Source organism: Oncorhynchus masou, chromosome 5, assembly GCF_036934945.1.
Source record: "Oncorhynchus masou masou isolate Uvic2021 chromosome 5, UVic_Omas_1.1, whole genome shotgun sequence".
In the NCBI taxonomy this organism is placed as follows: domain Eukaryota; kingdom Metazoa; phylum Chordata; class Actinopteri; order Salmoniformes; family Salmonidae; genus Oncorhynchus; species Oncorhynchus masou.
This window is the reverse complement of record NC_088216.1, coordinates 53,931,153-54,215,370: the sequence shown is the minus strand read 5'-3', so window position 1 is coordinate 54,215,370 and position 284,218 is coordinate 53,931,153. Positions and strand designations below refer to the sequence as shown.

Here is a 284,218-nt window from a genome sequence, read left to right as displayed (position 1 = left end):
TTGTTCAAGATTTTGCTGCAGTGACGTCACTCCTCTGCAGTGAATCATGTGACTGATGTGTCACTGTGGTTAGTTACCATCAAACACATGGCCCCTCAGCTGTCTGCCCTCTCCTCTCCCTGGCCCAGCTGTCTGTCACCTCGCTTCCTCTCCATGTGAATACCCCTCAACACACACACACACACACACCATTTCACTAATATCGGACTGAGGTCGAGGGGATAAAGTAAGAGATGGGCTGTGTTTGAAAGAGACAGCTGAATCAGATTCTCCTGACTGCCTCTCCCTGCCCGTCTGCCTGACTTGCAACCCAACTCAACAATCCCAGACAGATGGACCACTTATACTTTCCTTCCCTTTAGGATTGGCCGAAACATGGATGAAATCCTGTAAAACACATCAAGATGTTGAGCATGAATGAGTAAATAGTCTAACTGTTTTCTTGGTGTATGTTAGCAGGTGCATCTTATTTATGGTCAGGAAGAATCCTGTTATGAAGAAACAAATGACAAGTATTTTATTTTACTCCTGAAACACAAGTAGACCTATGCCATGAATCTATAGCCGCTACAAGCCTTTGATGATAATCTATGGAAGAATATGACAGGAAAAGTTGAAATTGAATCAATATCCCCATTATGGGTCTGAATTGTCAGGACCCGGTTACAAACCTGGGTCTCCGGAGTGAGAAACAGTCACTTAACCAACTGAGCCACGAATAGTCACCAGAACCCAGAAGATGAGGCAGACACAGCAGTACTTAAGACGATGTATTTAATAAAGTAAAAAAAGGAGAAGTCCTTCAATACAAAATGGCAAATCCAAAAGGTGGTAGGTATATCACAAAAAAAGCCTCAAGAGATACTCAAAAACAAAAACAGAATTCCACAAGAGCATCCACCGGAAATGACAAGAATACACAGAACACTAGGGCTGGGTGCTAACATACAAACACAGAGCACAGAACTGAGGGAAACTAAGGGTTTAAATACAATCAGGGGAAACGAGGCACAGGTGCAAATAATAATGGGGAACAAGGGAAAAAACATAAGGTCAAAAAGCACAATGGGGGCATCTAGTGACCAAAACCCGGAACAACCCTGGCCAAATCCTGACAGAATCCCCCTAGGAACGGCTCCTGACGTTCCTACCAGCTCTCTCAGGGTGGAGGGCCCTGAACTGACGAATGAGGTCAGGGTCCAGGATGTCTTTGGCAGGAACCCAGGAGCGCTCCTCAGGACCGTAGCCTTCCCAGTCCACTAGATACTGCCAGGACCGCTGCACCCGGCGGGAATCCAGTATCCGATGGACGGTATAAGCCGGCTGGCCTCCAATGACACGAGGCGGAGGGGGAGGTCTGTCTGCCGGGACAAGGGGTGAAAAAACAACAGGTTTTAACAATGAAATGTGAAATGTGGGATTAATCTTAAGGGATCTGGGTAAGTGTAGGCGATAAGAAACTGGGTTAACTCTCCTGGCAACCTTGAAGGGACCGATGTATTTTTGGGACAGCTTGCGAGACTCCATCCGTAGAGGTAAGTCTCTTGTGGAGAGCCAGACTCTCTGGCCGGGGCGCAGGGTAGGCCCGGGACGGCGACGTCTGTTGGCTTGTTGTTGGTACCTCTGTGAGGAACGCATAAGATTAAGACGGGTCTTCCTCCACATAAGCCGACAGCGTCTGACGAACTTCAAGGCTGAAGGCACTCTGACTTCTGCCTCCTGGTCCGGGAACAATGGAGGAGCATAGCCAAACTGACACTCGTGCGGGGACATACCAGTGGAGGAGGAGCGCAAGGTGTTGTGCGCGTATTCGGCCCAAACAATAAAGGATGACCATGTGGACGGGTTGTCACGAGTCATACATCGGAGGGTGGTTTCCAGCTCTTGATTCATTCTGTTTGGCCATTGGACTCCGGATGGTACCCTGAAGATAGACTGGCAGAAGCCCCCATGAGTTGGCAGAAGGCCTTCCAAAACCTTGAGGCGAACTGGGGACCTCTGTCAGAAACCATATCTTGAGGAATGCCGAAGACTCGGAACACATGATTAATTACCAACTCAGCCGTTTCCTTGGCAGAAGGTAACTTAGTCAGAGGGACGAACCTGGCCGCCTTTGAAAACCTGTCGATTATGACTAGGATAGTAGTATTGCCATGGGATGGAGGAAGTCCAGTAATAAAGTCCAATGAGATATGGGACCAGGGTCTGTGGGGAACAGGTAAAGGGTGAAGGAGTCCTTGAGGGCGGAGGTGAGAAGATTTGCCCTGGCAGCTCACGGGACAGGCATTGACAAAAGTGGCAACGTCTTCTCTTATGGTAGGCCACCAGAACTTACGCTGGATGAACTCCAAGGTGCGACCTATGCCCGGATGACAGGTGAGGCGAGAGGAGTGCCCCCACAGAAGGACCTGAGTCCTCACTGCCTTGGGGACAAACAACCGATTGGCAGGACCTCCTTTCGGGTCCGGTTCGCTAGCTTGAGCACGTCTCACGGTATCCTCAACTTGCCACGAGATCGGAGCCACAATCTTAGCAGCAGGAAGGACAGGCATGTCCGTGTCATCTCGAATGGCAGGAGCGTAGACTCGGGACAGGGCATCCGGTTTGAGATTCTTCGACCCGGGCCGATAGGTGAGGATAAACTGGAATCGATTGAAGAAAAGAGACCATCTAGCTTGTCTAGAGTTCAACCGCTTCGCCTGCTGGATATACTCCAGATTTTTGTGGTCCGTAAGCACTTGAAACGGGTGAGAAGCCCCCTCGAGCCAGTGTCTCCATTCCTTCAATGCCATCTTAACCGCTAGGAGTTCACGATCCCCACATCGTAGTTCCTCTCAGTCGGGGTAAGCCGGTGTGAGAAGAAAGCGCACGGATGAAGCTTCTTGTCTTCACCCTCTGAGACAGGACAGCTCCAACACCAACCTCTGATGCGTCTACCTCCACCACAAATGGTTCATCCGTAGTCGGTAGTATCAGGATGGGAGCAGAGAGAACGCGCTGCTTGAGTCCTTGGAAGGCCGTCTCAGCTTCTCTTCCCCACAAAAACCTTGCATTGCCACCCTTGGTTAAAGCTGAGAGAGGGGCTGCCACCAAGCTGAAGTTCTTGATGAACTTGCGGTAAAAGTTTGTGAAGCCCAGGAAACGCTGAACTTCCTTAACGGATTTGGGGGTGGGCCAATCCGCTACCGCCCCTACCTTCCTGGGGTCCATTTGGACTCGACCGGGTTCCACTACAAATCCCAGGAATTGTACTCGGGATGAATGGAATTCACATTTTTCCGGCTTAACGTACAGATGGCTGTCCAGGAGGCGCATTTGAACGCCACTTGTCTGACATGCTGCTAAATGGGTTCTGGCTGAAGGGTTTGAGCTCTGAAAAAGATGAGGATGTCATCCAAGTAAACGAACACAAATATGTTAAGCATATCCTTAAGCACATCGTTTATGAGCGCTTGGAACACCGCTGGGGCGTTGGTCAGGCCGAAGGGCATCACCAAGTATTCATAGTGACCAGTAGGCGTGTTGAAAGCGGTCTTCCACTCGTCACCAGGTCTGATCCGCACAAGATGGTATGCGTTCCGCAGGTCAAGCTTAGTGAAAACAACTGCTTCCTGGAGCAGCTCGAAGGCTGTGGCCATAAGGGGTAGCGGGTAACGGTTAAGGACGGTTATGGCATTGAGTCCCCGGTAGTCGATGCAAGGACGTAATCCACAGTCTTTCTTGGCCACAAAGAAAAACCCTGCTCCCGCCGGGGAGGTGGATGGACGCATGAGGCCTGCTTCCAGAGCGTCCTTGATGTAGGTATCCATAGCAGCTCGTTCGGGTGGAGATAGGGAAAAGATCCGACCCCTGGGGGGGGCAAGTGCCCGGAAACAGGTCGATGGGGCAATCGTAAGGTCTATGGGGTGGTAGCATGGTGGCCCTCTGTTTGCTAAACACCAGTTTGAGGTCATGGTAACACTCGGGAACTCGGGTCAGGTCGATGGATTCTAAAGACTCGGGAGTAGAACTCGGGGAATTCTGGAAAATACAAGTAGCTTGGCACATAGGACCCCACTGCTTGATAGTGCCCATAGACCAGTCGATGTGAGGGTTATGGCTGTGAAGCCAGGGGTATCCAAGGACGAGAGGGAACTCGGAACAGGAGATCCAATGCAAGTTCATCAATTACTGGTGTTGTGAAATTGAAAGTCGCAAGGAGGTAGTGACATGAGTGACAAGTCCAGATCCCAATGGGCTTCCATCCAATGCAGTGACCCTCATGGGTTCACTTAGAGGTTCAGAGGGAATGCCATTCTCCTTCGCCCAGACACCATCCATGAAGTTACCTGCGGCTCCAGAGTCTACCAAGGCTTGAAGGTGAAGCTTGTGGTTGTCCCAGGAGAGGGTGACTGGAATGAGCAGACGGGAGTTGGACGGATGGGAGGAGGTTATGTTTCCCGTTACAGTTCCCCCGGTCTGTACGGGACAGAGCGTTTCCTGGAGCCCGGGACACGTGGAACGGAAATGGCCCAGTTTGCCGCAATATAGACAGCGTCGCTCCCTCATCCGGCGGTCTCTCTCAGCCTGGGAGATGCGTCCAATCTGCATGGGTTCCGATGGAGCCAGCGAGGATAAAGGTGGGGACTCGGAGCTGGGACTGATAGGGGCTAGAGGTCTACGGTTGAGTTCTCTCTCTCTCAGACGCTGGTCAATGCGTGAGGCCAACTTGATCAGGGACTCGAGATTGTCCGGTGGTTCCCAAGTGGCTAGTTCATCTTGGATAGTGTCGGAAAGGCCATTCAGAAAGCACACCGTGAGCGCCTCGTTGTTCCAGCCACTTGCTGCTGCCACCGTGCGGAACTGGATGGCATAGTCCGTCACGCTGCGCCAACCTTGGTGGAGAGTCAGGAGCTGTTTGGCTGAGTCAGAACCACTGCTTGGGCCTTGAAACACTCGTTTGAATTCCTCAGCAAAGGCAGAGTAGCTGGCACAGCAGGAACTATGGGCATCCCACACAGCAGTAGCCCAGGCAAGGGCTTTTTCCGACAGCAGGGTGATGATATAAGCGATCTTAGACCGGTCGGTGGGAAATGACGAGGGTTGTAGCTCAAAGGAGAGAGAACATTGGGTGAGAAACCCTTTACAAGCACTTGGATCACCTGAGAACCGTTGGGGAGGTGGAAGACGAGGTTCAGCCAGGGGGTTAACTGCCATGGGTACGTGAATCTGAGGTACTGGGACGGGAACTGTTGCCGGGGTAAGACGATCAGATATTTGCTTAATGGAAGTCAGCATCTCCGACAGAAGATGAGAATGTCTAGCCATTAAGGCCTCTTGCTGAACCAGGGCGGCTTCGTGGCGTTGGACAGTCTCCTGGTGGTGGGACCGCATGGCAAAAAGGTCCTGGGAACTGGCTGCCTCTGGGTTCATTTTTGGCTCTGTGTTTCTGTCAGGACCCGGTTACGAACCTGGGTCCCCGGAGTGAGAAACAGTCACTTAACCAACTGAGCCACGAATAGTCACCAGAACCCAGAAGATGAGGCAGACACAGCAGTACTTAAGACGGTGTATTTAATAAAGTAAAAAAAGGAGAAGTCCTTCAATACAAAATGGCAAATCCAAAAGGTGGTAGGTATAGCACAAAAAAGCCTCAAGAGATACTCAAAAACAAAAACAGAATTCCACAAGAGCATCCACCGGAAACGACAAGAATACACAGAACACTAGGGCTGGGTGCTAACATACAAACACAGAGCACAGAACTGAGGGAAACTAAGGGTTTAAATACAATCAGGGGAAACGAGGCACAGGTGCAAATAATAATGGGGAACAAGGGAAAAAACATAAGGTCAAAAAGCACAATGGGGGCATCTAGTGACCAAAACCCGGAACAACCCTGGCCAAATCCTGACATGAATGCTGAACAAAGAGAAAATGCATTTAAGCCTAAATAGACCAGAAGTCAAACCACATGGCTATATAAAAAACAAACAAGTGATGATGATGATGAATATGTGTTAGTGATTGTTATACATGGATTTGTGTGTGGGGCTCTGCAGGGTGTGTGGCAGACAATTAGGCTTTTGGTAACATGTGCTAGTAGAACCTGAATGTTGAATGTGATTCTCTCTAATAGATCAGCAGGGATCCAGGAGCTGGGTTTCCCTTGAATGTGTTTACTCATGTACTTATCTCTGCAGCAAGATGATTTAATACTCTCTAATGGAAGATATTTGAACATCTCAAGTACATGGGATTAGGTCCCGTAATCAGTTGCTTAAATAGGCCTACAATGCTTATCTGATGTTTGATTGCCACCATCGATAAAAGACAGTACTGTGCAGCCGTCTTCATCAACCTGGCCAAGGTTTTTGACTCTGTCAATCACCATATTCTTATCGGCAGACTCAACAGCCTTGGTTTCTCATATAACTGCCTCGCCTGGTTCACCAACTACTTCTCAGACAGAGTTCAGTGTGTCAAATCGGAGTGCCTGTTGTCCGGACCTCTGGCAGTCTCCGTGGGGGTACCACAGGGTTCAATTCTCGGGCCGACTCTTTTCTCTGTATATATCAACGATGTCGCTCTTGCTGCGGATGATTCCCCGATCCACCTCTACGCCGACGACACCATTCTGTACACATATCGCCCCTCTTTGGACACTGTGTTAACTAACCTCCAAACGAGCTTCAATGCCATACACCACTCCTTCCGTGTCCTCCAACTGCCCTTAAATGCTAGTAAAAACCAAATGCATGCTTTTCAACCTTTCGCTGCCCGCACCCGCCTGCCCGACTAGCATCACTACTCTGGACGGTTCTGACGTAGAATATGTGGACAACTACAAATATATAGGTGCTTGGCTAGACTGTAAACTCTCCTTCCAGACTCACATTAAACATCTCAAATCCAAAATGAAATCTAGAATCGGCTTCCTATTTTGCAACAAAGCCTCCTTCACTCACGCTGCCAAGCATACCCTCGTAAAACTGACTATCCTACCGATCCTCGACTTCAGCGATGTCATTTACAAAATATCTTCCAATACTCTACTCAGCAAACTGCATGCAGTTTATCACAGTGCCATCCGTTTTGTCACCAAAGCCCTTTATTCCACCCACCACTGCGACCTGTATGCTCTAGTCAGCTGGCCCTCGCTACATATTTGTCGCCAGACCTACTGGCTCCAGGTCATCTATAAGTCTATGCTAGGTAAAGCTCTGCCTTATCTCAGCTCACTGGTCACGATCACAACACCCACCCGTAGCACGCACTGCAGCAGGTATATCTCACTGGTCATCCCCAAAGCCAACACCTCCTTTGGCCGTCTTTCCTTCCAGTTCTCTGCTGCCAATGACTGGAACGAATTGCAAAAATTGCTGAAGCTGGAGACTTATATCTCCCTCACTAACTTTAAACATCAGCTATCTGAGCAGCTAACCGATCGCTGCAGCTGTACATAGCCCATCTGTAAATAGCCCACCCAATCTACCTACCTCATCCCCGTATTGTTTTTATTTACTTTTCTGCTCTTTTGCACCCCAGTATTTCTACTTGCACATCATCATCTGCTCATCTGTCACTCCAGTGTTAATTTGCTAAATTGTAATTACTCCGCTACTATGGCCTATTTATTGCCTTACCTCTTCACGCCATTTGCACACACTGTATATAGACTTTCTTTTTTTCTATTGTGTTATTGACTGTACGCTTGTTAATTCCATGTGTAAATCTGTGTTGTTGTTTGTGTCGCACTGCTTTGCTTTATCTTGGCCAGGTCGCAGTTGTAAATGAGAACTTGTTTTCAACTAGCCTACCTGTCACGTTCTGACCATCGTTCGTGTGTGTTTTCCTTGTTTTAGTGTTGGTCAGGACGTGAGCTGGGTGGGCATTCTATGTTGTGTGTCTGGTTTGTCCATTTCTATGTTAGGCCTGATATGGTTCTCAATCAGAGGCAGGTGTTAGTCATTGTCTCTGATTGGGAACCATATTTAGGTAGCCTGGGTTTCACTGTGTGTTTGTGGGTGATTGTTCCTGTCTCTGTGTTTTGCACCAGATAGGGCTGTTTTTGGTTTTCCACGTTTGTTGTTTTGTAGTGTTCATGTTTATCTGTTTTAATTAAACATGAATCAATATAACCACGCCGCGTTTTGATCCTCCTCTACTTCACCACAGGAAAACCCTTACAGAATCACCTACCAACCAAGGACCAAATGACGTGGTAAACGGAGGCAGCTTGAGAAGCGACAGGTGCAGCAGGAGCAACAGCAGCAGCAGAAGCAGCAGCAGGAGAAGCAACAGAAGCAGCAGCAGGAGAAGCAGCAGCAGCAGGAGCAACAGCAGCAGCAGCAGCAGTGGGAGAGGCTGCACTATTTGGAGGAATGGACTTGGGAGGAGATCCTTGACGGGAAAGGACCCTGGGCAGAGCCAGGGGAATATTGCCGCCCCAAAGCCGAGCTGGGGGCAGCGAAAGCAGAGAGGCGGCATTATGAGGAGCTAGTACGGCAGAGCGGCTGGAAGCCGAGAGGTACCCCCAAAAATGTTTTGGGGGGAGGCACAGGGAGAGTGTGGCAGAGGCAGGAGCCAGACCTGAGCCAACTCCCCCTGTTAACCGTAAGGAGCCATGGATGTATTCGGAGCTATCGGCGAAGCTGAGGGCTGAGTCTGAGAGGGTCGAGGAGTTATTGGACAGAATGGAGGAGAGTGAACGGATGGGAGATGAGGAGACACTCGAGGAGGTGTTAATAGAATTGGGGGAGTGTGAAGAGAGAGAGGAGTTGCTTTGGTGTAGTATGCAAGGCATTCGCCCTCAGGTGTGTGTCCCCAGTCCGGTACCACCAGTGCTGGCACCCCGCACCAGGCTGTCTCTCCGTTCCATCAACACAGGTGCTCCCGCCTGTCCGGCGCTACCAGAGTTTCCGCCCCTCAGTCCAGAGGCGCCAGAGCTTCTCTGTTCAGCACCGCCTGAGCTACCTGTCTGCCCAGCGCCGCCTGAGCTACCCGTCTGCCCAGCGCCGCCAGTGCCGTCAGTCTACCCAGTGCCGCCAGTCTGCCCAGCGCCGCCAGTCTGCCCAGCGCCGCCAGTCTGCCCAGCGCCGCCAGTCTGCCCAGCGCCGTCAGTGCCGCCAGTCTGCCCAGTGCCGCCAGTCTGCCCAGTGCCGCCAGTCTGCCCAGCGCCGTCAGTGTCGCCAGTCTGCCCAGCGTCGCCAGTCTGCCCAGCGTCGCCAGTCTGCCCAGCGCCGCCAGTCTGCCCAGCGCCGTCAGTGCCGCCAGTCTGCCCAGCGCCGCCAGTCTGCCCAGCGCCGCCAGTCTGCCCAGCGCCGCCAGTCTGCCCAGCGCCGCCAGTCTGCCCAGCGCCGTCAGTGCCGCCAGTCTGCCCAGCGCCGCCAGTCTGCCCAGCGCCGTCAGTGCCGCCAGTCTGCCCAGCGCCGTCAGTGCCGCCTGTCTGCCCAGCGCCGCCAGTCTGCCCAGCGCCGCCAGTCTGCCCAGCGCCGCCAGTCTGCCCAGCGCCGCCAGTCTGCCAAGCGCCGCCAGTCTGCCCAGCGCCGCCAGTCGGCCCAGCGCCGCCAGTCTGCATAGAGCAGCCAGAGCAGCCAGTCTGCATGGAGCAGCCAGAGCTGTCAGTCTGCATGGAGCAGCCAGAGCTGTCAGTCTGCATGGAGCTGTCAGTCTGCATGGAGCTGTCAGTCTGCATGGAGCTGCCAGTCTGCAAGGAGCTGCCAGAGCTGTCAGTCTGCCAGGATCCGCCAGTCAGCAAGACTCTTCCAGATCTGCCAGTCAGCCAGACTCTTCCAGATCTGCCAGTCAGCAAGACTCTTCCAGATCTGCCAGTCAGCAAGACTCTTCCAGATCTGCCAGTCAGCCAGACTCTTCCAGATCTGCCAGTCAGCCAGACTCTTCCAGATCTGCCAGTCAGCCAGACTCTTCCAGATCTGCCAGTCAGCCAGACTCTTCCAGATCTGTCAGTCAGCCAGACTCTTCCAGATCTGCCAGACTCTTCCAGATCTGCCAGTCAACCAGACTCTTCCAGATCTGCTAGTCAACCAGACTCTTCCAGATCTGCCAGTCAGCCAGGATCCACCATTCAGCCAGGATCCGCCAGAACTACCATTCAGCCAGGATCCGCCATTCAGCCAGGATCTGCCAGTCAGCCAGGATCCGCCAGCCAGGATCTGCCAGAACTGCCAGTCAGCCAGGATCCGCCAGTCAGCCAGGATCTTCCAGATCCGCCAGTCAGCCAGGATCCGACATTCAGCCAGGATCCGCCATTCAGCCAGGATCCGACATTCAGCCAGGATCCGCCATTCAGCCAGGATCTGCCAGAACTGCCAGTCAGCCAGGATCCGCCAGGATCTGCCAGGATCTTCCAGATCCGCCAGTCAGCCAGGATCCGACATTCAGCCAGGATCCGACATTCAGCCAGGATCCGACATTCAGCCAGGATCCGCCATTCAGCCAGGATCTGCCAGAACTACCATTCAGCCAGGATCCGCCATTCAGCCAGGATCTGCCAGAACTGCCAGTCAGCCAGGATCCGCCAGGATCTGCCAGAACTGCCAGTCAGCCAGGATCCGCCATTCAGCCAGGATCTTCCAGATCCGCCAGTCAGCCAGGATCCGCCAGTCAACCAGGATCCGCCATTCCACCAGGATCTGCCGGAACCGCCAGTCAGCCAGGATCCGCCATTCAGCCAGGATCTGCCAGAACTGCCAGTCAGCCAGGATCCGCCAGTCAGCTAGGATCCGCCAGAACTGCCAGTCAGCCTGGATCCGCCCTTCAGCCAGGATCTGCGAGAACTGCCAGTCAGCCAGGATCCGCCAGTAAGCCAGGATCTTCCAGATCCGCCAGTCAGCCAGGATCCGCCAGTCAGCCAGGATCCGCCATTCCACCAGGATCTGCCGGAACAGCCAGTCAGCCAGGAGCCGCCATTCAGCCAGGATCTGCCAGAACTGCCAGTCAGCCAGGATCCGCCAGTCAGCCAGGATCTTCCAGATCTGCCAGTCTGCCAGGATCCGCCAGTCAACCAGGATCCGCCATTCCGCCAGGATCTGCCAGAACCGCCAGTCAGCCATGATCTGCCGGAACCGCCAGCCAGCCAGGATCTGCCAGAACCACCAGCCAGCCAGAATCTGCTCGATTCATCAACCTGCCTGAGCTTCCTCTCAGTCCCGAGCTGCCCCTCAGTCCGGAGCTGCCCCTCAGTCCAGTGTGGCCTGTTGTTAGGGTTCCTAGGCCGAGGTTAGCGGCGAGGGTCGCCACTCAAGGGACGCTAAGGAGGGGGACTAAGACAATTATGAAGTGGGGTCCACGTCCAGCGCCAGAGCCGCCACCGCGGACAGATGCTCACCCAGACCCTCCCCTATAGGTTTAGGTTGTGCGTTCGGAGTCCGCACCTTGAGGGGGGGGTATTGTCACGTTCTGACCATCACTCGTGTGTGTTTTCCTTGTTTTAGTGTTGGTCAGGACGTGAGCTGGGTGGGCATTCTATGTTGTGTGTCTGGTTTGTCCATTTCTATGTTAGGCCTGATATGGTTCTCAATCAGAGGCAGGTGTTAGTCATTGTCTCTGATTGGGAACCATATTTAGGTAGCCTGGGTTTCACTGTGTGTTTGTGGGTGATTGTTCCTATCTCTGTGTTTTGCACCAGATAGGGCTGTTTTTGGTTTTCCACGTTTGTTGTTTTGTAGTGTTCATGTTTATCTGTTTTAATTAAACATGAATCAATATAACCACGCCGCGTTTTGGTCCTCCTCTACTTCACCACAGGAAAACCCTTACACTACCTGGTTAAATAAAGGTGAAATAAATTTTAAAAATTGCCTGGTAGGTTGACATTTATTTGGATGAGTCTTGTCCTGGAGGCAGAACTGAGTGATATCCGCTAGATGGGTGAGCTGCAAAGTCAAAATTGGCTATACTGTAAAAATGTAGGAAAACAAAAATGTGCTTTTTATTCTTAATTTAAGATTAGAGTTGGGCATTAGGGTTAGAAGTATGGTTAAGGTTAGGGATAGGTTTAAAACAGTGGAGGCTGCTGAGGGGAGGATGGCTCATAATAATGTCTGGAACGGAGTCAATGGAATAGCATCAAATACATGGAACCATTCCATCCATTCCGCTCCAGCCATTACCACGAGCCCGTCCTCCCCAATCAAGGCACCACCAAGCTCCTGTGGTTCAAAATCAGATTTTATGACTATGTGGCTGTGCCAGCTAGTGACCATTCTTCAGAGCTGCCTCCAGAACAAGATTCATGACGAAAAACGCTAACCTGCCTTCATGGTGCTGAAAGGGGTTGATGCCAGATTAGGACTTTGTGAACAGGACCTCTGTATATAGCCTATATATTTTAAAGTTTTTTGCCTGGTATTGACTACAATGGGGTTCTAAATTTGCAGATACTGTGGTTCAAATTTGACTGACTCTAACAAACTAACAAATAATTCTGTCATATCACAATAGGCTTACATTTTTATGCTGACCGTACTCCAAATGGCACTCAACAGCGAGTGCGTAATCCGCCTCTATCAGTCCTATTAGCCAACGTGAAATCATTGGATAACAAAATGGATGAGCTCCGATCGAGACTATCCTACCAACGAGACATTAAAAACTGTAATATCTTATGTTTTACTGAGTCGTTGCTGAATGACGACATGGATAACATACAGCTGGCTGGGTTTTCCGTGCATCAGTAGGATTGAACAGCTGCCTCCTGTAAGACAAGGAGTGGCGGTCTGTGTCTATTTGTCAATAACAGCTGGTGCACAAAATCTATTATTAAGGAAGTCTCTATGTTTTGCTCGCCTGAGGTAGAGTATATCATGATAAGCTGTAGACCACACTATTTACCAAGAGAGTTTTCATCTATATTTTTCATAGCTGTCTATTTACCACCACAAATCGATGCTGGCATTAAGACTGCACTCAACAAACTGTATAAGGCTATAAGCAAACAAAAAAGACTCTTCCAGAGGTGGCATTCCTAGGGCCCAGGACTTTAATGCAGAGAAACTTAAATCCATTTAAAATCCATAATGCAGGGACGCTTAAATCCAATTTGATTTGAACTATTGTTAAAACAACAAACAGGACCAATGCAACTGTTTTCACAAGGTAGGGGGAAATGTACAGTGTTACGTGCTGCATCTCTCCCACCATAGGCCTCACGCCTCGGCCTGCAGTCTTGATCCTCTCCTCTTCCTAATTTATTAATGTATGCTGGATCAGCCCTCCTAGCGATACTACAAATATTAGTGCGCCACGATGTTTGAGTTCAGTTACTACATCGACTCTTCGCTGTCGCATAAAGTAACTTCTCTCTCATCCTGAAGATAAAATTGTAGAAACTTTCTTTTGATATATTCCTCTAAAATTCCTCTCCGTCAGTAAAATGGTGAGTACAGTTTATCACAGAAATGTTGAAAGTAGTCTATTGATTTCTTTATGTGGTGTGTGCATCTCTCATTCTACTGATGGTGGTGCTATAGCTACTCATCCATTCCATCAATGTAACTTTGCATAGCCTAGCATGTTGTTGCATAATATGTATATGGCTTCATTCATATTTTGGCTGGAATTGCATTTTATCGCTTAAATCAGTGGTCACTGATTTATTTGACTACAGGAATATGATAGATAGGCTATGCTTCAAACTGTCGAGGAAATACCCTATTCCCTATGGAACCCTATTTTAAATGTTAGGCTTATTACGAAGTTATATAGTGATGGTGTATCTTATATAATGAAGGTGTAGCCTCATGTCGACTCAATAAAAAAAAACATTACATTGTCGCTTTGCTGGAAAATGAAAGCTCATGTGATTGAGGTGAATTGATGCCCGTAACCATTGGCTGCGGGCTACGGATGGAGGACGCGAAATAAACTTTGGTTCCAATTAACCCCAATTATCTAATACTTAATTGTCATTTTAATATAATTTGCTATCATAAAATAGTGCCAAGTTCAAGTTTGACTTCCGAATATCTCAATTTGCGTTTAACGAACCTGAGATAGAAATTAGAACATTTCAGATCTCTTCTAATCGCAACCTCTTCTACCTTGATGGAATTCGGCGTTGTCATGGTCGTGTGACGCGCCCACCTTGAAAAGTCTTACGCTCAGAAGAGCTTTATTCTAATACTCAGCATTTTCACCCGTTTTGCCTGTTTAATAGCTAGTAAGAATAATGTAGCCTATTAAGGAGTCTATAATATGCGTTATATAAGCGACTCTTATCTTTGGTGCCTTAGCGCATATGGACGTTTAGGCATTCTGTTGGCATCTCCATCAAATGTATTATGTATTATAGCGCGGGAATTAGTTTGTTTGGGGGGGGGGGCTGCTATATTGGTCAGCTAATACAGGACTAGTAAAGGCCCAGTGCACTACTTTTGTGAAATGTTTTAAACTAAATGTAATTTGAGTGTTTACCAGCATTGGTAACTTGAGTCTGATAATTATCTGTACAAAACAGTTAATCTGATAATACTTGTGTAATATAAAATTACTTGCTTGATATATGTTTTCCAGTTTGTTGAAATACTTTGCAAGTCCAACTTATTTCTATTTGAAAACTGAAATGGTCTATTCATTCCTTTTTATTAGACACTCATACCCAGAGCAACTTAGTAGTGAGTGCATACATTTTCGTGCTGGTCCCCCATGTGAATTGAATCAACAACCCTAGCATTGCAAGTGCCATGCTCTACCAACTGAGCCACATCATCACATGACATCATCACATCATCACAAACCACTTGATGTCTCAATGTACTCAATTACTGTATTTAGCATTGTTTTTCTTCATGGATATGGAAAGTCTACAGGTACAAACATACAGTGCATTCGGAAAGTATTCAGACCTCTTGACTTTTTCCACATTTGTGCCTTATTCTATAATTGCTTAAATTATTTTTTTCCCCTCATCAATCAAACCACAATAACTCATAATGGCAAAGCAAAAACAGGTTTGTCGAAATGTTTGATTTTTTTTTTAGACCCAGTACTTTGTTGATACACCTTTGGCAGCCTCGAGTATCCTTGGGTATGACGCTCCAAGCTTGGCACACGGTATTTGGGGGAGTTTCTCCCATTCTTCTCTGCAGATCCACTCAAGCTCTGTCAGTTGGATGAGGAGCGTCGCTGCACAGCTATTTTCAGGTCTATCCAGAGATGTTTGATCGGGTTCAAATTCGGGCTCTGGCTGGGCCACTCAAGGACATTCAGAGACTTGTCCTAAAGCTACTCCTCCGTTGTCTTTGCTTTGTGCTTCGCCCTAGTTTGAGGTCCTGAATGCTCTGGAGCATGTTTTCATCAAGGATCTCTCTGTACTTTGTGCCGTTCATCTTTCTCTTGATCCTGACTAGTCTCACTGTCCTTGCCACTGAAAAACACCCCCACAGTATGATGCTGTCACCACCATGCTTGTAGGGACGGTGCCAAGTTTCCTCCAGACATGACGCTTGGCACTCAGGCCAAAGAGTTCAATCTTGTTTTCATCAGACCAGCGAATCTTGTTTCTCATGGTCTGAGAGTCCTTTAGGTGCCTTTTGGCAAACTCCAAGATGAATGTCATGTGCCTTTTACTGAGGAATAGCTTCCTTCTGGCCACTCTACCATGAAGGCCTGATTGGTGGAGTGCTGCAGAGATGGTTGTCCTTCTGGAAGGTTTTCCCATCTCCACAGAGGAACTCTGGAGCTCTGTCAGAGTGACCATCGGGTTCTTGGTCACCTCCCTGACCAAGGCACTTCTCCCCTGGTTGCTCAGTTTGGCCGGGCGGCCAGCTCTAGGAAGAGTCTTGGTGGTTCTAAAATTCTTTCATGTAAGAATGATGGAGGCTACTGTGTTCTTGGGGACCTTCAATACTGAATAAATGTTTTGGTACCCTTCTCCAGATCGGTGCCTCGTCATAATCCTGTCTCTGAGCTCTATGAACAATTCCTTTGACCTCATGTCCTGTTTTTTCTCTGATTTTCTACCTTGTGTAGGCAGTATGTGCCTTTCCAAATCATGTCCAATCAGTCAATTTGGGGCGGCAGGGTAGCCTAGTGGTTAGAGAGTTGGACTAGTAACCGCAAGGTTGCAAGTTCAAACCCCCGAGTTGACGAGGTACAAATCTGCCGTTCTGCCCCTGAACAGGCAGTTAACCCACTGTTCCTAGGCCATCATTGAAAGTAAGAATTTGTTCTTAACTGACTTGCCTAAAATTGTGCATCCTTCCAGAGATAGGCCTACAAGGTTAAATGAGTAAAGCAGATAACATTGACAAAATGTACCCAATTGTTCTAACACAGGAACAAACCAACATTACCAACCCATTACAGATATTGTGGAACTGTTTCATCCATATTGAAGTTCCAATGTCCATTTCAAATGATCTAACTAGTTTCTTTTTGGAGGAAAGTATATACACTATAATATTCTTAGGAAAAAAACACTCAGGTGAACCGCGTTCATTGATTAACACTGAAGGCTGGTGGGGAGCTGCGTCATCCTTCATCTCTGCTGGTGCATATGGTCTCCACGATGAGACCAGACAGGGGGAAGGAAAAGATCTTTGTCTGAAGTGGTCTTATGCAGATGGATCTGTGTTTAAACCATTGTAGCCAGCTGCACCCTTGTCTTTCCATGTTCATGTTTAGTTTAGCCTTCCTGGCACCTGCTTTCCAACCAGAGACAAGCACATTTGATATAACAGTCACTGGTTTAAGTGTTATCGCTGCGCATAAAGTCTACTGTTCCTACGATGGCATTACTGTTAAGTCTATGCACTGTAGAATCTGTATAGTCTTTCATTTTGCAACATGAGATGTCAATGATTTGCCCTAAAGAGGGTTGGTGCCCTGAGGGTTGTTGAAAATAAAGCACCATAGCTCTTGAGCATCACTGGGCAAGTGTACCTCATAGACCAATCTAAATCGTTATTTTTTAATGGAAAGTGCATAAACCACCCCCTCCTGTGCAAAACCTCAAACAGTTTCCTGCTAGGACCAAGTTGCTTAGCAACAGAAATATGCAAGCAAATTCCTTGGTAACAGCAGGGTGAAGCTGTAGCGAAGAAGGGAGGGGGAAGGGGAGGAGAGAGAGGGCGGAGGTGGGGGGATGGTTGCGTCATTTGTCCTGGTCATGCTGCAGCTTTTGGTCCTCTTGCTCTCACGCTCTCTCTCTCTCTCTCTCTCTCTCTCTCTCTCACCTCCTGCAGACTGCAGTCCAGGGCGGTCCCTCTTCATGGCATAATTCCCACTTTTTCCAAGTTAATTTGTGCTCTCAGAACAGAGGGGATGATTGTGTGGAATAGCTGCAGTGCTGCAGTGTGGGGGAAAATGCAGCCTAACTGTATTTCATCCCAGCCCTCTGCAAATCAAATCAAATGTTATTTTTCACATGCGCTGAATACAACTGGTGTAGCCATTACCATGAAAGAATTGCTTACGATCCCTTCCCAATGATGCAGAGTTTAACAATAATAATAGTAACAGAAGAGTAATAAAATGAAATGCAAAAGAATGAAGCTACTATATACAGGGAGTACCAGTACCTGATCAATGTGCAGAGGTACGAGATATTGGAGGTAGATACTGTGTGTACATTTTTTTAATTTAACCTTATTTAACAAGGCAAGTCAGTTAAGAACAAATTATTTTTTACAATGACGGCCTACCAAAAGACAAAAGGTTTCCTGTGGGGACGAGGGACTGGGATTAAAGATACAAATAAATACATATAAATATAGGACAAACACACATCACATCAAGAGAGACAACACAACACTACATAAAGAGAGACCTAAGACAACATCATAGCAAGGCAGTAACACATGACAACACAGCATGGTAGCAACACAACATAACAACAACATGGTAGCATCACAACGTGGTAGCAGCACAAAACATGGTACAATCATTATTGGGCACAGACAACAGCACAAAGGGCAAGAAGGGAGAGACAACAATGCATCACACAAAGCAGCCCCAACTGTCAGTAAGATTGTCCATGATTGAGTCTTTGAATGAAGAGATTGAGATAAAACTGTCCAGTTTGAGTATTTGTTGCGGCTCGTTCCAGTCGCTAGCTGCAGCGAACTGAAAAATGAGCGATCCAGGGATGTGTGTGCTTTGGGGAACTTTAACAGAATGTGACTGGCAGAACGGGTGTTGTATGTGGAGGATGAGGGCTGGAGTAGATATCTCAGATAGGGGGGAGTGAGGCCTAAGAGGGTGTAATAAATAAGTACAGTGCCTTGCGAAAGAATTCGGCCCCCTTGAACTTTGCGACCTTTTGCCACATTTCAGGCTTCAAACATAAAGATATAAAACTGTATTTTTTTGTGAAGAATCAACAACAAGTGGGACACAATCATGAAGTGGAACGACATTTATTGGATATTTCAAACTTTTTTAACAAATCAAAAACTGAAAAATTGGGTGTGCAAAATTATTCAGCCCCTTTACTTTCAGTGCAGCAAACTCTCTCCAGAAGTTCAGTGAGGATCTCTGAATGATCCAATGTTGACCTAAATGACTAATGATGATAAATACAATCCACCTGTGTGTAATCAAGTCTCCGTATAAATGCACCTGCACTGTGATAGTCTCAGAGGTCCGTTAAAAGCGCAGAGAGCATCATGAAGAACAAGGAACACACCAGGCAGGTCCCAGATACTGTTGTGAAGAAGTTTAAAGCCGGATTTGGATACAAAAATATTTCCCAAGCTTTAAACATCCCAAGGAGCACTGTGCAAGCGATAATATTGAAATAGAAGGGGTATCAGACCACTGCAAATCTACCAAGACCTGGCCGTCCCTCTAAACTTTCAGCTCATACAAGGAGAAGACTGATCAGAGATGCAGCCAAGAGGCCCATGATCACTCTGGATGAACTGCAGAGATCTACAGCTGAGGTGGGAGACTCTGTCCATAGGACAACAATCAGTCGTATATTGCACAAATCTGGCCTTTATCGAAGAGTGGCAAGAAGAAAGCCATTTCTTAAAGATATCCATAAAAAGTGTAGTTTAAAGTTTGCCACAAGCCACCTGGGAGACACACCAAACATGTGGAAGAAGGTGCTCTGGTCAGATGAAACCAAAATTGAACTTTTTGGCAACATTGCAAAACGTTATGTTTGGCGTAAAAGCAACATAGCTCATCACCCTGACCACACCATCCCCACTGTCAAACATGGTGGTGGCAGCATCATGGTTTGGGCCTGCTTTTCTTCAGCAGGGACAGGGAAGATGGTTAAAATTGATGGGAAGATGGATGGAGCCAAATACAGGACCATTCTGGAAGAATGGCACCTGATGGAGTCTGCAAAAGACCTGAGACTGGGACGGAGATTTGTCTTCCAACAAGACAATGATCCAGAACATAAAGCAAAATCTACAATGGAATGGTTCAAAAATAAACATATCCAGGTGTTAGAATGGCCAAGTCAAAGTCCAGACCTGAATCCAATCGAGAATCTGTGGAAAGAACTGAAAACTGCTGTTCACAAATGCTCTCCATCCAACCTCACTGAGCTCAAGCTGTTTTGCAAGGAGGAATGGGAAAAAATTTCAGTCTCTCGATGTGCAAAACTGATAGAGACATACCCCAAGCGACTTACAGCTGTAATCGCAGCAAAAGGTGGCGCTACAAAGTATTAACTTAAGGGGGCTGAATAATTTTGCACGCCCAATTTTTCAGTTTTTGATTTGTTAAAAAAGTTTGAAATATCCAATAAATGTCGTTCCACTTCATGATTCTGTCCCACTTGTTGTTGATTCTTCACAAAAAAATACAGTTTTATATCGTTATGTTTGAAGCCTGAAATGTGGCAAAAGGTCGCAACGTTCAAGGGGGCCGAATACTTTCGCAAGGCACTGTATACAGAGATGACCAGTTTACAGAGGAGTATAGAGTGCAGTGATGTATCCTATAAGTTGCATTGGTGGCAAATCTGATGGCCGAATGGTAAAGAACATCTAGCCGCTTGAGAGCACTCTAAACTGCTGATCTATAAATGATGTCTCCGTAATCTAGCATGGGTAGGATGGTCATCTGAATCAGGGTTAGTTGGCAGCTGGGGGGAAAGAGGAGCGATTATGATAGAGGAAACCAAGTCTAGATTTAACTTCAGCCTGCAGCTTTGATATGTGCTGATAGAAGGGCAGTGCACTGTCTAGCCATACTCCCAAGTACTTGTATGAGGTGACCACCACAAGCTCTAAACCCTCAGAGGTAGTAATAACACCTTTGGGAAGAGGGGCATTCTTCTTACCAAACCACATGACCTTTGTTTTGGAGGTGTTCAGAACAAGGTTAAGGGTAGAGAAAGCTTATTGGACATGAAGAAAGCTTTGTTGTAAATCTAGGGAGGGGCCAGCTGAGTATAAGACTGTATCATCTACATGTAAATGGATGAGAGAGCTTCCTACTGCCTGAGCTATGTTGTTGATGTAAATTGAGAAGAGCGTGGGGCCTAGGAACGAGCCTTGTGTACTCCCTTGGTGACAGGCAGTGGCTGAGACAGCAGATTTTCTGACTTTATACACTGCAATCTTTGAGAGAAGTAGTTAGCAAACCAGACCAAAGACTTCTCAGAGACACCAATACTCCTTACCCGGCCCACAAGAATGGAATGGTCTACCGTATCAAAAGCTTTGGACAAGTCAATGAAAATAGCAGCACAATATTGCTTAGAATCAAGGGCAATGGTGACATCATTGAGGACCTTTAAGGTTGCAGTGACACATCTTTTATCTGAGTGTAAACCAGATTGCATACCTGAGAGAATACTATAGACATCAAGAAAGCCAGTCAGTTGATTATTGACAAGTTTTTACAACACTTTTGATAAACAGGGGAAAATAGTAATAGGCCTATAACATTTAGGATCAGCTTGATCTCCCCTTGAAATAAAGGAGGAACCGTGGCTGCCTTCCAAGCAATGGTAACCTCCCCAGAAAGAAGAGACAGGTTAAAAAGGTTGGAGATAGGCTTGGTGATGATAGGGGCAGCATCCTTAAAGAAGAAAGGGTCTAAACCATCTGACCCAGATGTTTTTTTGTGGGTCAAGTTTAAGGAGCTCCTTTAGCACCTCAGACTCAGTGACTGCCTGCAGGGAGAAACTTTGTAGCGGGGCAGGGGGAAAAGAGGGAGAGGCATCGAGGATAGTCACATTAGAAGGGGTAGCAGATGAGGAAATGTTGGACGGGCAAGGAGGCATGGCTGAGTCAATAGGAATCCTGACTTAATGAACTGGTAATTAAAGAGCTCAGCCATGTGCTTCTTGTCAATAACAACCACATCATCAACATTAAAGGACATGGGCAGCTGTGAGGAGGAGGTTTATTCTCCAGGTCTTTAACTGTTTTCCAGAATTTCTTGGGGTTAGACCCATAGAGAGAGAACTGCTCCTTAAAGTAACTAACTTTGGCCTTCCAGATAGCCTGAGTGCACTTATTTCTCATTTGCCTGAATGATAGCCAGTCACCCTGAGTATGTGTGTGCCGAGCCTTTCGCCAATTGCAATTCTTAAGGTGGAGTAACTCTGCAAGATCACAGTCGAAGTGACAAATCATCAGGATAGATAATAATGCGAGTAAAATAAAGGACAGAGTAGCAGCAGCAAATGATGAGTGCAAAAGTGTGTGTCAGTATGCATGTGTGTGTATATAGTCTAGTGAGTATGTGTAGGGTCAGTGCAGATAGTTTGGGCAACCATAAATGTACTATTTAGCAGTCTGGCTATTTAGCAGTCTTATGGCTTAGAAGCTGTCTCGGAGCCTGTTGGTCCAAGAGCCGATTTTTAATTTGTTAATTTTTAATCTTTATTTAACTAGGCAAGCCAGTTAAGAACAAATTCTTATTTACAATGATGTCCTAGGAACACTGGGTTAACTGCTTTATTCAGGGGCAGAACAACAGATATTTACCTTGTCAGCTCAGGGATTTGATCTAGCAATCTTTTGGTTACTGGCCCAATGCTCTAACCACTAGGCTACCTGCCGCCCCGATGCCTGGGTAGTGTTTGCTGGACAGTAGCAGAGTGAACAGTCTATGGCTTGGGTGGCTGGAAATTAGGCAAATTTTTGGGCCTTCATCTGACAACGCATGACATAGAGATCCCGGATGGCAGGAAGTTCGGCCCCAATGATGTACTGGGCTGTCCGCACCACCCTCTGTAGCGCTTTGCGGTCGAGGGCGGTGCATTTGCCATACCAAGTGGGGATGCAGCCAGTCAAGTTGCTCTCGATGGTGCAGCTGTAGAACTTGCCAAATTTGTTCAGCCTCCTGAGGGGGAAGAAGCTCTACCATGCACTCTTCAAGACTGTGCGGGTGTGTGTGGACCATGTTAAGTCCTTAGTGATGTGCATTCAATCATGGGGAAAAATGTAGCACTATACAGTTTGCCCTTCAGATGAAAAGAGTGCAAGAATCTGATTTGCATTGGATTAGATATAATGGAGACCGGATAATGTGTGCCCTCTTTCCATTGGCTTTCCTCTCATAAATGCAGATGCCAATGCTTTGGTGACATCGTTGACATTTACCTTGATTGTGTACAGTGTGATCCAATTCAATTGCGCTCTCTTCTCTTTCTCAAGCGTGAGTGTATCTCCATCCATGTGGGTCAGGCTGGTGTCCAGATTGGCAATGCCTGCTGGGAGCTCTATTGTCTGGAGCACGGGATCCAGCCAGATGGTCAGATGCCCAGTGACAAGACCATCGGAGGAGGAGACGACTCCTTCAACACCTTCTTCAGTGAGACTGGAGCTGGCAAGCATGTCCCCAGGGCTGTGTTTGTGGATCTGGAGCCCACTGTCATTGGTACGATCTCTTTGTCTTGAAACAATGATGATGACACTATGGTATCCCCTTAGTCTTGAGCCCTCAGCTTTACAGGTCTTTCTTTTTCCAGATGAGGTGCGAACTGGAACTTACCGCCAACTCTTCCATCCTGAGCAGCTGATCACTGGAAAGGAAGATGCAGCGAACAACTACGCCCGTGGGCATTACACCATCGGCAAAGAGATCATAGACTTGGTTTTGGACAGGACTCGCAAACTGGTGAGAACTTACATATGATGTTGTATTAACATACACTCTTCCCACATCTCTGAAAATCCTGAACCTTTATCCCTCCATAATGATCTGAAACACCTCTCCTCCTCTCCAGGCTGACCAGTGCACTGGCCTTCAGGGCTTCCTGGTCTTCCACAGCTTTGGAGGTGGCACCGGTTCTGGTTTCACCTCCCTGTTGATGGAACGCCTGTCTGTTGACTATGGCAAGAAGTCCAAGCTTGAGTTCTCAATCTACCCAGCTCCCCAGGTGTCCACAGCTGTTGTTGAGCCCTACAACGCCATCCTGACCACCCACACCACCCTGGAACATTCAGACTGTGCTTTCATGGTCGACAATGAGGCTATCTATGACATCTGCCGTAGGAACCTCGATATCGAGCGTCCCACCTACACTAATCTTAACAGGTTAATCAGCCAGATTGTGTCCTCCATCACTGCTTCCCTCCGATTCGATGGTGCCCTCAATGTTGATCTGACAGAGTTCCAGACCAACTTGGTGCCCTATCCCCGTATCCACTTCCCCCTGGCCACCTATGCCCCAGTGATCTCAGCAGAGAGGGCTTACCATGAGCAGCTCTCTGTGTCTGAGATCACCAATGCTTGCTTTGAGCCATGTAATCAGATGGTAAAATGTGACCCACGTCACGGCAAGTACATGGCCTGCTGTCTGCTGTATCGTGGTGATGTTGTTCCCAAAGACGTTAACGCTGCCATTGCCACCATCAAAACTAAACGCTCCATCCAGTTTGTAGACTGGTGCCCAACTGGTTTCAAGGTTGGTATCAACTACCAGCCCCCAACTGTGGTACCTGGTGGAGATCTGGCCAAGGTCCAGAGGGCAGTGTGCATGCTTAGCAACACCACTGCTATTGCAGAGGCCTGGGCCCGCCTTGACCACAAGTTTGACCTGATGTATGCCAAGCGTGCTTTCGTGCATTGGTACGTAGGTGAGGGTATGGAGGAGGGAGAGTTCTCTGAGGCCAGGGAAGACATGGCTGCCCTGGAGAAAGATTATGAGGAAGTGGGTGTCGACTCCATTGAGGGAGAGGGAGAGGAGGAGGGAGAGGAGTATTAAAGTGAAGTGACTTGATTCACCCTAGTCATATCACTAGCATGCTTATCACTGGTCAGAAGTTTACATGGCTCAGCTTTCCTTATTAGCTTTGGAAATGGCTAGAAAACACTCTCACACATCATAGATATTCATGCATTCCATTGGCACCGAAAGCTGTTAATGAAATTTGCTGTGGTTGTGTTCAGGGAATGTCATTGTGTTGCAATGGTTTTACTTTTTACGGTTTTATGTTATTTTACACTGCAGCGGTCTGTCCTCTTTTGTCTGTTATATACAATAAATTACTGGAGGAGTTTTGCTTCTTGTCTTTCTTTCTTAATGTATTTATTTGTTTTTTTCTTCACTCACTAAAACTTACCACAGTGTTTCTCAAGAAGGAATCATTTGATTGTTGCAGTGTAATAACAATGTAGGTAGTAGGTACATATTGTTAGTTGCATTCATCTGCATTCAAATATAGATTTTATTCTTCAGGCATATCTAACTGCAGCAACATTATGTTATTTTCTGGCAGCTTTACAAAATATTTTATGCAGCATCCTGAGAAATGTCACCGGAATCAAAACAATCAAGATTGAAATGAACATTTTAAAGCAGTAGAGTTGTGCATTTTTTTAATTTATTGACAACTGGTCTCCAGTGGCATAGCGCAAATTCGGGGCCCCAACGCAAGGTCCAAGCAATGGACTTAATTTTTTGTCATGGGGCGGAGAGGAAAATACAGTTTTATTGCTAATATCTTGCTATTTTAAACATTTTGCCATGAGGCTGAGAGAACATGTTGCTGTTTTAAGCTCAGGGATTCACAGCGGTCTAAGGCACTGCATCGCGGTCTAAGGCACTGCATCGCAGTGCTAGAGGTGTCCATACAGACCCTGGTTCGATCCCGGTATCACAATCGATCGTGATCAGGGGTCCCATAGCTATGCGCACAATTGGTCCAGCGTCGTCCAGGTTAAGTCAGGGTTTGGCCGGGGTTGGCCATCATTGTAAATAGGAATTTGTTCTAAACTGACCTGCCTAGTTAAACAAAAAAATGACAGCTTTGCACACGCTTGGCATTCTCTCAACCAGCTTCATGAGGTAGTCACCTGGAATGCATTTCAATTAACAGGTGTGCCTTGTTAAAAGTTAATTTGTAGAAGTTCTTTCTAATCCATTTTAGCCAATCAGTTGTGTTGTGACAAGGTAGGGATGGTATACAGATGAATTTACCCTATTTGGTAAAATGCCAAGTCCATATTATGCCAAGAACAGCTCAAATAAGCAAAGAGAAATGACAGTCCATCATTACTTTAAGACACCTCTCTTCAAGTGCAGTCGCAAAAACCATCAAGCACTATGATGAAACTGGCTCTCATGAGGACAGCCACAGGAAAGTAAGACTCAGAGTTACCTCCTAAATAAATGCTTCACAGAGGTCAAGTAACAGGCACCTCTCAACATCAACTTTTCAAATTTCTGCAAAGAAACCACTACTAAAGGACATCAATAATAAGAAGAGACTTGCTTAGGCAAAGAAACACGAGCAATGGACTTTAGACCGGTGGAAATCTGGAATTTGGTTTTGTTGAGTCTAAATTTGAGATTTTTGGTTCCAACTGCTGTGTCTTTGTGAGACGCAGAGTAGGTGAACAGATGGTACCCACCATGAAGCATGGGGGAGGACGTGTGATGGTGCTTTGCTGGTGACACTGTCAGTAATTTATTTAGAATTCAAGGCACACCTAACCAGCATGGTTACGACAGCATTCTGCAGCGATATGCCATCCCATCTGGTTTGCACTTAGTGGTACTATAATTTGTTTGTTTTTTAACAGGACAATGACCCAACACACCTCCAGGCTGTGTAAGGTCTACTTGACCAAGAAGGAGAGGGCTGCATCAGATGACCTGGCCTCCACAATCACTCAACCTCAACCCAATTGAGATGGTTTGGGATGAGTTGGACCGCAGAGTGAAGGAAAAGCAGCCAACAAGTGCTCAGCATTTGTGAACTTCATTTACTGTCCACAAATGTGTAACGGCCTTGATTGTTTAATTCTAACATTTGATTATTCAAATATGTAATACAAATCTCTATACTTATTTTTGTTTTGTTCTATAGCACTAATGCTCCAAGTGCTCAGCATATGTGAACTTCTTCAAGACTGTTGAAAAACTTTCCTCATGAAGCTGGTTGAGAGAATGCCAAGAGAGTGCAACGCTGTCATCAAGGCAAAGGGTTGCTACTTTGAAGAAATTAAAATCTAAAATATATTTTGATTTGTTTAACACTTTTTTTTGGTACTGAATTTTGATAGACCAAAGTATCAGCTATCACACCATGTAAAGGAACATAAAATGCAACTAACTGGATTTATGTAACCTCCGTCAGACACCATAAAAGGCATTTCATTTACTGTCCACAAGTGTTTAAAGGTCTTGATTGTTTCATTCTAACATTAGATTATGTAATACAAATCTCTAAACTTCTTGTTTTGTTTTATAGCACTACTTCTCCAGGGTTAATTTGGTTACCATTTGGAATGTTTTTCTACGTTAAACGTTAAAGAAAACATGATCCATTAGGTCTAGCACAGCAAATACTTCAATTATTTAAGCATATATTACAGAACAGTGAAAAAAATGTTTTCTTCACAATATTGCAGAAAAAAAGATCTTAAGGGGGTTAGCCATCAGTGACAGAGTTGAAAATCCCCAATAAAAACACAACCATTCGATCAGATATTTCAGCACTCTGACAGAGTTGTCAAAAATGTTTTTTTCTTCTTCATTCAAGTGGTATACACAGCAGCAACCTTTTTTCTCAGTTGCTTTATGACTCTAAATCCTAATTAAATGTAACATATTTGAACCAAAATGCATATTCTGTCAGGCAGATGGAGTTTACAGTTTATGGTTGTGAACTTGTGACCATGGTGATTCCAATATTGTTTGTTTAAATCTATCAAAGGTAGAGAACTTTCCAGACCATGAGTGGTCTTGTTGCATTACATGTAATGAGGACATGAATAAGGGGTCCTTGTGGTATACAGTGCCTTCAGAAAGTATTCATACTCCTTTACTTATTCCACATTGTTGTTACAGCCCGAATTAAAATTAAATAAAAATACATTCTCAACCATCTACACACAATATCCCATAATGACAAAGTGAGAACATGTGTGAGAATTTTCTGCTAATTTATTGAAAATGAAATTAAGAAATATCTCACTTACATAAGTATTCACACACCTGAGTCAATACTTTGCAGAAGCAACCTTTGCGGTGATTACATTTGAGTCTTTTTGGGTAGGTCTCTTGTCAGGATTTGGCCAGGGTTGTTCCGGTTTTTGGTCACTAGATGCCCCCATTGTGCTTTTTGACCTTATGTTTTCCCTTGATCCCCATTATTATTTGCACCTGTGCCTCGTTTTCCCCTGATTGTATTTAAACCCTTAGTTTTCCTCAGTTCTTTGCTCTGTGTTTGTATGTTAGCACCCAGCCCTAGTATTCTGTGAACTCTTGTTGATCCCGGTGGACGCTCTTGTGGAATTCTGTTTTTTTGTTCTTGTTTATTTATTTTTGAGTATCTTTTGAGGCTTTTTATGCTATACCTACCACCTTGTGGATTTACCTTTTTGTCTTGGATTACCTTTGTTCTTGTGGAATTCCTTTTGAGGTTGTGGAGTTACATGTTTTCCTGAAGGACTTCACTTTTTACTTTATTAAATACACCGTCTCAAGTACTGCTGTGTCTGCCTCATCTTCTGGGTTCTGCTGACTATTCGTGGCTCAGTTGGTTAAGTGACTGTTTCTCACTCCGGAGACCCAGGTTCGTAACCGGGTCCTGACATCTCTAAGAGCTTTGCACACCTGGATTGTACAATATATTTCCCATTATTCTTTAAAAAAATATTCAAGCTAATTGTTGATCATTGCTAGACAGCCATTTTCAATTGTTGAAATAGATTTGTCAAGCCGATTTAAGTCGTCTTGGTAAGCAACTCCAGCGTAGATTTGGCCTTGTGTTTTAGGTTATTGTCCTGCTGAAAGGTGACTTTGTCTCCCAGTGTCTGTTGGAAGCAGACTGAACCAGATTTTCCTGTAGGATTTTGCCAGTGCTGATAGCTGTTTTCTGTTTATTTTTATCAAAAAAACTCCCTAGTCCTTGCCGATGACAAGTAACATGATGCAGCCACCACCATGCTTGAAAATATGAAGAGTGGTACTCAGTGATGTGTTGGATTTGCCCCAACATAACACTTCTAATTCAAGGAGAAAAAGTAAATGTATTTATTTGAATTATGTACAGGCTTCCTTTTCACTCTGTCATTTAGGTTAGTATTGCATAGTAACTACAATGTTGTTGATCCATCCTCAGTTCTCATATCACAACCATTAAACTCTGTCACTATTATAAAATCACCATTGGCCTCATGGTGAAATCCTTGAGCAGTTTCCTTCCTCTCCAGCAGGAAGGATGCCTATATCTTTGTAGTGACTGGGTGTATTGATATACTATCCAAAGCCTAATTAATAACGTCACCATGCTCAAAGGGATATTTAGCGTCTGCTTTTACATTTTTTTAGACTAAGACCAATCGGTGCCCTTCTTTACGAGGCATTGAAAAACGTCCCTTGTCTTCGTGGTTGAATCTGTGCTTGAAATTCACTACTACCTTACAGATAATTGTATGTGTGTTGGGTACAGAGATGAGGTAGCTTTCAAAAATGTTGTTAACCACTATTATTGAACACGGAATGAGTCCATGCAACTTATTATGCATAATATGTTAAGCACATTGTTACTCCTGAACTTATAGGGGTTTGCTATAACAAAGGAGTTGAATACTTATTGACTCAATACAGTTTAGGTTGACATTAAAAATAAAAAACATGTCTAAAATAAAATACTTCCACTTTGACATTATGGGGTATTGTGTGTAGATCAGTGACACAAAATCTAAATCTAATACATTTTAAATGCAGGCTGTAACACAACAAAATGTGGAAAGGTAAAGGGGTGTGAATACTTTCTGAAGGCACTATAGTTGACCCTGCTCATTCCTGATTCTTTTAGGATATTAGACAAATCTGACAGAGTTGACCACGTATTCAGACATCTTTTTGGAATCACAGTTTTGATAGAGAAACTTTAGTCACAGAGGGCTATTGCTAGAAAACTACATAAGATTATTTTTCTGTTAAAATCCATAATTGACAGTTAGAATACTTTTTTTTTAGAATTTGAAATTGGGATCCTTTGCTCTGGAAAAAGGCATTTCCATGAATAAAGTCTACATGGAAATTAATAATATTGAAACTACTTAGAAAATTCTAAAAACAAATCTTTCCCTTATAAAATGTCCCTAAATGTACATTCTAATATCAAATAATATACCAGAATTCATTTTTTTAAACTGTAAAAAAAGTTTCGCTGCCGGACAAGGATTGTCCCGACTTTCAAGAATCCCTGAGATAATTTCCTTGAGAATTTCCTGCTATTCTTTTTTTAAATCTGAAAAATATAGCATAAAAGCAATAGCTTGTAATTTATATTTAATGAGCATTCATGAAAAAAATCATATAATCTTACCTTGGACAGCAACTGGTTTACATTAAGAAGAGGACACTTTAGTATTGAATGTGATGACAATTAGAGCTCTATTCAGTCTTGAGATAATTTTCCCTAACTTACTTGGATTTAACCTAATTCCTTTCAGTACGTACATTAGCCTTATACTTCAATCAATTCCTTTTAATGTTACAGTACTTCTACCATGACACCCTGTGGCCAAACCTCTGTGCTACTTCAGGAATGGGTTCCTTCTCTTTATTCGTGGCTAAGTAATGAAAAAACCCATAACAGTTAAATGTTGAATAGACTTTACCTTTCAATAATAAGCCATTTTTTATATATATAATATATATATAAACCACTCAACCCGTAAGGGCATGGAGGACAAAATCAAGGATGCAAGATTAGTTCGGACTCGGAACGTTATAATTTTGAGGTATAGTTGAAAATTCTTACGTCACTGAAATGTAAATACTTCCTTTTGAGGGGACACTAAATATGTTATAAAAACAAAAGTGCTGTGATGTTATTGGCAATTCAAATTAGAACAGTTAGCAAAGCAAATTAATATGTTGGAAGCTTAAAAGACAATCATTCATTGTTATGATTACATTCTAAAGAATAGTGCGTAACAAGTACACAAAAAGTACAGCATAAATTATTTGATTTTTGACTTTAATCAGTTTTTCTTAAATAAAAAAGTATGTGGGTCAAAATAAATATTATATTTTGTCACAAGTAATGCAATGCCAGAAACAAACGTTAATTTTGCCTTTGGGGGTTTCTTTTTTGTTCTATGTTGAAAAACTTTAGCAATACACGATCGTTTTTATTAAATTTGCTTTCAGTGTAACAATACAGAAAACAACTGATTTATATTGCTTGTTCTTGTTGCAGTTTGTCTCCACATTATAGGGTGGCTGTGTGTGTCTGAGTCTGCAAGTGTACAGTATGTGTCTTTATGGGTACACATGCATGCTGAGTGGATGTGTGTGTCTGAGTGATATTTACATGCATGGGTTTGTGCTGTATCATTGCAGATGGTTCGGAGTGTTCACACCACGCTTCCCTGAAGCAGTGGGCTTCTTTCTCCTGGTGTCTGTTGGCTCAGAAGATTCCACAGCAGCATCGGCACAGACGTGATTCCAGAGCTGCCCATGCTGCCACCTGTGGAGTCCTCCCTCAGTGGGCGATACTGCTTAAACCGCCTGGTTGGAAAACACAAGTTAGCTGACATTCATTGTAGAGTGAAAAAAGGGGATCCATAGTGGTCCAATAAAAAAAAGATTGCATGCCATTATTATGTGCAGTCTTTTATATAATGCACATAATAATGGCATGGGATCTTTTTTTTATTGGACCACTATGGGTCAATCATTTTTGTGGATCATAAATCAAGTATCAATTTTGAGAAACCAGGAATTGTGTGACTTTCATTGCATCATGAAAAGTTTACGGTGGTTCGAACTGTCTTTCACTCACTTGTAGGTCAAAGCGATGGCACCAACAACACAGACAAGGACCAAGACACCCAGAACCGCGGCCACAGTGCCTGCTGGGGAGGAGTTGGAGCCTGCAACCACAACACACAGTATGAGTAAGGTATGGTACAGTACACTCCGCAGATCAGTGAAATGTAATAGAAAACATTTTTTGAAGTTCATAAAGCTTTATGTACGGTTGTTCGTTAAATTTCACTCACCCACTGTCACACTGACTTTAGCACTGGCCACTGCCAGACTAGCATCATTTGTCAGGGAAACATTGATGCAGAACACTCCAGATTCATTGAAAAACTGTCGAAGTATCATCTGACAATCTGGGGAGGGTGTCACGTTGTTACAAACGGTCTCCACAGGGGTGATGCAGTCTGCGTCCGAGATAATGGTGCACACTTCATTGGGCAGGCTAAGTAAAGAGAAGGTGGAGATATGAAGTGCAGGGGATGGCAATGTTCAAAATGCTAATTTCAATAGAATGTGCACAGTTCCTTGGGTCCTGTCTCCACTGCTGGCTGGCTACTCACCTCCCCTGGCATGTGATGGTCAGGTCCACAGCATTTTGCACCACCTCAGTTGCCAGATACACCACGTTGGCCACCTGGGTGATCTCCACACTCTCAATACCCTCTGAGAAATGAGATAGATTGTGAGATCATTATCAGCAACCGTCACCTGCATTTTACATCTCAGCTGCGACTGTATTGAAAACACGTCAACAGTATCTGGACATATGTGGACTTACGGACGACATCCACTGAGGTCGAGAAGGAGCCATAGCGGTAGATCATACAGTTGTCAGTTGCTGTAAGTTCCGGAACCTGCCTTTTAGCCACAACAAGAGCCACAGCTGCAACCTCATTCACAGTCTCTACGACCTCTGCCTCTAGCGCTGCCTCGGTCTCAAGAGCAGGTCCAGCTGGCACCACCTCCACCACAGCGGCAGCCTCAGTGTCGGCAGGAACAATGACGTTAGCAGCAGGGGCCACCATCTCAGCCTGGGCCACCTGTGTTGCAGCCGCAACCTCCACTCCAGTATCGGCAACCAAGGCCTCCTCCGCCGTGGCAGCAACGGAGGCTACGACGGGGATCTCTGGGAGGACTGTGGCCATCAGGTCCACTATAGCCTCCTCTCCCTCTGCAACTGGAGCTACTGAAGCAGCGTCGATGACGGGCACACCTGCGGCCGTAGCCTGTACCACTGAGGTTTCAGCAGCTGCCTCTTCAGCTGCTGGAGCGACAGTTGTGGCTCCCTCCACAGCCAGGACAGCGGCGGGGTCCTCAACGCCTGGAGCAGCCGTGTTTTCTGCTGTGGCGTCGTTTTCTACTGCAGGGACAGCGGCATTGTCCTCTGTTGCCGAGACAACAGCTGGATCTTCTGCTGCTGGGACAGCAGTGGCATCCTCTGTCGCAGGGGCCACTGTGGCAACCACCTCGACTCCCTCTGAGGCTGTGCCTTCGGCAGTGGGTTCGGCTGCGGCATTGGCTGTGTCTGCGGGTTCGACTGCGGCATCGGCTTCGACTGCATCTGTGTCATTGGCTGCAACTGTATCTGCAGCCTCAGCCGGGGCAACATCAGAGGCGAGTAGATCCAGGGCGATGTCAGCTGGAGCTGCCTCTGGGGTAGAGACCACCACAACCATGGCAGGGGCTCTGGCCAATACTGGTTGAAAACACAAAAACAACACATTTTACTTACAACTGTTACATATGTTATATGCACTGAATATGAAATGACTTTGGTAAAGGAAATATTGTTTTTGATAAATGGATGCGCTGTAAAATAGAAAATGATGTCTCTCACCAGTGGGGTTAGCAGTGGTGGGGTCTGCAGGCGTGTCACAGCCGTTGGGGATGCTTGCCATCAGGACCACCTGAGGCCTGTAGGTGCCAGCGGTGAGGTACATGTGTGTGACCTGGCGCTCCTTGGAGATAAGGGTACCGCTGTTGTCACCAAAGTCCCAGTTAAAGGTGACGTCTGAGGTGCTGAGGTACTGGCTGGGGTCATGGAGGCTGATGCTGAAGACAATGGCCCGGTTCTGGATGAAGCTCTGATCAGCCTGGTTCACATCGTTAATTTGGGTTAGCGACACCGTGAAGGGGATCTGGTCTGGGGAGGCATAAGGCAAAACATGTCAAGTTAATGTTGTGAAAGATCGTGAGAATAAATTCAAAGGATCTAAAATGATCAATTGAAGTCAAATTAGGGTTGATTGATTTGCTGTTTAAAATAAAATAATACTTTGTGCATTTAAATTTGGTAAGTGTTTCCTCTTAAACAGCTGCCCACCTGTGATGGAGAAGGTTGTGGAGGCGTAGCCCAGAGGGATGAACTTGTCCTTGCCACGGCAGTGGTAGATGACCACCTCCATGTTGTAAGAGCCTAGGGGCACATTGTCTGTGCCGATGGTGAGAGAAGAGGAGGGCCCGCCTGCCACCTGCCAGTAACGTCCTGGGATCCAAAGCAGCAGTAGTTAGAAAACACAGCAACGGCTATAAAATTTAACTGAATGGCCTGATGATCAACCCTTGAGTTGACAAAGCTCAGAGGAACAGCAGCTGCTTTACTAATCCTTTAAAACCTCTTATCAAAGGAATGATTTCCCAGTGCACACTGCGCACAGCTTGGTCAATACCAGAATGCATTGGGTTATTGTGTTGGCACTTTCTCACATCAATGTCTGTAAATGAAAGAGCTTGTTTTTACCCCATGTCGTCCACACAAACACGTAGTGGGGTTTCCTGTCTGCTGTCCCAGTGAAGGGGGTGCCATCAGGGAAAACACCACTGTACTCTCCTGAATGACCAGAGACCTGGTCGGGGTACACAGCCTGGCCCTGACGGTACTGTGTTCCTGTAGGAGAAGAGGATCACACCCAGTTTAACATAAAAGGTTAGGAACACTAGAAAAAAGATTGTAGGCCTATACGACAAAAAAAAACTGTGGGGTCGATGATATGGTATAGTGGTTGAATTTGAAAGGAAAGCTCACCATTGACAGTGCAGTTATGCACCCACACCACCTGTCCATCAGGACGTACTGTCTGGTTTGACGGAAGGCGAAGGTTGATGTTAAAGGTTGCCTTTGAGCCAGTCAGGGTGGGTGCATCGTTTTTCACATCGAATGTAACTTCGCCACCTGGTGACAGAGAGTGATAAATACATCAATAGAAAGAGGTAAACATTTTGATAGACGTTGATTGGTCTATAAAAATGTGCAGTAAAGTGAGAACACACCTGTCCAACAGTCTCTGTATCGGGAGTCCCCATCTTTCCACACTGGATACATTTGTGAGTTCCATGAGCGGTAGCGTGTGAAACGTGTTTTAGGCTCTGAAAAAAGAAAGGGTTGAAGTTTTAGGGTACTTTTTCTCTCGTTCTCCTAATTGAAACAATGTTTTTGTTGATCACACTTTGACATACAGTATCAGTCAAAAGTTTGGACACACCTACTCGTTCAAATGTTTTTCTTTATTTTGACTATTTTCTACATTGTAGAACAATAGTGAAGACATTAAAACTATGAAATAACACACATGGAATCATGTAGTAACCAAAAAAGTGTTACACAAATCAAAATATATTTTATATTTGATATTCCTCAAAGTAGCCACCCTTTGCCTTGATGACAGCTTTGCACACTCTTGGCATTCTCTCAACCAGCTTCATGAGGAATGCTTTTCCAACAGTCTTGAAGGAGTTCCCACATATACTGAGCACTTGTTGGCTGCTTTTCCTTCACTCTGCAGTCCAACTCATCCCAAATCATCTCAATTGGGTTAAGGTCGGGTGATTGTGGTGGCCAGGTCATCTGATGCATCACTCCATCCCTCTCCTTGGTAAAATATCCCTTACACAGCCTGCTGGTGTGTTTTGGGTCATTGTCCACAGACAGTGTCACCAGCAAAGCACCCCACACCATCACACCTCCTCCTCTATGCTTCAAGGTGGGAACTACACATGCGGAGATCATCCATTCACCTACTCTGCATCTCACAAAGACACGGCGGTTGGAACCAAAAATCTCAAATTTGGACTCATCATTGCTTGTGTTTCTTGGCCCAAGCAAGTCTCTTCTTTTTATTGGTAGTGGTTAGTAGTGGTTTCTTTGCAGCAATTTACATTTACATTTACATTTAAGTCATTTAGCAGACGCTCTTATCCAGAGCGACTTACAATTTGACCACAAAGGCCTGATTCACGCAGTCTCCTCTGAACAGTTGATGTTGAGATGTGTCTGTTACTTGAACTCTGTGAAGCATTTATTTGGGCTGCAATTTCTGAGGCTGGTAATGCGAATGAACTTATCCTCTGCAGCAGAGGTAACTCTGGGTCTTCCTTTCCTGTGGCGGTCCTCATGAGAGCCAGTTTCATTATAGTGTTTGATGGTTTTTGCGACTGCACTTGAAAAAACGTGTCTTAAAGTAATGATGGACTGTCATTTCTCTTTTCTTTTTTGAGCTGTTCTTGCCATAATATGGACTTGGGTCTTTTACCAAATAGGGCTATCTTCTGCATACCAACCTTACCTTGTCACAACACAACTGATTGGCTCAAATGCATTAAGGAAAGAAATTCCACAAATTAATCAAGGCACACCTGTTAAGGCACTACCTCATGAAGCAAGAATGCCAAGAGTGTGCAAAGCTGTCAACAAGGCTACTTTGAAGAATCTCAAATATAAAATATATTTTGATTTGCTTAACACTTTTTTGGTTACTACATGATTCCATATGTGCTATTTTATAGTTTTGATGTCTTCACTATTATTCTATAATGTAGAAAATAGCAGAAATAAAGAAAACCCTTGAATGAGTAGGTGTGTCCAAACTTTCGACTGGTACTGTAGTGAACTACTACATTCATATTTATCATATTATTGAGGTTTAATCAGTGATGTAACATCACCAGTGGCAGTGGTGAGGTATTCCCATCAGGCAACAGCAAAAACCCTAAATGTAAATCTGTTTGTAAGACCACTTGGCCAGTTGCCAATTGACCACTCCACAATTAAATCTAGATGTAAATCTGAGGTTGAAAACGGTATTTTATCAAAACATTGCTATTGTCTAGACATTAGTCAGGAACAGGATCCTGGCACCCAGAACTCTCTACCTACCGGGCTAATTAATTAGCATTTACTTTTACAATGTCCTTTGAGTGAATGTCATACAAAGATCTACTACTCAGACCTGGAATGTATATAACCATGGCTCAAATGCTTATTGAACATGTTGACACAATTTCTACTTCTCCAAACCTACAGGATCTGACCCCTCCTTCCTGAAAATACAACCATAGCTATTCCATTTTTTTTGACCGTATTATATGGTGAAGTGTTCGCTGCCCTGTTGCCTACCCTGGGTAGAGGAAACGTTATCATCATGATGTTACAGCTTGGCAAATGGGCACAAGATGGGGTGTGGGAAAAGACATTTACTACCATTTTACTGAAAGAAGCATAAAATATAGTTGTTTGAGGGGGTAGATAGCGGTGGTGGGTAGTTCAGGTATTTCTTTGATGGTTGTGGAAGGGGGAGAGCGAGGTGGAGGTTCCAGGCGAGTCACACGGCCCCTGCAATCCCCGTCAATCCCTTTCATGTGACTGTCAATTGAGCACAGGCAGCCGTAATCCCAAATGCTGGAAGGAGGAGAGCCTCTGTGGAGTTCAGACACCAGGGCGGGCTCACTCTACTACCACTGTGTGTGTGTTTGTGTGTGCACGTCACACATACGAGTTTGTGCGCACGCGCGAGTGTGTGATATATGACTGAAATCGTGATTATGTATCATTAGGTGCAAGTTCAGGATTTAGGAAACCGCAACAACTACATTATCTTCTGTTATTATGAGCCCCTTGTATTCCCCTTGGCATATACAGTACTATCATACAATCCCAGGAATGCATCCTCTAAAATGACTCACTCATAATGACAAGCCATAATATCGTTATCATGTGCAGTCATTAATCACATAGTCACACTTCAAACTGATTGCCAATGAAAAGACTGATATCTCCTACCAAGTGAACTACAGCTTGTGGCTTGGTTTGGATATCCATTAAATGCATCACATTGGTAGATAATACTTTGAACCTCATGATTGATAGTGAAACAACAACTTTAGTACTAACGTTTCCTCAGGGAAAAAAATATTAGGATGCACAGAATGCACAGAAGAATTTTAGGGTTTGGAGATCAACTTGGCATGTGATTGCGCTATTCTTGATTACAAGCATGTAATCTGTGGCCCACCCTGTCAGTAGTTAATAGACATGCTATCCTACTGTATATTACACAGTGGTGGAATTCTTGCTAATGTGAGATTAATGTAGACAAGGCATGCCAAAAACCTTTTTTTTGGTCTACAGAATTATTCCCTAAATGTACTTCCAAAATTAATTGCATGATGAACTCATGTCGAAGCTTAACATGAATTTACTCAGGATCTTCTTAATTCAATTCTCCACACTTTAAAGATGAACTGCACAAAATGGTGTTATTTAGAAGATTATACCGGTATACTATACTCTTTGAAAATGTTGTAATTTCAGACACTGGTGGTCCTGTATAGTCACCAAGTATTGAAACGTTTTACTATATACAGATATTTATTGAGTATATATGCAGTGTATTGAGGAGGCAGTAATGCATAGATTATTATTAATCCTTTTCAATGGCAATGCAAAATACAATGTTCAGGCTTTAAAGCTCAGTTTCTATAAAGACCCTCAGAATAAAGGAAACCATTTAAAAAACTGAGTTCAAGATATGACGGAGACCACTTACTCGCTATTACTTATGTTTGTTGAGCTTGTCCAAGTACCATTAGCGTGTAAACAACCATACAATTAACTGTTCTTGTTTCTCATTAATAATATGATGATTGACAGATCCTCAGACAAGTTATATCATATGTATTGATTAGTCAAATGTAAGAGTTTTTGGAATACAAAACATGCAATTAGTTTATATTTTGGGGAAATATAGAACAAACATTTCACTACTAAAAGGGATTGTTTGCACAAATGTCATTGCTCAGTGAGTACTTAGCAATACTCAGTGAGAATATTTCCATTATTTCAATTCATTCTACCTCAGCCCCATCTCCCGTCCAACACTGCACATAACTCAAGAAAGACAGGATGGAGCAACCAGTGTTTAATCAAATAGTAATTTAGAAAGTAATCCATATATACTCACTTGCTTCTAAAGCAGCTGATGAGATAGCCAACACCAGTACCGCCAGTAAAGTCCTCATTGTGCGTGGTTGTGTGTCCTTTCTCTGCCCAGTTCCTTACCCTTATCCAATTCTTAAAAACCCAACAACACACCCAGAGAGACTTGTGGTAGGATTCTGATTCCCTATAAAAGAGTCTTGGACCCTTAATTACCATAAACTTGCCTCTCGCATCTGATCTTAGGGAGGCTACAACCCAGCCCCTCCCATTATAATCAACAGTGTGAAGAGACAGACACACTTTTTAGAAATGCTATTATGTTTTCAAATGTTTTATTGGATAATTACAGTAGCTAAAAGGATGAACCTTAATGTAGTGTTACCATCAATCCCCCAAAAATATTTCTACATGTCAGAATGTATTTTTAAAAAATGCTTCATTTCTTTTGAAGAATTTAGGAAATGATCCGATTTCAAACATACAATGTTCTCCAACAAGTAAAGAGTGATACTTCTCCCATTTTCACAAGACAGTGGGAACCTTATGGAATTAATGGCTTAGTGGTTGTGGTAGAAAAACGCAATAAATCACAGTACCATCCGTTTTGTCACCAAAACCCCATATACTACCCACCACTGGGACCTGTACGCTCTCATTGGCTGGCCCTCGCTTCATATTCGTCGCCAAACCCACTGGCTCCAGGTCATCTACAAGACCCTGCTAGGTAAAGTCCCGCCTTATCTCTGCTCGCTGGTCACCATAGCAGCACCCACCCGTAGCACGCGTTCCAGCAGGTATATCTCACTTGTCACCCCCAAAGCCAATTCCTCCTTTGGCCGCCTCTCCCTCCAGTTCTATGCTGCTAATGACTGGAACGAACTACAAAAATCTCTGAAACTGGAAACACTTATCTCCCTCACTAGCTTTAAGCTCCAGCTGTCAGAGCAGCTCACAGATCACTGCACCTGTACATAGCCAATCTACAAATAGCCCAAACAACTACCTCTTCACCTACTGTATTTATTTTGCTCCTTTGCACCCCAGTATTTCTACTTTGCACCCCAGTATTTCTACTTTGCACACTCATCTACAGTCAAATCTACCATTCCAGTGTTTTAATTGCTATATTGTATTTACTTCGCCACCATGGCCTATTTATTGCCTTTACCTCCCTTATCTCACCTCATTTAATCACATTATAGATGTATTTTTCTACTGTATTATTGACTGTATGTTTGTTTTACTCCATGTGTAACTCTGTGTTGTTATATGTGTCGAACTCCTTTGCTTTATCTTGGCCAGGTCGCAGTTGTAAATTAAAATTTGTTCTCAACTTGCCTACCTGGTTAAATAAAGGTGAAATAAAAAAAATAAACATAGATTTGCCGATTTTACATTTTGGTAATTTAGCAGACGCTCTTATCCATAACAACTTACAGGAGCAATTGGGTTAAGTGCCTTGCTCAAGGGCACGTCCACAGATTTTTCCCCCATTAGGCTTGGGGATTCGGAACCAGTGACCTTTTGATTACTGTCCCAACACTCTTAACCCACCAGATGTTATTGCAGGTGGAGCAAAATGCTTATGTTTCTAGCTCCAACAGTGCAGTAACGTCTAGCAATACAATACATACATAATCCATGAGGATGAGCCATGGCTAGAATACAGTATATACATATAAAGTGGGTAAAACAGTTTCTCGGTCCCAGCTTTGATACATCTGTACTGTCTCCGTCTGCTCGATGGTAGCTGGGTGAACAGTTGCTACATGTTATTTCATAGTTTTGATGTCTTCACTATTAATTTACAATGTATAAAATAGTAAAAATAAAGAAAAAGCCTTGAATGAGTAGGTGTGTCCAAACTTTTGACTGGTACTGTAAATACCTAGAAGTATGCTTTGTAATGCTTTTTAATACTTGTAACATAAGCTTTATGCCTTGTATGCGAATCCATTCATTGTACAATGTTAATTAAATATCTGCCTTTGATATAGACAATTCTCAGACCAGTTCTTGTTTGTCAACATCAACCTATTGCCTAACACTTGAGTGTATATTTTAAGTATCTTTATGTAGTCAGATAAACATTTTAATACGCTAATTGCTTAGTCTTATTACGAGTCACATGTGAGGTATCTATAATATCATATACACGTCAAATATTACTGCACACTATAATATCTCCTATTGTCAACAATCAGAGAGGGAGGAGAGGTGACGTTCTAATCAGGCTCGGGCGGCGAGCAAACCATCCACCAATTCCGATTATTTTAAAGTAGACAAAGGGGACTGTAACAAACTCTGTTTAACAAAATCATGATTCTCTGCAGATATATTGTCCCCGTGCATACAGCCAGTGGGGTTCATCATACATCGTGCGCACAGAAAGAAAGAACTCTCCGGGAAAAACAAAGCTTGAGGGGTATGTCTCATGATTAACAACTCATGGTGTGAATGTAGTAACGTACAGGAACTCAAGTCCTTTTTCTCTCCCGATCTGGAATACCTCACCATCAAATGCAGACAGCATTACCTCCTGAGATAATTGTCTTTGGTTATTGTCACTGCCATGTACATTGCCGTCAAGCAGACACTGTGACAGCTCTAAAGGAACTACACTGGACTTTGCACAAACTGGAAACCACATATCCTGAGGCCGCATTTATTGTAGCTGGGGAATTTAAAAAAGGAAATCTGAGGAAAACGCTCTCTAAATTTTACCAACACATCTCCTGTGCTACATGTAGCGAGAACACGCTTGACCATTGTAACTCTCCATTCCGGGATGGCTACAAGGCCCTCTCCTGCCCCCCATTTTGGCAAATCAGATCACACCACCATCCTGCTCCTATAGGCAGAAACTTAAACAGGAAGCAACCATGGTAAAGACTGTTCAATGTTGTTCTGACCAATCGGAATGTATGCTTTAGGATTGTTTTGATCACGCGGACTGGGAAATGTTCTCGGTCGCCTCTGGAACAGTATTGACGTACACACTAACTGGTTTTGTAAAGAAGTGCATAGAGGATGTTGTTCTTACTGTAACGATTAGAACTCACCCAAATTTAAAAAAACGTGGATAGATGGCATCATTCACGCAAAACTGAATGCGCAAACTACCACATTTAATCACACCAAGGTGACTGGGAACATGGACATATACAAACAGATCAGTTATGACCTCCGTAAGCCAATCAAAGAGGCAATACGACAGTACAGGGACAAAGTGGAGTCGCAAATCAACGGCTCAGACATAAGACGCATGTGGCAGGGACTCCAGACAATCACGGATTATAAAGGGAAAGCCAGCCACGTCACGTACACCGATGCTTCACTCCCGGACAAGCAAAACACCTTCTTTGCCCGCTTTGAGGAAAACACAGAGATGCCGAGGTAGGCCATCACCGCTCGCGAGGACTGTATGCTCCCAATCTCTGTGGCTGAAGTGAGTCAGACAATCAAGTGTGATAACCCTCTGGCTTGCAAGGCTGCCGGGCCAGACGGCATCCCATGCCACATCCTAAGAGCATGTGTAGACCAGCTGGCTGGAGTGTTTATGGACATATTCAATCTCTCCCTATCCCAGTCTGTTGTCCCCACTTGCTTCAAGATATCCACCATTGTTCCTGTACCCAAGAAAGTGAAAGTAACTGAACTAAATGCCTATCACCCCCTAGCACTCACTTCTGTCATCAAGAAGTGCTGAGAGGCTAGTTAAGGGCAATATCACCTACAATTTACGACACACTACAATTTGCATACTGTTGCAACAGATCCATGGACAACGCAATCGCCATTGCACTGCAAACTGCCCTATCCCACCTGGACAAGATGAATACCTATGTGAGAATGCTGTTCATTGACTACAGCTCAGCCTTCAACACCATAGTGCCCTCCAAGCTCATCACTATGCTCAGGGTGCTGGGTCTGAAACCCTCCCAGTGCAACTGGGTCCTTGACTTCCTGACGGGCCAACCCCAGGTGGTGAAGGTAAGCAACAACACCTCTGCCACACAGGCATTCCTGTGACATCGGGTGCTGTAGTGATATGTTGGGCAGACTGCACCACCCTCTGGAGAGCCCTGTGGTTGCGGGCGGTGCAGTTGCCGAACCAGGCAGAGATACAGCCCGATAGGATTCTCTCAACTGTGCATCTGTACAAGTTTGTGAGGGTTTTGGCACTGTTGCACCTTCTTCACCACACTGTCTGTGTGGGTGGAACATTTCAGATTGTCAGTGATGTGTACGCCGATGAACTTGAAGGTTTCCACCTTCTCCACTGCGGTCCCGTCAATGTGGATAGGGGCGTGCTCCCTCTGCTTTTTCCTGAAATCCACGATCAGCTCCTTCATTTTGTTGACGGTGAGGGAGAGGTTGTTTTCCTGGCACCACTCCGCCAGAGCCCTCACCTCCTCCTTGTAGGCTGTCTCATCATTGTTGGTAATCAGGCCTACTATGGTTGTGTCATCTGCAAACTTGATGATTGAGTTGGAGACGTATGTGGCCACTGGGTCATGGTGGAACAGGGAGTACAGGAGGGGGCTGAACACGCATCCTTGTGGGGCCCCTGTGTTGAGGATCAATGAAGTGGAGGTGTTTTGTACCTTCACCACCTGGGGGAGGCCCGTCAGGAAGTCCAGGACCCAGTTGCACAGGGTGGGGTTCAGAAACAAGGCCCCAAGCTAGATGATGAGCTTGGAGGGTGTTGAAGGCTGAACTATAGTCAATGAACAGCATTCTTACATGGGTATTTATTTTGTCCAGATGGGATAGGGCAGTGTGCAATGCAATTGCAATTGCATCGTCTGTGGATGTATTGAGGAGGTAAGCAAATTGAAGTGAGCCTAGGGTGTCAGGTAAGGTGGAGGTGATATGATCCTTAACTAGCCTCTCAAAGCACTTCACATGACAGAAGTGAGTGCTCCCGGGCGATATTCATTTAAATCAGTTACCTTTGCTTTTTTTGGGTACGGGAACAATGTTGGACATCTTAAATAAGTGGGGACATCCGACTGGGATAGGGAGAGATTGAATATGTCCGTAAACACTCCAGCCATCTGGTCTGTGCATGCTCTGAGGACGTGACTAGGAATAACGTTTGGGCCAGCAGCCTTGCGAGGGTCTTACTCACGTTGGCCACGGAGAACGAGAGCCCACATTCCTTGAGAGCAGACCATGTCAATGGCACTGTGTTATCCTCAAAGCGGGCAAAGAAGGTGTTTAACTTGTCCGGGAGCAAGATGTCGGTGTCCGCAACGTGGCTGGTTTCCCCTTTTTTATCCTTGATCGTCTGTAGACCCTGCCACATACGTCTCATGTCTGAGATGTTGAATTTTGACTCCAATTTGTCTCTTTACTGACGTTTTGTCTGTTTGATTGCCTTACAGAGGGAATAACTACACTGTTTGTATTCCCAGTCACCTTGCCGTGGTTAAGTGCAGTGGTTCACGCTTTCAGTTTAGGGCGAATGCTGCCATCTATACACGGTTTCTTGATCACATCAAGCTTATGACTCTACAAACTTGTTGGATGCACTTGCTGTTTGTTTTGGTTGTGTTTCAGAGTATTTTGTGCTCAACATAAATGAATGCTAAATAATGTGCCATTTTGGAGTCACTATTATTGTAAATAAGAATAGAATGTTTCTAAACACTTCTATAATAATGTGTATGCTGTCATGATTACAGATAATTCTGAATGAATCATTAATGATGAATGAGAAAGAAATCGGTAACAGAATCCCCCCCCAAAATAAATCAGTCACGAAATGTCTGCAGTTGAATTGGCTACAATGGGAAATTATATTAGTCACAAACCACAGTTGGGTCACCTGCTACAGTCCTCACTTCCACTGGAATACTGTTATGTTCAGCTGATAACTGTTTGTCTTTTTATGTTGTTTGAAGAAAAAGTGTGAAGTCTGGACAATAATCCCACTCTCTTCTCTGTCTCTCCAATTAATGTCACATCTCCTGGCACTTGCTGACACCTTACCATGAGCCCCCGCTCTTTCCCTTTACTCTAACCAGAATCCTCACCCACTGAGCACCAACCACCAGATGTCCATGGACGTTGAAAAGTAGTTGAAATCTGGTCAATCTGCCCTGGATTTGATTTCAACATCCACAGACATTTTTTTTATCCAGTCTGGACCCGTGTTGATTTCAACATCCACAGACGTCTTAACAAGCCTTAATTTGGCCAAAACATAGACATCCATGATTGCTTCAAATTTTGTCCGATCCGGACCAAATCTGAACCAATCCCAGACGTCTATGTTTCACAAGTTTAGTCAGCACAGTACAGTACAGAAAAATAGAGAATAGTTATACTGTAGGCCGTCATTGTAAATAAGAATTTGTTCTTAACTGACTTACCTAGTTAAATAAAAGGTAAAAAAAATATTTAAAAAATACAGTACAGTCCTGTACAGTATAATATAGTGGAGTAGAGTTCAGTACAGTACAGAGCACACTAGAGTTGAGTACACTATAATGTACAGTACTGAACTATACTCTACTCTAATGGTCTGGACCAAATTGTCTTGTTTGGAACTCATTAAAATAATAGGAAGTGTGTAGAATAATACATAAATATGCAAAGGAGATATTGCATATTTCTACCTTTGTGTGCCTATTTAGGGTACATCACCATGAAGCGAATGACATCCATATCCATAATTATGCATTTCTGTGTAGTGCAGATCAGGGACCCATGATGAAATTATGTTACCGCAATTCTGTTATAGGGTGTAAATCCACTTCACTTATTGTAGTTCAATAACCAAAAGCAATTTTTTCAAATTCAAGTGTCATGTCACAGCTGACACCCCATTCTTTCTGCAGCCATCATTGAATCTTAATTCAGAACAGATATTTAACAACGTTTTTGGAACATGTGGTCAGATTTACAGAAATTCTGTTACCAGATTCTGCATCTGCACAGTTCTTCCAGTAAAATGTGTATTTTTTTTGTCAAATGTTCTGTGTAAATTGTTAAAAGTAGTTATTGTGCATGGGGTTGTATGGTTTGTCAAACTGTGAAAGCAACGGTTTTTGTTTGACATACATTATAAGCGAAAAACCTGAATCTTTTACCATTGAACTGCCCTATAGCCTGTGAACAGGCAGGAAGTTCTTTGCTAATGTTGTCTTATGGAGTTGCAAAGGTCAACGGTCACTATAGGAAGTTGAGAATTGAATCAAGGTGTGTGTCCCAATAATCTCTCATTTCTACCGAAGTGTACACTTCATGAATTTGAAGGGAAATAACTGGTATATGGAAACTCTCTATACCCAATGCCTACACCAATCCAATGCTGTTAAATATGTGGGAAGTAGTGAACAACTGTACACTTCAGAAAGAAGGAGTGATTATTGGGAGGCACCCTTGATATGAAGTCATAGTTATGTATTGGCGTTCTTTACTCCCCCCTCCCAGGAAGGGCCATAAAGAAACAGACTTTTCGATTTCTTCTGTACTCTTTAATTACTAATTTGACCCTTTCAAGTTTAATCTCTTACTTTTTGCATAATGTGTTTGTTCTAATATTGCAATTGCCATGCATAAGTTGGGTCTTGTTCCTTTGATGATTTGCCCTACACTTGTTTTAAAGACAATTTTCGGCCAGATTCCATGACTCCACCATATGCTCTAACGTCACTCTAACTTCACTTTTTTCATTAATATCACTTTTCAAATATGAGCACCATCTATCCTATTCTGACAGATTTCGAACAAATGTAATTTAATGTACTATATGTAATGTCTGTTCCTTATAGGGGTGCCTGGACGAATTGACTAAGCTGCAATCATGCCTGCCCTGACGTCCGACCTTACAGCTGTGCGTACATGGGAATCACAAGATCAGCGTGTGGGGATGGCAAATCAATAGCATCCTTTTACTCCCCTCTTTCCCCATATTATCCTTTCAGTGCCATAGGCCTCATACCAAGTAAAATGATCTATGCTCAAAGCAATCCAGATATGCTGGGAAACACTTGTGCTTGCTTTTTAACTCTTCCGCATTCCAGAACAATTCAGTCAAACAGACTAAGTCATTATTGAACTAATGAGGTAGAAATAAAGGTGTTAATGGTTAAAAACACCACAACCTTGACCAGTGTGGCGATTCGTGTGGGAAAACATAGTATTGTGATGACCTTTGATTGACAAGAACAATTACCCGGGGCGGCAAGGTAGCCTAGTGGTTAGAGCGTTGGACTAGCAAGGTTGCAAGTTCAAATCCCCGAGCTGACAAGGTACAAATCTGTCGTTCTTCCCCTGAACCGGCAGTTAACCCACTGTTCCTAGGCCGTCATTGAAAATAAGAATTTGTTCTTAACTGACTTGCCTAGTTAAATAAAGGTAAAAAAAAATAATTAAAACCTAGCTTTCTAGGAACAGTGGTAATGTGTCTGGGTCTGGACCCCCAAATCACGTCTCTCAACTTTGTGCTACTCCCATTGTTACGGTACAGTATAATCAAAAGTTTTAAAGGTTGAATGAATATATATATATATTTTTTATTCAGAAAAATACTGAATGTACTCAAATCAAATTTTATTGGTCACATACACATGGTTAGCAGATGTTAATGCGAGTGTAGTGAAAAGCTTGTGCTTCTAGTTCCAACCATGCAGTAATATCTAACAATCTAACAACTAAACACCATGAAATAAAATAACATGCATGAAACTCAGTATTTACTTAAATCTGGTAAAATGTTTAAACAAATTATTCAGTTGATGTATGGACACACAAAGGCAGGTTGATGTGGAGGCCTCTGCAGCCACAAGTCCTTAAAAAATGTGTTTTGTTTTTTTACTTGAGGTGCATTCAATGGTAAGTCTGTGTGTAGCTGACAGTGACATATGATCTTGCCATTCCAATTGCCTTAGGTTGGTGGTAAGATTTTTCAAGCTGCACAACATGTGGCCACTCATGTGCTAACAACATTGCTCACAGAAGCACCTGACCGACCACACTGCACAGCACTGAAAGATACCAACACAGAACACTGACTTAAACAAAACCCACACACAAACTTGATTGAAACCAGCTGTACGGTTATAGTGAGAGAAAAAAAATCCTCAATTTGAGAGTTCCCTTTTAGTCAGTCAACTTGGTACAACACACATATAGGGACTTCGTGCACTAGCTCCCTCCACTGAAGAACATTAGAATCACGCCTGACAAGGCCAATGAACACAGTGCCTCACCGGAATAGAGATAAACTCAAGGCACGGATTAATTCCTTAAATTCTTCCGCTCTTCATTTCGATCTGAACAGAACATTTTCACGCATTCTTTAAAATAAACATGGAAATAAGAAATCTAACTGTCCCACTTAAGGATGGCCTGCCCATGATTCTGGGCATTGATGCCATTGAAATGAAGGCAAACAAATGATTAATTCTCGGCACATAAAATGTAACTATAGGTAGCTCTCGAGAACCCAAAAGGGGCTTCACAGCTTCCTCTTAGGTTCTCAGCTGAAGGTATGGACCAAAGCTGGCTCCGTGTGAACTACAATCCTGTAACTACAAACACTGTTTAAAAGTATGGAAATACTAATAATCCTTACTTGCAATATGATGTTGGAAACATAAAGTCCTCTACTTTCACATCAAAATAATGTAACACTGTTGCAACTGACAGCACTTTTTAGTTGCAACACTATTTTTGTCCTTCTTCCGTTACACACAGGCGTTCGGAGATGCTTCATTAGCTAATTAGAGCAGGTGGTCGCCTCGGTCTTATGTAAACAAGCACTGTAACATGGTAATTGTCCCAGACTAGCTACATAATTGTAACAGGATAGTTGATGCTCCACTACCTGTTAAAGTTTAGCTAGTGTAAAGCGTCGGAAGGAATTTTTCTAACCTCTTCTTGGCGCTACTTTCTTCCTTTTTGTTTCAGAAGAAAAGTGTCTCTTCTAAAAGTCTGTGTTCAGTTGCAGGTGGTTCTCCAAAAACTAGAGAATATATAAATCCATATAAATCCATATATAAATTTTGCACCGAGTGAGGAGTTTCCTCAACATTTTACATGCCAGACATCTTGCATTTCTCAATATCTTTGCAGGAACTAGTCATTTTTATGCGACCTGGCCACGGGCATGTGTAGAAGATGACAAAGCGTTACACAGTGTGATCAAAACAAAGATCTTCACACATGCAAGAGGCATTTCTCAGTCGATACAAAACGTGGATGTAATATCTTTCTGAATATTCTCAGTTTTTTTGGAGAACCACCTGCAACTGGACATTTAGAGACAGGTAAGTTGAAAAATTCCTCCCAGCAGTTTACATTAGCTAAGCTAAAACGGGTAATGGAGCATCACATATCCCATTACAATTCTGTAGCCAGGCCCAGAATTAGTTCTGGGATACATATTGCCCGGACAAACTCCAGGTCTTGACTGTCCTCTCTCTCTATATCACTCACACGCAAACACAACAAAGGCTGGTTCACTCTGGGATCAGAGAGCAGAGTGGAAGACTGATAAACCCCTGAGGAATGTCAGCAATTTTAACACAATCAGAATCAAGTCAACAGGAAAAAGGGTTCGACTTTCCAAAAGTAACCTTTCTAGAAAACATAAAATGTTGTTTGATTATTGGAATGGTGTGGAGTATGAAAGTTTCATTAATTTTTTCTTAGGGGGTAGATCAGCTTTAACCCTCCTTTTGTGTTCGTTTCATGTTAATTAATTCTGTGTTCCCGGTCCAAAATGACAGCCCCATTATAGCTGATTATAAATCCATAATAATCCATATATTATCACCTAATGTTGTATTAGATCTTTTTATCAACATAAGTTCTTGTGAACATTACACGTTTTGAACTTCTATTTGCTATTTATGGCCTGTAGGCCTCATTGACCGGAGCTCATACAACTCGTTTTTGAGTAAAAAATGCATAATGTATGGATTATTTTGACTATTACAAATACTCAGATTAAACATATTGTGCTATTTATCACAGACTACTTTGTCAACTTTGACTCTCTCCTCCTCACCAGTGTCATGATCAAAGATATGATCAACAGCCTCACATATAGTATATCGTTTGGTCATTGTGCTGCCACAGAATTAATTGTGAGCAAGGCCTCAAAAAAGCTTTATATACCAGAGCTGCGAGAAAAGTTCTATATATTATTGAAACAATGTTGCGATTGTTTGTGAGAATGCCAACAGGCGTGGTTCCTGTGGGGAAAGGTTCCCGTGGGGGTTGCCATGGAAGCCAAGAAGGGGAGTGAGGTGTGTGTGTGCTCAAACACACTTCCTCTCCCAGACCCCCACATGCATGTGTGTGTGTGCTCAAACACACACATGCATGTGGGGGTCTGGGAGAGGAAGTGTGTCCATCTGATGAATGGGCATGTGCTTGAACTCAATTTTATACACTAATTGTAGTCTCACCCATTCATTTCTAATGACCGGAAAACAGCACAGGTGTACAAAAGTTAAATAAAACACCCCAAAAAAAATCAGTGCGTGATGAAGTGAAACACACAAAATCAGTGCGTGATGACGTAGTGCACACAACATGTACTTTTTCAATTAAATGTTCATGTAAATTCTAAAATTCTATATGTTTCCATTGCATTTTCAACTATACCTATAGTTTTGTCACAAAAACGACTGCGTTAAATAGAAAATGTGCCTACTCTGGTCTTGGCACCTGCACTGGTCTTGGCACCTAATCAACAGCTCCCAAATAGTGCGAGAAGTCTGTATGGAGGGGCTAAACTACATGATGAGATTATTATGGATATGAACAATAATATTTTTACATGTCAAACGGCAGTCAAACATTGATCATCATGTCACCAGAATAAGACCCTCGATATTTATTGGAAAGGAGCATCTAGATCACCGTGCACTTTCACCACCCTAAACTACACTGTCTTCCCGAGTCATAGTGGGAGGACCACACACCATATCATCATGTGACTCCAAGTTTAGTTCGATATGATGGTTGTTATATCAATATAAAGGCGTTTCCACGGCCATTTCTGGCGTTTCCACTGCCATTAATTTTACCGACACAAAAAGATCGCACCAGGTTAAATGACCAAATTTATTATCTGTCGGCATTTATAACATTGTACCAAAACGTCCTCTTTCCATCACAGCTGTCGTGATTTTTTTGCATATGGTATGACTTTACTCGCATAAAAACACAACGAATGGAAACGTGGTTACAGTAACCTGAGAGAGCAAGACGAGGGAGGGTCATTCAATCATTATTTACCATTTCAAATGGAATGATGACATAGGCATCAGCCAAATGTAGGACACAGAGTTGACAGTCTTTAAATAAGAGTATATTGTTAGCTACTTAATTGAATTCAATAATTTACAAATATCTGGAGGGAAGATCAACATTTGAATATCAACTGAAGGTGGGTGATTATAAGCGCCTCAAATTTGAACCTTTCACAAAAACGCGACTGCCAGAGCTGTCCTAAAGCTAAAATCCATGTTCCACCCATTCTGCGTTTGTTTCTGTGCTGAATGGGCGCGTCAGTCATATTATTATTAAATGTTTTTAACCATTGGGCTGTCAGTGATATTATTATTAAATGTTTTTAACCATTGGGCTGTCAGTCATATTATTATTAAATGTTTTTAACCATTGGGCTGTCAGTGATATTATTATTAAATGTTTTTAACCACTGGGCTGTCAGTCATATTATTATTAAATGTTTTTAACCATTGGGCTGTCAGTCATATTATTATTAAATGTTTTTAACCATTGGGCTGTCAGTCATATTATTATTAAATGTTTTTAACCATTGGGCTGTCAGTGATATTATTATTAAATGTTTTTAACCATTGGGCTGTCAGTGATTGGTTGTATATTGAAAAGGTTCGCGTCGCTGTCGTTCTTCCGGGGCGTGGCATAAACAACGCGGGACCTGTTACTTTTGTTTTGAGTGGAAAGTGTTACTACTATAGAGTTACACCCGGCTCAATTGATCCCTTTTATTTATTGTGGAATTTTATTTTTTTACAGTCTATGGATCATCCTGATGTGTTCCCGCTACAAATTGCCCCCCCCACACATAATTTACTTAGTTCGCATGCTTACGTTAGTTTGAAGTTGAGTTAACGGTTTTCTTTGTTTAAAAAATCACAACGGTTTGAAACGTTAGCCAAACGGAATTCGTGTGACATGGAATTATTTCAGAAAGTGGAAAAGATTGGAGAAGGGACGTACGGGGTGGTGTACAAGGCAAAGAACAAAGTCACGGGAGAGACTGTTGCACTCAAGAAAATCAGACTAGACACGTAAGTGGTGTCTGACTGAAAATTAACTGGCTATCGAAGTGTCGTTAGCCATCTGACGTTAATTGTAGCCCGGTCAAGCAGCTGACTGACTCCTCACAGTAACATTAATCCGGATGTGACTATGCTTTCCATTTCCACAGTTGCTTGCTCCTAGCTAACTATGTCGCTACCCTAGCTAGTTATTTGACCTGAATTGATAACCAGTGAGTCTTGAAAGTAGGTAACGTAAGAATAGTTAATAACTAGCGAACTCTAAGCTTGCTAGTTGCCTGGAAACCCGTCGTTAAATTTGCTTTGAGTTCTACATCGGTCTGAAATTTGCGTTTGAATCAGGGTTCTACTAGCCAGAACGTTGAGTAAAATGATAGCTACTTTACCGATTGATTTTTATCTGCATCAACTCCATTTGGTACGCCACTGGTGAAAATCTGTCGCCAATTGGATGGGAACCTATAGCTACATTACTGGTTGATATTTTTGGCGGTAGGAATGTGAGTCAAATGTCGAGTTTCCAGGCTGGCTAGCTATATAGCTTTGTATGACAAACAAGTCACTGTAATGACAGCTACTGGCACTGCTATAAAATGGCATTGGTCACATTTATTTATTTTTATTTATTTTATTTAACCTTTATTTAACTAGGAAAGTCAGTTAAGAACAAATTCGCATTTACAATTACGGTCAATCAAAAGGCCTCCTGCGGGGACGGGGCCCTGGGATTAAAAAGATAAATGCAATATAAATGGACACATGGACATCTCATAAAAAGATTCAGCCAAAGATGATTCAGCAAGCTAGAAGCAGGAAGGAATCACGTCTATATATATATTTTTTTTTTTTTTTTTTTTATTTTTTTATGTCAAATTACGATCAAACAAGAATATTGGATTTCTAGTAAAAATATATTTCATTTGTGGACAGATTTCAAATATTAGTTTCTCAGTATATATAATTTACCAGAGAGAATGAAGAAATTAACGACTAATTCAGTAGTTTTGTTTTCATTTAAATAATAACATCTTTCGTTGAAAATACATGGGTCTTATTTGGTATTTTATTAGGATCCCCATTAGCTGTTGCAAAAGCATTAGCTGTTGCAAAAGCAGCAGCTACTCTTCCTGGGGTCCACATGAAACATGACATAATACAGAACATCAATAGACAAGGACAGAACTACATACAGCCTACAAATCAATGCATACACACAAACTACCTAGGTCAAATAGGGGAGAGGCGTTGTGTCGTGAAGTGTTGCTTTATGTTTGTTTAAAAAAACAAACAGATTTGGTGTTTGTTTGAGCAATATGAGATGGATGTTCCATGCAATAAGGGTTCTATAGGGCTCTATATTATCACAGAAGAGGCATATGTCCTCTAAGTCCTTTAATTTAGGCAAGTTATTGCAATCCCATTGGAATCACATCTATACTGAACAAAAATATAAATGCAACATGCAACAATAAAATAAAATAAATCTTGAGTTACAGTTCATATGAAGAAATCATTCAATTGAAATTAATTCATTGGGCCCTAATTTAGCTATGGGCCTCCAGATTTCATCACGGGGTCTCCCGAGTGGCACAGCGGTCTAAGTTACTGCATCACAGTGCTTGAGGTGTCACTACAGATCCGGATTCGATCCCAGGCTGTGTCGCAGCGGTCCGCGACCGGGAGACCCATGAGGCGGCGCACAATTGGCCCAGCGTCGTCCGGGTAAGAGGAGGGTTTGGCCGGCCGGGATGTCCTTGTCCCATCGCATTCTAGCAACTCGTGGCGGGCCCAGGCGCATGCATGCTGACACGCTCGCCAGTTGTACAGTGTTTCCTCCGACACATTGGTGCGGCTGGCTTCCAAGTTAAGCGAGTAGTGTCTCAAGATGCAGTGCAGCCTGGCAGGGTCGTGTTTCGGAGGACGCCCTTCGCCTCTCCTGAGTCCGTACGGGAGTTGCAGTGATGGGACAAGACTGTAACTACCAATTGGATATCATGAAATTGGGGAGAAAAAGTAATACAAATAAGAATACAGCATTTTATGCATTCAAATTGCCATCGATAAAGAGTAATTGTGTTCGTTGTCCGTAGCTTATGCCTGCCCATGCGATAAACCCACTGCCGCCATGGGGCGCTCTGTTCAAAGTTGACATCGACAAACCACTTTCCCACATGACGCCATACACATGGTCTGCGGTTGTGATGCACTGCCAAACTTTCTAAAACAACAATGGAGGCGACTTATGGTAGAGAAATTAACATTCAATCCTCTGGCAACAGCTCTGGTGGACATTCCTGCACTCACCATGCAAGCGCTCTCAATTTGAGACATCCGTGGCATTGTGTTGTGACAACTGCACATTGTAGTGGCCATTTATTGCCCCGAGCAGAAGCTGTACCTGTGTAATGATCATGCTGTGTAATCCGCTTCTTGATATGCCACACCTGTCAGGTGGATAGATTATCTTGACAAGGGAGAAATACTCACTAACAGGGATGTAATCAAATTTGTGAACAATTTGAGAGAAATACACTTTTGTGGGTATGGAACATTTCTGGTATCTTTTATTTCCGCTCATGAAACATGGGACCAACACATGTTGTGTTACATGTTGTGCTTATATTTTTGTTCCGTGTAGATGCATGTAAAAGGGGAGGTATTAGCTGCGCACCATGTGTGACACACCTGGCTTTCCCACTGTCAGCAGCCAGTATACACATTACACAATCTTGGATGGGCATTTTCTTCTTCATCTTCTTTAGAGTTTAACGGTGGTTGGCAACCAATATGTTGCATTACTGCCACCAACTGGATTATATAATAAATCCATTATACTTTGTGATACAAAAGAGGAAAAACAAAAGTGACAACATTCCAGCTAACCCTACTTTCATTAAAAACCCACTACCCCATTCCACTACTTTGACCCTTAGTGAAGCTTATACACTACATGACCAAATGTATGTGGACACCTGCTCATCGAACATCTCAATCCAAAATCATCTGCATTAATATGGAGTTGGTCCCCCCCCCTTTGCAGCTATAACAGCCTCCACTATTCTGGGAAGGATTTCCACTAGATGTTGGAACATTGTTGCAGAGACTTGCTTCCATTCAGCCACAAGCACATTAGTGAGGTCAGGCACTGGTGATGGGCGATTAGGCCTGGCTCGCGGTCTGCGTTCTAATTCATCCCAAAGGTGTTCAACAGGGTTGAGGTCAGAGCTCTGTGCAGGCCAGTCAAGTTCTTCCACACCGATCTCGACAAACATTTTCTTTATGGACCTTGCTTTGTGCATATGGGAATTGTCATGCTGAAACAGGAAAGGGCCTTCCCTAAACTGTTGCCACAGAGCAGGTAACCTGGTCTCCTAGCATCTGCCAAGCCCAGATTCGTCCATTGAACTGCCAGATGGTGAAGCGTGATTCATCACTAGAGTCCAATGGCGGCAAGCTTTAAAACTTCAGGCTGACGCTTGGCATTGTGCATGGTGATCTTAGGCTTGTGTGTGGCTGCCCGACGAACAGTACTTGTGTTGACGTTGCTTGCAAAGACAGTTTGAAACTCGATAGTAAGTGTTGCAACTGAGGACAGACAATTTTTATGCTCTACGTGCCTCAGCACTTGGTGGTCCCGTTCTGTGAGCTTGTGTGGCCTACCATTACGCGGCTGAGCCGTTGATCCTAGACGTTTCCACTAGAGGTCGACCGATTAATCGGAATGGGCGATTTTATAGGGCCGATTTCAAGTTTTCATAACATTTACATTTAAGTCGAAAATCTGTATTTTTGGACACCGATTTTTTTTTTACACCTTTTATTTAATCTTTATTTAACTAGGCAAGACAGTTAAGAACACATTCTTATTTTCAATGACTGCCTAGGAACGAACGATGGGTGAACTGCCTCGTTCAGGGGCAGAACGACCGATTTTCACATTGTCAGCTCGGGGATCCAATCTTGCAACCGTACAGTTAACTAGTCCTTGTGCACTCCACAAGGAGACTGCCTGTTACGCGAATGCAGTAAGCCAAGGTAAGTTGCTAGCTAGCATTAAACTTATCTTATATAAAACAATCAATCATAATCACTAGTTAACTACACATGGTTGATGATATTACTAGATATTATCTAGCGTGTCCTGCGTTGCATATAATCTGACTGAGAATACAAGTATCTAAGTATCTGACTGAGCGGTGGTAGGCAGAAGCAGGCGCGTAAACATTCATTCAAACAGCACTTTTTTTTTACTCTGTTTATTAAGTTTTACACACACACACAAGACAACACAAAGCAATATAAATAATATACTCAACTAGGAAAAAAAATACAAATAAAAAATAGTTTTAAAGATACCATACTTTAGACAAGTTAAACACCAGGCAGGAGGCTACAAAGGTTAAAGGGCAATCTATAGTACAGGGACAGAGCAAACACCTCACCATTGTTCCTGTAAACAGTCAAGGGATAAGGGTGGAGAAATGCAACCACTCACAGACAGTCATGGCCACAGACCGACCATTCACTGGACCAAAAATAACGTTTACAATGCTTTAAAATAAAAATAAAATAGAATGATTATTAATTTAGGCGTGAACAAAATGTAAAAATAACTGGGGAAAACAAGCTCACACTTCAGTCTTTGCCCAGGCAAGATGAACAAGGCATCTGCGGGTCACAATCAATAAGCACATGGACCTTAATGCCCTCTCCAGCAAAAACACAGAGAGAAGCTCCTCCAACCATTAAGTCACAGGGGGGTCAAATACAGACTTATTTTAGTTTTAATTGCAATGCCATCAGAGAATAGACTGTTTAAAGTAAGACCGGAATGGAGCCTAAGCCTCATTAAACAGTTTGAGGTTCCCACGTGAATTGAATTGCATTTTTTCTAGTTTCAGAGAGCACAGCACATCTCTCACCCAATATTTATAAGATGGGGGAGCTGCCATTTTCCAGTTCTGTAGTATTAGCCGTCTAGCTGAAAGAGTTGTATAAGCAACAGTGTCCGACTGGATTCTTGATAGGGGGTACCCATGGGCAGTAATCCAAAAAGAGCTGTAAGGGGAGCCGGATCTATGACAGTGTCATATATATCAGAGAAACATTTAAATATTAATGCCCAGAAACCTGACAGTTTATGACAGCCCCAAAACATATGCAATAGTGTGGCTGGTTCCACTTTACATCTGACACAGGTAGGATCAAAATCAGAGAATATTCTTTCAAGTTTGGCCCCCGACCAGTGGATACGGTGAAACACCTTGAATTGAATGAGGCTGTGTCTAGTGCTAAAAGAGGACGAGTGCCCCCTGTGCAGCACAGATTCCCAGGCGTCTTCCCCAAGTTCCTCCCCCAAATCCTTTTCCCATTGAGTCTTTAAAGGCACCAAAGAAGGGTTCTGTAAGTCATGAATGATTGCATATACATCTGAAATTGCGCCCCTAGGAAGCTTGTTCAACTCCAAGATGCTCTCTCTATAGCTGTATTCGCAGGCCTATTGGGAAATCCAGGTGTGTTAGTTCTGACAACGTTTCTAGTCTGGAGATAGCGGAAAAAGTGCGTTTGGGGGAGATTGAACTTTTCCTGCAGTTGAGAAAAAGAGGCAAATGTATCATCAAAGAATAATTGGGCTAGCGAGGAGAGGCCTAGTGAGTGCCAAATGCCAAAAGCCCCATCATTCAAAGATGGAGGAAATAAAATGTTCTGATTGATTGGGCCTAATAGAGAAAAGCCTCGGAGGCTAAAGGCTAAACGGAACTGATTCCAAATTTTAGGAGACTGCTTTACAATTGGGTTGACACACCTTTTGCCTAGGGACACTGGGAGAGACGAGCACAAAACAGAGGAAAGTGCTGCAGGTTTACACGATTCAGACTCCATCTGGACTCAGAGTGGTCTAGGGCCAGTAGGATCAGTCTGCAGCCAGTACAGAAGGGCTCTGAAATTTGCAGCCCAGTAGTATGTCTGAAACTTTTGTAGAGCTAAACCCCCCAATGACCTAGGCTTCTGTAAATGTTTTCTACCAATCCGTGGTACCTTGCCATCCCAAATAAAATGCATGAATGTTTGATCCAGTGAAATAAAAAAAGATTTTGGAATAAAAATGGGTAAACATTGAAATAAATATAAAAATTTGGGCAACACATTAATTTTAATGACATTAATCCTTCCGATAAGAGAAAGGGGTAGGGAATTCCAAAAAGTAAAAGATTGTTTCAAACTGTCTGCAAGAGCAACAAAGTTTTCCTGAAACAAATTTGAATATTTCCTTGTCACTTTTACTCCCAAGTAGGTGAATTGATCCCGGACAATCCTAAACTGAGAATGTGTAAAAGTGCACTTTAAAGCAGCCTTGTTTACCGGAAAAAGCTCAGTCTTGCCTAGATTCAGCTTGTACCCTGAGATTGATCCAAATGTTTTAAGAACAGATAGGGCACGTGGCAATGAGGTATCAGGGTTGGAGATAAACAAAATGAGGTCGTCAGCATATAGCGAGACTTTCTGCTCCCAGCCCGCCCTGATTATACCTTGAATGGCATCATTAGAGCATAGTGCAATGGCGAGAGGCTCGATTGCCAAAGCAAACAACAAGGGGGAGAGTGGACAACCCTGTCTGGATCTGCGGTGCAAGGGAAAATAGTCAGAGGACAAGTTATTAGTCCGTACTGGGGGAACAATAAAGAATCTTTATCCACGCAATGAGTTTGGGGCCAAAGCCAAATCTATAAAGGGTAGCTGTTAGGTAATCCCACTCAGCGCGGTCAAACGCTTTTTCGGCATCAAGTGAGACCACCACCTCCGGGTCCCCCGACGCTGGGGAGTACAGTATATTCATAAGGCGCCTAATATTGAAAAATAAATGCCTATTTCTCACAAAGCCAGTCTGGTCAGAGTGTGTTACTTGGTGCAGCAAGCCTTCCATGCGGATGGCTAAAAGCTTAGCTAGGATTTTGTAATCACAGTTTAAAAGCGAGATTGGGCGATAGGATCCACATTCCAGGGGGTCTTTATTTTTCTTTAATAGTAATGAAATTGAAGCCTGATAAAGACTAGGCGGTAGCTTTGAAGTATTAAGGCACTCTGCAAATAGTCGAGACAAGAATGGGAAAAGCAGACCAGAAAACGTCCTGTAAAATTCGGTTGGAAAACCGTCCGGATCTGGTGATTTACCACTTTTCATTGCGGACACTGCTGTTGCAATCTCCTCAAGTGTAAATTCTTCTTCTAGACAGTCATGGGAGTCTGTATCAATTGAAGGCATATTCAAGCCATTAAAGAAGGAGTCAATCAGAAAATGTCTTGAGGGGATTCAGAGGTGTATAGCGCAGAGTAAAGTTGTTTTAAATTGATCATTGAGCTCTTTATGTATAACTGTGGTGGCACCAGACGTGGTCCTTATTTGTGGGATTAAACGTGAGGCATCAGATTTATGGATCTGATGCGCAAGGAGTTTACTGGCCTTGTCGCCTTGTTCATAGACTTTATCGAGCTCGCAAGAGTAACTGTTCAGCTTGCCTGGTAGAAAGCTCATCAAATTCAGATTGGAGTAGTTGGCGCTCTTTATGCAGATCAGAGGAAGGATCCGTAGCATACTTCTCATCCAATGTGGCTATGTACTCGCTCAGGTCCCAAAGTCACTGAGAGCGAACTCTGTTTTGTTTGGCTGTATAAGAAATAATTTGGCCATGTAGGTATGCTTTGAGAGACTCCCATATGGTAGAGCAAGACATACCTGGTGTTGAAATAGTTTCTAGGAATAAGGTGATTTCAGAAGAAATGAAATTGACAAACTCCTTATCTGAGAGTAAAATGGGGTTGAGACACAATTGTTAACACATAGGAGGTCACTGGGGAAACTCTAGTTCAAGCACTAATGGTGAATGGTCAGAGATAACAATACTCTCGTAAGTACACTGCCGAAGGTTAGGCAGAAGTTTTTTGTCCAAAAAGAAGTAATCAATCCGGGAGTATGTTTGATGAACATGGAAATAAAAGGAATACTGTCTATCTGTAGGATGTAGGAAACGCCAGGCCTCAAACACAGCATATTTCTGAAGAAAGGATTGAATCAGTAGGGTACATTTAGATGGGCCTGTATTTGTTTGTGAGGACTTGTCAAGAACTGGGGACATTTTACAGTTGAAATCCCCCCCTAAAATCAACAAATGAGAATCTAAATTGGGAATAGCAGACAGAAAGGAAGAAATTAAACTTGTGTCATCCTAATTGGGAGCATAAACACTAGCCAAAACAAGAGGGGTAGAAAACAGTTCACTGGTTACTATGACGTATCGTCCCTTAGGATCAGCAATAACCTCAGAAGCTTCAAAGGGAGTAGCTTTATCAACCAGAATAGCAGCACCTCTTGATTTACTATGAAAGTTCGAATGGAACACTTGACCAACCCAGTCCTTACGCATCCTAAAATGCTCACCAGTCCTCATGTGAGTCTCTTGTAGAAATGCAATATTTGCATTCAAACCCTTTAAGTGTCAACACCCTCTTACGCTTCACCGGGTTATTAACCCCTTTGGTGTTCCATGAAATGTACTTGATCGCATTATTTCGGCCCCTCTGGGCATTCCCGTTATTCAACCCTGTCATTAGAGCATAGAATGGAAAATCAATGAGCGCCCAAAACCCCCAGAATAACTTGTCTCAGAGTAATAATGTACGGTGGTAGATGTTTGGAAAAAGTACAGAAAAAACAACTAAAAAGACAGAATGACAACATTAGAACTGAACAATTCAACCTGCCCCCCCACCCCCTCCCCCTATCCTAAACCCACATTCCCGCTCTTTAAAGTCACATTTTGTTAGTGGATCAAGCAGCAAAAATAACGATTTTTATGTTGGTTTTTTTTTTCAAATTAAAAAAAGGCAAACCCCTTGTGCAAACGGAATGACAAAAGCACCACTTGTAGATGTATATAGTTATATTCCCAGTCTTATAACAGGCATTGAGAGAGAAAATAAGTCAAATGTATAAAGGCTCTCAGCCAAAAATCTAATTTGAAGTAAGGACATCGTAGTAAGACAATCAAAAATAATAGTAATTATAATAGTAGTCTAGTTGACTGAGACCGCTTACAAACAATACCAAAAAACTACGTGTGCGCAACGTTTGCTGGCCGTAAATGACGCTCAAAACTTTTAAAATTGAAGTGAGACCCCAAAAACCGTGTAGCCTCGGGAGACATTTACTGTTTACTGGGTCAATGCAAACGGATGCAGTAAACAAATAACCCAAACTATTTTGAGTCATTGAGACACTATGTAAACAAATGGAATAGGTGATCGAGACAGCCTAGAAACACAGGAGTTAAGTAAAACCTCAATACAATTAAATTAAAATGTCTGAATGCTTGTAAGGCACGCACACTACATGATCAAAACATTAGATCACATCAAATAAGCCTGAATGGTTTCGCCAACTATACAAGACTAGCCTGTTATATCTAAACATAATTGTACCACAGGTGGGTTACTTACTATCCACAGTTCGCAAGCAACAGTTGCTTAACTGTGAGCATGTTCAAGACTTCTTGATGTGACGTTGAATGTGAGCCATAGCCTCATCCGGAGATTCAAATGTGTAGTCTTTACCCTCATGAGATAGCCATAAACGGGCCGGGAATCGCAGTCCATACTTCACACTTGGATGGTCCCGAAGTACTCGTTTGGCCTGTCCGAAAGCTGCACGCTGCCTGGAAACAGTGGGGGAGTAGTCCTGGTAGATGGAGAAGCTCTGTCCTTGAAAGCTCAGAGTGGTATTGCGGGCTTGTCGGAGGATCTCCATCTTCTCATGAAAAAAGTGCACTCGAAGAATTATGTCACGGGGCCTCTCCCCATCCCAGGGCTTTGGGCGTAGCGACCGGTGGGCTCGATCAATCGGGGGCTTTTCATCTAAGGCAAGAACATCCTTCAGCAGCCCTGAAACGAAATCTGTGGCGCAATGCATTTCCGCTGACTCTGGGACCAATACAAGTCTCTGATTATTGCGGTGAGAGAATCCCTCTAAACTCACACAGCTCTCCTTCACCTTTTTCAAATCCGCAGCTAGGCATTTAACTTCAGCCTCCAGGGATGTAGTTAAGTCGGAGACATTAGTAGCGGAGGTCTCCAGTGCTGCAATCGTTGTAGTGAGTGACGCAGCTATTGTTTCGAGTAATGTGATTGCTGGCACAGTCTCGTTCCGCAGGATGGTTAAATCTGCTTTTAACGTATCAGAAACCTCTTGTATTCTGGCCTTAATCGTAGCAACCATCTGTGTTTTCATTTCAACTATCTCAGAGCGTAGTAGTTTGATGGCCTCGAGAATGTTAATTTCAGCGCCGCCAGGCCAAGCCGCACCCCCGGGTAAAGTGTGCGTCCCCGGGCCCTCAGACTCAGGAGAGGGCGGTGATGAGAGTGGGTCTTGTAGGCCGGGTTTTCTCAAAGTCATGCTTTTGACCTTATGTTCGGTCGACATGCTGACATTCGGAAGCAAAGTAGACTTGGTTTTTACGGAAAGGGATCACCAAATTAATATTTGAAAATAAATACGGTTCTGCTGCAAAATTCGCATAACCTTTAAGAATACCACGGGAGCAAACGGAAAACACGTCAGTCGCACATGGCGTCCCTCCTATCCCCCCAAACAGCACTTTCGTGCATTTTGCCAGCAGCTCTTCGTTGCAGGTCAAGCATTGCACTGTTTATGACTTCAAGCCTATCAACTCCCGAGATGAGGCTGGTGTAACCGAAGTGAAATGGCTAGCTAGTTAGCGCGCGCTAATAGCGTTTCAAACGTCACTCGCTCTGAGCCTTCTAGTAGTTGTTCCCCTGGCTCTGCATGGGTAACGCTGCTTTGATGGTGGCTGTTGTCGTTGTTTTGTTGGTTCGAGCCTAGGGAGGAGCGACGAGAGGGACGGAAGGTATACTGTTACACTGGCAATACTAAAGTGCCTATAAGAACATCCAATAGTCAAAGGTTAATGAAATGCAAATGGTATAGAGGGAAATAGTCCTATAATTCCTATAATAACTACAACCTAAAACTTCTTACCTGGGAATATTGAAGACTCATGTTAAAAGGAACTACCAGCTTTCATATGTTCTCATGTTCTGAGCAAGGAACTGAAACGTGAGCTTTCTTACATTGCACTTTTACTTTCTTCTTCAACACTTTGTTTTTGCATTATTTAAACCAAATTGAACATGTTTCATTATTTACTTGAGGCTAAATTGATTTTATTGATGTATTATATTAAGTTAAAATAAGTGTTCATTCAGTATTGTCGTAATTGTCGTCATTACCCCCCAAAAATAAAAAATAGTCTGATTAATCGGTATCAGGATTTTTGGTCCTCCAATAATCGGTATCGGCGCTGAAAAATCATAATCGGCCGACCTCTAGTTTCCACTTCACAATAACATCACTTACAGTTGCCCGGGGTAGAAATTTTATATATTGACTTGTTGGAAAGGTGGCATCCTGTAACGGTGCCACATTTAAGTCACTGAACTCTTCAGTAAGGCCATTATACCGCCAATGTTTGTCTATATAGATTGCATGGCTGTGTGCTCGATTTTATACACCTGTCAGGAATGTGTGTGGTTGAAATAGCTGAATCCGCTAGTTTGAAGGAGTGTCCACATACTTTTGTGTACACCGCTATTATACAGTGCATTTACTTCAATTTTCCACATTTTGTTACGTTACAGCCTTATTCAAAAAAATTTTTTTTTTTTTTTTAAATCCATCAATCTACACACAATACCCCATAATGACAAAGCGAAAACAGGTATTGCAAATTTATAAAAAAAATGTAAACTGATGCTTTGCTATTCAGACTGTTTGCTATGAGACTTGAAATTGATCTCCGCTGCATCCTGTTTCCATTTATCATCCTTGATGTTTCTACAACTTGATTGTTGTAAATTCAATTGATTGGACATGATTTGGAATGGCACAGACCTGTCTATATAAGGTCCCACAGTTGACAGTGCATGTCAGAGCAAAAACCAAGCCGCGAGGTCGAAGGAATTCTATTCTTAAGTGGAATACGTTTGGAACCACCAAGACTCTTCCTAGAGCTGGCCACCCGGCCAAACTGAACAATCGGGGAAGATTGTGGTGAAAGTGCAAGGTGATGAGCTTAATGGTCTTATTCTGGTGACATGATAATCGATGCTTGATGCCATTTGACAAATAGTCTCGCTCTTTTGTCCATAATAATATTTTCATGTAGGCTGTACATGTGCTCTAGCCATCAGCGCAAGTGCCAATACCAGACTATATAACACAACATATTTGTGAGAAAACCATCAGTAGAGTTGAAATTGTGATGGAAACCCATTTAATTTGTATTTTTTTTTTAATTCTGGAATTTAACATCAAAAAGTATTTATGTGCACTATGTCATGATGCACAGCCTTTTATCTGCAAGTTATTTTGATGGAAACACATCACTGGTGGGAAATTGTGCATATAATTTTTATGTGGATTTTAGAATATTCACATAAATCTGTCACCAATTGGATGGAAACCTAGCTAGTGTCTGTGAGTAAAGGGATGATATTGTGTGACTGTCGTAGCTATATGTCTTTTTCTTAGGGAAACAGAGGGAGTACCAAGCACTGCCATCAGAGAGATATCGCTCCTCAAAGAGCTCAGTCACCCAAATATTGTCAAGTATGTACAATTGAGCTACTTATTATGTTAAACATCAACTGTCTCTGTTAAATTGTGCTTACATTGACATCTCTATGTATTTTCACACCGACAGGCTCTGTGATGTCATCCACACAGAGAACAAACTGTACCTGGTTTTTGAGTTCCTTCATCAGGACCTTAAGAAGTTCATGGACTCCTCGGTCTCTGGTATCTCTCTGCCACTTGTCAAGGTATGCACAGACTGTACATCCAACGTGTTCAGACTAGGGGTGTAAATTTATAAATAAGTGAATTACCCCCCCAATGTCTGTCAGTGCTACATATATTTTGTCACATTTTTAAATGAAAACAATATGGAAACCTACGAGGTTGTCTGACTGTGTCTCTCCTAAGCTAATTAGGTGTGTCTGTTTTGTGTGTGTGTGCAGAGTTACCTGTTCCAGCTGCTGCAGGGCCTGGCCTTCTGTCACTCCCACAGGGTTCTCCATCGGGACCTGAAGCCCCAGAACCTTCTCATTAACGCCCAGGGGGAGATCAAGCTGGCTGACTTTGGCCTGGCTAGGGCCTTTGGGGTGCCTGTCCGCACCTACACTCATGAGGTGAAGCATACATACACCACACTGTAATTTGCTGTGCGGTTTTTAGTTGGCCAATGGCTAGCAACATGGGTCTTTAGTGTTTCACTTGTGTTATGCTTCTGTAAGCACCTCAAATGATTTCTGAACCCATGATGGGAAACTAACATTTTAGCATTTCTCAGGTGGTAACTCTATGGTACCGAGCTCCAGAAATTCTTTTGGGCTGCAAATACTACTCCACAGCGGTTGACATCTGGAGTTTGGGCTGTATCTTTGCTGAAATGGTAAATGTATTCTCTGGCTATACTATTTTGTAGCTTTAACGTTTATAAAGCAAGGTCTCACTTCATGTCCAAACCTTCCAATTCTTCCTTCAGATAACCAGGAGGGCCTTGTTTCCAGGCGACTCAGAGATCGATCAGCTGTTCCGGATCTTCCGTACCCTGGGCACACCGGACGAGGTGGCTTGGCCAGGGGTCACTTCCATGCCTGACTACAAGCCCTCCTTCCCCAAGTGGGCCCGACAGGAGCTGTCCAAAGTGGTTCCCCCACTGGATGAGGATGGGAGAGAGCTGCTCAGGGTGAGAACCCTTTTATTAAATATATATTTATTTTTTGTATTTTACCCCCCTTTTCTCGTCTCATCGCTGCAACTCCCCAACGGGCTCGGGAGACGACGGTGGAGTCATGCGTCCTCCGAAACATGAACTACCAGACCGTGCTTCTTAACACCCACCCGCTTAACCCGGAACCCAGCCACACCAATGTGTTGGAGGAAACACTGTTCAATTGACGACCGTGGCCAGCCTGCAGGTGCCTGTCCCTCCACAAGTAGTCGCTAAAGCGCGATGAGCAAAGTAAAGCCCCCCCGGCCTAACCCGGACGAATCTGGGCCAATTGTGCGCCACCCTATGGGACTCCCAATCACGGCCGGTTGTGATACAGCAGTGCCTTAGACCACTGAGCCACTCAGGAGGCCCAGGGTTAGAACTCTAACAACATTGACCACTTTTTAATTATGTTTTGGTATTAGGCTGGTACCAATAAGGTTATTAATAGGCAGACTCTACTGCACATCCAAAGCTGATTTGTGAAAGTGCTGGAGGCAACTGAGGGAACAGGAAAAAAATTTCAGTCAGATGCAAATGTATTTTAATTATAGCTGAGCTTTCGGTCAGTCTCCCTTGATTAGAGCATGTCTCAACAAACAACAGCGGAACAGATAAGGTCACACTGCGAGCCAGAGGTAATTGCAGACACCTAGTGGCCCTTTTGGGTACTTTAGATTACCACAGATGTCATAATATCAGATAGAAATACAGGATAGAACAGAACATGAGAGATTTATTTCTACTAGAACAAAACACAGGGAATGTGGTGTTATAAGGAACCCCGTCTCTCAAAGAAAGCCGAAAGACTGCTGCATAAGGAATATACTGTATATACAACACTATATACAAATGTAGAACCAGGGGAAATCTAATAAAACAACTAGGTTAAGGTAACCTGCCGGAAGTATCGGGCCACTAGGGGCATCATGAATACAGGACACCCTAATACCAGGGTGTGTGTGTGAAGCTAAGATGATGACAATGGGAAATACAACATGACCCTCATATCAAAATCCTCCTTAAGTCCTTACGGCTGTAGGATGCCTAAAGTATAAATCCAGAAGTTCTCTCTGGCAGAGTTTACGGTCGTTTTCTTCTCTTATTAATAGGGTGAATAAAATATAATTAATTGAAATTTGTGCTCAGAGCTTCTTTTTGTTTTCACATAGGCCTATGACACGTAATCGATATGTCCCTTTTTATGACGTATTTGTTCTTATTTTTCCAGCAAATGCTGAGCTATGACCCAAACAAGAGGATATCTGCCAAAAATGCCCTCGTCCATCGTTTTTTCCGTGATGTCACCATGCCAATGCCACACCTACGACTGTGACATGCAGACTGACAGGAACAATACATAGCCCAGGGTCTTTCCATGAGAGATCCCTGAGCAGGAGGACTGCCCCAGCTCTTATCCACACCTGAATACTACAGTCCAGGAGATGGGAGAGATCACAGTGAAATATGGATGCCTTTCCAAAAATCATTCTAGCAGCCAAAAACCAGCATTTGTATAAATTGGATGTCCTGTGAGTTTTTTCTCTACAGCTATGAGTGTCTGTTATGTCATAGAGAATGAACTCTACAGTTGTTTCAGCATTTTATGTGTATTGAAAGGGTTAACTTGGTTTGTGTACATTTTAGCCATTTAGCAGATGCAAGCTCTTTATTTGTTCATTGCATAATTTATGATAAAAAGTTGATTAAATTAGTTTGAGCTTTATTGTGTGAAACTATTTGAATATTACTAATTTGGCTTGTGTTATAACCTCACTGGCAGTAAATATTTAGCAGATTTTTTAATCTAGCCTTGACATAGGAAATCTGAATAATTCTGCATTCATAACCAAGTGGGAATTTACCACATACAACTGGTAAAAATCCACTAGACGAGCCCTCCAACTAGTAATTATGCTGCATTCGTAACCAAGTGGGAGGTGGGGATTTACTAGTTGTAAAGTCGTAAATACCAGTTGGATGCATTCACATGCTTTGAACTCATTGAGAAACATCAATATGGCTAACAAGCTGACTAAACCATAAACTAAAAGTACAGCTATCATGCGTGTTTAAAAAAACATTCAGAAATTGGATCTGGGGACCCATGCCAAATCTTTTCAGTCTCCTGAGGGAGAAAAGGTGTCATGCCCTCTTCACGACTGTCTTGGTGTGTTTGAACAATGATAGTTTATTGGTGATGTGGACACCAAGGAACTTGAAACTCTCAACCCGCTCCACTACTGACCCATCGATGTTAATGGGGGTGTGTTTGGCCCGCCTTTTCCTGTAGTCCATGATCAGCTCCTTTGTCTTGCTCACATTGAGGGAGAGGTTGTTGTACTGGCACCACACTGCCAGGTCTAATCCTATAGGGAGGAGGTCAGTCTCATCATTGTCGGGGATCAGGCCTACCACTGTTGTGGCGTCAGCAAAGTTAATGATTGTGTTGGAGTCGTGTTTGGCCACACAGTCATGGGTGAACAGAGTACAGGGTGGGACTAAGCACCCACCCTTGAGGGGCCCCAGTGTTGAGGATCAGCGTGGCAGATGTGTTGTTGCCTACCCTTATCACCTGGGGGCAGCCCGTCAGGAAGTCCTGGATCCAGTTGCAGAGGGAGGTGTTTAGTTCCAGAATCCTTAGTTTAGTGATGAACTTTATGGGCACTATGGTGTTGAACGCTAAGCTGTAGTCAATGAACAGCATTCTCAGGATTTTTTTAATAAGCGTCCGGATTAGCGTCCTGTAGCGTAGCATGGTTTAGATGCAGCTGCGCAACAGCTCTTAAAGGGGCAATGTCTTAACAGGGCAATGACATACTTTGTAATAGAAACAAACAATATTATTTATGTCTTTTATTATTAATAATCAGGGTGTTGTGTCCAATGGGGTAAATGCAGATGGACAAACTGCATGCTTCAGCTTAGGTACATTTTTATTGGCACTATGCTTCATCAGTTGTCCTACAGGTCATAATGCCTATTGCTAAAAGCACATCTGATAATATAGACTATGCACAGGCTATATGCATGGTACAATATGTTACTTGGCCAATTTCTGGAGGTGGAATTTATGTTTTAGATGCTGTCAACATTTTATCATTCATTTTGAAGTAGAATGTCCTTTTAAAAAGTCTCCAGACCTGAGCTTATCAGTCCTGCATAAAAATGATCTCTGGGAGGATCCTGGACCCCCTAAGCAAGGGGACTTGAGTTGGTCAAATTTGCTGTTTAAATACATGCGCAAAATGATCCTCTTACCCTAAAGGCATGATGGTCATGGCTTTTATTAGATGAAAGGGGAGGTCAACTTAGCGATCTGAGATCAACTTAAGTTTCAGTCATGGGATTTTTGTGTTGTAACCCCTGTGAATGCATCCAACTGGTATTTACAACTTCACAACTGACCAATTCCCACTTTCCACTTGGTTATGAACGCAGCATAAGTTTGGAATCCCAAATCAACTCCTTAACCCTATGCACTTGTGAGAGGATTTGATTGATTTATAAGCAATATGGCTTAACTTCCATGTGGCCTATCAGAAGGTGAGGTTATGATTATCATATTGCTTTCATATATTGAATCCACTCAGATCTCCACAAATGCATAGGGCGAGATTGGGCCTAAATTAGGTTTTGGGCTCGATCAAATATGTTCTATTATATTGAGAAGACATGTCCTCAAATATGGAAGGCAGGTGGGACCATAGATTACCACAGAATGAGTCATAATACCCATAAAACCTAGCGGTCAAACGGAAATGGTTCCAATTGTTTCTCCACCTTTTTTGTCTATAGGGAGTTTTAGAAACACTTCAAATAAACACATCAACCATAAACTTTTAGTTTATGGTTGACGCAGCTGGTAGGCCATTAGCTAACCTAACGTAGCAGGCGTAAAATAAACACCTGAAACTTTTGGGGAAGTTCTCTTCTGCACTTTTGAACCAATCCAGGAAATGGGGAGGAGGAGTTTAGATGGAGTGTTGCCTCGCTAACGTCCAAAAGCGGAAGTCGTGTTACAGGCTGTCTTTCCATTTCCCCTGGAAACCAGAACATCTGTTTGTTGGGGACTCAGCAGAGGCTATCCATTAGCCAATCAGTGTTTCTCAAGGAGTTCAAAGCATGTGAATGCATCCAACTGGTATTTACGACATCACAACTAATAACTTTTCCTCTTGGTTATGAATGCAGCATCAATATACACTACATGACCAAGAGTATGTGAACACCTGCTTGTCAAACATCTCATTCCAAAATCATGAAAATTAATATGGAGTTTGCTCCTATAACAGCCTCCACTCTCATGGGAAGGCTTTCCACTAGATGTTTGAACATTGTTGTGGGGACTTGCTTACATTCAGCCACAAGCGCATGAGTGAGGTCGGCACTGATGTTGGGCAATTAGGCCAGACTCGCAGTCGGCGTTCCAATTCACCCCAAAGGTGTTCAACAGGGTTGAGGTCAAGGCTCTGTGCAGGCCAGTCAAGTTCTTCCACACTGATCTCAACAAACCATTTCTGTATGGACCTTGCTTTGTGCACAGGGCCATTGTCATGTTGTAAGAGGAAAGGGCCTTCCCCAAACTGTTGCCACAAAGTTGGAAGCACAGAATCGTCTAGAATGTCATTGTATGCTGTTGCGTTAAGATTTCCCTTCAATGGATCCAAGGGGCCTAGCCCGATTCATGAAAAACAGCCCTAGACCATTATTCTTCATCCACCAAACTTTACAGTTGGCACTGTGCATTGGGGCAGGTAGCGTTCTCCTGCAATCCGCCAAACCTAGATTTGCCCGTCAGACTGCCATATGGTGAAGCATGATTCATCACTCCAGAGAATGCATTTCCACTGCTCCAGTGTCTAATGGAGGCGAACTTTAGGTGATCTTAGGCTTGTGTGCGACTGTTCGGCTATGGAAACCCATTTCATGAAGCTCCTGACTAACCGTTATTGTGCTCATGTTGTTTCCAGAGGCAGTTTGGAACTACATAGTGAGTGTTGCAACCGGGGACCACTTCCCGGCTGAGCCATTGTTGCTTCTAGATGTTTCCACTTCACAATAGCAGCACTTACAGTTGACTGGGGCAGCTCTAGCAGGGCAGAAATTTGATGAACTGACTTGATGGAAAGGTCGCATCCTATGACGGTGCCACATTGAAAGTCACTGAGCCCTTCAGTAAAGCCATTCTACTGCCAATGTTTGTCTATGGAGATTGCATGGCTGTGTGCTCAATTGTATACACCTGTCAGCAACTGGTGTACCTTAAATAGCCAAATCCACTAATTTGAAGGGATGTCCACATACTTTTGTATATATAGTGACCATAATTCTATCTTCCTTATTCCTGCTTACAAGCAAAAACTAAAGCTGGTAGTACCAGTGACTCACTCAATACAGAAGTGGTCAGATGATGCGGATGCTACGCGACAGGATTGTTTTGCTAGCACAGAGTGGAATATGTTCCATTATTCATACAATGGCATTGAGGAGTATATATACCACCTCAGTCACCGGCTTCATCAATAAGTGCATTAATGATGTCGTCCCCACAATGACCGTACATACATATCTCAACCAGAAGCCATGGATTACAGGCAACATCTGCACCGAGCTAGAAGCTAGAGCTGCTGCTTTCAAGGAGCGGGACTCTAATCTAGACACTTATAAGAAATCCCGCTATGCCCTCAGATGAACCATCAAACAGGTAAAGCGTCAATACAGGACTAAGATTGAATCCTACTACACCGGCTCTGACGCTCGTCGGATGTGGCGGGGCTTGCAAGCTATTACAAACTACAAAGGGAAACCCAGCCGCGAGCCTACCAGACAGGCTAAATAGCTTTTATGCTTGCTTGGAGGCAAGCAACACTGAAACATGCATGAGTGCACCAGCTGTTCCGGAAGACTGTGTGATCACGCTCACCGTAGCTGATGTGAGCAAGACCTTTAAACATGTCAAAATTCACAAGGCTGCAGGGCCAGATGGATTACCAGAACGTGTACTTCGATTATCCGCGGACCAACTGGCAAGTGTCTTCACTGACGTTGTCAACCTCTCCCTGAACAAATCTGTAATACCTACATGTTTCAAGCAGACCACCATAGTCCCTGTGCTCAAGAAAGCGAAGGTAACCTGCCTAAATTATTACCACCCCGTAGCACTCACATTGGTAGCCATGAAGTGCGTTGAAAGGCTGGTCATGGCTCACATCAACACCATCATCCCAGAAACCGTAGGCCCACTCTTATTCGCATACCGCCCCAACAGATCCCCAGATTACACAATCTCAATTGCACTCCACACTGCCCTTTCCCACCTGGACAAAAGGAACACCTATGTGAGAATGCTGTGCAGCAAGCAGCTCAGTGTTCGACACCATAGTGCCCACAAAGCTCATCACTAAGCTTAGTGCCCTGGGACTCAGCAACTGGATCCTGGACTTCCTGACGGGCCGCCCCCAGGTGGTAAGGGTAGGCAACAACACATCGGACACACTGATCCTCAACACGGGGGCCCCTCAGGGGTGTGTGCTTAGTTCCACCCTGTACTCCTTATTCACCCACGACTGCGTGACCAAGCACAACTCCAACACCATCATTAAGTTTGCTGACGACACAACGGTGGTAGGCCTGATCACCGACAACGATGAGACGGCCAAAAGGGAGGAAGTCGGAGACCTGGCAGTGTGGTGCCAGGATAGCAACTTCTCCCTCAATGTGAGCAAGACTAAGTAGATTATTGTGGACGACAGGAAAAGGAGGGCCGAACACGCCCCGATTCACATTGAGTGGGTCAAGAGTTACGTTTCTTGGTATTTACGTCACCAACAAACTATCATGGTTCAAACACACCAAGACAGTTGTGAAGATGGCACAACAACATATTTTTCCCCTCAGGAGACTGAAAAGATTTGTCATGGGTCCCCAGATCCTCAAAAAGTTCTAAAGCTGCACAATTGAGAGCATCTTGACCGGTTGTTAACGGCTCGACATCCGACCGTAAAGCGCTACAGACGGTAGTGCATATGACCCAGGACATCACTGGGGCCAAGCTTCCTGCCATTTAGGACCTATATACGAGGCGTGTCAGAGGAAGGCCATAAAAATTGCCAAAGACTCCAGTCACCCAAGTCATAGACTGTTCTCTCTGCTACCGCATGGCAGGCGGTACCAGAGTTCAAAGTCTTAGTCCAAAAGGCTCCTTGACAGATTCCACCCCCAAGCCATAACACTGCTGAACAATTAATCAAATGGCCAACCGGACTATTTGCATCGACACCCCCCCTTTTGTTTTTACACTGCTGCTACTCACTGTTTATTATATATGCATAGTCACTTTACCCCTACCTACATATACAAATGGCCTTGACTAACGTGTATGGGCGGCAGGGTAGCCTAGTGGTTAGAGTAGACTTGTAACCGGAAGGTTACTACCTGAAGGTTCAAACCCCCGAGCTGACAAGGTACAAATCTGTCGTTCTGCCCCTGAACGGGCAGTTAACCCACTGTTCCTAGGCCGTCATTGAAAATAAGAATTTGTTCTTAACTGACTTGCCCAGTTAAATAAAGGTAAAATAAATTTGACTCAGTACCATACCCCCTGTATATTGTGTCATTATTGTTATTTTATTGTTTTATTTTTATTCTTAAGAAAATAGTTAACTACATTGTTGGATAAGAGCTTTAAGGATTTCACGGTAACACCTGTTGCATGTGACAAATAAGATTTGATTTAGTGTAGCTATAAATCACTTAGTTCGCTGTTTACACAGGGAGCCCAATTCTGATGTTTTGCCCAATTATTGACAAAAGATCTGATCTGTTTGGTCAAAAGACTAATACTTTGGCAAAGGATACGATATGGGCTGCCAGTGTAAATGCAACCGTAGTTGTTGTGGGAATGACGAAGAAAATAAAGTAAAAAATCTTCACACAAAGTTTCGGCAGATGGCAGCACCACTGAACATTGCTACCATTTCACGAGTATAAGCGGCGTATAGCCAATCATCGGTCGTTTTATTACGCATTTCACTAAAACGCATTACCATTGGATAATTTTCTTCCGCGCTTTCCCTATACAAACAAGATGGCTGGGGTTGTTGAACTCCAGAAATTGAAGGTGAGATATATTTAAAAAGGAATAAAATCCAATACATACGTAATTCTTTATAGTCTGGCATCGTGTAAAATGTACAAGTAATTTACGTATTGTACGGTTTACTACTCCACTCACGAGATAAAGTAGTTGTGCGGTAGTAATACTCCGTGTGATTTGTCTGCAAATGGAAGCTAGCTACCTTACACAGCTGTCTGCTAGTGTTAGCTAGCTAACATGCGCACGTTCGTTACTGTAAAACATGAAATAACCGAGAGCGTCGTCAATTGACCAGCTAGTTGCACGAATTAATTTAGCTAATTAAGTACATTTTACCTAGCAAAGTTATTGTATTCTTAACTAGTTCTGGTAGCTACCTAGTTTGATTAATCAGGCTGTAATACACAATTGGTATATACAGCTTTATAGCCGATTTATGCTTGATCTGCAATGCGAGCGGAAGCTCCGTACAGATGGCGACGCGATTGGCTTGTGGAGGCCAAATCGAGCTTCGCACGGCGATGCTTCCTCTTCCTCTAGGAGGTTTAACGGCGGTTGGCATCCAATACATGTTGGATTACCGCCACCTACTAGACTGAAATATAGATCCCTTTAATGTTGCTTGAAAAAAAAAAACATAAATACCATACCATCTAATACTACACACACACACACACACACACACACACACACACACACACACACACACACACACACACACACACACAGAACAAAAACATACTATACTATAAACATATTTAGTCCTACTTCAGGCCAACAGTCTGAAAGAATGGAACACCACCACTTAACAGGCTCCTGAGTGGTGCAGCGGTCTAAGACACTGCATCCAGGCGGTATCACATCCGGCTGTGATAGGGAGGCGCACAATTGGCCCAGCGTCGTCCGGGTTAGGATTTGGCTGGGATAGGCCGTCATTGTAAATAAGAATTAGTTCTAAACTAAATAATAAAATGAACACCCTGTAACTCTGTCAAGTCTCTCTGCAGCTGCATCTCCCCTTTTCTGACATTTTTTACCGACTCAAGTTCACCCTCTTCCTCCCTCTCTCGTAGATCTCCTCTGCCTCTTTTTCCCTTCATTCCTCCTCCGTATTCCAAGTATACATCTCCTTATGATAATACTGCACTTCTCCTGACATGCATCTTGTTCTTGCCTTGTCAAGGGATGCCATTTAACCGGCTGCCACCATCTCTTTACAGTCAGCACGAACCCCTCTGGATGTAGCATTCAACAGTGCATCCCACTTGTAAAGCAGCTTATTCGTCTTGATGCTCTTCTTTATCAATAGCGACAGAAGCCCATTTCAATTTCAAACAAGCATGCTCTCTTTCTCCCGGATTCCTTGATTTGCTTGCTCAGACTCTGTGCCACCCGGTCATGCTCCACATTGACATGATTGTTTGATGGTAGGTGAGCTCGGGTGGGCCTGAATGAACACAAACTCACTTTCTTGACAACAGCTCTGCCCTGTTACCCAAAGCGCAAGAAGTATGAATTCTCTGGCCAGTGGAGTAAAGTACTTAAGTGTCAATACTTTAAAGTACAACTTAATTCGTTTTTTTGGAGTACTTTACTATGTATATTTTTGACAACTTTTACTTCACTACATTCTTAAAGAATATAATGTACTTTTTACTCTATGCATTTTCCCTGACACCCAAAAGTACTCATTACATTTTTAATACTTAGCAGGACATGAAACTTGTCCAATTCACGCAATTATCAAGAGGTCATCTCTGCGGCCTCTGTTCTGGTGGACTCTATAAACGCATGCTTCTTTTGTAAATTGTGTATGAGTGTTGAAGTGTGCTCCTGGCTATCTGTAAGCAAACAAAAAATGAAATTTGTGCTGTCTGGTTTGCTTAATATAAGTAATTTGAAACGATTTATACTTTTACTTTTAATGCTTAAGTGTATATTAGCAATAACATGTACTTTTGATACCTAAGTATATTTAAACCAAATACTTTTAGACTTTTACTGGGTGACTTTTACTTGAGTCATAATCTATTAAGGTATCTTTACTTTTACTCAAGTATGACAATTTAGTATTTTTTCCACAACTGACCCTATCGCCATAAATGCTCTATGGCCAATGCAGAAAACGGATGAACCGTACAGAGCCTTTAACACCTCATGTCCACCAGATGGACATGCAGCGGAAGCATTCATCGTCAATGGTATAGTCCACAATGATACGTTGGGAATGCCGCACTAGGCTGCAATGTGTTCTGTGTACCGCATACGTTAAATTTTTTCAACTAGTGGTTGCTTTGTGCGGTTGTACAAATGAAGGTACACACAGACTTTTAGCTAGTTGAAAAGTGAAGAACGTGTGTCAAATACGGGCTTGACTTCCAGCAAAACAAAACTCATATGCACCTGGTGGACATCGTGTGTTAGCTCTTGAAAACTGCCTTCTCCCTTGCCTGGAAACCCAATTGCACAGAAGGTCTGTTGCCAATGGCTGCATTGTTGTGCCAAAACTCTTTACTTATGTGGTAGCCACGTTATTATGACAGATTTAGTTAATTTTTTGGTAGTTGACCTTTTTATATAAATGCAATCAATGTTATTTGTATTATATGCATACGCTCTTTACTAAAAGTCTTCTACATTTGTCGACCCTACCTTCTTCAGTTGGCTGAGCTCAAGCAGGAGTGTGCTGTGAGGGGATTGGCCGTGAAAGGAAACAAAGGTGACCTTATTGGCCGGTTGCAGGCGTACCTTGAGGAGCATGGTATGATGGACTTGTCTTTCTTCCACTAACACTTACTTTTTTCTTACCAGCACTGATTGTAAAATGTAGCCTAAATTAGTAAAACAAATACTAATAATTGTACGAAGGCATAATGTTCCCCTGCCCTGTGATTGATGTGATGGGGAGTTCCCTTCAGTTCCAATTATTAGCATAATGTATTGTCATGTTTTTTTTTGTTGTTTTTTTTTTGCTCAGTAACAAACACTTTCCCTAATATCGACATTTTCTCTTGATTTGATTCTGAAATCAGCTTAACAAAACCACTGCAATATAAACCTTACTCTTTCTTGGATGTTATCATGAAATGTCTTGATTTCTCCAATAACTGAACCTTGGTTGGGTAGATGTATGTAGCATTATTCTCTCCAACTGATGGGGTATACATTCTCTTCTGTACTATGCTCGTTTAAATATTCTTGTTTTTACAGCCAACTTGTCTTGAAAATGTGAGAAACATTTTGTATTTGACCTTTTATGTTCCAGAAGATGAGGTGAACGAAGAGGAGGTTTTGGGAGAGTTGGAGGTAAGCATGTGAAACATGTTTAATAAAAATATTATTGTTTAAAGCTGACTTATTTTTTCAGAATATTTTACTCTTATAATATTTCTGAATATTTAAAATTGTGCTGATTTACATGCTTGGTGTATATTTACAGGACAATCCTAAAGAGGAGGAAATCAGTGAAACACCTGCAGAAGTGGCAGTAGAAAAGGCAGCTGTACCTGAAAAGTCAGTACTCTATTACTCAAACCTACCTATGGGATGTTTCATGTCCTAATGACTGATGGTTATTATGTGATTGAAGTGGGCCTAGCCTAATCATTGTTATCGTGATTCTCATGGCAAATTCAGCAGTTTTTCAACATGTTAAGATAAAGTTTTATGTTGGCATCTTCCTTTTTTAGTCTTTGAATGTCAGTCATGATCAATTTATGTTGTTATACGGTATGTACAAGATGTCTTTGGGGGATTATTTCACTGGACGTGCAGTGGATTGTTTTTAACCAATAGAGGGCAGGCTAGGTTTACAAAGTTTTCCACTATATACTTTATTCAACTTTACATTTTGTCTTGCTTTAGGGATGCTGAGAAGAAAGTTGTAAAAATCACTGCCCCATCAGTTGTGGATGAGGTATGTAGTACAGTATTCTAATTGTGTGCATGATGCACACAATAACTGCATTAAATAGCTAGATTTAAAATCTTGTTTTCCACAATGTTCTACTCATCAGCTCTGGGTCATTCCTTTTAATTTCAATCAGTTTTGACTCAACCCATTTGATCTGACTGAAACTTTCTATATATATTTGGTCAGAAAGTGACTTTTTGTAACTGAAAGCCAAAACATTTAGGTGATGGAGGTGCTAAAAAGTCACCCATTTTGCATACCCCACCCTACCATGAGACATCCATGTCTTCATCAGTGGAAAAGATAAACAGTTGAGTTTTATATAATTTAAAAGCTTACAAACAGGGTTGTCAAACAATTTAATAATTTATAGATAAATAAAATAAACATTGTCATTTTTTTCTCCTTTAACATCAATTATCTAAAAACACCTAAAATCAGATGTTTTTCATTTTCCCATATTTTGTAGATTAGACCCTATTTTAAGAAATCTCAGGGGTTTGTGTTGTGCCTGCCTTCGGTTGAGACACAGCATACTCTTGAATACAGGGTGGATGAAATTTAAATAATATAAATATATTTCATAGAATGGACATATCCCTTTAGACTAGAGGTCGACCGATTAATCGGAATGGCCGATTAATTCAAATCAAATTTTATTTGTCACATACACATGGTTAGCAGATGTTAATGCGAGTGTAGCGAAATGCTTGTACTTCCAGTTCCGACAATGCAGTAATAACCAACATGTAATCTAACTAACAATTCCAAAACTAATATCTTATACACAGTGTAAGGGGATAAAGAATATGTACATAAAGATATGAATGAGTGATGGTGCAGAGCAGCATAGGCAAGATACAGTAGATGGTATCGAGTACAGTATATACATATGAGATGAGTATGTAAACAAAGTGGCATTGTTAAAGTGGCTAGTGATACATGTATTACATAAGGATGTAGTAGATGATATAGAGTACAGTATATACGTATACATATGAGATAAATAATGTAGGGTATGTAAACATTATATTAGGTAGCATTGTTTAAAGTGGCTAGTGATATATTTTACATCCTTTCCCGTCAATTCCCATTATTGAAGTGGCTGGAGTTGAGTCAGTGTGTTGGCAGCAGCCACTCAATGTTAGTGGTTGCTGTTTAACAGTCTGATGGCCTTGAGATAGAAGCTGTTTTTCAGTCTCTCGGTCCCAGCTTTGATGCACCTGTACTGACCTCGCCTTCTGGATTATAGCGGGGTGAACTGGCAGTGGCTCGGGTGGGTGTTGTCCTTGATTATCTTTATGGCCTTCCTGTAACATCGGGTGGTGTAGGTGTCCTGGAGGGCAGGTAGTTTGCCCCCGGTGATACGTTGTGCAGACCTCACTACCCTCTGGAGAGCCTTACGGTTGTGGGCGGAGCAGTTGCCGTACCAGGCGGTGATACAGCCCGCCAGGATGCTCTCGATTGTGCATCTGTAGAAGTTTGTGAGTGTTTTTGGTGACAAGCCAAATTTCTTCAGCCTCCTGAGGTTGAAGAGGCGCTGCTGCGCCTTCTTCACGATGCTGTCTGTGTGAGTGGACGAATTCAGTTTGTCTGTGATGTGTATGCCGAGGAACTTAAAACTTACTACCCTCTCCACTACTGTTCCATCGATGTGGATAGGGGGGTGTTCCCTCTGCTGTTTCCTGAAGTCCACAATCATCTCCTTAGTTTTGTTGACGTTGAGTGTGAGGTTATTGTCCTGACACCACACTCCAGTTCAGTAGTTGCACAGGGCGGGGTCGAGACCCAGGGTCTCGAGCTTGATGACGAGCTTGGAGGGTACTATGGTGTTAAATGCCGAGCTGTAGTCGATGAACAGCATTCTCACATAGGTATTCCTCTTGTCCAGATGGGTTAGGGCAGTGTGGTTGAGATTGCATCGTCTGTGGACCTATTTGGGCGGTAAGCAAATTGGAGTGGGTCTAGGTGTCAGGTAGGGTGGAGGTGATATGGTCCTTGACTAGTCTCTCAAAGCACTTCATGATGACGGAAGTGAGTGCTACGGGGCGGTAGTCGTTTAGCTCAGTTACCTTAGCATTCTTGGGAACAGGAACAATGGTGGCCCTCTTGAAGCATGTGGGAACAGCAGACTGGTATAGGGATTGATTGAATATGTCCGTAAACTCACCAGCCAGCTGGTCTGCGCATGCTCTGAGGGCGCGGCTGGGTGATGCCGTCTGGGTCTGCAGCCTTGCGAGGGTTAACACGTTTAAATGTTTTACTCACCTCGGCTGCAGTGAAGGAGATACCGCATGTTTCCGTTGCAGGCCGTGTCAGTGGCACTGTATTGTCCTCAAAGCGGGCAAAAAAGTTATTTAGTCTGCCTGGGAGCAAGACATCCTGGTCCGTGACTGAGCTGGATTTCATCTTGTAGTCTGTGATTGACTGTAGACCCTGCCACATACCTCTTGTGTCTGAGCTGTTGAATTGAGATTCTACTTTGTCTCTATACTGACGCTTAGCTTGTTTGATAGCCTTACGGAGGGAATAGCTGCACTTTTTGTATTCGGTCATATTACCAGTCACCTTGCCCTGATTAAAAGCAGTGGTTCGCGCTTTCAGTTTCACGCGAATGCTGCCATCAATCCACGGTTTCTGGTTAGGGAATGTTTTAATCGTTGCTATGGGAACGACATCTTCAACACACGCTCTAATGAACTCGCACACCGAATCAGCATATTCGTCAATGTTGTTGCCTGACGCAATACGAAACATGTCCCAGTCCACGTGATGGAAGCAGTCTTGAAGTGTGGAATCAGCTTGGTCGGACCAGCGTTGGACAGACCTCAGCGTGGGAGCTTCTTGTTTTAGTTTCTGTCTGTAGGCAGGGATCAGCAAAATGGAGTCGTGGTCAGCTTTTCCGAAAGGGGGGGGGCGGGGCAGGGCCTTATATGCGTCGCGGAAGTTAGAATAACAGTGATCCAAGGTTTTGCCAGCCCTGGTGGCGCAATCGATATGCTGATACATTTTAGGGAGTCTTGTTTTCAGATTAGCCTTGTTAAAATCCCCAGCTACAATGAATGCAGCCTCAGGATGTATGGATTCCAGTTTGCAAAGAGTCAAATAAAGTTCGTTCAGAGCCATCGATGTGTCTGCTTGGGGGCGAATATATACAGCTGTGATTATAATCTAAGAGAATTCTCTTGGTAGATAATGCGGTCTACATTTGATTGTGAGGAATTCTAAATCAGGTGAACAGAAGGATTTGAGTTCCTGTATGTTTCTGTGATCACACCACGTCTCGTTAGCCATAAGGCAATACCCCCGCCCTCTTCTTACCAGAAAGGTGTTTGTTTCTGTCGGCGCGATGCTTGGAGAAACCCGCTGGCTGCACTGCATCCGAAAGCGTCTCTCCAGTGAGCCATGTTTCCGTGAAGCAAAGAACATTACAGTCTCTGATGTCCCTCTGGAATGCTACCCTTGCTCGGATTTCATCAACCTTGTTGTCAAGAGACTGGACATTGGCGAGAAGAATGCTAGGAAGTGGGGCACGATGTGCCCGTCTCCGTAGTCTGACCAGAAGACCGCCTCGTTTCCCTCTTTTACGAAGTTGTTTTTTTGGGTCGCCGGTTGGGATCCATTCCGTTGTCCTGGTTGAAAGGCAGAACACAGGATCCGCTTCGCAAAAGTCATATTCTTGGTCGTACTGATGGTGAGTTGACTCTGATCTTATATTCAGTAGTTCTTCTCGGCTGTATTTAATGAAACCTAAGATGACCTGGGGTACTAATGTAAGAAATAATACGTAAAAAAAACAAAAAACTGCATAATTTCCTAGGAACGCGAAGCGAGGCGGCCATCTCTGTCGGCGCCGGAAGTATTAAGGCCGATTTCAAGTTTTCATAACAATCGGAAATCGGTATTTTTGGGCGACGATTTATAAAAAAACAAACTTTTTTTTTTACATTTTATTTTTATTTTTTATATATACCTTTATTTAACTTGGCAAGTCAGTTAAGAACACATTCTTATTTTCAATGACGGCCTAGGAACGGTGGGTGAACTGCCTCGTTCAGGGGCAGAACGGCAGATATTCACCTTGTCAGCTCGGGGGAACCAATCTTGCAAACTTACAGTTAACTCGTCCAACGCAATAACGACCTGCCTATCTCTCGTTGCACTCCACAAGGAGACTGCCTGTTACGCGAATGCAGTAAGCCAAGATAAGTTGCTTGCTAGCATTAAACTTATCTTATAAAAAACAATCAATCATAATCACTAGTTAACTACACATGGTTGAGGATATTACTAGATATTATCTAGCGTGTCCTGTGTTGCATATAATCTGACTGAGCATACAAGTATCTAAGTATCTGACTGAGCGGCGGTAGGCAGAAGCAGGCGCATAAACATTCATTCAAACAGCACTTTCATGCGTTTTTCCAGCAGCTCTTTGTTGTGCGTCAAGTATTGCGCTGTTTATGACTTCAAGCCTATCAACTCCCGAGATGAGGCTGGTGTAACCGAAGTGAAATGGCTAGCTAGTTAGCGTGCGCTAATAGCGTTTCAAACGTCACTCGCTCTGAGCCTTCTAGTAGTTTTCCCCTTGCTCTGCATGGGTAACGCTGCTTCGAGGGTGGCTGTTGTCGTTGTGTTGCTGGTTCGAGCCCAGTAAGGAACGAGGAGAGGGACGGAATCTATACTGTTACACTGGCAATACTAAAGTGCCTATAAGAACATCCAATAGTCAAAGGTTAATGAAATACAAATGGTATAATGGGAAATAGTCTTATAATTCCTATAATAACTACAACCTAAAACTTCTTACCTGGGAATATTGAAGACTCATGTTAAAAGGAACCACCAGCTTTCATATGTTCTCATCTTCTGAGCAAGGAACTGAAACGTTAGCTTTCTTACATGGCACATATTGCACTTTTACTTTCTTCTCCAACACTTTGTTTTTGCATTATTTAAACCAAATTGAACATGTTTCATTATTTATTTGAGGCTAAATTGATTTTATTGATGTATTATATTAAGTTAAAATAAGTGTTCATTCAGTATTGTTGTAATTGTCATTATTACAAATACATAAAATAAAAAAAATTGGCCGATGAATCGGTATTGTCTCTTTTGGTCCTCCAATAATCGGTATCGGCTTTGAAAAATCATAATCGGTCAACCTCTGCTTTCAACTAAGGGCTGTGGCAGTCGTGACGTTTTCTTCAGCCGGTTATTGTCATTCAAAAGACTGCTGGTCTCATGGTAATTGACAGTTAATGAACAAATACGCATTTAGCAGCTCTATGCATATAAGCCACTGATACGCACCTTTGGGAACATCTAGATAAAAAATTTTTTTGGAAAGTCTTACAAATGATTTTAATATACACCATCACAAAAAAACATTATTTTAGACCGGTCTAAAGAAACATTATGATACAAAGAAAATATATTTCAGAAGTAAATAATGAGTTGGCCTACTGTGCGTTATCTGGCTATGTGACATACCATAGGCTGTAGGCTTGTTCGTTTAGCAGACAAGATATGCTTATATGTCCCGTGCCATTATTTAGTATATATTTTTTTAATAGTAGGAATAATATAATTTAACTTAGCAGAATAAAATAGAAAATATATTTTTCCCATTCCAGAGTGCACATATGAGGTGGCTATGTTGAGCGTAAAAGTGATAATTTGAAACAGGTCCTATATGCTAGATTTAGAGTTATTTGGCCACTTTAGTTCTGAATGATACAAACTTTAGAATGTCTTAGAAATCAGAACATACAGTATATGGGCTGCATGGCGCGACTATAGGCTATTGATGAAGTCCCCCAAAAAGTTTGCACTTTGTTCTTTGCCTCAAGTTGCATACTCTGTTCTCTCATAAAGTGATCATATACTGAACAAAAATAAGAACTCAACAAGCAAAAAATTATGATTTTGTTGAGTTTCAGTTCCTATAAGGAAATCAGTCAATTGAAATAAATATATTAGGCCATAATCTATGGATTTCACATGACTGGGCAGGGGGCGCAGCCATGAGTGTGCCTGGGAGGGCATAGGCCCACCCACTTGGGAGCCAGGCACACCCACTGGGGAGCTAGGCCCAACCAATCAGAATGAGTTTTTCCCCACAAAAGGGATTTATTACAGACAGAATTACTCTTCAGTTTCATCAGCTGTCCGGGTGGCTGGTCAATCCCGCAGGTGAAGAAGCTGAATATGGAGTAGTTGGGCTGGTGTGGTCTGTGGTTGTGAGGCCGGTTGGACGTACTGATAAATTCTCCAAAACGACTTATGGTAGAAAAATTAACATGGAATTATCTGGCAACAGCTCTGGTACACATTCCTGCAGTCATTATGCCAATTGCACGCTCCCTCAGAACTTGATACACCTGTGGCATTGTGTTGTGTAACAAAACTGCACATTTTAGAGTGACCTTTTATTGTCCCCAGCACAAGGTGCACCTGTGTAATGATCATGCTGTTTAATCAGCTTCTTGATATGCCACACCTGTCAGGTGGATGGATTATCTTGGCAAAGGAGAAATGCTCACTAACTGAGATGTAAACAAATATGTGCACAAAATTTGAGCGAGTGCGTATGGAACATTTATGGGATCTTTTATTTCAACTCATGAAACATGGGACCAACACTTTTACATGTTGTTTTATATTTTTGTTCAGTATATTTTCACCCATCAGACTAGTCTCAATTTAATCTTGTCTTTAATAATATGTTAAATTAATTTAGATTTAAAATGGTCAATTATCAAAGGGGCAGGGTAAAAAAATACATGTCATCAGTATGCACTCGAATAGCGAATGGAGACTGCTTAGTTTTTTTCAATTTGGTCAGCGTACTCTGGTTTTTTCACTCCATGCATCATCCACTGTTTGAGGATGCAGCCTCTTGCTCAGCAGCGTTATATTCCTCCCAAACGCTGAATGCCATGGGTTCTCCAAACCTGTTCCTGCAGCTACCCAGTGCTTAATTGGGAAATTGAGTGAAATCTATTCAGGAACATCGATAGTAACATGTTTTCCCAACAAAACATATTTCACCAAACTGTTGACAGCCCCTCTGTGTGCTCGAGAAGGAAATGAAGGCGAGATAAATGGAAATGCACTGTGGTGAGATATTCTGTACCGAAAGGTAATGTGTCAGCCTATTCATTATATATTCAAAAAAAATGTACTATAATTGTAGGCTAACCCTGTAAGCCGACCTGCAAAATCAATAAACTAACCGCATCGCCTAGTCCTAGGCCTACATGTTCTCTCCCAGACTCATGAATAGAACGTTTGGAGGATAGCATAAGGTAGCCAACCAGTCTATCAAATATGCATAATTATACAGTCCACACTCAAAGAAGATTACTAGAATTTGTTTTATTTTGGAGTATAGGCTAGACCAATTATGTAAAGATATCTTAGATCTGTTTAAAAAAAAATTGTAAAACTTATTTCAGGCTTGAGCTCATGTATAGGCCTATGGGTATACATAAGCTCTAATATGCCTTTTGGGTGTTTTTAATTCATCACCTTTAGAATGGACTGCCCATTTCGTTGTGTTATGCTTTGAAACAACATCCACAGCGACCATGTTTTCCACTCAGTTTCAACCTATTGATCAATATGAAGAAAAAGTACAATCACACTGAGGTGAGTTTAAAAGCAAGGAACTGTTTTGATGATGTGTTTGTGATTTATGATTTAATTTACACTGTCAGAGTGGTTAGAGGGACAATAGAGCCCTTAGTACCAGGCCATTAGCGACCTGATGGTCATTAGAGAGTTGGGTACTACCAATGTATGTCATGTGGAATTTTACTGCGGTCATAACTCATGACCGCAGGTGTGGTGGTAATATGGTCACCGCAACAGCCCTACTGCAATTTAGTTCGTACATCATTAACATTTTAATTGAGTACACATTTTTACCTCTAATTACTACCACAATGATGGCCACCGGTCCACCCACAGTCAAATGTCAACTTAAATGGTAATGTATAGTCCGTTATCTGTATAGCGTATTCGGAAAGTATTCAGACCTCTTCACTATTTTCTTATGTTACAGCCTTTATTATAAAATTGATTAAATTGATGAGGGAAAAAACAATCTACACACACAACCCCATAATGACAAAGCAAAAACAGTTTTTTAAAAATGTTTGCAATCAACTGAAATATAACATTTACATAAGTGTTCAAACCTTTTACTCAGTACTTTGTTGAAGTACCTTCGGCAGGGATTACTCTCAAGCTCTGTCAGGTTGGATGGGGAGCCTTGATGCACAGCTTTTTTCAGGTTTCTCCATAGATGTTCGATCGGGTTCAAGTCCGGCCGAGCCACTCAAGGACATTCAGAGGCTTGTCCCGAAGCCACTCCTGTGTTGTCTTGGCTGTGTGCTTAGGGTTGTTGTCCTGTTGGAAGGTGAACCTTTGTGCCTGTCTGAGGTCCTTAGCATTCTGGAGCAGGTTTTCATCAAGGATCTCTCTGTACTTTTGCTCTGTTCATTTTTCCCTGGATCCTGACTAGTCTCCCAGTCCCTGCCGCTGAAAAACATCCCCACAGCATGATTCTGCCACCACCATGCTTCTCCGTGGGGATGGTTCCATGTTTCCTCTAGACATGATGCTTGGCATTCAGGTCAAAGAGTTCAATCTTGGTTTCGTCAGACCAGAGAATCTTGAGTCCTTTAGGTTTTTTTTGGCAAACTCCAAGCGGGCTATCAAATCCAATCAGATTTTATTTTTAACATGTGCCGAATACAACAGGTAATGAAAGGCTTTCTTACAAGCTCTTAGCCAACAATGCTTTAATAAGTTAAGAAAGCAAAGTGTTAAATAGAAAATAAAAGTAACAAATAATTCAACAGCGGAGGTAAAATAGCAAACGAGGCTACATACAGGGGTACCGGTTACAGAGTCAATGTGCGGGGGCACCGGTTAGTTGAGGTAAGTAAGGTAATATGTACATGTAAGTATAGTTAAAGTGACTGTATAGATTATAAACAGAGAGTAGCGGCAGCGTAAAAGAGGGGTTTGGGTAGCCCTTTGACTAGCTTTTCAGTAGTCTTATGGCTTGGGGGTAGAAGCTGTTAAGCCTTTTGGACCTTGACTTGGCGCTCCGGTACCGCTTGCTGTGCAGTAGCAGAGGGAACAGTCTATGACTAGGGTGGCTGGAGTCTTTCAATCTGGCCACTCTACCATAAAGACCTGATTGGTGGAGTGCTGCAGAGATGGTGGTCCTTCTGGAGGGTTCTTCCATCTCGACAGAGGAACTCTGGAGCTCTCTGATTTGACCATTCTTGACCATTTTCCAATAGTCTTGAAGGAGTTCCCACATATGTTAACCACTTGTTAACTGCTTTTCCTTAACTCTGCGGTTCAACTCATCCCAAACCATCTCAATTGGGTTGAGGTCGGGGGATTGTGGAGGCCAGGTCATCGGATGCAGCACTCCATCACTCTCCTTATTGGTCAAATAGCCCTTACACAGCCTGGATGTGTGTTGGGTCATTGTCCTGTTGAACAAAAAATTATAGTCCCACTAAGCGCAATCCTGATGGGATGGTGTATCGCTGCAGAATGCTGTGGTAGCCATGCTGGTTAAGTGTGTCTTCAATTTTAAATAAATCCCTGGCAGTGTCACCAGCAATGGACCCCCCCCCCCCACTATCAAACCTCCTCCATGCTTCACGGTGGGAACCACACATGCGGAGATTTTCCGTCTTACAAAGACGTGTGGCTGGAACCAAAAATCTCAAATTTGGACTCGTCAGACAAAAGAACAGAAGAAAATGTCAATTTCAAAAGAAAATAATAGCATTCTCTGTTGTCCTGATGTGGCTATGCCAAATGGCTGTGGGCTACTCTGGTTCATTTAGCAGACAAGATTGTCTTTTAATTCTGCGGCATTATTTATATTTTATAGTATGAAGAATACAATTGAACAAAGCTGAATAAAATATAATTATTTTCTCCAAACGATTTCAGAGTGCGCACATGCGGATATTCTGTGTTGAGCGGTTAACAAAGAAATATGTACTCCTATATGCTTAATTTTGAGTTATTAATTTCACTTTAGTTCTTCAAGTGTTCCCTATTTTTTTGAGCAGTGTATATAATTCACAAGTGATAGGTGATAGGCACCTATCAGACTTCTTGATTTAATCTTGTCTTTACATATACCCTTTAAAAAAACATATTTCTTTAACCTTAATTTAACTAGGCACGTCAGTTAAGAGCAAATTCCTATTTACATTGAAGGCCTACCGACCAAACCCTCCCCTAGCCTGGATGACACTGGGCCAATAGGGAGGTGCACTATCAGACTCCCGATCACGGCCGTTTGTGATACAGCCTGGGATCGAACCAGGGTTTATAGTGGTGCCTCTATCACTGCTATGCCGTGCCTTAGACCGCTGTGCCGCTCGGGAGCTCATATATATATAAATAATATGTGACATTTGTTTTGATTTAGAATGGACCATTATCATGCACCTGTATCGAAACAACAGGGGCAACGGAAAAAATACACTTAAATAGCGAATGGAGGACGCTTTTCCCCATGGTTTATTTTTCATGCCAGGCAGGTAGGCTGTAATCCTGTTGTAAATATAAGCAATGTGCTTAATATTAGGAAATTTGAGAAATAAATACAGTAGGCGTAGCCTATAGAAAGCTGATGGGATCCTCATATTTTTATTAGCGGCCATCACTCTGTTTTCTCACGCAATTACATAGCCTATAGAAATGTTGTGCAACATGAGCTCATGGGCTCTCATGAAGTGTTTGATTAGATTTTCAAATACATTAGCATTGATGTCAGAGTGATTAGAGAGACAATAGAGTGCTGAGTACCAGGCAGTTGGCAAGTTTGGTAGGTTACTAATAACCAGCAGCATCAGAGCTTGGAAAACGCCTAATTTCGTGACTAAAAGGTCATGTGGAATTTGACTGCCTTCATGATTCGTGACTCCAGGTGTGGCGGTAATACGGTCACTGCAACAGCCCTATTCCTTTTCTGTGGTGGTCCTCATGACAGCCATTTTCATCGTAGGGTTTAATGGTTTTTACTACTGCACTTAAAACTTTCAAAGTTCTTGAAATGCTCTGCATTGACTGACCTTCATGTCTTAAAGTAATGATTGACTGTCATTTCTCTTTGCTTATTTGAGCTGTTCTTTCCATAATATGGACTTGGTCTGTTACCAAATAGGCCCGTCTTCTGTATGCCACCCCTACCTTGTCATAACACAACTGATTGGCTCAAACGCATTACGAAGTAAAGAAATTCCACAATGAACTTTTAACAAGGCACACCTGTTAATTGTAGTTAATTACAGGTGACTACCTCCTGACGCTGGTTGAGAGAATGCCAAGAGTTTGCAAAACTGTCATCAAGGCAAAGAGTGGCTACTTTGAAGAATCTGAAATATATATATTTTGATCAGTTTAACACTTTTTTTGGTTACTATATGATTCCATGTGTTATTTCATAGTTTTGATGTCTTCACTATTATTCTGGAATGTAGACAATAGTAAAAAATAAAGAAAAACATTGAGTGAGTAGGAGTGTCCAAACTTTTGACTGACTGGTACTGTATATACATATTTATATTTGCGTTCATCTTGGTGAACTAGTGCATTGTGGAGGCCTAGACTAAATGACAGTTTATGCTTGATTGGAAAATGTGGTCGGTGGCTTCATATGGAGGGTGTGACGCAATTGCAGAGCCTCCAGAGCCATGCAGTTGCCAAAGCGCCTCCCAAATGTTGTAACAATGCAGAGAGCTCTGTATAGCGCCACATTGACATGATTGGTTGATGGTAGGTGGGGGCGGTACGTCATGTAGGAAACACAAACTCACAACAGCTCTGCACTGCTCCGCGAAGCGCAGGAAGTATGAATGGCCTGACTTCTGATGAGTCCGTATCACCGTAATTGCTGCATGGCCAGTGCAGACGTCGATTGATCATGCGCCCAGATGCACAATGCGCTTCTCTCTTCAGAATGCGCTCTCTCCTGCCAATTTGTGCACATTCATTGTTTCTTTAACTTCATTGTGTGAATTATTTGTGTTTTAATTGTTAGTGTATATCAATTCCTCATTACATATATTACCAGTAATACATTTACCATTAATTCCTACCATTTCTAATCTACAGTGTTTGTTACTTTGGTTACAGTAATTTCTGTTATCAATATTATTATTCCTGTCACATTATCACCCCTGTCACATTGTTTGCAGTGTGCACAACCTATGTTGCACTTGTGTTTTGTCAATTTAGTCATTGTTTTTTGTTTTGAGCGCTCCTGTAAATGTTGAGTAAGGATGCGCACGCATGGAAGTAGGCCTATAGGCTACCTGGCCTGCGCAAATGTAGACATGATGTGTAGGGTCTGATTGGTATTTCTGATTGACTTAATGCACCACTACTAATAACCTGTGGAGCTTCTCAAAGTAATGTTTTCTTCACCGCAAACAGTCTTATTTTTACATCCATTGAGAATTACAGTAGTTCCTCAATGTATTTAAAAAAATCTTCCTATCTCTCTCTCCCTTTCGATAAGAACTCGTCATAAAATTGTCCTACCTGATTACTTCTTATCAGTGCTTGAGTTGGACTGAAATAGGTTTCCGGTACTCATTTTGGGGGCAGTGACTATTTAGGTGCAGGAGCTCCACAATACTTTTGAGACAATATTCTTTGAGGAACAGGTTTGAGGTTCCAGTACTCAGCTTTGGTGAGCTCCTGCCCAAGTCAAGCACTGCTTCTTATCCCTTGTGCAAATAGCCTACAGCTGTGTCTGTGCGCGGGAAACTCGTAGGGCCCAGAATATTTTATACAATGTTACAAGTTCGCTAGTAGCATGAATATTTATCTTCTATTTGTGTCCATCACAGAGGCTGCAGAAGAGGGCAGAGCGTTTCAACCTGCCTGCTACTGCTGATAGTAAGAAAGAGGCCCGCGCTGCCAGGTGAGCCCCTGGACCGAATTACACATTATAATGGATCATATGTTGACTTTGGATAAAACTAGGGTTATACATATTTTGGTTAAAACAAATGCGTTGTACTACAACCCTGGTTTTACAAAGGACGAACAAGTTCTTACTATGCTATAAGCTGTCTCCAGACAGCACCACTGAATAATCATTTATTAAATTTTTTTGTGTTTTATCTCTCCTTTTCTCATAAATTTCATCATATCAAATTATGATCTTGTCTCATCGCTTCAACTCCACAACGGGCTCAGGAAGGTCGAGTAATGCATCTGCCAAAACATGACCCGCCAAACCGCGCTCAGTAACATCCGCTTGCTTAATGTGGACCAATGTGTCGGTGAAAACACAGTTCAACTGACGGCAGGCGCCCGGCCCGCCACAAGGAGTTGCTAGAGCACGATGAGCCTAGTAAAGCCCCCGGCCAAACCCTCCCCTAACCCGGACGACGCTGGGCCAATTGTGCGCTGCCCTATGGGACTCCCGGGTTGTTGTTCAGAATGGAATACCAAAGAGGGCATTGTGTTGCACTTCGAGATGTGAACAGATCTACGTGTCTCCTCTGAACTGGCACCAAAACGCCTCTATCACCTGTGGGTGGATACGCCACTCTGCAGACTCAGGCTTGCCCCTCGACAACAGGTTCGCACCTGGATAAAAAATACCTGGAATGTGCGTTGCTGACAGTGAGTGTAGGTGTGTGTGTATGCCCAAAGCATGTATTCGTGATGCCACCTGGTGCACGGCCATTGAGCGGACTCCGCCCTGGCGATTGATGTATGAGGTTGAGCCCGAGGCCTGCAGAGCATTATAGCCTTGAAGGCTGCAGAGCCTTCCTGTTGCTGCTCAAATTTGTGTGTGATGGTCTCCACGAAAGGACCGAAGAGCCCAGATATTGTGACAGGAGCATTCAGCAGCATGTTCTTTTCTCGTTCTCAAATTAAATTAAATGAAGCTTTATTTTAGACATAGAATGCAACGCAATGTGCTTTACAGGAAGAAAAAAAAAGCTGCATTACGCTACTAAACCAAAAGTATGTGGACGCCTGCTCCTCGAACATCTCATTCCAAAATCATGGGCATTAATATGGAGTTGGTCCCCCCTTACTGCTATAATAGCCTCCACTCTTCTGGAAAGACTTTCCACTAGATGTTGGAACATTGCTGCCAGGAATTGTTTCCGTTCAGCCACGAGCATTATTGAGGTTGAGCCCTAATTGTTGGGTGATTAGGCCTGGCTGGCAGTCGGCATTCTAATTCATCCCAAAGGTGTTCGATGGGGTTGAGGGCTCTGTGCAGGCCAGTCAAGTTCTTCAACACCAATCTCGACAAAACATTTCTGTATGGACCTCGCTTTGTGCACAAGGGCATTGTCATGCTGAAATAGGAAAGGGCCTTCCCCAAACTGTTGCCACAAAGTTGGAGGCACAGAATCGTCTAGAATGTCTAGAACCAAGGGGCCTAGCCGAACCATGAAAAACAGCCCCAGACCATTATTCCTCCTCCACCAAACTTTACAGTTGGTGCTATGCATTCGGGCTGGTAGCGTTCTCCTGCCATCCACCTAACCTGATTGGTCTGTCGGACTGCCAGACGTTGAAGGGTGAGTCATCACTCCAGAGTACGCGTTTCCAATGCTACAGAGTCCAATGCCGGCAAGCTTTGTTTCCAGGGGCAGTTTGAAACTCAGTAGTGAGTGTTGCAACCAAGGACAGGCGATTTTTGCGCGCTGCATGATTCATCACTCGGAGGTCCCCATCTGTGAGCTTTTATGGCCTACCACTTCGCGGCTGAGCTGTTGTTGCTCCTAGACATTTCTATTTCATAATAACAGCAATTTCAGTTGACCAGGGCAGACATCTGATGAACAGACTTGTTGGAAAGGTGGCAATAGAAGAATCTTAAAATGTATTCTAAAACCCACATGCAGCCAGTGCAGAAACCTTACAATTGGTGTAGTGTGTGTTCTCCGTCTGTTCTTGGTCAGTGCCCGTTCTGCAGCATTCTTTGTTTCTGACATTTGAATGAGGTTGAGCCACAAGTGGCGGTGTGTCACTACCGAGAATCCCATGATTCTGCCCACATCCTAGGCAGCACACCTCATGTGTAGTGTGCCTTCCTGAGCTCGACGTACATCTCTGGAGTAGCCTGCCCTTCCATGTCCAGGAGGACCTGGTAGGCCTGGAGGAGGACCATGATGTTCAGCATGGCTGCTGACTGGGCGGCTAGGAGAAAAATATTTTTTTTAACAGAAAAACCTGAATGAATCTGTCTGGTACCCACACTCAAAGCTTATGAACACTGTTTGAGTGTGATTGGGAAAGCGATTTACCTCAAAATCCTTGGTCTCCTCAAGTGCGACACGTTAGCTAGCTATATAGCTAGATGGACCATTAGCAAAGAGTGGGTAGCAAGCTAGCTGACTCAGGCTGCAAAACGGACCAACGCCGAGGAATTTAAATCAAATCTAAAATATCTTCGCTACTCGGTCGAATGCGTAGGCCGTCTGAAATTGAGAAGTTTAGACGGAAAATATGAATGGTGGCTTTGATAAACAGTGGTGGCTGAATAAAACACGAGTGGCTGGGCAGTGCGTATTATACCCTCAGGGTATAATGAGTCATGGCCCGACCGGGCCAATCACTTCCAAGATAGGACTTGGGTGGTTTCAGAGTTGAAAATTATTCAGTGGTGCTGTCAGGAGACAGCTTATAGCATAGTAATAAAGTAATAACTCAAGTTTGAAATGAATTAAAAGCAGTCATGTACTGTTAATCTTGCATGTAGGCAACAGCAATGTTTCACACTTTTATGACCCCTTGATATCCTCAAATGTATGAATTATTGTGGTTGACAATCAAGTTTTGATCATTACTCAGTGAACAGTCAGGTAGTTATGTAAAAAATAATATTTAATATACATATTTTATGTGGCAATAATCTACTCCAGGGTCAACTCATATTGGGCTGTCGAAAGGATAGTAAAATGGATGTTAAAAAGATGTAGGCTGTGAGAGTGAATATTAATTGAATTGATCTGATGTTTGTCAGATTTGGTTTACCGGCTCTATCACCGGCTTCCAAACCAGGTGAGTTGGATTTTCATAGGTTTTTCAGCATGACCAGTCAAAATTGTATGTTGTAATTCATGTATATTTTTTCTCTTTGTCTATTAGGTGCATCAGTTGCAAATAGTAAACTAACTGTGAGTATCAATGGGGTTCATATAATATATTTATTTTTCCTATTTCGACAATGCCTGCACATAAAATGGCACTTCACATAATCAGCACATTTTCTGTAGGTTGCTGTGATAATGTTGGTGTTTCCCCTGTATTAGTTTGGCAAAATAATATGGAACAGGAAAAAATATAGAAAGGGTGTACCCAAAACCTTCCCAATTAAAGGGACCCCCCAGAGGAAGTTGCCCCTACTATTTTGAAGCAATTTTTTGTCCTAAAGAGGGAATGCACTTTTAGGTTCCACCTCCGAGGAATCACGAAGGCTACATATACATGTTCACGAATTGGGTGTGGGAATTTCCATGTGGATTTGATAAACATCAACAACAAGGCCACTGACAGCTGTCAGAGTATGTTGTTAACATGCTAACCTTATCTAGCTAGCTTTCCTGCTAATTTTATATAGCTAGCTAATGTTATCTGTTGTTGTTGCTGGGTTTTACTACACCGTATTCAAAAGACTAACCAGCTGGCTCTATTGCTGGTTCTGTAGATGGATTTATCATAATAATTTATTTAGGGAAACTTTGCCACAGATGGAAACCACTGGACAATCTTTGACTTCGTCATCTATTGTTTTTTTCCAAAGTTTGGCATCTTCCATTTTTTATTTCTCCAAATAGGATAGCAGCCTACACCAGAAATAACTAATATTGATAGCCATCTAGATGATACATAGCCTACATACAGTCTACTACTCAATGGGGAGGGCATGAACGGCAACACGAGGACACAGTGCCATTCGCTCCCGCTTGACAAGCACTACTGTCCGGCAATGGTGGAAGTAGCTACCTAGTAGCCATTAGCCAATATCAGGGTGACTGTTACAGTAAGCACGCATACAATGAATGAAGTAACAGTAAATCAAATCAAATTTTATTTGTCACATACACATGGTTAGCAGATGTTAATGCGAGTTTAGCGAAATGCTTGGTGTACACCCATCATAAAATACTTTTAATAAAAAATAAGCAATCGTCAGTTTTATAACTGAAAATGGACAATTATTTGTGTAAAAGTAATAGTGAAATATGACTGACTCATCCATCCAGTCCACTCTTACGGTATGGTAGCTCAATGTATGGTAGTTACGTGGTAAGAAATGGAAGAAGAAAAAAAACAGCTCAGTCAAAACCATCTAACCTATAGCAGAGAGCTTTTGACACACCCACTCCATTCCACACGCCCACTACTTTCCTTTCGACACACCCACTCGTCCATGCTCCGGTCGCCATATTGGGATGTAGCTAGCCCCTTCTCTGTAGTGAAGCAAAACTTTACCGGTCAAACCATTAATCTTGGGGTGATGGGGAGCGAGTTTGCAAATGGCTAATATCACACAATTAGACAATTTTATAAAATGGTATATATACACTGCTCAAAAAAATAAAGGGAACAATAAAATAACACATCCAAGATCTGAATGAATGAAATATTCTTATTGAATACATTTTTCATTACATAGTTGAATGTGCTGACAACAGAATCACACAAAAATTATCAATGGAAATCAAATTTATCAACCCATGGAGGTCTGGATTTGGAGTCACACTCAAAATTAAAGTGGAAAACCACACTACAGGCTGATCCAACTTTGATGTAATGTCCTTAAAACAAGTCAAAATGAGGCTCAGTAGTGTGTGTGGCCTCCACGTGCCTGTATAACCTCCCTACAACGCCTGGGCATGCTCCTGATGAGCTGGTGGATGGTCTCCTGAGGGATCTCCTCCCAGACCTGGACTAAAGCATCCGCCAACTCCTGGACAGTCTGTGGTGCAACATAACATTGGTGGATAGAGTGAGACATGATGTCCCAGATGTGCTCAATTGGATTCAGGTCTGGGGAACGGGCGGGCCAGTCCATAGCATCAATGCCTTCCTTTTGCAGGAACTGCTGACACACTCTAGCCACATGAGGTCTAGCATTGTCTTGCATTAGGAGGAACCCAGGGCCAACCGCACCAGCATATGGTCTCACAAGGGGTCTGAGGATCTCATCTCGGTACCGAATGGCAGTCAGGCTACCTCTGGCGAGCACATGGAGGGCTGTGAGGCCCCCCACCGCCAAACCGGTCATGCTGGAGGATGTTGCAGGCAGCAGAACGTTCTCCACGGCATCTCCAGACTCTGTCACGTCTGTCACGTGCTCATTGTGAACCTGCTTTCATCTGCGAAGAGCACGAATTTGCCAATCTTGGTGTTCTCTGGCAAATGCCAAACGTCCTGCACGGTGTTGGGCTGTAAGCACAACCCCCACCTGTGGACGTCGGGCCCTCATAGCACCCTCATGGAGTCTGTTTCTGACCGTTTGAGCAGACACGTGCACATTTGTGGCCTGCTGGAGGTCATTTTGCAGGGCTCTGGCAGCGCTCCTCCTTGCCCCAGCTCGCATTGATGCGCCATCCTGGATGAGCTGCACTACCTGATCCACTTGTGTGGGTTGTAGACTCCGTCTCATGCTACCACTAAAGTGAAAGCACCTCCAGCATTCAACAGTGACCAAACATCAGCCAGGAAGCATAGTAACTGAGAAGTGGTCTGTGGTCCCCACCTGCAGAACCACTCCTTTATTGGGGGTGTCTTGCTAAATGCCTATAATTTCCACCTGTTGTCTATTCCATTTGCACAACAGCATGTGAACTTTGTCAATCAGTGTTGCTTCCTAAGTGGACAGTTTGATTTCACAGGAGTGTGATTGACTTGGAGTTACATTGTGTTGTTTAAGTGTTCCCTTTAGTTTTTGAGCAGTGTGTATATATATGTGTGTGTGTATGTGTGTGTGTGTATATATATATATATATATATACTGCTCAAAAAAATGAAGGGATGTGCAAAAACATAAGTTTGCACATCCTATTTTAATTTGATCCATGGCTCAAGTGGACACGAGGCTGTTTGACTCAACAATGTCATTCTGGTCGGTAGTAACATTTTAAATCAAACGAAACGTAGGCTGAAAATGTCTATGTCAAATCATAGGAAAATACAAAACAAAATGGGCAGTTGAAATGTATCTCTTCGAGCCCAAATATATCATACTTTGACTAAATCGTTGTGCAACAAATCAAATTTTATTGGTGACATACACATGGTTAGCAGATGTTAATGCGAGTGTAGTGAAATGCTTGTGCTTCTAGTTCCCGAACTCTAACAAGTAATCTAACAAATTCACAACAAATACCTTATACACACAAATGTTAAGGGATGAATAGAATATGTACATATAAATATATGGATGAGCGATGGCATGTGACAGATGCAGTAGATGGTATAGAATACAGTATATACATATGAGATGAGAATTGTAGGATTTGTAAGCATTATTAAAGTGGTGTTATTTAAAGTGACTAGTGATACCTTTATTAAGTCAATTTATTTAAGTGGCCAGAGATTTTAGTCTGTATGTTGGCAGCATCCTCTCTATGTTCGCGATGGCTGTTAAACAGTCTGATGGCCTTGAGATGGAAGCTATTTTTCAGTCTCTCAGTTCCAGCTTTGATGACCAGGATGTCTTGCTCCCAGGCAGACTAAATAACTTTTTTGCCCGCTTTGAGGACAATACAGTGCCACTGACACTGCCTGCAACGGAAAAATGCGGTCTCTCCTTCACTGCAGCCGAGGTGAGTAAAACATTTAAACGTGTTAACCCTCGCAAGGCTGCAGGCCCAGACGGCATCCCCAGCCGCGCCCTCAGAGCATGCGCAGACCAGCTGGCTGGTGTGTTTACGGACATATTCAATCAATCCCTATACCAGTCTGCTGTTCCCACATGCTTCAAGAGGGCCACCATTGTTCCTGTTCCCAAGAAAGCTAAGGTAACTGAGCTAAACGACTACCGCCCCGTAGCACTCACTTCCGTCATCATGAAGTGCTTTGAGAGACTAGTCAAGGACCATATCACCTCCACCCTACCTGACACCCTAGACCCACTCCAATTTGCTTACCGCTCAAATAGGCCCACAGACGATGCAATCTCAATCACACTGCACACTGCCCTAACCCATCTGGACAAGAGGAATACCTATGTGAGAATGCTGTTCATCGACTACAGCTCGGCATTCAATACCATAGTACCCTCCAAGCTCGTCATCAAGCTCGAGACCCTGGGTCTCGACCCCGCCCTGTGCAACTGGGTACTGGACTTCCTGACGGGCCGCCCCCAGGTGGTGAGTGTAGGTAACAACATCTCCTCCCCGCTGATCCTCAAGACTGGGGCCCCACAAGTGTGCGTTCTGAGCCCTCTCCTGTACTCCCTGTTCACCCACGACTGCGTGGCCACGCACGCCTCCAACTCAATCATCAAGTTTGCGGACGACACAACAGTGGTAGGCTTGATTACCAACAACGACGAGACGGCCTACAGGGAGGAGGTGAGGGCCCTCGGAGTGTGGTGTCAGGAAAATAACCTCACATTCAACGTCAACAAAACTAAGGAGATGATTGTGGACTTCAGGAAACAGCAGAGGGAACACCCCCCTATCCACATCGATGGAACAGTAGTGGAGAGAGTAGCAAGTTTTAAGTTCCTCGGCATACACATCACAGACAAACTGAATTGGTCCACTCACACAGACAGCATCGTGAAGAAGGCGCAGCAGCGCCTCTTCAACCTCAGGAGGCTGAAGAAATTTGGCTTGTCACCAAATGCACTCACAAACTTCTACAGATGCACAATCGAGAGCATCCTCGCGGGCAGTATCACCGCCTGGTACGGCAACTGCTCCGCCCTTCAACCGTAAGGCTCTCCAGAGGGTAGTGAGGTCTGCACAACGCATCACCGGGGCAAACTACCTGCCCTCCAGGACACCTACACCACCCGATGTTACAGGAAGGCCATAAAGATTATCAAGGACATCAACCACCCGAGCCACTGCCTGTTCACCCCGCTATCATCCAGAAGGCGAGATCAGTACAGGTGCATCAAAGCTGGGACCGAGAGACTGAAAAACAGCTTCTATCTCAAGGCCATCAGACTGTTAAACAGCCACCACTAACATTGAGTGGCTGCTGCCAACACACTGACACTGACTCAACTCCAGCCACTTTAATAATGGGAATTGATGGGAAATGATGTAAATATATCACTTGCCACTTTAAACAATGCTACCTTATATAATGTTACTTACCCTACATTATTCATCTCATATGCATACGTATATACTGTACTCTATATCATCGACTGCATCCTTATGTAATACATGTATCACTAGCAACTTTAACTATGCCACTTTGTTTACATACTCATCTCATATGTATATACTGTACTCGATACCATCTACTGTATCTTGCCTATGCTGCTCTGTACCATCACTCATTCATATATCCTTATGTACATATTCTTTATCCCCTTACACTGTGTATAAGACAGTAGTTTAGGAATTGTTAGTTAGATTACTTGTTGGTTATTACTGCATTGTCGGAACTAGAAGCACAAGCATTTCGCTACACTCGCATTAACATCTGCTAACCATGTGTATGTGACAAATAAAATTTGATTTGATTTGAACCCCTTTCCACAGCAGCCCAGCTGTTTCATCCTGCTCCCCCTCCCTCTGCTGTTTCCTGTAGTCCACAAACATCTCCTTAGTTTTGTTGAAGTTGAGTGAGAGGTTATTTTCCTGACACTACACTCTTGAGGGCCCTCACCTCCTCCCGTCTTGTAATTGGTGGTAGTCATGGGTGAACAGCGAGTACAGGAGAGGGCTGAGGACGCACCCTTGTGGGGACCCATTGTTGAGGATCAGCAGGGTGGAGAGGTTGTTTCCTACCTGCCCGTCAAAGGCCAGGACCTAGTAGCACAGGGCGGGGTCGAGACCCAGGGTTTCGAGCTTAATGACGAGTTTGGAGGGTACTATGGTGTTAAATGCCGAGCTGTAGTCAATGAACAGCATTCTTACATAGGTATTCCTCTTGTCCAGATGGGATAGGGCAGTGTGGTGGTGATTGCATTGTCAGTGGATCTATTGGGGCTGTAAGCAAATTGGAGTGGGTCTAGGGTGTCCAGTAGGGTGGAGGTGATATGGTCCTTGACTAGTCTTTCAAAGCACGTCATGATGACATAAGTGAGGGCAACAGGGTGATAGTCATTTAGTTTAGTTACCTTAGCTTTCTTGGGAACAGGAACAATGGTGGCCATCTTGAAGCATGTAGGGACAGCAGACTGGGATAGGAATTGGTTGAATATGTCCGTAAACACACCCGCCAGCTGGTCTGCACATGCTCTGAGGACGCGGCTAGGGATGCCCTTTGGGCCGGCAGCACTGCGAGGTTTAACACGTTTAAATGTTTTACTCACGTTGGCCACGGAGCAGGAGACCCCGCAGGCTTTGGTAGCAGGCCGTGTCAGTGGCACTGTATTGTCCTCAAAGCGAGCAAAGAAGTTGTTTAATTTGTCTGGGAGTAATTAGTCGATATCCGCAACAAAATGGTTTTCATTTTGTAATCCGTGATCGCCTTGCCATGATTAAAAGTGTTGGCTCGCGCTTTCAGTTTTGCGCAAATGCTGCCATTATTCCACGGTTTCTGGTTAGGGAAAGTTTTAATAGTCACAGCGGGTACGACTTCTCAAATGCACTTGCTAATTAACTCACTCACGAGTCAGCGTATACATCAATGTTGTTGTCTGAGGCTATCCGGAACATATCCCAGTCCACGTGATTGAAGCAATCTTGAAGCATGGAATCCGATTGGTCAGACCAGCGTTGTGTTGACCTGTTCACAGGCGTTTCCTGTTTTAGTTTCTGTCTATAGGCTGGGAGCAACAAAATGGATTCATGGTCAGATATGCCGAAGCCAGGGCACTTAGGGCTTTGTGTGCATTGTGGAAGTTCGAGTAGCAATGATCCAGAATTCTGCCGGTTCGTGTCGCGCATTCGATATGCTGATAGAATTTAGGGAGTATTGATCTTAGGTTAGCTTTGTTAAAATCCCCAGCTACAATCAATGCAGCCCCAGGATGTATGGTTTCCAGTTTTCATAGAGTCCAGTGAAGTTCTTTCAGGGCCGACGAGGTAACTGCTTGGGGGGGATATACATGGCTTTGACTATAATCAAAGAAAATTCTCTTGGAAGATAATGCGGTCGGCATTTGATTGTAAGGAATTCTAGGTCAGGTGAACAAAGGGACTTGAGTACCTGTATGTTGTTGTGATTTCACCATGAGTTGTTAATCATAAGGCATACACCCCCTTCTTCTTACCAGAGAGACATTTGTTTCCGTTGGCACGATTCGTGAAGAAACCGGGTGGCTGTACCGACTCTGACAACGTATCCCGAGTGAGCCGTGTTTCCGTGAAACAGAGAATGTTAGAATCTCTGATGTCTCTCTGGAAGGCAACTCGTGGACTAATTTCGTATACCTTGTTATCTAGAGATTGGACATTGGCGAGTAATATGCTAGGAAGCGGTGGATGGTGTGCTCATCTTCTGAGTCCGAGCAGTAGGCCGCTCCGTCTGCCTCTCCTGTGGCGACCGCGTTGTTTTGGGTCGACCTCTGGGATAAGATCGTATGTCCAGGGTGGAGGTGTGAACAAAGGATCCCCTTTGGGAAAGATGTATTCCTGGTCGAAATGATGGTAAGTTGACGTCGCTTTTATATCCAATAGTTCTTCCCGGCTGTATGTAATAACAACATTTTCTGGGCTAACAATGTAAGAAATAGTACATTTAAAAAAACAGTCATAGGACCTGAAGCGAGGCGGCCATCTCTGTCGGCGCCAACAATATGGTTAAGGTCTGGCCATTATCTTTCAGCTCAGAAAGTGGATTTCTACTGGTGTGGGCATTTTAAATGTTAACTACCGGTAGCTACAAAGTAGCTTACTTGACAGAATGAGATTGTGATTATTTGCATCAATCCAGTGTACGCTACGGAACACTGCTAACCAAAAAAACTGCTAGGTGCATGCAAATTTGAATTAAAGGGTAACTACATTAAAAAATGTCTAAATGTTTCCCAGACCTCAAAAGTGGTCTCCTGTTGTGGTTTTAGCATTGTTGTGGTTTTAGAACATCCATTTTTTTGTTTTTCTATAAGAAATGTGTGATTGAATGATCTAAACCCTGATAAAAGGGTGAGGGAATCCGAAACCTGAACACTCCCCACCACCCTTCCGACCGCCTTGCAGGCATGCAAACTTGTCATTTTTCGGTGATATTCATTGCTTTTTTTTTTCAAAACAGTCATCCACGTGAACCGTGTAGAGCTGTAAAAAAAACGTGGGGGTTCTGATGAAAAGTGGGCAGACTCAGTGTGTATCTCCCATTGAGCTATAAAAGAGATGCGCAAAAATATCTTCTCCATGTGTGATCAGAGCCGCCTCATCACACATTCCATGCAAAAACTTTGTTCCTGTCTGGGAAATTTTTTATGCAACTCGAGGTAAGTAACCTGTGTTTGAAATAATGCTGCGATTATCCCTGATGAAAAGCTAATTATAGCTTGTATGTTTCAATAGCACAAATTATTACACACAAAGTTAACATTAGCTAGCTGATGTTAGCCAGCTAGCTACGTTAGCATCTAAGTTGGCAAGCTGACATTACCACCTGCATGCCTCCATTAACTATGTGTTGCCTCAGCTTACTTCACATGTCTGTCTAATAATCCACGGAACACTTATATGCATTGGAGGAGGCGAGGGTGTAACTTTATAAACTTGGTTACTTTATTACTAAACCTAGCATGGTAGTGCAGGCAGCTGCACAACAACGGTGTATACTGGGGTCATAATGTTCCAATACTCTAACAATGATACCAATGAATAAGTACCCGCTGGTGCCGTGTTTGAGTACTTACCTTAGGCAAACCCACATTATCACGTTGTTGGTAGTCTAGTTTTTATGTAGGAAATTAGAAAATCAAATGTACATATTATTATATTGTGTTGTTGGCATCTTTCTATTAAATAGTGTAATTTATGCTATGCTTTCGTTTTCAGAATGGGAGAGTTTTAGGAGAGGGAGTCACTGTCTAAGCTTGAGTCAGGTTTGAGGGTCAAGTGGAGCTGGGCCTGGCTGAAGTTAGATGCAAAGACTGATGTCAAGGGATTGCAGCACAACCCTCCCATGTTTAAAAATAAATGTAAAGATAGACAAGCCAGGTCATGCAATTTACAGCCTGTTACTGTTTATTATTTTGAGCATTTAAAATAATTTTTGTAAAAATAATGGGGTGTGTGTGTGTGACAGGTCAGATTATATTAAAATGAGAGAGTTGTTTTAATGTTGGCTGAAAATCATTTTGTTATTTAGCAGATAGCCTTGGCCTTCACCTTACAGTTCTTCATTAAACCCACTGGAAAATACATGTCCTCAACAAGAAAATATGAAAATCCTAACTCTGTCTGGGGAGACTGAGATGATCATGTCATGATTAACCTTAAACCCGGGCCAAAGAGCCCAACACCCCAATACCGCAGGACACAATTTTCTCTGTCTATTGTGGTTTGGAAGGTTAGGAGTATTGAGATTGTTCAAATAGGTACTTGTTATTCTCTGACAATATGTAAGTAATATGCAAATTGTCACCTTTTTGGACCCTCACCAGTTTGCATGCCTGTTTATTGGAGAAGAACAAGCCTGTGGGTTTCTGTTTGTAAAAGGATGACAGGATCTGGTTTTCCTCACTTTTTCACTGATGTTATGAATAGGAGATTGTGAACACCTGACTTGTCTTTATGGAGCACATAAATAACACCTCTCCTCCCTCTGTGGCGTTAGGTCAGCGTTGAGGTCCTGAAGAAGCGGGCAGAGCGCTTTGGCATGAATGTGTCCTCTGTCGCCAAAACGGTGAGCTGACTCATGAATTCACTACATAACCAAAAGTATGTGAACACCTGCTTGTCTTCTCTCGATCGTTCTCTTCTCTATCACTCTTTTCTCTCTATCGCTCCCTCTATCCTGTATCGTGTGGGCAAACGGTTTGCTGATGTCATTGTAGTGAACAGAGTGCCCCATTGTGGCGGTGGGGTTATGGTATGTGCAGGCATAAGCTACGGACAACGAACACGGTTGCCAATTGAATGCACAGAGATACCATGATGAGATCCTTTGGCCCATTGTCGTGCTATTCATCTGCTGCCATTACTTCATGTTTCAGCATGATAATGCACAGCCCCATGTTGCAAGGATCTTTACACAGTTCCTGGAAGCTAAAAATGTCACAGTTCTTCCATTGCCTTAATACTGACCAGACATGTCACCCATTGAGCATGTTTGGGATGCTCTGGATCGATATGTAGGACAGCGTGTTCCAACTTCGCACAGCCATTGAAGAGGAGTGGGCCAACATTCAACAGGCCGCTTGATCAACTCTACGCAAAGGAGATGTATCTCGCTGCATGAGGCAAATGGTGATCACACCAGATACTGACTGGTTTTCTGATCCACGCCCTTACCATTTTTTTTAAGGTATCTGTGACCAGCAGAGACGTACCTTTATTCCCAGTCATGTGAAACCCATAGATTAGAGCCTAATTTAATTATTTAAATTGATTTGATTGCCTTATATGAACTATCAATGTACTTTACTCAAACCAGTGAATATCACTTATTATGAATGAGATTATTAACTATCAGCTCTTGGAATATCCAGGGCCTATACTGTTCGTATTTTTGTTCTAAAAGAGCAAATCCAGAATTTTTTTGAATACGTCAAGGGACAGGACATCATAATCCTTCTCGAAACATGGTGTTGTGGAGGCATTGATACTCCGTGTCCCTAAAGCTACAGAGAAGGTTTACTACCATCAATCAAACATAAAAACATTAAACAGGGTCGGGACTCCGGTGTAATCATAATTTGGCATAAGCAGGATTTAGCACTGAATGAAATTAAAAAAGGTACTAACCACATTTGGCTGATACTTAATAAAGGTACAATTGATGTTGACAATGATGTATACATACAGTACTGTGGAAAAGTATTTCCCCCCCCTTCTGATTTTCTCTATTTATGCATATTAATTAAATAAATAAATATATTTTTTAAAGTAGACCCAGGAAGCTAGGCATATGTCACGCGTCACTACTTCACAGGAGAGCCATTTGAACGCAAACTGTTTTATTTTATCAAAATGCATTTTTTTTTGTAGAAATGCCTTCTGGAACATGTGAACTTTCATGTGCCTTAATAACAAACTTGTATTTGTATTTACAGACGTCATTCAATTATGAGCCTAGTTTGTTTATCCATGGAAAAAGTCAGCAACCTTCCCGCTAGCCATGATTGGCTGAGATAATGAGTGGGCTGGACATGCCGAGAGATGGGTTAGGATTGGTCTGCCGTATAGCACACTTCTGTATATAATATGATCTGGTCAGTATGTGTAGGTAATCCTTTCTAAAGCGGCTTTTTTTAAAGATTTCACGTAGTAAAACTGCATAAGTGTTGCTCTCCACTTTCTGGAGGCCCAAGTTTTGAAATCAGTGGAATTAAAGTCTGATAGCTAAGGAGATGGAGAAAATTATTGCGTTCGTCTTCATATTTGCAATCAGAGTCTAAAAGAGAACCCACAAAAAGCTGTTGTATAAAACACCTGTCTCTGGAATACATCTTCAAACTAAGAGCAACCATGGCATCCGTGACAGAGAAGGTGAATCGTCAATCCATGTATATGGGTAAGAGAGCTAGCTACATTTTCAGATATATAACAAGTTTCTAATTTTGTCAGTCGTTTTCATTTCAAGTTAGTGTACTGTTAGCTAGAGAGGTAACGTTAGCTGCCTAGCTCACTAGCTAACGTTACATGTATGATCTGTGTAATAATATTATTCGTACCTCAGAGCCATTGCTAGTTATAGCCTAATATTAGCTAGCTAACATTGAGCCTGGTTGCTTGGCTACCTGTAGAGTCATGCAGGGTAGTAACGTTATGAGTTGGGATTATGGTTCATTGTTTAGCTAGCTAGCTAGGTGTTTATCCCACTGAGCTGTATGGAACCAAAAGTCGGGCTTTGAGTAGTACACATACAACCTAGCTGACAGAACCTTCTCTCCCAGAGTTATAGCTACTGCAGTCCCTGTACTGGGCCAAGCACCAAATTCCTAGAATTACTAGTTAGCCCTGTCTCGGACCTACGGGTCCTCAACAGCCATCTGATAAAAGTTCATGTTCCGTATGCTTACGCACAATGTGCTGTCTCACTCCATTCGTCAAGGCGATTCTTTCACTTCTGTCGATCTGCAGGACGCTTATTTTCAGGTCATGGCCTATAAGTATCTCACTGGTCCATTTGGACTATTACTAGCCCCTCAGATTTTCAACAATGTGTGGAGGTGGCATTGAACCCACTGAGGTGCAGGGGGCTCAGAATCTCTGTGTAATGTATATAGACTACCTGCTCTGTACCTGCAAACAGGAACAAGCAATTAGAGACACGACTATCCTTACCATCTACCTCACAGAGCTTGGTCTCAGGATCAATCCGATAAAGAGCTGTTTGGTGCCCACACAGAACAGAATATCAGAATAAATAATGTTTATTTCCGGGCCACCCAATCAGAGAGGCGAGTCACGTCATTCCGCCTATACCTCTTCGTGTTCAGTCTGGGGCATACGGTCACACAGAAAGGCATAATGAATACAGAAGCAGATTTGTTGTCCAGAGGGAATCACTTGTACGGGTAGTGGGAACCTCACCTCTTTTGTAGTGGCCCAAATATGGGAGAAATACGAACAGGCGTCCGTAGATCTTTTGGCATTGTGCTTAACCTCTTACATCTATGGGGGCGCTATTTCATTTTTGGATGAAAAACGTTCCCGTTTTAAACAAGATATTTTGTCACAAAAAGATGCTCGACTATGCATATAATTGCTACCGTTCGAAAGAAAACACTCTGACGTGTCCAGAAATACAAAGATATTCTCTGTGCGTCCCCTAGAACGTGAGCTTCAGGCAAAACCAAGATGAGATGGCATCCAGGAAATGACAAGGATTTTTGAGGCTCTGTTTTCCATGGTCTCCTTATATGGCTGTGAATGCAAGAGGAGTGAGTCAACCCTTTCTGTCGTTTCCCCAAGGTGTCTGCAGCATTGTGACGTATTTGTGGGCAGATCATTGGAAGATTGACCATAAGAGACCACATTTACCACGTGTCCACCCGGTGTCCTGCGCCGAAATTGGTGCGCAAAAGTCACCTGCCAGTATTTTTCCATGCGATACAGAGAGGAAAGCAAGCTTCCACGAACTGCATGTCAATGAAGAGATATGTGAAAAAACACCTTGAGGACTGATTCCAAACAACGTTTGCCATGTTTCGGTCGATATTATGTAGTTAATCCGGAAAAAGTTTTACGTTGTAGGTGACTGAATTTTCGGTTCGTTTCGGTAGCCAGACGCAATGTAGAAAACGGAACGATTTCTCCTACACACAGACGCTTTCAGGAAACACTGCGCATTTGGTATGTAACTGAGAGTCTCCTCATTGAAAACATCAAAAGCTCTTCAAAGGTAAAGGATTTTATTTATTTGGTTATCTGGTTTTTGTGAAAATGTTGCGTGCTACATGCTACTCAAAATGCTATGCTAGCTTTGCATACTCTTACACAAATTAGTCAATTTCTATGGTTCAAAAGCATATTTTGAAAATCTGAGATGACAGTGTTGTTAAGAAAAGGCTAAGCTTGAGAGCAGACGCATTATTTTCATTTTATTTGCGATTTTCAGAAATCGTTAACGTTGCGTTATGCTAATGAGCCTGAGGCTTTAGTCACAAACCCGGATCCGGGATGGGGAGTTTCAAGAAGTTAAACGCACACTGCTCACTGTTCTTTACACTGGCAAGCGACGATGCGCCACTATGGGTGGACGTGATGGCACACCCATTGCCATGGGTGCGTCTTTACGCCCCCCCCCCCGTCTGATTCTTCCCACACCCTCCATAGTGAGGGAACGACCAGCCCTGGCAGTTACCGTTATGCATGGATCTATTGACCCAAGCAAACAGAGATTTTCCGTCCTCGTCTGTACATGCTGGCTCTTTGTGCCTGGCCTGTGGGAGGGTGAATCTTGAAGGGCAGCTCTGCCATTTTTCAACCTTATATTCATCTCCAGCACCAAACAAGTGTCTACATTAATGAACGCAGCGTGTTTATATGATCTGTAGTTAAAAAGATAAGAAAGGTCTTTAAGAAAATGCTTCTCTGTGAAATCACAGGTTAGGATTAAAATGAAAAAATAGATTTTTTTTCAAAACCTGCATTGAGTTCTAGCCCAAGGGAGAGTATTTGCTTTCTCCCCACGTTACCCCGAATCTGTGTTTTGAAAATCACTGTTTAAAAAAAGATATATATATATTTTTAATGTTATCAACTTTTTACCTTTTTTTCTTCTACAGAACATGACATTTTCACACATGTTGACCTGATATTGTGCTGGAGATAATGAAAATGAGGTTAAAAAGTGATGAAGTTGCCCTTTACTGTGACAGGCCTACCGCTCTGTGTTGTGGAGACTTTTCAGAGCGCTAGGGTCCTTCTACACACTCACTTAATGACAACGAGTGGTGTGTGTTTGAGAGATGATGCGAGCGGAAACGGGTTACTCCCTTTCTGTACTCATTTTCAGAGGTATATTGCTTTCTGTGGGACCATCTCTGCCTGCTATATAAACTTAAATTACGGTACAGAGGCGAGAGACCCCCTTATTTGACATTTTATGAAGGGTGGCGTCGCTTTCACCCGCTATCCAAGAAGCAAGTCCCATCCTGGGACCTATCTATTGTGCTTGAGGCGGGGAAGTGAGACTTATCTCATTTAAAACTGCTTTACTTTTAGCCATTACATCCGCATAGCGAGTGGGAGAGCTGCACGCACTGTCTGTCCACCACTCATGCCTGCACTTTGCCCCTGGGTTGTCCAATGTTACCCGACAACCTAACCCCGCTTTTGTGCCTAAAGTAAGTAGTACTTACAATAAACTCACTTTGGAGCTGTCAGCCTTTCACCCACCGCCTTTTTCCTTTTTGGTGGAATGGCGTCTCCACCGCTTGTGGAGCATCTACATGGACAGGACAAGAGCCCTTAGAAAGAGCGACCAGCTCTTTGTCTCTTGGGCACCTCCCCACGCAGGGAGGCCCAGTTCTCGCCGGCTCTTATCCCATTGGATAGTGGATGCTATTATAGTGGCCTATAATAGCAAGGATTTACCACCTTCAGAGGGCCTGAGAGCTCATTCCACTGGAGGTTTGGCTGCGTCATGAGCATTGTTTAAAGGCATCTCTGTTCGAGATCTGTAATGCGCCATGTTGGGGAACCCCCTCTTTAGAGCATACGGTGCTTAGTGTCGGGACTTCTGGTGGTTGATTCTGTCTAGACAACCTGGCTTCGGAGTGGTATATGAGAACTACGGGAGTTGGCTATATCCCTATCGTAAAAGAGATCAAACAAGTATTTTGAAATAAACCTTTGGGTTACTTGACGTAACCCCGTTCTATGATAATGAGTGAAGTCTTTCACGACGTTTATCTTCACGCTTTGCGTAAGGAAGAAAACATATACTTGGAAAGTGAAGCTAGTAGGGGATGACTGAGCCTTATAAAAGATTGGGGGCTTCCAACTTCGCCGTCGCTCGTGTCTGTCTACAACAGATGTGTGATTGGAGCTTCCTTGAATCACTTACCCATCGTGAGAGACCTCACTCACATGATCATAGAACCGGTGTTACGTCAAGCAACCAAATGTTTCTTTCTTTAAACGGTGATCCATAATCAAACAAAGGGAGAACATCGCTAACTACACATACAGTGTATTCGTAAAGTATTCAGACCCCTTGACTTTTTTTAACAACAAAAATATGTTACAGCCTTATTCTAAAATGAATTAAATGGATTTTTTTAACGTCATCAATCTACACACAATACACCATAATGACAAAGCAAAAATGTTTTATTTTTGCAAATATATTAAAAATCTAATTAAATATTACATTGTGTAAGTATTCAGACCCTTTACTCAATACTTTGTTGAAGCAAATTTGGCAGCGATTACAGCCTCGTGTCATCTTGGGTATGACACTATGCGCTTGGTACACCTGTATTTGGGGAGTTTCTCCGATTCTACTCTGCAGATCCTCTCAAGCTCTGTCACGTTGGATGGTGAGCATCACTGCACAGCTACTTTCAGTTCTCTCCAGAGATGTTAGATTGGGTTCAAGTCCGGCCTCTGGCTTGGCCTCTCAAGGACATTCAGAGACTTGTCCCGAAGTCCAAGTCTGAGGTCCTTAGCATTCTGGAGCAGGTTTTCATCAAGGATCTCTCTTTGCTCCGTTCATCTTTCCCTCAATTCTGACAAGTCTCTCAGTCCCTGCCGCTGAAAAACATCCACACAGCATGATGCTGCCACCACCATACTTCACCGTAGGGATGGTGCCAGATTTCTTCCAGATTTGACGCCTGGCATTCAGGCCAAAGAGTTCAGTCTTGGTTTCATCAGACCAAATAATCTTGTTTCTCATGGTCTGACTCCTTTAGATGCCTCTTGGCATCTCCAAGCGGGCTGTCATGTGCCTTTTACTAAGGAGTTGCTTCCGTCTGGCCACTCTACTGTAAAGGCCTGATTTGGTGGAGTGCTGCAGAGATGGTTGTCCTTTTGGAACGTTCTCCCATCTCAACATAGGAACTCTGGAGCTCTGTCAGAGTGACCATCGGGTTCTTGGTCACCTCCCTGACCAAAGCCCTTTTCCCCCGATTGCTCAGTTTGGCCAGGTGGCCAGCTCTAGGAAGAGTCTTGGTGGTTCTTCTTCCATTTGCAAAAATGTCTAAATACCTGTTTTTACTTTGTCATTATGGGGTATTGTGTGTAGATTGCTATTTTTATTTTTTTCCAACCCATTTTAGAATAAGGCATTAAAATGTGGAAAAGGTCAAGGAGTCTGAATACTTTCCGAATGCACTGTACATACAATAAGTGTTTTTCTCATAATAAATAATTTGCTTAATCAATGTCTAGTTATTCATGTCTAGTTATTTCATGTCTAGTTATGTCTGGTTATTCAAGAAAAGTATTTAGATTAAGTGGCAGGGCATAGGTAACATATATTTATTAGTTAAAAGATAAGTGAAAAGTTCAAAATGTCGAGTTGAGGCGTTTTCTTTTTTGGTACACCACATTTTCTGTAATGAACTTTATTCTTAAGTTACACACATACAGTAGCTTTTATAGTGTGGTCTTTATCACCTTATGGGAGATGGTGGTATCTCTGTCAATTGATCTGTTCAGGGATTGTAACTTATGTGTTGTGAAGATATGGCTGTCGTTAGTAGAATGTAGTCATGCTATTGAGAACACTGTCACCGTTGGACAGTCGATCTGTCAATTTGCAAATCTTTTTTTACATTTTTTATTTACCTTGACTGGAGGTAATCAGTGAACCTGACTTAACCCTTACCTCACCCCTCTGACTCATTTGACTCCTTCCTTTATCTTTTGTGTTGTCGTCCCTCCTGCTATGAGGCTTGCGCTGTGAGGGGAGGGGTGTACATCAGATTTTGGTCAATGCCCCCCCCCCCCCCCCCCACTCGAATCCACTATCCTGTTTGATTGTCCTTGAGAGGCTCTCGCTGGTCAGGGATAATGGCTAGTGACAGGATGGAGAAAGGCCTTGGCAGCCACGGTGATTGTTACAGAGAAGGGGTCTGTCACTGCGACCAGCCAGCCACCTGGAGAGAAGATCTTGCTCATCCACCTCAGAGCTATTGTGCCAGGGTGGCTAGGCAAGGCCAGTCCAGGCTGGGAAGAGAAGGCGACAACAGTAACACATGGGAGCAGGCTCTAGGGGCAGCAGAGCACAGCATTGTTCTGTCAGGACTGAGGTTCAGTTAACAGAGCAGGGAGAATGAACTTCTCATCTTCAGGGCTCTGTGCTCTATTCTACAGGACCTTTGTGGACTCTTTGTGCTTTGTTGAAACAGCTTTGCTCTGTAACGTCAAGGTGATGTGCTCCTACGCTGTCCATTCTCATCTGCTCAGATAAGATTTTGATGCAATCACCCTCTTGATGTGATTGACGTTGTTCCCTCACAGTCAGTTGAACTCTTTTCTTTTTAAATAAATAAATTATTGCTGCTACAGCCTTACTGTTCTCTCAATGGAATGCTACATTTCTTTCCTCCGAATAAGTGCTTTCTCACTCCAATTGAGCTGGTTAAATGTGAAATCCAGTGAATGGAGCAACCTCAATAGGCGAAAATAAACAATTGCATTGGTCCAGGAATACAGCGGGGGAGAGCTAGAGGGAGGGAGAAAAGGCCCCCCTAACAAGCTAAGATTCCCATGGAGACTTACGCACTTAGGCCTCTCTCTGTTTAAAGCAGGCTCTCGTAAAGTACTTCAGCAGTAGATGATTTCTTTTAACACACACACACACACACACACACACACACACACACACACACACACACACACACACACACACACACACACACACATAATTTGCTCCTCACTTGTCCAGCACTAGCCCTCAGAAAAGCAGTCCATTGTTTGCAAGTGAAAGGCTCTTGTTTCAGCTGTGTAACTAAATCAAGAGCTCCTTCCACACAGAGGCCTGCACAGCCTCACTCCTCCAGATTGTGTCCATTCGAGTGGCCGGGGTATTAACTGTGTTCCCCCATTGTTAGGAGAGCACCCCCACATCTTTAAACCACTTGCCCCACGCCCAATTTCTCTCGTGCTCCAAGTTTATGGCCTCGCCTTTCCTCAAGGTTTCCATTTCAACCCTTTTAGAAAGACAGCAGTGAAGGAGGTTGTTCAGTGTTCCTATTTGAAGTGTGTATTCCATTTAGAAAAGGAGGCCATGTATGGTTCTAATTTTAAATAAATGGATGAAAATTATAAATTCCAATCTTTCTAAATTTGAGTTGTCAAGCTACTACTTGTATGGTCATATTAGAGCCATAGGCTATATATTTTATGTGTCAGTAAGCTTATATCAAGACCGCCCACTGACAAAGAATTTATATGTATTTATAAAAAATTAAACAATTAATGGGATAAGGCAAAGCCTGAACACTGTGAGAAGTGCACATGGGATTTACAAGGTTGGGAGAGTACGCATGGTTTCCTAAATTTAGGAACTGACCCTCGGGTCAGGTCATTGGTTCCTCTTCCCAGTGCACCCTCTTTGTATGATGTCATTGTGGCAGGCCTCTGCCAGCTAACCCACTTTGCAGCTACACAAGGACATGAGAGGAGCTTTTTTTAAACAGGGTTTGTTTATTCTTGTTTTAATTGGTTAACCATTTAAAGGCCCAATGCAGCCATTTCTATCTCAATATCGAAATATCAAATCCTTTTATGGGTAACAATTAAGTATGTTACTGTGATTGTTTTCAGTCAAAATCTTCAAAAAGAAACAAATCACTTCTTATGAAGAGCAATTTCTCAAGCAAGACTTTTTCTAGGATTGTCTGGACGTGGTCTGAGTGGGGAGGGGGAAAACTGAAAACTAGCTGTTTGGAACTCTCTTTCTTATTGGTCTATAAAGCCAGACTCAGTAAGTCTCATTTACGATTATGAAATATCAAACGGTTGGGGCGACAAAATAAACTCAGGCGAGACATCATAACGTGAGTTCTCATAGCGGCCGCTGGGCCAACCACCCTTCGATCAGTCAGTATCAATCAGACATCTGTGTTCTGGTTTGCTTGTAGCCTAAAACGAGCATGTAGGTTACTCTACTGTATAAAAATTACAATTTACATGTGGAGTCAGCTATTAATGTTACAGCAGTAAAATTTTATTTTAATTTAGTAGACAAGTTCAACGATATAGGCCACCTACTTCAGTGCAACAGTAGTACCATTATCTGCTTGATTTCTTGCAGTGTAAACACTTGCCTGGAAAAGTCCACCCTCAGCAAATATAAGGTTGAATAAATTCACCATCAAAAGGTTACAATAGTAAACTCCACATCCAAGAGGAAAACAATTAGCCAGCTATCAACTCCAGCAAAGTTTGCAAGTGCATGAAAGTTTATTTGGCTGTTGGCTTAATCACCCACCGGTAGGCTATGCACATTTGCAAGCAATGCGTGTCGATCGATCTGTTTCTAGCTAGTTTTCTTCACTGCATATCAGTAGATAGAGCTGGCTTTGTGATTATCCATAGTGTCTAGCATGCTGCTGGCACTGGCCGTGCTAAGAAGTCGGAAATGTGGTCGAACTAGCAAGTGTTTGTCTAGGAAAATATTCTCAATCCCTTGCTGAATGAAAATCACCCACAATTCCAGTTTTCATTTAGAAGCTCAAGCTAGCAACATCAAAGCAACTTTGTAATGACAGACCCACCAATCTGTGCTCCTGCGTATTGTCACCTGTCGCACAGACAGGTAGACGGACTGACAGCCAAGAGCCAATAATATTAAATGTAACCCCTTTTTCTCCCCAATTTCGTGGTATCCAATTGTTTTAGTAGCTACTATCTTGTCTCATCGCTACAACTCCCGTACGGACTCGGGAGAGACGAAGGTTGAAAGTCATGCGTCCTCCGATACCCAACCAAGCCGCACTACTTCTTAACACAGCGCGCATCCAACCCGGAAGCCAGCTGCACCAATGTGTCGGAGGAAACACCGTGCACCTGACAACCTTGGTTAGCGCGCACTGCGCCCGGCCCGCCACAGGAGTTGCTGGTGCCCGATGAGACAAGGACATCCCTACTGGCCAAGCCCTCCCTAACCCGGACGATGCTAGGCCAATTGTGCGTCGCCCCACGGACCTCCCAGTCGCTTAAGCGTTTTTTAACCATTTTTAACCATTACGACATGCATTTGTCAGCTAAGTTACAAGTTTATTCTGTATCATTCAACTCTCATTTGAGTTTTATTTGTATTGAGAAGGATATACGTACATGTAGCTAGATATGTATTGTTGATGTGTTGCTGTAGTCATACATGGATCAGAGGGACAGAGAAAGTGCGGAAGAGAAATGATCAATAGGCCTATGCATTAAATTACCTGGAGAAATCAATTTGTAAACAAAGCTGCTGTACTTATAATTAGTCAGACCTTTATTGGTATCACTTTGAAGTGATCCAAATGGCAAATTCATCTTTCATTTATACATTTAGAGATATATATTAAGCCAGAAAAAAGTTACATTTTATTTAGGACTGAGTCTGGCTTTAAAGATGCACTATGCGGAAATCGCAATGCCATTTCCTGGTTGCTAAAAATCAAATAGTTTGCCTAAATTCAGTTTGTGACAGAGTAAACAAGTATAGTGTACCATCTAAACTGCTGTGAAATATATTTTCAAAATCATTTGTATTTTCAGTTGTTTGAAGCTGGTGTACAAAACGGAAAGAAAAAAAATCCAAACGGGACAGATAGAAATATCGCACATTGAACAGCTCTAGTGTTTCTTAGACTTGCGTTCAATAAGTGACAGATTTATAACTCACATTTCTATGCTTTAACTAATTTACCGCCTGGTGATGACCAACTCTTTCCCACCAAAACAGGCTGAAATTTTAGGTGGTCATTTATAACAGTTCTTACACTAAAATGGCACTATGAATTTCACAGTATTTTTCTAACCTCAGTGTGGGAATATGTAAAACACAGGAAAATCATGCTTTTGATTGCACTGGGTCCTTAAGTTTTCTTGTTTGGTAAGGCCTTCATACACGATTACTCAATTGCGGTCTGCATGAAAATTTAATCTGCTGTTGCTATTGAATCATCTATTAAATTATCTCTACCAGCACCCTCATTTGCTTTGCTGTCATTTACTGTCATATTACATCACATTCACTAATGTTTTACATTTGTAAAACAACCAATTTGAAAGTTAGTACGGTCGTTTTAAGCGAAGTAAAAGGCTAATGATAGCCCTCTGGTAATTATGTTACTGTGATTTAGTAGTAACTGGTGATGATTAATTTCCTCATACAGATCTATAATTTCAGTCAGTTTCAGACTTTATAATCCCTGTTCCTGAATGGATTATCAACCCAAAACTGCCCTTCTTTCCCTCTCCCCTGCTCGCACGCCATGGTACAGCAGGATGTTCTCCAGCATTATGTAATTGCCCAAAGAAGCCATGTCCCTGAGGTATGCGTGGTTAGGGCTAGGAGAGCTTTAGTTACCAGTGATACCTCACCCCCACTGCCTTTTCATTATCCAAGTCTCATTTCCTTGCGGACTTGGTTATGGCCGAAGCCTCATTACTCCACCTCGGCCCCATGCGAAGCGTTCCATTTCGACCTGGAGAGGAGGGGTGGTGTCTCTAATGAGGGGTCCCCGGGGATCGGGGGCAGTGACCCGCCTGTGGACCTGGCTGTGTTTGGGGAGGCGTGCATGGACTAACATGATTGTTTAAACGACTAATTAAGAAAGTATTATTGGTGCTGGCAGCTGGTGTTAGGGAGAGAAGTGAGAAGGTAGAGGTGGATTAGCTGGAGAGAGAAAGATAACAATTTATAAGGTAAAGAGGCTTGAAGAAACAATCGGTTACAGTGGCTTACGTTGAGATTTTGTTTTTGTCATTACCAAGCAACTGGAATTTGAATTATTTTATTTTGCTATCTGACCGTGTGTTCTTTTAATTGGATCTCTGGGTCAACAACATGGCCTAAATGTAACTATTCTTTTAATAAAAATATTGGTTCTCCACTCTTGTGTTCAGACCACTCTTGTTGTGATGTGTCTTGTAAGAGCGCTCTAATTTACTTCTGCTAATGCTAATACAGGGCTCCAAGCTAATGATGGCTAGCTCCCAAGTAGTCACTGCTGAGTACACTACAGGGATTTTTCTGCCATTGAAATCCTTGGGTGGGCTGCCTAAGTGTTTTTTTGGGTCACCTAAGTCCAAACAGTGTTAAATGTATGTTTGAGAAAAACAACCTGCACTCACTAATTGCATAGTTGAGCAGCAAGATGGTTAAATGCCAAGTTGATTAGTTGGTCAATATTTTCAACTACAGTGCCTTCAGAAATGAACTGTAGTTTACTTTTTCCACCTGAGTTTTTCCACATTTTGTTGTTAGTCTGAATTTAAAATGGATTAAATTTAGATTTTGTGTCACTGATCTACACATATTTCGACTTTTGACACAATGGGGTATTATGTTTTTACACATTTAATTAAAAATTAAAAGCTGAAATGTCTTGAGTCAATAAGTATTCAACCCTTTTGTTATGGAAAGCCTAAATAAGTTCAGGAGTAAAAATGTGCTTAACCTCTATGGCACATATGTCAGAGTCAAGGCCCGCGGGCCACATCCGGCCCGCGAGAAGGTTTTTTACGGCCCCTGGGATGATCTTGATTTATTATTAGAACCGGCCCGCAGACCGCAGCAAGCCGGCAGCCCGCAGATCTTTTACACGCACCAATACTACATTTCCCACAATGCAACGGTGAAAATGTGCTTCATTTCAATATTTATTGGCACAGCAGTCGTCAGCATCACAGTAAAATTAACTTTCAGATACCCATCAAAAATGGCAAAACGGAAGGTGGACACTGAGAACCGGGGTTTCAAACAAGGTGGGAGTCGGAGTATATGTTCACGGAGGTAGCTGGAAAACCTGTGTGTCTTCTGTGTGGAGAAAGTGTGGCGGTACTGAAAGAGTATAATCTGAGACGACATTATGAAACGAAACACGCGGACAAAAACAAGAATATGGACATGGAACAAAGGCTACAAAAGGCAGAGGAATTAAAACGAGGCCTCAAATCTCGACAGGGGGATTTCATCAAAAACTGCATGATTAAAGTTTGTGACGAAGTTTGCCCAGAAAAAAGGCAACTCTTTTTAAATGTGAGTCTGAGCAGAAACACCATTGCCGAGAGAGTAGACCAGTTGTCCATCAATCTAAAAGAGCAGCTTGTGAAAAAGGGAAAAGATTTCATTGCATATTCCTTGGCTGTGGATGAGAGCACCGACATTTCTGACATTGCCCAGTTGTCAATTTTCATCCGCGGAGTGGACTCCAGCCTAAGCGTGACAGAGGAGTTTTTGGCTTTACGTCCTATGCATGGCAAACTACGGGGCATGATTTGTATGAAGAGGTGTCAAGATGTGTAAATGAGATGGAGCTGCCTTGGGAAAACTCGTGGGTTTGACAACCGACGGAGCACCTGCGATGTGTGGACACAGGAGCGGACTGGTGGCGAAGATACGGGAAAAGATGCAAGAGGAAAATGCGACAGGTGAGCTGACAGCTTATCATTGTATCATACACCAGGAAGCGTTGTGCGGTAAAGCCTTGAAAATGGAGCATGTAATGAGCATCATCACGCGCACAGTTAACTTTATCAGAGCCAAAGGTTTGAATCACCGCCAGTTCAAGGCATTTCTGACGGAGTTAGAAACGGAGCATGGTGATTTGCCTTATCACACAGAGGTGCGATGCTAAGCCAGGGAAAGGTGCTTCAAAGATGTTTCGAGCTTCGTGAGGAGATTTGTCTGTTCTTGGACAGCAAAGGGAAAGACACAACACAACTCCGAGACGAAATGTTTCTGTGTGAAATGGCTTTTCTGTGTGACATTACGAGTCATCTGAATGCAATGAACTTGCAGCTGCAGGGTCGGGATCATGTCATCTCTGATATGTACAGTACAGTGAAGGCATTTAAAACCAAACTGACTCTGTGGGAGACGCAGATGCGGAAAGAAAATTTGAGCCACTTTCCCAGCTGCCAGACCATGAAAGAGAAGCTCTCTACCAGTGCGTTCCCGAGCGCACAGTTGGCTGATAAAATAGGTATGCTTGCCGCTGACTTTCGACGCCGATTTGCTGACTTTGAAGCACAAAAAAGCAGGTTGGAACTGCTCGGTAACCCATTTGCTGTTGACGTGGAAAGCTCACCACCAAACCTCCAAATGGAGTTGATTGACCTCCAATGCAATGATGCACTGAGGGCAAAATATGCGGCAGTGGGTGCTGCGGAGTTCGCCCGTTTCCTCCCCGACACAATGCCCTGCAGCATCCAGGCTGCTCAAACGTTGTCTATATTTGGCAGCACATACCTGTGTGAACAACTTTTTCTTTGATGAACCTGAACAAAACATCACACAGAAGTCGACTTACTGCTGAACACCTCCACTCAATTCTGAGGATTTCCTCAGCTCAGAGCCTTACCCCGAACATTGATGAACTTGTGGAAAAGATGGGACACCACCAAGTATCACCCTCAACCTCAAACAAGTGAACATTACTGTGCAATCACATATTTAGAGTTTTTACTCAGTTCAAGTTTAAAAGTTAAAGTTTAATATTTGTTTTCACTGCATGTTACTTCTCCTTAAACAAAGTGTTGTTTTTGATTAATAGATTTTTGCACTTTATTTTATTGTATTTCAATCCAATTATATTTTAAAAATATTTCAGTTGAGTGGATGATAGAAAATTGCTATTATTGTTTTTTTCTTTGAAGTAAATTTAGCCCACTTTTGCTAAAATAGAAAATATAGGCTACTGATGGTGCCTTGAATACCGGTTTCTTTCATTTAATGTTCATGTTATGGGGATTTTTATATAAAGGAAATTTGTCTTTTGTGTCTGTTGAAAATTAAAGATTACTGACAGAGCCATAAGAAAATATTGCTTTATTTATCTGATCATATTGGAATATATTTGTTAGGTTTTCAGTAGGTTCAATTAGGTTCACTAGACTATATGCGTCATTTAAAATTTTTTCAATGAACATTCGAACAGTCCGGCCCTCGGCTTGTAGCTAAATTTTTTATTTGGCCCTCCGTCCATTTGACTTTGACACCCCTGCTCTATGGGATACGCTAGCGTCCCACCTGGCCAAAAGCCAGTGAAAATGCAGAGCGCCAAATACAAATAAATTACTATAAAAATCAAACGTTCATGAAATCACACTTGTAAGATACCAAATTAAAGCTACACGTGTTGTGAATCCAGCCAACATGTCAGATTTCAAAAAGGCTTTTCGGTGAAAGCAAACGATGCTATTATCTGAGGGTAGCACCTCCGTAAACAAAGAGAGAAAATATATTTCAACCCTGCACAAAACGCAGAAATAAAAATATAAATCATGCCTTACCTTTGACAAGCTTCTTTTGTTGGCACTCCAATATGTCCCATAAACATCACAAATGGTCCTTTTGTTCGATTAATACCGTTGATATATATCCAAAATGTAAATCTATTTGCCACGTTTGATCCAGAAAAACACCGGTTCCAACTTGCGCAACGTGATTTCAAAATATCTCAAATGTTACCTGTAAACTTTGCCAAAACATTTCAAACTACTTTCGTAATACAACTTTAGGTGTTTTTTTTAAAGTAAATAATCGATAAAATTGAAGACGGGATGATCTGTGTTCAATACAGGAAGAAAACAAACTGACGCTACCTTTCTGGTCACGCGCCTCTATCTAACGGTACACTTGAAGTGACCCTCGTTTTGAACAGGGCTACTTCTTCATTACACAAAGGAAAAACCTCAACCAATTTCTAAAGACTGGTGACATCCAGTGGAAGCGGTAGGAACTGCAATAAGGTCTCTTAGAAATCTGGATTCCCAATGAAAATCCATTGAAAAGAGAGCAACCTCAAAAAAAATAACCTGAATGGATTTTCCTCTGCGTTTCACCTGCTACATAAGTTCTGTTATACTCAGACATGATTCAAACCAGATTCGACCACAAAGACCAGGGAGGTTTTCCTATGGTTTGCAAGGAAGGAAACCTATAGTTTTGAGCATGGTGTAATTATCCATTTTACATTTTGGATGGTGTATCCTGCTACATAAGTTCTGTTATACTCAGACATGATTCAAACCAGATTCGACCACAAAGACCAGGGAGGTTTTCCTATGGTTTGCAAAGAAGGAAACCTATAGGTAGATGGGTAAAAAAAGGCCCTTTGAGCATGGTGTAATTATCCATTTTACATTTTGGATGGTGTATCAATATACCCAGTCACTACAAAGATACAGGCGCCCTTCCTAAATCAATTGCCGAAGAGGAAGGAAACCACTTGGTGATTTCACCATGAGGCCAATGGTGATTTTTAAATGGTTACAAAGTTTAATGGCTGTGATAGGAGAAAACTGAGGATGGATCAACAACATTGTAGTTACTCCACAATACTAACATAAATGGCAGAGTAAAAAGGAAGCCTGTACAGAATAAAAATATTCTAAAGCATGCATCCTGTTTGCACTAACGCATTAATGTAATAGTGCAAATTAAATGTTTGTCCTGAATACACAGTGTTATGTTTGGGGCAAATGGTGGTGGCTTGCATCATGTTATGGATATTCTTGTCATCGGCAAGGACTAGGGAGTTTTTTAGGATAAAGATAAACGGAATAGAGCTAAGCACAGGCAAAATCCTAGAGGAAAACCTGGTTCAGTCTGCTTTCCAACAGACACTGGGAGACAAATTCACCTTTCAGCAAGACAATAACATAAAACACAAGGCCAAATCTACACTGGAGTTAACCAAGAAGACATAGACCCCTTTCTGTGTTTACAAACATTGCCGCACGATGACGATGAGCGCAACTTGGTGGCAGAACAAGGGGGTGTTCTTATAGAACGGCAGCAAAAGCCTGTTTTTGAATGTTGCTTATGAATTCATTTCACACTACTTTTGGATTGTAATAGGATTTTAAGGCTAATTTGAATGTCCTGCTTAATGTAATGTTTGTCAACATTGCAAATCAACTGAATTATACTGAAAAAAAACAGTTAAACTTCAACCAGTAAAATGGCACTTTGGCTAGCTGTTACTACAGCATATACAGTGGGGCAAAAAGTATTTAATCAGCCACCAATTGTGCAAGTTCTCCCACTTAAAAAGATGAGAGAGGCCTGTAATTTTCATCATAGGTACACTTCAACTATGACAGACAAAATGAGAAGAAAAAAAATCCAGAAAATTACGTTGTAGGATTCTTAATGAATTTATTTGCAAATTATGGTGGAAAATAAGTATTTGGTCAATAACAAAAGTTTATCTTTGAGTCCCTGGCGGCGTAGTGTGTTACTGATGGTGGGCTTTGTTACTTTGGTCCCAGCTCTCTGCAGGTCATTCACTAGGTCCCCCCGAGTGGTTCTGGGATTTTTGCTCACCGTTCTTGTGATCATTTTGACCCCACGGGGTGAGATCTTGCGTGGAGCCCCAGATCGAGGGAGATTATCAGTGGTCTTGTATGTCTTCCATTTCCTAATAATTGCTCCCACAGTTGATTTCTTAAACCAAGCTGCTTACCTATTGCAGATTCAGTCTTCCCAGCCTGGTGCAGGTCTACAATTTTGTTTCTGGTGTCCTTTGACAGCTCTTTGGTCTTGGCCATAGTGGAGTTTGGAGTGTGACTCTTTGAGGTTGTGGACAGGTGTCTTTTATACTGATAACAAGATCAAACAGGTGTCATTAATACAGGTAAAGAGTGGAGGACAGAGGAGCCTCATAAGGAAGAAGTTACAGGTCTGTGAGAGCCAGAAATCTTGATTTTTTTTTTTTTGGTCACCTACAAACACTGATTTTCCACCATAATTTGCAAATAAATTCATTAAAAACCCTACACTGTGATTTTCTGGATTTTTTTTCTCATTTTGTCTGTCATAGTCGAAGCGTACCTATGATGAAAATTACAGGCCTCTCATCTTTTTAAGGGGGAAAACTTGCACAATTGGTGGCTGAATAAATACTTTTTTTGCCCACTGTATCAATGAGAGTTAGGATTCTAGCTAACAGCTGCATCCAAACTAGTTACAATATTTTGCAAAGATCACAACCAAATATAATCTTAGCGATTGTTCAAGCAAGAATCAAAACGTATGAGAATCCCAAAAAGGGGATTTTGTTTAGAAGTAATAAAAACGTAAATCTAGGGTATGTTGAATGGGCACAGATGGCGATGGTTTTCTTACTGCCGCCAAAAGTTGCGCGCATCAGTGCGTGACGTCAGTGTTTCATGTACTAGAAAATGGTCTGGAATGTTCCTAAGTGGACGCGTTACAGTTTTGACATAAATCATCTAGAAAATGTATGGCAAGACTTGAAAATGGTTCTCTAGCAGTGCTTTTTAAAAACATGTTTTGACTTTGTCATTATGGGGTATTGTGTATACTGTTGAAGTCGGAAGTTTACATCCACCTTTAGCCAAATACATTTAAACTCAGTTTTTCACAATTCCTGACATTTAATCCTAGTAAAAATTCCCTGTTTTAGGTCAGTTACGATCTCCACTTTATTTTAAGAATGTCAAATGTCAAAATAATAGTAGAGATAATGATTTATTTCAGCTTTTATTGCTTTCATCACATTCCCATTGGGTCAGAAGTTTACATACACTCAATTAGTATTTGGTAGCATTGCCTTTAAATTGTTTAACTTGGGTCAAATCTTTCGGGTAGCCTTCCACAAGCTTCCCACAATAAGTTGGGTGCATTTTGGCCCATTCCTCCTGACAGAGCTGGTGTAACTGAGTCAGGTTTGTAGGCCTCCTTGCTCACACATGATTTTTCCAGTTCTGCCCACACATTTGCTATAGGATTGAAGTCAGGGCTTTGTGGTGGCCACTCCAATACCTTGACTTTGTTGTCCTTAAGCCATTTTGCCACAACTTTGGAAGTATGCTTGGGTTCATTTTCTATCTGGAAGACCCATTTGCGACCATGCTTTAACTTCCTGACTGATGTCTTGAGATGTTGCTTCAATATATCCACATAATTTCCCCCCTCATGATGCCATCTATTTTGTGAAGTGCACCAGTCCCTCCTGCAGAAAAGCACCCCCACAACATGATGCTGCCACCCCCGTGCTTCATGGTTGGGATGGTGGTGTTCAGCTTGCAAGCCTCCCCATTTTTCCTCCAAACATAACAATGGTCATTATGGCCAAACAGTTATTTTTTGTTTCATCAGACCAGAGGACATTTCCAAAAGTATGATCTTTGTCCCCATGTGCAGTTGCAAATCGTAGTCTGGGTTTAAGGCTGGTTGTGTAGCCTAACCGGGGAAGGCATTTTTCTTGGTTGTTTTCCAAAATGGCTGTGGGAGTTGTAAGTGTTGTTGGGGGTGGTGTTGAGGTGAGGTTGAATGTGTCGATGCTGGCGTTTTGATAGGGGTAAATTTGACCTGACAGGGCCCAGGGTCTCCAATGAATCAAATATGTCAGGAAGGCGCTGGAGATGGAGGGTTGCCCATTGTGGCACTGACACCTACGAGAGGGGCCTTGGCTGCTCTGTGTCAAGTGTGACACCTCATTAGAACAATGTTGATTTAGTGAGGCTGCAACGCAACAGACCACAAGGCACTGGACAGAGAATGAGGTCCACTGCTCTTCATCTGAAGGGTAATCAGCTGACAGCTTGCAAATCAAGCACCTCCAATGCCACGGCCACCCTTCCCCCCCCCCTTTAAAACAAATCAAATGTTATTGGTCACATACACATATTTAGCAGATGTTTTGGGGGTGTAGCGAAGTGCTTGTGTTTCTAGCTCCAACAGTACATTAGTATCTAAAAATTTACAACAATACAACACAAATCTAAAAGTAAAATAATGGAATTAAGACATATATAATTATTAGATTGAGCAATGTCGGCGTGGTATTAACTAAAACACAGAATAGAATACAGTATATACAGTGCCTTGCGAAAGTATTCGGCCCCCTTGAACTTTACGACCTTTTGCCACATTTCAGGCTTCAAACATAAAGATATAAAACTGTATTTTTTTGTGAAGATTCAACAACAAGTGGGACACAATCATGAAGTGGAACGACATTTATTGGATATTTCAAACTTTTTTAACAAATCAAAAACTGAATAATTGGGCGTGCAAAAAAGGTGCAGGGTTGCATAACCGGGTGGAAGCCGGCTAGTGATGGCTATTTAACAGTCTGATGGCCATGAGATAGAAGCTGTTTTTCAGTCTCGGTCTCCGCTTTAATGCACCTGTACTGACCTTCTGGATGGTAGCGGGGTGAACAGGCAGTGGCTTGGGTTGATATCCTTGATTATCTTTTTGGCCTTCCTGTGACATTGGGTGCTGTAGGTGTCCTGGAAGGTGGGTAGTTTGCCCCCGGTGATGCATTGGGCAGACCGCACCACCCTCTGGAGAGCCCTGCGGCTGCGGGCGGTGCAGGTGCCGTACCAGGTGGTGAAACAGCCCAACAGGATGCTCTCAATTGTGCATCTGTAAAAGTAAGTTAGGGTTTTCTGGGCCAAGTCCGAATTTCTTCATCCTCCTGAGGTTGAAGAGACGCTGTTGCGTCTTTTTCACCACACCCTGTGTGGGTGGATCATTTCAGATCATCAGTGATGTGTACTTGAAGCTTTCCACCTTCTCCACTGCGTTCCCATCGATGTGGATAGGGGCGTCCTCCCTCTGCTGTTTCCTGAAGTCCACAATCAGCTCCAGTATTTTGTTGACTTTTAGTGAGAGGTTATTTTCCTGGCACCACTCTCCCAGGGTCCTGACCTCCTCCCTGTCTCATCATTATTGGTAATCAGACCTACTACTGTTGTCTGCAAACTTGATTGATTTGGAGGCATGCGTGGCCACGCAGTCGTGGGTGAACATTGAGTACAGGATAAGATAACCACATACCCTTCTGTGGTCCCTGTGTTGAGGATCAGCGAAGTGGTGGTATTGTTTCCTACCCTCACCAGCTGGGGGTGGCCCATCATGAAGTCCAGGACCCAGTTGCACAGTGCGGGTTTCAGACCCAGGGCCCAGAGTTTAATGATGAGCTTGGAGGGTAATATGGTGTTGAAGTCTGAGCTATAGTCAATGAACAGCATTTTTACATAGGTATTCCTCTTGTCCAGATGGGATAGGGCAGTGTGGATGGTGATTGCGTCATCTGTGGATCTATTTGGGCGGTAAGCAAATTGAAGTGGGTCTAGGGTGTAGAGGTGATACGATCATTAACTAGCCTCTCAAAGCACTTCAGATGACAGAAGTGAGTGCTACAGGGCGATAGTCATTTAGTTGTGTCACCTTTGCTTTCTCGGGTAAAGGAACAATGGTGGCCATCTTGAAGCAAGTGGTGACAGCAGACTGTGATAGGAAGAGATTATATATGTCTGTACACACTCTAGCCAGCTGGTCTGTGCATGCTCTGAGGATGCGGCTAGGGATGCCGCATGGGCCGGCAGCCTTGCGAGGGTTACCAAGCTTAAATGTCTTACTCACGTCGGCCACGGAGAAGGCGAGCTTGCAGTCCTTGGTAGCGAGCCGCGTCAGTGGCACTGTGTTATCCTCAAAGCAGGTGAAGAAGGTGTTTAGCTTAACAGTCCAGGAGCAAGACGTCGGTGTCTGCGACAAGGCTGGTTTTCCCTTTGATGTCTGAGTTGTTGAATTGCGACTCCACTTTGTCTCTGTACTGACTTTTTGTCTGTTTGAATGCCTTAGGAGGGAATAACTACAATGTTTGTATTAGGCCATATTCCCAGTCACCTTGCCATGGTTAAACGCAGTGGTTCACACTTTCAGTTTTGTGCGAATGCTGTAGGTTTTAATAGTCAGTGTGTACAAAATCTACTATACACTTCCTGATGAACTCAGTCACCGTATTCGTTGTTATTCTCAAAGGCTACTCGGAACATATCCCAGTCCGCATGATAAAAACAATCTAGAAACATGGATACCGTTAGGTCAGACCAGCGTTGTATAGACCTTAGCACAGGTACTTCCTGTTTGACTTTGTGTCTATAGGAAGGGAGGAGCAAAATGGAGTCGTGATCAGATTTTCTGAAGGGAGGGCGGGGGAGGGCCTTGTAGGCATTTCAAAGTTAATCATGAAACATACACCCCCGCCTTTCTTCTTCCCGGAGAGTTCTTCATGCCTGTCTGACCGATGTACTGAGAACCCCGCTGGCTGTATGGATGGGGACAGTGTATCCTGAGAGAGCCATGTTTCTGTAAAACAGAGTATGTTACAATCCCTGATGTCTCTCTGGGAGATCCTCTCCCTGAGCTCGTCTACTTTATTATCCAGAGACTGAACATTAGCGAGTAATATACTCGGAAGTTCGACTGGAAGTCCACTCTGAATACCTCTTCTCCGCCAGCGGTGTTTTGGAGCAGCCTCTGGAATATGTTCAATTGCCCTGGAGGGTATGAACAAAGGATCCAATTCTAGAAAGTCGTATTCCTAGTTACCGACGCTTTGATATCCAAAAGTTCTTTCCAGCTGTATGTAGTAACAAATTCTGGGCAAAGTTGCTTAGGAGCTAGAAGCAGAGCTGCCATATTTGTCGGCGCCATTTTACATTTGCACCCTGTCCATACGTTTATTTTATTTATTTTATATATTTTACATTTAATATATAAGGGTAGCTAGGTTCACAACAGTTTTCAGTAATTTGTTTCGTAGTATTTCCTCCCCTCCCCTCTTTTTTTTTTTAAAGGAATGGGTGCTGTTTTTTTCTGACCTCCCTCTATCCCTGTCAGAGTATTCCTGACCTTTCACCTTTTGATCTTTGGGGATAGATTTGTTCCCAGTAATGTCAAGATTAGTTTTGACAATCTGCAGTTGAGCTTGTAGAGAGGCCTTGCATGTTTTGGGAATGCGGGTGGGATGGCCAGAACACATTTTCACGTTTTATGTCTTCATTTTTTATTGCTCTCCCCCTGAATGATTTGTGGGTACTATTTTTTCTGTGATGTCCAACTTACATAGGCAAAATGGGATCATGCTTTTTTATATACAATGACACTTTTGTGTTAAACTTACAGCAGTTAGTGCTTCTCACAAAGTTTAGGTTAGTTAGACTGAACTAAATCTCCATGAAATTATATTAGTTTTATAGAACCTGTATATTACGCATCCTAATCTATTTATTAGTGATCTTATATTGATTGAAGGATTGCAGTATATTGTGAGTAGTGCCAGTTATAAAAAATTAAGAGTAAAGAAGCTTAAAATATGTATCTTTCCAATGCTAGCTAAATAGCTATTATTATTATTCTATGTGTCTTTTTTTTAAGTCAGGCTTTCCACACCTGTCAGGCTTTCCACACCTGTATTGTGCAAAATGTGCCCATTAAATAATGTTAAGCAGTATTATTGCACACAGAGGGAGTCCATGCAGCGTATTAATTATGTGATTTGTTGGGCAAATGTTTACTCCTGATTTTATTTAGACTTGCCATAACAAAGGGGGTGAATACTTACTTGTAGTCTTCATTTGTTTTATTAATTTGTAAAAAAAAAAAAAAAAAAAAAAAAAAAAAAAAAAACATTCCACTTTGACATTATTGGGTATTATGTGTACGCCAGCCAGTGACCCAAACAAATCTATATTTAATACATTTTAAAATCAGGCTGAAACCCACCAAATTGTGGAAAAAGTCGAGGGATGTGAACACTTCCTGAAGGATCTGTAAATGGCTCCTGAGTGGCGCAGCAGTCTAAGGCACTGAATCTCAGTGAGAAGACACATCTGTTAATTGAACTGCATTCCAGGTGACTTCCTCATGAAACTGGTTGAGAGAATGCCAACCGTGTGCAAAGCTGTCATCAAGGCAAAGGTTGGCTATTTGAAGAATCTGAAATATAAAATAAATGTTGATTTGTTTTACACTTTTTTGGTTACTACATGATTCCATATGTGTTATTTCATGGTTTTGATGTCTTCACTATTATTCTACAATGTAGAAAATAGTTTTTTTTAATAAAGAAAAACCCTTGAATGAGTAGGTGTTCTATAACTTCACCAGTACTGTATGTGAAATAGTATGCAATTTTTGTGGACCGCGCGTACTACGGTCCCTACGTACTACCGTGCGTACTACTTTCAGAACTACTGCATAAGAAGTATGCAAAAGTACAGGAGAAACTCTAATAGCCTAGTAAGGCATGGAATTCAATAGTTCTAACATTTGAACCATGTCCTTTGTGTACAACATTACATTTTTATGTAAGCTACACCAGACAAAGGCGTCATCGCTAATCAAAACGGCAGGGGAACCTCGTGGTTAGAGCTAGTAACCGGAAGGTTGCAAGTTCAAACCCCCGAGCTGACAAGGTACAAATCTGTCGTTCTGTCCCTGAACAGGCAGTTAACCCACTGTTCCTAGGCCGTCATTGAAAATAAGAATTTGTTCTTAACTGACTTGTCTGGTAAAATAAATAACTGAGCAAGCTACTATGTAGTCAGCGGAGTGGGAAGCATTACATAAAAATCTATATTTTTATCCATGGCAAGTCGGGTTTCCAGAAAATCCAAAACCGTAGCCACTACACTACGTATGTTTGTCTTGAACACATGTAACCTTTATTTAACTAGGCAAGTCAGTTAAGAACAAATTATTATTTACAATGACGGCCTACACCAGCCAAACCCGGACGACGCTGGGCCAATTGCGCGCCGCCCTATTGGACTCCCAATCACGGCTGGTTGTGATACAGCCTGGATTCGAACCAGGGTGTCTGTAGTAGTGACACCTCTAGCACTGAGATGCAGTGCCTTCGAATGCTGCGCCACCCATCCATCTGTCTAAATCGTTACGACAAAGTGTATATTTTGTTCAAATGTTAATATCCTTTCTTCCTTCAACTACCATTGCGCAAAGCAGTTTTCTCCTCTTGTCTTCAATCTTGCAGGCTCGCAGGGCCCTTGCGCGTTGCCATAACAACTTGGCTCACACAGCTTTGAGCTAGAAACCCAATCTCTACCAGGTTGAACATAGTCAGATAATGCCATATGTTTCAGGAATTTTACAGCTAGCTAAATACTTCACATGCTGATATTGACTTTTGTATTATTGTGTGTTACGTTCTCTAGCTAGCTACCTTGCTACCCAGCCAGTCTTTCTAGGGGGAGCATTGCATTGTGGGTTTTGTAGTCAACTTGAGCACTGCAGATTTCCACAATTTTCACATGTTGCGTCCTAACTTATTATAACGCTGAAATTGCCCAAAAAATTGCAACCTATATTGTTCTCATATATTTGCATTATTTAACAATGTAAATCATAGGGATTTGTAGTTTTCAGTGGATTATTCCTTTAAGTCATACAAACCATATCTACCCGTATTTAGAAGCAAATATGTTTGACTAACTGTTACATTATATACACAATTTAAAAATCTCTGTTCTTTTAACTTAAAATCGTGAGTGAGCATAAAATCACCAGCCTGATTAATCACCAACTCACCAATTAGAATGCATGGTGGATGGCTGTTATAGAAATTGTTTAAACAAGCCTAGAGTTCAAAACTGTATCCCCCACACCCCCCTTATCCTCTTCTCTCCATTTCTCTTCTGTGTACCCATTTACTGAGGTTGCATATTCTAAGAGTGTGTGCATGCATTGAGTTGAGCTTGTTTTTGCTGATTTCATGGGCCGACAGATGAAAAACAATCCGTTTCCTTTCCATTTGGGACTTATTGTACTGGTCAACAACATTTGCATAGAAGAAGCATCTCAAGACCTAATGACGTCATTCCCACACACAGTGATGGAGACAGGAGAGACTTTGGTTTTGGTGTATGGTTTTTCAGCTTGAAATCAACATATTTTGCATTATAGTTTGCGTAAAATAAGTATTTTATCACGAACAAAGTACTAGGGTAGTGACTTGATGTTAGCTTCAGGTGTAAGCTAGCAATGAAAGTTAGCCTATAAAGCTATCTTCTTGCATTGTAAAGTGTCCTGGCCTGTAATGGGCATTGTTTTGCAAAAAGTAATTAACAGCAGCATCATTTCTACATGCCGTGTTGCATTATTCAAGTTTGTTCATTTCTGTGCAGTGGGGAGCTAACATGATGCATCCCAAACTCCCAGTGAGGGCAGTTGTTCCCCAGTACAGGTTAGAGCTAGCAATGTTTAAGTGGAGCAAGCACGGTGCACTCACACTATAAGGGGACATAGACTGCACTGATTTCATAATCTCTCAATCTAGTACTGAACCATTTTTCATGTTATAGTATTGAAAAAGTACAGAAGTATCAGGATACAGTGGAACACTAGTGCCTATTACACCACGAAGCCAGCCACTCACTGTCACTGCTATGCTGTCAAAGGCTCCCACCAGCACCTAAATCATTGCTGAAATCTTTTTATATCCGCAACGGTTTGAATTTGAGTGGGGTGACACTGATGACTTCCCCTGTATGTGATGGCCGGCAATCACTACGCTGTGCCCCCCTCTCCCTACCCTGCATTCCACAAAAGACAATTGAGGAGCCGTTTTCTGCATTACCACATCATGCATACTTTAATTTGAATTGAAGAAAAGCAATGAGCCAAATTTAATTTATCGGTCCTAAGAATGAATGAGTGAATAACTGAATCCCCAGCTTTGGTCATTTATCATTCTCCACACATAGACCAGGCATTTGTCTACTCATTTGAAGGACCATCATTTACATGTGTGATTTTTAAGGAGGAGGCTTGGCTGGACTTTCAGCTCTATCTGCATTTGAATCTGGAATTATAATAGCAATGGGCCCTTTCCCCCCCCCCACAAAGTGTATGGAACCACACTCAAATGTACGCACACACTTTTGAATAGAAGTATAGAGGGCCATCTGTCCAATCTGGCCATACATATCTGGGAAAATAAAGAAGGCTTCTTGACATGTCACATAATTTAATATCCCTCAGAATAGGGGCACAGACATCAGTTCAACATCTAGTTTTGATTTACATTTGGTTGAGTTCAAAACAAAGTTTATTAGCCGCGTACACAGTTTAGCAGATGTTATAGCGGGTGCAGCAAAAGGCTTATGTTATTAGCTCCTAATAATGCAGTAAAATGTCAAACAGGTGTACACAAATAATCAACCTCTGGTCCTGTGTGGCTCAGTCGGTAGAGCATGGCGCTTGCAACGCCAAGCGTCGTGGGTTCGATTCCCGCTGGGGCCACCCATATGTAAAAGTAGTGGCCCCAGCCGACTTGTAAGTCGCTTTGGACAAAAGCGTCTGCTAAATGGGATATATTATATTATTATTATTAACTTAAACTAAGAACAAGAAATAAAGAAATGTCGAAACAAATCCAATTAACAACCCAAATAGCACTGTAACAGTAATCCAAATGCAATCTATATGCGTCTACACCAAATTAATTTACACAAGATATACTAGGATTGATATATATATATATATATATACACACAGCAGGAAATAATATTAGTAGTGCTATTTTAAACCTCAGTCTTAAGCTGTTGGGGGGATACTAAGCTAACATATGGAATTGTTTTAAGATGGTCATACCATGGATCATTTAGCTTTTTGATTTTTAATTTTATGACCCCTTAGGTATAAAAAAAATATATGTATATTTGAAACAATATTTAATTTGGCCTTTACTACTATTGCCCATTGAAACGCATTGAATAACACATTCATAAATTGGTAGAAAATACAGTAAAAAATGAACCCAACTGAATAAGGTTTTGAAGTGTCCTATATCTTGGAGATATAAGAAAGCTCAGGAAATTTATATATTTTTTGTCACATTTAACCCCTTATTTTTGTTGGTGCAAAACTACCTCCATACTTCCATTCGTTTGTATGGGTGGTCATATTGGTTTGTAAGCCAAAGCATTTGGATGCTACCGATTTTCAGAAGGCCAACATTGGTTGGATGCGGTTGATTGAGATGCAGCCCATGAAAAAAGTACATATCTCAATCTTAAACTGAGGGAATTGAATGGGGATTTGCACTATTGAGAGGGATAGAGAGCAGTTGCTTCGTGAAGGTATCTCTTCCTGAAAATACATGATCTAAGTGAACAATAGTTGGCATTCAGCAAAATATGCCTTATTTATTTTAAAGAACTACTAAAATAGTGGTTTTGTCAGACAGTATAAGGCAGCAGCTCTATAGAGATGAGGTGATGACTTTGAATTAAATAATAGTAGTCAAATAAAACAAAGATACACAACTGAAATTTGATTAAAGTAATGTGAATAAATGATGGTTAATAAGTGATAAGAGGTAATGGTCACTGCCATCATGGGACCTTTATTCATTGTTTTATTCTGTGTTAAAGCATTCAACTCACATAATGCATAGTGTATTTCATTTTTTTTAAATTATAATAATCGAAACCGAACCGACTTCAAAAAACACTAATTGCTCAGCAAATATATATTACAGTGAGCTATGTCAAGAATCCAGTATATAAATAAATATGCAGTGTGTATAAACGGTAGCTAAAATGCTATGTAGAGTAGTAGAAATATTAGTAATATTAGAGTTTTCAACTAATGTGAATTCGATGTGAAATCAAAAAAAGATCATTTGATTTTTTTTGGTTTTTAAAAAAAGTAAACTTACTTTATATTTACTTTTTGCAAATCCAAATTAATTTTCCACGTTGATTCAACGTCATCACATAGATTTTGGGGGGTTGAAATGATGTGGAAACAACATTGATTCAACCAGTTTTTGCCCAGTGGGTGATGTCAAGGTACAGAGATGTTCGAGAGTTCTTTGTCGGTTTCTATTAATCAGAAATAGCAATGTCTGAAAGCTTTCGTATTTGAGTGTTTCTGTGGGCAATTTTGTGATTTGTGGAAAAAGTGACATCACACGAAAAGTGTTAGACTCGTCATCTCAGCTCTGACCGGTTCATTTTCCCCTCGTCTTTGCATTTAGTTAAGAATGATAGATTTATGAATGCACTTAGCTACATGCCATAGTCCACTATTGTAGCCTCTGATTTTTTACTCATTAGTCTGAATAATAACTGTCACTAATTCAAGCTGTTCTAGAATGGCTTTGTGAATAGAGAAAGAAAGAGAGCGAGGAAGAGGGAGTGCAAGAGAGGGAGGATAGAGAGGCCTGAGAGATTAACTCCAGTGAGCTCACTCCGTGAGGCCCAGGAATGGCTGAATATTGTTCTAGGGGTGGGGGGATGAACTTGATGATCTCGGGGGGTGGAGGGGGGATTGCTGTTCCCTGCTCCTGACAATCAAAATTAGATTGGCCAGCACTGTGTCAACACTGGCCTCTGCTTAAGGCATCACAGGGGCAGGGGGGACAACCGGTTTTTGAGAGTTTGCCATGTGAACTATGGAGAACCCACAGAGCCTTTCACTGACTGTGCCGGCCATAAAGAAATGCACAACTCTTTTCATAGGCCAACACTGAAACAACCCTTCCCTCAATTCAATCTTTTGTGACAAACATATCCTCTCAGTATATGATTATGTTCTTCTGTTCATCAATATCTTGATGTATTGTGTGAAAATAGTATCAAGTAATTGGAAATGAAAAGATTCTCCACCTCTTCTCATTCCTTCGGGCACATCTTCACTGTGAAGGGGCCAAAACAATCCATTCCTGTTGAATATAAGGGTGGTTGGTGCAGGCAGAGCCAGGAAGAAGGTACACTACATGACCAAAAGTATGTGGGCACCTGCTCTTCGAACAACTAATTCCAAAATCATGGGCATTAATATGGATTTAGTTCCCCCTTTGCTGCTATAACAGCCTCCTCTCTTCTGGAAAGGCTTTCCACTAGATGTTGGAACATTGCTGCAGGGACTTATTTCCATTCAGCCATGAGCATTACTGATGTTGGGTGATTAGGCCTGGCTCACAGTTGGCGTTCCAATTCATCCCAAAGGTGTTCAATGGGGTTGAGGTCAGGGCTCTTTACAGGCCAGTCAAGTTCTTCCACACTGTTTTCAAAAAAACATGTATGTATGGACCTTTCTTTGTGCACGGCGGCATTGTCATGCTGAAACAACAAAGGGCCTTCCCCAAACTGTTGCCACAAAGTTGGAAGCACAGAATCGTCTAGAATGTCACTATGCTGTAGCGTTAAGATTTCCCTTCACTGAAACTAAGGGGCCTAGCCCAAACCATGAAAAACAGCCCCAGAACATTATTCTTCCTCCACCAAACTTTACAGTTGACACTATGTATTCGGGCAGGTAGCTTTCTTCTGGCATCCACCAATTCCAGATTCATCCGTCTGACTGCCAGATGGTGAAGCGTGATAAACCACTCCAGAGTACGCGTTACCATTGTTCCAGAGTCCAATGGCGGCACGCTTTACAGCACTTCAGATCTTAGGCTTGTGTGCATCTGCTCAGCCATGGCAACCCATTTCATGAAGCTGCTGACAGACAGTTATTGTGCTGAAGTTGCTTCCAGAAGCAGTTTGGAGCTCTGTAGTGAGTGTTGCAACCGAGGACAGACTATTTCTTACGTGCTATGCGCTTCAACACTCGACGGTCCCGCTCTGTGAGTTTGTGTGGCCTACTACTTCGCTCCTGAGCCGTTGTTGCTTTTAGACATTTCCACTTCACAATAGCAGCTCCAGCAGGGCAGAAATTTGACGACTGACTTTTTTTGAAAGGTGGCATCCTATGACAGTGCCACGTTGAAAGTCACTGAGCTCTTCAGTAAGGCCATTCTACAGCCAATGTTTGTCTACAGAGATTACATGGCTGTGTGCTTGATTTTATACACCTGTCAGCAATTGGTGTGGCTGAAGTAGCTGAATCCACTAATCTGAAGGGGTATATAGTGTAGGTCAGACACTTTAGGCACATGGGGTTTGGCTTTCCATTCTCTGCATTTGAATGTTGTTCAGACTCACATCTTTGACGTCCCTTCTTTAAACAGAAATGACTGTGGATGTCAGCACGAGGATGGAGAAGCTTTCAGTTGACACTGGCCCGGTGTGCCAATGGTAAATTTATCTGAATGTCAAGCCCTGCAAGGGAATTCTAATTTAAAAGATGGTTAGTCATTTTTAGCCTGGTTCTGTATGGAATGCAGGTACACTATGGGCCACAGGTCAGTTCATTATTCCTGCGCAGCGCCAAATCATATGCTTGTGCCATTAACTAAAAAAATGTGTATCACTGGTGCCACCAGTGGAGAAAGTTAGTCTAGAAACCTGTGTTGAGGAGAGCTTGCTAGGAAGCATTTCACTGTACTGTTTACACCCTGTATCCTGTACACGTGACCAATAAACTTTGATTTGATTATTGCTGAAGTAGCCTATGGCCACAAATGTAAACTTCTGAAAAATATGTGTCTTTGACCAACTTATTTTTCTTCTTAATTCAGCAATTATGGTGGTAGCGCAATCAAAAGCTCATATTTGCCTTCTTTGTTGGTCTTTAAGGTAGTAATGCTGTATGTGGCGTCCCACTCTCAGCCCATCCCGCTCCTCACGTTGGTTCTGGGATGTGGACGGGGATGGAGCTGACCTCAAGGGTTGTGTTTTGGAGGTTTGACCAGTGACCTGGAATCTGTCAGTTTGTTCTTGTTGGCAATCTCTTGCCAGAACACAGTGTGTGAGGGAAAAGCTTGCTGTGTCCTCGCATAACCTTAACATTATTTGCCAGGCCACCAGATTTTCAGCCTTTTAATTTACACCCAGAATTTGGGGGTATTTTTCTTCCCCCTTACTCAATGTACTTTGGCATTTCTGTCAGCGGAATGTCATTTATTTGTTGCTTTTCCAAAAGACTAAGTCTCCTCATCCATTTCTGATGTTGTGTTGCAGGTTGAAGTCGACGAGAAGCTGAAAAAGAGGAAGGAGAGGTTTGGGATTCTCACTGCTGCTGCTGTAGTTGGGGCCGAAGATAGCGAGGTACAAAAGGTTTTGTTTTCATGTCCTTGTTGTTGCCAAAAGAGAGCTGGTGGGACAGATTTGTAAGTGATCAAACACTGTTGTGAGAAACATTCAAAATAAGCGACTGAAATGTTCACATAGTTGTGTGTTGGGAAGGAGGATATAAGAATGTTTTGTACGTTGCTATTAGATTGTTTTAGAACAGAAAAAGAATGAAGAATAGCAAAGTTCTGAAAGAAGAAGAATTGGGCATTGCCTCAATATTTAGGCAAAATCAAACATTTTAGTTGATGTTATGAACCTATTTTGAGTCAATAGATGTGTCAAATCTGTTGGGGAAATGTAATGTGAGTCATCTTTAACAAGTGTAAATGATTGCTTAATTTCCACATTCCACAATTCATATTATTGGTAATTGTTTCCAAAGTTCATAGGGGTATACAGGTGTAGAGTCTAACTTTACAGTTCTCAAAGTTTCTACCTTGAGTTTTTTGAAAATGTCTTGAATGATTGATGTTCCCTTGAACATACACAAAGGAATTCCAGATGGTATCGGAGCATGTCGATGACCTATATAGTCATCCAGCAATGACAAGCAGTTAGTGTTTTGTGCATTGCTTAGTTCTGCTGTTACATACAATGTGGTTATTAATGATTTTGCTTAAATAAGTAATCAAATTACTAAAACATATGTAAGGATGATGCTTGCAGTTTAATGTTGCAGGTATCAGGCCTGCTTGTTTTGATACTGACTTAATACTCTGATGTGATGTTTCTGCTTCCTCACCACCACCCCGTCATTTAAATGACAATTCAGCAATTCTAATCTCACTTGATAAGAAAGCTCTATTATCGTTGCACATGCATATTCCACAAATATAAATCCTGAGTCACAATGTACAATTAATTCTGTATATGCTCTTCTGTATACATTTGAAACACATGACATTTATGTAGAATGTTCCTTACATGTTCATTTCCCCCCTCCATTTCAGGTAAAGAAGAGGAAACGAGCAGACCGATTTGGAAATAATTGATTCAATTTTATATTTGTACTTTTTTAATGATTTAATTTTGTAATTTTTAAAAACTTGTTACTCTTGTTTTACAGTGGTAAAATACCAACCCGTGCTGTTCAGTAAGAAATAATCTTTACACTATGTAAAAGTTGGAAATGAAAGATCTTATCCAATTTCCCACAAGTGTCCTAACAACCCTTGAGTAAACTTGTCCTATTGCTGTTGGGAAATAAGTATGTGTACCCCTTCAGGTGTTAAAGGAACTCCTCCAGGGGAGGGATGGTCCTGCTGTATCTGTTCTGCTCTGGAGGAGAGAAAGGGTTGATGTTCCCTGGCAAGGATTTTAATAACTAAACAACATATAGCTAAACCTGTCAATAGTTTCCTGCAATCCAGGTGTTACCACTACACCAGGTTTGTGACATGTCACTCAGTGGACATGCTGTAACAAGTGTGGAGGCACTAAGCTACTTTTCAGTTGGGAATTCATTGTTATATCAGATACGCACTTCAATAGTTTGCCAGTTTGGATTCCTGGCTGCACACTTATGCTAACTTCATAATGATAAATGCATCATCTTACAGTAATTTAATAGTGCTACAAAATACATTTCAGACACTTTGGGATGATTTAGGCATAGCATTTCAAACATGAAGTATTGACTTGGCATTGATTTTTGAACAGAAACGCTAGTTGGCATTTGGGGATTTGAGCCAGGGTAAACAAAAGCATGGATTGTTGTGGTCTCTGCTTTTCCAAAGACTACTTTCATATTGTTTTCCTTACACTGTGATTTTTAATTTGGATGAACTATCCCTTTAACACGTTTGCTAAGTGGGTTTGTAAACAGTTACTAATGAATAGATCGTTTCAAGATCTGTAATAAAACATGACTGTTATTGGACTTCTGACATTGTTCTTACTACATTTCACAATATCATTTGAATCAAACTCCAGCTAAAAGTCTTCTTAACCATATGCTATAGCACCAGCAATACCTACTAACAGCACCAATACTGTTTTTTTCTCTTCATATTTAAACAATTTAACCAAAACACTTGAATTTTCCCTGAGACAGTAATTTGGGATGGAGGCAATTATCACTTGAAGTTGAAGCGTCCCTGAAATGGGCAGAATTGGACTCTTTCATCCTTCACACAAGTGAACAAGTGTGATTTTTCTTGAACAACCTCCCTCTCTGAACAGTGGTCTGTTATTGAGCAGGACACAAAGGTGTTACTGATTACTGTGTTCAGCAATCAATCCTATTGAGTGCTGCCCCCAATTTACCTTCAATGAACTTTTCTTCACTTTATGGCTATTGCTTCAATCATAAACTTCCCAACCCTCTTTCTTGGGAGTTTTGTAAGATTTTAATATTTTTCCTGTTTTCCCCTCGAGTGCATTTAAACAGGTATATTTTATGATTTGTAGCTGTTGTCAGTGGTTTAATGTTTTATGTGTTAAAGTATAGTGACACATTTCGCTGTAATGTTTGTGATAATGTAAATTACTAATGATGATAAGGAGTAGCTGTGGAAGTTGGACAAAGTGTTAGTAGCTAAATAATGGCCACTTTAGAACTTTAACCAGTGCCTGTCACTTGCAGCTTACCTGAGGGGATCTGATTGTCCTTTGGCAGCATGAGGTTGAGGTCTCTCCCACCCTTCCTCAAATGATCTGTACGCTACTAGTTTGACTGTTTGTCATTGAAGACGACATTGACTGAGAACAGGTCCCCTTGTGGCTTTTAGTGGTCCATATAGGCCAGAAATTAGTTGTGAATATCTAGCTATGTGTGCGCATAGGTGAGAGTTTGATTTTCAGTGTGTGTGATTATGGGCAGACGAGGGTGTGAATGTTTTGTTTGGAAACGTGTTTGTGTGAGCATGTCGTAAGGTTTATGTCATTGCTGGCATCAATGTTCTCTTCTCTGGGGTGGGTGGTCTGTGTGCATTTGCATCAGTAAAGAGCTCCGTGTTCAGTCTCATTTGTCCCCCATTGATTCGCTAAATTAGGTTGATGAGAGGCCGTCCTATCAGGTGACATATTAATTGGGTCATGCTAGATCCCGTACGAAATCTAAACAATGGCCTCCCAACACTAAACCTTTCTCTTCGGGCCTGTTTCTCTCCTCCTCTCTCTCTTCCACCAATTAGCCTCAGAATTAATGTCAGAGTTTCCTGTTACCCTCACCCATCCCAAGAGTCAGGATGCCACCAGGCAGTACCTGACCTCTTAAATGCATTTTGTGTGACCCATGACACGCATGTTTATAAGTTAGGAGCTGGAAATGCCACAAGTAAGGTGTGGCAGTGGGCTAGGGTAGGGGTAGCCAGAGAAACACAAGGAAAGGTCAATCAATCAGCCGTGAATTTCGTAAGCTAAATAAATGATTTATTGTACAAAATAAGACAGAAAACAAATAACAAAAAAAGAAAAAAATAACAATGGAACAATTATTAATATGCACAACCATTAAACTACAATGTTGGGGTGAATTGTATCTATACAACATGATGAACAAATGAAAGCAAAAGAAAGTTGGCAAAAACAGAAGCGGAGAACCTGTCCAAAACATAAAATGTCAACATTTGGGTATTTATTTACATAGAGATTTTTTCCTCTCATATTTTTATATATATGAAAACACTTTCTTACACATACCAGTATACAGACACAAAAATTCAAAATGCAACTTTATCCACAGCATTAACCAGAGTTCAGCCATGGTCCTGGGCACAGCCATTTTCTTCTTCTTTTGTCAGTATACATTACCTTTAGCTATTTGCTTCAGTCACTCTTTTGAACTCAGCTGTCAATTACTCAATCTTGACTTGAGACCAAGGTGCCCCTGTGGCTTTAGTCTACTTTTTTGGGTTTACTATCCAGGTTACAAGTTTGCACAGATTAACTCATAACAAAACTTAACTGTCAAATTTATAACAGAATGCTGAAGTGAGGTAGACATACTTTGAAATTCATTGATTTGATCTTAATAAATACAGAGACACTTGACCAGTTGAATTGTTTCCAACCGCTGCCCATACCACGTTTTTTTCTTCCTTTGAAATTGTTTAGCATATATATTCCTGCAGTTACAAAAGTCACAGCACACATATCATCCTCTACTTTGGCTAACGATCCCTGGATACTTTTTCCCATTCTAATATGGGCACTTTCACTCAAAACACACAAAGGCAAAACATGTCTGTGGTTAGACTGTCAACACAAGTCGCTCAAATTCAAAAGGACAAAAGTCTCTCAGAGTTGATGACAGATTGATTGAAGTTGACGGAGGGGCATTTCCAGTTTAAAGCGTTCTATGTTCATCGGTCCAGACACTTGTAACACACGACTTATCACACCGGGAGGCCGAGGAGGCCTTTTGGCCGCTGGTCAGTCCAGGTTTCTGAGATGAGTGTAAGAGGAGCGTGAGAATATGGACAGGCCTCCGCTTCAGACGAAAAGGAAGTCAGGAAAGTGTGATGGTAACAAAAGAAGTGAAAGGCTCACTAGTCTATCCACATGGTGTATCGCCAGACGCTTGGACCGTTCTTTTTTCAATTGTAAAAGCTCTTGTGCTCGATAAGGTAAAATACAAACAACACGACTCCTCACGCCATGAACGTCCCATAGTGCAAAATTTATTGTTGGTAAGGTAGTGCCCAGAAAGTATTTTTTGTACCCCTTTTTATTATATACATATATTATTTATATATAATGTCAGAAGGCTCTTCCTTTATCCAACAGCATAGTGCTTTCGTTTTTAACAAAGGGATATCTTCGCTTTGACATCCAGGAGACAAGACAGACTTTCTAATCTACACTCTGTTCAAGCACTTCCAATATTTACTGCATGTTACAGATGCAGTTGAGGTGGGGGGTGGGGGCATTGAGATATTCAATCAAAATATATGTTCTCTCTAAACTAGAAATGGCATTTCAGCTGTATTCTTGTCCGTATCAATGTTCCTTATTTTCTATATGACTCACAATCTAGCTCTTCTTCCCTTTACTTACTAGTATGAAGGCCTATGTCAATCAAGCATTTGATTTTCTTTCCAACACAAGGTTGTCTTATTTGCCACAACCATCTTAACATTCCCACCATAGCAACTTGACAGAATAAATTTGGTCCTCTGATCATTAGGTTTGTTTGTGTAAATGGGAATGGTAAATGCACAGTGTGCAGAGTGAAAACGACAGAAGTATATAAGGCTGCGTTTACACAGGTAGCCCAAGTCTGATCTTTTTTTACTAATCTCTCTTCTGATAAATCAGGTCCACTCTGAAAAAGAAAAGACCAATTAGTGGGAAAAAGATCAGAATTTGCTTGCCTGTGTAAACACCGCCTAAATAGGCTATAGTCATGTGGACCAGGTTAGTCAATGTACTTGTGGGGTTCCCTTTCACTGTGAATTTACTCCATACAAAATAATCTGACAATTACAGTAGTGTAAACTGGCACCCTTGCATGTTTCCCATATTCTTGATTTTTAATTCTTGATTTAGTTGATATGTAATAGATATCCAAAGATGGGCTATACAAAAATCTAACAAGCCAAATCTTAAATTCTAAAATTGCGTGCCCTAGACCAACCAGAAGGTTTTATGAGTGTAGCTTTGACATGTTTGTCTTAGTTCATCTAAACATTGTGTGCAGGTTGATACTGAGGTCACCTGAGCTGTTATGAGCTTCTGCAGTAAAACAGAATGTGTATTACAACCCTTTCCTGTTCACTTTTAAAGGTCCATTGCGGGTGTTTTTATCTCAATTTCAAATATTTTCTTGGTATCAATTAAGTACCTTACTGTGATTGTTTTCAATTCAAATATTCAACATAAACAAAAATAGCTATTTCTCAAGAAGGAATTTGAGTGGTCTGAGTGAGGAGCCTAATTGGAGGAGGCTAATGGGAAGGACATGTAACCTGAAAACTTGCTGTTATTGGGCAAGTTCGTTTGGTCTGGCCCGGTGCCCCGGGTGGCTGGAGATTTCACTTAAGGACCAATGGAATGGTCTAAAATGTACAAACTCCACCTGCACGGGGCACCGGGCCATGCAAAATGAACTTGCCCATTGTCAGAGAGGAGGGCAAACTCTCTGTTATTGGTTTATTAACTCATACCGCCTGGCGACATCACCAGGTGTCGCCAGGCGGCTTTTTCAAACAGCTCTTGCACTAAATTAACTAAACTATTATCATAGTTTTCACAATATTATTCCAACCTCAGTGTGGTAATAATATAAAACATAGGGAAATCACGTTTTTGACTGCACTGCCCCTTTAAAGGTAGTGAAATAACTAATTTATTTTCTTATTTTTCTCAAAATAACTGTGAACCGGTTCAGAGGGCACAGAGTTTGGCTTTGGATCTCAACACTTTAAACCTTTAGAACATTATTTTCATAAAATGTTGGATTAATTTCATAAACTTTTAAGTCTAAAAGTAGACAAGTAAGGGAGATGTGTTTTGTAATGACAAAGATGCTAAAAATTAAGCATTGCACAATAGCACTGGTAATTAGTAGACAAAGTCCCCCTCTATTGGCACTGTCTATAAATGTCTTTGTTGTGAAACAAATCCCATTGATAGGAGTATAATATGTGAATAAAGCATTTTTTACACAGATAAAACAGTTTGGCCCCTCACCTCAGAACTGAATTTGCTTGGAAGTAAAGATGTGGGAAAAGTATAATATACTGTAACTGCTTAGGAATGTCTCCCTCCATCAGCCTGGATCCACTATCCAGGACATTTCAACAAAGACACCATCTTTTCAAAAAACCTGATAGACATTTTCTTTCAAACTTTTTTTTGAAGAAAACCAAACCACAAAACGAACAAACACCTAAAACATAGTTTTGTCTTATTTACCATAAGTTTCTCAAGCTGCTCCACAGACACATCCCCTTTATAATATTCAATATATATTTCTACCACTCATCCTCAGTCCTATCCTTATTTCATATTTCATTTTTACGTTTGACTAAAATGAATAACGATGATTTTTTTGTGGCGGAGTGAGAAGGGGGATAAAGTCTGGTGCCAGAGGAGCGCTTAGTCAGGGTTTTGGGTGGAAATGATGTGGAGTTAGGCGTGCACGATTATGCATGACTTCCGTTGGGTCTAAGAGCAGCCACACCTGTCCACCACCATGCCAGGGATCTTTCCGTGGATGATCTGCTGCTTGTCGTTAAAGTAGAGCATGTTGATGGGTGACATCTTAGTGGGGGTACAGCAGGGCCCTGCTGAGCCTCTGGGATTGGCGTGTTGTACCAGGTGGGTGTGTGGATACTTCTGCATGAACATGTATTCGCACTGGCCCGAACAGTAGTTGGCCTTGTAGCGCTTGGGAGCGATGATCCAGTCCCAGCCGAAAGCCTCAAAGTCCACCGTTAGCGGGTAGCGGCAGCAGCGGGATTCAGTGGAGTGCTCGTCGCAGTCCAGTCCCAGGTTACGTCGGGAACGTTTGGTCGTCTCGAGAACCTTAACCTCCAGGAACGGCTGCTGGAGTCAGGGGAGGGGGAGGGGAAAGGAGCGGGGACAGGAGGAGAAAGGAGGTGATTAAGATAGAACTCAACAGTGATGCGAGTAATGCTTCTAGGAAAAAACCTGGAGTACTGGGACGATTAACATCACTGGAGAAAAAATAAAACCGATGCACTTCTCTTACTACCTATGGTTTTAACAGGGTTGGAGAGTAACCAACCCAGTTACATGTAATCTGATTACCAAAAAACTGTTACTAATCAGTTACGTTACCAGCAAAAAATATTGTAATCAGATTACAGATACTTTTTGAAAAACTTGGTTACTTATTGGAATACTTTTAAATTCAGAAAGGATGTTTGTGAAAAAATGAATTTACACCTTTCTGTTTTCTCAATGACATTCAATCAGCATTGAAAATAGGCACAAATTGAAGTTTGTTCCACCAGAGACCATTGTGATGATACATCAAATACATTTGATGGATATTTTTTGCGTTCTTCTAATGCCTCTTAAAAGGGATGGGAATCCAAAAGTAACAGAGTAATCCCAAAAAATCGAATCAAATTGTATTGGTCGCATTCACATATTTTGCAGATGTTATCGCGGGTGTAGTGAAATTCTTATGTTCCTAGCTCCAACAGTGTAGTAATACCTAACAATACACACAAATTCCAAAAATATGAAGAAAGGAATTAAGAAATATATAAATATTAGAACGAGCAATGTCAGAGTCCAGAATATAAATATACTGATGGTGTGGAGACATTATGGACAGTATATGAATAGAAAAGGTGTTTACAGCAGTAGTTATATAGGATGAGCCTGGACTAGAATACAGTATATACTATACATCATGAAGTGGTTAAAACAGTATGTAAACATTATTAGGGCAGCAATCTCTAAGGTGCAGGGTTGAGTACCGGGTGTTAGCTGACTAGTAACAGTCACTAAAGTTCAGGCAGGGTACAAGTCGGGGCCGGCTAGTTGTGACTATTTAACAGGCTGATGGCCTGGAGATAGAAGCTGTTTTTCAGCCTCTCGGTCCCAGCTTTGATGCACCTGTACTGTCTCCGACCTCTAGATGGTAGCGGGATGAACAGGCCTTGGCTCGGGTGGCTGAGGTCCTTGATGATCTTCTTGGCCTCCCTGTGACCCTGGGTGTGCTGTATATGTCCTGGAGGGCAGGCAGTGTGTCCCCGGGGATGCGCTGGGCAGACCGCACCACCCTCTGGAGAGCCCCGCTGTTGCCAGGCAGTTATACAGCCTAACAGGATGCTCTCAATGGCGCATCTGTAGAAGTTCACTAGGGTCTTAGGGGCCAAGCCAAATTTTTTCAGCCTCCTGAGGTTGAAGAGGCACTGTTGCGCTGCCTTCACCACACTATCTGTGTGGATGGACCATTTCAAGTTGTCAGTGATGTGCATGCAGAGGAACTTGAAGCTTTTCACCTTTTCCACTTTGGTTCTGTCGATATGGATGGGGGCGTTCCCCCTCTGCTGTCTCCTGAAGTTCATGATCAGCTCCTTGGTTTTGTTGTCTTTGAGGGATAGGTTATTTTCCTGGCACCACTCCACCAGGGCCCTCACCTCCTACCTGTAGGCTGTTTCGTCATTATTGGTAATCAGGCATACCACGGTTGTGTCATCTGCAGACTTGATGATTGAGTTGGAGATGTAAGTGGCCACGCAGTCAGGGGTGAACAGGGAGTACAGGAGGGCACTGAGCACGCACCCTTGCGGGGCCCCCATGTTGGGGATCAGCGCAGCAGAGATGTTGTTGCTTACCCTCACCTGAGGTCGGCCCATCCAGAAGTCCAGGACTCAGTTGCACAGTGCGGGGTTCAGACCCAGGGCCCAGAGTTTAGTGATGATTTTGAAGGGCAATGTGGTGTTGAAGTTTGAGCTGTAGTCGATGAACAGCATTCTTAAATACATATTCCTCTTGTACAGATGGGATAGGGCAGTGTGCAGTGCGATGGCGATTTCTATCCATGAATCTGTTGGGGCGGTAAGTAAATTGTAGCGGGTGGCGGGTAAGGTGAAGGTGATATGATGGGGGCAGGTAGACAAATCCCTAAGCCAACAAGGTGAAAAATCTGTCTATGTGCCCTTGAGCAAAGTACTTAACCCTAATTGCTCCTGTAAGTCGCTCTGGATAAAAGCGTCTGCTAAATGACAAAACGTTTTATGTAACTCGCCTCTCAAAGCATTTCATGATGACAGAAGGGAGGGCTACGGGGAGATAGTAATTTAGTTCAGTTACAGTCGTCATTGTAAATAAGAATTTGTTCTTAACTGACTTTCCTAGTTAAATAAAGGCTAAATAAAAAATAAATACAGTGCCTTCAGAAAGTATTCAGACTCGTTGACTTTTACATAATTTTGTTGCATTACAACCTTATTCTAAAATGTATTAAATAGTTTTTGTTCCCTCATCATTCTACACACAACATCCCATAATGTCAAAGCAAAAAACAGTTTTTAGAAATGTATTACAAATAAAAAATGGAAATATCACATTTACATAAGTATTCAGACCATTTACTCAGTAATATGTTGAAGCACATTTGGCAGCAATTACAGTATTGATTCTCCTTGGGTATGACGTTACAAGCTTGGCACACCTGTATTTGGGGAGTTTCTCCCATTCTTCTCTGCAGATCTTCTCCAGCTCTGTCAGTGTCACGCCTGCCTCCCCCTCCCTGGCACTCGAAGGTGCCAGGTTCCCCATCATTACACACACCTGCCTTCCCCTCGTCACGAGGGGACTCAATCACCTGTTTATTACCTCCCCTATATTTGTAATTTCCCAATCTCCGGCATCCCACCTAGGCGTGGCTGACGGGCCGGCCGACGGGCCGGCGCTGGACAAACTGGCTGGGCGTAAACTCCCGACGAACCGGCAGAGGCATAGGAGTCTGGCGAGCCGGCTGAGGCATAGGAGCCCGATGATGCGGCTGGGATGTGAAAGCCTGTCGATCCCGCTGAGGTGTGGGAGCCCGATGATCCGGCGGAGGCGTAGCAGCCTGACAAGCCGGCTGGGCGTAAAAAACAGACGATCCTCCTGAGGCCCGACGTGGGATGGGTGCCTTCTGAGCAACCGGGGCAAGAACCTTTCGAGGGCGTGACAGCCAGAAGAGCTGGCTTAGGCACCCCAGGTTCCATCAATAGCGGCCCCCGGACCCGACGTCACCACCAACCGGAACACCAGCTCTCCCCGATGCTTCGTATGATGGGTGCTGCATTCTGTAACAACCGACGCTGGAGTCGAGAAGCTCAATTTTGAGTCTCATTGCAAAGGGGCTGAATGCTTATGTAAATAAGGTATTTCTGTTTTTTATTTGTAATAAATTTGCAAACATTTCTAAAACCCCTTTTTCACTTTGTCATTATGTGGTATTGTGTGAAGATTGCGGAGGATTTTTGTATTAATTTAATCCATTTTAGAATAAGGCTGTAATGTAACAAAATGTGGAAAAAGTCAAGGGGTCTGAATACTTTCCGAAGGCTCGGTACCTTTGCTTTTTGGGGTACAGGAACAATGGTGGATATCTTGAACCAAGTGGGGACAACAGACTGGGATAGGGAGAGATTAAATATGTCCGTAAACATTTCACCCAGCTGGTCTGCACATGCTCTGAAGACGCGGGATGTCATCATAAATGTCTTACTCACGTCGGCCACAGAACATAATCTGATTACGTTACTGAGTTTGGGTAATCCAAAAGTTAGGTTACTGAGTATGATTTTGGACATGTAACTAGTAAATGTAACGGATTACATTTAAAAAGTGCCCTACCCAACCCTGGGTTTTAAAGACACATGATACTGATGGGAGGATGTCAGTCGTATCAGTTGATGCAAAGCTGACCTCTGTTAACATAAATTGAATGGCCAACATTCTATACGCTTAGCTTGATCTATGATCTCTGGAGTCATCCACAGGTTACCATAACCTTGACCCTTGGGCATGCGAGAGCAGCGAATATTTTTCTCCAGCATGTTTATTTTACAAAGCCCTCATCTCTCCACAGAAATCCCAATTTAGACTTGAGTAGTTTTTTGTGATGCTTTCCACAGAATAAATAAGCTGAGTCCAGAAGGGTCAACCCACATCAGCTTGTGCTTTAGGGCTTTTGTTGCTATGGGGGAAAGCAAAAATATATAGGTTCAGAGGGGAGTTTGCCTCTTTCTTTACTTTTTGTGTTTTGTTTTATTTTTGTACACAGGCCTCTGTCTTTCTTCTTCTCCTTAAGAAAAACAGAGCTTGCTGCTGTGCAAGGATTCATTGGCTGAGAGGCCAGAGTCAACCCCTGGGCCATGCTGTGAAGAGCTGAACCAAATTAAATTACTAGTGGGTTACCATTTCGTGATGCTTAATGGGGAAGAAACTTGACTTACTGTATGTAGTAATTTGGGTTTGAGATTGGCTAGCTGGGGCCCAACCAAATCTTGCTTAGGGCCCCCAAAAGGCTAGAGCCGGTGGCTCTCAAATGGCTCTCAAGTGATCTTTCCTTTTTACATTTACATTTATTCCTTGATTCTTCTTCTTCCTATCTCACTGCCTATTTCTCAACCTTATTGGAGGAGAAGGTCCAAGGTCCCTCCCTTTAGACTTTCTTTTCCAATGCATTTTGAGAAAGAGGCATGAAGAGAGGATGCCAGGGATCGAGGAGAGATTCATTTACATTGGGTGTTTCTCATTTGGGCAAAAGACCATCCTCTCCTCCGAGACCCGGAAACCAATAAGTGGTCGAGTAGTCAAGGAGTGTCAATTCATTAGTAGGCAAACGGAAGGGTGTCCTCCCCTCCTCGATAACCACCTTTCATCGATGATACTCTTGTGTATCCTACCATGGAAGAGTTTTGAAATCTGCCACACCCCCTTGATAAAGGTTTAACATCAGCCCTTGTTTTGTCAGAGGAGAAAAACATGCACGTTTAAAAACAATATGCTGCGTATTGTTTTATCTATAAAATGTCGTGCACAACTGAATTTGTTTTTAACACTTTACACATTTATCTGGGGATCCACCCCGTAAACGTAATTAGTCTAATGACGCGCGAGTGGAGAAGGACCGTCTCAATTCATTGACATTGGCATTGACATTCACGTTCACTCTCCTCGCCGACCCTCCTCGATTAACTTTGACCTTGTTCAAAAGGAGGCTAGAGAGGACGCAGGAGGTGAGCAAATCTAATTTATAAAAGGCCAAAGTGTCATTGTGTAAGTGGGTAAGGCTGCGACAGGTCTGAGGGTCCTTACCAGCCCTTCCTCCCCCGGTCTTAGCGAGGTCACTGCCAGGTCGTTGCCGCTCTCATCGAAGGCGTTGATGTCGATCCCCCAGTTGGTGTGCGGCTGCTTGAACCAGTTCTGCAGCACGTTTTTGAAGTCGATGCTCTGCCAGTGGCCCACGCGGGAGTTGAGCTCGATCTTCAGCGAGCGGATCCGGATATGGCGACTGCCCTGCTCCGTGACGGGCTTCAGCCTGAGGATCTGCAGGTAGATGGTGGAGGTCTGCTGTAGCGGCCGTAGGTACACCCACAGCTGAGCTTTCAGAACCTTGGTGAACATGAGCTTGGGGCTGAACTTGAAGAAGCAGCAGCTAGGCTTGCCATCCACCTGCACCAAGGGCTCCGCTGTGGGATAGAGACAGAGAGGATGTCCACATGAATACAGGTTTCATATCTGTAAATACAAGTAACTGCCAAAATAAGGGGAACACTTGAGTAAATGAGGGATACAAAGTATATTGAAAGCAGGTGCTTCCACACAGGTTTGGTTCCTGAGTTAATTAAGCAATTCACATTCCACCATGCTTAGTTAAATAAAGGTTAAATAAAATAAAAAATAGGGTCATGTATAAAAATGCTGGGCAGGCCATTATTTTGGCTATCATGGCTACAATCCCATAGGATGGCAATGCCCCCATCCACAGGGCATGAGTGGTCACTGAATGGTTTGATGAGCATGGAAACTATGTAAACCATATACCATGGCCTTCTCTGTCACCAGATCTCAACCCAATTGAACACTTATGGGAGATTATGGAGCATCACCCGAGACAGTGTTTTCCACCACCATCAAAAAAACACCAAATGATGGAATTTCTTGTGGAAGAATGGTGTCACATCCCTCCCATAGAGTTTCAGACACTACGGCATCTATGAAGCCGCTCTGGCTTGTGGTGGCCCAACTCCCTATTAATAAGACACTTTATGTTGGTGTTTCCTTTATTTTGGCAGTTACCTGTACATAGATATGCAGTTGAAGTCAAAAGTTTACATACACTTAGGCTGGAGTCATTAAAACTCATTTTTCAACCACTCCACAAATGTCACTTTCTACTTTGTGCATGACACAGGTAATTTTTTCAACAATTGTTTACAGACAGATTATTTCACTTAGAATTCACTGTATCACTGTATTACATACACTTAGTTGACTGTGCCTTTAAACAGCTTGGAAATTTTCAGAAAATTATGTCATGGCTTTAGAAGCTTCTGATAGGCTAATTGACATAATTTGAGTAAATTGGAGGTGTACCTGTGGATGTATTTCAAGGCCTACCTTCAAACTCAGTGCCTCTTTGCTTGACACCATGGGAAAATCAAAAGAAATCAGCCAAGACCATAGAAACAAATTTTTAGACCTCCACAAGTCTGGTTCATCCTTGGGAGCAATTTCCAAACGCCTAAAGATACCACGTTCATCTGTACAAACAATAGTACGCAAGTATAAACACCATGGGACCACGCAGCCTTCATACCGCTCAGGAAGGAGACGCGTTCTGTCTCCTAGAGATGAACAGACTTTGGTGCGAAAAGTGCAAATCAATCCCAGAACAACAACAACGGACCTTGTAAAGATGCTGAAGGAAACAGGTACAAAAGTATCTATATCCAAAGTAAAACAAGTCTTATATCGACAAAACCTGAAAAGCCTCTCAGCAAGGAAGAAGCCACTGCTCCAAAACAGCCATAAAAAAAGCCAGACTACAGTTTGCAACTGTACATGGAGACAAAGATCGTACTTTTTGGAGAAATGTCCTCTGGTCTGATGAAACAAAAATAGAACTGTTTGGCCATAATGACCATTGTTATGTTTAGAGGAAAAAGGAGGAGGCTTACAAGCCAAAGAACACCATCCCAACCGTGAAGCACGGGGGGTGGCAGCTGGTGTACTTCACAAAATAGATGGCATCATGAGGGGGGAAATTATGTGCATTTATTGAAACAACATCTCAAGACATCAGTCAGGAAGTTAAAGCTTTGTCGCAAATGGATCTTCCAAATGGACAATGACCCCAAGCATACTTCCAAAGTTGTGGAAAAATGGAAACAAAAGGACAACAAAGTCAAGGTATTGGAGTGGCCATCACAACGTCCTGACCTCAATCCTATAGAAAATTTGTGGGCAGAACTGAAAAAGCGTGTGTGAGCAAGGAGGCCTACAAACCTGACTCAGTTATACCAGCTCTGTCAGGAGAAATGGCCAAAATGCACCCAACTTATTGTGGGAAGCTTGTGGAAGGCTCCCCGAAACATTTGACCCAAGTTAAACAATTTAAAAGCAATGCTACCAAATACTAATAGAGTGTATGTAAACTTCTGACCCACTGGGAATGTGATGAAAGAAATAGAAGTGGAAATAAATCATTCTCTCTACTATTATTCTGACATTTCACATTCTTAAAATAAAGTGGTGATCGTAACTGACTTAAAACAGGGAATTTTTACTATGATTAAATGTCAGGAATTGTGAAAAACTGAGTTTAAATGTATTTGGCTAAAGTGTATATAAAACAAGGTGTCAGCATATAAATGAAGATCAATGACACGGGACTGGAGCATGGCTTTACAAATATCAGTTTAGCATTGTATGTTGTCAATATCTTCTTTCATACTTTAAGATGGCTAAAAAGGTATTGTCTTTGAAAAAAATACTTCATAATGAAGATTTCAGATATCATGGTGGAGCACTGGAGCTATTATAATATTGCTTTATACTGGTCCAAACCTTTCAGTTCTACACCGTGCCTGGGGGGAAGAGGTTTGGGTCGATTTGGAATTGAGCAACTGACTTATGTCACCCAATGCGAGGTTGCCGCTCTCAAAATCCAAGAGCAGCCATTGGTTTTCACCACTAAATAACTGACACAGCATGAAGATCCCGTCTAATGTGGGGATCAGGGGTCAAAACCAATCTCCACACAGCTGCCACCAAAATCACAGGCAGGAGGAGGGATGGGGAGTTAGATGGGTGTCTGAAGAGCCAGGAAAACAGCTAAGCAAGACTAGTCATCAAATGGTTAATAGATCCCTTGAGCTCATGATCGAACTGTCAGTTAAACCATCAAAATGATTTGCCGTTTTGGATCCACTTCTAGTCTAGATCCAGTTAACTAACATTAGTGGAGATTTGAATGGGCTCTGTAGAGCTAAACCGTATGTTATAGTCATTTGGGGAGAGTACATATTCTCTGTAACACCCAAATTAAAAGTTATGGTTACTGTTGCAGTCTCTGAAGTAAAAAAAATAATAAATGCTGTCAAGATTTATTACCAGATAATCTAAATGACACCATACCAGGTAAAGTATTTTAAATAGAAGCACGCTGTTTTTAAAGGAGGTATGCTTATTTTAAAAATGCATGTATTTGGTTGATGCATTTATTACAATGTATTGAGGGGCCCCTTGCTAAATCCAGTACCAATATTTTATGGAAGAAATGATATACATACAATGCACCAAATATTATCAATGAGTTACATTCAACATTGACAGCAACCTAGTTTGGTCTTGAAGCAGACAGCCGAGAGTGTTAATGATCTAGAGACTCAGCTGAATAAAGGCTTGTGTTCCCTCTCATTGTTCTCTGCTGAGAAGTGTGTTGCTGCCTCATTTTAACATAAAGTGCAGGGACTTGTCAATCATTTCTAAATCTGAGGTTGCTCAGGCAACCTGCCAAGGCTTCCTGGGTCAAAAGGTCACTTTGACACCTCGGCCTAGTTAAGAAATGGGGTCAGGGGTCAAAACCGTCAGCCTTTTACATCCTCTGGGTGCTGGGGAGTTGCAGTCCTTATAGCCAAATTGAGTTTGAAGGTCAAGGTCGAACCTATGGCGATGGTAATATGTTTTTCTTCACAACAGCCCTTTCACCTATTCACACAGAGAGACCATTTTATATTTCAAAGGTATACAACTTATTCATCCACAATTCTTGTTGTGTTTTGAGCGGGGTTTAAGCAGCCAATGGTGAATTGTTTACCAGACTTCGACTGACTAGAAGAGAACACAGAACAATACTTTTTTTTTTACACTGAACAAATGTTGTAATTGATTTAGCAGGCATGCATAGAGGAATATGAATTCAATGAGGTAAAGACAGAATCATATCCATTAGAAGAGTTCAGAGGAACATTGAATAAGTGCCAAGCGAGAGACAGACGTGGTCCTTCAGCCTGTATTACAAGGGCCAGTCATTAGTGAGTGTAAATTATACAGTGTCTCACGGTGGACAAACAATATGTCAATGTTCCTTTTGGTGGGTTGCTGGGGTCGCAGCAATTAACGTGTTGTGTTGTTGTTGTGTTTGCTCATCATCAACAAACCGGGAATGAATGATTCTGCAGTTTTCTCCGGGTTTACTTGAGATTACTATTTGTTGTTGTTTTTCTGATGCATAGTGAATGGTGAAACTTTACCAATACCTTTCCACACTATACCTTTATCCAAATGAACAACTAACCAACAGCTGAAAGAAAAGACTCCCTTGAAACAACCGGTTTGAGTTGCTTTGGCAATTCACTTTCTTCTATATGTCTTCTGCAATAAGCTGAGACCTAAAGTAGAGTTTTCTACGTAATCTGAGATGCAGGTTTTTCTTGGTCATGCTACATTTAGTGCCATATAATAGTAAGTTATTAAACACACATGCACAACATATGAGCTACATCATGCTAAACAATGAGAGCATTGATTGGTAAAATCAAGTTGTGCCTTTATTGAGTTTGAATGGGAAAAAATTTAGGGAAACTCAGTGAAATGTGCATACCTGCAGCCTAATTATGTCATATACCTTGGCAGAACTTTCCACCCATATTAAATGAGGGAGGCTTGTAAAGATCACTCAAAACCAATGAGATTTTAAGCCCCGGCTTGAAATAGCTTGATCCTTTTTGCCAGGAAATATTACTGATGAATAGAGTTAAGTATTTTTCTGCCAGTGGGGTCTAGTAACATTTATGTGTCTTAATTTCCTGTACCCATTTCTTTATAATGGAAAATCCCTCCCCAATCCCCCAGTCTACTTAGCTCTTCATCCAAACCTGGTGCACAAACTCAGGTTTTGCATACAGCACCACCTACCTGTGCAATGACAACCCCTCTCTCATCAGAGTCCCTGCTGCCTACCTCCTCTCAGAAACAATAGCTGCTGGAAGATGTTTGGGAGTAGGGCTGCTGCGATTTGTCGCACTACAGATGGCTGTATCAGTCTGCTAATACAGGACTAGTAAAGGCCCAATGCAATGACAAGCCCTCTACTTTTGTGAATTGATCATTTTATTTTTATATTCAATATTTTTCAAGAGGTGCTGCAGCACACTCAGCACCCCTATTTCCTGCGGCTATGCTCAGAAACACAACTGTTGACTGAGATATCAACCTTCACCTACTTCTGGCTTTTCTTACAAAGACAACCAAGAAGGACTCATACATGTGAGCAGTGTTTAAAATCAAATATTATTTGTCACATGCTTCGTAAACAACAGGTGTAGACTAACAGTGAAATGCTTACAGGCCCTTTCCTTCAATGCAGAGAGAAAAATATAGAAATAAAAATAATAACAAAAGGAATAAATGCACAATGAGTAATGATAACTGGGCTATATACACGAGGTACCAGTACCGAGTCGATGTGCAGGAGTACGAGATAATAAAGGTTCAGTGCCTTCAGAAGGTATTCATACCCCTTGACTTATTCTACATTTTGTTGTGTTACAGCCTGAATTCAAAATTGATTAAATATGTTTTTTTTCTCACCCATCTACACACAAATCCCCATAATGGCAGAGTGAAAACATGTTTGTAGATTTTTTTAACGTTGATTGAAAATGAAATAAAGAAACATCTCATTTCAGAAGTATTCATAAGTAAGTATTCACACCCGAGTCAATACTTTGTAGGAGCACCTTTGGCAGTGATTACAGCTGTGAGCTGTGATTACAGCTGTGAGCTTTCCATACTTGGATTGTCCAACATTTGCACATTGTTCTTTTCAAAATGGGTTGCTGATCATTGCTAGACAACCATTTTCAGGTCATGCCATAGATTTTCAAGTAGACTTAAGTCAAAACTATAACTTGGTCACTCAGGAACATTCACTGTCTTCTTGGTAAGCCACTCCAGTGTAGATTTGGTGTTTTAGGTTATTGTCCTGCTGAAAAGTGAATTAATCTCCCGGTGTCTGGTGGAAAGGTTTTCCACTAGGATTTTGCATGTGCTTAGCCTCATGCTGACATTGAGGGAGAGGTTGTTGTTGCTGACCTTCTCTCTATAGGTGGTCTCATCGTCGTCGGTGATACCACCATCGTGTCGTCATGAAACTTAATGATGATGTTGGAGTTGTGCACAGCCACGCAGTCGTTGGTGAACAGGGAGTACAGGAGAGGACTAAGCACGCACTCCTGAGGGGCCCCCGTGTTGAGGGTCAATGTGGTGGATGTGTTGTTGTCTACCTTCACCACCTGGGGCGGCCCATCAGAAAGTCCAGGATCCAGTTGTAGAGGGAGGTGTTCAGTCCCAGGGTCCTGAGCTGAGTGATGAGCTTAGAGGGCACTATGGTGTTGAACACTGAGCTGTAGTCAAGGAACAGCATTCTCACATATGTGGATCTGTTGGTGTAGTATGCGAATTGGAGGGGGTCTGGGATGATGGTGTTGATGTGAGCCATGACCAGCCTTTCAAAGCATTTCATGGCTACAGATGTGAGCACTACGGGGCGATAGTCATTTAGACAGGTTTCTTTGTCGTCCTAGGGCACAGGGACTGTGGTGGTCTGCTTGAAACATGTAGGTATTACAGAATGAGTCAGGGAGAGGGTGAAAATGTCAGTGAAGACACCCGCCAGCTGGTCAGCGCATGCTCTGAGTATGCGTCCTGTTAATCTGTTTGGCCCTTCCGGTTAACTTGTTTAAAAGGTCCTACTCAAACATTGGCTACGGAGAATGATATCACACAGTTGCCTGAACTGCTGGTGCTCTCATGCATAGTTCAGTGTTGCTTGCCTCGAAGCGAACATAGACGACATTTAGCTTGTCTGGTAGGCTTGCGTCACTTGGCAGGTCGCATCTGGATTTCCCTTTGTAATTAATCCGTGATAGTTTGCAAGCCTTACCACATCCAACAAGTGTTAGAACTGGTATAGTAGGATTTTATTTTAGTCCTGTATTGACGCTTTGCCTGTTGGATGGCTCATCAGAGGTCGTAGTGGGATTCCTTAAAAGCGGCAGGTCTAGCATTAAGTTCAGTGCAGATGTTGCCTGTAATCCATGGTTTTTGGTTGGGATATGTACTGTATTTACGGTCACTGTGGGGACGACGTCGTCAATACTCTTTTTAATGAAGCCAGTGACTGATGTGGTAAACTCCTCAGTGTTATTGGATGAATCCCGGAAGACATTCCAGTCTGTGTTAGCGAATCAGTCAAGTACCTTAGCATCCGCTTCAATGGACCAGTTCCATATTGAGCACTTCACTGGTACTTCCTTTTGAATTTTTCCTTGTAAGCAGGGATCAGGAGGATAGGAGGGAATATGCGTTTCTGTGTGTGGAGTAAAGGTGATCTAGCGTTTTGTTGTCTCTAGTTGCACAGTTGACATGCTGGTAAACCAGAAGTCCAATTTGGAAGTGCATTTTCTTGTTTGCTTATGGCCCTATACAGCTCGTTGAGTGCAGTCATAGTGACAGCATCAGTTTGTTGTAGTAAATATATAGCTACGAAAATTATAGACAATAACTCTCTTAGTAAATAGTATGGTCTGCAGCTTATCATGAGATATTCTAACTCCGGCGAGCAAAAACTTCCCTAACATTAGAGATTGCGCACCAGCTGTTGTTAACAAAGAGACACCTCTCCCTCTCTCAGCTTAGCCAAAACTGCCATTGGTCTTGATGATGCATCGAAAAGCCTGTGAGGTGTATATTATCCATGTTCTTGTTCAGCCACACTCCGAGAAACAGAGTATATTATAGTTCATCAGGTCCCATTGATAGGATAGTCCTGAACGGAGCTCGTCCAGTATGTTCTCTAGTGATTGTACTTTTGCCAACAAAACAGAGAGCAATGGCGGTCTACATGCTCGCCAATGTAGTCTAATCATGACGCCACCTCGCTTGCCTCTCTTTTCCCGCTTCTTCCTCTTTAGATCCCAGTGATCAGGGCCAGGTCCAGGGTAAGCATAACATCCAGAGCTTCCGACGAAATCTTCATCCAAATTGAGGTTAGTAATCGCTGTTAAGATGTCCAGAAGCTGTTTTCAGTCATAGGATCAGTGTACAAAATAGCAGATTTGGTCAGGAGCCCATAACACGGCAGCTATCCAATGCAGCGCCATCATAGGACACATGCCTGTTTTGTTCTTCTCTCCTGTTTCCACTACGGCGGTGTAGAGTGCTGCTCTGCTTCATTACTGTAGCCGCTTATTTCCCTACGGTGTGATGGGAGCATATGTAGCACATGAATTTTAACTGCCAAGGCACAGCAGGTCTGCAGGTGGGACTACTGAACATCTGGCCCTCTCCCTGGGTACCTGTTTTCCAATGCTAGCTCAGGGCACTCTATGTGTTAATGTAAGGGGAGACTTATAAAGTATAAGGGTTTATTCACCAATTTCATCTGTCCATTCAAATACCTCCAAGGCTATTTCAAAGCATGCTATGTTTTAATGGTTGGCAGTAATACTACCAGGTGGTGCTGCATGGACGTGGCAAGAGAAGAACGAATGTGATGACCACATTTTTAGGAGATGCAAAATACATTTTACACACAGAGAGAAGAGTGTAGGTTATATTACTCACACAATATGCTATGTTGCACAACACATCAACACATTGCCGCATGAGCTGACCTCAGAGAGTGGCTTATGTCGTTTCCAAATCTCAAATTAACATGATGGTGTCCCCAAACCAGACACAAAAAAGCTAGCCTGACATTAGATTGAAAGGTGGCAAACAGACAATCCCACTGCCTCGTTATGCAAACAGTTCACAATGGAGCCTTCTGCTTGGTCTGATAGGAGGCACATAGAGAATGTAGATTAAGTTGATGGAATATTTGATGGAGACACCACATCCAACCTCTCCAGTCCTATTTGTATGAAGGCAATCTGGGCTGACAGACAGACAGGGTGGTTTGTGTACCCTGCTGTCTGTCAAAAGGCTAATCCTTAGAGGCAACCTCGTATAACTTCACCCAATCAACCCATGCAGACCATTCACTGGTTATAAGGGAAAAGTGCCAATAATATCGTGTCAGAGACAAGCAAACAATTGTGGTTGCCATGGTTGTACATTCACTGAGAATCAATATGTTTATGATACATCTGTTAGTAAACAATATAGTTGATCCATGTTGCACTAAGACAGCAAGTTCAATTCAGTGTGCTTCCTGTTTCTTGGATTTCTAAAAATGTAATGATCATGGTTTGAACTTGCATTCAAACAACATTGGTGGTTTTGAAGTCCCCACGTGTGTGTGTGTGTGTGTGTGTGTGTGTGTGTGTGTGTGTGTGTGTGTGTGTGTGTGTGTGTGTGTGTGTGTGTGTGTGTGTGTGTGTGTGTGTGTGTGTGTGTGTGTGTGTGTGTGTGTGTGTGTGTGTGTGTGTGTGTGTGTGTGTGTGTGTGTGCATCCACACGTGCAGTAAAAAGGGAACATCGTGCCAATCAGGCTCAATAGATGGACTGCCCAAAAAAAGAGCGAAAAAATTCAGAAAACTGTAATCTATTGCGAATGTCCAAAACGATAGTGCATAATGGCATAAATCAAGATGGGGATTTCATTTGCATATATATCTGTATTTTCTTTTCTTAATGGGAAATGCAAATGTGCCATTTTGTGGCGAGTGCACATTTGGGAGCCCTGACGTTAGATAAATGTGACTCTAGGGTATCCCCGCACACCTCGGCAAATTAATCATTGTGACACGTTCACGACCCTTCTAATAAGACAGAGGCCACAGTGCACCCCCTCAACCATCCCACCCCCACTCCCTCTTTGTCTCTCGGGCTGCCCCAAAGGGGAGGAGAAGAGGGTGGGGGAGGCAGGGGTGGAGGTGGGGAAGGGGGGATGTGAAGTTAGACCCGTCATTCAGACCCCCTCCCCTGGGACAACGGCAGGCACAAGACTCCTATTAGGACTGAGCACAGGAGCCCCCCAGGAGCAACAAAAGACACCTCCTAATACTCCCTGTTCCAACCCAGTGAGCGCACACACATACACACACACATACACAGGGGCCCCAAACAGACTCTCTCCCCAAGACAGGGATAGGGGTCTCTTACAATAATAATAAAACCCTTCCACAGAAAAGAACTGAACCACAGAAATGCATGCAGAACTGTGGGAGAGGGAAATGGAGAAAGGGAGGGAGGGAGTAAGAGAGAGAGCGCAGTGAGCTGAAATAAGCCGGACAGCTGGACAGCAGGAAACGAGAAGGGTTTGGGGTGTGTTGTGCGTGTCCGTGCATGCATGCGTGTGTGTGCGTGCATGTGTGTGTTCTGATGGATTCTGACCGAGAAGGGATATTATGACCGATTCTGGAAAGCAACAGATTCTGCAAAGAATTTAAAGAAAATATTGCCAAATCATATAAACAACACAATGTCCATTAATTTAAACTAAAGTGCCTTCAGAAAGTATTCATAGCCCTTGACTTATTCCACATTTTGTGGCCTGAATTCTAAATGGATTAAATCTATTTTTTTCTCACCCATGTACACACAATACCCCCATATTTTTCCATATTTTTTCAAACCCCTAAATCATTACATCTTAGAATCACCTTTGGTAGCGATTACAGCTGCTAGTCTTTCTGCATAAGTCTCTAAGAGCTTTGCCCACCTGGATTGTACAGTATTTGCACATTATTCTTAAAAACATTATTCAAGCTCTGTCAAGTTGATTGTTGATCATCGCGAGACAGCCATTTTCAAGGGGGGTGGGGGTTCAACTAAGCTATATGAAATTGTTTTATGAAGTTCAGACAAAGGATCATTTTGCTATTTGATTTAGAATTTTAAGACCCTTTAAAGTATCAAAAGTATCAAAAAAATATTGTCCTTCGTGCTATTAGCCCATACAAACGCATTTAATAACAGATTCACGACATGGAACAACAGATAGTACCTCCAAAGAATCTAAAGAAAGTTTGTCCTGAAGTGCCTGTCATATATCTGAGAGAAACACTTGTTAAATATATATATGTTTTTTTTACATGAATTTAACCCCTTTGTTACTTAACAGTTTCCATATACTGTAAACTTTCATAACTTTTTTCAACTGGTACTGGTGGACCTTCAGGCGAATCCTGTGAGGACTGTGGGCATCCTAGAGTAAACAACCGACATGTACGTGTTCGTGCGAGTCTCACCTCTCCAAACTGTACGTGTTCCTGTGAGTCTCACCTCTCCAAACTGTACGTGTTCCTGTGAGTCTCACCTCTCCAAACTGTACGTGTTCCTGTGAGTCTCACCTCTCCAAACTGTACGTGTTCCTGTGAGTCTCACCTCTCCAAACTGTACGTGTTCTCACCTCTCCAAACTGTGTGTTCCTGTGAGTCTCACCTCTCCAAACTGTATGTGTTCCTCACCTCTCCAAACTGTACGTGTTCCTGTGAGTCTCACCTCTCCAAACTGTACGTGTGTCCTCTGTGAGTCTCACCTCTCCAAACTGTACGTGTTCCTGTGAGTCTCACCTCTCCAAACTGTACGTGTTCCTGTGAGTCTCACCTCTCCAAACTGTACGTGTTCCTGTGAGTCTCACCTCTCCAAACTGTACGTGTTCCTGTGAGTCTCACCTCTCCAAACTGTACGTGTTCCTGTGAGTCTCACCTCTCCAAACTGTACAAACTGTACGTGTTCCTGTGAGTCTCACCTCTCCAAACTGTACGTGTCCCTGTGAGTCTCACCTCTCCAAACTGTGTGTTCCTGTGAGTCTCACCTCTCCAAACTGTACGTCTCACCTCTCCAAACTGTCCCTGTGAGTCTCACCTCTCCAAACTGTACGTGTCCCTGTGAGTCTCACCTCTCCAAACTGTACGTGTCCCTGTGAGTCTCACCTCTCCAAACTGTACGTGTTCCTGTGAGTCTCACCTCTCCAAACTGTACGTGTCCCTGTGAGTCTCACCTCTCCAAACTGTACGTGTTCCTGTGAGTCTCACCTCTCCAAACTGTACGTGTTCCTGTGAGTCTCACCTCTCCAAACTGTACGTGTTCCTGTGAGTCTCACCTCTCCAAACTGTTCAGACACTACAGACAGAATTTGGCAGATCAGTTGTACCGTCTTCAGATGAGTCCCAAGACACTTGTGGGGTCATAGAGCTAAACGGAGAACATCGTCGTGTTCGTGACAGTCTCATACAGTTGAAGTCGGAAGTTTACATACACTTAGGTTGTCATTAAAACTCGTTTTTCAACCACTCCACAAATTTCTTGTTAACAAATTATAGTTTTGGCAGGTTGGTTAGGACATCTACTTTGTGTGCATGACACAAGTAACTTTTCCAAAAATTGTTTACAGACAGATTATTTCACTTAGAATTCACTGTATCACAATTCCAGTGGGTCAGAAGTTTACATACACTAAGTTGAGTGTGCCTTTAAACAGCTTGGAAAATTCCCCAAAATTATGTCATGGCTTTAGAAGCTTCTGATAGGCTAATTGACATCATTTGAGTAAATTGGAGGCGAACCTGTGGATGTATTTCAAGGCCGACCATCAAACTCAGTGCCTCTTTGCTTGACACCATGGGAAAATCAAAAGAAATCAGCCAAGACCTCAGAAAAAAATTGTTGACCTCCACAAGTCTGGTTCATCCTTGGGAGCAATTTCTGAAGGTACCACGTTCATCTGTACAAACAATAGTAGGCAAGTATAAACACCATGGGACCAAGCAGTCATACCGCTCAGGAAGGAGATGCGTTCTGTCTCCTAGAGATGAACGGACTTTGGTGCGAAAAGTGCAAATCAATCCCAGAACAACAGCAAAGGACCTTGTGGAGATGCTGGAGGAAATGGGTATAAAAGTATCTATATCCACAGTAAAACGAGTCCCATATCGACATAACCTGAAAGGCCGCTCAGCAAGGAAGAAGCCACTGCTCCAAAACCACCATAAAAAAGCCAGACTACGGTTTGCAACTGCACATGGAGACAAAGATCATACTTTTTGGAGAAATGTCCTCTGGTCTGATGAAACAAAAATAGAACAGTTTGGCCATAATGACCATTGTTATGTTTGGAGGAAAAGGGGAGGCTTACAAGCCGAAGAACACCATCCCAACCGTGAAGCACGGGGATGGCAGCATCATGTTGTGGGGGTGCTTTGCTGCAGGAGGGACTGGTGCACTTCACAAAATAGATGGCGTCATGAGGGGGAATATTATGTGGATATATTGAAGCAACATCTCAAGACATCAGTCAGGAAATTAAAGCTTGGTCGCAAATGGGTCTTCCAAATGGACAAATGGAACCCAAGGATACTTCCAAAGTTGTGGCAAAATAGCTTAAGGACAACAAAGTCAAGGTATTGGAGTGGCCATCACAATGCCCTGACCTCAATCCTATAGAAAATTTGTGGGCAGAACTGATAAAGCGTGTGCGAGCAAGGAGGCCTACAAACCTGACCAAGTTACACCAGTTCTGTCAGGAGGAATGGGCCAAAATTCACACAACTTATTGTGGGAAGCTTGTGGAAACTTTTGACCCAAGTTAAATAATTTAAAGGCAATGCTACCAAATACTAATTGAGTGTATGTAAACGTTTGACCCACTGGGAATCTGATGAAAGAAATAAAAGCTGAAATAAATCTTTCTCTCTACTGTTATTCTGACATTTCACATTCTTACAATAAAGTGGTGATCCTAACTGACCAAAGACAGGGATTTTTTAACTATAATTACATGTCAGGAATTGTGAAAAACAGAGTTCAAATGTATTTGGCTCAGGTGTATGTAAACTTCTGATTTCAACTGTATTTCCATGGAGGGGTTAGTAGGCCAAACCGTTCAGATGCCACGGACAATTTGTCATGGACGCTATGTCACCATTCACCGCAGATGTGAAAGTGCAACATACGCAAATGCGGTGAATTGAGATGCATCCAATGCAAGAAAACAGACATCTCTGGCTTAAACAAACACATTTGTATGGTGATTTTTTTTATTATGCTAATTATATTTCCGCAGGGTTTGGCCTTGTGTTTTAGGTTATTGTCCTGCTGGAAGGTGATTTTGTCTTCCAGTGTTTGTTGGAAAGCAGACTGAACCCGGATTTCCTCTAGGATTTTACCATTGCTTAGCTCTATTCTGTTTCTTTTTATCCTAAAAGACTTCATAGTCCTTGCCGATGACAAGCATACCCATAACATGATGCATCCACCACCACAAATATGAAGAGTGGTACTCAGTGATGTGTTGTGTTTGAATTGCCGCAAACATAAGACATTGTATTCAGGACATAAAGTTTATTTCTTTGCCACATTTTGCAGAATTCCTTTAGTTTCTTATTGCAAACAGGATGCATGTTCTGTACAGGCTTCCTTCTTTTCACTCTGTCATTTAGGTTAGTATTGTGGATTAACTACAATGTTGTTGATCCATCCTCAGTTTTCTCCTATGAGAGCCATTAAACTCTCTAGTTGTTTTAAAGTTACCATTGGCCTCAATTCCCGAGTGGTTTCCTTCCACTCCAACAACTAGTGATGAGCAATTAGTGCTTTTTGAGGTCAGTTCGGTTTTGGTTTGATTATTAAAAAGGAATCACGGTTTTCGATTTTGGTTTTGATTATTTTTTGGACATTAAATGCACGATGCATTATGTGGGTTGAATGATGTGACAACACTGAATAAAGCAATTAATAAAAGTCCCATGACGGTAGTGACTGCCATTTCTGCTTATCACTTACATTGAGGGAAAAAAGTATTTGATCCCCTGCTGGTTTTGTACGTTTTCCCACTGACAAAGAAATGATCAGTCTATAATTTGAATGGTAGGTTTATTTGAACAGTGAGACAGAATAACAACAACAAAAAATCCAGAAAAACACATGTCAAAAATGTTATAAATTGATTTGCATTTTAATGAGGGAAATAAGTATCTGACCCCCTCTCAATCAGAAAGATTTCTGGCTCCCAGGTGTCTTTTATACATTTAACGAGCTGAGAATAGGAGCACACACTTAAAGGGAGTGCCCCTAATCTCAGTTTGTTACCTGTATAAAATACACTTGTCCACAGAAGCAATCAGTCAATCAGACTCCAAATCCTGCAGCGCCCGCAAGGTCCCTCTGCTCAAGAAAGCACATATACATGCCTGTCTGAAGTTTGCCAATGAACATCTGAATGATTCAGAGAACAACTGGTTGAAAGTGTTGTGGTCAGATGAGACCAAAATGGAGCTCTTTGGCATCAACTCAACTCGCCGTGTTTGGAGGAGGAGGAATGCTGCCTATGACCCCAAGAACACCATCCCCACCGTCAAACATGGAGGTGGAAACATTATGCTTTGGGGGTGTTTTTCTGCTAAGGGGACAGGACAACTTCACTGCATCAAAGGGACAATGGACAGGGCCATGTACCATCAAATCTTGGGTGAGAACCTCCTTCCCTCAGCCAGGGCATTGAAAATGGGTCTTGGATGGGTATTCCAGCATGACAATGACCCAAAACGCACGGCCAAGGCAACAATGGTAGGCCATCATCGAACTTGTTCTTAATTGACTTGCCTAGTTAAATAAAGGTTCATATATTAAAAATAATAATAATAATTTAAATGATGCACTCCCTCCATTCCCCCGTCTTTGGGTGATGATGTGAGTTTGGGCTCTCTGTTTTCCCTCACTGTGCTATTGAGTCAGCCCTGAAGCACATTCAAAGCCCAAGGCTCAAAGCCCAGGGCTCAAAGCTCAAGGTTCAAAGCCCAAGGATAAAAGTTCAAGGATAAACGTTCAAGGCTCAAAGCCTTGGCCAAGGATTTTCACTGTGGACAAAATCACTGTGACCAGGCCTTGTTAGCCAGAGCGTGTTCCCCATTCTCCTGTCCTTTAGAACTGAGTCCCTGTCCCTTAGAACCGTTTTATGTCAATACTATTCACTTGACAATGTCTATACAATGTGGAAGTATCTGTTATCCCATTCCGAATCAGTCACAGCTCTTTTTCTTCCACCAGCACTGTACATTAAAATAATCAAACTTGGCTCCGGGCCTAAATAACATTTGGCCGTTTGGACAATGTGCTGCTTCCATATAATTAACTTCCGAGATTGATCTCGGCTCTCGGCATGCTGAAACAAAATGCATGCAGCCATAGGCGATGGATGAATACAGTAAGGAGCCACTCTCAGGGCCACTTAGAAGGGCTAAAATAAAATGTTCATGCCGATATTCATCAGCTGTGGCAGTGGCGATCCACTCAACCCGCACCATCCGAACCTCTTTCAGGCACCTCCAAATCCTGGTGTGATCCGGCATTGTGTCCATGCTGCATTTCCTCTGATCAGAGATGCCTTAATTTAGGATTAATGGGCTCCGCCATAAACGTCTCCGCAGCACCGCCTCCACAGCCCGACTCACCCGTCAGTAATAATCCCCTCAATGATCTCCATTTTATATTTTCTCTCCTCTCCTCCTCTGCCCTCCTCTCCTTTCTTCCGGTCTGTTCCTCCTCTACACAGTGCTTAATTACTGGTGGGAAGTAATTATTTCCTTTTTTAGTGAGACGTAACATCTGTTTCAGGTCTTTTTAAGTGTACCTATAAAAGCCCCTCTATGATTTTGTCCCTTAAGGATAGGACTGGGCTGCTTGTTTCTCCCTGTGGACCCCCTCCCCAACACTCCCCCATGCAACCTTCCACCACTGCATGCCCACGCACTATGGGCCACATACAGCGCAGCAAGCTGGATGCTACAGTAGCTCCCTGAATCCCCTTAACAGGCACTGAGCAGCATAACAGCTTACTAGTGGGTACACACACACACCACAGGAGGAAGTGATGCAGTTACTGGTCTTATGATGGTCATCATAATGTCTTAAGTCTCCCAAGTTTTCCACAGTTTTCCACACCGGGACTGGTTGATGTGATGGGTACATGGGGAGAGCGTGGGAACACGGAACGAAAGGTGGAAGGAGTGAGATTCCTGAAAACGCTGGTGAAATTTTCGCCCCCTGTATTAATAGGTTTTGGTCCGTGGAAATTCTATTACCCATAAAATGTTCAGTGTGTACAGTGTGTTCTTATATTTCAACAAAAGAACAGTAATGACCCAGTGTCCAAACAAGTCATCACCAAAGTTTCTTTCCCTTCAGAGGCTCTCTCAGTGGACGGGAGTGACTGAAAAGGGACAGGAACAGGTGTCACCATTAAACATAGCCTTCCATGGAATGAATAAATATATAAAAACCTCACATAGTCATTGACTTCCCACACACACTGGCCAGTGAGCTGAAGACAGTCCGGCTTCTGCTGGCCTGTCCTTTTAGCGCTCTCCCTCTTAATGTTTATGGTTCCTGCACCTTCAGGAAATGACCCTTTTATAGGGTCAACACTATAAAAGACTTGTGGTTTTTTGGTGGGAGTGGTTGGTGTGTGTGTGTGTGTGTGTGTGTGTGTGTGTGTGTGTGTGTGTGTGTGTGTGTGTGTGTGTGTGTGTGTGTGTGTGTGTGTGTGTGTGTGTGTGTGTGTGTGTGTGTGTGTGTGTTTGTGTGTGTGTGTGTGTGTGTGTGTGCGCGCGTGCGAGTGTGCGTGCGTGCGTGCGAGTGTGCGTGTGAGTGTGCGTGCGTGCGAGTGCGAGTGTGCGTGCATGCTTGTATGGGAGTGGGGGTAATGCTGTGTAAGCTGGTTCTCCTTTGCTGCCGAAGAAAGAGACCCAATGAGGTTAATTGGCTCCTCGTCCAATATATCACATAGCTGTGAACTCTGTGACCCTTTTTGTCAATAGGGAGACTTTTGTCACTGTGTGTGTGTGTGTGTGTGTGTGTGTGTGTGTGTGTGTGTGTGTGTGTGTGTGTGTGTGTGTGTGTGTGTGTGTGTGTGTGTGTGTGTGTGTGTGTGTGTGTGTGTGTGTGTGTGGTGTGTGTGTGTGTGTGTGTGTGTCTATTTTCTTATGGTTCTCAATTGTTAATTGACAAAAATCGAAAAATAACAGAACTAATATGGTAATCCAAGTGTCAAATCATTGCAATGTTGCAGCTATATTTGCAAAGATTCCCTGTCAATAAGCTCTGATAAAACTGTTGTGTCTTGGTACCAAGGATGACTGATAAAGCAAAATAACTCAATTTAGACATTTGATGCACAGATGAGAATGGAAAGAATGAAGAGGATACTTCATCATATCTACACATACACTGACTCCAATGTGCATTTTTATTTCTCATGTGTATTTTATCTGAATTCGTATTGATTCTGTGCTCTCTTAAAAATCTATTCAGGATTCAACTAAAATCTTCTATCTAGGCTATAGATGGGTTGGTTGTTTAGCAACAAAATCTATGCGTGCACAACTATGGGGCAAAACAGACATGGTTGGCTTAGATTGTTGACAACATGTCAACTATATTTTGTGTCCAAATATTTATTGAAAACAAAAATACATTTTCACAAATACATTGCTACAGTTGTTGGTTAGATAGCTAGCGAATTTGAGCCATATTAGCATAGACATGACATCAAATCAAATTGTCACATTCGCTGAATACAACAGGTGTAGATCTTACAGTGAAATGCTTACTTACGAGCCCCTAACCAACAATGCAGTTAAAAAAAATACAGATAAGAATAAGAAATAAAAGTAACAAGTAATTAAAGAGCAGTAGTAAAATAACAATAGCGAGACTATATACAGGGGGGTACTGGTACAGAGTCAATGTGTGGGCGCACCGGTTAGTTGAGGTAATATGTACATGTAGGTAGAGTTATTATAGTGACTATGCATAGATGATAACAACAGAGAGTAGCAGGGGTGTAAAAGAGGGGAGGGGGCAATGCAAATAGTCTGGGTAGCCATTTGACTAGATGTTCAGGAGTCTTATGGCTTGGGGGTAGAAGCTGTTTAGACATGATATCAATTACAAGATACAACGAGGTGAAACGAGCCACCTATGATTCCCCACACGGCAGCTTCCTCACATTGTTGCTATCTGACCGTTCAGAATCATAACTCACAGACTTCTGCCTCATCGTTTCTGTGACCTTGCCAGCCAACCTGTCATTAATGACCGTAGAGTAAATACACCTCCCACCTCAGACCTTTAGGATTAGGCTGGGGGGTATAGCGTGGTTAAGTATGGGACAGGCGGAGTGTCATGCACTCTGGCATTAGGAAAGTGATGAAAGTGCAAGATTCTGGGAGGGGGTGATAGGGCTTTCCTCAGGATCGGGGGAGACTTTTTGGGAGAGGGACAATGGAGGACAGTTAGATACATTGTAAATCTGGTATTTTATGTTAGTAATTTTGCAGGCATGAATTATGGTAAGTATACATGGTAAGTATACCTAAAACTTGTATCTCATTATGGTAAGTGGTGAAATAAGTATAGCTAGTTATAAATATAATTATAATCTGTAATAGCAGATAATAAGAAATGATGATAAATCTTTACCTGGCTAAAAGAGATGTAATATTTATTTAACTAGGCAAGTCAGTTTAGAACAAATTCTTATTTACAATGACAGCCTAGAAATAGTGGGTTAACTGCCTTGTTTAGGGGCAGAGCGACAAATTTTTTACTTGTCAACTTGGGGATTCAATCTAGCGACCTTTCGGTTACTGACCCAACGCTCTAACCACTAGGCTACCTGCCGCCCCAAATATAATGTATTTGGAAACTCACTCTACATCTACTCTACAGATGAAGTTGTGGGGAAAAAGGACTGGGTTGGGGCAAAATGTACTGTCATGTGCAAAGGGGTGATGGTATTATTAGTTAATAATAATTTTGATCAGAGTGTGAAACTATCCAAACAGATCTGCAAGGAAGGTGGATCCTTTCGAATATGCTAGTGGACGATAAACAGATTTGACTTATTAATCTATATGGTCCATCCAAATAATGATGATCCACACTTCTTAGAAAAATATTTCTAACACTCTATTGAACTCACAAGCAACGATCCTATTATTATGGTGGGAGACTATAACACGGTTTTAAGTACTTAAATATACTTAAATGGACCGTAAAGGAAATCACACTACAAACTATCACTTTCAAGAACTTAAGGAGATCACGAATATCATGGACACATTAGAACTAGTGGAAACAGTGCCTTCAGAAAGTATTCACACCCCTTGACCTTTTCAAAATGGTGTTATGTTACAAAGTGGGATTAACATTTATTTCATTGTCTTTCTTTTCCCTGGCTTGCAGTAGGCGTTCCAATTCATCCCAAAGCTCTTCAGTGGGGTTGAGGTCAGGGCTCTGTGCAGGCCACTCAAGTTATTTCACACTGATCTCAACAAACCATTTCTGCATGGACCTCACCTTGTGCATGGGGGCATTGTCATTCTGAAACAGGAAAGGGCCTTCCCCAAACTGTTGCCAAAAAGTTGGAAGCACAGAATCGTCTAGAATGTCATTGTATACTGTAGCATGATAATGTACCTTCACTGGAACTACGGGGCCTAGCCTGAACCATGAAAAACAGCCCCACACCATTATTCCTCCTCCACCAAACTTGACAGTCGGCACTATGCATTCGGGCAGGTAGCGTTTTCCTAGTATCAGCCAAACCCAGCATTGTCTATCGGACTGCCAGATGGTGAAGCGTGATTCATCACTCCAGAGAACGCGTTTCCATTGCTCCAGACTCCAATGGCGGCGAGCTTTACAACACTCCAGCTTGGCATTGCTCATGGTGATCTTAGGATTGTGTGTGGCTGCTCAGCCATGGAAAGCCATTTCATGAAGCTCCCGACGAACAGTTATTGTACTGATGTTGCTTCCAGAAGCAGTTTGGAACTCGGGAAGAGAGTGTGACAACCGTTCTGTGAGCTTGTGTGGCCTATCACTCCTGCTCCTGGACATTTCCACTTCACAATAACAGCACTTACTGTTGACCGGACAGAAATTTGACAAACTGACGTGTTGGAAAGGTGGCATCCTATGACGGTGCCACGTTGAAAGTCACTGAGCTCTTCAATAAGGCCATTCTGTTTGTCTATGGAGATTGCATGGCTGTGTGTTCGATTTTATACACCTGTCAGCAATGGGTGTGGCTGAAATAGCCAAATCCACTCATTTGAAAGGGTGTCCACATACTTTTGTATATATAGTGTATATCTTGATAAGATGAGTCAATCACAAGAGGCTGCTGAAGGGAGGATGGCTCATAATAATGGCTGGAACTGAATAAATGGAATCGCACAAATTGATAACATTCCACTTATTCTGTTCCAGTCATTACCACGAGCCCGTCCTTTCCAATTATGGTGCCACCAACCTCCTGTGGAGTCAATACACATTAGAATCATGTTTGGGAGCGATTACAGCTGTGAATTTTTCTGGGTAAGTCTCTAAGAAAATTCTACACCTGGATTGTGCAACATTTGCCCATTATTCTTTAAAAAATTCTTCAAGCTCTGTCAAATTAGTTGTTGATCATTGCTAGAAAGCCATTTTCAGGTCTTGCTATATATTTTCAAGCAGATTTATGTCAACACTGTAACACAGCAACTCAAGAACATTAGCATTCAATGTCTACTTGGTAAGCAACTCCAGTGTAGATTTGGCCTTGTGTTTTAGGTTATTGTCTGGCTGAAAGGTGAATTAATCTCCCAGTGTCTGGTGAAAGGCAGACTGAACCAGGTTTTCCTCTAGGATTTGCCTGTGCTTAGCTCTGTTCCGTATCTTTTTTCTTGAAAAACTCCCCAGTTCTTAATGATTACAAGCATACCCATAACATGATGCAGCCACCACAATGCTTGAACATATGAAGGGTGGTAATGTGTTGTATTGGATTCAGGACAAAAAGTTAATTGCTTTGCCATATTTTTTGCAGTATTACTTTAGAGCCTTGTTGAAGAAAACTGCATGTTTTGGATTATATTTATTCTGTACAGGCTTTTCACTCTGTCAATTAGGTGAGCCATTAAACTTTGTAACTGTTTTAAAGTCACTATTGCCCTCATGGTGAAATCCCTGAGCGGTTTCCTTCCTTTCCGGCAACTGAGTTAGGAAGGACGCCTGTATCTTTGTAGTGACTAGGTGTATTGATACATCATCATCATCATCATCATCATCATCAAAGTGTAATTAATAACTCCACCATGCTCAGAGGGATATTCAATGTCCGCTTTTTCTATTTTTACTCATCTACCTATAGAGGCATTTGAAAAACTCCATGGACTTTGTGGTTGAATCTGTGTTTGCAATTCATTACTTGACTGAGGAACCTTACAGATAATTGTATATGTTGGGTACAGAGATGAGGCAGTCATTCAAAAATCACGTTCAACACTATTATTGCACACAGAGTCCATACAACGTACAGTAGGGCAAAAAAGTATTTAGTCAGCCACCAATTGTGCAAGTTCTCCCACTTAAAAAGATGAGAGAGGCCTGTAATTTTCATCATAGGTACACTTCAACTATGACAGACAAAATGAGAAAAAAAATCCAGAAAATCACATGGTCACCTACAAACAAGCAAGATTTCTGGCTCTCACAGACCTGTAACTTCTTCTTTAAGAGGCTCCTCTGTCCTCCACTCATTACCTGTATTAATGGCACCTGTTTGAACTTGTTATCAGTATAAAAGACACCTGTCCACAACCTCAAAGAGTCACACTCCAAACTCCACTATGGCCAAGACCAAGGAGCTGTCAAAGGACACCAGAAACAAAATTGTAGACCTGCACCAGGCTGGGAAGACTGAATCTGCAATAGGTAAGCAGCTTGGTATGAAGAAATCAACTGTGGGAGCAATTAATAGGAAATGGAAGACATACAAGACCACTGATAATCTCCCTCGATCTGGGGCTCCACACAAGATCTCACCCCGTGGGGTCAAAATGATCACAAGAACGGTGAGTAAAAATCCCAGAACCCTGCAGAGAGCTGGGACCAAAGTAACAAAGCCTACCATCAGTAACACACTACGCCGCCAGGGACTCAAATCCTGCAGTGCCAGACGTGTCCCCCTGCTTAAGCCAGTACATGCCCAGGCCCGTCTGAAGTTTGCTAGAGAGCATTTGGATGATCCAGAAGAAGACTGGACAATGTCATATGGTCAGATAAAACCAAAATATAACTTTTTGGTAAAAACTCAACTCGTCGTGTTTGGAGGACAAAGAATGCTGAGTTGCATCCAAAGAACACCATACCTACTGTGAAGCATCCAAAGAACACCATACCTACTGTGAAGCATGTGTAACAGTATAACTTTAGACCGTCCCCTCGTCCATACCCGGGCGCGAACCATGGACCCTCTGCACACATCAACAACAGTCACCCACGAAGCATCATTACCCATCGCTCCACAATAGCCGCGGCCCTTGCAGAGCAAGGGGAACCACTACTTCAAGGCCTCCGAGCAAGTGACGTCACCGATTGAAACGCTATTTAGCGTGCACCGCTAACTGAGCTAGCCGTTTCACAGCCGTTACACATGGGGGTGGAAACATCATGCTTTGGGGATGTTTTTCTGTAAAGGGACCAGGACGACTGATCCGTGTGAAGGAAAGAATGAATGGGGCCATGTATCATGAGATTTCGAGTGAAAACCTCCTTCCATCAGCATGGGCATTGAAGATGAAACGTGGCTGGGTCTTTCAGCATGCCAATGATCCCAAACACACTGCCCGGGCAACGAAGGAGTGGCTTCGTAAGAAGCATTTCAAGGTCCTGGAGTGGCCTAGCCAGTCTCCAGATCTCAACCCCATAGAAAATCTTTGGAGGGAGTTGAAAGTCCGTGTTGCCCAGCAACAGCCCCAAAACATCACTGCTCTAGAGGAGATCTGCATGGAGGAATGGGCCAAAATACCAGCAACAATGTGTGAAAACCTTGTGAAGACTTACAGAAATTGTTTGACCTCTGTCATTGCCAACAAAGGGTATATAACAAAGCATTGAGATAAACTTTTGTTATTGACCAAATACTTTATTTTCCACCATAATTTGCAAATTAATTAATAAAAAATCCTACAATGTGATTTTCTGGATTTTTTTTCTCATTTTGTCTGTCATAGTTGAAGTGTACCTATGATGAAAATTACAGGCCTCTCTCGTCTTTTTAAGTGGGAGAACTTGCACAATTGGTGGCTGACTAAATACTTTTTTGCCCCACTGTATTATGTGACTTGTTAAGCACATTCCTACTCCTGAACTGATTTAGGCTCGTCATAACAAAGGGGTTGATTACTTACTGACTCAAGACATATCAGATTTCATTTTTAATTCAATTGTCAAAATAAAAAAATAAAAACATATTTCCACTTTGATGTTATGGGGTATTGTGTGTAGGCCAGTGACACAAATCTCTATCTAATCCATTTTAAATTCATGCTGTAAGACAACTAAATTTTGAAAAAGTCAAGTGGTGTGAATACTTTCTGAAGTACTATATGAAGGATAAAAAACCCTGACCTAATGAGGCTTAATCAAGCCATCCGTCTTGACTACATTCCTGTGTCATCCTTGCTGGAACCAAAAGTATAAAAAGTGTTGATAGGAGACAGAATGCAATCGGACCACCATGGCTATCAGTTAAAACCCATACAGTGCTGTGAAGCGTAGCGCCTGAGCTCGGATGTAATTTATAGCATGTTACTGTACAGCCACTACGTTCCACTTTAGGTGCTTATCAGGGGCCAAATCTGCCATTTTCTTTTTTTTACATATTATTTTACAATGGAAAACAAAGACAAAGATACAAACATTGACATTCCTTGTAGTGTTGAATGGGATGGCAAATTTAGAGGGCAAAACAAAACTTAACTCACATATTTACAAATTTAAGATAAAATTCCTATTAGGTGCTACCTATTAGAAGAAGACAGCATATAGTCATTAAAAGCAGTGTAGATAAACTAAAAATAAATATTGATTGGAGTACGGCACAGAGTAGCAGCAGATCATCAACCCAGTTATGAAGGGGGAATAGTGTGAGGACAGACGCTGGGAGACGAGAAGCAAGTACAGGGAGTGAATATTTAAAATGTAACAGACATGAAACAAAACACGGACAGTGTCTGGACAACGGAAACATAACGACATTAATGCTGACACAGGTATCAAACTGAGGAATAGACAGATATAGAAGAGGCGATCAATAAAGTGATGGAGTCCAGGTGAGTCCAATGAAGCGCTGATGGGTGTAACGACGGTGACAGGTGTGCTTAATGATGGACAGCCTGGTGCCCTCGAGCACCAGGGAGGGGGAGCGGGAGCAGGCGTGACTGTACCCCCCTTTAGGGGCGCCACCCGGCATCCCACCTGGGCGAGCCTGACGGGTGGGTTGAGGCGTGGGAGTCTGACGAGCCATCTGAGGCGTGGGCGTCTGACGAGCCATCTGAGGCGTGGGCGTCTGACGAGCCATCTGAGGCGTGGGAGCCTGACAAGCCGGCTGAGGCGTGGGAGCCTGACAAGCCGGCTGAGGCGTGGGAGCCTGACGAGCCGGCTGAGGCGTGGGAGCCTGACGAGCCGGCTGAGGCATGGGAGCCTGATGAGCCAGCTGAGGCGTGACGTGGGATGGGAGCCTGTCAAGCCAACCGAGGCAAGAAAACCTCTCAAGCCAGCGAAGGCATGGAAGCCTGACGAGCCAGCTGAGGAATCCCCAGTTCCTTTGGCAGCGGCACCTGGACCCAACGTCACCAACCAAAACAAAAAAACAAACAAAAAACTCCCTGACGCTTCCAATATTGGTGTCAGGATTCTGTGAGGACAGACGCTGGGAGACGAGAAGCAAGTACAGGGAGTGAAAATTTAATAAATAAATATAAATAAATATTTTATAAACAGACATGAAACAAAACATGGACAGTGTCTGGACAACGGAAACATAACGACATTAATGCTGACACAGGTATCAAACTGAGGAATAGACAGATATAGAAGAGGTAATCAATAAAGTGATGGAGTCCAAGTGAGTCCAATGAAGCGCTGATGGGCGTAAGATGGTGACAGGTGTGCGTAATGATGGGCGCCCTCAAGCGCAAGAGAGGGGGAGCAGAAGCAGGCGTGACAGAATAGACCATTTATCCAGTATTGCCTGCCAAATTTTGTAAAACATTGTACTTCTATAAGACGTATTGTATTGAATATGTTCTATGTGCATTACATTCCCTAAATCCTGTAACCACATTGCAAAGGTAGGTACAGTCTCCAATTTCCAAAATTGCAAAATGAGCCTTTTGGCTAATAGCGTACAAAGAGAGACAGCCTTCCCTTCCTGGTTATTCCCATCAACTGTACCGAACAGCGCAATGAATGGGTCTGGGATATCTGCCATTTTCAACCTGTATATGGGTACAAGAGACAAAAAAATGTATAACTGACTTTCTCCTGCACAACATAGGTACAGCATACCCCCTTATTGTATAGGACACTTTCAGAGGCCACTCAATTTCAGAGGCCATTCAATTCAATACTCATCTTTAAAACAAAAGCAGTTTCAGTCAAAATAGATTAGACAAACAAAGGAACAGTGGTGTCGTAAAAATACTTGAAAGTACTACTTAAGTAGTTTATTTTGGGGCATTTTCTGTACTTTACTTTGCTATTTATATTTTTGACAACTTTTACTTTTACTTCACTGCATTCCTAAAAGAAAGTGATGTACTTTTTACTCCATATTTTTTCTCTGGTGGCCAAAAGTACTCGTTACATTTTAAATGCTTAGCAGGACAGGTAAATGGTCTAATTCACACATTTATCAAGAGAACATCCCTGGTCATCCTTACTGCCTCTGATCTGGCAGACTCACTAAACACATGCTTTGTTTGTAAGTTATGTCTGAGTGTTGGAGCGTGCCCCTAGATATCCGTAAATTAAGAAAATAAGAAAATGGTGCCGTTTGGTTTGCTTAATATAAGGAATTTGAAATGATTTATACTTGTACATTTACTTTTGATGCTTAAGTATATTTTAGCAATAACATTTACTTTTGATACTTAAGTATATTTAAAACCAAATACTTTTAGAATTTTACTCAAGTAGGATTTTACTGGGTGACTTTCCCTTTTACTTGAGTCATTTTCTATTAAGGTATCTTTACTTTTACTCAAGTACGACAATTGGGTGCGTTTTCCACCACTGCAAAGGAAATAGAGGAACTAACAGCACAGGTAGATAGCAATAAAACATTTACTATAATGGAATAGAATAAGTTAGAGTGAAAACAAAAACAACTGGAGGAACTTATTCAAGAACAATAAAGTGTAGTTTAGTCAATTCAAACTGGAGGCATCTTACACTTCAAATGTTGTGATGCAAAAATCCTGGCTAAATTAATAGCGCATATAATTAAAAAGGTTTTACCAGATATTGTTCATTCTGATCAGACAAGTTTTTTACATGGAAGGAACACTGGAGATAATATATGACAATTACTTGAAACAATAGAATAATATATAACATCAAAGAAACCAGGACTGGCCTTCATAGCAGATTTTGAAAAGCCTTTTGATAAAGTATGACTACAATTTATATATAAATGTAAAATGTCGGTGAATCTCTTATACAATGGGTTAAAGTTATCTATAGCAACCCCAGGTGTAAAATAGTCAATAATGGTTACTTCTCAGAAAGTATTGAAGTGTCAAGAAGAGTAAAACAAGGCTGTCCGCTGTCTCCATATCTATTTGTTATGGCAATCGAAATGCTAGCAATTAAAATCTGATCCAAAAAGAACATCAAGTGTTTTGAAATCCAGAGCTTAAAAACCAAAATTGTCAATGTATACTGATGACTCAAGTTTTCTAGAAGTCTGCAATCTGGATCCCAGCTACTACAACAATTGGATACCACGAAATTGGGGAGAAAAAGGGGTAAAATTCACACACACAAAAAAAAACTTATCTAGCCTTTCTGGACTAAAACCCAATTATGATCAGTGTACAATATTACATATTACATATTGTATTGTTAAAAGACAACTTTCACATTACTCTGTAGTTTACCAATAAAACTGGCTAATGGTGAAGTAGACATACAGTACCAGTCAAAAGTTTGGGCCACCTACTCATTCAAGGGGTTTTTTCTTTATTTTTACTATTTTCTACATTGTAGAATAATAGTGAAGACATCAACACTATGAAATAACACACATGGAATCATGTAGTAACCAAAAAAGTGTTAAACAAATCCAAATATATTTTAGATTTTATATTCTTCAGAGTTGCCACTCTTTGCCTTGATGAGAGCTTTGCACACTCTTGGCATTCACTCAATCGGCTTCACCTGGAATGCTTTTCCAACAGTCTTGAAGGAGTTCCAACATATGCTGAGCACTTGTGTAAATCAGGTAAATCAGGTCTTCGTGGTCGAATTGCTGCAAAGAAAACACTCTTAAAGGACACCAGGAAGAAGAAGAGACTTGCTTGGGCCAGGAAGCACCAGCATTGCACATTAGACCGGTGGAAATTGGTCCTTTTGTCTGGAGTTCCAATTGGAGATTTTTGGTTCAAACCGCCATGTCTTTGTGAGATGCGGTGTTGGAGAACAGATGATCTCTGCATGTGTATTTCCCACTGTAAAGCATGGAGGAGGAGGTAATATGGTGTGGGGTTGCTTTGCTGGTGAAACTGTTTGTGATGTATTTAGAATTTAAGGCACACTTAACCAGCATGGCTACCACAGCATTCTGTAGAAATACGCCATCCCTTCTGGTTCGGGCTTAGTGGGATTATTATTTGTTTTTCAACAGGACAATGACCCAACACACCTCCAGGCTGCGTAAGGGCTAATTTACCAAGAAGGAGAGTGATGGAGTGCTGCATCAGATGACCTGGCCTCCACAATCACCCAACGACAACCAAATTGAGATGGCTTGGGATGAGTCGGACTGCATAGGGAAGGAAAAGCAGCCAAAAAGTGCTCAGCATAAGTGGGGACTCCTTCAAGAAAGTTGGAAAAGCATTCCAGGTGAGCTGGTTGAGAGAATGCCAAGAGTGTGCAAAGCTGTCATCAAGGCAAATGGTGGCTATTTGAAGAATCTCAAATATAAAATATATTTTGATTTTTTTAATTACATGATTCCCTGTGTGTTATTTCATAGTTTTAATGTCTTCACTATTATTCTACAATGTAGAAAAATTGTAAAAATAAAGAAAAACACTAAAATGAGTAGGTGTTCTAAAACGTATGACCGGTAGTGTATTTGTAACTAAAAAGCTGTAAAAGCAAAAATGTAAAACAAAGTTACTTTTGTAACAAATGATCAACAAACGTTTGACAAACAAACGTTTTCCAAATGTACGCAGTTGTGTGCTGGGAGAGAGAGACAGAGAGAGACAGAGAGAGACAGAGAGAGAGAGAGAGAGAGAGAGAGAGAGAGACAGACAGACAGACAGACAGACAGACAGACAGACAGACAGACAGACAGACAGACAGACAGAGAGTGAGAGAGAGAGAGCCTTGATGGGAGAGGAAGGTCTGGTCTCAAAGCCATGGACAGGTGACAAATGAGGGCCTATTGGGGTCAAAACCTCACCCCTCATTAGCCCAGCATCCTCCAGCACACAGACACACACATACAGCCTGTTTGTGCAGGGCTCAGCTCAAGTATAAAATCAGACAGCTTTCTGTGTAACTAGCATATACACACACAGTTTCAAATTATTTTATACGTGGTATGTTGTGACACAAATGAACCACATAGGACCAGAGCAGTTCCTATGTGTGGAGCTTCACTCCATGTACATGGGTAGGGCACTGCATCCATATCCTTGCAAAACACTGTATGGGGAGGGAATGCTACAGTATGTTACAGTGCCGCACTGTGATATAAATAGCTTTTCCATGAAATGTTATAGTAATTAGCGACCAGGAAGCATGGACCCTCTCAACCCCTACTGCGGCACCCATGTACCTTGAGCGAATACTAAGAAGCAACTCTGGCATACTAAGAAGTGACGCTGGCACCGGTCCAGTTCACCGTGTACTGTGTGAACCCGCACGGCCCATCAAAGGCAGTGCACACGCCCATGAGAGGGTGAATGGGTTCGAGGTGCGCAGGGAATAGTGTTTGAAGTACTCTCTGGCTCTATCTGAGAGACGGAAAAGGCGCTTTTCATCTTGCGGGATTGCTGAGGTGCCACAGGCGAGAGGAGATTCAGTCATTCTCTTCTCAACGTGAAACTGTTCCATGGACACCAGAGGAGAGTGATAACAGAGAGAGAGAGTTCAGAGGGAGAGGAGGAAAGGGGAGAACAGAGAGAGGGGTAGAGAGATGAGGAGTAAAGAGAGAAGAGAGGAAGAAAGAGACGTGAGATATGAGAAATGAGAAAGGATCAAACATAGAGTGGGTGGAAGAGGAGAGGAGAAAACAGAGAAGAAAAAAGAGAGAAAGGGAAAGATGCTAATGCAGCCCCATGGCATCCTGCTAACAGAGCAGAGCAACACAGTACATGTTTCTTGCACCAGTGTCAGTGAGTGCACTCCCATTCATTCAAAACAAAGCAGCAGCTCCCACGCCTGACATTTTAATAGAGATATCTTATGGACCTATCAATAACCAAGGCCCACAACTGTCTAATAAACAAGCCATTAAAGAAACAGAAACATGGGGTTTCCATCCCTCCCATTCAAAGCCCATTCCCCTGCAAAACAAAAGCCTCTCTTCTAAATGTAAGAGTCACTCTTCTTCCAGTTCCATCATATCATATCTGTGCTGCTGATTCAGATGCTGCTTGAGGCCAAACACTTCTCCTCTAATAGACAGGAGCATCTGTGTCATGTCATGTCCGGCACGAGGTAGAGTGTTGAGACAGGTTTAACACATCCATGTGGCAACAGAGTACAACACTGGATGGGGCATACTGGAATGGAGGCACCACATCCATATAACCCTCAAACACAAGATACACTGTTACGCAGGCTCTTTCCTCAGAAGAGGGGCAAACACTTTTGCAGTATGTCCCACTAACAACACGCAGAGGGAGAGGGCGAGAATGAAGGGAGGAGAGGTAGAGAGATGGAGACTGCTATGTTGTCAACTGGTGGAGAAAGCTGGACATACTAAGGCCGGAGGATAGCCGACATTGACCATTCTACGGCAAATTCGTTGACCTCAAAAACTTGGACGATGAGAATCACATCAAATAATCACATCAAAGTCATATAAAGTTAGATTGATAAGTACTTGTATCGTACAACTTTGTGATGCTCCACATGAGTCTCATTCTATGTAAACGGGTTCAAAATGTACTAAAGCTCGACAATTGCTCCTGTTTTCACCACCTCTCCATTCTCTAACAGACCATAGGCAATACTTGTTCAAAAAACGATTCATAGGAATCATTTTCCACAATGGTGAGCGAGCTGTAAGCCAGCAAAGCAGTCAAGATCTCATGCCTGGCAAGAACAATGATGCATCCCTCAGAGGACCAAAGGCTGAACTTGCTTTGAGGGTTGTCAATAGCAACTGACACTGTGATTTTCATTACCATTGGCCACAGTTGTTTTGGTAGCAGATATTCAAGAATAGGTAATTCATCACAAAGTAGGCCTATGTGCAGAACGAGGATCATTCATGAAAGTTCAGCTACAAAGACGTTTGATGAGCAAAATGGACAATTAAGTAACGGAAGGGACAATCTATTAGCACTAATGGATATGGACAATTGAAAGTAATTTCTTGACGTTTTGCAGGACCGGCTGGAGTCACAAAGCGAGATTTGGTTGGGGAGGGGGGGGGGGGCAAGCAGGCAATCTTGACGACAGAGAGAGAAGTTTAGGTTTTAAAGTTAATTTCTATACATTTTGCCATCGGACAGAGAGAACATTTAGCAATGTTATAATACATTTCAAGCTATTCTAAAAAAATTGCCATGGGGCTGGGAGACATTTTTGCAGTTTTAAGCAAGTCTTTTGCAGTTCTACATGTGTTGCCATGGGGCGCAGAGAGCCATAAGTGACCTCTTATGTTGCTTATGCCTGGAGATACCCTGATGATATGTTACCAATTACAATTAGTATGATACAGTTCCTTAAAATTGATTTTACTGTCTTAATTGTCTACGATATACACAAAATACTCTGTAATGTCAAAGTGGAAGACAAATTCTAACATTTGTTTTAAAAAAATCATGAAAAATAAAGGAATATGTCAAATCAAACTTTATTTGACACATGCGCTGAACATCTGTAGACCTTACAGTGAAATGCTTTACAAGCAAGAAAATATTTACCAAATAAACTAAAGTAAAAAATAAAATAACACAATAAAATAACAATAACGAGGCTGGGGTACTGGGGTGTGTCAATGTAAATAATCCGGTGGCCATGTCTTGATTAAATAAGTATTCAACCCCCTTATTCAATATATGTTAGAATCACCTTTGGCAGCGATTACAGCTGTGAGTCTTTCTGGGTAAGTGGCTCGAACTGAATTAATGGAATCACATCAATTGATACCATTCCACTTATTCTGATCCAGCCAGTACCACGATCCCATCCTTCCCAATTATGGTGCCACCAACCTCCTGTGGAGTCAATACACATTAGAATCACATTTGGCAGCGATTACAGCTGTGAATATTTCTGAGTAAGTCTCTAAGAGCTTTCCACACCTGAATTGTGCAACATTTGTCCATTACTTTTTTTTTTATTCTTCAAGCTCTGCTAATTTGGTTGTTGATCATTGCTTGACAACCATTTTCAGGTCTTGCCATACATTTTCAAGCAGATTTATGTCAAAACTGTAACTCAGCCACTCAGGAACATTGACTGTCTTCTTGGTAAGCAACTCCATTGTAGATTTGGCCTTGTGTTTTAGGTTATTGTCCTGTTGAAAAGTGAATTAATCTCCCAGTGTCTGGTGAAAAGCAGACTGAACCAGGTTTTCCTCTAGGATTTGCCTGTGCTTAGCTCCATTCCGTTTCTTTCTTATCCTGAAAAACTCCCCAGTCCTTAACCTTTTCACTTGCGAGTTCCAAATATCTCTAACGGTCGCCCCAGCATGAGTGGTTTTATGCACGTGATGTCAGAATGCACTCACTGTTCCAGAATGTGATTGTTACGTAACAGGACAGATAACACGCGCTGCCTGCTAATTATCTATAGGCTATGTTTCAACTTGTCAATTTCAAATTATTTTCTAACAAATTGTATTTTCCAACAATAGTTTGAATCGAAGTGTGTTCCGCCTCCTCATTAATTCACATAGAAGTAGCCCATTTCAGTGTTGGGGACTATTTATGTTTGAGGCTTTATTGAGCCGGACAAACTTTCCTCTTTGAGGAGAGCCCTTCCCTATTTTTTCCGCACTTCAAGTATGCAGACATTTGCACAGTCTTGCTGGCATATTTTCCGGCTAGCGCTCTCATTGCCTCCATTGTTGTTTTCCTTACAAATAATAACTTAGGACATGTGTGCCTTTTTTTCTGTATATCATGTTGTCGTTTCTACTGAAGCATACAGTATGTATGTATGAATGTATGGAGCATAATGTATTTACAGTTGTATTCACGTTTTCAAGTATTGGTGACAAATATTGCATTCCGATTATTGCATAGATTATAATGGACACCTATGATGTGTGTAAAATACTTGTTTGGTATTTTGTTGTACTGATTATAATGAGTTAATGCTAAGCTATTTGCCAGCTATGTGTGGCGCCATGTTTGTTGATATTATGCAATGCATTCTGGGTGTCACGTAAATGTCGGTCAGACCAAAGAAGTTATAATGAGGTGATGTAATGGTTCACTTGTCTTTCGAGTAAACTTCCGGAAGTGAATGAATGGAAGTAGACAACACCACCCCTTCAACATGCATACTGCAAACAGACCAAATTCATCTTGTCTCCTCTTATTATCTTTGGTTGACACAAAAAAAAACATGGCGGCGAGCACAAACTACCCATCGTCGGATTACTTTTGATTTCTATAAAGTGTTTTACTCAATTATTTTGATCAATGTTAAGTTCACCCTTGATGTGATGAATTCTAAATAGTAATTGCTATTATCTCGTTCATATTGGCGTTTCTGTCAGCAGAGAGTTCTCATATGACCGCTTGTGTTACGTCAATCTTTCCTCAGTTAGCGCTAGGACTAATGTAGCCTACATTTTCCAGTTTGGATGATTGTGTATGCTGTCGCTACTTCTGTGAAGGTCTGAATATTGCATCCCAAATAAACTGGTCACATTCAGGACATAACTGTGTAAGGGCTGTAAGGTCATTTCACTGTAAGGTTGTATTCGGCGCATGTGGAAAAATACAATTTTATTGTATTTGTTTGTGCAACATGTTTCTGTGAAAAAAAACAATGTGACTAGCTCAAGTGCTGACTGTTGTGTAAAGCGAAACTGGGCATTCTAAATAAGCGCTCTAATCACACCGGTTTGAGCTTACGCTGCAGGGACCAGTGTAAAATGATCCCACCTGTTTGTTGGTACATGTGTAAAGGCTAACGATTAAAAGCATACCCATAACATGATGCAGCCACCACTATGCTTGAAAATATGGAGAGTGGTACTCAGTTATGTGTTTTATTGGAGTTTCCCCAAACATAACACTTTGTATTCAGAAAAACATATTCATTGCTTTGCCACAATTTTTGCCGTTATAGTTTAGTGCCTTGTTGCAAACAGGATACATGTTTTGAAATATGTGTATTCTGTACAGGCTTCCTTCTTTTCACTCTGTCAATTAGGTAACTACAATGTTGTTGATTCAGCCCCAGTTTTCTCTTATCATCAACCCAATCTTCGGGCTACCCAATAGGAAACGCCGGGGTTACAGAGGAAAGAGAGGGGGGATCCTGGTGAGATTAAGGCGAAAGGAAAACCGGCCACCTCTTCCCTCCATTCTACTGCGAATGTACAGTCACTTGATAATAAGATGGATGACCTCAATTGCGGATTTGCTACCAACGGGACTTGCCATATTCTTTGCTTTTCAGAAACATGGCTCTGTGACAAGATACACCCCATGGCTATCCAACTTGATGGATTCTCCATTCACAGGGTGGACAGGACAGTGGAGTCGGGGAAATCGAGGGGGGGGATGGGGTTTACCTCTTCATCAACTCCAACTGGTGTGCTAATTCCAGCGTGGTTGAAGTGATGACCCACTGTTCACCCATCTTGAAATACCTTATTGCCAAATGTCGACCCATCTGGCCTCCCGAGTGGCGCACTACAGCCTGGGGTTTGATCACAGGCTGTGTCATTGCTGGCCGTGACCGGGAGTCCCATAAGGAGGCGCAAAATTGGCCCAGCGTCGTCTGGGTTAGTGGAGGGTTTATCCGGGGGGCTTTACTTGGCTCATCGCACTCTAGCGACTCCTTGTGGTGGGCCGGGTGCCTGCAGGCTGACTTATGTTGTCAGTTGAACAGTATTTCCTCCGACACATTGGTGCAGCTGGCTTCCGAGTTAAGCAGGCAAGTGTTAGGGAGCACGGTTTGGCGGGTCATGTTTCGGAGGACGCCTCTCCCAAGCCCGTTGGGGAGTTGCAGCGATGATACAAGATTGTAATTAGATCGTAATTGGATATCACAAAATTGGGGAGAAAAGGGGGAGTAAAATACAAAAATATTAAAATAATTAAAGGCTGACCCTTCTACCTCTGAAGGGAGTTTACAGCTGTTATCGGTGACTGCTGTATACATTCCACCTCAGGACAAGAAAAATAACAAGCTGGTGCATAATGAACTAGGCTATAAAAAAGCAGGAAACCCTACACGCAGAGGCTGCCTTTCTGGTTGCCTGCTATTTTAATTTGGCTTCACGAAGACATGTGATGCCTAACTTCCATCAACACGTCTCCAACACCACTAGGGCCAATAAAGTCCTAGACCACTACAATTCTATCCACAAGCAAACATACAAGGCCCTCACTCGTCTGCCATTCGGCAAATCAGATGATGACTCCGTACTCTTGCTTCCTGTTTACAAGCAGAAGCTGAAACAGGAAGTACCCACGATTAGTTCCGTTGAGAAATGGTCACCAGAATCAGAGGGTATGCTTCAGTACTGCTTTGCTAGCGCTGATCGGAATATGTTTTGAGACTCCACCGATAACCACCTCCGTCACCGGCTTCAATCGAAAATGCATCGGCGACGTTGTACCCGCAGTGAGGGTTCACTTTTCCAATCAAATGCCCTGGATTTACACAGAGGTTGGCGCTAAACTAAAGAGCGGGGCTACTGCACACAGAGCTATCATAAACAACCCTGATGCTACGGCCGAAGACAGGAATAAGTTCAAGAAGGCCCGCTATGACCTCCCCAGTGTCATCAAACAAAGAAAAGGACAATATAGGAATAATGTGGAATCATGTTACACAGGCTTTGACAACTGCCTCATGTGGCAGGGGCTCCAGTCTATTACAGATGACAAAGAAAGACCCAACTGTGATCTATCTGCCCAATGATGCCTCTCTACCAGACAAATTCAAAGCATTTTATGCACGCTTGGACAGCAACAATATTGAGCCGGGTGTGAGGGCCGTCACCGACCCAGAGGACTGGGTGATCTTGCTCTCCGAGGCTGACGTACGAAGGGTCTTTAATCAGGTCAACACCCGCAAGGCCGATATTCCAGGACGCATTCTCAGAGCATGCGCAGAACAGCTGGCAGGCATATTCACAGTCCTTGTCAACCTCTCCTTGTCGCAGTCTGTATTCCCCACATGTTTTAAGATGACCACAATCATGCCTGTTCCTAAGAAATCTAAGGCTTCATGTCACAATGATTACTGCCCTGTAACACTCACTTCTGTAATCATGAAGTGCTTTGAGAGGCTGGTTATGGCACACATTAACTCCACCATCCCAGCCACCCTGGACCAACTCCAATTTGCATACCGCCCCAACAAATCCATTGATGACTCAATCTCAATTGCTCTCCACACTGCCCTCGCCCACCTAAATAAGAGGAATACCTATATGAGAATGCTGTACATTGACTACAGCTCAGCATTCAACACCATTATCCCCTCCAAGCTTGTCACCAAGCTTAGGACTCTGGGTCTGAACACCTCCCTCTGCAACTGGATCCTGGACTTGAGGGGCCAACCCCAGGTAGTGAGCGTGGGCAACATCACCTCCACCATGCTGGCCCTTAACACAGGGATGTGTGCTTAGTCCCCTCCTGTACTCCCTGTTCACCCATGACTCCAACACCATTATCAAGTTCACTGACGACTCAACGGTGGTAGGCCTGATAACTGGAAACGAAGAGTCACACTACAGGGAGCAACAACCTCTCACTCAACGTCAGCAAGACCGAGGAGCTGATCGTGGACTACAGGAAATGGGGGGGGGGGGGGGGGGTGAGCATGCCCCCATCCACATCAATGGGCAGGCAGTGGTGCAGTCTTAAAATGGTCCAAACACACACACAACAGTGCCTCTTCCCCCTCAGGAGGTTGAAACAGTTTGGCATGGGCCCTGATATCCTGAAAAGGTTCTACAGCTGTACCATTGAGAGCATATTAACTAGCTGCATCACTGCTTGGTATGGTAATAGCACCAACTCGATCACTACAGAGGGTTGTGCGGACAGCCCAGTACATCACTGGGGCCGAGCTCCCTGCCATTCAGGACCCCTATATTTTCTCTGCTGCCGCACGGCAAGAGATACCTGTGCAAGTCTGACACCAACAGGCTCTTGAGCAGCTTCTATCCCCAAGCAATACGACTGATAAACAGCTAACAAAATAGCTACATGGAGCGAGTTTTCCTTGTATCTTTATCAACCTTTTATTTCAGTATTTTAGTCTCTATGCACACTCACAGGGCCCTACACACACAAACACTCACTCACATCATTTTCTCACTCATACATAATATGCACATACATTTATACTGACTCTACACACCCGCACACCCACTCACATGTAACCTGCTGCTACTCTGTTTATCTTATATCCTGTTGCCTAGTCTCCCCTTACCCCTATACATATCTACCTCCATCACTCCAGTATCCCTGCAAGTAAATATGGTATTGGAACTGACTTTTTAAATATCTTTCTGTATATAGTATGCTTACTTATTTACTTTATTGTGTATTCCATATTTCTTAAACTTATTTATTGTGTGCTTTTTTCTAGTAATACATTGTTATTGATTATTGCATTGTTGGGTTTTGAGTGTGCAAGAAGGGCATTTCACTGTACTTTTTTGAATTTGAAACATTCTATTGCGCACAGTGAGTCCATGCAACTTACGCAACAAGTCACATATTTAGGCTTGCCATAACAAAGGAGTTGAATACTTATCGACTCAAAATTTTCAGCTTTACATTTTGTATTCCAACTCCAACTCAATCATCAAGTTTGCGGACGACACAACAGTGGTAGGCTTGATTACCAACAACGACAAGACGGCCTACACGGAGGAGGTGAGGGCCCTCGGAGTGTGGTGTCAGGACAATAACCTCACACTCAACGTCAACAAAACTAAGGAGATGATTGTGGACTTCAGGAAACAGCAGAGGGAACACCCCCCTATCCACATCGATGGAACAGTAGTGGAGAGGGTAGTAAGTTTTAAGTTCCTCGGCATACACATCACAGACAAACTAAATTGGTCCACTCACACAGACAGCATCATGAAGAAGGCGCAGCAGCGCCTCTTCAACCTCAGGAGGCTGAAGAAATTCGGCTTGTCACCAAAAACACTCACAAACTTCTACAGATGCACAATCGAGAGCATCCTGGCGGGCTGTATCACCGCCTGGTACGGCAACTGCTCCGCCCACAACCGTAAGGCTCTCCAGAGGGTAGTGAGGTCTGCACAACGTATCACCGGGGGCAAACTACCTGCCCTCCAGGACACCTACACCACCCGATGTTACAGGAAGGCCATAAAGATCATCAAGGACAACACCCACCCGAGCCACTGCCTGTTCACCCCGCTATCATCCAGAAGGCGAGGTAAGTACAGGTGCATCAAAGCTGGGACCGAGAGACTGAAAAACAGCTTCTATCTCAAGGCCATCAGACTGTTAAACAGCAACCACTAACACTGAGTGGCTGCTGCCAACACACTGACTCAACTCCAGCCACTTCAATAATGGGAATTGATGGGAAAGGATGTAAAATATATCACTAGCCACTTTAAACAATGCTACCTAAGATAATGTTTACATACCCTACATTATTCATCTCATATGTATACGTATATACTGTACTCTATCATCTACTGCATCCTTATGTAATACATGTATCACTAGCCACTTTAACTATGCCACTTTGTTTACATACTCATCTCATATGTATATACTGTACTCGATTCCATCTACTGTATCTTGCCTATGCTGCTCTGCACCATCACTCATTCATATCTTTATGTACATATTCTTTATCCCCTTACACTGTGTATAAGATATTAGTTTTGGAATTGTTAGTTAGATTACTTGTTGGTTATTACTGCATTGTTGGAACTGGAAGCACAAGCATTTCGCTACACTCGCATTAACATCTGCTAACCATGTGTATGTGAAAAATAAAATTTGATTTGATTTGATTTATTCATTTGTAAAAATCACAAAAAACATAATTCCACTTTGACACTATTGGATATTGTGTGTAGGCCAGTGACTAAAAATGTCAATTTAATCCATTTTAATTTCAGGCTGTAACACAACAAATGTGAAAGAAGTCAAGGGGTCAGAATGATTTCTGCAGGAACTGAATGCTATGAATTGCAATTCATACAATATGTTATGAATTTTGTAAATGTATGATATGTTACGAATTCCAATTTGTTGTGGCTAATGTTAGCTAAGCTAGGGGTTAGTGTTAAGGTTAAGGTTAGGGTTCGCTTTTGTGCTAAGCAGTTACAAAGTAGCTAAAAAGTAATAAGTAGTTGCTAATAAGCTAAAGTTGTCCATGATGAGATTTGAACACATTCACATTACTGTTTTATGTAACCATACCAAACCTAACCTATCATACTAATTTGGACATCTCGGATTTACATTTACTATGTTACGTCTAGTCTATGAGACCAGGCTGGTATGACAATCGAAGAAGAAGTTAAGGGAACACAAACCTATCTTTGTTCTCTCTTGGGAAAAAAACGGATTATTTGCATAGCTTTTCGTTTCCTTGTGCGGAATACATTATGTGTGTAAATGTTGTTGAACCACGGCGATTCGCCGCGAAAAGGTCACACACTCCCCTCGACCCCAACTGTTTCTCTGGCTTTGTGTCCTCACAGGGAAAAAACGAGCTGTGCCTATAAACTTCGCATTTAAAAGACAAGTGCGGTCGAGGGGGACTGCTGCATGGGGGAAACAATAGCAGCTTTTTTGGACACACTTTTTCTGACTGCGATGAACAGCAGGGAATCCGGTAGAGCCCTCTTATAAAGAACCACAGAGCACAGCTGCTGGGCTCTATAATTTTAGGGAATGTTGGTGTTTTTTTCTCAGTAATAATACGCAAAACCTTCCTGTCCACATTTGAACATGTTATTTTATACTTGTTTATGGGCCATATTAGGCCTAAACTGTCCCTCTGCTATTTAAAGCATATCATATTGTAGGCTATATTTTGGCCATACAACTGCAAGATATGCAAAATAATGGATAATGTGCAAAGGTTCGGCGCAATACATCTGCCTGCCAAATGCTACATTATCATTACTGATTTATGCACTCCAAACAGACATTGGCATAGCATTCAAAAGTCTGTCATGCGGCTAATGAAAGTCAAATCACAAAACATGACAGAACAACCGGAAATTGCAAATGATCAGTGACCTAATTTGCCAAAAACCGAAACAACGGTTTCAAAACTGCTATGTATAGGAACATGATACAGAGTTATTTAAGAGTATGTTACATGAAGTCTGGCCCTGAAATGATTTAAAACTAAGAAAATATGCTATAATTTGGGATAGACTATAGACTTCCCCGGGCACAACCCCATAGATGACCTAGGCTAAATCCGCGCACGAGCTGTCAGTACTGGCACTCTAGCCTATAGCACAGCTGTAGGCTAAAAGTCCATCATCCAAAAAATCCCTTCTCTTCATGTAGGCCTACATAGAAAGACTGAACAAAATAGTTACATTTATGCGTCATATGAATAATAATAATAATAATAATATTAGCCTAATAATAATCATAATAATATTGGCTTGACCAACTCAAAGTTAATTACTCTGGTGACCTGTCATAGAGTGATGAGGCTCTTTATTGATTTTTCAAGTTCACACTTAATCCATACAGATATTTTTGACAGCCGTAGCAAACAGCTGACCCTGCATCATCGGGGCGGCAGGTAGCCTGGTGGTTAGAGCGTTTGGCCAGTAACTGAAAGGTTGCTAGATCGAATCTCCGATCTGACAAGGTACAAATCTGTCGTTCTGCCCCTAAGACGTCATTGTACATAAGATTTTGCTCTTAACTGACTTGCCTAGTTAAATGAAATAATTTGCCCTATTTAAACGGTTATGTATTTTACTTGATTAAATAGATGATCACAAAATCATTCGAAGTAGGCCTATTGATGTTCAAATGCCCAGGATATCCTCTGCTCAAGCATGCCAATAATAATCACAATCACCACACATTTGTCAACGACTTGCTGCTCACTCCTAGCATTGGTTTACAAAGTAATTCATCATTTTCAGCAGCTATGGGACAAAGTTGCATTACTCACGCTCGGAGGCCATAGTGATGACGGATTCCGTAGTGGCGTGATATTCGTCCTCCTCCATAAACTCATCCTGAAAGGACGCGTCTCCCTGGAAATCGTGATGGTCCAGAAGCTGCTGGAGTGGGGGTGCCTTGGGGAGCAGCTGGTTCACTACCTCCCTACTAATGTTAGGAGCCTGCTTGAGCCGCAGCTTGCTCAGGATCTGAGACTTGATGGTCTCCAGCCTCAGGACTTTACTTTGCTCTCGCCAAACACATGCGGAACATCCATGAGCGCCCGCTTCTTCATCGAGGAGCGAAAGCCCGTCGTCCGTGGGAGTCTCGCTCGTTGGTGGCAAAAAAAGATTAGGCTCGTCACTCCCAGACAGTCCCAGACAAATATAAACCATCAAACACAGCAAAAAGTTATACCTCGGCATGATGACTTGTCAGGCTATATAACTTTCTGCTCGCGGTATCCCTTTCTCTACCCTCTGAAATGTTGCTTGTCACAACCTGTCTCCTTACCTTGCAAAGGTACCAATGATATGCAACTACTCCAATAGAGTCGCCTCTTAAAACGATTTTATTGTAGGACAGCAATAAACCTAGGAAGGTGCGTCCTAGTGGGTTGTCTCTGTACTTAAGCCTATCTATCGATTTGACGCATAACCCGTTTTCATGCTATAGTTGTTTTGGTTGCCTTATCTGATAACAATTAAGTCCATAGGTGCGAATGTTAAGATGTGTCATTGAAAAGTGTGCAAGTACCTCCTAAAAGGGCTCCTTATATATCTCCGCTCCTCCGTGTCGTAATCCGTCTCCATTGGCTAAGATTCCAACAAAAGGCTTTTAGGTCTGTCACCAAGTCAAGAAAAAGAGGGAGCTAGAGGGAGGGAGCAAGGGAGAATGGATTGGAGAGTAGTTTGTCCAGTTTGCATTTTATTACTGTATTGAGATAAGGTTTCAAGTCATTACATGTCATTAGTGGTATGATTTTTTTTCTTTATGTTAAGAAACTAGTGTTGGTAAGCAGTGAATAGAAATTTCAACCACGACTTATCCCCCCCTTCTCTTCTCTCATGTGTAATATGTCCCTGTTATATATATTGAACAAAAATATAAACACATGTTTCATTAGCTGAAATAAAAGATTCCCGAAATGTTTCTTATGCACAAAATTCTTATTTCTCGGGAAATGTGGTGCCGATTTGTTTTTACATACATGTTCGTGAGCATTTCTCCTTTGCCAAGATAATCCATCCACCTGACAGGTGTGGCATATCAACAAGTCGATTAAACTGCATGATTATTGCAGAGGTGCACCTTGTGTTGGGGACAATAAAAGGCCACTCTAAAATGTGCAGTTTTGTCACACAACACAATGCCACATATGTCTCAAGTTTTGAGGGAGCGTGCAATTGGCATGCTGACTGCAGGAATGTCCACCAGAGCTGTTGCAAGAGAATTGAATGTTCATTTCTCTACATAAGCCACCTCCAACTTTGTTTTAGAGAATTTGGCAGTATGTCCAACCGGCCTCATAACCGCAGACCATGTGTAACCACGCCAGCCCAGGACCTCCACATGCGGTTTCTTCACCTGCCCAATCTCCTGAGACCAGCCATCCGGTAAACTGATGAAACTGAGGAGTATTTCTGTCTGTAATAAAAGCCCTTTTGTGGGAAAAAAAAAGTTATTCTGATTGGCTGGACCTGGCTCCCCAATGGGTGGGCCTGGCTCCCAAGTGGGTGGGCCCACACATGGCTGCGTCCCTGCCCAGTCATGTGAAATCCATAGATTAGGGCATTTATTTTAATTGACTGATTTCCTTGTATGAACTGTAACTCAGTAAAATTTCTAAAATTGTTGCATGTTGTGTTTATATTTTTGTTCAGTAATATTATTTGTAAAATGAGTCAAATGTATGCATAAAATGATACGTTGAACCTGGCCTGCCCCCATAGAATTGTGAAACTTTCAAACTTGACTCGTGAGTGACAGGTTGTGCTAAATGGCAGTGGGATAGCATCTTTGTAATTTAAGAAGTATTATGTTGACAATAGTGACAATCATTTTGTGTTAGACTACCTCAAGACTTTTAATGCAATGATTTTACATCGAGATGTGCAAATGCAGCATAAATTCTAATACAGACTGTCAAACATCTAGGCCCTGATGATAAAAACATGAATTCCATAAAAGAGTGGGATATGCCAACAAAAGAAAACAATGGTGCAAATGCATCCCATGACATTTTCAATTGCACCTAACACTTGATTTAAATATATCTATATATCCATAGCACTCAAGGATTTACATTCCATGAGGGCAACACAACTTTTTCTAAACATAATTTGAAGCTTTAAATAATCTGTTAACAAAGTATTATATTACATAAAGGCATAAGGGAGTTATATGCTCTTAGTTTTTTTAACAGCCTGGGCAAAATCTCTTGTGAAATTATCAATGTTGGTCAGGCAATTTGGGATCTATCACTGACTTAAAAAAAAAACAATTATGAAGATTTGCTCTCATACCTTACCATATTTGTTCAATATGACAGTCTATGATTGTTTCAACCATTATATGCATGGTCAGTGCATTAGTAACAACTGTTAGATTTCAATACAGTAGCTCAATTTGAGTGACAAATGCCTGTTGGTAATGTTTTGTCTTTCTAAACAATATTCCAAACTAGCAATGAAGCCATTAACCAATAAACTAACCACATCGATCAATTAGTCAACCAATCGAACAATCAATCCATATACTCTAGCCATCATTATTTTAAATTAATCCTTTTTATTATTTCTAAAGTCCTCATCTCCTCAATGAACATTAAAGTTATATTATTACTCAATCCTGGAATACACAATTGATTATTAATACTTTATTGAGGCCTCTACGTATATAAAGCCAACTACAATGCACTTGTATATGAAGTTCATTACCTCTGCCTGCCATAAATACTTCCAGCTATTACATGCTAAATATTCTGAATCAATGTGATTACTTATTTTGAGATTATCTCTGGCTAATTACTAATGGTAAGTATTGTTCCAATTATGGTATTGACTGTCCATCAGTTGAGTAGCCCACCATGTAGTGTACTGCAGAACTAGCTTACTACTGTCATCTACTGGCTGAATATACAGTTACAATTTCAGTTAAACAAGGTAGATTCAGAAGTTAGTAATATTCCATGTGCAAATGTATCCTTGGTAGAGCACATCTACCAGTAGTCTCCATTAGAATTGAGGATTTCTGACACTTTAAAGAAGTCTACACAATAGCTACTTGGTATGTAATGGTGCCTAGTGGAGCTTGCTTTAATGAATCCTAAAGATATCAACAAGTAATTGATAGGTTAATACTGTGTAATTACCATTTTACCATGTACCTTCTTAGTAAATACATGGTCATTTCTTTATCTTGCGGCCCATTTTTTTTTCTCAAAATGGTATTTGGTAATGTCAAAATGTGTTTATTGGTTTGCATGTGAAAGTAGTAAAGGAGTCTGCGGGCCACTGTAGTATGTACTTTATGTCACACTTTGAAACCACAGACCCTTTCCTTGTTTCTAGATGCCAATTCAGCACGAATGTGCATGTGCCAATTGAATCTAGGGTAATCCCATTTTTAGAGCAACTGAAATTAGGAAACGGTCGATGGCTGTATTTGATTAAAGTTTTATTATAAAGTAAGGATTTCAGCAAACAAAGACAGGCCCGACTTTACACAGGACAAACATTGGTACACGGTAAGGGTTTACGATTTTACAATTTGACAAGTATCGAATGACAGCAAATCGGAGCTCCAGTCCGTCCATATTTTTCGCCGCTCAATTCCCTTGTGCTTGTACGTGGAGAGTTGAGTAACTTGGCCACAAGAGGTATGGATGGACAATAACAGTTTAACAGATGCACTCTCCCTGCAACCACAGTAGGCCTAGGCCTAAACCCTGTTTTGTCTGTTCCCCCTTAATCACTAGGCTACGCTAGTGTCAATGAGAGATGCAACAGCTGCAATGTGTTTAGCCTTTGCCGAACATGTCCATAGCAGAGCATAGGCAATAAAGGAATTACGACTGAATCTTATTTTAGTGCCTTCGAAAGGTGTCGGGACTGTGAGCACACTCATAGAAAATATGAAGCTGTAGGCTTTACTGAGAGTAGGCAGAACTGATGGGATGTAGGATGGAATTACCTATGTCTGTGTGTGTTCCTTTAGTTGTCTTGTGACCCGATGAAGTCTTAGGCTATTTGTTTTACACCCTAGCCTCAGCTTTTCTACGCCATCGTTCACCAAACATTTATGTCGATATGACAACGATAAAGGCATAAAAGCTCCGTGTTGCGCTGTTGGCGGTAGGTACACTTGGAGAATCCCTGCGCACTGGGTAGGCAAAGTTTTCCCATTTTGAACCATATCATTTGTCTGGAGAACAAAAACTCCACCTACCTGATGGACCGGGAGATCTGTGGCTAAATTAAGTGTGCCATCTTGCACTACCACGGCCCAGCAAAGTTTAATACTAGCCTACTTGAGATTTCATAATTTTTTAAAACCATGACCAGAGAGAGGCTGTCAAATAATACAGCAAAGAGCTGCTTTTCTTATGAGTGACTTCATGTCTAAGATTTATTCAGCACTGTCAACACTTTTTATTCAACACTATTACAAAACATAAAACGCGCTTCTCTCCAATTCCACTGGCGCTGTAACGGCAATGAATGAGTAGCCAAGTGTATCAATAGTATTAGCAGCTCGTCGTCTCTATTTTAATTTCGAGGAGTATTTCACTTTTTCTGGTCATAGGAACAACGTGAATTTGTGCCCGAGGTAGATGCTGTGCGAGTTTCGCCATCAGGTGGAGACTGTGTCCCCTCTCTCTGGTCAGAGCAAGGAACGTGAGGCGGACCCTCTGCTATTCTTCCTCCCTCTGCTGAGACTAATGCGGTGTTCAAACAACTTGGAAATCGGAAATCTCCGACTTCTGATTTCAGTGCGTTCAAGACAACTGCGAACTCGGAAAAAAACGAGATCCTACTGGAAATATTAGTTTTGAACTATACTCGGGAACTCGGGCATCTTTCCAGAGCCCCGACTTTCCGACCTGAAGTTCACTGACGTCATGATTTGACCCCCTTCCCAGTTGTCTTGAAAGCACCATGACCATCAGTCCAGCATGATGCAAGTACCATCAGTCCAGTAAAAAATAAAATAAAGTTAATTATTTATATTTATGCTCAGCTGTGCCTTACAATTGTTACACCAACTGGTCTATTTTGTTATCAAAGCTTGAGTATTGACATAGGAACACCTATGTGAGAATGCTTTTCATTGACTACAGCTCAGTGTTCAACACCATAGTGCCCACAAAGCTCATCATTAAGCTAAGGACCCTGGGACTAAACACCTCCCTCTGCAACTGGATCCTGGACTTCCTGCCGGGCTGCCCCCAGGTGGTAAGGGTAGGCTACAACACGTCTGCCACGCTGATCCTCAACATTGGGGCCCGTCAGGTGTGTGTACTTAGTCCCCTCCTGTACTCTCTGTTCACCCACGACAGCGTGGCCAAACACGACTCCAACACCATCATTAAGTTTGCTGACGACACAACAGTGGTAGGCCTGATCACCGACAACGATGAGACAGCCTATAGGGAGGAGGTCAGAGACCTGGCAGTGTGGTGCCAAGACAACAACCTCTCCCTCAATGTGAGCAAGACAAAGGAGCTTATAGTGGACTACAGGAAAAGGCGGGCCGAACAGGCCCCCATTAACATCGACGGGGCTGTAGTGGAGCGGGTCGAGAGTTTCAAGTTCCTTGGTGTCCACATCACAATACCACATATGTCTCAAGTTTTGAGGGACCGTGCAATTGGCATGCTGACTGCAGGAATGTCAACCAGAGCTGTTGCAAGATAATTTAATGTTACTTTCTCTACATAAGTCACCTCCAACTTTGTTTTAGAGAATTTGGCAGTATGTCCAACCGGCCTCACAACTGCAGACCATGTGTAACCACGCCAGCCTAGGACCTCCACATGAAACTGAGGAGTATTTCTGTCTGTAATAAAGCCCTTTTGTGGGAAAAATTGATTGGCTGGGCCTGGCTCCCCAATGGGTGGGCCTAAATTCATTAGGCCCTAATCTATGGATTTGACATGACTGGGCAGGGGCACAGCCATGTGTGGGCCTGGGAGGGCATAGGCCCACCCGCTTGGTAGCCAGGCCCACACATGGCTGTGCCCCTGCCCAGTCATGTCAAATCCATAGATTAGGGCCTAATTAATTTATTTCAATTGACTGATTTCCTATTATGTTGAAAATAGTGACACTCATTTTGTGTTATCATGGTCCAAACACACCAAGACAGTTGTTAAGAGGGCACAACAACACCTTTTCCATCTCAGAAGACTGAAAAGACTTGGCATGGGTCCCCAGATCCTCAAAAAGTTCTACAGCTGCACCATCAAGAGCATCCTGAGCAGTTGCATCACTGCCTGTACCCTCACACATTGACCCGGGAACCGGTACCCCTGTATATAGCTTCATTATTGTTATTTGATTGTGCTAGTTTTGATTGTTTTTTACTTTACTTTGTAAATATTTGATTAACTCTTTCTTGAACTGCGCTGTTGGTTAATGGCTTGTAAGTAAGCATTTCACGGTAAGGTCTACACTTGTTGTATTCGGCGCATGTGACAAATAAAGTTTGATTTTATAATATGGTCTGAGGAGAAGAATATTGGCAAGCCAGGCATATAGCCAATATGCTGTGATAATGTATTAGGCCTACTGCACAAACCTCATTCATACAGAACTGTTTTGATTAGGTTACTGTTACATGTTCATGCTTGAGCGGTAGATATCGGCTTGCTTTTTGACTGCGAAAGTGATCTTGACTCAGAAAACGTTCAACCCTAAAGGAAACAGAGACAAACAGGTTCCGCCCACGTTACAGTTTTGTTAACCTTCGCCTACTATCAGGGAGCCAGTTCATTCTGTCGCGATATCTTCATCCACACCACACAAAACATTATTCGGGTGTGTTGACTACCCTCATTTAATCTAGTTGTTTTAAGAACAGTATTAATATTTTTTTGCGTATCGTAGGCTACTAGAAAAATGCATTCCGGGGCATTGGAAAGAGCTGGGTCACCGAGGAAAAGGACACTTTCTCGGGGAGTGAGCGAGGATGAGTCACTTCGCAACATTATCAAGGAGGTGAGCGTCGAGAAATCACGTCGTCTTTGTTTAATACGACATTTACATGAGGCATATAATCTATTTTCTCAATGATCTCTTTTTATTGAGTAATTTGAGATTGTAGCATATCCTACTAACATTTAAATTTAGCCAATTGAAGCTTAGCCTTGGCAACATTACTAGTGGTTACAGTCGAGAAGATTCATCCTCTTACAGTAAGCCACTGCCTGTTTATATTTCTAGGCGTTTGTTTACTTTGTGGTTTTTAACCCTACTGTGTACCCTACTGCTCATTTTCATTTCGACTCTCATCCCAGTGTTACTGTAGAATAATATGGTGTTAAATTGAATACGGCTACGTGCACACATAATGTGATTATTGTGGATTGTCCGATACATATAATAGTTAAATTAAAACGTTTATAAACGATAAATATGGTTTGCAAGAAGAAGAATTTTCCTCATAATCCTGTTTAGTCTACATCGACTCATCTGAAATCAGGCTACTTTATGGCACATTGATAAATGCAGACCAGGTCGGTGTACCGGGGCTCGAAATGCGGTAGTCCGGCCGTGATTGTAACCAAACTATGGACATCTGAATAGCCTTATGTTTAGCTTGCTACTGAAATGCCAGAGAAATGGTTTATTCTCCTAATCTCTGTCTAGTGTCTACCCCATTAGGGCACAAGCAAAAAACAAGTATGGCTGCTTTCTTACAGCGTGCCTAGAATAGGGACGACACATTGCATGACTAATGTAGTTAGAATTCAGTCATCGGTAGTTCATCATACGTTTCTTTAATTATTTTCTTATTGATAGACCTACGGTCCATAAGAACTGGACCTAGAGGTTTGCCTAAAATCCATGTTTCTATCCATATGCTGTATGAATATAAATCATGTGTTAACATGTAGCCTAGGCTATTAAACAGTAGCAATAGCCCACTCATTTGATAGAGCATCATTCATGAATCCATCTGTGAAACAATTCTCCCGCATCATTATCTAGCCTTATCCCTAAATATATGTAACTATGTGATAACATGTAGGCTAATTTTCAATAGCAGGACACTCATTCGATTGCACATCACTGGAGACATACCTATCTGTAAAATAAGCATCCGGCATCATATAGCCTGCTCTTCACTTTGTTTAAAAGGCTTGGGGATGGTATAGATTTTATTGATGGACCTGCTAAATCATCTTAACATATACCAGCTGACTATTGGATGTAAACAGTTATTCCCACACGCTTTTGTAAACATATACAATCCCGAAATCAGCTGTAACTGTCAATATTGAAACGAGTGAACCCTGATAAAGAAACAAATGTATGGTGAAATTGCGTCCAGGCTCGGTAGACTCCTCTTCACCACTCTATAATATCGATTCACAATCCTCAAATATGATTAATTCGTTTGTCTCTAGCTCCTGATATCAGTGCATAAAGTCTCCTAAATTAGCCTAGTGTACTAGGGCGGAGCTCGTTTTCCCTGGCTAAACAAGCTGGCTAGTTGAACTATGCTAGTTTGTCCTTATTTCCAAACTTCATAAATACTACAGCCTAAACGTCTAAACAACTTTGCTAGTTATACAATCATGTTACTAAGAAACGTGAAAATTATATCTCATTTTATTTTGTTGAATAGTCATGATTGGTTCGAGATATTTGGCATATGACGACGGTGGCGAAGGATATCTGCTAGTTAACGCGGATCGAAGTTCAGTTTTGAGATCAATTAGTGTAAATTACCGGACGTTTCAGACTGGTCTTGGAACTGTGACAACAGGCATCCTCTCCCCGCTTGGCTCGACTGGATATCTAGTGATTTTGCCAACACAGCCAGATATGTACACAGTCTTGTACCCTTAACCTTTTTAAACTGACTACCATATTTGGTGATTAATTCAGACATTGTTAGTATAATGAGCAATGCAGGAATGTCACAATTTAACTGTCACGAGAAAATAGCAACTCTACAGAGCGCCAATGGCTACAATGATTGACTATTTTACTTCCTGGCACGAAGGGTCGTCGGAGCTTCTCCTCGCCACTCTATTATGGCTCTGCCTGAGATGTATTTTTGTTCCTTTGTCAGACGGAGGGTTCGACCAGGCGTCTGACGCACAGTGACAGCAGAGGGGGGACCCTCAAGAGGAGAAGTGGGAGTCAGGTATAATAAGTGTAATGGATGAAGGGCAATTCCATGCTAACAGAATGATGCAGAGACTCAAGTTTCGATGTCACATTTAGATGTATGCCAAACAAAAACCATTGATTGCAAAGTTAAACAAACCGTACAAATCTATACAAAAGGAGTACACTGAACATAAATATAAACTCAACATGTCAAGTGTTGGATTCATGAGCTGAAATAAAAGATCCCAGAAATATTCCATGTGCACAAAACGCTTATTTCTCAGAAATTGTGTGCACAAATTTGATTACATCCCTGTTCGTGAGCATTACTCCTTTGCAAAGATAATCCATCCACCTGACAGGTGTGGCATATCAAGAAGCTGATTTAACAGCATGCTCATTACACAGGTGCACCTTGTGCTGGGAACAATAGCAGGCCGCTCTAAAATGTGCAGTTTTGTCACACAACACAATGCCACAGATGTCTCAAGTTTTGAGGGAGCGTGCAATTGGCATACTGATCGAAAGAATGCCCATCAAAGTTGTTGATCAACTTTGCTAGATAATTGAATGTTAATTTCTCAACCATAAGCCCCCTCCAACATTATTTTAGACATTTTGTCAGTACGTTCAACCAGCCTCACAACCGCAGACCACGTGTATAGCGTTGTGTGGGTGAGTGGTTTTCTGATGTCAATGTTGAACAGAGTGCCCCATGGTGAAGTTGTGGTTATGGTAAGGGCAGGCATAAGCTACCGACAACAAACACAATTGTATTTTATCGATTGTAATACTGTGACGAGATCCTGAGGTTCATTGTCATGCCATTCATCCCCTCATGTTTCAGTATGATCATGCACAGCCCCATTTCACTGTATACCTGTTGTATTCGGAGCACGTGACAAATCAACTTTGATTTGATGTCGCAAGGATCTGTACATGTCCCAGTTCTTCCATGGCCTGCATACTCACCAGACATGTCACCCATTGAGCATGTTTGGGATGCTCTGGATTGACGTGTACAACAGCATGGACCAGTTCCCACAACTATCCGGCAACTTCGCACAGACCTTGAAGAGGAGTGGGACAACATTCCACAGGCCACAATCAACAGCCTGATGAACTCTATGCGAAGGAGATGTGTTGCGCTGCATGAGGCAAATAGTGGTCACACCAGATACTGAGGGGGTTTTCTGGTCCATGCCCCTACCTTTTAAAGCTATCTGTGACCAACTGATGCATATCTGTATTCTCAGTCATGTGAAATCCATTACATTAGGGTCTACTTTATTTATTTTCAATTGACTGATTTGGCATGGGTTCCCAGATCCTCAAACTGGTCTACAGCTGCACCATCAAGAGCATCCTAAATGGTTGCATCACTGCCTGGTATGGCAACTGCTCGGCCCAGTACATCAATGGGGCCAAGCTTCCTGCCATCCAGGACCTCTATACCAGGCAGTGTCAGAGGAAGGCCCTAAAAATTGTCAGACTCCAGCCACCCTAGTCATAGACTGTTCTCTCTGCTACTGCATGGCAAGTGGTACCGGAGCCAAGTCTAGGTCCAAAAGGCTTCTTAACATTTTCTTCCCCCAAGCCATAAGACTAATTTCAACTACTTCTCAACGTCCATGGACCGGTGTCGGTCGGTGCTCATTGGGTGAGTTCGCTGGTTACAGTAAATGGAAAGAGAGGGGCCTCATGGGTAGGTGTCAGTGAGAGGTGACATGAACAGGAGAGTAGTGGTGCCTGGAGAATTTAATTAACATTTTTTAAATGTAACCTTTTATTTAACTAGGCAAGTCAGTTAAGAACAAATTCTTATTTACAATGATGGCCTACCCCGGCCAAACCTGGACGTTGCTGGGCCAATTGTGCGCCGTCCTATGGGACTCCCAATCACGGCCGGATGTGATACAGCCTGGAACCGAACCAGTGAATGTAGTGACGTCTCTTGCGCCGAGATACAGTGCCTTAGAACACTGGGTAGCTTTCATTTGACACTAAATTTGATGTGCTCCTATGAACTTCACATGTTGGTGCTCATGGATCCTTTTACATGGAAATGGCCTGAAGTTACTGGCATAATTAGGTTTGCGGCCCAAATGCCACCCTATTCCCCATAGGGCTCTGGTCAAAAGTAGTGCACTATATAGGGAATAGGGTGCCATTTCGGACACTGGCCTACTATGGTCTGTCATTTAAACACGATTACTTCTGATTCTATCACTGTTATTACATGTACGGAGTATACTCAAACTTCTCATATATTACTTGTTGATGAGTCTTGGTTACCTTTGTCTTGGTCATTTCAGCAGTCTGTGGAAGATCAGGAACTGATGGAACTCCCTGAGATGGTGATTATCCGCACAAGCTGTTTTAATTATGTTTTGCAGGATAACTTTTTCATATTTTAGCAGTATAACCAGTTCTACTGGATGTCAAATTAGACATTCTCACAGCCTGTGCTGCATATTCAAAGGGTGCACACTCTTTATGAAGCTAACACCAAATAGCCCAGAAATATATTAGAAATAACTTTGCTCCAGTTCGATTATGTGTTGTAATGCCAGTAACTCTGCCATATAAAGAAGAAGACAACCCTGGTATGACACAGATAAGGATGACCATGGGCCAGAAATCGTTATCAGAGCAATGACATCATTATCCAACAGCTGATCACATGTTAATTAAACCACCGTTGTTGCTAGTGTGATTAGATGAAGCTGCACACTGTCATGCCTAATGTATATTGTTTGTCTGAGATCCAAATGGTATCCTATTCACTTTTGTCAAAAGTAGTACACTATAAAGGGAATAGGATGCCATTTGGTACAGATCATTTTTCTCTTAGCCATATGAAGCTAATATGCCTGTGTATACATCAATCAAGCTGCCCACTGATGACTAATGAATACATCTCTCATGCAGAATGACCTGCAGGCGAGCTACGACGATGTGTTGCAGGAGCTGCGTGGGCTGGAGCTGCAGCGGGAGACTCTGTTGTTCCAGGTGGACGTTCTGCAGGACGCCCTGGAGGGGGCCGAGGAGATGCTGGCTGAGGCCCAGAGAGAGGCCAGCCACGCCACCATGGTACACCTAGTCATACACACTAGATGCTTCCCAAATGGCACCCTGTTCCCTACATAGTTTACTACTTTTGACCAGCGCCTATAGTGAGAGTGCACTATATAGAGAATAGGATGCCATTTAGGACGCACTCACTCCTTTCTAGCCATGAATCCGCTAAAGCCACATTCCGAGAGGCTTAAGGGTGGGGTCATCACTCTAAAAATAGCTGATAGACAAATTTATTGAGGAATGTTTTTCCTTGCAGTAACTGTGATATGTGGTTGTCTTACCAACCTTTAGCAGAATGTACTGATTATATGTTTCTCTGGATAAATTGCCAAAATGGAATGTACATGTAAATATACAGTGCCTTCGGAAAGTATTCAGACCCCTTGTATTTTTCCACATTTTGTTACGTTACAACCTTATTCAAAAACGTATAAAAAATTTTACTTCATCAATCTACACACAATACTCCATAATGACAAGGAAAAAGTGTTTTTTTAAATAAATTTTTGCTCATTTTATTAAAAAAACAAATTATGAAATCACATTTACGTACACTACCATTCACAAGTTTGGGTTCACATAGAAATGTCCTTGTTTTTTAAAGAAAAGCTAAAGAGATCTTCAATTTCCTGGCAAATTGTCGCAAGAATAGACTGACGAGTTTCTGACCATTTTGACTCTGTAATCGAACCCACAAATGCTGATGCTCCAGTTACTCAACTAGTCTAAAGAAGGCCAGTTTTATTGCTTCTTTAATCAGAACAACAGTTTTCAGCTGTGCTAACATAATTGCAAATAGTTTTTCTAATGATCAATTAGCCTTTTAAAATGACTTGGATTAGCTAACACAACGTGCAATTGGAACACAAGAGTGATGGTTGCTGATAATGGTCCTCCAAATGCCTATGTAGATATTCCGTTAAAAATCAGCCATTTCCAGCTACAATGGTAATTTCTAACATTAACAATGTCTACACTGTATTTCTGATGAATTTCATGTTATTTTAATGAACCAAAAAATGTGCTTTTCCTTAAAAAACAAGGTATTTCTAAGTGACCCCAAACTTTTTAATGGTAGTTTAAGTATTCAGACCCTTTACTCAGTACTTTGTTGAAGCACCTTTTTGCGGCCATTACAGGCTAAAGTCTTCTTGGGTATGATGTCACCAGCTTGGCACACCTGTATTTGAGGAGTTTCTCCCATTCTTCTCTGCAGATCCTCATAAGCTCTGCCAGGTTGGATGAGGAGTGTTGCTGCACAGCTATTTTTAGGTCTCTACAAGATGTTCGATCGGGTTCAAGTCCGGGGTCTGGCTGGGCCACTCAAGGACATTCAGAGACTTGTCCCAAAGCCACTCCTGTGTTATCCTGGCTAGGTGCTCAGGGTCGTTGTCCTGTTGGAATGTGAACCTTTGCCGCAGTCTGAGGTCCTGAACCAGGTTTTCATCAAGGATCTCTCTCTACTTTTGCCCTGTTCACCTTTCCCTCGATCCTGACTAGTCTCCCAGTCCATGCCGCTGAAAAATATCCCCACAGCATGATGCTGCCACCTCCATGCTTCACCGTATGGATGGTGCCAGGTTTCCTCCAGACGTGACGCTTGGCATTCAGGCCATAGAGTTCAATCTTGGTTTCATCAGACCAGAGAATCTTGTTTCTCATTGTTTGAGAGTTTTTAGGTGCCTTTGTTAAACTCCAAGCAGGCTGTCATGTGCCTTTTACTGAAGAGTGGCTTCCATCTGGCCACTCTACCATAAAGGCCTGATTGGTGGAGTGCTGCAAAAATGGTTGTTCTTCTGAAAGGCTCTCCCATCTCCACAGAGGAACTCTAGAGCTCTGTCAGAGTAACCATCAGGTTCTTGGTTACCTCCCTGACTAAGGCCCTTCTCCCCCGTTTGCTCAATTCTTTCGACCTCCTGGCTTGTTTTTCTTTTCTCTGACATGCACTGTCAACTGTGGGACCTTATTTATAGACAGGTGTGTGCCTTTCCAAATCATGTCCAATCAATTTAATTTACCACAGGTGGACTCCCAATCAAGTTGTAGAAACATCTCAAGAATGATCAATGGAAACAGGATGCATCTCGCCTCAATTTCGAGTCTCATAGCAAAGGGTCTGAATACTTATGTAAATAAGGTATTTCTGTTTTTTATTTGTAATTAATTTGCAACAATTTTGAAGAAATTTGAAGAAAAACCTGTTTTTTCTTTGTCATTATGGGGTATTGTGTGTAGATTGCCTTTGTATTTTTATAATACATTTTAGAATAAGGCTATAACAACAAAGTCCGGAAAAAGTCAAGGTGTCTGAATACTTTCTGAAGGCACTGTACATGTAAAAAGGTCCTCGTGGAGCAACGCAATGCTCCAGTAGGAATGTCCAATTTCCTGTGACCCAACTCTGGGTCCCAACCCACCGTTTTAAGAACCACTGCTCTAAAACACTTCACTACCCTCTGCTGAATTGATCTAAAAGGTCATAAATGGACTGACGCTGCTAATGTGTCTCTCTGCACTTGTAGGAGGTGGAGCGAGAGAGAGAGGCAAAGAGGAAGTTGGAGGACATTGTCAGTTCTCTGATGCAGGAGGTGGAGAGGCTAAAAGAGGTAATGGGGGATGAGGAGGATGGGCTTACATAATCATAGAAAGAGAGACACAAGTACAGCAGGCTTCCTGGTTTTGGGCATAAAGAGTGACTAATGGCTTGTTGCTGCATGCCAGCTCTGGTTAGTTGCGTAACTCTTTCGTTTGTCAGGGGAGTGATCTCTTGTTCTTTCAGCTCAACTGTGCTTTGCTGAACTTGACAGAATGAAGTGTTTCAGCTGCTGGGAAATTCCAGCCTGGGCGACAACCTCCCACCATACCTGTTATTCTCACTCTGAGTGTGTGTGTGTGCATGCACATTATCATTTCTAAAGTAGGGCAATTTTAAATGATTGACAAATATTTGTTCTGGCCCAAAGCCTATAAAATGAGATATGTTTGATAAAGTTATACTTGCTACGTGTTGACTAGAGTCCTGTGCAGTACATTTTGTACTCTAATCTAAAGAGAGCAGCACACAGCACAATATAAGATGGGACAAATTTCCCTCAGGGTTCAACCCGCATCCTTATCACAGTCCATTTATCTGCTACTGAGGCTTGAGGCATATTAGAAGGTAGTTGCCTGTTTGCATTTTAAAGCCCTAAGAAGAGCTCAACAATATATCCCAGCTGCCTCTATATTCTATATCCTCCTCACTTTAAGAAACCTCAGTAGATTTTCAAACAAAAACATTTTTGCATTAACTGAGAGACATTGGTTGTAATAATTTGGTCATCTGATCATCAGCATGGACTTGTGGTTGGGTAAATCCAGTGTGACCGAAGGTTGTGTGTGTCCCGTCAAATGGCCTTGGCCTTGTACCCAGTGCTTGCTCTGCAGTAGGATGCCCTGTCCAATTACTGACAGACATGCAGATGCTGCCTGTTTCCTATTGCAATCAGGAAGTGGTAACGTGACAATTCGCCTGGCTAATTTCCCAGCCAATGCCTCAAGCCATGCAAATCAAGCTATGAATATATTGATACAGTGTAGCACAAGATGTACCAGAGACAAGGCTATACAATTAATTTGACAGAGATTTGGACTCATTTGTAATAGTAGCAGCATTATATGACTGTACTTGTTGAATCTGGTTTTCATATCACCCACCTCTAGCCTTGACATTTTATATCTGGTTGTACAGTATGAAAATAAAAATGTAAATGTTCTTCCTGTTTCCCTGCTGTACTTAGGTCTGTACAGTTGTGTGTCCCAAATGGCATCCTATTCCCTATATATTGCACTACTTTTGACCAGAGCCAGGTCAAAGGTAGTACACCATATATAGAATAGGGTTCCATTTGGGACAGAACCCTGATGTGAACATTATTAATATAGCTGTTGTATCATAATGTTCCACAGGAGAGGAACACCATATCAGCAGTCCCAGTGTACACACTTGTCAAGGAGCAGGAGAGGGAAGATGAGATGGCTAGACAACAAGCCCCAGAGATTAAAATCAAAAAGGGAGCACAGGAACAAATCAGGGATGCGCCAAGGGATGAGGACAATTCTCGCCAAGATGCACCCCTCTCTATTATCCGATTGGACAGTGAGGGCCCCGGGCCCAACAATGGGCTATCATCTGAGACCAGCACTGGGGGGCTGCTAGCTTCCTTCTTCAAAAAGGGGAGGGGGGAGCAGCCTTCTGACAGTCTGACCCGGCCCTCTCCTATCCACGTTGCCCGGCTGGTGTCCTCTGAGGACGTAGCAGATGGGGCACAGGACAGCTTCACCAAGTTCACAAAGATAGTCAACAAGACCTTTGGGCCGTTGTCACTCGGTAGCCAGACCCCCGGGAGCAATCAGGAGGAGAATGGGCGTGACCTCTCCCCCGACAGGAACAATGACACAGACAGCATCAGCGCCTATGAAGATGCCTGCGCTGACATGCCCGAGCTGGAAGAGGGTGACGGGCCAAGGCTGCCCCATGATGAAGACTCCCCAGTAGCTGATGAGGGAGATCTGTTGAATGGCAACGAACCCAAAAGCATCAAAAACCCCAATGAATCTTGCATTCTGTCGTAAGAGCTGCAGAACTGTTGTGCTACGAAGGATCAAATCTTCTCTGAGATCACTGCTCTCGCTCCATCCGCCTCTTGATAATTGATAATATATGCCATTTAGCAGACGCTTTTATCCGAAGCGACTTACGTGCATCCATTTTTTTATTACGTCTTATGTTCTTGGACCTGTACTCTCCATTTACACGTATAGAAGGGTAGAGTCAATCTTGGGAGTTGTCTTAATGCTACCAGGCAGCGTGGAATTCCAGTCATGTCTACAGACTACTCTAAAGCCAATCTCTCTCCCTCCGCATGTTTGGCACGACTTGCAAGGTTGCACTTACGTGTTTTTTGTCCCCCCTGCTGTTCGGCACAAAAGGCAAATGACCTCTCTGTTTCTTAGTGACTGATAATCACACAAGACTGTTTGCGTACACTGAACTATCAGATATGTCAGACCTCTTGCATTCTAAACAGGCAAACTATGTGATTCGTAGATTATTAAGACGATTATAGTTGTTTTTATGCTCTTAAGTTTAGACGCTGGCAAGATTGTAATCACAATAGCAGGCAGCCAAGGAGCTAGCTACTATATATTTGAATAATTCCATTTATGGGTATAAAACCATAATGTTTTCACTGCCTCACTGGCCTTCACAGGGACATTTCATTTGATCTTCAAGAAGGATTTGGTGCCTTTCCTGGCTCACCTTAATGCATTTTATGAATATGGAAGATTAACTTGAAAGATGTAATACATTTACTGAATTTAATCAAGCTTTAGGACGATACCAGCATGATTGAAAAAGTAACGACATTCCATTTAACAGTAAAACTTTAAGGATACCTGATAATGTATATGTACAGTAACAGTACTGCATGCTACTTGTCAGGTCATGTTTGCACAGTCGCAGTGAAACTACTGAATTGGTCGACCTTACATGTTATTTTGTATCTGGCATTGCTGGACAATGTACCCTTTGTTTTTCTTCTCTCTACCCATAACCATTAACACAAAATCGGAGGATAATCTTTTGACTTGGAAAGAGTTACATAAACATTGCTACCTATTAATCTTTTTAGGAGATTTTTGCATAGTCCCAAAGGCACCTTATTCCCTTTTTAGTGCATTACTTTTGACAGGGCAATATAAAGGGAATAGGGTGTAATTTGGGACGCATACTTTATCAACATTCCTGTCCATGTTTGACACTAGCGAGGTCAAATGGAATTGATCTGTTTTCCAATCCTTACCTTGTTGAACATTTTCAACAGATACTGTGTTTGTAATGAACTTGGGGGCAAATCTTACAATGCCTTCAACACTAGGTTTTGTGTGTTAGACTTTGTATCTCAAGTCAGAATGCAGCTCTTGGTAGTAGGGGTTAAATGGACGTCAAGTTCGAAAGCACACTGAAACACACTGAAATAATTCCTAACTTTGATACTTGTGATGTGTTTTCTATTCTGTTTCTATTGCCTGAATTTCTGTTTTCTGCGGGAGATAGTCTTCAGAAACTATTCACACACCTTGACCATTTCCACATTTGTTGTTACAAAGTGGAATGGATTTAATTGTCATTTATGTTAACGATCTATACAAAATACACTGTCAAAGTGGAAAAAAAAAACATTGTATTACTGGAAAATAAAACACTAAAATATCTAATTTGCATAAGTATTCAACCCCCTGAGTCAATACATGTTAGAATCACCTTTTGGCAGCAATTACAGCTGTGAGTTTCTGGGTAAGCCCCTAAGAGATTTGCACACCTGGATCGTACAATATTTGCACATTATTCTTTTTAAAAATTCTTCAAATCATTGCTGTATAGCCATTTGAGTCTTGCCATTTTCAAGTCTTGCCATAGACTTTCAAGACCATTTAAGTCAAAACTGTAACAAAGCCACTCAGGAACATTCAATGTTGTTTTGGTAAGCAATTCCCATGTATATTTGGCCTTGTGTTTTAGGTAATTGTCCTGCTGAAAGGTGAATTTGCCTCCCAGTGTCTGATGGATAGCAGACTGAACCAAGTTTTCCTGGAGGATTTTGCCTGTGCTTAGCTCTATTCCTAGTTTATTCTGTACAGGCTACCTTCTTTCCACTTTGTCATTTATGTTAGTATTGTGGAGTAACTACAATGTTGTTGATCCATCCTCAGTTATCTCTATTCACAGCCATTAAACTCTGTCACTGTTTTAAAATCACCTTTGGCCTCATGTTGAAATCCCTGAGCAGGTTCCTTACTTTCCTTAAAGAAGGGCGACTGTACTTGTAGTGACTGGGTGTATTGATACACCATCCAAAGTGTAATAACTGCACCATGATCAAAGGGATATTCAATGTCTGCTTTTTTACCCATCTACCAATAGGTGCCCTTTGCAAACCATTGGAAAACCTCCCTGGTCTTTGTGGTTGAATCTGTGCTTCAAATTAATTGCTTGACTGAGCAACCTTACAATTAACTGTATGTGTGGGGTACATAAATCAAATCAAAGTTTATTTGTCATGTGCGCTGAATACAACAGGTGTAGACCTTACAGTGAAATGCTTACTTACAGGCTCTAACCAATAGTGCAAAAAAAGGTATTAGGTGAACAATAGGTAGGTTAAGAAATAAAACAACAGTAAAAAGACAGACTATATACAGTAGCAAGGCTACATACAGGCACCGGTTAGTCAGGCTAATTGAGGTAGAATGTACATGTAGATATGGTTAAAGTAGCTCTCGGAGATGGGGTAGTCATTTTAAAAATCATGTTGAACACTATTGCAAGTCCATGCAACTTATTATCTGACTTGTTAAGCACATTTTTACTCCTGAACCTATTTAGGCTTGCAATAATGAAAGGGTTGAATACTTATTGGCTCGACATTTCAGCTTTTCATTTTCAAATAATTTGTATAAATGTATTAAAACATAATTCCAAATTGACGTTATGGGGTATTGTGTGTAGATCTGACACAATCTCAAATTTAATCCATTTTAAATTCAGGCTGTAACACAACAAAATGAGGAACATTTTTTAGGGGTATGAATACTTTCTGAAGGCACAATATGTACTTTACTCGGGAGGTTTCTAAATGTGCAATACTACCTGTTATGTTGGTGAATGGTAATGTGTCTTATCTAATGCTCCTTGATGTCACAATTTATCTTGAACATTTAGGTATTTTTTTCTGAAAGCAACTGTTTGATATAAAAGTTGTTTTTCAGCAGAGTCTTGGCACAAAGTGTGTGTTATTTCAGCATGCCTCTGCTAATGTAAATTTGCACTAGTTTTGTGATTTGCACTTCCAAACAGGGTTTGCTGCATCATATTATGTTCTAAAATGGCAACAAAAAAAAAATGGGTGGTAATGCTTATGCTTTATCCTATTTTCACCAAATAGTTCAAGTATGTATTTTTTGAATGAATTCTATTCTTTTAAAGAATAAATATTTTGTACAGTGCCACGTGTTTTTATTTCAGCTTACATTGTTTTCTGTTATGTTAAATAATTATTTATTATCAAACTGCACATGAACAGAAAATACAAACAAGTAAAGGATTCAAAAAGAAAGTCGCTTAATTCGTAAACATACAAGACATTTGGACTGCAGTACAGGATATTTTTTATGGGCCAATGCACATTGTGATAAAAAGCTTGATAAAACAAGACTTGAAATGAAATCCAGTGGGCATATAGTGCTTTTTATAATTGTATATTGGAACACCATTAGAAAATCATATAGACTACTTTGTGTTTATAAAACATAATACACAGAAACAGCGGATTATATGAAACTTTACAGCCGTAATATTTGCAGGGAGCCATGTGTCTGTGGTAAAACATGCCTTGTCATGGACGGAAACATAACAAGCACGTTGATTTCATCAAACCACAAGAAATTAGCTTTTCATTGTCTTAGTTCCTCTGTTTTACCACCCCACTATTTTGTTCAACCATCACCCATGAACAGCCTGTAGCCTTGCAGTTAACTGTGCATGGTTCTATACATTCTATTTCTAAATGCAACATACAACTTTCATTCCCTGTAGTATAGACCAACTATGAACACCTTAGTATTGCACATTTAGTAAAGGAGATGTGGTCAAAACAATATCCTTGACATGTTATGTCACATCCTCTTAGGGACTACATAATATTGTTGAGAGACTCGGAAACTAAAGCAGAGCTGATAATAGAATAAATGTCCCACTAAGATAAGAGGCAAATAAGCTTAAAGATCTGGTAAAAGCGAATGAATATGCAACCATAGGAGGGACTGCTGGGAGTTCTGACCAAGTGTTCTCGGAGAAACGATCGGTGTGCTTAGTGCAAACACAAATTTGGCCTCTGCCTCTTTCTTAATCCCTTTGTCCCAGTGTGACCACAACGCTTGAAAGACCGATGTGATGTCACTTCCTTTTTGAGTGTCCTCAGATTGACAGCATTTGCCAAGAACTTCATAACCCCACACTATGACATGTGTTCCATTGGCCTTCTATTTGTAGCCTACTGGGAGAACTGCTGAGTGTAAAAATATGTTTTGAAGGTACTCATTTGTCTGTCTTTGAGCATGGAGTGGGTGGTCACCCCTTCTTTTCCGACCCGTACAAGGTCACTTCCACCCTTCCCACAGCTGCACGTGTACCCGTTCACTTACTTCACCCCCAACAGTCAGAGCGTTATGACACTGCACCAAACCATTCCCTGGTATAAATAGCTCACACTAGCCAGGTTTCCATCCAACCTTGTTCTGAGAGTAAAGTACATGTCGGGTAAAAAATGTCATCCAGGCCTCTATATTGATATAATAACCATCATATCGAAGTAAACTTGAAGTCACACAATGATGTTGTGTGGTCCTCCCGCTACGACTAATCGGGAAAGGATGCAATTTATTAGGCTACGAATGAAGTTATGATGAACTTCACAGGGTGGTGAAAGTTCAAGGTGATGAACTTGATGCTCCATTCCAATAAATATCAAGAGTCTTATTCTGATGACATGATCATTGACATATGGCTGCAATTTGACAAATTTGACAAAAACTAATATTGTTATTTTTCCTATAATATCATGTAGTCTAGTGTTTCCCAACCAGGGGTACTTGGCCTATCCACAAGGGGTACATGAGAAGACTCATGAGACCATAGGCCTACTGGTAAAATGCACATAAGGAGGTAAACTATATATACAAAAGTATGTGGACACCCCTTCAAATTAGTGGATTCTGCTGTTTCAGCTACACCCATTGCTGACATGCGTATAAAATCAATGCAAACTCTATAGACAAACATTGGTAGTAGAATGGTCTTAGTGAAGAGCTCAGTGACTTTCAACGTAGTACCGTCATAGGATGCCACCTTTCCAACAAGTTAGTTGGTCAAGTGTTTGCCCTGCTAAAACTGCTCTGTCAACTGTAAGTGATGTTATTGTGAAGTGGAAACGTCTAGTCGCAACAACGACTCAGCCGCGAAGTGGTAGGCCACACAAGCTCATAGAACTGGACCGGCGAGTGCTGAACCGTGTAACAAATCGTCTGTCCTAGGTTGCAACACTCACTACCGAGTTCCAAGCTACCTCTGGAAGCAATGTCAGCACAAGAACTGTTCGTTGGGAGCTTCATGAAATAGGTTTCCATGACCGAGCAGCCACACTCAGCTCGAGTGGTGTAAAGCTCGCCACCAGTGGAAACGTTCTCTGGAGTGATGAATTACCCTTCACCATCTGGTAGTCCAACTGACGAATCTGGGTTTGGCGAATGCCAGGAGAACGCTACCTGCGCGAATGCATAGTGCTAACTGTAAAGTGTGGTGGAGGAGGAATAATGGTCTGGGATTGTTTTTTATGGTTCAGGCCTCAGGTCCAGTGAAGGGAAATCTTAACGCTACAGCATACAGTGACAATCTAGACAATTCTGTGCTTCCAAGTTTGGGGAAGGCCCTTTCCTGTTTCAGCATGACATTGCCCCCATGCACAAAGCAAGGTCCATACAGAAATGATTTGTTGAGATTGGTGTGGGATAACTTGGCTGGGCTGCACAGAGCCCTGACCTCAACCCCATCGAACACCTTTGGAACACTGACTGCGAGCCAGGCCTAATCGCCCAACTTCAGTTTCCGACTAATAATGCCCATTAATTCTTGCCACTGTAATCTCCTTCCATTCTTATGAAATCTTACGACTTTCACAAATTATTATCATAATACCAAATAAACCCATGAAAATGTGGAAAGGTTACAGGAGTGTTATAATAATGCGTAAGACTAAAAAGTGTAAGGATCACTTTCAGATCATTAGTGTATTTATCAGTGGCTGTCCAGTAGTGTTGACAAAGTTCATCTTAATCTAGTGTTTGTTTTCCTCCCATAGCTCTATATATTTGTCCCTTATAATTCCTTTAACTCCCTCTTTCATTTGCATGCTGCACTTCTATCGCTCTCTCACTCTCCCTTTTTTCCTTGATAATCTCTTTAGCCTTCCCTGCTCCCTCAGTTGTGAGCTTGCTGTGAAACACCTTCATTTGGTACCCTTGTACACTCTGTTTGCTTCTCCTATTCTCCCCCTTCTCTCCTCTGTTTCCACAGCACTGGGCTGGAGTTGTCTGGGTAGGCTGCCTGAGATCTACTGGCGGTTCTCCTTGAACCTGAGCACTACCTGCTACTCCACCCAGTGGCTCACTCTTGGGAAGTTTCTTGTCTAGAAAAAAGACATATCAACATAGAGGACCACATAGAACAATTCTTGTATGTGTTATTTATAGTTGAGATGGCAACGGTATAAACAAGGTGATTGATAGCTGCTCATATTATGTGTACCATGAGGTTTTATCACCCTCTTGTGGATATATAGGGACACTAAACCTTAGCAGTGTCATGATGAGGAGTAAACTATCCATGGCAGAAACAAATGCTCTGTCAAAGGAATTATGATTTGTTTTGGTTGATTTGTTTTGGTGAGTTTTGTCTCCTAACATTGAGTATTTAACATAGAATATTGAAGTCCTCGAGAAAGAAGGCCACAGTATCATCTCCAGCCAATTTCAACCAAATGAATTTGAAGACTGTTGTCAGCAGCTTAGCCCTGAACATCCTCGAAAAACCCAGCAGCAATGTAGACCTGCTACACACACATCACTGCACAAGCCTTTGGCCATTATCTCGCTAACTTGGGTGTGAGGTATACACACATGAGCTTACCGTATACTCCACCGCTCTGTTAGCAGACTGATCGGACTTGTTGCCAGTGGTGTAAAGTACTTAAGTAAAAATACTTTAAAGTACTACTTAAGTAAAACATACTTTAAAGTACTACGTAAGTAGTTTTTTGGGGTATCTGTACTTTAATATTTATATTTTTGACTACTACTTTTACTTCACTACATTCCTTAAGAAAATATTGTACTTTTTACTCCATACATTTTTCTTGAAACACAAAAGTACTCGTTACATTTTGAATGCTTAGCAGGAAAGGAAAATAGTCAAATTCACGCACATATCAACCAAACATCCCTGGTCATCCCTACTGCCTCTGATCTGGCTGACTCACTAAACACACATGCTTTGTTTGTAAATGACGTCTGAGTGTTGGAGTGTCCCTGGCTTTCTGTAAATAAAGAAAAAAGAAAATGGTGCCATCTTGTTTCTTAATATGAGTTTAAAAAAAATCATTCATACCTTTACTTTTGATACTATATATTAATGTTTTTTTTAACCCCTTTTTCTCCCCAATTCCGTGGTATCCAATTGTTAGTAGCTACTATCTTGTCTCATCGCTACAACTCCCATACGGGCTCAGGAGAGACGAAGGTTGAAAGTCTTGCGCCCTCCGATACACAACCCAACCAAGCCGCACTGCTTCTTAACACAGCACACATCCAACCCGGAAGCCAGGCGCACCAATGTGTCAGAGGAAACACTGTGCACCTGGCAACCTTGGTTAGCGTGCACTGCGCCCGGCCCGCCACAGGAGTTGCTGGTGCATGATGAGACAAGGATATCCCTACCGGCCAAGCCCTCACTAACCCGGACGATGCTAGGCCAAATGTGCGTCGCCCCATGGACCTCCCGGTCATGGCCGGTTACGACAGAGCCTGGGCGCGAACCCAGAGTATCTGGTGGCACAGCTAAGTATATTTTAAACCAAATACTTTTAGACTTTTACTCAAGTAGAATTTTACTGGGTGACTTTTACTTTTACTTAAGTCATTTTCAAGTATGACAGTTGGGTACTTTTTCCACTTTGTTGCACCCACAAGTTTCTGGAGCTCGCTCACCCAGGTTTTGGCTCATACAAAGGTCTCCTATCCAGAATAGAAAATAAAGACGAGATATGAGCAGAAGGAACAGGGAAGATGTACTGCTAGACAGGTATGAATGTCCTTCTCAAACATCTGTCTCAAACCTCTGCACAGTGGTATAGTGTAAATGCGGGATATATGCAACATTTGTGGTGAAAATTATTAACAGATGCTTAGCATTGTTGGAGAATTACTTCACTACAAATGAGTGGAAAAAGTGAGAGGAAAGGTGGAGAGATGGAGAGATTAACAGGGAAAAGATGGGAGTCATTATGCAGGAAGGAGAAGGGCTGGAGAGGAGGATTGTGGGGGAGACAGAGCTTTTGAAAGGGAGAGGGAGATGTTATCATCTAAGATGTTCATACTGTGCTGGTGATGTTCTAGACCACTATGGCTCCCTGGGCTCCTCTGTAGCACGTCGGTACTAGGCTGTGGTAGTGCTCCTGACCAGCCGTGTCCCAGATCTCAAACTTCCCCATGGCACTGTCCACACTCACCATCTGAGTCAGAAAGGCAGCTGAGTAAAGAAGAGAACATGGCAGTTCAAATCAAATCAAATTTTATTTGTCACATACACATGGTTAGCAGATGTTAATGCGAGTGTAGCGAAATGCTTGTGCTTCTAGTTCCGACAATGCAGTAATAACCAACAAGTAATCTAACTAACAATTCCAAAACTACTGTCTTATACACAAGTTAGGCTAGAAACTAGGAATGAGAGGAGGAGATGACGGGTACATAGATTGAGAGAAAAGAATACAGATTCAAAAGAAGGATAAAGAGAGAAAGTGTGCAAAATGTAAACAAGTCTCTGTGAAAAGGGGAATAATGTGGACAGATAGGAGGAAGTCAGATGACCAGATGTACAGTGCCTTGCAAAAGTGTGTTTTTTCTATTTTGTTGCATAACAACCTGTAGTTTAAATGGATTTTTAGTGTGTAATGGACATACACAAAATAGTCCAAATTGATGAAGTGAAATGAAAAAGATAACTTGTTAAAAATATATATATTTAAAAAAATGAATAATAGTGCGTGCATACAGTTGAAGTCGGAACTTTACATACACCTTAGCCAAATACATTTAAACTCAGTTTTTCACAATTCATGACATTTAATCCTAGCAAAAATTACCTGTTGTAGGTCAGTTACGATCACCACTTTCTTTTAAGAATGTGAAATGTCAGAAAATAGTAGAGAGAATGATTTATTTCAGCTTTTATTTATTTCATCACATTCCCAGTGGGTCAGACGTTTACATACACTCAATTAGTATTTGGTAGCATTATCTTTAAATTGTTTAACTTGGGTCAAATGTTTTGGGTAGCCTTCCACAAGCTTCCCACAATAAGTTGGGTGAATTTTGGCCATTCCTCCTGACAGAGCTGTGGTAACTGAGTCAGGTTTGTATGCCTCCTTGCTCGCACACGCTTTTTCAGTTCTGCCCACAAATTTTCTATAGGATTGAGGTCAGGGCTTTGTGATGACCACTCCAATACTTTGACTTTGCTGTCCTTAAGCCATTTTGCCACAACTTTGGAAGTATGCTTGGGGTCATTGTCCATTTGGAAGACCCATTTGCGACCAAGACTTAACTTCCTGACTAATGTCTTGAGATGTTGCTTCAATATATCCACATAATTTTTCTTCCTTGTGATGCCATCTATTTTGTGAAGGGCACCAGTCCCTCCTGCAGCAAAGCACCCCCACAACATGATGCTGCCACCCCGTGCTTCATGGTTGGGATTGTGTTCTTCAGCTTGCAAGCCTCCCCCTTTTTCCTCCAATGATAACGATGGTCATTATGGCCAAACAGTTCTATTTTTGTTTCATCAGACCAGAGGACATTTCTCCAAAATGTACGATCTTTGTCCCCATGTGCATTTGCAAACCGTAGTTTGGCTTTTTTATGGCGGTTTTGGAGCAGTGGCTTCTTCTTTGCTGAGCAAACATTCAGGTTATGTCGATATAGGACTCGTTTTACTGTGGATATAGACACTTTGTACCTGTTTCCTTCAGCATCTTCACAAGGTCCCTTGCTGTTGTTCTGGGATTGATTTGCACTTTTCGCACCAAAGTACATTCATCTCTAGGACACAGAACGCGTCTTCTTCCTGAGCGATATGACGGCTGCGTGGTCCTGTGGTGTTTATACTTGCACACTATTGTTTGTACAGATGACCGTGGTACCTTCAGACATTTGGAAATTGCTCCCAAGTATGAACCAGACTTGTGGAGGTCTACAATTGTAGGTCATGGCTGATTTCTTTTCATTTTCCCATGATGTCAAGCAAAGAGGCACTGAGTTTGAAGGTAAGCCTTGAAATACATCCACAGGTCCACCTCCAACTGACTCAAATTATGTCAATTAGCCTATCATAAGCTTCTAAAGCCATGACGTAATTTTCTGGAATTTTCGAAGCTGTTTTAAAGGCACAGTCAACTTAGTGTATGTAAACTTCTGACCCACTGGAATTGTGATACAGGGAATTATAAGTGAAATAATCGGTCTGTAAACAATTGTTGGAAAAATTACTTGTGTCATGCACAAAGTAGATGTCCTAACCGACTTGCCAAAACTATAGTTTGTTAACAAGAAATTTGTGGAGTGGTTGAAAAAGGAGTTTTAATGACTCCAGCCTAAGTGTATGTAAACTTCTGACTTCAACTGCATGTATGCACCCCCTTTGCTATGAAGCCCCTAAATAAGATCTAGTGCAACCAATTACCTTCAGAAGTCACATAATTTGTTAAATAAAGTCCACCTGTGTGCAATCGAAGTGTCGCATCTGTCACATGATCTCAGTATATATACACCTGTTCTGAAAGGCCCCAGATTCTGCAACACCACTAAGCAAGGGGCATCACCAAGCAAGAGGCACTATGAAGACCAAGGAGCTCTCCAAACAGGTTAGGGACAAAGTTGTGGAGAAGTACAAATCGAGGTTGGGTTCTAAAAAAATATTTCAAACTTTGAACATTCCACAGAGCACCATTAAATCCATTATTCAAAAATGGAAAGAATATGCACCACAACAAACCTGCCAAGAGAGGGCTGCCCACCAAAACTCATGGACCAGGCAAGGAGGGCATTAATCAGAGAGGCAACAAAGAGACCAAAGATAACCTTGAAGAAGCTGCAAAGCTCCACAGCGGAGATTGGAGTATCTGTCCATAGGACCACTTTAAGCCGTACACTCCACAGAGCTGGGCTTTACGGAAGAGTGGTCAGAAAAAAATAAGAAAACATGTTTGGTGTTCGCCAAAGATTCCCCAAACATATGGAAGAAGGTACTCTGGTAAGATTAGACTAAAATTGCGCTTTTTGGCCATCAAGGAAAATGCTATGTCTGGTGCAAACCCAACACCTCTCATCACCCCAAGAACAACATCCCCACAGTGAAGCATGGTGGTGGCAGCATCATGCTGTGGGGATGTTTTTTATCAGCAGGGACTGGGAAACTGGTCAGAATGATGGATGGCGCTAAATACAGGGAAATTCTTGAGGGACACCTGCTTCAGTTTTCCAGAGATTTGAGACTCTGACCGAGGTTCACCTTCCAGCAGGACAATGACTCTAAGCATATTGCTAAAGCAACGATCGAGTGGTTTAAGGGGAAACATTTAAATGTCTTGGAATGGCAGTCAAAGCCCAGACCACAATCCAATTGGGAATCTGTGGTATGACTTAAAGATTGCTGTACACCAGAGGAACCCATCCAACTTGAAGGAACTGGCAAAAAAATCCCAGTGGCTAGATGTGCAAAGCTTGTGACCTCGAAGGGACTTGCAGCTGTAATTGCTACAAAAAGTGCCTCTACAAAGTATTGACTTGGGGGGGGTGGGGGTGAATAGTTATGGACTCTCAAGTTTTCAGTTTTTTTGTCGTGTTTGTTTCACAAGAAAAAATATTTTGCATCTTCAAAGTTGTAGGGATGAAGTGTAAATTAAATGACACAAACCCCCCCAAAATCCAGTAATTCCAGGTTGTAAGGCAACAAAATAGGGAAAATGCCAAGGGGGGTGAATACTGTATTGTATTGTAATGTGTGGTTGGCACTCTACCCCCAATGGTGCTCTCCCTGAAGTCCCGGTAATGGCCTTTGACAAACTGTAGCAGCAGGCTGGACTTCCCCACTGATGTCTCCCCCAGGAAAACCAATTTAAACTGGCACAATTTACTGGATTGGGGCTGCCCACTGGGTCTTGTTCTATACCCTGCCATTTGGGCTGTGTGTTTGTGAGGGGGTTTGGAGGTTTGGAGGTTATTCTGGACATTGAGGGTGGGGGAACAGGGGAAAAGGGGGTTCAAGTGACAGCTGGGGAGAGGAGGATGGGGGAGAGGAGGATGGGTTAGGAGGGGGAGAGAGAGGTACCCCTCTCAAGGACAATAGGACCCGTCTGTCAGATGAAAAATGGAAATCTACAAGACAAAAAAATACAGAAAACAACAGATGTAGGCCTATGCCAGAATCTAGACTTTTATCATAATGGCAACCTGTCACACAATCGCAAGTGAAACCAATGTGAATCCAAATATATCTCCACGTTTGCATGCTGCTGTGTACAATACATTTTAATCTAGATCCAAAGCGAATAGCCACTAGTTAGAAAGCATTACTAGCCTGGGCTGCTTACTGAAACCTGATTTATATAAACATCTCTTATTTGTTAACCTACAACAAATAAGAGATGAACAACTGAACAATGAGAGAAAATAAAAATAATCAATAACATCAATAATTATGTGGGAAATGTAGAAGACAATAACTTTCAAAACAGGCTTTCGTTTTCTGATCCTTCTCTGCAACACTGAGTTCATCAGTTAGGCCTAGGCTACCCCAGCCTGGCCTCAAAAACGAATTTACGTTTACTGTATATGGGTTGGTTGTTTAGCAACAAACAACACATTTTGGCAAAACAAGACGGGGTTGGCATAGATTGTTGACAACATGTAAACTATATTTTGTCTCCAATGTTTAAAACATAACTAACTACATTTGCACAATGAGCACTTGTTGTTTCTTAAATACATCGTTACAGTTATTAGTTAGCTAGCTAGCAATTTTTTTGCCATACTAGCATTGACATGAAATCAGTCAAAACACCTCAAAACAAGAAATGGTATCAAGAACAAGATGAAACTAGCAGAAACAAGCCACTTGTGATTACCCACATGGCAATTTCTGGTCATTGTTGTTAACTTGGAGATTTCCGAGTTTCCAGTTGTTTTGAACATAAAATTAGTCTCAGCGGAGGGAGGGGGAGAGCACAGAGCCTCTTACGGTCCCTGCTTTCTCCTTACTTTTCTCTAGTGAGACTGACCAGAGAGAGGGGACACTGCATAGCCAGGGGAAGTAGGGTTGTTGAGGGTGCTGCAGCATCACCTGAAAAATCTTAAAATATATATACATTATTTTAGGAAACAAATGTTTTTTTTCCCACAAAAGTAGTGCACTAGTCCTTTACTAGTATTAGCAGACCGATATAGACCTCTGTAGGGCAGGCAAAAACCTTTGTTCAGTAGCTCTGCTTTGGCAAATAAAGGTATTTGTATAATTAAGAACAGTATCTTGCCAGATTCAATAGATCTACTTGTAAGAGTTGTTGCCCTGTCCCTTTCTCTGTGATTGTCATTCTAATGGAATCCCGAAAGAACAAAACCTTGTCCTCAAACATGTACATCAAATGGTGGAAGGTTATGGACAAAGACACAAAACATCCAAATCAAATTAAATATTTTTCTTGATCAAATTGCATGGAAAACAACCACTTTTTGTGAATTATTAATTTACCATCCTTACAAACCACTTAAAGTAAATGTACGTTACTGTATTGTACATAGGCAGGTCATCTAGGTTTTTACCAATACACTTTCCATCACCATGAAGAAAAACAACGCACAATACAGTAAGTGTGTACATTGAGTCATCACGTGGTTTGTGATGATGTGGCTTAGTTGGTGGAGAATGGCACTTGCAATGTTAGGATTGTGGGTTCGATTCCTACGGGGGGAACAGTACGTAAATGTTTGCACTAACTGCTGTAAGTAAAGGAATGAAAAGACCATTTCAGTGTTCACATAGAAAAAAGTTGCATTTGCAAAGTATTTCAAGAAACTGGGAAACATACACATACACATACAAAAGTTTGGGGTCACATAGAAATGTCCATGTTTTTGAAAGAAAAGCAAATTTTTTATCCATTAATATAACATCAAATTGATCAGAAATACAGTGACAACATTGTTAATGTTGTAAATGACCATTGTAGCTGAAAACGGCAGATGTTTTAATGAAATATCTACATAGGCGTACAGAGGCCGATTATCAGCAACCATCACTCCTATGTTACAATGGCACATTGTGTTAGCAAATACAAGTTTATAATTTTAAAAGGCTAATTGATCATTAGAAAACCCTTTGCAGTTATGTTAGCACAGCTGAAAACTTCTTTAGACTAGTTGAGTATCTGGAGCATCAGCATTTGTGGGTCAAAATGGCTCAAAATGGCCAGAAACAAATAACTTTCTTCTGAAACTCGTCAGTCTATTCTTGTTATCGTCAGTCTATTCTTGTTCACATGGAATAGAAATGAAGGCTATTGCATGCGAACAATTGCCAAGAAACTGAAGATCTCATACAGCGTTGTGTACTACTCCCTTCACAGAACAGAGCAAACTGCCTCTAACCAGAATAGAAAGAGGAGTTAGAGGTGCACAACTGAGCAAGAGGACAAGTACATTAGAGTTTCTAGTTTGAGAAACAGACGCCTCACAAGTCCTCAACTGGCAGCTTCATTAAATAGAATCTGCAAAACACCAGTTTCAACGTCAACAGTGAAGAGGCGATGCCAGGATGCTGGCCTTCATGGCAGAGTTCGTCTGTCCAGTGTCTGTGTTCTCTTGCCCATCTTAATCTTTTATTTTTATTGTGTCACGCCCTGACCACAGAGAGCCCTTGTTTCTCTATGGCGTAGGAGGTCAGGGTGTGACTAGGGTATTCTAGTTTATAATTTACATGTTGTGTTCTAGTTTATGTTTCCTATGTTGGTGTTTTTGTATGATATCCAATTAGAGGCAGCTGTTAATCATTGTCTCTAATTGGGGATCATATTTAAGTAGATATTTTTCCCACCTATGTTTGTGGGATATTGTTTTGTGCATCACGTTGTCACGTTTAGTTAGTTAGTTAGGTGTTTGTTTGTTATAGATTTGGTTTTGTTTAAGTTTCTCTTTGAATTAAATATGTGGAACTCAACATCCGCTGTGCCTTGGTTCTGTTCTTACGACAGATGACAGCCGTGACATATTGGTCAGTCTGAGATAGGGCTTTTTCTTTGCAACTCTGCCAAGAAGGCCAGCATAAATTTGATGTTATTTTAAAGGACAAAGAATGTGCTTTTCTTTCAAAAACAAGGACATTTCCACGTGTCCCTGAACTTTTGAACGGTAGTGTATATCAAGCAAGTATTTTTATATTCCACAAGTATTATCAAATTAACTGTTTTGTACAGAAAATAATCACTCACATGCTGGTAAACACTCATACATTTGGTATTTTCACAAAAGTACTGCACTGGGCCTTTACCAGTCCTGTTGTAGCTGACTGGATATAGACGTCTTCAGCGCAAGCTGCTAATAACAATAATAAAAACACGTTGCTATCAATACACTTGGCTACTCATTCATTGCAGTGCCAGGGGAAGTATGGATATACACTTTTTATGTTTTCTAATATTGTTGAGTAAAACAGTTTTGACTGTGCTGAATAAGAACATGGACATGAACTCACTCATAAAATATCAGCTTTTTGCTGTATTCGTTCAGTCTCTCTCTCGTCAAGGTTTTAAAAGTTATGAATCTCACATATGCTAGTATTAAACTTTGGGGTGGCGGGGGTTGTGGAAACTGTAGGCAGGGTGATTTGAGCTATCCGATTGGCCAGTACTGTAGGCGTGCTGTATTTATCTCCCTCCCAGTCCACCGTAGAGGCGGAGTTTGTCCTCTCAGACAAATGAAATTGTTCAAAATCGGGACATTTTGTATACCCGGCGAGCAGGGCTTCTGAATCAAGTGCACTTACTGCCAACAGCGCAAGCCTTTAGCGTTGGCTTTTCTACAGAAATATTTGGTGATCGACTAGGAATGACAAGACCGGTGACCACTGACATAATGCCTATTTACTATATATATTTTAAACCACTTAAGACTGCTGGTTGTGATACAGCCTGGAATCAAACCTGGGTCTGTAGTGACGGACTGCTTTGCCACTGGGGAGCCCCTATCTGAGCAGAATAGAAAAGCTATCAACTCTTAATTTTATTATAAACGTTTGTCCTAAAATGCCAACACTTAACGTGTAACTAAATTGTTAGAATAGAATATGCCTATATCTGTGCAGAATAGAATAGAAGAGCTAAGCAGAATAGAACTGAGCTGAGCAGAGAATATAATAGAAAAGGCTAGATCTGAGCAGACTAGAATATCATTCCTTTTTTATTTTTACATCAGTTGAAGCGAAACATTTAAGTCCATTGTTTTTGTTATGATGTGGTAAGACAGTTGTAATAAATTACTTAATGCCTTAAATAGCTTTCTTCAAACATCGGGGTATATTTCAATAGTTGAAATTACCCATAATAGTAACCATACATATAATTAACTATACATATAAATATGATTGATTATGGGCTTCAAAATTAATTGCTTCATGAATTTGATGGGGTCCTCATCTAATGCAGTTTTTCTTACTTTCATTGTTGTTAACAGACCATGTCTTTAACAAATGAGTAACCATTACTCAACTCAAACCCTATCATCATCACTGGGTGATAAGACCATCTAACCTACATTAAAGGATTAGTTCACCTAGATTAAAAAAATACATCTTGGTTTCCTTACTCTCTAAGCAGTATATGGACTAGGTAAGACAGCAACCCATGCTTTGATTTTGTTTAACTGGCCACTGTCTCCAAATGCTAACTTTTTAACATTTGTGTCCAAAAGCCAATGGGACTCCCCAACTCTATTTAACCAGAGTTTCTAAAACCAGAGGTGCCACATTGCTAGACTTCCAGGAATGCTTGCGAAACAGGCCATGCAGACCAGGCCAGGGTTTGGGGTTAGAGAAGTCCATGAGAGAAGAGAAAATGAATCCTTAGTTAATTTTCTCAAACTCTAAATGCACAACCTACATTCTAGCCAATGTCTTGAACATATTATCACTCCAACCTCCTGAAAGTGACAAACTGACACATTTTCATCAAGAACAACATATCTAAGGAAAGCCTTTGATTTGACGTCCTGCATTAAATCAAGCTGACATAATTTACACAATGCAAAAATCTAATAATTTAATATTGAAATAAAATTGGTGCAATTTAAGGCCAAGTGGCAAACAATAATGCAGGCACTCTGGATGGGGGTGTGAGCATGCGAGTCTTTGTGTGTCTAAGTTGTTGTTCGTATGTATAAGTTTGTTTTTGGAGTTACATTTTATTTTAATGGGGGAAAAAATATTATTACAAATAAAGATTTGACTGGGTCTTAGATTTGATTTGACTGTGGTATTAGTTCATAGGCTGGGGGGGGTCGATCGGGTTCACATGGGCTGATGTCTCATAGTGATTTTCTTGAAGGTCTATGTCCCTAGAGTTGGAAAATGTGTTCAGCAATGGCAGCTTTCTCTGTTATCATTCTTTCTTTCATCCCTCCATCCCTCCGAAGCCTTTTTCTAATATGGCCGCCAAACTCAATAGGGTCTTATTGGATCAATTTCACATAACCATACCTGTATGAAATATAATTGTAGCATGCAAAATAACATGTTCATAGTGATGTAGCATACATTGCCAAATGAGCCAGGTGTGTCAGATATATAAAGATGTTACATTATTCTCAGAAATGTGGTAAGAATGTGCCCAAAAAGCTGTCAGAATCGCAGATTTCTGAAAATGTAACCAGGCATGTCAAATAAGAATAAATTATTATTTACATTTACGGCCTAGCAAGAAGCAAAAGGCCTCTTGTGGGGACTGGGACAAAAATGCACATCATGACAAAAAAGACACCACAACACTACATAAAGACAAATCAACAACACAACATGGAAGCAACACAACATGATAACAGCACAACATGGTAGCAACACAGCATGACAGCACAACATGGTAGCAGCACAACATGGCAGCAGGACAACATGGTAACAGCACAAACATGGCACAAACAATGTTAAGCACAGACAACTGCACGAAGGACAAAATGGTAGGGCCAAAACATATCACGCTAAGCAGAAACGAGTGTCCATGTCTTTGAATGTAGAGATAGAGAGAACTGTCCAGTTTGAGTGTTTTTTGTAGCTCGTTCCAGTCATTATCTGCAGCAAACTGAAAAGAGGAGCGACCCAGGAATGTGTATGTTTGAGGACCTTTACCAGAATGTGACTGGCAGAATGGATGCTGTATATGGCGGATGAGGGTTGCAGTAGGTATCTCAGTTCGGGTTTAGTGAGGCCTAAGAGGGTTTGATAAATAAGCGTCAACCAGTGGGTCTTGCGCGATGTATGATGAGATGGCCAGTTTAGAGAGGAGTACAGAGTGCAGTGATGTGTCCTATAAGAAACAAATCTGATGGCGGAATGGTAACGAACATCTTGCCGTCCGAGAGCACCCTTAACTGTTGATCTGTAAATTGTGTTTCCGTAATCTAGCACGGGTAGGATGATCTGAATCAGGGTTAATTTGTCAGATGGGGTGGGAGGAACGATTACTATGGAGGAAAACAAGTCTAGATTGAACCTTTGCATGCACCTTTGATATGTGCTGAGAGGACAGCGTACTGTCTAGCCATACTACTAGTCATAACTTGTATGAGGTGACTACCTCAAGCTAAAAACCCTTTTAGGGTAAAACATATTGTAATTCCTATGCAATTTTACACATTTCTAGTCCTGTGTTATATGGAAACAGTTAACAGAATGACTTGGTATATCATGTTAATCAGCTCACATCTATGACTTTTCACTTTTAGGGTACGTTCTCCTCACAATTCTGTGAATAATTGAAAATCTTTCCAATCTGGCACACCTGGCTCATTTGGTTGTGTATTCTACATCACTATGTTTTAAGATATTATTGGGCGTACAACAATATATAACATACAGGCATGGTCAGGTGAAATGTATCCAAAAAGACCCCATTAAGTTGTTTGGCGGCCATATTGGAAAAAGGCTTTTTAATGCATGAATCCTGTGATTGCCCTGTATATACAAATATTTTTAAAACCCTGTTCTAGCTGTGTGTGTGCAATTTGATGGTTCTGTTACAATCCAAAAACATAGCTGCCCCACTACATGGAATTATATAGCTAAGCTAACAACATTCTAATGACAATGAGAAAATATGGGCTAATTTTAACAATAGTTGTAAGTGGTGCTTTCAAAGTTGATTATGCTACAGTATATATAATTTGAAAGTTAATCTCATGATCTTTCAGACCCACTTGTCAAACAATGTTTAAAATGTATCAGGGTTTCCTTTTTAAACTCATTTATACAGGTAATTCTGACATGTACCATATAGGTCAAAGGTCAAAGTTCTGTTGACCTGAACATTCCCGAAAATGTGTCTGATGGACAGCTGGGAATCTAAACTTCCAATGATATATAATTAAAGGGTATCAATCAGTGTGCAATAACTTGTTGTATACTGACATTGTTCGTCATGGGATCCATAATCCCTATAGGAAAAAAGTATGGGTTGGAGGGATGAAAGAAAGCATGATAACACAGAGAAAGCTGTCATTTCTGGGCTGTTATCACACATTTTCCAACTCTAAGGACATAGACCTTCAAGAAAATCACTATGAGACATTGCCACCCAAGTGAGCCCGACAGCGAAAGTATGGGGGTCTGGCCCATGGATTATATTTAACTTCAGATGCCCACCTTGCATATTTTTAAATAAACATATACAATGATGTCAGGACAGTGGAATGCAGTGTAGTAGCACAATACCCTAACTTCCTGAGGTCAGGTATTTTTATGCCTCAGAGAGGAAGCCAGAATTCCTGTTTACGGATCCATGGGTCTCCCAGTGCTGTGTTCGAGAGGAGACATCTGTCCTACTTGGAAAATCACCATTATAAATATCAACCACTACTCACATTGGACACTGTGAGATCACCACTCTGTCTATCGCAGCCTTACTGTGATGCAAACCTGGATTCAAATATGATTTGAAATCATTTCAAATACTTTAGCTGTGCTTCATTGATCTTGCTTGTTGCAATGGAACCAATAGAAATATCTCAGAAGTGCAAACCCTGCTCACCTGGCACTCCAGGCAGGTTAAAGCAAACGCTCAAAGCATTTGAAAGATCTCAAATAATATTTGAACTGAGGTCTGCTGTGATGTTGGTGTGCCGGAGCCTGTTATTATATCCCTTTTATGTCACAGGAGGGCGCCTTCTTCACAAAAACGGCTTAGGTACCCTTTCAATAGAGGACATAATAGCGTCTATGGTGGACCTGACGTTAACATTTATTGTGAAAGATAGAAGAGTATGGGGTGTTGAAGTACTATTGGAGCAGCCAATGTCTGTGTGGTACTCACATCTTATTTTGAAAACGAACGCAAACAAATCTTACTCAATTATTTTATTTTATTGTTTACTTGAGGGTTTTAGACATGTATGGTGAGTAGTGGTGATTAGTGGTTATGCTGATGATTATTAAAGGATGCAGGATGGGAAGGAGTATATGAGTGTATGGGAAAATGCTATTTCTGACTAGCCATAATAAAACACCTTATCCCACCTCATATATCTCCTCCATTTCCATCTCTCTCAAAGCAGTCAAGGAATTTGAGGAGATAGCAAACTCTAGGTCTATAATGTACATGAAATACAATTATGCATCTACATGAGAAGTTGTATACATGCACAGGGTCACCATACTCAATCTACTCACTTATAGTTGTCAAACGTAGAGTTAATGTGTCAGAAAGACGGGAATGGGGAAATTACCATGTAAAACACAAAATTACATGTTGGGTAAATTAATCTCGGTTACACCAGAACTAAAATCTCTCGTGCAATTGGTCAGTTGCTCCATTAAAGTTTACATAGATCTGTCCACGAGAGATTATGGGGAAATAAATCACTACATGACTGGAGCACAGGACTTTCTGAGCATTTACACCCATTGCATATAATCTAAAAAAAATATATTTTTTAACGTATATTATAGTATACTTTATTATGGTATGTTATTGTAGCCTACCTATAGTAGCTTGTATGCTGTATAGTAGGCTATAGTAGACTGTATATAGAATAGTAGTCATTAATTTACTATAACAACATAATAGTACCACGGGATGTCTTGTACTTAATAAAATATTGGAGTAAGATTTGTTTGCGTTCGTTTTCAAAATAAGATGTGAGTACCACACAGACATTGGCTGCCCCAATGAGAGCGGGGAGTCGAGAGCAATTTAAAGCCATGACATCACATTTCATGACGACCGCATCCAAATGCGGAAAGACCTCGGTGCGGCTCTTATTTCAATCTGTCTCTGTTCGAGGAAAATAAGGAATGCAGCTTTTTTTAGACAATACGGAGTATCTCGATGTTTATTTTTAGACGTGCAGTATTTAACGTTGGTGCTGTATGACTGTCCGTTTATCTCTCTATGAAGCACCATTTTTCTAGACTAGGTAAGTGAACGTTATATTCATCACCGTGTACCGAGGTACCGTTTGAAAAAAAAATGCTTACGAGTAACGTTAGGGTGCTGGGATAAACCTTAGACTGGGTATTTAATGTGATGAAGAACGTTGCAAACAATGTATGAGGATGCCACAGAGATGTGTTTGTAGTAGCCTACTCATACTCCCATGTAGGCCTATTTGGCGGTGCCTGTGGTACGTAAACAATGAATTATTATGTGACGTTCATGTCGCTGTATTAATTTAAACGTGAACAGGAAACCGGTTACTCGGGGAACATTTTTACACCCAGACGGTCATCACGATAATATACCACATTAAAATCTTGCCACGCATTGGACATCGCCTAATATTTTTTTTTTCTATAGCAAAATACTAATTAAATACTATCTGACTAAAAACAACTCTATGGTGAAGGAAGTCTTATTGACATGTAAGTGGGAGTTTTGATGGGCTACAACACTATCATTAGTAAATAGTAGTTTGCTGTTATTGTCTTATTGTGTCATTATGGAACATGATACAAACTTGATACTTTTCTTAGGCTACAGAACAATGAAGGACAACATGGGTCAGATGGGGCGCAACATCTGCTCAAACTATCAGTCTTGATCCTCTGTAGTCTGTACTCTGAGGCATGTCACATTTGTAAGCCTGCAGTCAATTTATGCCTTTACTTGCACAGCTATGTCGAGAGAATGAATGCATTGTCATCAGCTTCTCAAGTGAATACGACATGCACACATCTTGAAATCGTTTTACATTATTTTCAGACTGATTGTTTGGTTTGGAAAGTACAGTAAATCTGGAGTAAATGGCTGCAATATATTCTGGACATTGGCTGCACCTGTTAGCATAGTCAAATATTTTCTTGAGCCTATCTTGATCCAAATGGGCCAGTAATGTGTGCCAGCAGCGCTGACTCCAAATGATTCGGACATCACCGCTCTCACAGTCGTGTCAGTAGGGCCGGCTCCTTGGTAAATTAGTCTAGCCAGCTGTAGGTGCCCAGGGGCCCTGACCTCCAGGGGGCCCTCATTGATTGTATTAGTCACTCTTACTCATATATCATTAACAGGGCATAAATCATGGCAAAATATGTAGAATTGCAGGGGCCCCCAAAAGGCTAGAGCTGGCCCCGAGAGTCAGTCATCATGATGACTGCTACCTAGGTTGTAAATGTTAAAACTAATAGCCTGATATCTTTGGTCAGTGCTAATGTGATGAGTACATGGTTGTTTCTAAAAGTGTCTCAGTACATGATAGTGTGATTTGCAAAATATGCATATGATACCTAGATGTATAGCATCAGTAAGCGTACTGCGAGCTGCTGCTTTCATCAGCGGGACACTAATACAGACGCCTATAAGAAATCCCGCTATGCCCTCAGACGAACCATCAAACAGGCAAAGCTTTAATACAGGACTAAGATTGAATCCTACTACACCGGTTCTGATGCTCGTCGGATGTGGCAGGGCTTGCAAACTACTACGGACTATAAAGGGAAACCCAGCCGCGAGCTGCCCAGTGACGCAAGTGTACCAGGTGAGCTAAATGCCTTTTATGCTCGCTTCGAGGCAAGCAACACAAAAGCATGCATGAGAACACTAGCTGTTCCGGACGACTGTATGATCATCATCTCAGTAGCTGATGTGAACAAGACCTTTCAACAGGTCAACATTCACAAAGCCGCAGGGCCAGACAGATTACCAAGACATGTACTCCGAGTGTGCACTGACCAACTGGCAAGTGTCTTCACTGACATTTTCAACCTGTCCCTGACCTCGTCTGTAATACCTATACTACCGTTCAAGAGTTTGGGGTCACTTAGAAATGTCCATGTTTTTGAAAGAAAATCACTTTTTTTTGCCAATATAACATCAAATTGATCAGAAATACAGTGTAGACATTGTTAATGTTGTAAATGACTATTGTAGCTGGAAACTGCAGATTTGTTAATGTAATATCTACATAGGCGTACAGAGGCCCATTATCAGAAACCATCACTCCTGTGTTCCAATGGCACGTTGTGTTAGCTAATCCAGGTTTATCATTTTAAAAGGCTAATTGATCATTAGAAAAACCTTTTGCAATTATGTGTGAAAACTGTGGTGCTGTTTTAAAAAAGCAATAAAACTGGCCTTCTTTAGACTAGTTGAGTATCTGGAGCATCAGTATTTGTGGCTTTGATAAAAAACTCAAAATGGCCAGAAACAAATAACTTTCTTCTAAAACTCGTCAGTCTATTCTTGTTCTGAGAAATGTAGGCTATTCCATGCTAGAAAGGGCCAAGAAACTGAAGATCTCGTACAACGCTGTGCACTACTCCTGTCAAAGAACAGCGCAAACTGCCTCAAACCAGAATAGAAAGAGGAGGGGAGGCCCCGGTGCACAACTGAGCAAGTGGACAAGTACATTAGAGTATCTAGTTTGAGAAACAGATGGCTCACAAGTCCTCAACTGGCAGCATCATTAAATAGTACCCGCAAAACACCAGTCTCAACGTCAACAGTGAAGAGGCGACTCCGGGATGCTGGCCTTCATGGCAGAGTTGCAAAGAAAAGCCATATCTCAGACTGGCCAATAAAAATAAAAGATTAAGATGGGCAAAAGAACAGACACGGGACAGAGGAAGATTGGAAAAAGTGTTATGGACAGACAAATCTAAGTTTGAGGTGTTCGGAACACAAAGAAGAACATTCGTGAGACGCAGAAAAAATGAAAAGATGCTGGAGGAGTGCTTGACGCCATCTGTCACCATTTGAGGCAATGTGATGGTCTGGGGGTGCTTTGGTGGTGAAGTGGGAGATTTGTACAAGGTAAAAGGGATCTTGAAGAAGGCTATCACTCAATTTTGCAACGCCATGCCATACCCTGTGGACGGTGCTTAATTGGAGCCAATTTTCTCCTACAACAGGACAATGACCCAAAGCACAGCTCCAAACTATGCAAAAACTATTTAGGGAAGAAGCAGTCTGCTGGTATTCTGTCTATAATAGAGTGGGCCAGCACAGTTTTTACTTTATTTTACTAGGCAAGTCAGTTAAGAACAAATTCTTATTTTCAATGACCGCTTAGGAACAGTGGGTTAACTGCCTGTTCTGGGGCAGAACGACAGATTTTGTACCAAGTAAGCTCGGGGATTTGAACTTGCAACCTTTCGGTTACTAATCCAAAGCTCTCGGATTTCAACCCTATTGAGCTGTTGTGGGAGCAGCTTGGCCGTATGGTATGTAAGAAGTGCCAATCCAACTTGTGGGAGGTGCCTCAGAAAGCAGGGGGTGAAATCGCTTCAGATTACCTCCACAAATTGAATGCCAAAGGTCTGCAAGGTTGTAATTTCTGCAAATTGAGGATTCTTTGACGAAGACAAAGTTTTAAGGACACAATTATTATTTCAATAAAACAAATCATTATTTATTATCTTGTCAACGTCTTGACTATATTTCCTATTAATTTTGCAAATAATTTCATGTATGTTTTCATGGAAAACAAGGAAATATCTAAGTGACCCCAAACTTTTGAACGGTTGTGTATATACTAGGTGGTGTCTGAGGAATGCCCTACAAATTGTCAGAGACTCCAGTCACCCAAGTCATAGGCTGTTCTCTCTGCTACCGCACAGTAATTGGTACCGGAGTGCCAAGTCTAGGTCCAAAAGGCTCCTTAGCAGCTTCTACCCCCATGCCATAAGACTGCTGAATAATTAATCAAATGGCCACCCGGACAATTTATTGATCCCCCCCCCCCCCTTGTTTTTACACTGCTGCTACTCACTGTTTATTATCTATGCATAGTCACTTTACCCTTACAGACATGTACAAATTACCTCGACTAACCTGTACCCCCGCACATTGACTCGGTACCGCTTGTATATAGGCTCGTTATTGTTATTATATTGTGTTACTATTTTATTTAGTAAATATTTTTCTTAACTCTATTTCATAAACTGCATTGTTGGTTAAGGGCTTGTAAGTAAGCATTTCACTGTGAGGTCTACACCTGTTGTATTGGGCGCATGTGACAAATAACATTTTTATTTTATTTTGCCTAGAATTAAGGAGTTGTGACGCTTTAATGCTTCCTCAAGATAAGTAAGCAACCTGCAAATTTGAGTAGAAATGTAGTATATGTAAGGATATGGAGGAGACCAAAACCCTTTAGACATCACCCATCTTCATGTCAGATCATTGGTCAATAACCATAATTCGATTTGGTTTATTCATCTCTAGTTGATCATAAGGGGGGGAATAACTCAATTGGTGATCTTGTGCTTAATTGTTTTGTACCAACACATGATTATACAGTGATCTTTTATAGTAATTGAATTACCAAGTTGTTGACTAGAGCTATAATAATTTCATAAATTGATTTACTTTGATCTCTACTCCTGATATTATTAACTGAGTAAGACTTTGTTCTGAGAGTTAGATGGAGGAGAAGGCTCGACCGCACCTCGTCCCCTTCAGGAGGTTGAAAAAGTTATCTTTTCAGTATCTTGACTGGCTGCATCACTGCTTGGTATGGCAACAGCACCTCTTTTATTTTTATATACAGTGGGGCAAAAAAGTATTTAGTCAGCCACCAATTGTGCAAGTTCTCCCACTTAAAAAGATGAGAGAGGCCTGTAATTTTCATCATAGGTAAACTTCAACTATGACAGACAAAATGAGGGAAAAAAATCCAGAAAATCACATTATAGGATTTTTAATTAATTAATTTGCAAATTATGGTGGAAAATAAGTATTTGGTCAATAACAAAAGTTTATCTAAATACTTTGTTATATACCCTTTGTTGGCAATGACAGAGGTCAAACGTTTTCTGTAAGTCTTCACAAGGTTTTCACACACTGTTGCTGGTATTTTGGCCCATTCCTCCATGCAGATCTCCTCTAGATCAGTGATGATTTGGGGCTGTTGCTGGGCAACACGGAGTTTCAACTCCCTCCAAAGATTGTCTATGGGGTTGAGATCTGGAGACTGGCTAGGCCACTTCAGACCTTGAAATGCTTCTTACGAAGTGTTTGGGATCATTGTCATGCTAAAAGACCCAGACACGTTTCCTCTTCAATGCCGTTGCTGATGGAAGGAGGTTTTCACTCAAAATCTCATGCTATATGGCCCCATTCATTCTTTCCTTTACCAGGATCAGTCGTCCTGGTCCCTTTGCAGAAAAACAGCCCCAAAGCATGATGTTTCCACCCCCATGCTTCACAGTAGGTAGGGTGTTCTTTGGATGCAACTCAACATTCTTTGTCCTCCAAACACAACGAGTTGAGTTTTTACCAAAAAGTAATATTTTGGTTTCATCTGACCATATGACATTCTCCCAATCTTCTTCTGGATCATCAAAATGCTCTCTCGCAAACTTCAAATGGGCCTGGACATGTACTGGCTTAAGCAGGGGGACACGTCTGGCACTGCAGGATTTGAGTCCCTGGCGGCGTAGTGTGTTACAGATGGTAGGCTTTGTTATTTTGGTCCCAGCTCTCTGCAGGTCATTCTCTAGGTCCCCCCGTGTGGTTCTTGGATTTTTGCTCACCGTTCTTGTGATCATTTTGACCCCACGGGGTGAGATCTTGCGTGGAGCCCCAGATCGAGGGAGATTATCAGTGGTCTTGTATGTCTTCCATTTCCTAATAATTGCTCCCACGGTTGATTTCTTCAAACCAAGCTGCTTATCTATTGCATATTCAGTCTTCCCAGCCTGGTGCAGGTCTACAATTTTGTTTCTGGTTTTCTTTGACAGCTCTTTGGTCTTGGCCATAGTGGAGTTTGGAGTGTGACTGTTTGAGGTTGTGGACAGGTGTCTTTTATACTGATAATAAGTTTAAACAGGTGCCATTAATACAGGTAACGAGTGGAGTACAGAGGAGCCTCTTAATGAAGAAGTTACAGGTCTGTGAGAGACAGAAATCTTGCTTGTTTGTAGGTGACCAAATACTTATTTTCCACCATAATTTGCAAATAAATTAATAAAAAATGTGATTTTCAGGATTTTTTTTCTCATTTTGTCTGTCATAGTTGAAGTGTACCTATGATGAAAATTACAGGCCTCTCATCTTTTTAAGTGGGAGAACTTGCACAATTGGTGGCTGACTAAATATTTTTTGCCCCACTGTATGTATATATATATGTGTGTGTGTGTGTCAGCCTACACAGGCCAAACACAGACAACGCTGGGCCAATTTTGCGCTACAGCCTGGAATCAAAACAGGGTGTCTGAAGTGAAGCCTCTAGCACTGAGCTGCAGTGCCTTAGACCACTGTGCCACTCTGGAGCCCAATCAGGTGGTGTGAAAGGAAGGCGCAGAAAATTGGTAAAGATTCCAGCCACCCAAGCCACAGACTGTTCTCTTTGCTTCCCCATGGCAAGCAGTACCGGTGCAACAGTTTCTATCCCCAAGCCATATGACTGCTAAATAGCTAACAAAATGGCTACACGGACTATATGAGTTGACCCTTGTGTTTTATACAGTTGAAGTCGGAAGTTTACATACACTTAGGTTGGAGTCATTAAAACTTGTTCTTCAACCACTCCACAAATTTCTAGTTAACAAACTATAGTTTTGGCAAGTTGGTGCATGACAAGTTTATGCATGACACAAGTAATTTTTCCAACAATTGTTTATAGACAGATTATTTAACTTATAATTCACTGTATCACAATTCCAGTGGGTCAGAAGTTTACATACATCAAGTTGACTGTGCCTTTAACTTATTTTTGGACTGGGTGGCAGTATTGAGTAGCTTGGATAAAAAAAGGTGCCCAGAGGAACTACCTGCTACTCAGGCCCAAAAGCTAGAATATGCATATAATTAGTATATTTGGATAAAAAACACTCTGAGGTTTCTAAAACTGTTTGAATGATGTCTGTGAGTATAACAGAACTCATATGGCAGGCAAAAACCTGAGAAAAAAATCCATCCAGAAAGTGGGAAATCTGAGGTTTGTAGTTTTTCAAGTCATTGCCTATCGAATATACAGTGTCTATAGGGTCATATTGCACTTCCACTAGATGTCAACAGTCTTTAGAACCTTGTTTGAGGCTTCTACTGTGAAGGGGGAGAAAGAGAGCTATTTCAACCAGGTGTCTGGCAGAGTGCCATGAGCTGATCATGCCTGCGCCCGTGAGAGGTAGCTGCTTTCCACTGCATTTCTAAAGACAAAGGAATTCTCCGGTTGGAACATTATTGAAGATTTATGTTAAAAACATCCTAAAGATTGATTCTATACATCGTTTGATATGTTTCTATGAACTGTAATATAACTTTTTTGACATTTCGTCTGAACAAGTGATCACGCATTATGCATTTGGATTACTGGGCTAAACGCACGAACAAAAAGGAGGTATTGGGACATAAATTATGGACTTTATCGAACAAAACAAACATTTATTGTGGAAATGGGATTCCTGGGAGTGCATTCCGCTCAAGATCATCAAAGGTAAGTGAATATTTATAATGCGATTTCTGACACCTCTCCTTCTTTGGAATATCGCTGGAAGTTTTTCTGTGACTCGCGCTGACCTAACATAACCACAAGGTGTGCTTTCGACGTAAAGCCATTTTGAAATCTGACACAGTGGTTGCATTAAGGATAAGTCTATCAATATTTCCATGTATAACACTTGTATCTTTTATCAATGTTTATTATAAGTATTTCTGTAATTTGATGTGGCTCTCTGCACTTTCACCAGATGTTTGTTTGAGACAATGCATTTCTGATCATAACACACCAATTTCAAATGAGGTTTTTGGACATAAAGATTAACTTTATCGAACCAAACACACATCTATTGTGTAACATGACGTCCCGTAAGTGCCATCTGATGAAGATCATCAAAGGTTAGTGATTAATTTAATCTCTATTTCTGATTTTTGTGAGCCCTCTCCTTGGCCGGAAAATGGCTGTATGGTTTTCTGTAACTAGGTGCTGACCTAACATAATCGTTTGGTGTGCTTTCGCCGTAACGCCTATTTGAAATCTGACAATGTGACTGGATTTACAAGAAGTTGATCTTTTTTTTTGTAACAGTATTTTTATTGGAATTTCACAATTTTCACCCATATTAAGAGATGCAACAACAGAGACAAAGAACACAGAAAAAAACAAGAAAAACAGCACCCACTTACACATATCTATGCGCACATATATACACATACATATACCCATGCATATACACACATATACGCATACATACGCACACACACACACACACACACACACATACACACCCATACATACGTACACCATTTTCCTCTTCCCGCTCGGTGCTTCTCTCACCCCATCACCATCATTGCGTCTCTCAATACATACATTTTAAACAAACTTACAAACAGAAATTAAACAAAAAAGCTCAGTTTAAATCAAGAGGTTAGGTTCCACACATGGAACGCACAGTGTAGTTCTGAAATACATAGATCCCCGCCATTCTAAGAGAATCCTTGCAGCATAATAGCTGATACCTCAGGTTCTAGGTAATTTAGATAAGGTTCCCATACTTTGTAGAACTGGTCTGTTTTAGAATGCAATGTACATGTCAGATATTCCAGAGGCACCCATTCAAATAATATCTTATGCCAATCTTTAATAGAAGGAAACTTATCACTAATCCAATGTAAAAGGATGTTTTTCCTCGCTGCGAAGGTAAGGATGTTGTAAAGCCTCCTTTTACCCACAGAAGTAACATGCCTACTAGGGAGACCTAACAGTAAAGAAACTGGGTCCAATTCTAGATCAACCCCTAGGATCTTTTCAATTTCTTGCAGAACACCCGACCAGTGTCTTTGTATTTTGGTACATGACCATAAACAATGTGTTAGGGTGCCTGTATCAGTTTTGCATTTAAGACACTGAGGGGAAGAGGAAGTGGGGCTAAAAGCATGTCTGCGATTTGGGGATATATGCAATCTGTGTATTATTCTTAATTGGATTGCTCTAGTACGATTACATATAGATATTGTTTTTGCATATCTCCAAATGTCCTCCCACATCTCTTTGTCAATAGTAACAGACAATTCTTTCTCCCACACTTGTTTCACCCTCTGTGTGTTGACAGCAGAAAAGGACCTTAAAGTATCATAAAACAGACTTACAGACATTTTCATTTGTGGGAAAAAAAGCATTCTTTCAATGACAGACACATCAGGGTTACCAATTAAGGTGGTGCACTTCAGAATATAATGTCTTACTTGTAGGAAGTGGAAAAAGTCCTGCTTTGGGAGTCGATATTTCTCGACCATCTGCTCAAATGACAACAAAATCTTATCAGCAAATAAGTCATTTAGCCTGCGTATGCCCTTATTAAGCCATAAATTAAAGTCAGCATCCAGCAATCCTGGACTGAAATCTGGGTTGTTAAGAATTGGGGTAAGAGCAGAGGTTAGTTTGGACCTTCCCAGGAAGCGTTGAACTGACCTCCATACTTTGAGTGTGTTAACTGTAACGGGATTATTGCAGTGATCTTCTACAGACTTGAAACTTCTGAAAAATAAAAGATCCTGTAAGGGGCATTTTGAAGTCTCAATGTCTAACCAAATAGAGAAGTCATCATTTGTGATCCAGTCAGAAATATAACAAAGGTGGGCACACCATTGATAGAACCTGATATTGGGCAGGTCCAAGCCGCCCATAGAACTTGGCAGCTGCAATATTGCCATCTTAAGTCTTGACTTGCGTTTACTCCATATAAAGGAACTTAGCCATCCATTTACATCCTTTATTACCTTATTGGAGAGTAATACTGGTATCATTTGGATTGGGTAAAGTAGTCTAGGTAAAATGTTCATTTTCAAGAGGGATATTCTACCCAACCAAGAAATCGGGAGAGAGTTCCAGCACTCCAGATCCTGTCTTATTGTATCAAACAAAGGAACAAAATTGGCTTTGTACATTTGCTGGAATTTAGGGGTTACAAATATACCCAGATACATGAAACCTGAGGGAGACCATTTAAAAGGGAAGGGGGGAGAAGTATTAGGTACAGAGTGTAGGCTACCAAGTGGCATAGCCTCTGACTTAGTAAAGTTAATCTTGTAGCCTGAGAATTCACTGAATAATTCAATAATATTAATAAGAAATATAATTGAAGTCTCGGGACTAGAGATGAATATCAGGACATCATCAGCATACAAACTTATTTTATGGTGGACATCACCAATGAGCAGCCCCTGTATAGAAGGCGTTACCCTGATGGCCTCGGCCAGTGGTTCCATAACGAGTGCAAAGAGGGGGGATAAAGGACAGCCCTGTCTGGTACCTCTGTGTATAGAGAAGCTATTTGACCTTAGCCCATTAGTAAGGACAGCAGCCTGAGGATCATCATACAAAACTTTCACCCATTTTATAAAGTTGTCCCCCAGACCAAATTTATTTAGAGCAAATAATAGGTAAGACCACTCCACGCGATCAAATGATTTCTCAGCATCTAGCGAGAGCACAAGACCATCCACAGCACTTTGTTGGTAGGCTTGAATTACATTAAGAAGCCGCCTGACATTGTTGCATGACTCACGGCCCTTAATGAAGCCAGTTTGGTCTCCTTTCACAATTAGTGGCAGTGAGTCCTCTAATCTTGTGGCTAGAATTTTAGAAAGCAATTTTCTATCCACATTCATTACATTTACATTTACATTTAAGTCATTTGGCAGATGCTCTTATCCAGAGCGACTTACAAATTGGTGAATTCACCTTATGACATCCAGTGAAACAGCCACTTTACAATAGTGCATCTAAATCATTTAAGGGGGGGGGGGGGGTGAGAAGGATTACTTTATCCTATCCTAGGTATTCCTTAAGATAGGATAAAGTAATCTGTACGAGGAATTGGTCTGTACGAGGAACAAGACTCTGGACATTTTCCCTTTTTGAGAATAAGTGAAATGTTGGCTTCTCTCAGCGTTTGAGGGAGTTGGTCATTTGAAAATGAGTGGTTAAACATATCACGCAATGGCTCAAGGATCAGGCCATGGAACTCTTTATAGAACTCACTACAAAACCCGTCTGGTCCTGGGGCCTTACCATTTTGCAGATTCTTAATTGCGAACATTATCTCTTCCTTGGTAATAGGGGCATTAAGGAGGAACCTCTGCTCTTCGGAGATAGTAGGGAGCTCAATCTTACAAAATAAGTTCTCCATTAATTTTGGGTGCATCCTTTGGCAGTTCTGAGGCATAAAGGTTTGTATAAAATTTCTTAAATGAGTCACTTATCAATTTATTTTCATATAAATGATTACCATCAGAATCAGTAATAGTAGCAATTGACTGAGAGTCGGCATACCTAGCTAAAAAGAGAGCTAAGTACTTTCCTGGCTTATCGCCATGTTCATATAGCTTTTGCCTGACAAATCTCATTTTCTTTTCAGCGTCCTGTGTTAGGAGAGAGTCTAATGACTGATATTTCCTTTAATAGGGCAGGAGTGGGCGTTTTTAATGTAGTCCTTCTCTTTAGTTCCTAATTCACCCTCTAACATTTTTTGCTTTTCACGCTTTTTCCGTCTCTTAGTAGCTGTGTATGACATAATCAGACCCCTGGCATACGCTTTAAAGGTCTCCCAAAGGAGCGAGGGGTTATCTGTTGATTGAGAGTTAATAGAGAAAAATGCTTTAAACTCTGTAATAAAATATGATGTGAATGTATGGTCTTTAAGAGTGGTTGTGTTCAACCTCCAATGTCTTGACCGATTGAATGCCCCGTTGAGTTTTATGTCCAGGATCACCTCAGCATGATCAGATATGACTATGCTTCCTATCCTAGCGGATAAAACAGACTGCAAAGACGTCCTGGGCATAAACAAATAATCTTTCCTAGTCTGACATCCATGAGGTGCAGAGAAAAAACTCTCTGTTGGAAGGATGAAAAGCTCTCCAGACATCCGCATACCCCAGATCATCACAAATAGCTTTAAGTGACTTAGCTTGAGGAGAGAGTGAAGCTATACCGCTGGGAAACTTATCAATAAGTGGGTTCAACAAGCAGTTAAACTCTCCTCCAACCACTGCAGTGTTCGAGTTCAATTCTGAAAAGTCTAGAAAAACCTTAGTGAGGAAATCAGGGGGGTGAGCAGGGGGGTGAGCAGGGCCGACAGATGGCTGCCTCGCTCGCGTTCCTAGGAAACTATGCAGTTTTTTGTTTTTTTTACGTGTTATTTCTTACATTAGTACCCCAGGTCATCTTAGGTTTCATTACATACAGTCGAGAAGAACTACTGAATATAAGAGCAGCGTCAACTCCCCATCAATACGACCAAGAATATGACTTTCGCGAAGCGGATCCTGTGTTCTGCCTTTCACCCAGGACAACGGAATGGATCCCAGCCGGAGACCCAAACAAACGACTTCGTAAAAGAGGGAAACGAGGCGGTCTTCTGGTCAGACTCCGGAGACGGGCACATCGTGCACCACTCCCTAGCATTCTTCTCGCCAATGTCCAGTCTCTTGACAACAAGGTTGATGAAATCCGAGCAAGGGTAGCATTCCAGAGGGACATCAGAGACTGTAACGTTCTTTGCTTCACGGAAACATGGCTCACTGGAGAGACGCTATCGGAGTCGGTGCAGCCAGCTGGTTTCTCCACGCATCGCGCAGACAGAAACAAACATCTTTCTGGTAAGAAGAGGGGCGGGGGTGTATGCCTTATGGCTAACGAGACGTGGTGTGATAACAAAAACATACAGGAACTCAAATCCTTCTGTTCACCTGATTTAGAATTCCTCACAATCAAATGTCGACCGCAATATCTACCAAGAGAATTCTCTTCGATTATAATCACAGCCGTATATATTCCCCCCCCAAGCAGACACATCGATGGCTCTGAACAAACTTTATTTGACTCTTTGTAAACTGGAATCCATACATCCTGAGGCTGCATTCATTGTAGCTGGGGATTTTAACAAGGCTAATCTGAAAACAAGACTCCCTAAAATGTATCAGCATATCGATTGCGCAACCAGGGCTGGCAAAACCTTGGATCATTGTTATTCTAACTTCTGCGACACATGTAAAGCCCTGCCCCGCCCCCCCTTTCGGAAAAGCTGACCACGACTCCATTTTGTTGATCCCTGCCTCCAGACAGAAACTAAAACAAGAAGCTCCCACGCTGAGGTCTGTCCAACGCTGGTCCGACCAATCTGATTCCACACTCCAAGACTGCTTCCATCACGTGGACTGGGATATGTTTCGTATTGCGTCAGACAACAACATCGACGAATACGCTGATTCGGTGTGCGAGTTCATTAGAACGTGCGTTGAAGATGTTGTTCCCATAGCAACGATTAAAACATTCCCAAACCAGAAACCGTGGATTGATGGCAGCATTCGCGTGAAACTGAAAGCGCGAACCACTGCTTTTAATAAGGGCAAGGTGACTGGAAACATGACCGAATACAAACAGTGCAGCTATTCCCTCCGCAAGGCAATCAAACAAGCTAAGCGTCAGTATAGAGACAAAGTAGAATCTCAATTCAACGGCTCAGACACAAGAGGAATGTGGCAGGGTCTACAGTCAATCACGGATTACAAAAAAAAAACAGCCCAGTCACGGACCAGGATGTCTTGCTCCCAGGCAGACTAAATAACTTTTTGCCCGCTTTGAGGACAATACAGTGCCACTGACACGGCCTGCAACGAAAACATGCGGACTCTCCTTCACTGCAGCCGAGGTGAGTAAAACATTTAAACGTGTTAACCCTCACAAGGCTGCAGGCCCAGCCACGCCCTCAGAGCATGCGCAGACCAGCTGGCTGGTGTGTTTACGGACATATTCAATCAATCCCTATCTCAGTCTGCTGTTCCCACATGCTTCAAGAGGGCCACCATTGTTCCTGTTCCCAAAAAAGCCAAGGTAACTGAGCTAAACGACTACCGCCCCGTAGCACTCACTTCCGTCATCATGAAGTGCTTTGAGAGACTAGTCAAGGACCATATCACCTCCACCCTACCTGACACCCTAGACCCACTCCAATTTGCTTACTGCCCAAATAGGTCCACAGACGATGCAATCTCAACCACACTGCACACTGCCCTAACCCATCTGGACAAGAGGAATACCTATGTGAGAATGCTGTTCATCGACTACAGCTCGGCATTTAACACCATAGTACCCTCCAAGCTCGTCATCAAGCTTGAGACCCTGGGTCTCGACCCCGCCCTGTGCAACTGGGTACTGGACTTCCTGACGGGACACCCCCAGGTGGTGAGGGTAGGCAACATCTCCACCCCGCTGATCCTCAACACTGGGGCCCCACAAGGGTGCGTTCTGAGCCCTCTCCTGTACTCCCTGTTCACCCACGACTGCGTGGCCATGCACGCCTCCAACTCAATCATCAAGTTTGCGGACGACACAACAGTGGTAGGCTTGATTACCAACAACGACGAGATGGCCTTTACTGGGATGAGGTGAGGGCCCTTGGAGTGTGGTGTCAGGAAAATAACCTCACACTCAACGTCAACAAAACTAAGGAGATTATTGTGGACTTCAGGAAACAGCAGAGGGAACATCCCCCTATCCACATCGATGGAACAGTAGTGGAGAGGGTAGTAAGTTTTAAGTTCCTCGGCATACACATCACAGACAAACTGAATTGGTCCACTCACACAGACAGCATCGTGAAGAAGGTGCAGCAGCGCCTCTTCAACCTCAGGAGGCTGAAGAAATTCGGCTTGTCACCAAAAACACTCACAAACTTCTACAGATGCACAACCGAGAGCATCCTGGCGGGCTGTATCACCGCCTGGTACGGCAACTGCTCCGCCCACAACCATAAGGCTCTCCAGAGGGTAGTGAGGTCTGCACAACGCATCACCAGGGGGCAAACTACCTGCCCTCCAGGACACCTACACCACCCGATGTTACAGGAAGGCCATAAAGATCATCAAGGACAACAACCACCCGAGCCACTGCCTGTTCACCCCGCTATCATCCAGAAGGCGAGGTCAGTACAGGTGCATCAAAGGTGGGACCGAGAGACTGAAAAACAGCTTCTATCTCAAGGCCATCAGACTGTTAAACAGCAACCACTAACATTGAGTGGCTGCTGCCAACACACGGACACAATATCACTCTATATCACTAGCCACTATAAACAATGCTACCTAATATAATGTTTACATACCCTACATTATTCATCTCATATGTATACGTATCTACTGCATCTTTATGTAATGCATGTATCACTAGCCACTTTAACTATGCCACTTTGTTTACATACTCATCTCATATGTATATACTGTACTCGATACCATCTACTGCATCTTGCCTATGCTGCTCTGTACCATCACTCATTCATATATCTTTATGTACATATTCTTTATCCCCTTACACTTGTGTGTATAAGACAGTAGTTTTGGAATTGTTAGTTAGATTACTTGTTGGTTATTACTGCATTGTCGAAACTAGAAGCACAAGCATTTCGCTACACTCTCATTAACATCTGCTAACCATGTGTATGTGACAAATAAAATTTGATTTGATATATTCGTTATGGAAATGTTCTGCCCTTGTAAAGTACCATTAATTATAACAAAGCGACCAAATGTATCTTTCACACAATTCAAGACCTTAAGTGGTAAGTTCTTTTTCACCAGAAATGCTACACCTCTACTTCTGGATGTATATGATGAGAAAAACACTTGACCAAACCCCCCTTGTTGTAATTTCAGGTGCTCCTTATCATCAGGGCAATATCAATATTTTCTTTTTTCAAAAAAGACAGTACCTTCTTCCTTTTAATAGGGTTATGGCTCCCTCTAATGTTCCATGTACATACACGCAGTCCGTTACCTGCCATTGTATCTTGACCATTCAATATCCAGACTGGATCCTACTGTAAAAGTGGGGTGGTACCTTTTTCCATGTGTTGAACTCTCCTCTATCTCACCGAGCATAAACAAACGATATGAACCCTGAACTCGAACTATACTAAACCCAAAAATTAAACATGTAAAGAACCAAAAGGGGGTTTTCCCACTAGCTAACATGCAGGGGATTTCAACTCTCCAATGTAGACTCGTAAGTCCGCATTGCTGCTCAATAGCCTCATCCTTTATATGTATGGAAAAGAAAATCAAAAAAAGAAGATTGAGGCTCTTCCATCTAAAACCAAGCCTGGGCACCAATATGGATTCACACATATCTCAGCCTGAGCTATAGCGGCTATTACTTTAGCAAGAAAAATAATAAAGATACGAATATTACTGAGCCTAGGTACATGAGGACTCACACCACTGTTTTATGATCAGATTCAACCAAAAATAAACAAAGTTATCCAATCCTGTGGAGGTGCAGCTTAAAGTTATTTACCCGAGAGAGTCAATAAACGCAGCAGCCTCTTCAGGTGTGTAGAGCTTTTTAGGTGATCCGTTGACCATAATCTTCAATGTGGCCGGGTACAACAGTGCGTAGTCCATCTTCATTCTCCTGAGTCGAGCCTTTGCCTCATCAAACGCTTTGCGTCTTCATACAACCGCAGTGGAATAATCATTGAAGAATGAGACCTTTGGACCTTTACGTTGACTACCATCAGAGCCGATGTTTCTAGCCGCGTCCATGACGCGCTGCTTGTCGGTGAAGTTGTGGAACGTTATAACCACCGGCCGTGGGCGCTGATTGGGACCGGGTATCGGTGCTTGAGAGCGATGGGCTCTGTCCAGCTTCACACGACCAGCCTTAATGTCCATTTGTAGGTAGCCAGGGATCCATTCCTTAAAGAATTTTACTGAACGTGTCCCTTCAGAATTTTCCGGGAGTCCCACAACACGAATATTGCATCTGCGTCCTCGATTATCCAAGTCGTCAATGTGCTCCGCCATTTCGCGCACCTGTTTCTCAAGTGCTTTTATATTAGCGTCCATAGATGTAGTTGAAGTTTCCACTGCAGCAATTCTTCCTTCCGCCTCAACAACACGTTTCACAACCCTCTGTATTTCAGCAGAATAGCCTGCTATTGCTTCCAAGACCGTTATTATCTTAGCATCGATCACTCTAGTAATGTTATCATTCATCTTTTGAATCACCAGATCCATTGTGCCTGAATCCGCAATGGTGTTAGCTTCGCTAACGTTAGCTAGCTCCTCATGCACATCCACAGGGGTGGTGGTTTTGGTCGACTTCTTAGTAGTTCTATTGGGCATGTTGTCGGATATTTTTGCGAAATAGCCGTCAAGACTCATTATATGGTAACTTATTTTGCCAATTATACCACTTTTTCAAGCTAGGAGATTAATGTAAAAATATAAATTCACGAATGCCACGAGAGCTCGCTGAAACACCGTGTTCTCTCTACGGCGCCATTTTGTCCCCCCCCAAGAAGTTTATCTTTAAAATGGTGTAAAATACTTGTATGTTTGAGGAATTTTAATGATGATATTTCTGTTGTGTTGAATTTGGTGCCCTGCAATTTCACTGGCTGTTGGCGAGGTGGGACGCTACTGTCCCACGTATCCCAGAGAAGTTAAACAACTTGGAAAATTCCAGAAAATGTTCTCATGGCTTTAGAAGCTTCTGATTAGGCTAATTGACATAATTTGAGTCAATTGGGGGTGTAGATGTGGATGTATTTCAAGGGCTACCTTCAAACTCAGTGCCTCTTTGTTTGACATCATGGGAAAATCTAAAGAAATCAGCCAAGACTTCAGAAAAAAAATTGTAGACCTCCACAAGTCTGGTTCATCCTTGGGAGCAATTTCCAAATGCCTGAAGTTACCACGGTCATCTGTACAAACAATAGTACGCAAGTATAAACACCATGGGACCACGCAGCCATCATACCGCTCAGGAAGGAGATGCATTCTGTCTCCTAGAGATCAATGGACTTTGGTGCGAAAAGTGCAAATCAATCCCAGAACAACAGCAAAGGACCTTGTGAAGTGCTGGAGGAAACAGGTACAAAAGTATCTATATCCACAATAAAACGAGTCCTATATCAACATAACCTGAAAGACCGCTCAGCAAGGAAGAAGCCACTGCTCCAAATTCACCATTAAAAAAAGCCAGACTACGGTTTGCAACTGCACATGGGGACAAAGATTGTACTGTTTGAAGAAATGTCCTCTGGTCTGATGAAACAAAAATAGAACTGTTTGGCCATAATGACCATCGTTATGGTTGGAGGAAAAAGGGGGGGCTTGCAAGCCGAAGAACACCATCCCAACCGTGAACCACGGGGGTGGCAGCATCATGTTGTGGGGGTGCTTTGCTGCAGGAGGGACTAGTGCACTTCACAAAATAGTGGCGTCATGAGGGGGAAAATTATGTGGATATATTGAAGTAACAAAACATCAGTCAAGAAGTTAAAGCTTGGTTGCAAATAGGTCTTCCAAATGGACAATGACCCCAAGCGTATTTCCAAAGTTGTGGAAAAATGGCTTAAGGACAACAAAGTCAAGGTATTGGAGTGTCCATCACAAAGTCCTGACCTCAATCCTATAGAACATTTGTGGGCAGAACTGAAAAAGCATGTGCGAGCAAGGAGGCCTGCAAACCTGACTCAGTTACACCAGCTCTGTCAGGAGGAATGGGTCAAAATTCACCCAACTTATTGTGGGAAGCTTGTGGAACATTTAACCCACGTTAAACAATTTAAAGGCAATGCTACCAAATACTAATTGAGTGTATGCAAACTTCTGACCCACTGGGATTGCGATGAAAGAAATAAAAGCTGAAATAAATCATTCTCTCTACTATTATTCTGACATTTCACATTCCTAAAATAAAGTGGTGATCCTAACTGACCTAATACAGGGAATTTTTACTAGGATTAAATGTCAGGAATGATGAAAAAACGGAGTTTAAATGTATTTGGCTAAGGTGTATGTAAACTTCTGACTTCAACTGTAGCTTCTTACTTTCTCGTGCTCTTCTCATTTAAATTTAGTTTGTTTTTGTTGGATATAGAGCTTGCAAGAAAGGCATTTACTGTACTTGTGCATGTGGCATTTAAAACAACTTGTTGTGCAGTATGAGCCATGTGATTTAGTTACAGTATGGGATTCACATCTAAATGTTTTCCAGCTAGATATCGTTTAACTATTAAGTTTACTGTCTCAAATGTGCTTAATGTTCCTCAGTTATGCATTTTTGGTTTGCAAATTTAGTAGCAACTTAGCTAAGTGGTTAGCTTCTTCCACAATCAAGCTTTGCTTGGTAACAGCAGAGAATCCCTACCTGGATGAAGAGCCTGGCTGTTTAGTATTTGTTTTGTGCGTTCAGCAAACTGTGTAGCATTTTTTAATTACTTGTATAACATTATGAGCTGGGATGTCTGTCCTGAAAATACTTTAGGTCCGAGACCTGCATAAAAGCTTGCACGCTCGTTGGCGTTCTCTATGGGATCTTACATGTACTTGTTAGCATTGGGTTTGAAAACAGCTGTCCTTCTGTTCAGTGCCAGTATTACCGAATATCCCATTATGGCAAAAGGTCGGTATGAATGTATTATAATCTGGATACCGCCCAAGCCTAATTTATGTCTTGATTTCATTAGGTCAGCGAGAATTACAGAAGCCATCTTCTCTAAAGTCATAGGTAAACCTTCTAGTCATGAAAATGCAGTATCTCTGACCCTTTTTAAGAGATTCAATCAGGTACTGGCCAAGCCATGGGAAAGTCTGTTGGGCTCAACTACCATCTGTGCCTGATGGAGTGAGACATTTCAGATACATGTAACACGGCTCAATTTTGAAACTAGACCTGCTTCATACCAGACTTGGTTCCTCTATTCTGAATATGAGCCCTACTAACCAAAAGTAGTGCACTAAATAGGACATAGGGTTTATTTTTGGGACACAGACCTTGTGTCCAATAGTAGTCGACACCATTGTTTTCAGATGGAGTGTTACCAATAGATCCTCAAACACCATTATACCGCCAATGTGACCTTGTTAGAAAGCAACGCATTTGATATGTAGGGAAAGTGAGTATCTGATCACAGTCCGTTGAGCAGGCCAATGCTCAGATACACTCCCACGCATCATTAGCCCCCCATTACCCTAACAGACACCTACTCAGGTTTCCGCGTTGCTAAGCATCAACCAATCGCCGGTCCCCTCTTAAACGATAAAGTGAAATGGAGAGGAAACAATTTAATATGAGCTCCTTTTTAATTTTGTTTCACTTTGATGTAAGTGTGGTTGTTGGGGCTGGTGCTTGCACTGCTTTAAATGGGGAACATCTGGCCCGAGCCCTTGAGAGTGCCTCCACCCCCCATCATAACCTATTGCTGTGTAAGTTGTCTGTGCAGATCCAAACTAATTGGTTTCATTTTATTTTACAAGCCTATTTTCTCACGGCACTAAAACATCTTAAAGTGCATTAAAAGGGAATACTCATTACGTTCTGCTAATAGTTTCAGCCCAACCGAATCGCCCCTCGTCAGTTTTCCTTCACTGTTTTGAAGATTGTTTTAGGGGTCTTGGGGAGATTTATTTAAGAAGACATCAGATTGTTTGTGTCGACTGTTTTAGTGTGTGATTTATTTGATGTTGAGGATATTAATCTCTCTGTTCTGTACTGTCTCCTGTGATGTAGTCTATCACAGTGTCAGTTTGTGCTGCATCAGTATTTGGCTTTGATTTGTGTCTCTTGGACAAGGCACTCCCACAGGGTGTAGTAGTCCCTTTTTAAACCAACTGCAGAATTTCAGGCAAATTTTGCCTCTCGCCCTCCCTTCCTCCATTCTTCCATTTGCTTCCATCGTTTTTCCACATTGCTTTGTTCTAATGTTTCAGTCCTCCAGAGAATCAAAACATCAATGCTTGTTGAAGGCCTTAATCTTGTCCTTAATCTTTGTCTACGTGTGGAGAGTAAAGAATTCATGTTTTAGTGGAATATACTTTATTTGTTATATAGTTTATTTGACCCCCCATTTTAAAGTGAAAACATCTTACTGATGTTTAGGGACATTTAAACCCTTTAGAAACTTTTCAATGTGACCTAACCACTGTATATCAAAAGAGATTGTTTGCTGACCAGTATAGATCAGTGTGCTGTTTTCCCATTGTGTGAAGGGTTATCCCATTATTGATTGCAAGGACTGCTCTGATTAACACCAGCATGAATACCCTATCTAGGCCTATGCTCTGAACTTTCACATGCCCATCCCAGATGGTGCTCCTCTGGTTTCTTTATTCTCGCCTCCTGTCTGCCACCCTTTTCTAATCATGCTAAAATCACAAATCCTGCTTAAGGGATCTGCCCCAGCCCTCAACTACAGCAGAAACATTAGCCCTCCCTGCCGCCTGCTCAAAGGCCTGGGGGGCTGGATGGAGTGAGTGGATTTTCTTGTTCAAGAAGTTTAGTCAAACCAATGGTTGGTTTTCTTCTCCTACTGAAGGCACACAATCATGTTGACCTGTAGTCTGTGTTTTGAAAGAGCTGTCTTCCAGGGTATAAATATGTATTCCAGAAATTAAAAACTATAATATCCATGTCTCAAACAGAACCCTATTTCCTACATAGTGCACTACTTTTCAACAGCCCTGGTCTCAGGTAGTGCACTATGTAGGGAACCGTGTGCTGTTTGGGACACACAAATACGTTCACCCTCGACAAGGTGGTTGCAATAATGAGGTCAGCTGAAATGATCAAAGGTTGTTGAGAGAAATGTTCCTCTACGGGCTCGCATCCTATGCATGTTGAATAACAGAGTTTGTGTTAACCACAGTGGGCGTTATCATTCAAAAACAACGGTTACAGAATTTTAAAGTAAATTGAGTATTAATACTGAATGAGTTTTGTCAAAAGTTCAAGTGCACTGCATGTGGGCAATTCCACGGTGACCGAATTGCTCTGAGACTCAGATTTTTCACTTCAAATGTATGCCGAACAAAAACCCTTGCTTTCAAAGTTTAACAAACCATACATGTCTATGCACAAGGACTATCTTTATTTGATTTTTTTTTTTTTTTACAATTTACACAGATTTTTACTAAAACACATTTACTGGAAGAACTGTGCAAATGCAAAGTTTGGTAACAGAATTCCAGTCAAATCTCCCTCAGTTTGTTTTTAGTTTTCCAAAAACTAATGACATACTATGACATGACACATTAACTTAGAAAAAACCTATTTTGGTTATTGAACTACAGTAAGTGAAGTGGATTTACACCCGGTAACGGAATGTACTTCACAGAAATGCATAATTATGTACAGTGCCTTGCGAAAGTATTCGGCCCCCTTGAACTTTGCGACCTTTTGCCTCATTTCAGGCTTCAAACATAAAGATATAAAACTGTATTTTTTTGTGAAGAATCAACAACAAGTGGGACACAATCATGAAGTGGAACGACATTTATTGGATATTTCAAACTTTTTTAACAAATCAAAAACTGAAAAATTGGGCGTGCAAAATTATTCAGCCCCTTTACTTTCAGTGCAGCAAACTCTCTCCAGAAGTTCAGTGAGGATCTCTGAATGATCCAATGTTGACCCAAATGACTAATGATGATAAATACAATCCACCCGTGTGTAATCAAGTCTCCGTATAAATGCACCTGCACTGTGATAGTCTCAGAGGTCCGTTAAAAGCGCTGAGAGCATCATTAAGAAAAAGGAACACACCAGGCAGGTCCGAGATACTGTTGTGAAGAAGTTTAAAGCCGGATTTGGATACAAAAAGATTTCCCAAGCATTAAACATCCCAAGGAGCACTGTGCAAGCAATAATATTGAAATGGAAGGAGTATCAGACCACTGCAAATCTACCAAGACCTGGCCGTCCCTCTAAACTTTCAGCTCATACAAGGAAAAGACTAATCAGAGATGCAGCCAACAGGCCCATGATCACTCTGGATGAACTGCAGAGATCTACAGCTGAGGTGGGAGACTCTGTCCATAGGACAACAATCAGTCGTATATTGCACAAATCTGGCCTTTTTGGAAGAGTGGCAAGAAGAAAGCCATTTCTTAAAGATATCCATAAAAAGTGTTGTTTAAAGTTTGCCACAAGCCACCTGGGAGACACACCAAAGATGTGGAAGAAGGTGCTCTGTTCAGATGAAACCAAAATTGAACTTTTTGTTAACAATGCAAAACGTTATGTTTGGCGTAAAAGCAACATAGCTAATCACCCTGAACACACCATACCCACTGTCATGGTGGTGGCAGCATCATGGTTTGGGCCTGCTTTTCTTCAGCTGGGACAGGGAAGATGGTTAAAATTGATGGGAAGATGGATGGAGCCAAATAATGACCATTCTGGAAGAAAACCTGATGGAGTCTGCAAAAGACCTGAGACTGGGACGGAGATTTGTCTTCCAACAAGACAATGATCCAAAACATAAAGCAAAATCTACAATGGAATGGTTCAAAAATAAACATATCCAGGTGTTAGAATGGCCAAGTCAAAGTCCAGACCTGAATCCAATCGAGAATCTGTGGAAAGAACTGAAAACTGCTGTTCACAAATGCTCTCCATCCAACCTCACTGAGCTTGAGCTGTTTTGCAAGGAGGAATGGGAAAAAATTTCAGTCTCTCGATGTGCAAAACTGATAGAGACATACCCCAAGCGACTTACAGCTGTAATCGCAGCAAAAGGTGGCGCTACAAAGTATTAACTTAAGGGGGCTGAATAATTTTGCACGCCCAATTTTTCAGTTTTTGATTTGTTAAAAAAGTTTGAAATAGCCAATAAATGTCGTTCCACTTCATGATTGTGTCCCACTTGTTGTTTATTCTTCACAAAAAAATACAGTTTTATATCTTTATGTTTGAAGCCTGAAATGTGGCAAAAGGTCGCAAAGTTCAAGGGGGCCGAATACTTTCGCAAGGCACAGTATATGAACGTTATTCTCTTCATTGTGATGTCACGCCCTCATCTGTTTCACCTGTCCTGTTGCTGTAATAAACATTGTTACTTCAACACAGTCTGCACTTGGGTCTTACTAGAAACGTTATAGATGCATCCTAAATAGTTACACATGTATCAATATGCAATATCCTCCTTTGCATATTTGGGTATTATTCTACACACTGGCTATTTTAATAAGCTCTGACCCAAAACCACACCAAATTTAGTTGGACCGGAACAAATCTGAACCAGTCATAGACGCCTATGTTTCACAAGTTTGGACATCAAGGTAGAGTATAGTTCAATACATTATAGTGTACTCAATTCTAGTGTGCTCTACTGTGTACTGTACGGAACTCTGCTCTACAGTACAGCACTGTACTCTACTGTTCTTTACTGTGCTGTGCTGTCCAAACTTGTGAACCCAACTGTGCTTTGTGACTGCTATGATTTCCCGTTGTAGCCAATTCAATTACAGAAATTTTGCTAGCGGTTTTGTAAAAATATAAATAATGAATAACTTTTTATAATTCATTACTGGGTCTTCCTTCCTGTGGCGGTCTTCATGAGAGCCAGTTTCATCATAGCGATGGATGGTTTTTGTGACTGCACTTTAAAAAATGTTCAAAATTCTTGAAATTTTCTGCATTGACTGACCTTCATGTCTTAAAGTAATGATGGCTGTTGTTTCTCTTTGCTTATTTGAGCTGTTCTTGCCATAATATGGGCGTGGTCTTTTACCAAATAGGGCTATCTTCTGTATACCACCCCTACCTTGTCACAACACAACTGATGGGCTCAAACGCATTAGGAAGGAAAGAAATTTAACAAGGCACACCTGTTATTGGAAATGCATTCCATGTGACTACATCATGAAGCTGGTTGAGAGAATGCCAAGAGTGTGATGTCTTCACTATTATTCTGCTATGTAGAAAATAGTAAAATAAAGAACCCCAATATATTATTTTGGAAATATATTTTCCACCCTCTCCTAATTGGAGAACATTAATGAACAACAACACTTAGGCTTCTACTTCCAGCTTATATATATAAAATGGGAAATAAAATGGGATGGACATCAGAAATAGATGGGAGAGGTTGAGGAAGGTCAGAACTAAAAACAAACAATGTTTGTTTTTAGTTCTGACCTTCCTCAACCTCTCCCATCTATTTTTGATGTCCATCCCATTTTATTTATATGCCATACATTTTTAACTGTGCTGTTTCACAAAAGTTCTGAACCGATATACATTTTACATTAGTTATCTTGTTGTTTATTAGTCCCACCCTTAACCTCCATTCAACTGCTCCCATCTATCTCTTAACACCATTCCATATAGGATTTCTATTTGCCATATATTTTTCAATTGTGCTGTGATGTTTCACAAAAGTTCTGAACATTACTATTCTCATAGTTTCTACAGATTGTACATTTGTACGATTTTTTTGTTGTTGCTAAAATTATTATATTGATCAATTTTTGACTATGACTTTTCAAATCACCTAGTAGTGCTACCTGCAGAGTTAGCTTGAGGTAAATGTTGCAATGTATATGCCTTAATTAAAAAATATATACAGACTCTTGGCTTTCATTTGACACCCAATTTGACATGGTCCTATGAACTTCACATGTTGGTGCTCATGTGTCCTTTTATCTAGAAATGACCATGTCTGTCAGCCAGGGCATTTTGCACACTGAATCATCTCTCTTGTCAGCATTTGTAGTGAATGTGAGAAGCAATTTCGAATTGGGCTTACAGCAGCTTGGTAATGTAACAGACGACACTTAACATTATAGGAATGTACTTTGTTTATCCGTGACTCAATAAATCATCCTCACAATCCAGCTGCCAAGTTGGTCGAGCCATTTCATGAAACATCAAATGCAACACCAACACATTTGACTGCACATTTTACTGAGAACGTGTTTGAATGATGTGTTCTCAATGACTCGTCTGTTTTTGCATAGATACTGACTATGCATAGATAATAAACCGTGAATAGCAGCAGTGTAAAAATAAAGGGGAGGGGGGGTCAATGTAAATAGGGTGGCCATTTGATGAATTGTTCAGCAGTCTTATGACTTGGGAGTAGAAGCTGTTAAACCGGTTACGGCTAGCAGCACACCTTGACAACATCCAGTGAAATTGCAGAGCGCCAAATTCAAACTACAGTATTATAAATATCTAACTTTCATGAAAATATACGTTGTAATACATCAAAATAAAGCTTAACTTTTTAATCCTGCCGCCGTGTCAGATTTCAAATGGGCTTTACGGCAAAAGCTCACCATGCGATTATCTGAGGACAGCGTCCCGCATACAAATGCATGAAAATCATTTTTCAACCAGGCAGTTGCGACACGAAAGTCAGAAATAGTGATATAATATATGCCTTACCTTTTGAAGAGCTTCTTCTGTTGGCACTCCAAATGGTCCCAGTTGCATTACAAATGGTCCTTTTGTTCAATAAAGTCCTTCTTTATATCCATAAAAACTCAGTTTAGCTGGCGCGCTTCAGTCAATAATCCACATATTTTCCTCCATCGAAATGCATACAAAATTAATCCCAAATGTTACTAATAACCTTATCCAAACAAGTCAAACAACGTTTATAATCAAACCTTAGGTACCCTAATACGTAAATAAACGATAAAATTTAAGATGGAGAATCGTTATTGTCTTTACCGGAGATAAACAAAAATAAAGCGCTCTCGAAACTACAACTTCTACCTAATTTTTGTAAAAACCAACCTGAAACTCTTTCTAAAGACTGTTGACATCTAGTGGAAGCCCTAGGAACTGCCTTATAATAAAAATGACAGCCATTGAAAACGGTGGTAGGATTATTTTATATTTTTTTTGGGGGGGGGGGGTCGTTCTCTAGGTTTCGCCTGCCATTTCAGTTCTGTTATACTCAGACATTTATTTTAATGGTTTTAGAAACTTTAGAGTTTTCTATCCAAATCTACCAATAATATGAATATGCTAACCTCTGGGCCTGCGCAACAGTCAGTTTACTGCCTTTCCTCCGGACGTGAAAATACTGCCTCCTAGCCCAAAGAGGTTTTTAAGGAGCCTTTTGAACCGCTCAGGTTCTGCTTGCAGTACGGTAGCAGAGAGAACAGTCTATCACTTGGGTGACTGGAGTCGTTGACAATTTTTGGGCCTTCTTCTGACACCGCCTAGTATATAGGTGCTGGATGGCAGGAAGCTCCGCCCCAGTGATGTACTTGGCTGTACGCACTACCCTCTGTAGCGTCTTGCGGTCGGATGCCAAGCAGTTGCCATACCAGGCGGTGATGCTGGTCAGGATGCTCTCGATGGTACAGCTGTATAACGTTTTGAGGATCTGGGCACCAATGCAAAATCTTTTCAGTCTCCTGAGAGGGAAAAGGCGTTGTCGTGCCCTCTTCACGACTGTCTTGGTGTGTTTGGACCATGATAGTTTGTTGGTGATGTGGACACCAAGGAACTTAACTCTTGACCCGTTCCACTACAGCCCCGTCGACGTGAATGTGGGCGTCTTCGGCCCGCCTTTTCCTGTAGTCCACGATCGGCTCCTTTTGTCTTGTTTATATTGAGAACCAGGACTATGGTGGTCTGCTTGAAACATATAAGTAGGACAGACTCAGTCAGGGACATGTTGAAAATGGCAATGGACTTGTGCTCCACTCTGTTCCTGGATAGATGTTTCCTGGCGGGGGGTGGTGTAATGTGACAGACCAATGCCTCGGGTTACATCACTGGTTGCCTCTCAAATGTTACAGTATTTCCTACATGGAGCCCTATCAGCCCCGGTCAAAAGTAGTGCACTATCAAGAGAATAGGTTGCTATTTGGGACGGAATCTCTCTGCCCTGCACCATCACATGCCAGTTTGCACATCATAACTCATGTATATTTCAAAGGCTCTCTGCTCTTATTTTATTATTAGTGTCTTTCTCACAATGGAGCTGCTGTGCTGTTACGTAAGGCTGTGTGAAACGCAAAAGGACCTGAGTTATTTATAGACGGTGTTTGTTGTTGATGTGCGGAAGCTACAGTGTGTGTGTGTGTTCAGGGCTAATGGATGCCAGTGGTCAATCCCATTACCCTCACTGTATTGCTTTAGGATTTGTCATCTCAACATTATACTGTATGTTCCAAATAGCACCCTATTTCCTATGTAGTGCACTACTTTTGACCAGGGCACATATGGTGCCATTTTGGACAACCTTATATATTATGCTTGTCCAAAATGGCAGTGTTTTGATTAATCCTTGCAACAGATTGGTGTGTAAAGCAGTTTGTAATGCTCTTCAGAATGCACGGACAATGGCAGACTGGAGTATTTTAACTAAGCCATCCTGGCACAAGAGACCAACTGGATATTTTTTTTTCTATGTTGGAATGGAGACATCATTTTAAGATTTGATTCCATTGTGTCCATGTCCTCCTTAGTTACGGGCCTGCCCATACTACTTGTCTGCAGTGAAAAATAACCCCTTCTCCGCAGAGCCATCCCTAAAACAGAAGTTAACTCCCAAATTCAATTTTTATCTATTTTGTTTTCACTCTCAAAATCACTTTATTTTTTATTGAAAAACATAATTGGATGTTCTAAGTCTACAATAATGTTTAAACCACAACAGGAGACCACTTTTTAGGTTAATGCAAAATTTGGCATGGGTCCTCAGATCTAGTTGCATCACTGCCTGGGACTGGAGCTAAGTTGCCTGCCATCCAGGACCTCTACACCAGGCAGTGTCAGAGGAAGGCCCTAAAAATTGTCAAGACCTCACCCACCCCAGTCATAGACTGTTCTCCTTACTACCGCATGCCAAGCGGTACCGGAGTGCCAAGTCTAGGAAAGGCTTCTCAACAGCTTTTACCCCCAAGCCATAAGACTCCTGAACAGGTAATCAAATGGCTACCTGGACGATTTGCATTGTGTGTCCCAACCCCTCTTTACACTGCTGCTACTCTCTGTTTACCATATATGCATAGTCACTTTAATTATACATTCATGTACATACTACCTCAATTAGCCCGACTAACCGGTGCCACCGCACATTGGCTACCCAGACCATCTGCATTGTGTCCCGCCACGCACCACCCGCCAACCCCTCTTTTATGCTACAGCTACTCTCTGTTTATCATATATGCATAGTCACTCTAACCATACCTACATGTACATACTACCTCAATTAGCCTGACTAAACGGTGCCTGTATATAGCCTCGCTACTGTTATTACTCTGTCTTTTTACTGTTGTTTTTTATTTCTTATCTGTTGTTCACCTAATACCTATTTTTTTTTTTAGTTCATGTAATTGCAGAATTTGCAAAACAAATGGCCACGGAATTGATGCAAATAATCATGATATCATTCTGCCAGGTACGCATAGTGTCACAGCTTTCGCTGTGGGAAGGAGGAGCGGACCAAAATGCAGCGTAGTTGTGATTCATTTTATTTAATAAGGAAACTATACACGATTAAACTAACAAAATAACAAACGTACGAAAACCGAAAACAGCCCTATCTGGTGTGACAGTACCCCCCCTCCGGCCGCAAAACCTGAACCTATCGGGGAGGGTCTGGGTGGGCATCTGTCCGCGGTGGCGGCTCCGGTGCTGGACGTGGCCCCCACTTCACCGTAGTCCTCCCCCCCCCTTATCCGCTTCCGTGACCTCCTAGCCACGGCAACCCTACTAAATAACACGGGACAGAGGGGCAGCTCGGGACAGAGGGGCAGCTCGGGACAGAGGGGCAGCTCGGGACAGAGGGACAAACTCCGGCAGCAGCGCCATACAGGCGGGAGACTCCGGCAGCAGCGGAGAGGAGGAAGGCTCTGGCAGATCCTGGCTGACTGGCGGATCTGGAAGAGTCTGGCTGACTGGCGGATCTGGAAGAGTCTGGCTGACTGGCGGATCTGGAAGAGTCTGGCTGACTGGCGGATCTGGAAGAGTCTGGCTGACTGGCGGATCTGGAAGAGTCTGGCGGATCTGGAAGAGTCTGGCGGCTCTGGCTGCTCCATGCTGACTGGCGGCTCTGGCTGCTCCATGCTGACTGGCGGCTCTTGCTGCTCCATGCTGACTGGCGGCTCTGGCGGCTTCTTGCAGACTTGCGGCTCTGGCTGCTCCATGCAGACTTGCGGCTCTGGCTGCTCCATGCAGACTGGTGGCTCTGACAGCTCCTTGCAGACTGGCAGCTCCTTGCAGACTGGCAGCTCCTTGCATACTGACAGCTCCATGCAGACTGACAGCTCTGGCTGCACTAAACGGGTGGGAGACTCCGGCAACGCTGTAGAGGCGGTAGGCTCTGGCAGCGCTAAACAGGCGGGAGACTCCAACAGCGCAGGAGAGGAGGAAGGCTCTAGCTGCGCTGAACAGGCGGGAGACTCCAGCAGCGCAGGAGAGGAGGAAGGCTCTGGCTGCGCAGAACAGGCGGGAGACTCCGGCAGCACAGGAGAGGAGGAAGGCTCCGGCAGTGCTGGAGAGGCGAGGAGCACTGTAGGCCTGATGCGTGGTGCTGGCACTGGTGGTACTGGGCCGAGGACACGCACAGGAAGCCTGGTGCGGGGAGCTGCCACTGGAGGGCTGGGGTGTGGAGGTGGTACTGGTTAGACCGGACCGTGCAGGCGCTCTTGAGCACCGAGCCTGCCCAACCTTACCTGGTTGAATACTCCCGGTCGCTCTGCCAGTGCGGCAAGGTGGAATAGCCCGCACTGGGCTATGCAGGCGAACCGGGGACACCGAGCGTAAGGCTGGTGCCATGTAAGCCGGCCCAAGGAAACGCACTGGGGACCAGATGCGTAGAGCCGGCTTCATGGCATTTGGCTCGACGCTCAATCTAGCCCGGCCGATATGTGGAGCTGGAATAGAACGCACCGGGCTATGCACCCGCACTGGGGACACCGTGTGCACCACAGCATAACACGGTGCCTGCCCGGTCTCTCTAGCCCCCCGGTAACCACAGGAAGTTGGTGCAGGTCTCCTACCTAGCTTCGCCATACTCCCTGTGAGTCCCCCCCCCCAAGAAATTTTTGGGGCTGACTCTCAGGCTTCCATCCGCGTCGCCGCGCTGCCTCCTCATACCAGCGCCTCTCAGCTCTCTCCGCCTCTAGTTCTTCTTTGGGGCGGCGATATTGTCCAGGCTGATCCCAGGGTCCTTCTCCGAATAATTCCTCCCATGTCCATTCCTCCTTTAGTTGCTCCTTGGGGCGGCTACACTCCCCTGGTTTAGCCCAGGGTCCTCTCCCGTCGAGGATTTCCTCCCAAGTCCAAAAGTCCTTTATTCGCTGCTCCTGCTGCTGCCTTTGCTGTTTCCCGTTACCACGCCGCTTGGTCCTGTTGTGGTGGGTGATTCTGTCACGGCTTTCATTGTGGGAAGGAGGAGCGGACCAAAATGAAGCGTAGTTGTGATTCATTTTATTTAATAAGGAAACTATACACGATTAAACTAACAAAATAACAAACGTACGAAAACCGAAAACAGCCCTATCTGGTGCAAAACACAGAGACAGGAACAATCACCCACAAACACACAGTGACTAACACCTGCCTCTGATTGAGAACCATATCAGGCCAGACATAGAAATAGACAAACAAGACATCCAACATAGAATGCCCACTCAGATCACACCCTGACCAACCAAAACATAGGAACATACAAAATAAACTATGGTCAGGGTGTGACACAGGCTACTTTGTAGTAACAATTGTAATTGAGAAGGTTTTTAGGGAAAGCCATTCTCTCTACCAGGAAAAAGGTTATCGTTAGTGTCATCGCTAATGACTACACCAAGTAGCAACGCACACAGACAACGGCATTCCTGTGCCTTTTCAGGAAATACAAATCACTGATGTATTTTGTTCGTCTTATTCACTTGGGCAAACTAATTTATTTTCTAAGAAATTCTATAGATTTAGTTGATTTCCTATTAACTTCAATACATTTGTGAATATTGTTGAATTCAGTTTTAATGTTTGGATTCTGTCATCCCGTCTGCAATGCAGATTTTATAGGGTCCTAAGAATACAACACTGGCAGAAATTGCTCAGATGAATAAAGTTGGGGACAGTATGAAAATCACAGCCTCTTTGTGCCTATGTTGACTAGGTCCTCAGTATATTACAGCCAGGGGAAAAAATGAAAATTGAGAGGGCCTTACCCGAAATTATGCAAAGCTGTGCCCAGGAGGCTAGGAGTTGGCTGAGGAGTCTGGCTGATATTTAAACACATGTGTGAAATATATGTGCATAGTAATGGAGCTATAATGGGGAAGGGGGCGGGAGATGTGTACTGATCAGTTTAGTTGGTTTGATGGGTGTCCCACATATACAGTAGAGGACAGCTTTTAGCCACCATCCATACTTTTCACTAAGAGGTAGGGAAGCGGGGGTGGGGGAGTGTTTGCTACAACCTAACCCTCCTGATTTGTTCACCGCGGGCAGTATGTAAGGCAAGGCAGACAATGTCACAGCAAAATGTTATTTTTGTGTGTTTTTAAAGAAAATGCACGTGTCGAATTTCACATTCACTTTGACTTTGCTACGGCGGGCTGCAGGGAGGCACATTTAAATATTTAGCTGTTTGGCTCTAAAAAGCCTCATGTTGTTGCCTATGCTAAATATTGAGGGTGCAAGATTACAGCTTTGTTGCCACTGCATGTCTCGGCTGGAGTATAGAGATGTAGGATCTTAATCCACATCGACGGGCCAAAGTGGAGAAGGTCAAGCTTCAAGTTCCTCTGCGTGCACATCGCTGGGGACCTGAAGTGGTCCCTCTACACCGACAGAGTCGTGAAGAAAGGCTCAACAGGAGGCTGAAGAAATTCAGCTTTGCCCCTAAGACCCTGTACAAACTTCTACAGAAGCACCATTGAGAGCATTCTGTCGGGCTGTATCACCCCCTGGTATGGGCTTTTCAGAGGGTGGTGCAGTCAGTCGAATTCATCACCGGGGGCACACTGCCTGCCCTCCAGAACATCTACAGCACCCGGTGTCACAGGAAGGCCAAGAAGATCATCAAGGACCTCAGCCACCCTAGCCATGGTCTGTTCACCCCGGTACCATCTAGAAGGCTGAGATGGTACAGAGGCATCAAAGCTGGGACAACAGTTCTATCTCCAGGCCATCAGACTGTTAAACAGTCATCACTAGCCATGCTCCGCCTGGTACCCTGCTCTGAACCTTTAGAACTGTCTGCTGCCCTATGAACATAGTCATTAAACACTGGTCACTTTTTAATGTTTGCATACTGTTTTATTCACTTTATATCCTGTATTCTAGTCATTGCTCATCCTATATAACTACTACTTTACACACCTTTTATATTAATATACTGTCTATACACACATTTATTTACAGCTATATTTGTATTCCAGACTTTGCTTGTTCTTTTTTTGCGGGGGGGGGGGGGGATTCTGTGTCTATTGTATTGCTAGCTATTACTGCACTGTTGGAGAAACATAAGCATTTCACTGCACCTGCGATAACATCTGCATATCAATCAAATTTGATTTTGAAATTTGATCCCCCTGTTGCAGGAAAAGCAAAGTTGTAGGTTTAAAAAGGCTTCTAAAATTTGTAATTTTCACTTTAAAGATGGCCGACTTGATTTGCCTAAAAAACATTTATCAACCCCTACAAAAATGTTAATTGTTAATGTATAATACACATTTCCTGTTGTTGCAGGATTTATTTCCCTGCTGTGAGAAACGGGTCTGATTCTAAGATCCTATATTTGTTTAAAAGGGATTGTAGACTCCAATCTCTACCATAACTGTCAACATCTTAGTGGATTGATATCGCTAACATGGCTAGATGGCAGTCAACCGGCATCGCTTTAACTTTTCTGTGGGGAATTCAAATAAAATATGAGTTCTCAACCGGTAACACCTGCAATTGTATAAACAGTGATTTTGTAGGCCCACTGATTAAAGTCCAAAGACAAAAAAAATAGGGTACTCCATTTACTGTTGTGAGTTAGAACAGTACAGTCCACAAGGAGCAATTTTGAAATTTGGTTGTGCATCAGCAGTTTCTCTTGTCAGTCACTGACAGTCACTCAATTAGCCCATGTCAGCTAAATATTTTTTTTATTGGTAAGTTAGTCTAGCGGCCAGCTATCTGAACTTGTAGTAATCATGGTCGAATTACCGACCGGGGGGGCCCCATTGATTTTGTTTGTCACGCTCACTTGGATATCATGTTAACTGCAAACATTTCTTTCTGCCCCATGATAACATTTGTAGATTTTAAGGAAATTTACTCAAACCTGCAGGATGGGGGGCGGGTCCATAATAGTAATAATAAAAATAAACTTAGGCCCCCCAAAAGACTAGGGCCGACTGCATGTGTTGGTATGAGTGTGGGTATGCAGACCAGTGATAAATTCCCACCCCACGATAAATTCATTTTTTTTTTGTGGCACCCTCCCCCATCTAAGTTTCCTATCCCTGGTATAGAGTGACATGGGGATGCTTGCACTGTTGTATCATTGTTCTGTATGTTTTTTGTTGTTGTTGTCAGTCCTGGCAGATGTTTATCTACACTACATGACCAAAATCATGTGGACGAACATCTCATTCCAAAATCATGGGCATTAATATGGTTTGTCCCCTCCTTTGCTGCAATAGCAGCCTCCACTCTTCTGGGAGGGTTTTCCACTAGATGTTGGAACATTGCTGCAGGGGCTTGCTTCCATTCAGCCACAAGCATAAGTGAGGTCAGGCACACTTATGTTGGGTGATTGGCCTGGCTTGCAGTCGGCGTTCCAATTAATCACAAAGGTGTTCAATGGGTTTGAGGTCAAGGCTCTGTGCAGGCCAGTCAAGTTCTTCCACACCGATCTCGACAAACCATTTCTGAATGGACCTCGCTTTGTGCACGGGGCATTGTCATGCTGAAACAGGAAAGGGCCTTCCCCAAACTCTTTCCCCAAAGTTGGAAGCACAGAATAATCTAGAATGTCATTGTATGCTGTATTGTAAAGATTTCCCTTGACTGGAACGAAGGGAATGTGTTTCCACTGCTCCAGAGTCCAATGGCGCCGAGCTTTTCACCACTCCAGCCGACGCTTGGCAATAATCATGGGGATCTTAGGCTTGTGTGTGTTGCTTCCAGAGGCAGTTTGTAACTCGGTAGTGAGTGTTGCAACCGAGGACAGACTATATTTACGTGCTTCAGCACTCAACAGTCCCATTCTGTGAGCTTGTGTGGCCTACCACTTCACGGCTGAGGTGTTGTTGCTCCTAGATGTTTCCACTTCACAATAACAGCACTCCCAGTTGACCAGGGAAGCTCTAGCAGGGCATACATTTGATGAATTTACTTGTTGGAAAGGTGGCATCCTATGAGGGTGCAACATTGAAAGTCACTGAGCTCTTCACTAAGGCCATTCTACTGCCATTCTAATGCTTGTCAATGGAGATTGCATGGCTGTGTGCTAAATGTTACCCACCTGTCAACGGGTGTGGCTGAAATAGGCGACTCCTCTATTTTTTTTATTCAATTAACCTTTAACTAATTGTAAGATGTGTCCACATACTTTGCATGTCCCGTGTAAAGATGTCCTATGGAATGAGTGCAAACAGCAGGTTGTGACATTGAGGTGACTCATGAGACGGACACATACACACTGCTAGGCTTAGGCGGTATACCATATATGCATATACAGTGCCTTGCGAAAGTATTCGGCCCCCTTGAACTTTGCGACCTTTTGCCACATTTCAGGCTTCAAACACTGTACATACAGTACCAGTCAAAAGTTTGGACACACCTACTCATTCAAAGGTTTTTCTTTAGTTGTATTATTTTCTACATTTCTGCAGAATAATAGTGAAGACATCAAAACCATGAAATAACACATATGGAATCATGTAGTAACCCCCCAAAAATATTTTAGATTCATCAAAGTAGTCACCCTTTGCCTTGATGAAAGCTTTGCACACTCGTGACATTCTCTCAACCAGCTTCATCTGTAATGCTTTCCAACAGTCTTAAAGGAGTTCCCATATGCTGAGCACTTGTTGGCTGCTTTTCCTTCACTCTGCGGCCCAACTTATCCCAAACCATCTCAACTGCGTTGAAGTTGGGTGATTGTGGAGGCCAGGTCATCTGATGCAGCTCTCTGCTTCTTGGTCAAATAGCCCTTACACAGCCTGGAGGTGTGTTGGGTCATTGTCCTGTTGAAAAACAAAACAAGTATAGTCCCACTAAGCGCAAACCAGATGGTATGGCGTATCGCTGCAAAATGCTGTGGTAACCATGCCAGTTAAGTGTGCCTTGAATTCTAAGTAAATCACTGAGTGTCACCAGCAAAGCATCCACACCATCACACCTCCTCCTCCATGCTTCATGGTGGGAACCACACATGCGGAGATCATCCGTTCACCTACTCTGCATCTCACAAAGACTAGGAGGTTGGAAACAAAAAACTCAAATTTGGACTCATCAGACCGAAGGTCAGATTTCCGCCGGTCTAAGGTCTATTGCTCGTGTTTCTTAGGCCAAACAAGTCTCTTCTTATTATTGTTGTCCTTTTAGTAGTGGTTTCTTTGCAGCATTTTTACCATGAAGGCCTGATTTCATGCAGTGTACAGTTGATTCTGAGATGTGTCTGTTACTTGAACTCTGAAGTATATATTTGGACTGCAATCGGAGGTGCAGTTAACTCTAATGAACTTATCCTCTGTAGCAGAGGTAACTCTGGGTCTTCCTTTCCTGTGGTGGTCCTCGGTTTCAGAGCTTGAAGGTTTTTGCAACTGCACTTGAAGAAACGTTCTTGAAATGTTCCTTTTTGACTGACCTTCATGTCTTAACGTAATGATGGACTGTCGTTTCTCTTTGCTTATTTGAGCTGGACTTGGTCTTTTTAAAATTATTTTACCCCTTTTTCTCCCCAATTGGTAGTTAGTTCATTTCCATTGCTGCAACTCCCGTACAAACCCGGGAGAGTTAAAGGTCGAGAGCCGTCGTCCTCCGAAACACAACACAACACAACCCATCCAAGCCGCACTGCTTCTTGACACAACGCCCGCTTAACCCGGAAGCCAGCCGCTCCAATGTGTTGGAGGAAGAACCGTGTCCGCGTGCATTGCACCCCGGCCCGTCACAGGAGTCGCTAGTGCATGATGGGACAGGAACATCCCTGCCAGCCAAACCCTCCCTTACCCGGACGATGCTGGGCCAATTGTGCACCGCCCCATGCCTCTCCCGGTCACAGTCGACTCTAGTGGCACAGCTAGCACTGCGTTGCAGTGCCTTAGACTGCTGCGCCACTAGGGAGGCCCCGACTTGGTCTTTTACCAATTGTATACCAATCCTACCTTGTCACAACACAACTGATTGGCTCTAACGCATTACGAAGGAAATACATTTCACAAATTAACTTAATTTAATATTAGTTTAATTAAAATGTGTTCCAGGTGACTACCGCATGAAGCTGGTTGAGAGAATGCCAAGGGTGTGCAAAGCTGTCATCAGGGCAAATAGTTGCTACTTTCAAATATAAAATATATTTTGATTTGTTTAACACTTTCTTTTTGTTACTATATGATTGCATATGTGTTATTTAATAGTTTTGATGTCTTCACTATTCTTCTACAATGTAGAAAATAGTAAAAATAAAGTGTGTGTGTGTTTGTACCATATTTGGAAATAGCCACAGGATGGTTTTTCAATATCGTTAAACATTTCTTTACATTTTAATATTTGTTGCTACTTTTGAAGTAAATACCTGCAGTCAACTTGTACAATATGTTAGAAGATAAAGCAGATTGCTTTCTTTATTTCACCTGTCACATTATTTGACATTATGAAGCTTACCGTAGTTCCCCAGAACAGTTGAGTCAAATCAAATCAAATGTATTTATATAGCCCTTCGTACATCAGCTGATATCTCAAAGTGCTGTACAGAAACCCAGCCTAAAACCCCAAACAGCAAGCAATGCAGGTGTTGAAGCACGTTGGCTAGGAAAAACTCCCTAGAAAGGCCAAAACCTAGGAAGAAACCTAGAGAGCAACCAGGCTATGAGGGGTGGCCAGTCATCTTCTGACTGTGCCGGGTGGAGATTATAACAGAACATGGCCAAGATGTTCAAATGTTCATAAATGACCAGCATGGTCAAATAATAGGTCTGGGACAGGTAGCACGTCCGGTGAACAGGTCAGGATTCCATAGCTGCAGGCAGAACAGTTGAAACTGGAGCAGCAGCACGGCCAGGTGGACTGGGGACAGCAAGGAATCATCATGCCAGGTAGTCCTGAGGCATGGTCCTAGGACTCAGGTCCTCCAAGAGAGAGAAAGAAAGAGAGAATTAGAGAGAGCATACTTAAATTCACACAGGACACCGGATAAGACAGGAGAAGTACTCCAGATATAACAAACTGACCCTAGCCCCCCAACACATAAACTACTGCAGCATAAATACTGGAGGCTGAGACAGGAGGGGTCAGGAGACACTGTGGCCCCATCCGATGATACCCCCAGACAGGGCCAAACAGGAAGGATATAAACCCACCCACTTTGCCAAAGCACAGACCCCACACCACTAGAGGGATATCTTCAACCACCAACTTACTACCCTGAGACAAGGCCGAGTATAGCCCACAAAGATCTCCGCCACGGCACAACCCAAGGGGGCGCGCCAACCCAGACAGGAAGATCACATCAGTAACTCAACCCATTCAAGTGACGCACCCCTCCCTGGGACAGCATGAAAGAGCACCAGTAAGCCAGTGACTCGGCCCCTGTAATAGGGTTAGAGGCAGAGAATCCCAGTGGAAATAGGGAAACCGGCCAGGCAGAGACAGCAAGGGCGGTTCGTTGCTCCAGAGCCTTTCCGTTCACCTTCACACTTCTGGGCCAGACTACACTCAATCATATGACCCACTGAAGAGATGAGTCTTCATTAAAGACTTAAATGTTGAGACCGAGTTTGCGTCTCTAACATGGGTAGGCAGATCATTCCATAAAAATTGAGCTCTATAGGAGAAAGCCCTGCCTCCAGCTGTTTGCTTAGACATTCTAGGGACAATTAGGAGGCCTGCGTCTTGTGACCGTAGCGTACGTGTAGGTATGTATGGCAGGACCAAATCAGAGAGATAGGTAGGAGCAAGCCCATGTAATGCTTTGTAGGTTAGCAGTAAAACCTTGAAATCAGCCCTTGCCTTGACAGGAAGACAGTGTAGGGAGGCTAGCACTGGAGTAATATGATCAATTTATTTGGTTCTAGTCATGATTCTAGCAACCGTATTTAACACTTACTGAAGTTTATTTAGTGCTTTATCCGGTAGCCGGAAAGTAGAGCATTGCAGTAGTCTAACCTAGAAGTAACAAAAGCATGGATTAATTTTTCTGCATCATTTTTGGACAGAACGTTTCTGATTTTTGCAATGTTACGTAGATGGAAAAAAACTGTCCTTGAAACAGTCTTGATATGTCCGTCAAAAGAGAGATCAGGGTCCAGAGTAACACAGAGGTCCTTCAGTTTTATTTGAGACGACTGTACAACCATTAAGATCAATTGTCAGATTCAACAGAAGATATCTTTGTTTCTTGGGACCTAGAACAAGCATCTCTGTTTTGTCCGAGTTTAAGAGTAGAAAGTTTGCAGCAATCCACTTCCTTATGTCTGAAACACAGGCTTCTAGCGAGGGCAATTTTGGGGCTTCACCATGTTTCATTGAAATGTACAGCTGTGTGTCATCCGCATAGCAGTGAAAGTCAACATTATGTTTTTGAATGACATCCCCAAGAGGTAAAATATATAGTGAAAGCAATGGTGGTCCTAAAACGGAACCTTGAGGATCACCGAAATTTACAGTTGATTTGTCAGAGGACAAACCATTCACAGAGACAAACTGATATCTTTCCGACAGATAAGATCTAAACCAGGCGAGAACTTGTCTCTGTAGATCAATTGGAATAGGGAATAGTTGGAATAGGGTCCAGTATGCAGCTTGAAGGTTCAGAGGCCATGATTATTTTCATCATTGTGTCAAGAGATATAGTACTAAAACACTTGAGTGTCTCTCTTGATCCTAGGTCCTGGCAGAGTTGTGCAGACTCAGGACAACTGAGCTCTGAAGGAATACGCAGATTTAAAGTGGACCCCGTCATTTGCTTTCTAATAATCATGATCTTTTCCTCAAAGAAGTTCATGAATTTATTACTGCTGAAGTGAAAGTCATCCTCACTTGGGGAATGCTGCTTTTTAGTTAGCTTTGCGACAGTATCAAAAATAAATTTAGGATTGTTCTTATTTTCATCAATTAAGTTGGAAAAATAGGATGATCGAGCAGCAGTAAGGGCTCTTCGATACTGCACGGTACTGTCTTTCCAAGCTAGTTGGAAGACTTCCAGTTTGGTGTGGCGCCATTTCCGTTCCAATTTTCTGGAAGCTTGCTTTAGAGCTCGGGTATTTTCTGTATACCAGGGAGCTCATTTCTTATGAGAAGTGTTTTTAGTTTTTAGGGGTGCAACTGCTTCTAGGGTATTGCGCAAGGTTAAATCGAGTTCCTCAGTTAGGTGGCTAACTGATTTTTGTCCTCGGACGTCCTTGGGTAGGCAGAGGGAATCTGGAAGGGCATCAAGGAATCCCCATGCCGTCTGTGAATTTATAGAATGACTTTTGATGCTCCTTGGTTGGGGTCTAAGCAGATTATTTGTTGCTATTGCAAACGTAATAAAATGGTGGTCCGATAGTCCAGGATTATGAGGAAAAACATTAAGATGGCCCAGGAGGCCAAAAAACAGTAGGTATAAAAAGTGATTGAGTAGGCTGCATAGATTTCATGACTAGAAGCTCAAAAGATGAAAACGTCTTTTTTTTTTGTAAATTGACATTTGCTATCGTAAATGTTAGCAACACCTCCGCCTTTGCGGGATGCACTGGGGATATGGTCACTAGTGTAACCAGGAGGTGAGGCCTCATTTAACACATTCAATTCATCAGGCTTAAGCCATGTTTCAGTCAGGCCAATCACATCAAGATTATGATCAGTGATTAGTTCATTGACTATAATTGCCTTTGAAGTAAGGGATCTAACATTAAGTAGCCCTATTTTGAAATGTGCGGTATCACGATCTCTTTCAATAATGACAGGAATGGAGGAGGTCTTTATCCAAGTGAGATTGCTAGGGTGAACCACCGCCATGTTTAGTTTTGCCCAACCCAGGTCGAGGCACAGACACGGTCTCAATGGGGATAGCTGAGCTGACTACACTGACTGTGCTAGTGGCAGACTCCACTAAGCTGGCAGGCTGGCTAACAGCCTGCTGCCTGGCCTGCACCCTATTTCATTGTGGAGCTAGAGGAGTTAGAGCCCTGTCTATGTTGGTAGATAAGATGAGAGCACCCCTCCAGCTAGGATGGAGTCTGTCACTCCTCAGCAGGCCAGGCTTGATCCTGTTTGTGGGTGAGTCCCAATTATTTACAAATTCTATCTTTTGGGAGGGGCAGAAAACAGTTTTCAACCAGCGATTGAGTTGTGAGACTGCTGTAGAGCACATCACTCCCCCTAACTGGGAGGGGGCCAGAGACAATTACTCGATGCCGACACATCTTTCTAGCTGATTTACACGCTGAAGCTATGTTGCACTTGGTGACCTCTGACTGTTTCATCCTAATATCGTTGGTGTCGACGTGGATAACAATATCTCTATATTCTCTACACTCACCAGTTTTAGCTTTAGCCAGCACCATCTTAAGATTAGCCTTATCATCGGTAGCCTTGCCCCCTGGTAAACAGTGTATGATCGCTGGATGATTCGTTTTAAGTCTAATACTGCGGGTAATGGAGTTGCCAATGACTAGGGTTTTCAATTTGTCAGAGCTAATGGTGGGAAGCTTCGGCGTCTCAGACCCCGTAACTGGAGGAGTAGAGACAAGAGAAGGCTCGGCCTCAGACTCCAACTCGCTGCTTAATGGGGAAAACCGGTTGAAAGTTTCTGTTGGCTGAATGAGCGACACCGGTTGAGCATTCCTACAACATTTCCCTCCAGAAACCATGAGAAAGTTGTCCGGCTGCGGGGACCGTGCGAGGGGATTTATACTAACGTTACTATGTGTATTTACTGGTGGTACAGATGCTGTTTCATCCTTTCCTACACTGAAATTACCCTTGCCTAACGATTGCGTCTGAAGCTGGGCTTGCAACACAGCTATCTTCGCCGTAAGGCGATCGTTCTCCTGTATATTATGAGTACAGCGACTGCAATTAGAAGACATCATGTTAATGTTACTACTTAGCTTCGGCTGTTGGAGGTCCTGACGAACCACGTCCAGAGTGGAAAGAGTTGAATGAAAAAAAAGTTCAGTGAGGGAAAAACCAAAAATATAAACGGTAATTAAAAAGTAAAAACCGTAAAGTTGTCAGGTAGCAAAGTAAGGTTGGCAACAAAACGCACAAAGCGCACAGCAACACATAAACAAGTCTACAAGTTGTGACCGGAAATGGCCAATCACGTGTTTGTTTGTAAATGGCACAACTGGAGAAAGCGGGAGTCGGTGAGTCCAGCTGTGTATTGACAGGGGTCGCATTTTATATTGAAAGTCAAGTGTTTTTTTTGTGTTTTTTTTTTTTCTTCAGTGGAGTGATAAGGGACATGCAACTATAGTCCTCCTTCAAAGGAGTTAGCGCAACTTAATGTTCATCAGATGACTGATGCAATTCTATTTGGCTGGCAGCCACACAAGTTGGCTAAATATGCTTAGAATGAAAAAGAAAGTATTTTTTGCAAAAACTCTGGATGACCATCATATTTCTGTTTATCATAAAAAAATGTATCCAGCTACATTTCCTAATGTTTTTCTTCAAATGAGAAAAGTAGGCTGGCTACACCGGGAAAAGTAGGCACCAGAGGAGAAATGTAGCTACACGTCAGTCAGTGCGCTGTCTGCTGATATGCTTGTTCGTCTGATGTTGAGCAGAAATTATAATACGAAGCATTTTAGATCTGTGTTTACGAAACGAAGCAAGATATTTCTTATGTGTTGTATCTTTTTTTTAATTCATGAAAAACAAAGAATTCTGCGTGAAAGTTTCCCGTAAGTTTAGCTTGCTAGTTAATTAAGTGGCTTAATTAATACGTTGATGGGGCATTATATTGTGTTGGCTTTCTGCCTTGTTTGAGGAAGCAAAGCCTGTTTAGGAAGGAGTTATCTGTACAGCTGCCACTGCTATCTTTTTGATTTCCTTGTGGGTTTTTTTTCTCCTCTCAGTTCTTGGCCGGTCTGCTCCTCCCCCATCTTCTCAGACTCCACACAGACACAGCGTATCTGCTGCTCCAGAGCCCGTACTTTTCAATTGAACAATGTCTCTCGTTCACATTCGTTTGTAAATGTCCAAACTCACCAAAAAATGTACCTATATATATGTATTATTTTATGAGCTGGACTGCCTGTCTTTGCATTTTTTCTCCTTTTCCGCTCATTAGCATATTTAGCTACCATCCTCCATGGAAATGTACTGTTACTTGTGCTAATTTTGATAACAGTGTGGTAGATGCCCAATGGGCTTTTGGTTCCGGTTTTGGCGCCCCCTTGTGTACTAAGCCGGTAATACCATAAATCACGGGATAAGAGAAGGACAATATGAACATCTGGATACCGCCCAACCCGACACACTGCCTCTGTCTTATCTTTTCTCTTCCTATCTCATTCTCTCTCCTTTCCCCATTATCTATGTACGGTTGCCTTGGTTCCTCATCAAAGCAGCACAGATTTAGTTTGGTAATTTTTTGGGGGTGGTTTTGTTTTTTTTAGAAATATTGGGTAATTACTACCAAGAGCTGGATATAGATGACTGAAATCACTAGAGGGAGAAATCACACACACACACGCACACGCACACGCACGCACGCACGCACGCACACACACGCACACACACAAAGGAATGAGTTGCCATATCTTCTTGAGACATCTCTACTAATTCATATACAATGCTGATGTCTACGCCCTTAAGAAATTAAAGCAGTCTGGCACTTACTGTTTTTGACCCATCTTGATTGTGCTTGGCCTTTGTTAATTTCCTGTTCACATTGTGACATTTTCATTGCAACAGTCTTGTAGGTCTTGTCAAACTAAGCATTTATTATTTAACCTTTTCACCCTTTTAATTCCAACCAAACGTAAACCCCTGCTGATCTAATCAAAGTGAAACATAAATATTCTTATGCCAGATCCATATCTCCATATCTGCCAAGTCGTAACACGCCCTTCAGAAATGTTTCCTTCAATCAGATTTCAATGCTTACAGAAATTCTACGTGTTTCTAAATGAATAAAGCAATATCCCTGACCTCTGGTCGGTGTGATGTATATATGGAATGTTCTGTCTATGTCTGCATGTGGCTGTACGAAAAGGGGGTCATCTGAAAGGGCACAGTGGTATGGTAATCAAGGCCAAAGCATTCCCATAAGAAGATTACTAGCCTCTGGTTTCTCCCCCGCCTGCCCCACTGTTAATACCCACGTCTCTCTGCAAAAGGGGGTTACTGTGCTTTTTAAAACAACAGGGCTGCTAATCCAGCCCACAAGCATTCACATACTATAGATTATTACTTGCAGATGTGAGAGGGGAGCACTGTTTCTCCCTCCCTCCCCCCTCCCCCTCTCCTGCCTTTACTCCCTGGTCAACAGTGTACAAGCGAAGGGAATGTTTGTATAGGTGTCTGCCCTGCCCTAAGGGGTGGAGTGACCAGTGGAGTGGGACAGCAGTGCAATATGAGGTGCTATATCGGATAAACACTCCTATCGGGGACAAAATCCCTTCTGATTCTGTATTTGGGGTGACATACAGACAATGATAAATCAGTGGTAGTTGTAGAAAACCATATTCAGAGCTCTTAGAGGTCACCTCTGATGTCACAGTACAAGTCTTCATCTGACAAAATGCATCTTGAGTAAGAAAAAAAAACAGTGAAAAGCAGGTACAGTAAAAGGAAAATGCTTTGGTCCTGTGAATCTTCAAGATTCATAAAAATATTGAGTGTTGTTCTTTGATTGATACTGTGTTGAGACACAATTGTTATAGAGAGAGATGGTGGGAAATGTAAGCATTTGATAGTAATCTGAAATATAGCGAATCTAGTTGAGTTTTAGGCTTTGCGGTTAGAAACGATAGCTGTGTCAGGACGGCAAGCAGTTTTTTGAATGTGCGTCTGACCGTTGAGCCCCACAGTATTTTAGCCCAGATATGGCTGCTTGCTCAGAAACAACCAATTTGATCAAGTTGACTTGGCGCACGTATTCATTGCCGTCTCCAACATACCCTTGAATGCGAGTTGCAGGGTTGTGACTAACCTTCACATGGACACCTTCACATACTTCAGACTGTAAACGCTGCAGAAGCCACATGGCTAACTGGATGTGACAGAATGTGTGTATCAGAAATGGGACAAGGTTGTGAAACCTGTGTGGGTCAGTGTATGTGTTGGTAGGGGCTAGTTCAACCAGATTGAAAGGCGCTGAAGCACAGTCAATGCCGAGTCGCAAAGACTGCCATGCAGTTGTGCCCAGCTGTCTGTCCTTCCAAGGTACTTCTTCCGCACTTTCTTGTGCCCGACTCTTTCTCTCTTTCCCCTTTTGGTTTTCACAGACTATCTATTTTCAGAATGCATATGTATGTATGTATATGGTAGGCATGTAATAATGTATTACATGTGGTCATAGGGCCTCTGCATTATGACCATAACTTAATGTGGGTGGCAGTCAAAGGTGCCATATGGCATCTCATATTAGCCTAGGGAGAGTGGCAGAAGCTCTTAAAGTATTGATTAATTAAAATGGCAAAGGGTGGGGATCAGTGACAACTTGACACATGTCTCTGATGTTGCTGCAGGAATATAGGTCAGAAGCGATGCTTGAGTACTTGATCATGCATTCATTGCCTTCGGGGAAGAGAGTTGTGTTGGTGGCAGTAGGATGGAGAAGGAGAGCGACTCACATTGGTTTACCAGATGGAGAGACTGGTACTTGATAGCGAGACATTTCATGTCGTTTGGTTTTTTACAACCATGGAGAAGCAGTCAAAGCAGTAGTTATTATCATTTAGTTTGACCGGTTACACAATCGAAGGGGCGTTTGAAGTGCCACAACTGGTTTGTACACCCATTTCAGACAGTACATTTCAGACAGAAGATGTGGTAAGTTACTAGGGCTGCAGTGGTCATGACATTTTATCAGCCGGTTATTGTCATGCAAAAGCCTGCCAGTCTCACGGTAATTAACCAACTTAATTAACACATTCAGCATCTCCAGGCCTCCTCGCATGTTCTGAAAGAGCTGCAAAATCTGGATCCCTACAGATCAGCTGGGCTAGACAATCTCGACTCTCTTTCTAAAATTATCCGCCAAAATTGTTGCAACCCCTATTGCTAGCCTGTTCAACCTCTCTTTCGTATTGTCTGAGATCCCCAAAGATTGGAAAGCTGCTGCGGTCATCCCCCTCTTCAAAGGGGGAGAGCCTCTAGACCCAAACAGTTACAGACCTATATCCATCCTGCTCTGCCTTTCTAAAGTCTTTGAAGTTAACAAACAGATCACCGACCATTTCGAATCCCACCGTACCGTCTCCACTATGCAATCTGGTTTCCGAGCTGGTCATGGGTACACCTCAGCCACGCTCAAGGTCCTAAACAATATCATAACCGCCATAGATAAAAGACAGTACTGTGCAGCCGTTTTCATCAACCTGACAAAGGCTTTAGACTCTGTCAATCACCGCATTCTTATCAGCAGACTCAATTGCCTTGGTTTCTCAAATGACTGCCTCGCCTGGTTCACCAACTATTTCTCAGAGTTCAGTGTGTCAAATTGAAGGCCTGTTGCGGACCTCTGGCAGTCTCTATGGGGGTGCCACAGGGTTCAATTCTCAGGGCTACTCTTTTCTCTGTTATATCAATGATATCGCTCTTGCTTCTAGTGATTCTCTGATCCACCTCTACGCAGACGACACCATTCTGTATACATCTGGCCCTTCCTTGGACACTGTGTTACCAAACCTCCAAACGAGCTTCAATGCCATGCAACTCTCCTTCCGTGGCCTCCAACTGCTCTTAAATGCTAGTAAAACTAAATGCATGTTCTTCAACCGATTGCTGCCCGCCCGACTAGCATCACAACTCTGGACGGTTCTGACTTAGAATATGTGGACAACTACAAATACCTAGGTGTCTGGTTAGACTGTAAACTCTCCTTCCAGACTCACATTAAGCATCTCCAATCCAAAATTAAATCTAGAATCGGCTTCCTATTTCGCAACAAAGCCTCCTTCACTCATGCTGCCAAATATAACCTCGTAAATCTGACTATCCTACTGATCCTTGACTACGGCGATGTCATTTACAAAATAGCCTCCAACACACTACTCAGACTGCATCCAATTTACTGAGTAGTGCCATCCGTTTTCTCACCAAAGCCCCATATACTACCCACCACTGCGGCTTGTATGCTCTCTTTGGCTGGCCCTCCCTACAAATCCATCGCCAAATCCACTGGCTCCAGGTCATCTATAAGTATTTGCTAGGTAAAGCCCTGCCTTATCTCAGCTCACTGGTCTGAATTGAATTTGGTCTTTGCTAATATGTAAAATGTAGTTTTGATTTAGAATGGCCCATATTCAAATGGGTAGGGGAAAAAAGACATGTCATCTGTATGCACTCAATAGCGAATGGAGGCAGTGTGCTTTCCATCTAGTCTGTTTTTCAAAGATGCCTGGTAGGCTACTTCGGTTTTATAGCAGAGCTGTGCTTAGTATGAGCAGCTGAGAAATAAATATAGGAACACTTATTGGATCAACCACTGTTTGAGGAGCATGCTCTCGCTGCTCGACAGGTGATATTCCGCCCAAACTCTGTATGCCATGGTCTCTTCAACTCTGTTCCTGCAGCTGCCCAGTGCTTAATTTGGGAAACCAAGTTACATTTGTTGGTGAATATAGATATTAACATGTTTTCGCAAACAAAACATATTTCACTAAACTGTTGACAGCCTGTCTGCTCGAGAAAGGAATAAAGGAGAGAGAGGAGTTGATGGAAATGCATGGTGGTGAGATATTCTGTATGGCTAAAGGTAATGTGTCACCTAATTAATTATGAAAATATAAAGAATTTCCTATTACTAGGCTATTCAAAATCAAATACAAATTCACTAATTGTAGGCTACCTGTAAGCTGTTCTGAAGAATCGATGAATCAACCGCAGTGCTCGCCCAGGGCTCTCTCCCAGAATCATGGATAAAAATTTTGGAGTGTAGCATAAGTTAACCAGTCCATCCAGTATGCATCATAATAATAATAATAATACAGTCCACACTCAAAGGTGATTACTCTAATTTGTTTAATTTTGGAGTAGAGTCTAGAATAGACCAATTATGTACCAAATACATCTTAAATCAGTTTTCTGTTTTTCTGCCGTGGTTAATATGCGCTAGGCTATGTAGCACAATCGTAATTTTACTTCAGGGTTTTGCATGAGCTCTAAAATGGGTATTTTGAATGAATCATCACCTTAGAAAGCTCTGTCCATTTCATTGTTCAGCTTTGAAACAACATCCACCACGACAATGTTTTACACTCAGTTTCAACCTGCTGTTGAAGTTCTTTCTTCAACTTGATCATCACTGTGAGATTAGTTTTTTAAAAGCACTATACTGTTTTTATGATGTGTTTGTGATTTTTCATTGCATTTGAATTGATGTCAGAGTGGTTAGAGGAACAATAGAGCCCTGAGTACCAGGCCATGAGGGCCTGATGATCATTAGCAAGTTGGGTATTACCAAGGCATGTCCAGAGTGCATAAAAGGAGATTACTGTGACTCAATAGTCACGTGGAATTTTACTGTGGTCATGACTCATTACTGCCTGCGTGGCAGTAATACGGTCACCGCAGCAGACATACAGTATATGTTACCTGTAAAAAGTACAAGGCAATGTTTATTTGACTCCCTTTCAAACAGCCTTTTATCTACCACTTTTTTGCAGGTATATACATACCTTTTATACATATCTTTTATACATATCAGTGGGTAACTGGCAAATTGAGAGGGGTTGGGATGGTGTTAAACCATGGGGGCTGTTTCCAGTTCAAATTAGGGAACAATGGAAGTGTTCATGAATTTACCTTGAAAAAAGCCGACAACCATACACAGACACATATCTGATATCTGTATTTTGGTTACAGAGCCTGTGAAAATGCAGTAATCATGACTAGTGCCTTCAGAGAGCATTCACTCCCCGAGACCTTTTACATATTTTGTTGTTACAAAGTGGGATTTAAATGGATTTAATTGTAATTTTGTGTCAATGATCTACACACAAAAAAATAACATTTGTATAAATTTTAAAAATTAAAAAACACTTTCTGTTTCGTTTTAATCCTGAAAAACTCCCCAGTCCTTAACGATTACAAGCATAACCATAACATTTATTGATTTATTTAACTAGGCAAGTCGGTTAAGAACAAATTCTTATCTACAATGACAGCCTACTTGTAAAGCCCCCCGAGCCAAACCCTCCCCTAACCCGGACGACACTGGGCCAATAACTATGATGCAGCCGCCACTATGCTTGAAAATATGGAGAGTGGTACTCGTTAATGTGTTATGTTGTTTGGGGCAAATCCAATACAACACTTTGTATTCAGGACAAAAATTGAATTGCTTTTCCACATTTTGTGCAGTATTACTTTAGTGCCTTGTTGCAAACATGATGCATGTTTTGGATATTTTTATTCTGTAGATTCTTCCTTCTTTTCACTCTGTAATATTAGGTTAGTATTGTGGAGTAACTACAATGTTGTTGATCCATCCTCAGTTTTCTCCTATCACAACCATTAAACTCCTGATTTTAAATGTTTTTTTTTGTCATTATGAACTTTATCCAGAATGTTATATTTCCTTTTGTGCGACTCGAGCCATTTCCCCTCCAGCTGTTCCATTCTCCATGTAGCCTGCTGCTACAGGTAACTGACAAAATAAAGGAAACGCCAACAATCTCTTAATAGTCCGTTGGGCTGCCAGAACCACTTCAATGCGCCTTGGCATAGATTCTACAAGTGTCTGGAACTTCCTGTGTGGAAGCACCCCATGCTTTCAAAACGCAAAATATTTACGTCTCCCAGACCATGCCCAAATACCTTCATTTGCATGAAGAAGAGACACCGATACAGGGGCTGCAGATTCGGGTGCTTGGTGAGAATTTGTTGGCGAGTGGATAATCCACTTTTACCATCCATCCTACTGGCGAATGTGCAATCAATGGAGAATAAACTGGAGGAACACTGTTCGAGACTATCCTACCAATGGGACATTAACTTTAATATCTTATGTTTCACGTCCTCGTTCAGTTGTGGCTGAACGGGGACATAGATAATAGATAGTCATCGACAGAACAGCACACCTTTGGTAAGATGACGGGTGGTGGTCTGTCTATTTGTTAATAACAGCTAGTGCGTAATCTCTAATATTAAGGAAGTCTCAAGGTTAAGTATCTCATGATAAACTGTAGACCACACTATTTAACAAGAGTTTATCTATATTTTTCGTAGCTGTCTATTTAACACTACGAACCGATGCAGGCACTAAGACCGCACTCAGCGAGCTGTATAAGGCCATAAGCAAACGAGAATGCTCACCCAGAAGCGGCGCTCCTAGTGGCCAGGGACTTTAATGCAGTAAAACTTTAAATTAATTTAACCTCATTTCTACCAACATGTCACATGTGCAACTGGAGGAAAAAACCCTCTAGACCAACTTTACTCCACACACAGAGATGCATACAAAGGGTGAGGTTTTTTGTCGCCTGAGTAGCCTCGTTTCACTGCCTAAAATGAAACCATGTAATGTCAAATAATTAACATCCAATCACATTAACCATTTCGGGAATTCCACTAATGGTCCGTATGTAGCCAAATGTAGCTGCTCCTCATGTTGGTATCTGTGCTGATGGAGCAAAAGACATGACAGGGAGACATAGTGGAGTGGTAACGTGCGTGCATTTGGGTACACTGCAGCGTCCTTGCTCACAGCTTGAAATATGTTTTGGACACTACAGTGAAAATGGTTCACTTTGTTAAAGCAAGGCGCCTGAACTCTCGCTTATTTTCTGCACTATGCAATGATATGGGCAGTGACCATGTAACGCTTTTACAACATACAGAAGTGCGCTGGTTATCAAGGGGCAAAGTATTGACATGTTTTTTTTAAATTGAGAGACGAGCTTAAAGTTTTCTTTATTGACCATCATTTTCACTTGTCTGATCACTTGCATGATGACGAGTTTCTCACAAGACTGGCCTATCTGGGTGATGTTTTTTTTCTCACCTAAATGATCTGAATCTAGGATTACATGGACTCTCCGCAACTACAGTTGAAGTTGGAAGTTTATATACACCTTAGCCAAATACATTTAATCTCAGTTTTTCACAATTCCTGACATTCAACCCTAGTAAAAATTCCCTGTCTTAGGTCAATGAGGATCACCACTTTATTTTAAGAATGTGAATGTCAGAATAATAGTAGAGAGAATGATTTATTTAAGCTTTTATTTCTTTCATCACATTCCCAGTGGGTCAGAAGTTCACATACACTACACATTAGTATTTCGTAGCATTGCCTTTAAATTGTTTAACTTGGGTCAAACGTTTTGGGTAGCCTTCCACAAGCTTCCCACAATAAGTTGGGTGAATTTTGGCCCATTCCTCCTGACAGAGCTGGTGTAACTGAGTCAGGTTTGTAGGCCTCCTTGCTCTCACACGCTTTTTCAGTTCTGCCCACACATTTTCTATAGGATTGAGGTCAGGGCTTTATGATGGCCACTCCAATACTTTGACTTTGTTGTCCTTAAGCCATTTTGCCACAACTTTGGAAGTATGCTTGGGGTCATTGTCCATTTGGAAGACCCATTTGCGACCAGGCTTTAACTTCTTGACTGATGTCTTGAGATGTTGCTTCAATATATCCACATAATTTTTCTTTTTCATGATGCCATCTATTTTGTGAAGTGCACCAATCCCTCCTGCAGCAAAGCACCCCCACAACATGATGCTGCAACCCCCGTGCTTCACGGTTGGGATAGTGTTCTTCGGCTTGCAAGCGTCCCCCTTTTTCCTCCAAACATAACAACAGTCATTATGGCCAAACAGTTCTATTTTTGTTTCATCAGACCAGAGGACATTTCTCCAAAAAGTATGATCTTTTGTCCCCATGTGCAGTTGCAAACCATAGTCTGGATTTTTTAATGGTGGTTTTGGAGCAGTGGCTTCTTCCGTGCTGAGCGGCCTTTCAGGTTATGTTGGACTCGTTTTACTGTGGATATAGATACTTTTGTACCTGTTTCCTCCGGCATCTTCACAAGGTCCTTTGCTGTTGTTCTGGGATTAATTTGCACTTTTCGCACCAAAGTCCGTTCATCTCTAGTAGACAGAACGCGTCTCCTTTCTGAGCGGTATGACGGCTGCGTGGTTCCATGGTGTTTATACTGGCGTACTATTGTTTGTACAGATGAACGTGGTACCTTCAGGTGTTTGGAAATTGCTCCCAAGGATGAATCAGACGTGTGGAGGTCTACAGTTATTTTCTGAAGTCTTGGCTGATTTCTTTTGATTTTCCCACAATGTCAAGCAAAGAGGCAGTGAGTTTGAAGGTAGGCCTTGAAATACATCCACAGGTACACCTCCAATTGACTCAAATTATGTCAATTAGTCAGAAACTTCTAAAGCCATGAGATAATTTTCTGGAATTTTCCAAGCTGTTTAAAGGCACAGTCATCTTGGTGTATGTAAACTTCTGACCCACTGGAATTGTGATACAGATATAAGTGAAATAATCTGTCTGTAAACATTTGTTGGGAAAATTACTTGTGTCATGCACAAAGTAGATGTCCTAACCAACTTGCCAAAACTATAGTCTGTTATCAAGAAATTTGTGGAGTGGCTGAAAATGATTTTTAATGACCCTAACCTAAGTGTATGTAAACTTCCAACTTCAATTGTATATTCAATGTGGGGTACAAAATTGAGGCTAAGATTAAGAAGTTGGAGCTCTTCTCTGTCTGCATTAACATGGACAACCCACAGGTCTTTCCATCATTGAATGATTTTTTTGTGTGCAATGAACTCAAGCTTACGGACAATGTCAAATGTGACATAGCGAACCACCTGAGTGAGTTGGGTGTGTGATTACGCAGGTACTTTCCCGAAACGGATGACACAAACAACTGGATTCATTATCCCTTTCATGCCCTGCCTCCAATCCACTTACCGATATCTGAACAAGAAAGCCTCATCGAAATTGCATCAAGCGGTTCTGTGAAAATTGAATTTAATCAGAAGCCACTGACAGATTTCTGGATGGGGTGCGCTCAGATCCTGCCTTGGCAAATCATGCTTTTAAGACACTGATGCCCTTTGCAACCACGTACCTGTGTGAGTGGATTCTCGGCACTCACTAGCATGAAAAATAAATACAGGCACAGACTGTGTGTGGAAAATTATTTAAGACTGAGACTCTCCTATACAACCCAACATTGCAGAGTTATGTGCATGCATTCAAGCACACCCTTCTCATTAACCTTTGGTGAGTTAGTCACAATTTTGGAAGAACAAATAAGGTTTTATATGTAAGGTGGCTAAATAAAGAAAAAGGATTGATTATTATTATTTGTGCCCTGGTCCTATAAGAGCTCTTTGTCACTTCCCACGAGCCGGGTTGTGACAAAAACTCACATTTATTAAACATAAGAATGAATGTATCTTACAGTGTGTGTGGCAGGCTTACAATGATGGCAAAAAAACAACATTTGAGAGTGAGCTGACCCTGGTGCTAGAGGAGGTACGCAGCTGGAGGTTGAATGTTTGAAGGGGTAAGGGACTATAAAAAGTTTGGGAACCACTTACCTACAACTATGAGACAGCCTATAGGGAGGAGGTCAGAGACCTGGCAATGTGGTCCCAGGACAAAAACCTCTCCCTCAATGTGAGCAAGACAAGGAGGTGATTATGGACAACAGGAAAAGGAGGGCCGAGCACACCCACATTCACATCGGCGGGTTGTAGTGGAGCGGGTTGAGTACTTCAAGTTCCTTGGTGTCCACATCTCTAACAAACTATTATGGTCCAAACACACCAAGACAGTCATGAAGAGGGCACGACAATGCCTATTCTGCTTCAGACTGGAAAGATTTGGCATGGGTCCTCATATCCTCAAAGAATTGTACAGCTGCACAAACTAGAGCATCCACACTGGTTGCATCACTGTTTGGTATGGCAACAACTGATATCCGACCGCAAGGTGCTACAAAGGTTCGTGTGTGCATCCCAGTACATCACTACAAAATAAAACTGCATTGTTGGTTAAGGGCTTGTAAGTAAGCATTTCACGGGAAGGACTACACCTGTTGTATTCGGCGCATGTTGTATCCCTCATTTACTCAAGTGTTTCCTTTATTTTGGCACTTACTTGTAGAATTGACGGAGAAGTATTTCTCAAGTCGCAACAAAATGGAATTTAACGTTACAGATAAAGTTCAGAATGACACAATTTCATGTGAACAACATCTAAAGACCTGCATCACTATACTGAGAGC

At 42.3% G+C, this 284,218-nt stretch overlaps 7 protein-coding genes across 12 annotated transcripts in view; 5 read left to right on the top strand and 2 right to left on the bottom strand.

The window, feature by feature from the left end:
• Window positions 1–13,256: 13,256 nt before the first annotated feature.
• Window positions 13,257–24,420, top strand: LOC135539868 (tubulin alpha chain-like). The gene is made up of 4 exons (XM_064966057.1): window positions 13,257–13,378; window positions 22,575–22,797; window positions 22,889–23,037; window positions 23,147–24,420. The coding sequence occupies exons 1-4, from the start codon at window positions 13,376–13,378 to the stop codon at window positions 24,125–24,127; spliced, it is 1,356 nt and encodes a 451-aa protein (XP_064822129.1). The 5' UTR covers window positions 13,257–13,375; the 3' UTR covers window positions 24,128–24,420.
• A 5,320-nt stretch (window positions 24,421–29,740) lies between these two features.
• Window positions 29,741–38,532, bottom strand: LOC135539867 (protein QNR-71-like). Its single transcript, XM_064966055.1, has 11 exons — window positions 38,392–38,532; window positions 34,427–34,522; window positions 34,182–34,328; window positions 33,897–34,043; window positions 33,480–33,641; window positions 32,994–33,299; window positions 31,935–32,852; window positions 31,717–31,819; window positions 31,393–31,598; window positions 31,173–31,263; window positions 29,741–30,898 (listed from the first exon to the last, which is right to left on the bottom strand). The coding sequence occupies exons 1-11, from the start codon at window positions 38,447–38,449 to the stop codon at window positions 30,745–30,747; spliced, it is 2,388 nt and encodes a 795-aa protein (XP_064822127.1). The 5' UTR covers window positions 38,450–38,532; the 3' UTR covers window positions 29,741–30,744.
• A 12,759-nt stretch (window positions 38,533–51,291) lies between these two features.
• On the top strand, window positions 51,292–67,237 carry LOC135539869 (cyclin-dependent kinase 2-like). Its single transcript, XM_064966058.1, has 7 exons — window positions 51,292–51,673; window positions 64,266–64,343; window positions 64,438–64,555; window positions 64,754–64,924; window positions 65,086–65,187; window positions 65,281–65,484; window positions 66,743–67,237. Exons 1-7 carry the CDS (start codon window positions 51,558–51,560, stop codon window positions 66,845–66,847), a joined length of 894 nt encoding a protein of 297 aa, XP_064822130.1. The 5' UTR covers window positions 51,292–51,557; the 3' UTR covers window positions 66,848–67,237.
• Window positions 67,238–73,543: 6,306 nt separating this feature from the next.
• Window positions 73,544–138,185, top strand: LOC135539866 (SAP domain-containing ribonucleoprotein-like). 2 transcript variants are annotated; one of them, XM_064966054.1, is made up of 11 exons: window positions 73,544–73,633; window positions 76,271–76,370; window positions 76,878–76,915; window positions 77,049–77,122; window positions 77,474–77,525; window positions 90,431–90,504; window positions 93,580–93,617; window positions 93,705–93,733; window positions 103,491–103,559; window positions 136,193–136,279; window positions 137,257–138,185. In XM_064966054.1, the coding sequence occupies exons 1-11, from the start codon at window positions 73,601–73,603 to the stop codon at window positions 137,296–137,298; spliced, it is 636 nt and encodes a 211-aa protein (XP_064822126.1). In that variant the 5' UTR covers window positions 73,544–73,600; the 3' UTR covers window positions 137,299–138,185. The 2 variants fall into 2 exon arrangements, with proteins under 2 accessions (XP_064822126.1, XP_064822125.1); XM_064966053.1 differs by having other exon boundaries at window positions 76,875–76,915.
• A 1,471-nt stretch (window positions 138,186–139,656) lies between these two features.
• Window positions 139,657–191,555, bottom strand: LOC135539863 (growth/differentiation factor 11-like). Of its 2 annotated transcripts, none has more exons than XM_064966047.1 (3): window positions 190,838–191,555; window positions 149,048–149,421; window positions 139,657–143,797 (listed from the first exon to the last, which is right to left on the bottom strand). In XM_064966047.1, the coding sequence occupies exons 1-3, from the start codon at window positions 191,250–191,252 to the stop codon at window positions 143,417–143,419; spliced, it is 1,170 nt and encodes a 389-aa protein (XP_064822119.1). In that variant the 5' UTR covers window positions 191,253–191,555; the 3' UTR covers window positions 139,657–143,416. The 2 variants fall into 2 exon arrangements, with proteins under 2 accessions (XP_064822119.1, XP_064822120.1); XM_064966048.1 differs by having other exon boundaries at window positions 139,657–143,794.
• A 6,220-nt stretch (window positions 191,556–197,775) lies between these two features.
• LOC135539864 (leucine-rich repeat flightless-interacting protein 1-like) lies at window positions 197,776–211,301 on the top strand. Of its 4 annotated transcripts, none has more exons than XM_064966050.1 (6): window positions 197,776–198,047; window positions 200,131–200,205; window positions 202,490–202,528; window positions 203,103–203,264; window positions 205,775–205,858; window positions 207,201–211,301. In XM_064966050.1, the coding sequence occupies exons 1-6, from the start codon at window positions 197,949–197,951 to the stop codon at window positions 207,864–207,866; spliced, it is 1,125 nt and encodes a 374-aa protein (XP_064822122.1). In that variant the 5' UTR covers window positions 197,776–197,948; the 3' UTR covers window positions 207,867–211,301. The 4 variants fall into 4 exon arrangements, with proteins under 4 accessions (XP_064822122.1, XP_064822124.1, XP_064822123.1 ...); XM_064966049.1 differs by having other exon boundaries at window positions 197,777–198,047; window positions 202,487–202,528; XM_064966052.1 differs by lacking the exon at window positions 200,131–200,205 and having other exon boundaries at window positions 202,487–202,528.
• An 18,385-nt stretch (window positions 211,302–229,686) lies between these two features.
• LOC135539862 (nck-associated protein 5-like) overlaps window positions 229,687–284,218 on the top strand; it is a 135,850-nt gene continuing 81,318 nt past the window's right edge. The window contains exon 1 of the mRNA XM_064966046.1: window positions 229,687–229,850. The gene's annotated coding sequence lies outside the window, so the exon portion shown is untranslated. The remainder of the gene's footprint in view (window positions 229,851–284,218) is intronic.

Excerpts from the sequence above, each read along its gene's own strand:
- LOC135539868 (XM_064966057.1), top strand. Across the intron at positions 22,798-22,888 it reads TCTGGAGCCCACTGTCATTG|ATGAGGTGCGAACTGGAACT; the intron begins GTACGATCTCTT and ends TTCTTTTTCCAG. Across the intron at positions 23,038-23,146 it reads TGGACAGGACTCGCAAACTG|GCTGACCAGTGCACTGGCCT; the intron begins GTGAGAACTTAC and ends CCTCCTCTCCAG.
- LOC135539867 (XM_064966055.1), bottom strand. The coding sequence starts at position 38,449 with ATGAGGACTTTACTGGCGGTACTGGTGTTGGCTATCTCATCAGCTGCT. Across the intron at positions 34,044-34,181 it reads GCATAACTGCACTGTCAATG|GAACACAGTACCGTCAGGGC; the intron begins GTGAGCTTTCCT and ends CTTCTCCTACAG. Across the intron at positions 33,300-33,479 it reads CACAACCTTCTCCATCACAG|ACCAGATCCCCTTCACGGTG; the intron begins GTGGGCAGCTGT and ends ATGCCTCCCCAG.
- LOC135539869 (XM_064966058.1), top strand. The coding sequence starts at position 51,558 with ATGGAATTATTTCAGAAAGTGGAAAAGATTGGAGAAGGGACGTACGGG. Across the intron at positions 65,188-65,280 it reads GCTGTATCTTTGCTGAAATG|ATAACCAGGAGGGCCTTGTT; the intron begins GTAAATGTATTC and ends TTCTTCCTTCAG. Across the intron at positions 65,485-66,742 it reads ATGGGAGAGAGCTGCTCAGG|CAAATGCTGAGCTATGACCC; the intron begins GTGAGAACCCTT and ends TTATTTTTCCAG.
- LOC135539866 (XM_064966053.1), top strand. The coding sequence starts at position 73,601 with ATGGCTGGGGTTGTTGAACTCCAGAAATTGAAG. Across the intron at positions 76,371-76,874 it reads GGCGTACCTTGAGGAGCATG|AAGATGAGGTGAACGAAGAG; the intron begins GTATGATGGACT and ends TTTATGTTCCAG. Across the intron at positions 93,618-93,704 it reads ATCACCGGCTTCCAAACCAG|GTGCATCAGTTGCAAATAGT; the intron begins GTGAGTTGGATT and ends TTTGTCTATTAG.
- LOC135539863 (XM_064966047.1), bottom strand. The coding sequence starts at position 191,252 with ATGCCGAGGTATAACTTTTTGCTGTGTTTGATGGTTTATATTTGTCTG. Across the intron at positions 149,422-190,837 it reads CATCACTATGGCCTCCGAGC|CGGAGCCCTTGGTGCAGGTG; the intron begins GTGAGTAATGCA and ends TCTATCCCACAG. Across the intron at positions 143,798-149,047 it reads GACCGGGGGAGGAAGGGCTG|CAGCCGTTCCTGGAGGTTAA; the intron begins GTAAGGACCCTC and ends CCCTGACTCCAG.
- LOC135539864 (XM_064966049.1), top strand. The coding sequence starts at position 197,949 with ATGCATTCCGGGGCATTGGAAAGAGCTGGGTCACCGAGGAAAAGGACA. Across the intron at positions 198,048-200,130 it reads TTCGCAACATTATCAAGGAG|ACGGAGGGTTCGACCAGGCG; the intron begins GTGAGCGTCGAG and ends TTCCTTTGTCAG. Across the intron at positions 200,206-202,486 it reads AGAGGAGAAGTGGGAGTCAG|CAGTCTGTGGAAGATCAGGA; the intron begins GTATAATAAGTG and ends TGGTCATTTCAG.